The 242,106-nt window shown below is 48.0% G+C and overlaps 1 protein-coding gene across 10 annotated transcripts; it reads left to right on the top strand.

Moving 5' to 3' along the window:
* Positions 1-6,318: 6,318 nt before the first annotated feature.
* Ttc7b (tetratricopeptide repeat domain 7B) lies at positions 6,319-219,116 on the top strand. Of its 10 annotated transcripts, none has more exon segments than NM_001401371.1 (22): positions 6,319-6,585; positions 28,723-28,877; positions 33,213-33,381; positions 59,897-60,027; positions 71,539-71,660; positions 100,179-100,257; positions 104,559-104,731; positions 114,995-115,058; positions 118,499-118,636; positions 133,926-134,009; positions 134,919-135,023; positions 136,710-136,827; positions 138,910-138,967; positions 145,085-145,157; positions 147,744-147,904; positions 163,726-163,842; positions 171,056-171,153; positions 174,968-175,129; positions 177,649-177,699; positions 185,466-185,606; positions 194,416-194,618; positions 218,061-219,116. In NM_001401371.1, coding segments are annotated over 22 exon segments (2,745 nt in total). In that variant the 5' UTR covers positions 6,319-6,464; the 3' UTR covers positions 218,283-219,116.
* Positions 219,117-242,106: the final 22,990 nt, after the last annotated feature.

The raw sequence follows: 242,106 nt of genomic DNA, 5'->3' as shown, positions 1-242,106 counted from the left end.
GAGAATCTCTGCGCAAAACTCATCCCCCTTAGCAGATGCAAAGGCTGGGAGAAAGCTCTGACCCGGCCCCAGTGCTAGCCCCGCCCCAGCACATCCCTGCCCCCAAAAGCCACCAATGAAACGCCGAGAAACTCCATGACCTCATCAGAAAGTAGTTTCATTGGCTATCGCTACCGCTCCTGTCCATTCCATTGGACCTCAAGAAAGCTCTGCTTAGAAACCCTGCTTCAAACATTAGGAAGACTCAGCCGCGGTAGCTTCAGGCCTTGGAGTTCCTAGGCAGGATTGCAAACCTGTGCTCCGTGTCTTATAATAGTGGATCCCATAGCGGGAAAAGTCTTGAAAAGAGTCGAATAACTCCTTTCAAACGGCCAATGTGCACGTCGCCTGCGCTGGGCCTGTGATTGCTGGTGATAGTTGGTGCTATCATTTTCCCTAATAGCTGACAGATCATGCCTCATGATCATGCCTCTACCCATGTATTTAACAGCGAGCCTCATTGTTCACTGTTGACTTCTATTCGAGGTATGGTGTTTGAGGTGAACATTAAAAACTGATGTGTCTCCCCGGTTCCTGGTTTCTCTTTAAGATTCTGGATGTGACATCAACCTCATTTGTGTTTATGTGTGTGTATGCACACACACACACACCGGGGACTGAAGCCAGGGCGTTGTGCACCCAAGCGTGCACCATCACTGAGCTACACTCTCAGCATCGTTTGTCTGAATTACCTCAAGTGTGTCATGGAAATCAAACCACGCCATGCGTGTGCTTCTGAACCTAATTTGCTAGGAGGCTCACAGAGCAGTCTGGTGACCCTCTTAGGAGCTCAGCAGTCTACTTCCCTGTATCTGAGTAGTTTCTGGTTTTTAGTTCATTTACACGTGTAGGTGTCCACTGTTCACTTTTCTTAGAGATGTTAAGGCAGATGACAAAGCAACAGAAAGTGCCCCAGTGTAACACGGGGACCCCCAACACGTAAGTCCTGTTCCCCCTCATCTTCTCTCATCTTCCTTTATCCCCCCAAGATAAGCCCTCACAAAATAGCCTAGGCTGGCCTTGAACTTGTCTGTGATCCTGAAGCCCCTGCCTCTTGAGTGTTGGCGTCACGGGCACAGGGTGTTATACAGTTTTGAACAGATAATGACTATAGTGTCCAAACTCGGTGTGCAGTTAGTGTGTACTAAAATTCAGAGCTGGGTCAGTCTGGGTCTTCCCAAAGGACCCAGACTAAGTCATGTCCCCAGAGAGGCAAGCCCAGAAATGGGACAAAGGTCACTCACAGGGCTTTTCCACAACTGGATGGGATCCAGGGCTTCCAAAGTTACAGATGGCACTTAAAGGGGAAAGGCAAGGGAACCAGGGTACGCAAGGGTAAGGGACACAGATCTATGTTGATATATCCTTAGAAGCCCTGCTTCAAGCATTAGCATAGGTGTGGCTTTTATGAACAAATGGCCGTGTTCACAGAAGCCATTCTGAGCACTGGAGGCTAGATCAAACTGCTGAACTCCAGTGGACTTAGGCATCACACAAACAGGAGTTGTGTGTGTGAAATTCGGAGAAGTTTGGGAACTCCAGATGAGCAGAGAAGTGGTTTGCATAACATGCTACAGTTTTACAGGGCTCAGAAATCAACCACCCAACCATGCCATGTGCCACACGTACACTTACAAAAAATTGGCCGAAAACTGACTTACAGTGAAAGTGCAGAAGTATAGCAAATGCCAAAGCTAGAGGCAGTTGGAGCTGGAATGATCAGTAGCCTTGCCTTACCAGTAAGTGTCTTATCATTTCATTGTGTAAGTTTTACATTGTATGTGTTTCTATATGCATCAAATACAGCATAAATAAAAGTCACCCAGAGGCATTATAACCCTCTTACTCATACCTGGGGCCTGCAAACCTCAATGAACCTTTTCTGCCCCAGCCTTCAGCAGCTGCTCACAGCCTCGACCTCAGGTGGATCACACCTCCCAGGACAGCTGAGACGCTCTTGGCTCTGACAATTGGATGACAAGGCTACATGCCCTGGCAGTGCAAGCTCAAAGACTAGAAATTCTTGCTCTCTGTGAGTGTGTTCAAATCTTGTTGCTTCTTTTTAGATTTTCATCTCACCCTTAAACTCAAAACATCTGCTTCAGTTGGTGGGTACCCACTCTCCTTTGGGTACCTCCTCATGGAGATTCAAGTTTGGGATGTCTGCATAGCAACAACCACAAGTACATGCGCACACACACACACACTCGCGTGCGCACACACCCTGCACACCTGCAGCTTCCCTCCAGTAAAAGCAGGTCAACAATCCATTCCAAACCAGTGTGTGCAAGCCAGCTGTCAGCAAGAAGAAAATCCAAGCCAAGTGAGAGGAAAGGGTAGAGGGATATGGGGAGAATTTGGGTAAGATGGTCAGACAAAGCCTGCCTGAGGACATCATTCTGAGCAAAGTCCCCTAGGAAGGGATAAGGGAACACATAGGAACTGGGTGAGACTTTCTGGCTTACCACATCCCTGCAGGAGCAAGGACAGAGGTGCTGACTCCTGCTCTCACCGGCAGCTTCCCAGGAACATCCTTCTCCACTCTAGCCCAGCCCACAATCTCCTTACCCTAAACCCCTCTCCCATCCGCTCACCTCTTACCTCTCTCCTAGTCTAGTGGTTCAGGGCTCCAGGTTCTGAGGGTCTTAGGGGTCTTTTACCTTAACTACCTGTTAGCCCTGACCCTCTAAACCTCTGCCCATCTCCACTGCTCCAGGCAACCTTTCCCAGATATCTTGCCTGAGGTCTGACCTCCGACTTCTGTGCGGCTTCCTTTCTGACACTACCAGGCCCCAGGCACTAATTCTTCACAAGCTTGTCAAACTTGTAATTCCAGAGTGAATGAACAGAGAATGAGATGTTGTCATGGGTGCTATTATATTAGCATGAATTACCTCCTCCTCCTCCTCTTGATCTTACCTTGCACCACCTGCCGGTAATCTCACCTGGAATTTTCTCTCGTGGGAATTTTCTCTCCTGCCTCTTCAGGGCTGATATGGCGACCAGCACAGGACAAGTGATGGACAAACTATTACCTAGTTGGGAAAGGTCTTGGAAACTGCAGGGACCAGCTCTCAGGCTACACACAATGGATACCAGAAGTTTCTTTGTGCTAGATTAAGTGGACTCTGCTCCCAACCTCTGTACCTACAAATTTTGGCACTCAAGGAGATGATCTGAAAATTCTCCAATCTCAGCTCCAGTCAAGGTGGAAGCCTGGAATGTGTTTTAGTTTACTTTTCTTTACTATAATGAAACACACACAGATACACACACACACACAGATACACAGACCAGACACAGACACACACACACACACACACACACACACACACACACACACACATATATGGTATGTATGTCACTGGAGACAGGCTTTGAGAGGCTAAAGACTCATGGCCTTTCCAGTTTATTCACTCTGCTTCTTGCTTGTGGTTCAAGATGGGAGTCTTCAGCATCTAACTCCAGCCTCCACACCTCTGCTCTGCCACCATGGACCCTCTGTCCTTCTGGAGCTGGAAACCCAAATAAACCCTTCGTCTTAGTTAGGTTTCTACTGCTGTGAAGAGACACCACGACCACCGCAACTCTTATAAAGGAAAACATTTAATTGAGGCTGGCTTACAGTTTTAGAGGTTCAGTCCATTATCATCATGGCGGGAAGCATGGCGGCATGCAGGCAGATACAGTGCCAGAGAAGGAGCTAAGAGTTCTACATCTTGATGAGTGAGCAGCAGAAGTTGACTGTGAGCCACACTGGGCATAGCTTGAACATGTGAAACCTCAAAGCCTGACTCCACAGTGTCACACTTCCTCCAGCAACACCACATCTCCTGATAGTGCTACTCCTAGGGGCCAAGCATTCACTCACATGGGTCTATGGGGGCTCCTATTGGAACCACCACATCCTTCCTTCTATAGGTCACCTTGGTCATGTTGTGTGTGTGTGTGTGTGTGTGTGTGTGTGTGTGTGTGTGTGTGTGTAAGATATAATTATATCATTTTCTCAATCCACCACTTTTCATGGCCCTTCACCCTTGCTCTGTCAAAATTCATGACCTTGGTCATGGTACTACATCACAGCAATGGAAAGTAACTAATACAACATCGAGTGGGCAAACATTGCATCCACAAACAGGAAGCTAGAGAGGGAAGCTCACTCTTAAAACAACTCACATTCAAAAGTTGGGGCCCCACCCACAAATCCACATTAATCCCTTGCAAGGGCAGCTCCCCTTTGACCCCAAGGTCCTTCCACCAGGCCTCCCATCTTAAAGGACCCCACACCCCAGCATCTCCACCCTATGGTACAAGTTCCCAACAGAGGATCCTAGGAGCATACACTCAAACCATAAACCAATCCAAAGAAAGTCAGATGTGTTTGTTGTGTAATAGTTGATTTTAGACTGTGGTGTGCTAGAGGCACAGAGCTGTTGGAATGGTGGCTTAATCTCCCCTACCCTGTAATTAAGTTCTAACTGCTGCATTCCACAGGTACACATTATAGGAAGAGAAGAAGATGGTGGGGGTGGGGTATAAATCCCACTGCCTGGCATCCCCCACACTCAGAAAAGCAGCTTATCCAAGAAACAGGCCAGGAGACGGACTCCATGCTTTGCCTTACACTGTGGCCATGGAGGCCAAGTAATGTTAGGACATTGATATTCTGAGTGCCGCCATGCAGGGAAGCTGCCAGTCCTAGATTCACACAGGCACTGTCAGCTGAACAAGGCTTCTTGGTGACCTTTGGACCGAGGTTGAAGAGAGAATAATCCAAGCCAACACATTTAGACAGACTTCTTAGCTGGATTTGGAAGTGTGTAACAGTGTAACACTTCCTGAGGAGACTCCTTCCCCCTCATTTCCTCTGGCATTCTGTTTGCCTGTCCTTGGGCTGTCCTTAGTGTCTGAGCTCCATCGGCTCTGCTTCCATCACCTCTGAGGACCTCGGGTTGTCTCAGTGAGGTGCTGGCCATGTCCCACGTACTTCTTTCCTCCTGGCCCTCCACTGAGTTTCAGTTGCCGATCAAGTAAACCAAGAACCACGAGTCTGTTCCTGATTATCCCTGGGGCATGGGAGAAGAGGCTGCACTTGACAGCTTTGTAAAGCTGGAGGAGACACTGGGAGAGGACGAGCCTTGTACTGCCAGGATTATAGCTCCATCCTCACGTGCAGTATTGCAGAGTCCAACACCCCCACTGCCCCTGAAGCCTCACTTCCTGACCAACTTTCCCAAATACTGGTCAAGGCCATACCTGCAGGCCGTGCCATTGCATGTCTGACCAACACGCAGGCTCCCTATCTCACCAAGGAGAAAGTCAGTCTCTGGAGTGGTCCAGAAGGCCCAGCATGAACTAAATCTCCACCCCCTCCTCTCTGAGATCATCTGCTCTGCTCCTTGCCTTCACTCCCCTCCAGCCACTCTGGCCTTTTTCACCAAATATGGTAAACCCGAGGCCTTTGCTCTCAATATTCCCTCCTCCCCATATTCCCCCCGACTCTGTCATCTTTAAGACTGTCAAATGTCACCTCAACACCATCCGTAACTATCCCATAACCTAATTTGCTACTCTCTTTTGCTTAATTCATTTCCATGAAAGGGCTGTGAGCTCCAGCAAAACTTTATACTCACTTCGTCCCTTTTCTACTGCGCTAAAACACGACCTAGCTCTGCGTTGGTGATCTCTAACTCTATAGTTATTGAATAAATAAATGCACAGGTCAAATAATGTTCAGCTTAGACCCCAGCCCCCGCTCTCAGTTACAAGGTCAAGACCCGGAAGGACCACTAATGAGTTGGTATTCTCCTCAGAGGGCAACGGAGCTGGACACACACACACACACACACACACACACACACACACACACACACACACGACCCCCGTCATTTGCTTCCAACACACTTTAAGGGCAGGTGCTGGAGGAGGATGAGTCTCAGACACTTGTGGCCGCATGGGGAATAGGCTGCCTGGGGCAGAGGGGAGCCAGAGGAGGGGCGCAGGCTAGCACAGGCAACCTGCGATGGCAGGGCCAGCCGAGGCAGGCCCGCCCTTCACGCCCCCTCACACGAGGCACCCGGGCCTTCGGGGCCCCAGAGCGTTCGCGGGGTGGCTGCCCTGGCTTGACCCCGCACTGTTCCTGTCCTCCTGAGTTCCGTCCCGCGCTTCTCACTGTCCGTCCGGCCTCCGCCCCGGCCCGCTGCGGCTCCGGCCCTGGCCGGCAGGGGCCGCTCCTCGCGGCGCCCGGGGCCCCGCCGCGCCCGCCGCCGCCCGCTCCCCGCCCCTTCCCCGGCCGGCGTTCCCGTTACGCCGCCGAGCCGGGAGCCGGAGCCGGAGCCCGCGGCCGCAGCGGGAGGCGGCGCGGGGCCCGGCGGCGGCGGGGCCTGCGGGGCCTGCGGGCGCGCGCCGGGCCGGCCAGGGCGGCCATGGCGACCAGGAAGGCGGGCTCGCGGCTGGAGACGGAGATCGAGCGCTGCCGCTCCGAGTGCCAATGGGAGCGGATCCCCGAGCTCGTCAAGCAGCTGTCGGCCAAGCTTATCGCCAACGGTACGCGCGGGCGCACCGGGGTTTGCGGGGCTGCCGCGGCCTCCGGGGCTAGGCCTGAGGCGCGGGGCGCGAGCAGGGGCGCGGCCGGGCGGCGAGGCGCAGGCCGCGCGGTGTGCGCGGGCCAGGCCCTTGGGGAACGCGAGGTCCTCCGGTCACGCGGCGTTCGGCTGGGCGGGCGGGCTGTGTTGGAGCCCTAGAGTCCTGACGTGCAGGGTGGAGAGGCTCGCCGACCCCAGAGGCCAGAGGCCAGCACCGGGGTTCCAAGAAGTTGGAGCTTGTGTGTGTGTGCATTTGTGTATGTGGCGCCCCCAGGACAAACCTGTGGGCATCTGGGGGCCACCAGAGTGTGTGGGGTGTGCTCAGGGATCCCATGAATGGAGATGTTGTGAACATATTGTATTCAAGGGCCCCAGGAGGAAGCTCAGACTTGGAGGGTGTCGGGTGGCATTGGCAGGTTGGGGTTTGTGTCTTGAGGTCTGACAGTTGGAATGTCAAATCTGCAGAGAGGTTAGGGTGGAGAGTACAAGGGAAACAGTCAGGGAGTCTGGGAGAAGGTTACTGGGCTGAGAGGTGAGACTATGAGTAACAATGAGGGAAATGGAGCTGATTGGATGAGGGGCCTGGTGGATCTGAGTTGGGAAACCTGGTGGCTGGACTTGGCCAATGACCCCATTTGTTGAATTGGTTCTTCCAACCTATCAAACCAAAATTGCGGCCAAAATCATATTCCAGAGAGAGACTCCACGTGTCCTTATTTATTTTGGAAGCAAGTATGGTTAATATTTGCTTGTCTTTTAGTACGCGCCAAAACCACAGGCAGGCACTTGGAGCCTGGTGAGAGGGCAGAGGATTCTGTCCTCCTTCACCTCTGGCTTCCCAAGGCTGTCTGGGCAGGGGCGGGACAAACAAATCAGAGTGAATGAATGAAGGACTGGCACTGCTCATTCAAGGAAGGACATGTGGACTGTTTTCAACCTTCACCCCACACTATCCAGAATTGGACAGGGAAATCGCATAGCCTCTTTAAGGATGGTCACTGTTTGTGACTTTTTTATAGAAATAGTGCCTGGAAATGAAATTAAAAAAAAAATTTCTCTATGTGTCTCTCAAACTCAACATATAGCTTAGGCTAGCCTCAAAGTCTCCAGCTTCCTGCTTTGCCTCCCAAGTTTAGGACCACGGGCAAATGTCACCATGCAGAGAGGGCAAGATTTTGGTTTTGCACACTGTCCACCATCTTTAAGTTAGCATTTGAGGGAGAGGTGTTGAGTCCTCAGGACCCCAAAGGCAACTTGACCTTGCCTGCTTTGCTGGTTTCTCCTGTCCTGCATTTTCCTTTTTCCTGTCAGAGTCACACTCCTGAGTCCCATGTGCCATTCCATCCATCCCGTGCAGGTGGATGTTAGCATTTGGTGTGGTCTGAGCATCCTCCTGTCTCCACCTGCTACCTGCTGTCTGCTCTCGTTCTGTAGCATGTGCGGTGCCCACCTAGGCCAGGTGCTGACCAGGCCCCTGCCCTTGTGCATTTTCTTCCTCTGAGAGGAACACTGAGAAACAATCGTGAAAGTAGTCAACGAGAAGCTGTTTAAGGGAAACAGACAACATTCGTGTGGTTGAGAATAGTGGACAGAAAGGGAGGAGAGACTGGCTCATGCTGCTGTGCTCCCTGGCATGAGAAGGTGCACGGACCCCTCTGTTTTCATTCACGGGCCCATTTTCAAGGCCTCTCTGAGCTTAACTTTCTTTCCAGAACCTGTGGCCTCATCCGCAGCTCTGACTAGGATGTGGGGTGGGGCAGGGTAGTGGTGATGAGCGGAACACTGTGTGGCCGTGGGTCTGTGTGTGAGTTAGCTCTGGAGATTTCCTGGGAGATAGTTTTCTCCCAGAGCCTCACATGGTGAGACCAGCAGCCATTGATGGGGGAAAGGTCATCTAGACTTGAAAAGGCCGAAGAGGCTGCTCAGAAAGGCAGAAAGAAAGCAGAGAAGGGGGTGAAACAAACCCGAACAGTTTCTTCTGCAGGTGCAGGGAACCCTTTGAGGGTGGGTCTTCTCCTGACTGATGGGACCTTCTTGGGGCTGATAGTGGGACCTCTACTTGACTTTGGAGGCCCTGGCTACCTTCAGTCCCTGTGGGTTTGCTAGCATAAACTAGGCACACTGCTTAGCTTAAACCATTGCTGCATAAAGGAAGGAAAACTAGTTAATGCCAAGCTTGTCATACTAAGATTTTCTGAAGGCAGCTACAGGCCACCAAGAGCATGCAGTTCTTACACCCAGTACCCAGGGGCCTGAACCTGCTGCTGCCACTCCCCCTGGCTCTGTGATCTTGGTCAAGCCTCTGAACAACCCAGAGCCTCAATTGCTGCATAACTCAGAAGACACACCTGTAATCCTGTCAACACTAGAGACAACCCCGTCAGGGCCGCACAGTGAGACCGTGGCGGTTTTCTTTGTTTTGAAAGATCCCCGAAGAGAGGCCCTTTCTAAAGTCATGGGAAATCGCGGACCCCAGACACAGAGAGAGACCATTTTGGATGTAATAAGCAAAGGCGAGGTTTATTACGGAGATCTATTACGGGGATCTCCAGGTCGACATGTATCCTGCGCAGGAGACAGAGGTGTCGACCCCGAAGCTCAAAAGTCAGGGATTTATATAGGGAAGGCTAGGGGGTTTGGCGCGGTTACACACAATTGGCTAATTTCTGGCGAGGCTATAAGTGATTGGCTCATTTAAACTTGGCAGTGAGATTACAGCACAGCAGGAGAGTACGAATTGACAGGAGCGTATAGGATTTTAGGAGCTAGGGGCGTTTCAGGGTTTGAAGGACATCTGGTTAAGGTGTGACTCTGAGTAAGCTGGGGGAGGTGCCCTTCTGCCAGATGGTTTGGGTCAGTCCTGATAACTCGGGCTGGTTCCTGCATTCCTTTCCTTTATCTTTATGGTCTGTTAGTCCTAGCGGCAGGGCGGGGCTGCCTGGACTTGCTTTTCACAGTGTTTAGTCCTGAGTCTGTGAATTTTGAAACTTACTCTTTTAACTTTATATTTTTAAACCTTAAATCTGTATAATTTTCCTTTCAGTTTCTAGAGAAGTAGTGCCTTGCAGGAATTATGAAGATTAAAAGAGGGCAGGGTGGATTTGGCGATGCACATTTCATCTCAGCTTCAGAGGCAGAGGCAGGCAGGTCTCTGTGAGTCCCACCATGAAGGCTACAAAGTGAGACTGCCTCACCGTGAACTGCAAGTTAAAAAGTTTTGGGTTTGATCGCTAATAGCATCTGCAAACTGGGTGTGGTGTGGCATATCTGTACCCAGACACTCAGAAAGTGTGGTAAGAGTCCAAGCTTACCCTTGGCTAAGTTTGAGGTCGATGGGGCTGTAGGAGGCCCTGTGCCAAGAAAAAAAAAAAAAAAAAAAAAAAGAGTAAAGTTTCTGCAGACTCCTGTCAATAGCCACAGAGCCTGACACCTCAGCAGCAGGCCTTTCTTTCCTTCTCTTTCTTTACTCATTCATCCCATCCAGTCTACAGACATTGAGTACCACTCTGAGCTACAGGAGGCTACTAGTGAGCACAGGCAAAAATGACAAGTGACGCTCTACCCAGCTCCGTGAAGCCCCTTTTGGTGGGCAGATGGTGTGATCGCTCGTAACGAACAGGATGTGTTGGTGGTCAGTGCTGCCACAGAGTGAAGGGAAAGGTCGGGTGGGGGTTGCAGGGACTGCTGACTTTAAATAGTAAACTAGGGTGTCTCCTGTGACTTGGGGAGTCCTGTTGGAAGGCCGAATGGGAGATAAAACTAGAGAAGCTAAAGGAGTGAGTTCTAGAGAGAGGACTTCAGGACAGAGGCTGGGGTGGGGGTCAGGGGAGACAGAACTTGTAGGCCTTACAGGCTACTGTTGTAGCTTAGGCATTTCTCTGCCTGAGGTAGGAGCCGGGGGTTGTGAGTGCAACAATCACTCACAACGCTCAGCAGGGACAGCTCCTGGGAGAGACGTGCTGGGTCTCCACTGGGTTTCCACTCTAAGCTGTGGGCACTGAGAGTCAAAGCCCCATCCTGACCCTGGATATAAAGGGGCCAGACATTTTGCCAAGAGATGGGTGAGTTAGGGAAGATCAGGTGTCAGGTTAAAAGGAAACCTTCGGGGTTGGGGATTTAGCTCAGTGGTAGAGCACTTGCCTAGGAAGCACAAGGCTCTGGGTTCGGTCCCCAGCTCCGAAAAAAAAAAAAGTTGTGGATAGGTGTATGTGTTTGTATGCGTTCTTGTGCATGTGTGTTTGTGTGAATGTGCACATGGAGGCCAGAGATTGATATCATGAACCTTTGGTGGCTCATGAGACTGCGAGGTCATGAACCTTCTCATTAACGTCCCAGCCAGTTCGTCTCCTTAGGCAGCTGTGCACCTGAACTCACTTGGAGCCATGAGGCCCCACATGGTAGTTCTCTCATTAGGGATCTCAGGCCATCTGATTTAGTGAGACTTCAAGGTAAGGTATTTTAACCAACTGGTGGTGATGGATCAATAGGGAAACAGTTCTTTTGCATGGGCGAGGGGGACCTAGAGTTTGACCCCCCAAAATCTATTGCTATGAGAGAGGTTCTTGGTTTGCCTGTGGCTGACCTCTGTGCTGTTGAAGGACAGGCATGAATGTCTTCATGGTTTCCCTGTCTAGACTCTTAGTATTTTGAAGCCTCTGCAGCCTTCTCCAGAGATGCTGTCATTGATGGCTCGAGGACTTCTTGGGAAAGGCTGAGTTTTATCTGAGTTTCTGCTGTGAAGTGAGAAAGTGGTCTTATTGTTTAGGACTGACCTCTTAGGGCATTTTGGGGCACCCAGTAAGCCTCTGGGAGTCACATTGCTCCAGGTCAGTGAGACCTCCTATGACCCTCCAGCTGTGCTTCGGGGCAGGCCAACATCCTGCTTTTAAACATGGTCTTCTTGTCCCCTGAAACTCGTGCTTTGTGGTGCAGGATGTGTCCTTATTTTTGGATCACTGGCATTAAGGTAGGCTTTCGTGCTTATGGTCTCTTGACTTCTTGTGGCTGACACTGGGGCTGGGACTGTCTTGCTCCCCTGTGGCCTCATGCCTGGAGGGACTTTGAGGCTCTGAGCTGGGGAAGGGAGGGATTCCTGACATTTGTTGGCTTGGTCCAGCAATTCTTGGAGCACATCCTCTTGTCACCTGCGAGCAGTGTCCTTTCCTCGTCCCTGGGCTGGTTTTGACTCCTGGCCCCTGACTTATGACTCCTCTTTTGCTCGAGCTATTCATGGTATCTTCACTGAAGGTCAGACTGCCCGTCTGTCAAGTCCAAGTTCCTCCCAGCTGTCCTTCCTTCACAGAAAGTGCAGCCATAACAATCTGGACCAGGCAGGACCTTAGAGATCATGTCAGATGCCATTTTTTAAACTGTGTTAATGGGGATGGGGCAGGCCTCATTTACTGGAGCCACTGAACTTTTCCCTAAGGTTTCCTTTGAAGGAAGGGCTCATGTGCTTAGAAAACAAATCCACTGAAATCCATGAATCAAGTCTAACTCCTGCATATGAGAGGACAGAGAAGGAGGTGTCTTCTGTGATGCCCTAGGCAGGAGAAGCAATCGAGTGGGCTGGAACCCCAGCCCTGAAGATCAGCTCCCTGTGTGAGAGGATCTTTCGAAACTCTGGGGTAAAGCAGGGGCACACAGAAAGTCCTTCTGAATCCCTTGAAGCCAAATGTACTTCTAAATGAGGGCTATTTTAGAATGCAGTACATATCCCCAGCGTTGTGTGACACTCCAAGTTGGGCCGGGGAGCAGACTGTATGAATATTCATTGCAAAGGCATGAAGACACCATGAACAGGTGCCAGTTCACCTCAGGTCCTCTTACTCAAATAAATAACAGTGAAAAACCACTTTGGGGTCTGGGGAGATGGCTTCCTGAGAAAGTGTCTGCTTACAACTTGAGGCTCTGAGTTCCAACCCTCACACCCAATCAAAGATGCTGGGTATAGCAGCCTGCATCAGTAACCACCCCTCCCCCTTCCTGGAGGCAGGGGCGGGTTGATTCCTGGTTTTTCGGGCTTACCAGTCTAGCCAAAAAGATGAACTCTATGTTTAGTGAGAACCTCTATGAAGAGTGATTATGGAATCTCCCATGGCAGCCTCTGCCTCCAGGTGCACATGCTTGGCTGAGAACATCCACACAGACAAGTGTGCAAGCCTGTGCACATATAAACACACACTAAATAAATACCAAACTTTTGAGTTTTTAGAGAGTTCTTGATTTCAGAAGTTACTGCTAATGTACTGTGTAACCTAGAAGTGTCAGACTTGTAAGGTAGCTGTAAGGACAACCTAATAGTGCTCTGTTCAGTGCTGGTCAGAGAATGTTACCATGGGCCAGCTGTTTTACCTTGCTGATGGTAGTGTTTCCCTGTCCCACACCCTGTGCAAGGCTCTTTTTCTTTCCACACCACCTTTCTTGTTTCCTCACCACGAGGCTAACTTTTAGGGCTGAGGGCCATTGTTTCTGGAGTCAGATTGAGGAATTGGGCCCACAGCTCACTGGTGTAGTGTTGTATTGCCCTGGCCCATGCCTAGGCTTATGCATCTAGTTCTCTGAGCAAATAGAGCAGACTGCAGAGAGCGGGGTTGGGGCTCTCTTGCCTTGGAAGTGAGGGTTTCCCCACCTTCCTTTCCATTCTCCTCCAGCCTTTCCTTGTGCTGACCGCTTTACTGTGGCTGGGCCCTGATTTGTGATTCCAGCTTCAAATCTATGGTTGCTTCTGAGGCTTTGCTACCCAATCAGTGATTGGCTGAGGTGTAAGCACGTGCCTGCTCTAGTCAGCTAAACAGTAGTGGGTATGACTTCCTCTTGCTGAAGGTCCCCTATACATGCTTGCTCTTGCCTGGAAAAGGCTGTTCATGCCTTTGAGGCCTGGAGCTGCTGCTGTCTTGTGCCCATAATGGTTCCTGGCCCCTGCATGGGGCCAGGCTGTGGAGGATGGCAGCATAGAGAAAAGAAACATGGGGCTGCTGAGGTGTTGGTGCCAAGCTAGTGCCTGGAGCAGCTCTTCCTGGGCTTTCTGTTGTGTGGGATCATGCGTTCCACCAGTGGAGCCGGTGTTTGCTGATGACTTACTGCCGAAGGCATTTCAACAAGTCCTCCCCTCTGCCCTGGGGCTGCCTGGCCAGGTTGGTCTGGGCACTGGGGAGTAGCCTTTGCACTCCATTACTATTGGCCTCACACAGCAAGATTCCTCTCCCTCTGGATGACCTCATGCTTGGCAGACATTGGAGTGCTGCAGGCAGCTGATGTGTGTGAAAGCTGGTGTTCCCATTGAGAAGCCCAGGAAGAAGGAGGTTTTCATATGCCTTCCAAAACCATCCCCCTCAACCACCAGGGCAAGGATAAACAGTGCCATGGAAAATATGGAGGACAGCCACAGCCACCAAAAAACCTAGTGCAGGAGTCACATGTCTACCGCCCTAGGGCTTGCCTATCCCTGCTTAGTAGGTGTGCCAGAGGAGAAGGTGCCGGAACCACACAGAGCCGATCTTTTGGATTCTTTTAGAGGTCCCCCAGGTCCGGAGCCAGAATCTTCAGACACTGCCCACCAAGGTCCTCCTGTGAGCCTCTACAGCTAGTCTTCCTGAGACAGTGTCGGGAGGGAAAGAGACTGGACAGCAGTTTGTAGGTTTCTCCTCTGTGTCAGATGCTGGTTGTGGACGTATACTCGATTCTTGGTAATCCTAGCAACCAAGTGAGCACATGTTCTAATACCTCTCACCCAGGGATGAGTAGATCAAGGCCCAGAGATGCTCACCAAGATGGGTTCTAGCTCCCTTGTGACTAGTTTTGTTATCCTCCTAGCACTCTGGTTTTTCTGACTGTTGGATTAAAGAATCAGAGACAGCTCATTTAGAGTCTAGGTCACCAGGCTCCACTCTTGGAGATCCTCTGTGGCAAGTCTTGGAGCCGTCTGCATTGTTAACAAGCCCCCAGGTGGTACCAGTGGTACCTAGCCTCACGTGTGAGAAGCAGTGAGGACAGGCTCTGGACATTGTAGATTTTCCAACACATCCTGAGTCTCTTGATACGTGACAATCTTTTTTGGCTAAGGCAGGGGCTCAAACTCTGAACTTTTTTTTTTTTTTTTGGTTCTTTTTTTCGGAGCTGGGGATCGAACCCAGGGCCTTGCGCTTCCTAGGTAAGCGCTCTACCACTGAGCTAAATCCCCAGCCCCTGAACTCTGAACTTTTAAGCAGAATCTTTGTGGCACCACCCTGATGGCAGAGAGACATCAGAAAAATAGGATGAGTAGGTGACTCCAGCAACTTTTGCAGTTCAGGTTAAGGACTCAGATTTCTGCACCTGACTGGACGTATGCTTCCAGAGATGCTGTTGGGGGCAGAAAGCTCGACTCTCTGTTAAAAAAGGGAGGGGTTTATTTATTTTATTATTTTATGTGTATTGGTGCTTTGCCTGCACGTATGTGTGTACACCACATGTGTGCCTGTAAATGTGAGAAGTCTTTGGACCCCCCTCCCTGGGACTTGAGTTAGAAACATTTGTGAGCTGCTGTGGGGCTGCTGGGAATTGGATCCAGGTCCACTGCAACAGCAACTCATGATCTTAGTTGCCAGGCCAACTGTCCGGCACAGAGAAGCATGGCTCTGCATCCTGTGTCAGGTGTCTGAGCTATAGGGTGTTCCTACAGGTGACAATGGTTGCTCAGGTGAGAAAATGAGACCCTGCAGTCTGGGGGACAGTGACAGACTGTGGTTGGATTGCTAGAGAGCTGAGGCCAGGTCATGCATAGGTGGCAGTGGGTAGGCTTGGCAAGTACAGAGGGGAGATCTTGAGCAAGACGATGGTAGGAGCTGACACACTGCCTTAGATACTTTTCTGTTGCTGTGATTAAAAAACGCCTCAACAAAAGCAACTCAGGGAGCAAACAGTTGGTTTTGGCTCACAGTTTGAGGGTGCAGCCCACCATGTGCAGAAGGCATGGTGGCAGGGGCAGGAGCACTCAGTAAGCTGAGAGTGAGCAAGGAGTCGGTCTGGGCTGTAAAACCTCAAGGCCTTGCCCCAGAGACCTACTTCCTGAATTGAGGCTCCACCTCCTAAAGGTCTCACAACCTTCCCAACCATTTCTACCAGCTGAGACCAGATGTTCAAACACATGAGCCTGTGGGGACATGTCACATTCAAAGGACATCACCCTATTGGACAAAGTCTGCATGTTTAGCACTGAAAGCCCCAAGTATGTTACCAGGTACACAGTGGTGCACAATTAATGAACAGGCTACCTCCCAGGTTTACTTGCAGACCTGGCAAGCAGGGCAGCTCTTGGTGGGTGAAGCATTTTACCAAGGGGAAGGAGCTCTGGTGCAGGGACAGCAGTGGCATCACCCTGTCTGGTGTCAGGGGAGGCGTGCTGTGCCTCCGTTCTTCAGGTGTGGGGAGAAGCAGCCAGCAGGTTGGTGAGGAGCCTGGCCTGGGGAAGGAAGGTAACTTAGTTAGTGTTTGATTGCTGTGAAGAGTCACATGACCAAGGCTACTTTTATCAGAGAAAGCATTTAACTGGGGGCTTGCTTACAGTGTCTGTGGTTTTGTGTGGTGCTACAAGTCACAAAGGCGCAATGCCAAGGACAGATGTTGAGTTGGCTCACAGAACTAGGGCTCCTGCCCATGGCCGCAGACTCCACATCCCTCCTCTTCAGCCATTCAGTCAACACTTTGAAACCAGCAAAGGATGTGTGTGTGGGAGTTGTGTATGTAGTGGGAATTCGACAACCACTGGATTGTCAGGTCCTGAGCTGGACCTTTTGGCTGGGTTTGCTCATTGCCATATCCCAAGCACTGGTGCCAGACACACAGCGGATACAGTCAGTGATTTATGTACCCGAGCCCTAAAAAACAGTGCTAGGTGCACAGTGGTGCACGGTTAATGAACAAGTCACTCTTGAGGGGTTTACAGACTCATTTACTCCTCAAACATTGAATCTCTGCGGAGGACCACCCATTGCCCTGAGGCCGCAGTAAGGACTGAAACCTACTCCCGTGTCTAGGCATAGAGTATGGAGATGGAGTAGATGCTGCTCGGGTCAGGGCTGGGTGTGGGTAGTGGGATGAGGGCTATGGCAGCCCACAGGAGGGAGTCTCAGACCTGGTTCAAATCCAGGACTGTCTGGTTTGGGTGACTTCCCTGGCTTGCTTACCCGGGCTCTGTATAAATCCTGGCTGGTGGGTGCTGTTAGGGATGATGAGCAAACACCAAGCCCTTTCCTCGCCAGGGCTCCTGTGGATATCCCACGAGGCTTTCTCAGGACTGAGTAGCTCTGGGTCCCTCCTACTGCCCTCTTTATCCCTTAGTTCTGCGCATGTTTGGACTGCTTACTCTATCCTGGGAGGCCTGGCTCTCTGGAGGTGCTGCTCCTCACTGGCCCTTGTGGATGCAAAGGCTTTCTCTCAAGCTCCCTAGTGCCAGGCCTGGCCAGTGACAAGGGCATCCTGCAGGGCATGCCTAGCTCATGACCTGCAGCATTTGCAGTTTTTCCTCCCTGGCCCAGGCCGAAGGAGATGACTCTACCGAGTCTTGGGCCCAGAAGCCCGGGTAGAGCCTCCGAGAAGCTATGCACCTTCTTCACTTCCTGTGGAATCCCCTGCCTGCCACTGCCCATTGTCCTGGCACTGATGTCTTACTAGGAATGGAGAATTCATCAGGCCCAGCCACTTTATCACAGTTCCCTCCCTCTACTTGAGTGTCCTTTGTGCCAGGACTCAGGGTCCCTGTCTCCTCACAGGCCGTGCTCCTTGAAGATGGACCTGTCATGGGCGTTGACTCCTCTGGGAGATCCTGTCAACTCTCTGGGTGGGTCTGACTTGTGTATGTGGAGCCGGCTTCCTGAGAAGGTCATTTCCTAGACTCTGGGCTAGCCTGATAACATCCTCTGGCCTGTGGTTGCTTCCTGTCCTCGGAGCTCTGGAGACAGGCTAGGTTAACCCCAGGCAACTGGCTTGCAGGTTATCTTTCTTTTCTTGGGCTGGATTTCTGCAGAGGAAGTGTGTGTTCACAATCATGTGGTGTGTGGGTATGTGTATTAGAAAGGAAATATGAGCAAGTATGGGTGAATATGTAGCAGATTGTGGCAGTGAATGTATGTGTGAGCACGCGTATGAGAGTGTATGTTAGAAAGTAAGTGTGAGCACGTATAGGGTAAGTGCATAAAAGATTATGACTGCGAATATGTAGTGTGGGTATGAGTGGGTATATGTATGAGAGTATATAACTGAGTGTGAGAGCATGTGTGTATACATGGATGAGTGACAGTGTAAGTATAAACTGAGTGTGAGTATGAGTGTATAACAGTCTGAGGGTATGAGTGAGGATGTGTATAACTGAGAGTGTGCACATGTGTATGACTATATAACTGAGTGTGTGCATGTGTATGCATGTAGAAGTATATAACTGAGAGGGTGCACATGTGCACGAGTGTGTGACTGAGTGTGTGCGTGTATAACTGAGTGTATATACATGTATATGAGTGTATAACTGAGAGGGTGCACATGTATATGAGTGTGTAACTGAGTGTGTGTGTATAACTGAGAGTGTGTACATGTGTATGACTATATAACTGAGTATGTGCATGTGTATGCATGTATAACTATATAACTGAGAGTGTGCACATGTATATGAGTATGTAACTGAGTGTGTGCATGTATAACTGAGAGTGTGCACATGTATATGAGTGTATAACTGAGTGTGTGCGTGTATAACTGAGAGTGTGCACATGTATATGAGTGTATAACTGAGTGTGTGTGTGTATAACTGAGAGTGTGCGCATGTGTATGAGTGTGTAACTGAGTGTGTGCGTGTATAACTGAGAGTGTGCGCATGTATATGATTGTATAACTGAGTGTGTGCGTGTATAACAGAGTGTGCGCATGTGTATGAGTGTGTAACTGAGTGTGTGCATGTATAACTGAGAGAGTGCACATGTATATGAGTGTGTAACTGAGTGTGTGCATGTATAACTGAGAGTGTGCACATGTGTATGCGTGTATAACTGAGAGTGTGTTCATGTATATGATTGTATAACTGAGTGTGTGCATGTATAACTGAGAGTGTGCGCATGTGTATGAGTGTGTAACTGAGTGTGTACGTGTATAACTGAGAGTGTGCACATGTATATGAGTGTGTAACTGAGTGTGTGCATGTATAACTGAGAGTGTGCACATGTATATGAGTGTGTAACTGAGTGTGTGCATGTATAACTGAGAGTGTGCACATGTGTATGCGTGTGTAACTGAGAGTGTGCACATGTGTATGCGTGTATAACTGAGAGTGTATATATGTATATGAGTGTATAGTTGGGAGTGTAACCAGCATAGTCTCTATTCTTCCCCAAGTTGCTGTCTCCAGTTGTGTTTTCTCCCATTTCTGTACTGTGTAGTAGGAAGGAGGTCTTGGCATGGAGCCTGGACTTTGACTATTAAGATTTCCTTAGAAGATCATTTATGCCAGTGTCTTCTGGGCCTGTATCAACCAATTTCAGGACTTCCTAAGAACCTACTGTGTGCCAGGCACTGGTGTCAGAGCAGAGAGTGACAGGATTGGATGAGTACTGAGGGGATAGGCTAGTGTTCCGTTGTGGGAAGAGTCACATACTACAATCTGTCTGACATTTTATAACTGGGAGTAGGCAGCAACCCTATTTTGTAGTAGAGGTGTACGCCTTCTTGCTTTACTGCTGACGCTTCTGGTCTGACCCCTCTGCCGATCCAGGCAAGGCTTGCTGCTGTGTGCTGGTCACAGGATACAGGCACCATTGCTCTTCTGTGGGTTTATGCTTTCACCTTCTAATACTGACCTCTCCCTCTGTCTCACCTCATGACCTTGCTTCATACTTCTGGGCAGCTCCCTGTGGGACTGCCATGAAGCCTGTCAGCCTTCCTTCCCTCCTGTCACTGCTGTGGACTTTGGCTCCTTCAAAGGCAACAACCCCGTACCTCCACTTATGACTCTCCCCTCAGTCCCTGAAGCCCAGGCCTGTGCTGCTCTGCCATTCTCTCTACCTGCTTGTGCCTCTGCCCACAGGTGCCATGCCATGCCTTCCTCTCAGGCACTGTTGGTCTAGCTGCAGCCGTGTGGTCAGCGTCCCTGCTCTCCGCTCCGTTTTCCAGCAGTGACTTGCCTTCTTACAGATTGGACTGCCCCAGTGCCCTCTAGTTCCACAAAGACTACCCCTGTAGTCAAGCTGACACTGTGGTGGTGATGCAATATTGTTCACTGTAATGTTTCAGCCTTTGTCATTCATCTGGCCACTTGCCAGAAGCACTTGACCACACCTGCTGGGCTCCTGCTGAGACTTCTCTCTGGAATGATTTTCCCACAAGTCTCATTTTGGTTTCAGTAGCAGATATGCCTGGTTTTCCTTCCTGGGCCTTTCCCCTCAGTCTCCTTTAGCTTTGATCTGGACTTGACTTGGAAACCAAATGTCATCGCAGGTTGAACTTGGCACCATACTTCTACTTCTGTAAAAGGTATTCTGGTGCCACTGCCCACCGAGAGGTCTGCAGTAGATTTGTCTTTAATCCCTCTCCTTTTCATAGGCTATGTATCAGATAGCTTCCAGTGGGTGCTGTAACAAATTACCCCACAGTTGCATCCTCTTAGCATTACGGAGGCGAAGAGTCAGAACGTGGGCTTAGTGGTTAATCGAGGGTCATCCAAGTGTTAACTCGAGGGTCAATCAAGCCATCCTTCCGGAGCTCTACCCATGGATGCACCCCTCCTCTGCCTGCGTTCTGTAGCTTGTGTATGTTGTGTGGCTCCAACGCGCTTCTCCATCTGTAGAGTGAACAGCGTAGCCGCTCGTCTCTCTGCCCTGTAGCCACATCCCCTGAACGCGGGCCTCACTCACACAATTCAGGGTAATTCTTCCATCTCCGGGTCCTTCACATAGTCACATGTGCAGAGTCTCCTGTGACACAGACAGTACATTCACACCTGCGTGGCAGGGGACGTTTGGGGCCATGTTCCCAGTATAGTCAGGAGCACGCCTGGTTTGTTTCGCTTCTGGATTGTGGTCCCACTTTCTTCACTTGCTGTCTCTTCTCACCTGAATAATCTATTCCTGTTTCCTCCTCACTGAGTCCACTTGCCACACAGATGGAGGGAGTTTTTGGAAACTCACGTCCGAGCACGTCATCCACTACTCACAAACTTCCAAGACTTTTGCACTCACCAGGCCTGAAGGACGGCATAGCTTTCTTGCTAGTCCTAGACCTTGCTACCTGACACCTCCCCTCTCTGGAATGGCCTTCCCACTGGTCTTTGCATTCCTGACGCTGTTGTCCTGACTCTGTTGTCGGTCTCCTTGGAGAGTCTTCCCCTGGCTGGACCAGTCAGTCTGAGGAAGATACAAGCCACTCACTGTCACCTCACCTTACTAAATTCTCTGTATCCTAGCATTCCAGGCCCCTTTCCAATTTATCATCCCTAACTAGGGTGTGAGCTCTCTGAGGGTGGATGTTTCACTCTTGGTCATAGCAGCAGTTGGGAGCTGGCAGACCCTGACAAAATGGTGATGCCAGGAGACTGGGTAGGTCTGTGAGGATTTGCTGGGGGAGCTGGGGGAAGCTGCCCTAAGAAGCCCTGAAGTGTATCTTAAAGTGCACTGGTTGTCTTCCTGTTCTATTGCTGTGAGGAGACACCCTGACCACAGCAAATGTTATGAAGAAAGACATCTAATTGGGGCTGACTTACAGTTTCAGAGGGTTAGCCTATTGTCATCATGGCGAGAAGCATGGCAGTGTGCAGTCAGACGTGCTGGAGAGAGGCTGAGAGTTCTACATCCAGGTGGGCAGGCAGCAGGAAGGGAATACCACACTATACCTGGCTTCAAAGCCTGTCCCTAGTGACACATTTCCTTCAACAAAACCCTGTCTACTCCAACAAGGCCACACCTCCTATAGTGCCACTCCCTATGAGCCCTTGGGGGCCATTTTTATTCAAACCACCACTCTGGGATTCTATAAAAGAGGTAGGAAGTCCAGTGTGTCCAGACTCCAGGTGAGACTAAGGACCAAGGCCTCTGGAGGATGCTGAGTGCATGGAGCATGTGTGTGAGAGAGGCTAATGGCCCAGGGAGAGGGCGTGGGTCCTCAGGAATGAGTGATCATAGCCACATTACTTTCCACCAGACTCTTAGAGGGTGATTGACGTCATGTGAACTCCTCTGTGGATGGCCAAGAGCAGCACCCGAGGTTCAGGGCACACTACAGCACTGGTTCAGGGCTGCTGAGATGGCTAGGAGAGTAAGGCAAGTGTTGGTAGGCTTGATACTCTGTATTTATCCCCAGCACATCCATGGTGGACAGAGAGAACCAAGTCTAGGAAACTGTTCTTTTGTGTGTACTGTGATGCATGTATAAACCAATAGAAAACCGTTAATGTTTTATACGGCAAAGGAATGCACACTGTAGTAAAGATCAAATAATTCGAGAGTATATGGGTGTCCCCGGCACTGGCATTACGTCCTGATAAGCTCTTCATCAGTCACTGTTGTCATTGCTGTAACCTCATGCCTGACAAGACTCAGTTTGTGAGGGAAAAGGCCTATTCTGGCTCGACACAGCCCCCCGTGGTGGGGCAGGCATGGTGGCAGGAGCAGCTTGTGGCTGTGACTGTGGGCACTGCTCACAGCTGGGCTGTAGAGAGAGATGAATGCTGGCCTTCTGCAGGTCGTTTCCTCTTGCCCCTTTTATTATTTGGGCTAGGACCCCAGACTATAAGCTGGTGCTGCCCACACTCAGGGTTGGCCTTTCTTCCTGTTAAATCTGGTAGAGTAGTTTCACACCTCTGTCAGATTCCCTCATGCATATCTGCAGAGGTGTGTCTCCTGGGTGATTTTTAGTGACATTGACAGAAATTGAGCCACCACACCCTGTGAAAGTTGAAGATAGTGTTAGCATTTAATAGACTCAGCTTAGCCTGAGAGCACTTAGATTAGCTTACAGTTAGAGAAAAGTCATCCAACACAACCTAGGTGCACACCGGGGCGATGTGCTTGCAGGGTGACTGAAAGCCACCCAAACATTTTGAGGGAGTTCCTTCTATATTAGTAGTAGACTTGGAAAACATATTCACAATCTAGAGTATTGGTTCTATTTTACACTATTATAAACTTACTAAGTTTTACCGTTGTAAATGAGGGGTCTTCTGTAGTGAAAGATGAATGTCCGTTCCATACTGTCACAGCCTTTCACCAACACAGCCACTCTCAGGACTTTATATGGGCATCTCAAAGTAGCCCGTCCGCATGTATAACGTAAACGCTATTTACTGGAACGAGGGGCATGCATATGCCATAGCATTCGTGGGAAGGTAAGGGACAGCTTTGTGGGGTCTGTTTTCTTCTCCCACCTTTCCATGGATCCCTGCAAGTGAACTCAGGATGTTAGGCTTGCATGGCAAGTGCTTTCCCCACTGAGCCGTATCTCTAGTCTCCATTCCTTCTCTTTCTCCTCTTCTTCCTCCTTCCCCTCCTTTCTCCTCCTCCTCACCTTTCCTCCTCCTTCCTCTCTTCCTTCTCCTTCTCCTCTTCCTCCTTCCCCTCCTCTTCTTCCTCCTCATCCTCATCCTTCCTTTTTCCTTCTCCTCCTTCCTTCTCCTCTTTCCTCTCTTCCTCCTTTTTCTTCCTCTTCTTCCTTCTCCTTCCTTCTCTTACTTCTCCTCCTCCTCTTTCTTCCTCTTCTTCCTCCTTCCTTCTCCTCCTCCCTCTCTGCCTCCTCCTCCTTCTACACAATAATGCCCTTCTATTCACCCTCTTTTGTATTTTGCTTTCTTAACCCTCTGTCTTTGAGATTATTGGCTATTACTTTGTAACAAACTGGCTCAAAGTGCAGTGCCTTACAGCAGCAGACTGTGGCCACAGGGCTGGGCCTGGTGCCTGCTGCTCTTGGATGGGCTCTCACGTGTGGAGTGTGGCTCAGATAACGCCATTGTCTTTCCTGTGGCCTCCAGTGGCCTGGCCTAATCCAGATCAACATGGGCCCAAGAAACTCCACTGATAACCACAGATAGCCAGCCGGAAGAGGGAGTGAGTCCTCCTCTTTCTAAGCTTCTTTGTCTATCGCAGCTTACACTATCCTGTTGGAGACAAAGGGCATTCATATATTTAGGTGACACAGATGGTTTAAATAATCCCATCTGTTTAGTTTGTTTAATGGATACCTTCTTTTGCATTGGGCACGTCAGAATTCATCAAACAAGTCCCTGACGTATTGTTTTCTGTCCTTTACCATTTCAGGCAGGGCTGTGTATAGGAAGTCGTCTCTTTATTATGCATTTGTGCTCAAAAATGTAAAGATCTATGGGAAGAGCTCCTAGACCTGGGACTCCTGAGTCGGAGGATACAAGTCTATAAACTACTATATAGAATTAGCTAAATGGCCCCGGGGGTACTCCTGCCAATCTATATTCCTGTCAATACTACTTGTTTGTGTCTTATCAGAACACTTAGGAGCTAGGGGAATCACAGGTACTGAAATGCCATTACATGTCACTGGAGAAAAGCCAGATAAGTTGGGGGCGGGATCAACATGGCACCGGAGAAGCAGGAACCCTGCTGTCTTATCTGTGTGACAAAGGGCAGGCTGCAGAACCAGCTCTTCTTGAATAGAGCCTTGCTTTTTCCCTCTTGGGTCACAGCCATGACAGGAATGGTTTGAATAGAGCTAAATGACCTCTGAACTGAGTGGTTGAGAGTTTTGTGCTGGTGTCAAGGACTCCACAAAACAGAGGAGAAACCTGACATAATTTCAGTATCCAGTCTATGCCTAGCAGCTGCTTATCCTACCAGGGAGCTGCTATGAGGAAGGTGAAGGCTTCAGCCCTCCCGATCCTCCCTGAGGGACCGAAGAGACAGGCGCTGCAGGCATGAGCCATGGTGGCTATAGGACTTGTGGGTTCTCTGTCTAGAGCTGAACCAGGGTCCTGGGTCCTCTGAGGCTACTGTCTGCCCTCTTCTGCCAGGGTCCTGCTCGTGGGCTCCCCCTGGCTTTAGCTCTGTTTCAGTTACTGGAATACTCAACCAGCCCGACTCAGGCCCCTCACACCCACTCCTCACTCTTGATTTTCCAAGAGTCCAAACAGACGGTGCAGGAAGGGAATTCCCAAACCACCTGTCCAGTCAGAAACTGCAGCCTACGGCCTGAGTGGTTTGGGGTGGAGCACGTCTAACGCCTAGGTCCAGACGGTGTGTGCCTGGCATGGTGGAGAAATGGTATCAGGAGCTGCCCGGTTCAGACCCCAGCTCCAGGATAAGCTGCCTGTGGCCTTGGGCATGCTGCTTTGTCTCTCCTGCCTGTTTTCTGTGTGAGGTGGCAATGGTGATAGTCTCAACATCTTAATGTTGCTTTTAGGAATTGGTTGGCACATGGCCTTGTGCTTAGTAAGAGCCTGGAATGGCTGGGCTGTTAGTCAGCAGGATCCAGTTTCTTTACTCTGATAATGCTGCAGACCCCGGGTGCACAAGGAGTGGACGAAGAGTGCTTTCAGCCTCCAGTATTACTATTCTGGGATGTAGTAGGCCCTTCATGAAAGAAGAGATCAGTCCTAGGAGCTAGTGTTGCTTAGCACCTGCTCTGTGCTGTCTGCGTTGCATCTCTGTGTGAGCCTTACAGTTGCAGCTGAGGAAACCGATGCTCACTCAGAGAGCAGGTGAATCCTCAGCCTGTACAGTAAGGAAGGCTGGATCCTGGTCCCAGGCTGCCTAAGCCCAAGACTCTCTTCCACCTGCTGCTGCTTGGGCTTCTCTGTCCGGGAAGCTGCAGGTCTGACCACTTTGCAGGGTGGCTGCTCCCTGTGAGCCGGAGACCCTGCCTGTGCTTTCCCCTGTGCCTGGGGGGTACTTGCAGGAGCAGGAAGGATCTAAGGTTTTTGTGGGCAGAGTTCAAAGGGCAGGCCCCCATTCCCAAGTCCCAAGTGGAAATTGAAGGTAACCCTGTATCTGTTAGCTGGCTCTCAGGGACTCTGTGCTGCCTGTTTCCCGTCTTCTTTATTGCTTTTGTGACCAAGGCAGAGGGAGAAACTCTGTCTCCATAGCTCCACCCTTGGGGAAGTGAAAGTCTGTTTGATCCTCTCTTCTTTCTACTTAATTCTTTAATCCATCTGAAGTTAATATTTCCATGGCTTGGGGTTCCTTCTTCCTTCTTGCCTCATTGTCCCAGCGTGTAGCCAGATACCTCTGGCACTCAGAGCTGTTTTAATGCTGTCTGCATCTTTTCTCGCTGGTAGATTGTGAACTGGGGACCCATGGGATCCTGGCAGGTATAGGCAGAGTCCATGAAGCATGCATCCAGCCACCCAGGACTCCTCCAGTGTTAGGGCCATCTTGTTTCTGACTGCTATTTTGGTAAGAGCGCTTGATGTCTAATTCTCTGTTATCCTGCCTGGAAGAATGAGGGACAGGAAACTTGCCCCCCACCTCTTTTTCTAAGAGGACAAAGAAAACATAATTTGCTTGGTGGATTAAAAGGGAACCTAGAGAGTAAAAACCATTCAGGAGTGGTTTTGGTAGCATGCTAAATTAAAGTCAGACCATAAGCTCTGTTGGCGCGGTATAATCATAAAGTACCTGTCAGTGGAAGCCTATTTCTTCTTTGACAGATATTAGGACACTGTAACCTACCTGCTCTCTTCTCCACTTTGTTCCCTGTCCTTTTTGTCCTTGGCTCTGGTACAGAGTGTGCCATCCCATTCCTGACCCTGCTCTCTCCCTGTGGTGTGGCTTCCCTTTTACAAATGGAGGATTGATGCTGTCAGAGGTCGTGTGGTGAGAACAGGGAGCTGGGTCCTCATCTGCTGTTGTGGGTCTGAGAATTGTGCCTCAGGCCCTGTAGCAAGGAGGCAGGCAGATGGGTGGGGCTGTGGGAAAGCCATGGGAGGAGCCATCAGCGTGGGGCACTGGATGCTGTCTTAGAATGTGCCTTCGGGAATTAGGGCTGAGATCAAATCTAGGGCTTATCAGATCCTCTCTCTCAACCCCCACTCCCAACTCCTTAAAATACACAGGGCTTCAGTGGTAGAACTCTCGTTCAGTGTGCTTGAGGCTCAGAATTTGCTTCTCAGTAATGAAAACAAAGTATGCAGAAAGGGTTAGCATAGATTAATGATCAATAATTACCTCTTTTTATTATGGTTAATAAATATCCTGACATCAAAACTTGTAGCTTTTAAGAGAAAGTTATATTTTTCCCCATAAGTAATATAAAATGATTTGGGCCCAGGCATGGTAGTTTATGCCTGTTAATTCTAGCACTCTTGAAGCAGAGGCAGGCAGCTCTTTGTGAGTTTGAGTTCCAGACAAGACTAACTTGGTCTATATAGTGACATATATCCAGCCAGGGTTATATAGTAAGACCCTGTTTTTAAAAACAGCCAAACAAAACAAAACAAAAACAAGAAAAAAATCTAAAGTAAAAACCACTGAGCTCTGCCTAGCCCGATGCACACCAACACTCCTATGACCCTAGCTGTGGAAGCTGAGTAAATGGATCACAGATTTCAGGACAGCTTATGCAGGGGGATTCTGTTTAAAAACAAACTAATAAACAAGAGATTCTGTTCGGTGTACATAATTCAAGCTATAAAGATAAACATGTAAATATATCCTACATGTTGTTGCTCTAACATCCAGCTAATAATTTTTTTAGGCATCTTTATGGAGTTATAGTTTATGGAGTTATGTAGAGATGAATAGTAGGAACACTTTCACAGTGGTCACATCTTGCCCAATATGACAGCCACTAGCCACGGGCAGCTACTGACCACTTGTAATGCGGCCAGCTTCGGTTGAGACATGCTGTCCTTGTGAAGTGCACTTTGGCTCTAGAACGCTGTGACAACAGCGTTCCCTGCTGCCTGTTCTTCCCTCCCCTCCTGGTGTTTTAGCTGTTGCCATCTGTGCCAGCTACCTTGTGTCCCTGGCTCCTCTGCAGACATCATTTCCTTCTCTTCTGACACTGGGGGCTGCTGCAGGCCACCTGGCTTCCTGTGTTACCAGAAAGTTGTTTTATTTACAAACTTCTAAGGAATTCTTACACCGTGTTGTGGGCTTGGCTGACTCTCCCTGGCACTCTAGTCTCATCATTGAGACCGTCCTGAGGCTTGTGGCTCCTGCAGAGTGTGACTGGTGCAAAGTGAGGCGCACTGGGCCTCTGCTGGGCTGACCACCAGATCCTAATGGATCCCCTATGGTGACTGTTTCATTTGTAAATTTATGCAATATAGGCAAAGCTGTTCTCCATTCTGTGACCAGAATGTTGACCAAAAATCAACCTGAAGGTTGATTATAACCAGTAGACCCAGCTGAGGTCTCCTAGACCCTCTCAAAAAGAGAGTCCTTGTAGACCTTCTAGACCTTCGCAAACTGACTGTGTGTTTGTAGTTTCCTGTGTCTGTCTATAACAGACAGACACACCACAGTCAGGCTGGTGTATGAGTTGTTCTGGGTTCATCCAGAACAGTCTAGATGTGTGGGTTCCAAAGAGCGGTTCCTCGTCTCTTTTTAATGCAAATTAACCAGCGGCATGGCTTGGAGATTCTAACTCTTCAACGCCTGTCTGTGCTCCGTGAGCTGTCCTCCGGCAGGGCCATGTGGTGTGGTTTGCAGAGACTCAGTTCCGGTTGCTGTCACAGAGCTCGGAGACCTGTCAGGAAGATGTTCCCACAGCTCACTGTGCATTCTCACCACATAGACGTTGGCAGAGCAGGCGTTCACTGCCCTTCCTTCCCTTGGAAATAGATAACAGTGGATTTCGTGTGTGCTTCATAAGATCAACATGTTTTACTATCACAGGAGAATTGTTTTTCTCCTTTCTGATCTTACATTTCCGAATTGATATGTGGTCATCTTGGAGTCAGTAACTATGTGGCAAAGGAATGACTGAGTGCTTGAGCCAACACTGCTGGGATGTTCCCTGCTAAGGAGCAGTCTCTCACATAGACCCAGTCTTAGGCTCTAAGGTTCCAGAAGAGCCTCACCAGAAACCCGGAAGCTTGGAGCATGCAGGGTATGAGGTACTTGGGACTTCCCAGCACACAGACCGTTTCTCACTCCGTTTATCGTCTTCCTGGGTTCTGCAGATGACATGGCTGAGCTGCTCCTAGGGGAGTCGAAACTGGAGCAGCACTTGAAGGAGAAGCCCCTTCGTCAGGGAGCCAGTCCCCGGGGCCCCAGACCCCAGCTGACCGAAGTGCGCAAGCATCTGACTGCTGCTCTGGACCGAGGAAACCTCAAGGTACTGTGTGACTCTGGGACCGAGAAGGGATGGTAAGGGGTCCTGCCGTCCTCTCCCAGGGACAGTGTGGCAAGCACGCATGAGCAGTGTTGCGGTTGTCTTCTGCAGCCACACGCCTTGCATGATCGTACATCATGCTTGACTGGCTGGCCTGTGGGGTCCCCAACCTAGTAGGATTCTCTGATGAGAGTCCGCAATAACACGTCCATCAGATTGAGGGGATCATTTCTCCCCAGGTACTCGAAACAAAGTCTCATTATTAATTATAACTCAACACTCATATATAGCTTCCTATTCAAATCATACTTAAATTGTGTGGTCAATAATCCCGGTGTTGCCACATTGTGGGAGGAGCCAGCAGCCTCCCTGATCCTTGGCAGCCCCTTCACTCCCCCGGGCCAGGCCATGCTGCCCCTGCATCCATTGTGTTTCTGGCCTGTAGAGCTCCGTCAGCTCTTTCACCATGGCTCCTCCTTTCAGGGAGGCTGGCTATCTCCTTGCTTGTCCTGCCCCTCCTCCAGCCCTGGAGTCCAGCCCTTGCTTCTTTCTGATACTGATCCCAGTGTATTAGTTTCTTTTCCTGGTGGTGTGATAAAATACCCCAACAAAAAGTAACTCAAGGGAGAAGGTATTTTCCATCATGGCGGAGAAGCCAAGGCAGCAGGAGTGTGAGGCAGCTGGGGCATCCACAGTCAGGAAGCAGAAAGCCGAGGATGCTTGTGCTAAGTCTGCTTTCCCTTCCCCATTTTATACAGCGTAAGACCCCACCTTAACTAATCCCGCACCATGCTAAGTACAAGCCCCACAGTGTGCCTAGAGGCTCGTCTCCTGGGTGATCCTAGGTCTGACACAGCTCACAGCACCACAGCTCGCGGCACCACAGCTCCAGCCTATCCACCTGATGCTCTGCTCTTCCTGGAATGTGTTTTCCACTGAGGACAGCAGTTTCTGGGGAACTTAGGCTATGATTTCTTTTTTCCTTTTATCTGATAAGTTTCCTTCCCGTCCCAGAATCCTCTTGGACTTTACACTTGTCTATGTGGCCCGTCCTACCCTCAGTGCCAGAGGGGCCTTATTCTTTTTTACTTTTCTTTTAAAGGGTTTTGTTTTATGTGTATGAGTGCTTTAGCACATGTATGTCTGTAACATATGTGTGTTCAGTGCCCTCAGAGTCCAGAGGAGAGTATCAGAGCCCCTGGAACTGGAGTTCTGGTTGGTTATGAGCACACACCGGAATCGAACCTGAGTCCTGGCAGGAGCAACAGATGATCTTTACCACTAAGCAATCTCTCCAGTCCTGAGGCCATATATATATTTGAATTCTAAATTGGAAACTTGTGCTTCCTATTAACTTACTGTGTGACCTTGGGAAGTCCTTTCCTCCTCAGTAGACGTGGAGTGGGCTCTCTGAGATGGTCTCTTTAGACCTTCCCAGCTCTGGCTGCTTCAAGCTGTGAGCTGTGTTCTGAGCTCTTCTGTCATCTGGCTACCTGTGCTCAGCTGCAACAGGCCTTGGACAATGCTGGCACAAGGCTTCCATGTCATGGCTCTCAAGCGTCTCAGAAGGAACAGTCTGTATATGTTTATTGCCCCACATGGCTCTGGAGGCCAGCTCAAGGGCTTTTTTGTCTCATAGGAAGCCCAGATAGTCAAGGACTTGTACCTGCGCTGGAGCCCTAAAAGCTGTCTTCGCTTGCCAGCTCATGGGCCATGCTGGGCCTCAGCTCACAGTTAGGGTACACTGGTCTCCCTGGCATCGTTTCCTGGGCTCCCGGTGACGCCGGTGCGTGTGAGGCAGCAGCAGAAGGAATGGTGGGTCCCTGCAGCAGTGATGGCAGCCAAACAGACCCAGAGTCTTGGAGGAGTGACGCTGTGACTGCAGATTAAGAGGAGATGTCTAGCCGTTTCTTTTCCTAACCCCCTTCCTTCACTTCTGGGAAAGGTAGCCGTTTATTTCAGTCTCAGCTCTCCATCCCCGGCAACCCAGTTCACGTAAACTTGTTGAACTTCACGCTGGAATCCCAGAGTTAGTTCCAGTTCTGGCTCTGAAAGCCATGTGACCTTGGAAAGGGCCTTCGCCTCTCTGAACTTCCTATTTCACAGGATTGTCCTGAGGCTCAAGTGTGGGCGTTCTCTAAACTGTACCACAGTACGCGCGTTCTTTACTGATATGTTCTGTCTGCTGGAGCTTTCCTCCAGCTGCTGTGGTTTTTACCTTCCCCTGACTTAATAAGGAATGTTCTAGAGTTGCGCGCAGTTTGCTTAGGTGTGCTCTCGGTTCCCACTGGCTAAAGGGAAGCTTCTTTCCTTGGCCATAGATGTAGTGTCTCCACTGACTGAAGATGTACAGAGAGCAGAGCAGCCAGCTATGCAGCCGAGGGACCTGGGCCAGAAGTCAGAGGACCCGAAAACTGCAGTGGCTCTGTTCCTCAGGCTCTTCTCCCTGTGCTGTAGATGGGCTCAGCCAGCAGGGTGCTCCCAGGCTCTCTCCTCAGTCTCTGGTCTTATCATTTTATCCAAGCTGGTCAGATGGCCCTTCAGTTTCCTTTTTAAAAGCTGTGCATTTCTTGTGGCAAATACATGTAGTATAAAAAATTGTTTCTCATTTTACCGTTTGTAGGTGTGTAGCTCAGGGGCAGTGGGTGGTACATCAAAAACTCATCTTCCCAAACACAAGTTCCAGAGGATTCTGTAGTAAACCTTTCTGATGGTGGAGTGCCCTTTTGGTGGGGAGCTGTCTTAGTGTTTTACTGCTGTGAACAGATACTATAACCAAGACAACTCTTATAAGGATAGCATTTAATTGGGGCTGGCTTACAGGTTCAGAGGTTCAGTCCATTATCATCAAGGCAGAAACATGGCAGCATCCAGGCAGGCAAGGTGCAGGATGAGCTGAGAGTTCTACATCTTTATCTGAAGGCAAACAGGAGAAAAACTGGCTTCCAGGCAGCTAGGAGGGTCTTAAAGCCCACACCCACAGTGACACAGCTACTCCAACAAGGCTACACTTCCTAATAGTGCCACTCCCTTGACCAAGCATATTCAAACCACCACAGGGTCTTAGTTAGCCTTTTCTCCCTTCTCCAGTCTGCTCTCGTCCATGGCGTCTGAATTCTTACACAGGTGCATGTCCTTTGGGCCCTCACTACTCACCCTCACATCTTCTCCAGGCAGCCTGGTGCCTTTGCTCCCTTCTGAGGGTCGTCTGGAAGCCACCCTGACTGGCACAGCTGCTCTGCTCATGTGCTCATGAGTGTCTAGTCATTCAACCCACTAATGCTACAGGTTACGTGTGTTTCTAGGTACTCGTCTATTTAGCCTTAGAGTTCAAGGACACGGCCTGGGAGAGGACATGGGTGTTTCCTTATCTAGGTAACTGGGTGCTTCCTCTCCCTTTGGCTGATGGGGTGTAGGGAGACAGGCAGAAGATGAGGTTGGTATGGAGATGTGGGTGATCCCTTAGCCACCACAGCTCTCGGCCACAAGAAAAAGATCCTGGTCTGTCACCTCAGCCTCCCAGGCAGGATTGGCGTCCTGGGAAAGGTCCCTCCTGCCTTTGGAAGTCTTGGCCGTGTGTGGCTTGGGTTCTGGCTTGAGTTTGGCTCCGCCGAGTTGGGTGGACCCACCAGGATGTCAGACACCTCCACAGGTCTCTACAGCCAGTGTTCACATTTTTACTTTACTCTGGAAGCCTCTCTTCCCCCTTGGTCCAGCACAGGTCTGTCAGGAGCTGTAGGGTCTTGCTTTCTCATAGCTTTATTAAGATCAGAGTCTCATAATGAGCCAACTGCCCATTCAAAGTGCAGTTAAAAGACGGCGTTTAATGTATTCATGACATCATGCAGCATCACCACCAGCAGTTCTCAGTTTCTTTCAATACCTCAAAAAAGAAAAAGTACCCTTAAACCTTAGTAGTTACTCCCCCCACCCCCCCCATTCTCTGATGCCAGCCTCAGGCCCAGTCTCACAGTCGTGACGCTATAGATCCAGCACTTCTGGACTTTGCTGACCAATGGGAGTCACTACACCATATGGCCTTTTGTGGCTTCTTTTTCACTTGGTATGTTTTAAGTGTTTGTCCATGTAGTAGCATGTATCAGTAACCCACTTTTTCCTTATCGTGACAGTAATAACTTTGTGGCTAGTTCATGAGTTCATGTTTGATCGATGCCGGGGTCGTTCGCCCTCTGGGGCTATCGTGACTAACAGTGCTGTGAGCATTCCTGTGAAAGTTTTCCGAGAGACTCTGTAGGGTCGACCTGCAGCCTATGGCAGGACTCCTGGGAACACTGCAGATAATATTGTAGAAACTTCTTTCTGTCTTTTTCCTTCTAGTCAGAATTCCTACAAGAGTCCAATCTGGTCATGGCCAAGCTGAATTACGTGGAAGGAGATTATAAGGAAGCCCTGAATATCTACGCCCGGGTGGGCCTCGACGACCTCCCACTGATGGCTGTGCCTCCCTACAGGCTGCGGATGATTGCTGAAGCCTACGCCACCAAAGGTGAGGACGCGTGCCTCACCCCCGGCTCCTGTTTGACCCCTGTGCTCCTGGCTGGTGATTAACCTGGCTATTCCCAGCAGGGTCCCAGGGTCAGTCTTACTGCACGAGCCCATAAGGTCTCGTTTCCTCAGAGCCCCAGTTCTGTGGTGTTCACATTTCGGTGAGGTCTCTCGACACTATGCCAAGCATGCAGTGAAGTGTTTGGTAATTAAGCTGCTGCACAGCAGGTACAGGAACTCAGGTCATATCTGGCCCACCATATTTTTATTGTTAGCGTTACATTTTGGTTAACTAAGGCCAGCTGACTAATGTAGCCGTCTGTAACAGTCCTCTGAAGGGTCTCCAGCCCAGGGACAGAGACAGTGTGGCTCTGCTGCCATGAAGCAGCTCGCAGTCTGGTGTGAGTGGATGTCGTCCCATGAGAAGGAAGAAGGAAGGAAGGCTGTACATACACTGTCTGCCCGTGCTGTCGCCAAGCTGCTGATCCCTATTCTGTCATATCTGCCATGTGGATATGAGGAGGAGGCCACATAATGTACAGAAAGCACTTGCTATGGCATCTGGCACCTCCACGGTATTCGATAATGATGCTCTCATGGCAGCCCAGGCAAGAAGCCCATGCGAAAGGCTGAGGGCATAGCACCTTTCAGAGGCAGGAGAAGGTCCTCTGGGCTGGTAAGTCCAGGAATGCTTCCAGATGGACGGACACTCACAGCTGGGCTTCCCAAGGCTATGACATTCATAAATGGGCAGCCTCTCTGCTTCTAGCCTCCTGCCGTCCTAGGTACACATTGCACCTGACTGTGGCTGGCATAGGGGCAGGGAGCAGGCCACAGGCATACTGCTGAGATGTAGGCTGTCTGTGGTCCAGCCTGTCTGACTCATCCTTTCCAGAACTGAACAGGGCCCCAGCCCGAGGTCTACTTAAGAGATTTGGGACAGGCTTGATGTCCTCACCCAGTTCTGCTGGGTTCATCTAATCGCCTAAGTGTCTCTGTGGGGTGGGAGAAGATGCTGCTGCTCTTGACGGTGCACTCTCAGTGTAACGGGCACAGTCCTTGGAAGCTAATCTGTGAAATGTACAGAGTAATTTTAAATCTTACTCAGTGTTGGCAAGGCTCTATGAGGCTGGCCATTGCCTTCTGTTTTACAGAGGAGGAAACTGGGCCAGGAGGCTAGAAAACTTCCCAGGGTCCTCAGCTAGGAAGAGCTTGAGCCACGATTTGAGCTCAGAGATGAGTGCCTTCCCTCCAGTGGTGCAGGGAACTCAGGCTGGCCAATATTCAACCGAGCCATCTCTCCTCTCTCCCTCCCTCCCTCCCTTCCTCCCTCCCTCCCTTTACTCCTTCCTTCCTTTCTTTTTTTGACATTTTTATTTTCAAGATTATAATACAATTCTGTCATTTCTCCCTTCTCTTTCCACCCTCTCAACCATCTCATTTACCTCCTTGCTTTCTTTCACACTCATGGCCTCTTTTCCCATTGGTTGTTGATATATCACTATCATAGATAGATAGATAGATAGATAGATAGATAGATAGATAGATAGATAGTAGATAGATAGTAGATAGATAGATAGATGATTGCTAAATATTACCTGTTCTATCTGTATGATGTTCCTTGTGTGTATGTTTCGGGGCTGATCATCTGGTATTGGATAGCCAGTCGCTGTGCTCGTCTCTGAGGAAGACGGTTCTTCCATTCTCAGCATTCCTTGACTGCCTGTAGCTCTTTGTGTAGGTCGAGGCCTTGTGTCGTTTCTCCATCTGCTTTGACGTGTCTGTTGGAGTCATCCTTGACCTGCTTGTGTCTAGGCAGGCATGTTGGTGAGACTTGATGGTGTAGCTTCTGACATTCCTAAGAGACACAGCTCACAGCAGACTCCATCACCCTCCAGCTCTTACAGTGTTTCTTCCCCAAGGAGATTGTTTGGATGAGAAGCTTTTCCCCTTAGCTTCGTGGCATCTGTCCCAGATAGAGAACACACTCTGCTGAGGAACTCTGTAGGCCCTCATCAGCTCCTCTCCTGTGCTTCGGTTCGTAGGTTCTTGGAGGATCCTGCTCCAAGGCTTACAGGCAAGGACGGTGTCCTCTCACTGTAGAGGATGACAGTAATGAGTTGGGAGTGGGAAACACGTAAAGCACTCAGCACAGCGTCTGGCAGAGAAGCAAATGTCGCTTGTTTTTGTGCTGAGGTTTCCCTTGGACTTGACCCCAAGTGGATGCTCCTGACAACCTAAGGGGCATCCAGTTAGGGGCAAGGGAGAGACTGGCTTTCTTGCAGGAATTCACTGCTCCTTCTTGGTCATTGGAGGGCTACCTCTAGAGTCAGCTCATCTGATGATGAGGCCTGGAAAGCTGCTTAGGAAAGGGGAGTGCCCAGTGCTCAGGGCAGCTAGAGAAGGAAAGCAGGGTTGCCTGGGTCCAGGACTTGGATGAGTACTCTCAACCTCAGTAGACTTGCCCAGGACTGATGTGGAAAAGCCTGAAATAATGACTTCATCACAGAAGGCCTTTCGTGGGGATTGCAGTCAGTTCAAGAAAAGTTTCTTTCTTTCTTTCTTTCTTTTTTTTTTTTCAATCTTTATTAACTTGGGTATTTCTTATTTACATTTCAATTGTTATTCTCTTTCCTGGTTTCCTGGCCAACATCCCCCTAATCCCTCCCCCTTCCCTTCTCTATTGGTGTTCCCCTCCCCATCCTCCCCCCACTACCGCCCTCCCCCCAACTATCACGTTCACTTGGGGTTCAGTCTTAGCAGGACCCAGGGCTTCCCCTTCCACTGGTGCTCTTACTAGGATATTCATTGCTACCTATGGGGTCAGAGTCCAGGGTCAGTCCATGTATAGTCTTTAGGTAGTGGCTTAGTCCTTGGAAGCTCTGGTTGGTTGGCATTGTTGTTCATATGGGGTCTCGAGCCAATTAGAGCTCTTCCAGTTCTTTCTCTGATTCCCTCAACGGGGGTCCTGTTCTCAGTTCAGTGGATTGCTGCTGGCATTCGCCTATGTATTTGCCGTAATCTGGCTGTCTCTCAGGAGAGATCTACATCTGGTTCCTGTCGGCCTGCACTTCTTTGCTTCATCCATCTTTTCTAGTTTGGTGGCTGTATATGTATGGGCCACATGTGGGGCAGGCTCTGAATGGGTCTTAAGAGGCAGGCATTGCCATAGCCCCATACAACCCTTTCTCAGGCGTGGGCTGGAGCCCCTAGCTGGGCTCCTCTGCTCTGAAATCCCCTACGAAGCAAGTAGGGGTGTTGCCTTCCAGGAGCCATCCTGTGATGCTAGCTAGCTTTCTCCACAGACCGCAGAGTTCACAGACCTCTCTGCTTGGCAGTGTGTGAAGAGGAATAGCAGTGAGGAGGTGCCAACTCATTATGGGCGTGCTCACCTCTGCAGAGTGCCTTAGTGCTTTTCACCTGCCTCACTGCTTAAAGCTAACCAGCCCCGTGCCTTCCCCTGAGCACCCACTGTGCAGCAGGTGCCTGTTTGTAAGGTGGAGTGTGAGAGAGGGAACTTTGCTGTGCAAGGTCAGGAGAGCTTTGGGACCAGGCTTTCACAAGTCTGCCAGTTTCCGCAAAGCTCAGGAGCCACAGTGTAAACAGAAGCCATGTCTAAAAGGGTTCACGTCTTACCCAGTCTCAGCTTGAAAGCACAGTGTCTTCACACACCCACACACTTCACAGTGTCATCAACCTGTAGGCAGACCTGGGTGTCTGTCAACAAAGAGAGAAGCTCCTGGATTGTTGTGTTTGAGGGGCCTTCCCCCAGGACAGAGCCAGCCAAGGCAACATTTCTGAGTGATCTGCAGATGACTGGCATTCACCCTGGAGGTGAGATGGTCCCTCATGACTGGCATTGCCCATCAGGCATTGCTAACTTTTCACCACACTTTCCTTAGTTCTGGGCACATGGGTGCTCTTGAAAAAGGTTAAGGACACACTGAGTTGGGATTTTTATGGAGTGGGCAGTGGTGACTCGAATATTACCATGCTCTAAAAAGATGGCATGTTGAGACCACCAAGGAAACATGTGTCTTTATTTAGGATTTTTCTCTCACTCAATTCAAAAGAAAACAAAGCAATCAAAGAGTATTCACTCTTTTTCCTTAGGGCAAATTCTAACAGCTCCCTGCTCGGGAAGAGATGACATCCCAGCTGTGTGACTTGGGGAGGGAATTTCCCTTCAATGCTTATTTTCCCCTCCTGGAATAGTGTTGCCAGGCAGCTGCCCTGATTTCCTTCGGAGTGGAGACAGGCTTCTTGATGCTCTCAGGTCATGGTTGAGGCTCTGTTTTGACTGCTGAGAGAATGTAGGTGTGGTGGAGTTGGTCCCAGGCTGACCGTATCTGTGCCTGAAGCATCTGTTCTCTCTAGGCCGTGGGCTAGAGGCTTGGCCAGACGGCTCCTTTGTTTAGCTAGTAGCTTCAGCCCCAGGACAAACCATCAGCACTTCTTTTTTTTTAGAGTCTGCTCCTATTTGCTGGTAGAGACTCCGTAGGGGTGGCAAGGGCAGTAGAGAATCTGAGGACGGCTCTTGGATTGGTTAGACAGGTGCCGTAGCTGCAGGGGGCAGGTGGAGAAGTGGTAGGAACGGCCCACCATGCCTCTGCCCACTCCGACTGCCTGCTGAGCGGGTGAACGCACAGGTATGCTCTGTGCACAAAGCTGGAAGAGGTGGTACGATCCAAAGCCAGCAGCTAATGCTTCATTACACAGGGCTCTCTGGACTTGGACCACAGCTCCTGCCTTGAACATACACACTGACCTCAGCTCAGGCTGAAGCCCCCTCTGAAATTCTACGAAGATTTCTTTAGATGAAAGGATACCCAGCCCAAGTATACCTCCCTGTCATCCAGATTCAGGACAAAGACTTGGATCCTTTCTCTCTGATTCTCTGGTTGCCTGCCCTCCTGCTGGTTCCTGTTGATTGGGATAAGTGGAGCATCTAGGTTTCATTTCTCTTGGGTTTGTGACTCAAGGGTGCTCCGTGAGTCTCGCTGGCGCTGGCAGGGTGGCACTCCCACCCTACAGAGTCACTACGATGCATGCGTTGCAACCACATGGAGCACAGCCTGTGAAGAGGGGTGGCCCACTGGGCAAATGCCCTTGACAGGCGTCCGCAGTGGTAACTCTTCTGAGCGAGAGTCCGCAAATACTACTACTACTCCCCGACAGGCAAAACAGGGAGGGGCTGGGTGGCTGCTCTGTGACAGGGTCACTGTGGTCTTCCTGGGGATGAGCAGTTTGGAAGAATGGAGGAGGTAGCGTGCATTGCAGAGAGTTCTCAAGGAGGAAGGTACATCTGTCTGACCTCAGGGTTTGGGAGATCCAGTGTCAGTCTGTTTGCAGAAACCTTTGCAACAATCGCAGCTCCCTCGGATTGGCCAGTGTGGAGAGTGACAGACCTGTGGGAATACACTCATCCTAGGAACTCTCTAGTATTATAGGGTTGTCACTCCCGCAAAGAAGCTGAGGCACCTGGCCAGTGCAGAGCCGAGATTCTAGGTGAGGCTCATGGATCCAGAATCTGTGATCCTGTAGTGTGCATAAGACCTGATGTCAGACACTCAGCTGTTTTATTCTGATTCTATTCTGTGACTTGTAAGAAATTTAATCCCTACAAAAGTATGGAGAACATCAAAGGAGACAAAGAGAAGATGCTTTGAAACATACAAATGCAGGTCAAGCGAAGGGTCTTTATGTAGTGTCACCTTAGTGTGCCAGGGCTTAGGAGCAGAGCAGCAGGTGACTCCGATGGCTGCCTCCTCATCCCTTCAGCATCTTCACATCTACGGATGAGTGAAGGCTTTGCCCTCTTGTACACTTCCCTGGGTTAAAGGTCTAACGGGGGCCAGGAGTGGTGCTTCCGGCTGTCCCTTCCCCACAGTGTAGACAAAGAGTATGTGTATTGTATACCCAGTGTGTAGACAAATGGAGAGGACGTGGACACTCCATTTCCCCAGAGGCATAGCATTGGCAATCCGTCAGTGTCCTCCCAGGTCCCCTGTGTACTTGCCATTCATGAGTTTGGGTTTTTCTATAAGAATGAAATTTTATAACATACTCTGCTCCATGACTCGTATATTTCCACCTTATGGGAGTGCTTGAACACCTTTCCCAACAATAGATGATTTTGGCAGTTTGGGGAGCTACCCAAGTTTTTTTTCCTTGTGTGGGCAAGGTGTCACTTAGGCCTCTACTTTGGACATGTCTCTTGTTTTAGCTTCTCACCATTATGACTAAGACAGTAGAGTGCACCCTCCTAGCAAGGCCTTTGTGTTTGTTCCTCATGGTTCCCATCATAACGTTCCCAGAAATAGGGAGTCTGTGTCAAAAGAGAGGGATTTCTAGATTGTTCTAGAACAGCTGGATTTGTGTTCAGATGTGAATTTGGATGCCCTCCTGGGCTCATGCATTGAAGGCTTGGGCCCCAGCTGGCGGAACTATGTTGGGAGAGAATGGAAAGTGGGCCTAACTGGGGGAATGCTCTGAAGGATACACCTTGGCCTTCCTCCTTGGCGTCATAGCTCAGAACAGGCCACACAACGGAACCAGGTGACCCTGAGCAAACCTCTGTTTCTGTGGCTGGAAGAAACCTCCCATCCTTGAAGCTGGTTTCCTCGGGTGTGTGACACAGCAACAAAAAGCTGACCGGCATGACCTGCGTGCCTGCCTTCCTTCACTGAGGGCTAGCCACCTCCACGTGGGCAGCCCTGTGTCACACACAAAGCATGCCTGTGCCACATTGCCTCAGTTATCTCTGTTGTGCAATCTCTGCAGAATACTCTGTGTAGCTTAGAAAACATTTTGTGTGTGTTTGTGTGAGTATGTGTGCTTATTTGTGTGCACATGGAGGTTGGAGGACAACTCAGAAGTTGATCCTCTCTGACATCATGTGGGGTCTGACAGACAGCATGTCTCAAGTTGTCAGGACCGTGTGCGAGCACCTTTACCCCCTGGGGCATCTCAGTGAGACGATTTTTTGTTCGTTTGTTCCTAACAAATTTATTGATATATAATTCACATATTTTTACCATAAAAATCTAACCATTAAAATAAATAATGCAGTTTTTAGTATATTTAGAGTTGTGTAACCATTACCAGATGATTTTAGAAAATTTTATCACCTGTCAGAAGAAACTTATACTCATTAGATATCAATTGACTCCCAGCCCACTCAGCACTCATAGTTAACTGCTATGTATTCTGTCTCTATGGATTTGTCTATTCCAGAAATTTTATATAAATTAAATTTATAATAAGTGTTTTGAGTCTTGTCTTCTTTCACTTAGCACGCTTTCAAGGTTCTTAGGTGTTAGAGTGTGTATCATTTTTTAATAGCTGAAAATCATGCTGCTGTAACCTACACAGATTTGGGGCAAGCATGCATTTTCAATGCTTGTGTTCCTACTGGAAAGTGCATGCTAGCATTACAGGGTCTTGGGATAGCTCTGAGCTTACCCTTGTGAGGAACCAACACTGTTTCCAAAGGGTTTGACCTGTGCAGAGACTGTTTCCTCCAGATCATTGTCGACCTTTGTTAATATCTGTCATTCAAACATTTTAAACCTATTTTGTAAATTATGGGTATATGTATGTGTCTGAGCGTGAGTTGTACGTGTGAGTGAGTGCAGTTCCCACAGAAGCCAGAAGAGGGCATCGGATCCTCTGGCACTGGAGTTGTATGAGGTTGTGGATGAGTGTTCTGGGAGTCACACGTGGTCTTCTGCAGGAGCACCACGCACACTTAACCACTGAGTCACCCCCTCCATCCCCTTCTGACACGACCATGATGTGAGATCATCCATATCCACTCTGAGTTTTGTCTGTGTCTCCCCAGTGACGGATGGCCCTGAGCACTTGTCACACTTTTTGCCATTTATTGTCTTTTTAAAGAGAGGTCTACTGAGGTTGTTGCTCCTCTGTTTTCTACTGAGCTGCAGTAGTTTTGTTTGTTTACATTTTTAGCTATAGATTATTTTGCCAAGGTATGGTCTGTAAATATCTCACCTCAGTCTGTGCTATCTTTAACTTTCTTTTTTCCTTTAAAAAATGATGTAATTGTGCTTTAATTATAACCTTTCGCCTCTCCCAGCTTCTCCCAGATCCCCACCTCTACCCACACAACTTCCTGTCCTTCCTTCCACTTAAAACAAACCAGACCATGGACCCCGGTTTGTGGTAGCCAGCGTCTCCTGAGCGTGAGGCCTGCCTTTAGGCACGACGAAGACACTCACTTCCATTCCCCTGAAGAAAACCGATTTCTCCTGTACCCGGTAGCTATCAGGTGCAGAGAGCCTTTGTTAGGAGTGAGCTTTTGTGTTCCCTCCCTCCCCTCCATGATGGGACTCTGATAGTTTCAGTGTGTGCAGGTCTTGTGTGTGCTGTGACATGTGTGTCAGACCTGTTGTGTCTGGTTGACACTGCCCTGGCCGTCTCTGCTGTTTCCTGGCTCTTAGAATCTTTTCCCTCCTCCTCTGCTTAGACCCCTTCACCCTGAGAGGGTGAGTTTCATAAAGACTTCCCCTTCAGGGCTAAGCACTCCAAAAGCTCTCACCCTCTGCACATCGTCCAGTTGTGGGTCTCCATATTAACTACCACGTACTACAAGAGGCTTCTCTGATGAGGGTGGGTGACCTCTGATCTGTGGAAGAGCAGCATGTTATTAGGGGTCATTTCGTTACTGTGCTTCTACAGCAGAGTAATAGTAATGGTTTTTCTCCAGCAGTGCCCCTTGAAATACAAAGGCTGAGTTTTTGTTGGCTTTGTATCTGGAAACCATTGCCTAATCAACACAGAGAAGACTTATTCCTTTCATTTATTGTACTAAGAGCTTTGTGATGTTAACTGGTAAACTTAGGACTCATAACTCCATTATGCGTTAACTTTTATTTGCTTTTATGAAGGCAAGGTCCAAATTTATTCTTTTGCGTGTGGAGTTCCTGTTGTTCTAGAGCCATTTGTTAAGGAGACAATTCTTCCACTAACTCGCCTCTCCACCCTTACTGTTGACTGTAAATGTGATCATCTCTAGACTGCTGGCCACTGAGTCTGTCCTTTCACTGCGAGCTCATTATCCCTGGGGCCTTGTAGTACTCTTTGAACTCGCAAAGTCTTTGGATCTCTTTTTCCTCCTCAAGATCATTTCAGCTCTTCTGAGTCCTTATAGTTCCATGTAAATTTTAAGACAGATTGTAAATTAGGGCAGGAAAATTTTGATCAGGGCACTGTTGAATCTGTAGGTATGTTTGGACAGTATTGTCATCTTCTAATCTATGAACATGGAATGCCTTCTTTCATTTAAAAATATTGTCTAGGTTTTTTTTTAAAGATAATTTTATATATGTGAGTACACTGTCGCTGTCTTCAGACACCCCAGAAGAGGGCATCAGATCTTATTACAGGTGGTTGTGAGCCACCATGTGGTTTCTAGGAATTGAACTCAGGACCTCTGGAAGAGCAGTTATCTTCTCCAGCCCTTGTCTAGATTATTTTGGGTATGTATGTCTTATATTCCCTTTAAACATTTTATTCTAAGTATTTAATTCTTTTAAATATTGCTCTCAGGATTGTTCCCTGGTTTCATTTTGTGATTGCTCAGTACCACTGAAAGCTGGTTTTCTTGTGTTTGTTTCATATTCCACAACCCAAATGAACCCATTAGCTCTAAAGGTTTCTTTTAAAGGTATATTTTTAGTGTTTCTGCATAATATTATGACATCTGCAAATACCTTCCTTTGTGCCGTTTCCGTTGCACGTCTGCACAGGCTGATACTTCCCTATGTTCTCATTAATGGTGGTGAGTGGACGTGACCAGAGCAGACAGCCCCGTGGTAGGGGAATTTTGATTAAGTCTGTGTTATTGAGTTTTCGTCTGTGACTTTCCCCCTCCCATGTGAAGGTCATGTAACTCGTGTGCCTCATCCTTTTAGTATGTTGATTGCCATGTGTCAGCTCAGTCCTGTATTCCTGGGATCCATCCCATTTGGCCATGGTATCTAATCATTTTCAGTGTACTGGGTTTGGGGTGTTGGTCTTGTTGAGGCTCTCTATATCTGTGTACATACAGGACACCTGTGGCCCCATGTGAAGGCTTGACTTTATCATGAGGATTGACGACAGAAGGTGATTTGAGAAGTGTTCCCTCCACTTCGGTTTTTGGTGCTTCTCCTTAGACATTCCTATGGATCTGGAGGTTTCTTTGTGGTTTTGGATTGCTGATTCCTCTCTTGCTGCCCTGTCACTTAGGCTTTCCTAGCCTTACCCACTCTCCACATTGTTCTGTATGTGACATGCATTGGCATTTCGGTGCTTGTTGTGGTGTTTTCTTTGTTTTGACTTTCTTTTGGAGACAGTTTCTTTCCATTGCCCAAACTTGCCTTGGGGATTGTCTTCCGGCCCCGCCTCCCGAATTGGAGGCTCAGTGATGTGCACACCTAGCTGTAGGCAGCAGACAGCCAGCTGTGTGCCCTCTTTTCAGTGGCAGGCTCTCCGAGCCAGTCAATAGTGACAAACAATCTTGGCTGTTTTTGGCTGGTTCCAGTTTCAGGATTGACAGCTTTGCAAGAACTCTGTGTTTCATCCTTCGGTGATGATTTGAACAGCGCTTTGCCCATGTTATAAAGCAGACTCAGTACACATCACAGTCAAGGCACACAGCACTTTCTGTACATGCAGTTGATTGACAGCGTCAGTCTAGTGGACAAATTCTACATCTTCTCTTGCCAGGAAACTGCCAACCATTGGCAAGTTTTAAGGATGAAAATTGCCTTGAGTGAATATATAAGTAGGAATGATCTTTCTGCACAGGGCAAGGCTAGCTAGGAAGGAAATAAAGAAGACTGTAGGAAGGAGGCTTGTGGAAGCTGTGAACTGACCCTTCCTCTGTGTTCTGCCTCTCAAGGCTCTCACTTCTACAGGCTGTTTCCCAGGGCTAATCAGTTGACTTGCGCCCGGCTTTGGCCACCAGAAGGCACTGCTGGAAGGCATGGGGTAGGATGAGAGAAAAGTCACAGTATGTCCAGCTCCTGACAAATGAAATGTCCTTCTCTGTTTAACTCCCACACAATGACCCCAGTTTCTGGGCCCTTTCAACTCCACCTCCTCTCCCTGGCCTTTCCAGCTTTTGTGATGGCAGCAGCTTCCTGCTGATGCTAGAATCCGGGGTGGGTGGGTAACCATGTCGCTTTTCTTCTTCATCTTTCATCTCTTATGCAGACAGTTCCAAGCATTAAATTCCTTTCATTTCAAAGACTAGCATGCTTCCTCTGTCCTCATTGGTCCTAACTGCTATAGTGAGACAGCCAAAGCCTAGATTCCAAGTATAGAGGCTGTACCAAGGCCAGGGCAGACACAGAACAGGGAGGTGTTTGAAAGAGAGGCTGCAGGCAGTGGGGTCAAGCCGTATGTGTGTAAGGGGCTGGTGAGGCAAGGGAAGAGGGAACCGGCGGGGAGCATCACAGGACGAGGTTTTCCTGCACCTTAAGGAAGCTATGGGGCTGGAGCTAAAGTGATGAATTCTGATCACCTAGGCGTGCTCTCCTGGGGATCTGCTTGGCCTACAGGGGTTTCTAGGGTACTAGTTTGTTGGTCAGGACTAAAGGATTCTCTGCAGATAAGGTGGAGCGCCACGGTGAAGGAGAAGAACAGGGCTGATCCTGGCGCTCCCAGGTGGGAACAGGGTTATGTGTAGGTAGGGTCCTCCGTGGAGCTCTGCTCTCGGGAAAGAGGTCTGAGTGACAGGAAACGTTCCCTCTGTGTGTTTCCTACTGTGGCAGGTGATGTCCACATATGATAAAGCCAGCAGCTAGACAGCAACCCGAGTGTCAGGACAAGTGAAGCTGAAATTAAAAATGGACCATGGAAAATCCACAGTAAAGTAAGAGTTTCCCTATGCTCCAAGCTTGGGTTCTCAGTGAGTTTTCTGCTAAACGTAGGCACACTTTTTTTTTCCTTCTAGAGTTGTGGACAGCTCCCAGATGGCCAGGCTGACCACATATCCTGCTGTGTCCTACCCACCCTCTTCTCCAGGCTGCCTGCCTACCCACTCACCTCTTCCCAGCCCACTCCCTAACTGGGTTTGCCTTCTTCCAATGTGGCGCTATTCTCTCGTCCCTTAGCTGGGTCCACCCTCAGTGACACAGTTGTTGCCTGCAGACCCTACCCGCCGTCCGCTGACCCCACCTCTAGTTATAGTTAGCACAGTGTGGCTTGTCATTCTGCTCTGGTTTAATTATTTCACTCCCGTCACTTGCCTTTCCATAGTTATGTGACTTCGTGTGATTAGCAAACACACGGGCACATGGTCCAGGCTGGACATTGACGCCGTGGCATGTCTACACTGCTTGCCTGGCCTCCTGTACTAGATCGGGGGTAGAGCTGCCTCACAGGCTGTCTGCACAAGACTGTTTGTTAAAGCCTTACCGGGCATGCAGGTGCACAACTGCTGAGGGGCCTATTCCGATAAAATTAAGTCAGAGGTGAGGGATCTTCAGTGTTTGAAATGCTGCCTATTTTGATGAATATAGATGTGGTCAAGGGCATGCTTTGAAGCACACTACCTTGTCTGTAGCTCCTCTCGTGCTGACACTCACCTTTGGGTCTATGGACTACCTCCAATCTGTTTGGCTGAAGAGCCTCTGTAATGTAAGGCAGTCAGGTCCCTCCTAGGATCTCCTAAGGGCCTGGAATCGCAGAGTCTGATGTGGGCTGTCACCTGGCCTGGCTCTTGTGTTTTGACTGATTGGATCCTGAGTGCAGGCCTTGCTTGGTCACAACCTCTCCTAGTCTCCTGTGGCTGCCAAACCATGTCTAGTGCTCATTTTCTTCCCCCAGATATTCATGATGCTTTGGAAATGAAGAAGAAAACACACACACCCATATTTGGAAAGCTCTGAGCTCTCTTGGGGGCGGGAGCAGAGCACAGACTGTTCTGTAGAAATCGAGGTGTTGCAGTGTGGCACAGGGTGTAGCTGTCCACAGTGGGCTGGGGAGAGTGCAGAGCAGGGGGAGCGGGAAGCAGAGTCCCACTTTAGCTGGATGTCTTGCCCTGTGCCTTGCCCAGCACCAATCAGAGGCGGTAACTTCTGTGCAGAGAGGCCTCAGGTTATGTAGGGACTGCTGGATATGTAGTACTAAATTATTGGTGATGATTACAGCTGGTAATCATCCTAAACATGTCCCAAGCACTTGCCCCTTATTCCCCGTGACCCCTGCTACCCGAGGGACAAGCATGGATAGGGTCCCCGTTTAAGAGAGCGGGTGGGGGTTGGAGATTTGGCTCAGTGGTAGAGCGCTTGCTAGGCAAGCGCAAGGCCCTGGGTTCGGTCCTCAGCTCCGAAAAAAAAAAGAAATGTTAAAGAGAGCGGGTGGGCAGATCATCACTTCACCTCCTCACTGTTGTGTCACCGCGAGATTGCACACCCTGAGTGACAGAGGTTGATCCTGGTTGCCTTGAGGTGATTTGAGCAGCAGCTCTTAGAACCAGTGTAGATCTGCAGGAGGTTATGGACAGACAGCCTTTACTAAACAGCACAACCAGCCCTCAGACGTTTTTGTTTAAGGATATCGCGGACACTCTGAAGTTCTGGACTCGTTAAAACTCTAGAACCCAGAACTATATAGCAAGATGATAAACCGAAAGCGGTGGCTTTCACATCTGTCAGGATCCGGACTTTTTGCAGGGGTCAGAGGTCGTTCTGCAGTAGGGGAGCAGCTGCCACCAGGGGTCGCAGGAACCCCGTCAAGATCCAGACGGGAACCACTTTAGCGCATGCGCAGTTGCTCCTTCCCAGGTGCATCTCACACCTAACTTTTTATTTTGTCATTTGTATATTAATACCTTACAGTCCCCACCCCGCCACAAGGCAGGGTGACATAGTGTCCCTACAGGCCGAGTTGGTATTTGCAGTCTCCGAGACTGGGGCCATTGCTTTTTTAAAGGGGAGTTCAGAGATGCAAGGAGAATACTGAGCTACTCGGGCTGCTTTGTTAACCGGAACTTAGTGAGGAGGGTCCGGGAACGCCCAACACTCTCTAGGAGGAAGCTCCACAGCCTGTCTTTGTTCAGCCCGGTCACACCCAGGCTTTTCAGCCTGTCTCAAGTGCCTGGGACTGCTTTAGCAAAGAGTGTACACAGCGACCTTTGAAAAGGGAAAGGAAGCATATGCCTGGGTATGAGAACATTAGCGGGAGCTGTGCCCTGATTCCTCCTGGGTGAAAGTGCTAGTAAGGATGCCCAATGCGGAAGCTCAAGGGTTGCTTGACAGGTTCTTTGAAGTGACAGAATCATGTCTCAAGCTTTAGGAATTGTGTTTGCAAATGAGCATGACCTTCTAGGTGAGATCTAGAACAAGACAGTTCTCTGATCTTTTGTGGTCTGTGTCCCAAGTAACTATTGAAGTAGAAAGCTCAGGAATCAGGGAAGGCCCTGCTAATACCCTCTGAGAGAGATCCCGGACACAACCCCCACCCCTACCCCCCCCCACCCCCGCTTATGCTTCTCTATTTCTAGAGAGGACAGGGGGAACCATAGAGGCCCCATTGTTTTTCTTTAAGAAGCCTCGTTCTGCATTTGAAGCTTTGGGATCACTTTGGATGGTGAGGGGGAAAAGTAGCTTTCTGGAGAACTCCATGTGTGGTGGGTACTGATGTCAGAAGTAGGTCACTGCAGAGCTCCTGTGTGCCAATTTTGCTATGGTGGAAGGGAAGCTCAGACTGTGAGGAATAGGACTTGTGTGTGGTGGGTGGGGGATGCTGTCTGGCCTTGTTGGTATGGAGAGCTGCTAGCAAACTGTACATCTTTGATCTCCCCCACCCTTTCTGCTCTAGAGGTCATGGCTGTGCTATGGTAGGAGGTCGCATGCTGTATGGAATGGGCCAGGCATCTCGGATTGCTGGCCAGGGCTTCCTGTTTATATTTAGATGCTGTAAGAAGAGCATAGGCCTTTTACTGCTGTTGACCCACATTCATATTTTATGTTGTTTGTGTTGGTCGACTCTCATTGGTTTTCCTTTTGGAGGCAGTAGGAATTCAGAGACTCCTTAGAAGGCTTTAAGACAGTGCTTTAAGTGACAGTCTGCAGAGGTGTCTATTCTGAATCATTTTTTAAACTTTAAAAGTTATATATGTTTGTTTATTTAGTGTCTGTGTGTACATGTGGAGTGTGGAAGACAGAGGGCGGTTTGCAGGAGTCGGTTCTCTCCTTCCACCATAGAGATTCCAGGGATCAAGCTCAGGTTACAAGGTTAGGCTTAGGTGCCTTGGCTGGTTGGCCATCTTACCTGCCTGTCCTGTCCCCAAGTCTTCAGGGACACTATGTCTGCTGCTGCCTTTTTTTTTTTTTTTTTTTTTTTTTTTTTTTTTTTTTTTACATTATTTGAAGACTAGCTTCTTTATTCTATACAAGTGGCTCTTCTGAGAAGTCCATCCCAGCTCCACACCTAGTTGCTGCCCACTGGGGTTTCATACAGTGAGGCAAGGACAGTTGCTTATGTCCCCTGATCACTGTCACCCTTGCTTTAGTAGGCTGGGACAAGGGTTCCATTTGTACTGCAGAGTCCTAGTGGGATGTGTCTTCTCTTCTCTGGGAGCAAATGAGCCAAGACCACAGTGATAGGGACAGGGCATCATCACACTCGGGATAGAGTCTGAGGCTGTGCTGGTGGGGATTAACTCTGAGGAACTGGAATGCGGGTGACGGTTGCTTTCTGTTTGAGGCTTTCCTGTATTTTTAGATCTCTCTTACAGGAAAAAAAAAAAAAAAAGGAAGAGAATTGTCATTGGTACCAGGAAGATGCCTGCTAATGAGGGTGGTGACTATTGGCTCAGTGTTTCTGTATGCCAGGCCCTGGCACTGTCACTGGCACAGTCACTCTGCACGTTTTCGTGACAAGGAGAAAGAGGCTCCAAGATGTTAGACAGCATGCTCCTGACTCACAGGGCGATCGTGCTTAGAAGCAAGGGTTCAAAGCCAGATGTCTGCTCAGAGTCCCATCTGCCCCTACACCTCCTCTTCTACTTGAGAATTCTTCCAGAAGATTATGGTTAGGCAGGTGTGATGTTTTTCAAACAAAACTTAAGAACAAAGCACAACAGTTACCCACATGATCCACTAGTTCCAGGCCTTTCTGTGCAGCCAAGAAAACTAAAGCATAGGCTCTTAGGAGAGGGTGCCATGAAGGCTTGTGGCAGACTCCTCAACTATACAAGAAGTGGGAAACCTCCAGAATTCATTCATCTATTAATGGATTTTTAAAAATGAAGCATTTCCTCCCAGTGGAATATTATTTGGCAATCATAAGGAATAAAGTTTTGAAATACAGAATAGTAGCCATACAATATCATACCAAATGCAGCTTGTGAGCAGCTAATCTTATGCCTGTGCACTTCTTCAATTTAAAAAGCAAGAAAGCTCAACTACTTGCTAAATAATTGTAAACCTAGAAAACATTTTATAAATCTAGCCAGGCACAGAAGATCGCATCCTATACGATTCTGTCCTATGAACTGCGGAGAAACGGCCAATCTATGGAGGCAGAGACTGAGTGAGTGGGCTCCAGGGTCTGAGGAAAGGGGTAGCCCGGGAAAGGGCTGCTGATGGGGCTTCCTTCAGGAGTGATGATAAGGCCCTGGGGTTAGCTGTTCCACTGAGCTATACGCTAACTAATAATAATTGTGTAGTATTGCAGTATTCAGTAAAGCTTTGCTTAAAAATAGATAAAATCAGAGAAAATTCATATAATTCTCACACTTGGAGTCTTTCCAGCTACTGTTACCTAAAGGCAATAGTGATAAAGTAATAAGCATCAGGCGTGTTGATTTACATACAGGCTCTTGGGGACTTACCACGTGCCAGGCACTGTTTTCATCACATCTTTAGCTTTGCTCCTCTCCTCTCCTCTCCTCTCCTCTCCTCTCCTCTCCTCTCCTCTCCTCTCCTCTCCTCTCCTCTCCTCTCCTCTCCTCTCCTCTCCTCTCCTCTTCTCTCTCCTTCCTTTCTCTTCTCTTCCTTTCCTTTCCTTTTCTTTTCTTTCCTTTTCAAGACAAGGTTTCTCTGTGTAGCCCTGTCTGTCACGGATCTGGCTCTGTACACCAGACTGGCCTTGAACTCACAGCAAGCTGTCTGCCTCTGCCTCCCATTTAGCATTCAGCCATGTATAATGGTCAAAGAAGCGTGGCTTCACAACCCGCATTCTTGGCTATCATAGCTGTAGGCTAAGGCACGGTGACATTACAGGGTGTAATGAAAACCACAGCTGTGGACCCCGACTGGCTGGCTGGATCCCAGCTCTGCCCTTTTTTGCATCATCATAGGTGAGTTACTTAACAGCCCCAGGTCCAGTCCTCTGTCATGAAGCTCTCAGGTAATTGGTGAGTAGCTTTCAACACCTGTTATGTTTGCTATGTGTTAAATACATGTTGATATGTGGTTATTAACTGGAGTCGTTAAAGCATGCATTCGAATCACAAGCTCTCATTTCATGAGTATTTCAGGTTGAATTAGCATCTCATTTGCGTGCAGAATTATAGAGTGAGAGGAAATAATCACTGAAAGTGTTTACTCTAGCAGGTAAATGTCAGTCCAGGATTGGCTTCACTTCTGAGGGTGTGTGTGTGTGTGTGTGTGTGTGTGTGTGTGTGTGTGTGTGCGCGCGCCTATGTGTGTATACATGTATTTAACTCCTAAGAAGGATATGCTGAGTCTAGAAGTAATTCGTGGTGGGCCCCCATAGGGGCCAGCCATGGCTTTTATGCAGGAGCCACTTAAAGTCACAAAAGTTGTGGGTTTACAGAAGCTCATGGGAGGCCTGGAGCTGCGTCCCTCCTTCAGCTCCAGCACTGGGTGTCTCCCTTGGCATCCCCTCTCTCTAAGCCCTGCACACCTCATCCTCCAGTAGATTGTACACACCTGAAACCTGTGGGGATCCTTGAGAGTATAAACACATCTCACAAGTTCAGCAACCCCAGGCTGCCTTTACTGTCGCTCTGTGTTGTGGGTCCTGGACTCTTCCTGAGTCTCCCTTTAGCTTTGGAACTTGAGATCTTAAGCTTTGTCTTACTGCCTTTGAAGCCTACACCACAGTGCTAGGTTATCAGAGATGTGAGATTATATTGAAGTTAGTACGTCCAGTTACAGCCTCTCCCATAGCCCTGTTCCAGCAAGCCTCAGGATGTGCTTTTCCTGTGTCTGACTTCCGGAGCCGTGGTTAAGATAAATGGGAAAACAATGGCAGTTCTTTGGTCTACAGGGCCTCATGTAACACCGACAGCTTTGTCACATTGTAGAGTTGTGAGAAGTTCTCACCCTGTTCATTTCCGTGTGATTTTTTTTTTTTTTTTTTTTTTAAGAATCAAAATGTCACTGGGCCGTAGTGGCACTTGCCTTTAATCCCAGCACTTGGGAGGCAGAGGAAGGTGGATCTCTGTGAGTTCGAGGCCAGCCTGGTCTACAGAGAGAGTTCAAGGACAGCCAGGACTACACAGAGAAACCCTGTCTCAAAAAAGTAAAAAAACAAACCAAAACAAAACAAAACCGAAACAAACAGAATCAAAACACCTGTCTGGCTTTTCCTTTCTGTAGCATGAGTTAGTGTCTTAATAGCTCATAGAACAGACAAATACTAGGAGGCCTGGTGGTCCTGGGATTGCCCAAGGTAGGGCAACTCTTGATGTGAGAGAAAATCAGCTCTGGACTTTGGTTTATAAGATTCCATTTGAAACATTTTCATTGCCTTGCTGGGGTTAGACACTGAATTCACGCTGTTAGCAGCTCTGTAAAAGATATTATCAGAGGGTTGTGTAGTCACAGGGATCAAGGGCCAAAGCATGGCGGCTTTATCATTGATTAGCTACAAAGTCCTAAACCTAATCATGTCTACAGGGTCTTTGAGCATCATCTTTGAAGGTTGGCTGTAGGGATCAGAAACTGCACATCAAACCCAGGCACAGTGCTAGGTTCTGAGAAGCCTATCTAAATGAACCTTGATTAGTATGGTCCAGTCTTGTACCCAGAGAATACTGAGGGCTCTCAGATGTAGCCAGGCATGGAAGAATTCTGTAGTCCTGCCTCAGTGGAACAGTACAGAGGCTGGGCATGTTATGGAGGGCTCCCAGCCTGCTTCTCAGCTGTCCAGCGTCCTGTCCCACAGTGCCCTCCTCATGGTCTTATGGCCCCTAGTAGTACTCAGCTTTCAACATTTTTACCCTGGACAGCCTGGGAATGGGGTGACTGCAGAGCAGGGCTCTGTTTCAACACCTAGGCTGTCTTGCAGTGTCCACTTTTGACTCCTGCACAGCATATGGGCAAGTCACTTCCAAGACTTTCTTTCTCCCTATGTTTAGGATACAGATAGTACCTACTGGGTGTCAGTAAATAGCTAGTGTGTGTGGATGAGCTGTGAGAGCAAGGGGTGTGCGATCCAAATGATTTTATCATTATTAGTTCATTGGAAATGTGCTAGCCTTCACAGAAGGAACTGCCAGATTCTAATCCCCCTGTGGAAACTTTATCCGGCAGCAGGGAGATGGACCGTAGGCCGGGTGTGTGGATATTCTGCATTTTTGAAACAACAATGTGGTCAGCCACATTTATTACTTTAAACCTTTCGTTGGTTGTCAAATAGCATTTTGATATGGCTTACTGTGGCTTGAGTGTGTCTCTAAAAAGGTCTGTGTGCTGTTTCCCAGGGCATAATGTTAATAGAACCTTAAAAGGTGGGGGCCAGAGGAAAATGATTAGATCTCTGGGCAGCATCCCTGGAAGGTGCTGATGTAGATCTTAGGGGACCGTAGTTTCTGTAAGAGTGGGTTGTTAAATAGAATTCACTCGTTCCTGCTTGGTTCTTGTCCCACCATGACATTTTCTTCTTGCACATGCTCCCATCATGACTCCGAACACCTCATTGTGATGTAGTTAGAAGTACATCTCATCAGAGCCAGACAACATTTCTGTACAGCGCCTGGTGTCTGACACCACCCTGTAGCCATAGAGAGCTTGCACACTAAGTTTTTACCCCTTGGCATAGAGAGGGAGACACTACAGAGATCTGAGGTGTTAGCTATTGAGCACGTCTGGATTCTATTGTTATTTTTTTATTGTGTAGTCTCTAGGAGGGAAAAAGAAAGTCACTAAAACACTTCTGAGACACACTTTTAAATAGACAAGGCCATCTCGGATTTTAATGGGAGCCAATTTGGGCCTTGACCTCAGGACTTTGCCTCTCAGACAGTGTTGATGTGATCCTGGGCTTGAAAATTTATGTGCCAGTTCAGAGGGCCAGCTTTGACAGAGAAGTAAATATTCTGGGACTGAGTTGTGCAGAAGTGGATTTGGTATCCTAAGTCAGGATTCTGCCCGTGCTCTGATACATGGCCCCTGGCATGTAAAATGAAAGACATAGTGTTGGGGTAGAGAGAAATAACAGTTAGTCTAACACTAGGAGGGGCCTTCTGCCCAAGACTCATTACTGTGAACTCACTTGTAACTCTCCCTTAAATGTTACACACTTAGGGGGTCCAAAGCTCTGTACCTAGTTTGCTGTGGAGGGTAGATTGTATAGCAGTTTAAACACCCTTACTAGCCATACATGAATGTGGATTGTAGACCCAGAATGCTGGGCTCTGGCTTTTTAGAACCTAGTAAAATACAAGGATAATCAAGTTGTGTTGAACAGACTTGACAGTTCTTTGATTCAGGGGCCTTGGCATGACTGTGAATCCCTTGGTCATAGCCATGGCATTAGTGGGCAGAGTCCTGCCTGCAGGAACGCAGTGTCAACCAGTGGAGCCATTTGTCGTCGTTGCTGCTGACCTTTTGACGTACTCTGGAGGATTAGTTTTCCTTGCATTAAACTCCTGGTTGCTTCTTATCCAAGAAGAGAGCAGACAATAAAAGAGTCTTTTTTACTCCTGGTGGTTTTACATTTTGTTCTAGTGAATGTTTAAGAACATTAGGAAGCTGCATCCAAGCACTTGCTTTTATGTAGTTCTGGAGCTGTTATGATAAATGAGGAGTGTATTCCCTCTTTTTTTTTAAAATCACATGTTGTCTTAATAAAGTGTTAAGCAGTCAGGGCAGAGGTTATAGTGGAAGAGGCCATGTGATAATTTGGGATATGAGTAAATACTAAAATCTAGACTTTACAGAACATTAAATAAAGTGTTAGAATCATATTCTTTGTATTTAAAAAGCTCAACAGAGACATGAAAGATAAAAAATAGACTCATCAATTCTTCCAGGTGAAATTGATCAAATTTGAGATAAAAAGTATAGTAGACGTGATGTATGCAAAGTAGATATTGCAAAAGAAAATATTAGTGAATTTGAAGACAGAGCAATAGAAATTATCTAAAATTAAAGAGAGGAATTTTTTTGGTCATCATCATCATCATCATCATTATTATTTTTAGTAGTAGTAGCAGTATATGAGTACACTGTAGGTGCTGTCTTCAGACACACCAGAAGAAGGAGTCAGATCTCATTACAGATGGTTGTGAGCCACCATGTGGTTGCTGGGATTTGAACTCAGGACCTCTGGAAGAGCAGTCAGTGCTCTTAACCGCTGAGCCACCTCTCCAGCCCTAGGGGAATTCTTTTAGGTGGAAAGAAGATACAGTATAGTTCTTGTCCTGCTTAGCAACCAAGAAGGGACAATTGAGAGATAGACCAGATTGTCCCGTGGGCATGTCTGTATGGGGTTGTTGTGATTGTGAATTGATGTAGCCTGGCCCAGCCCACTCTGGGTATCACTGTACCCCAGGCAGGTGGTACTAGGCTATATGAGAAGGAGCAAATAAACCAGCAGCACTCCTCCATAATCTCACTTCAAGTTCCTGCTTGAGTCCCTGACCTCCCTCAATGAATGGTTGTGCATGGAGGCATAGGTCAAGTAAACACGTTGCTCTCTTACGTTGTTTTTCATCACAGTGCTTTTTTAGCAGCAAAGAGGTAAACTAGAATGTATCTAAACCATATGATAATACTAGGTGATGTGATATATGTAATTAAAAAAACCTAGGGAAGGAAATAGGGAACATAATTTTTTTATCTTTGTGTATATGTAATCTGTATGTTGTCATGGTTGAGTGTACAGGCATGTGCTTACTACAGAGCACATGTAGAAGTTTGAGAACAACCTTGGATGTTGGTTCTTGTTTCCCCCTTATTTGAAGCTGGGTCTCTTGCTTTTCCACCGTGTAGCCCGGTGAGCTAGCCAGCAAGCCTTTGGGGATTCTCCTGTCTCCACTCTCCACCGCCCCATAGGAGCTGGGATTACAGGCAAGTGCTGTCACAGTTGCCTTTGTTTCTGTTCTGAACTCGGGATCGGGGCAAGTGCTTCACCCACTAAACCATCTCTGCAGCCAGCATAAACATTTTTAGAAGAAATAATGGCTAAACACTTTTTAGTTTTTACAAAACTATAAACACTCATTTCTAGGATTCTTGGTGAAGCTTAAGTACTTTATAATACAGACTGTTCACAGCCAGTGAGAAAGTTGTAAGACAGCCAGAAAAAGAGACCCATATAAGTGAACAAACAGAAGGGTGGGAAACCGGTTCTTGCCAGGAAACACGCAAGAGAGATTTCAGTGGAGCAGTATCTTTAGAGGAAGACTTGGAGGAAAAGGACGAACTGCCAACCTTGAATTCCCTTCCTAGTGGAATATCTCTAACAATGCAGATACAGCACATCCCAGGCTTAATGCAGCTAAGAGACCAGCAGTCTGGACCATACCCCAGGTACCTTAAAGGGATTACTGTGGGCAGAAGAAAAAGACCCTTAAGGAAGTCAATACAGATGAATGCTTAGCACAGAGAGCCTGACTGTATCACTGAAAAGAGGAAAGCACATTTCTTTAAAATATAACTGACCATTTAATAAAAATAACAATTACCCAAGCTAGGGTTTACGCCCTGCACGAAAGTAAAATGTATGCAGTTAGCAAATACTAGCTCTAACGGGGCAGGTGGAAGCGTGCAGTTGTAACAGTTGTTTACAGTATGTGAAGTTGTTTGAAGCAGATCATAACAGGTTAAAACCAGAAGCAACAAACAGCAGTTTTGCTAGCATGTTAGTAAGAGAAATAAACACTAGCCAAACAGAAGGCAGAAAAGAGCAAGAAAACAACACGGGTGTGTGTGACAGACACAGTTGCAGTAAATGTCATTGTGGGGATTTGTTTGTTAGGTTTTGTGGTTGTTGTTTTTAAAGATAGAGTTTCACTGTGCAGCCCTGGCTGGCTTCAAATGCGTGGCCTCCAGAGTACTGGAGGTCAGAGGTGCGTGTCACCGTGTTAGGCTAAATGTAAATGTTCCAAGTACTCAAACCAAAGAGCATCAGAGTGGAAAATAAGGAAGGTTTGAATGTTGGCTGCAGGAAGTATTTTAATCTACCGAGAAGTAGACTGAGAGGGCAAAGGAAGAGAAACCTGCTGTTCTTACACTGTATGAGAACTGGGGCGGCTGGACTAAAGTCTGCAAAGGTGGTGTTGAAACAAGGAAGTCAATCCATTCAGCGTAATAACAGCTCCAGTGGCAGAGCTTTGAGATATGTGGGGTGAAAGTTGATAAAACTTCAGAGAAGCTGTACAGTTAGTTATGCTGTGACACAGTAACCCTGTCTCAGTCAAGCGAAAACAGAAAGACAAATCCGTAAGTTCTAGAGAGAAGCCGGGAGACAGAGTGCAGATTAATACGAGAGAGATAACGCTGCATACCTGCCTGCCTGGCTAACTCCAGCCGTCAGCACCAGGGCTGGGCCTGAGGAGAGCAGCAGACGCCCACTCAGCCCTGTGGGCGGGTGTGCAGAGTGGTTCAGCCACCCTGGGAGCAGCCAGGCTCCTGATCTTAGTCAGAAGGCGAGGAGCAACATGGGGCCATTTCTTCCAAGGCTGTGACTTCAGCATAGTCTTGCACATCTTGGTAGTTATGAAATTAAATTAAAACTCATGTCTCCAAAGAAAAAAACCCTACACAAGCATGTTTACAACTTCTCCAGTAGCCAAAACTAAGCAGTCAAGCACACTGTTCAGTAGACAGATAGGTAAGTGCAGTATTGGTTAGCAAGAGAAGTGCAGTATTGGTGAGCTAGCAAACCCTGAGATGACATGGAGGGCCACTCAGTGTGCATTGCTGCTGGGGAGAACCAGGCTGTAGAGGCTGAGGACTGCCTGACTCCAACCGTATAATGTTCTGGATAAAGCAAAGCCCCAGAGACAGAAGCTTAGTGGTTTCCAGGGGGTCCGGGATGAATAGGTGGACAGTGGACATTTTTAGGGTGATACATGATGTCATGCATTTGTCACAGTTTATGTCTAATTTAGAGTAAGCCTTAGCACAGCTATAGGCTTTTATTAATGAAAAAGCAGGATCACAAGCCAGCCTCATCGTCATGAAGTACTGAGGGTGTACAGTTTATCTTGGTCCAACTTCTATGTACCATGTGTGTGCAGTGCCCACAGACGGTATCATATAACCGCAGACTAGGGCTCCAGATGCTTGTGAGCTGCCATGTGGGTGATGGGAGCTGAACCTGGGTCCTCTGGAAGAGCAGCCAGCGCTCTTAATTACTGAGCCATCCTTCCAGCCCTTTAATAAGCTCTGGCTGAGCTGCTGTGGTGCTACCACAGGGTACTGTGCTGACTGCTGGCTCCCTGTGAATAAAGGTGGCTCTCCTCTTTGTGTAGCCTGGAGCTCTCCTGTGGCTGCCTACGGCCTAGGGGCTTTTATTGTTTGCTGAGAGCAACCTGGATGACACCGTTTTTGTTTTTGTTTTTTTCCGAGAAGGTGCATATGAGGTTTCAGAATGTTTTTCCTGATGCTTCGTGTGTCTACTTCCCTCTGTACGGTGGATTTCACTTTGAATATTAGTACCTAATGTGTGTGTGTGTGTGTGTGTACATATGTATGTATGTATGTATATGCATACATATGTATGTATGTCATACATAATGACAAATGCCAGCCAGGAGACTAAAGACCCATTAACTGTCTGATTCAGGACAGTCACTTTCTGTATCATGGCAGGTCTCCGCTTCTTAGCTGTAAAAGAGAACTGATCTTTCTGGGCCCGTCCAGTTCCAGACTCCGACGGCTAAATGAGCCGGGTGTGTATCATACCATAGAGCACTCGAGGCAGCAGAAATCCTGTTGTGAAAATCTGCTACTCCATCCCCCTGTGTCTGTCCCTCTGCCTTTGGCGGGCAGAGACCGAGTCTGATTTCTCTGGGGTGAAGGTCAGTCGGCACTGGAGTCAAGAAGTGTATGCTTCTCCTCACCTCACGTTGTTGTCTCAGCCTTTCATGCTTTTGTACATCTCAGCCCTGAACTCTACCCTAGGAAGAGTTTGCCCACCTATGAGAAAAATACCTTCGGTGTTCTGGGTTTTCTCTTGGTCCAGAACTGAGACAACAGCCATGTGTTCTTCTAACTACCCCTAAGCTCATAGGCCCAAGTGTTGGTCCTGCTATAATAAGATTTCCCTAGTTTTTAAGTAATGCTCCCTCAGTGCATTGAAAACTTATCCCAAGGTATGACCCAATGACCTAAAGATTTCCACTAGTTGCTTCCTCCTAAAAGATTCCACGTCTTCCCCGTAGCACCACTCTTGGGGCCAAGCTTTTAAATAAAGGCCTTTGGGGATGTGTAAGATCTAAACTAGAGTTAAGAGACTTGCTTATTTTTAAAAATTGTTGAAAAGCATTGGGTATAGTTGTGTGAGGGTTTTGTATTAATCAGGACCTTCCTGGGACAGGGTCAGTTGGAGATAAGACATTTAGTTAGCCCCCCAGGGAGCTGCTGCATACTTTCCGTGGAGTCCGGAGTCCTGGGCACCTGAAGATCTAGTGGCATAGGCTTCAGTCAGACGCTGGCAGGCCCCACGCAAGAGAAGCCAGTGCTTCAGTTCAGGCAGGGAAAGACCATGGTTTTCTCTCTCCCAGCTGATTGGATGAGGCCTGTCCACTTAGGGAAGGCAGCCCAAGTATAAGTCTCATCGAGAAAAACCCCACAGACACACCCGGTGTGTGTCCAAATGTCCTTGCACCCTGTTGCCTGGTCATGCTGATATATAAAACTGACCACCATTACTCTTCAGGACTGAAAGAGCTCATGGTGAAGGCTCTCTCACGTTCCAGCTGAGTGTCAGGTAAAAAAGACTGCATGTGTTCTGAGTGGCCTCTTTCTACTGCAACTTTAGATGTTCCTTCTGGAGCTTCATTTTGGTATTCCATTTTGTCCTTAAAAGAGAAGACAGTCAGGGTGTGTGGTATCCCATGCCTTTAATTGAGAAGCAGAGAGAGAGGCAAGTGGGTCCTTGGTCTACTCAGGGAGTTCCAGACCAGCCAGTATTACATAGCGAGACACTGTCTCAATAAAAGGAGGGCAGAGTGGAGTATCCACTTCTCCAATAGCCTGGTACAGAGCAGATCATTTGTGGCCCTGTAGAGTGATACTCACAATTAAATCCCATGAAAACCAACTTGTTCAATTTCTGTGTATTTACTTTGCTCTTAGGACTTTGTTTAGAGAAGCTGCCTGTTTCATCCTCTACGAGTAATCTCCATGTGGACCGGGAGCAGGATGTCATCACCTGCTATGAGAAAGCTGGGGACATTGCACTCTTGTACCTGCAGGAGATAGAAAGGGTAAGTAAGAGCCACACGTTCATTCCAACTGATTGCACCGCCCCTTCCCCCATGTGCCCACAACCGATTGTGGGAGTTGTAGCCCAGAAGGAAGCCTCTGACTTCTTCGTCTGCCTCTGGGCACGAGCTCTGCTTGCGTTCCTGAGAGTGATAGAGAGAGTGGTCACAGCGTGGTATGGATGGAGGTAAGTGGGTCAGTGTGTATAGGGTAGGACAGTCTGGGCCGTCCACACCTTTACTGTTCTTGTTCTCCTGGGTTAAGCTTAATGCATCTTTGTGTGATCATCACACCAGCGATTCACCTGGGCCTTCGGTAGCCTCACCTTGATTGTATGGCAGAGGGGCTTTAACTAGTCTGTTAGGAGCAGGTTGTGTGTCCCCTGAGACGGTCTGCAGAGGCCCTCGCAGTCAAGTGTTTGGTCTGTGTCAGGGTCAGGAAAAGTGACAACTGACAAGAGTGTCATGGAAGCAGAAGCTGAGTGAGCAGAGTTGGCTTAAGGCTGGATAAGGTCAGAGATGACGTCAGGGATGAGGTCAGGGATGAGGTCAGAGATGAGGTCAGGGATGAGGTCAGAGATGAGATCAGAGATGAGGTCAGGGATGGGGTCAGGGATGGGGTCAGGGATAAGGTCAGGGATGAGGTCAGGGATGAGGTCAGAGATGAGGTCAGGGATGAGGTCAGAGATGAGGTCAGGGATGAGGTCAGGGATGGGGTCAGGGGTGAGGTCAGAGATGAGGTCAGAGATGAGGTCAGGAATGAAGCCAGGGATGAGGTCAGGGATGAGGTCAGGGATGAGGTCAGAGATGAGGTTAGGAATGAGGCCAGGAAGTGTCAGGGATGGGGTCAGGGATGGGGTCAGGGAGGGGGTCAGGGATGAGGTCAGAGATGAGGTCAGGGATGAGGTCAGAGATGAGGTCAGAGATGAGGTCAGGGATGGGGTCAGGGATGAGGTCAGGGATAAGGTTAGGAATGAGGCCAGGAAGTGTCAGGGATGGGGTCAGGAATGGGGTCAGGGATGAGGTCAGAGATGAGGTCAGGGATGAGGTCAGAGATGAGGTCAGGGATGGGGTCAGGGATGAGGTTAGGAATGAGGCCAGGAAGTGTCAGGGATGGGGTCAGGAATGGGGTCAGGGATGAGGTCAGAGATGAGGTCAGGGATGAGGTCAGGGATGAGGTCAGAGATGAGGTCAGGGATGGGGTCAGGGATGAGGTCAGGGATGAGGTCAGAGATGAGGTCAGGGATGAGGTCAGGATGGGGTCAGGGAGGGGGTCAGGGATGAGGTCAGAGATGAGGTCAGGGATGAGGTAGAGATGAGGTCAGGGATGGGATCAGGGATGGGATCAGGGATTGGGTCAGGGATGGGATCAGGGATGGGGTCAGGGAGGGGGTCAGGGATTGGATCAGGGATGGGATCAGGGATGGGATCAGGGAGAGGGTCATGGAGGGGGTCAGGGATGAGGCCAGGGATGGGGTCAGGGAGGGGTCAGGGATGAGGCCAGGGATGGGGTTAGGGATGGGGTCAGGGAGGGGATCAGGGAGGGGGTCAGGGATGAGGCCAGGGATGGGGTCAGGGATGAGGCCAGGGATGGGTTTAGGGATGGGGTCAGGGATGGGGTCAGAGATGAGGTCAGGGATGGGGTCAGGGATGGTGTCAGGGATGAGGTCAGGGATGGGGTCAGGGATGGGATCAGGGATGAGGCCAGGGATGGGGTTAGGAATGGGGTCAGGGAGGGGTCAGGGATGGAGTCAGGGATGGGGTCAGGGAGGGGTCAGGGATGGGATAGAGTCAGGGATTGGGTCAGGAATGGGGTCAGGTATAGATGGACGTCTTACCTGTTCAGAAGGATCTCTACTTTCCAAGGCTGCTCTTTAGAGTTTCTTCTCAGCTCAGTCTTAGTTTTTCCCATCTGTAAAAAGCTCATAAAAATAGTCCTATCTCATGAAGTGTATGTAAGACATTTATAAGGTCATGTGTATAAAGGCACTTAGTCTAGGTCTAAGAACATACTAGATTCTCGGTGTCAGTGGTTTGTAATGACAATAACTCCCAGTTTCTTCTGTAAGTTTCCCAAGTGCTAGCCAAAACTGGGCTGTGATCTTAACCCTCTCAGATCCAGATGCTACCTGTGGGATTGTTTGAAATGATAACCATTCTTGATGGTTATCATTTGCTACCTGTGGGATTGTTTGAAATGATAACCATTCTTGAAAGACTTGAGCACGATCAAAAGGTGTGCTTTCCATGAATTTTCTAGGCCTTGGTTTCCCATAATGATTAGAGGACGAAGAGGGACTGCCTACACCTGGCTAGCTCTTGTAGTTTTGTCGTTGTTGTTTGGTTTGATTTTATATGTATAGATGGAAAGTCATTCTCATGTAAATCATTTTAGAGTGTGTTGGTGGATATCCGGAGAGTCAGAAAGAATTGTCTTTGACAGGGAAGGCAGAATGAGAATTACAGAAACTGAAGAGGGGATGGGAACTGTGGAGAATCATGTGACCTGACCTTACCGAGGCATGGCTATGGGGCACAGTGTCTGGGAGTTCTGGTTGCCATCTGGCTCCTGGCCGGTATGTGGTTCCATCAGAAGGTCCTGTGGAGAGTGGGCTTTGTTGTCGTTGTCATTCAGAATTGCTGGGACATGATCATGCAGGCTGACTGTGAAATCTGCTCCTCCCCCATGGCCAGCACGTGGCTGTGGACACTCAGTTCATCCTGGCTGAACATGCTTCTGCCCACATCTCAGCTTGATCAGAGACCTTTATTTCTTAGCTTACCATTTAGTTGTCCACTTTGGAGCTGCCCTTCCCTGTGACAGGGACAAGGGGTTCATCTGTCTGCAGGGATATAGAGGGTGGTAGATGGGATCTGCTGCTGTTGTGTTCATCCCTAACTCCCCTGTTACTGTTGAGTTCTTCAGCTGAACCTCAAGGAAATTCATATAGTTATGGAATTCAAAAGATGACGCCCTTCCTCTGCGATCATGAGAGGGCTCTAGTGATCACTGGAGATAGATTTTAAAAAGAAAATTAAGGCCCCAGGATACCCAGCAAGTTTGGTCAAAGCTATATTAGAAATCAACTCTTTCCTGACACCCGGTTAGGGCTCTAGCCCTCTGCATGGTCACATCGGACTGTCACCTTCTCACCACACGCCCTCCCTGTGGAGTGCAGTCCACAGGACTTTCAGTACCACAGACAAGCTCCTTCTGCAGCCTACAAAGAAATCTCAGCCTTTCCAAACGACTCTATCTGGCTCTGACTTTTCAATGTTTTTCCTTCATGGAGCTGCCCAGACTTCAGCAAGAGAGAGGCTGAATGAGCCAAAAGTTTGTTTCTGCTGCGATAGGAACACAAGACATTGCGTGTTGGTCAGTCTAGAAACTGGGAAAATTGGGCCTAGTGGAAGTAAAGGGATTCATAGGCCTTATTTGTTTTTATTTTATTTTTTTTATCTCAGCTGACTTGATTTTGAGCTTTTAAAGAATTATGCCTGGGGCTGGAGAGATGGCTCAGTGGTTAAGAGCTCTGACTCTCTTCCAGAGGTCCTGAGTTCAAATCCCAGCAACCACATGATGGCTCACAACCATCTGTAATGGGATCTGTGTGTGTAATTGTATACAAAAAATAAATAAATCCTTAAAAAAAAAGAATTATGCCTGAGTGAAAACAAAAGCAGACTCTGAAAGGCGTAAAAGCCTGGCAAGTCTGGGACAGATAGGGCCTCGCCTTCCCGTCGTCTTGGGAAGAAAATCTGATATGCTCTTGCCTTGCTGTCACCGGGCAGAGGCAGACGGTGTCCAGTGACTTCCCCTGCCCTCCTGCGGTGCTGAGGTGAGGAAGCTCTGTATGCCAGGATTTATTGGCATTTTATTCGTGGCCATTGGCTCCTAAGTTTGTTCATTAGTGAAAATAACATTTTGGGGGAACGTCACACACGGAGTTGCCATGCACAGGAGCAGAGACTGACCCTTCAGAAAGGGCTGATCTCACCTCGCCCGAGTGCAGCTTAAGCTGTGAGGGGCAGCAGAGCAGAGCAGTGAAGAGAGTTGGCGCTGGAATCCTGCTGCAGACGCCGTTTAGTTGTGAGACCTGAAGTCAGGTCGCTTCGCCTGTGCTCAGGAGCTTCGGCTACAAATGACCGCAGTGACTGGCACGTCATTGTCACCATGAGCAGCCAGTTCACGTGTCTCCCAGTCAATGTCAGCATACATCAAATATTAGCCTGGGCTCATTGCAGCCTTTAAAGTTCCAGATGAAAATCTGGAATATTACCAGTACATTGTCTTATTGGGAACACTGAGACAAGTGTATAAAGTACACTTTCAGGGTCGTGTAATTGCCCTGTCTGTACTGAGCCTTTCCTGTTTCTAGGTCTGGAGTGTTCTTCACGCCCAGATGGACTTTGACTGGTCATTGATTTCTTGTGCTTCAGTTTCTGTTTTCGGAGAACCAGCAGGAGCTGAGTTGTCCGATTTCAAGGGCCTAGAGATCCGTCCTTTACCGAGCAGGGTGGTTGTACACCAGGTAGCATGCAGGGTGCTGTCCTCACTCATTCTTCCTCCTTGTTGAGGAGAGTCAAGGGAGATGAGTCCGTGAGAGCTGTGGGTAAATGCTTGGTTAAGTTAGGGTCATAGAGACAGGGGCTGACGATGTTCTCTGATAGTTTGTTTTCTGAAAGAGAATAAATATAGCAAACATTATATGTGTAGAATTTTTTGATCAGACAGATCAAATAAGGTAGTGTTAACAGTGCTGTGGGGTGGCTTTGATTAGTTTCTATTCAGATAGAGGCAGCACGCCAACAGCAGATACACTTTTCTGCCCTGTAAGGAATGCTGGTGGTGCAGTGACATGGATAAAGATGACCTCATCCTTGCTGTCATAACCTGAGCCCTGCTTTTGGCACATGAAATCATCCCGTCTTTGGGCTCTGCATATACTGCCTGGCCAGCTGGTGGTGGCATTCTAGAGCAGGAGCCGGGCCAGGGTGCAGCTCTACCCTCTGCTGACAGTTTATTTCTTCACACCTAATTTTGGAAAAGACATTAAAGCTAAACTATAACTGCTCATGGACCAGTTTAGTGCTGAAGTCCCAAGAAGAAACACCGGGTCCCCAAGTATTACAGAGCTCACCCCAGATTCCTTCTCCTCAATGAACAGCTCAGAAAGCACAGGTCACGACTTGGCTTTATGATGTCTGCCATGCAAGGGAGCTTGAGTGGCACAGCTAAGTGACAGATCAGGAGTGGATTAGATTAAGGTCAGTGTGTGTCTTGAGTTTAAGCTAGGTGCTGCTCCTGAGACAGGCAGAGCTTGAGGACACAAGCCACTGCGCTCATGGCTTTCAAAGGTGAGACAGTCAAGAGACCATGCCCTCCTGGCTCCCAGTTTCCATCACTTCAGCCCATTCAGAGCGCAGGCCAGCACATGAACACTTCCTTATGGAAATGTCCAGAGATGGACTGCCTAGCCTCTGCTCTAGCACTGCTGATTTTGAGCCTGACCTCTGGCTGCCTGGACTGTATTCTGCAACATTCCAGAAAAGTCTAGTAACCAGAGAGGAACAATCACTTAATTCACATTTGTGCCTTTGCCGTCAACACAGTAAAGCATTTTCTGTCTGGCTTGTGCTTAGTTTATACTAAATTTTACATTACTTTCACGGTTATATATTATTCCAAGTGATACCTCATTGTTGGGTCTAACTTGGCATCCTTCTCCAGGCAGCCTTTCTGTTGCTTCCTTTACCTTCTTCCTAGTGACAGGGCCGAAGTGGGATACTGACCACTAACCATGCACGGCCGTCACTGTGGTAACCATGCACGGCTGTCACTGGCAGTTCAGGAGACTGTGTGTGCTCTGCATCTTGGCAAGGTGTTACAAAATTACTTTCTAGGTGAACATAGTGTCTTGCATGCTTAGTTTCCATTTTCAGTTATTAATGCCACTGACATGTCCCTCATATTTGCTTAGTAATAATAACTATTAATATACTAAAGAATTGTATCAGTGAAATACAGCTCAATTTGCTGCCAAGCCAGAAGACCTGAGTGCAGTCATCAGGACTTACATGCTAAGAGAGAATCAACTCCTACAAACTGTCCTCTAACTTACACGCTCACTCTGCGGTGTATGCATACCCCTACACACAATACGTGAATAAATGTAATAATTTTAGAGGATAGTGTTGCTGAGGTATGATTTACACATTGTATAATTCACTTATTTAAACTGTACAGTTCTGTGTCGAGTTTGTAATCACCTGTTTGTTTATTTATGTAGATGAGGTAGGATATCACCTAAGCTCAAGTCATCCTTGTCCTAAGCTCCTGAGGTAGCTGGGCACACAGGCACACCTTAATGTGCCCAACCATCAGCACACGATGATGTTCAGAGCTGTGTAGACACCTCCAGGATTTAATCCCAGGACACTTCCATCCATCTAAAAGGAAGCCTTGTACCCACCTGCAGTCAACTCTTCATTCCACACTTTTCACAGCACTGAACTCTTGCTAGCCTTTCTGCTTCTGTAAATGTGCATGTGTCATATAAAGTCATAAAATTCCATATAAATTCATATAGTATGTGGTCTATGATCACTAGCTTCTTTGACTTAGATCTGTTGCTGGTGTAGTAAGCGTTGGTACTTTTTATTGTTACATAATCTTTTATTGTACTTATTGTATTTTATATTAATGACTTTTTGTTTTTAATTATGTGTCTCTGCATGGGTTTGTACATGTAAAGCGCTGCCTGTGGAGGCCGGAAGAGAGTATAAGATCTCCTGGAGCAGAAGTTTAGGCATTTATGAGCCATTAGACAGGGATTCTGGGAAGCAAACTTGAGTCCTATGCAGGAGCAGGGCACACTCTTAACCATTGAGTTTATTATCATCATCATCATCATCATCATCATCATCATCATCATCATTATTATTAAAACTTGAATGTTAGAATATGTCCCCATTAGGATTTCAAAAGTTTTCACTTTTCCATATTTAAAAAGAATTAACTCCCAAATCAAGGTTAGGGTTCAGTTTTATATAGTAGATATGATTAAATTTTTGTTGCAAATTTCAGTGTCTCTTTGTGGTGGTTTGAATGAGAATGGCCTCCTTAAACTCATAGATTTGAGTACTTAGTTACCGCACAGTTGCACTATTTGAAAAGATTAGGAGGTGTGGCCTTATTAGAGGACGTGGTCACTAGGGGTGGGGCTTTGAGGTTTTAAAAGCCCATTCCAGGCCTGGTGCCTCTCTTTTCCTGCTGCCTGTGGATTCAGAATTCTCTCTGCATGCCACTATGCTCCCTGCCATGATGACAATGGACTAAACCTCTGAAACTGTAAGCCAGGCCCATTTAAATGCTTTCCAGCTAAAGTGGTGTTAGAGAAGAGTAGTAATAGGCGGCCTAGAGCCTGTCCTTGTGATCTTTTGATAAATAATGTGGCTGCTTTCTGCCCTTATTCAAAAAAGTCTGCCTGAGGCTAAATTGAAGAATTTTGAATTAATGGTGTTGGCACAGGAGATTTCAAAACAGCCTAACATGGACTCTGTTGGGTGGTTAATAGTGGTCAGTCTTATGCAGATCTTTTCAGTCTTCTGAAAAGGAGCAAGCTGAGCAAGAAAATATTTAAAAATGTACAGTTTGAGGGGAAATGGAGCACCTGAAAGTGCTGGCCTCAGGCCAAGACCCCATCCAGCTAACCATCCAGGTCATAAAAGGGAGTCACAGAAAAACATAGGCCAGCGGTTCTCAACCTGTGGGCCACAACTCCTTTGGGGGCAAATGACCCTCACAGAGGTCACCTAAGATAATCAGAAAACTCGGGTATTTACATTATACTGCACAACAGTAGAAAATTACAGTTATGAATTAGCAATGAAATAATTTTATATTGGGGGCCACCACAACACGAGAAACCCTTTAACTTGTGTTAAAGAGTTGCAGCCTCAGGAAGGTTGAGAACCAGTAGTGTAAGCAGTGAAGAAAAGCAACAGCAGAAGCTGATGCAGGTAACTGGAAGAGGCAAGTTCCAGCCCCAGTGAGCAGCAAGACCGGCAGCTGGGCTTCAGGGGCCTTAGCCAACTTCAGGGCAAGCCCTTGAGAACCCCACCTCCCAGCTTCAAGGCGCAGGCGCACAGCCACACGAGGAGCACTGTGATGTGGGATACTCAAGAGAACTGCGAAGTCAGAGTTGGTGCTGGGCCTGTGTGAAGTCAAGATCAGCTCCAGGAAGAAGTGGTGCCCAAGCACCCTCCATACTGCATTGTCTGATGTTCTGTGTCTACGCGTCAGTAAATTATGTGAGCTAGTCGGAGTTTATTACAAAATAAGTCGGATGGCTTTGCCCAGCTGTAGGTTATTGTAAGTGTTCAGAGCATGTATAAGGCAGATTAGGCCAAGCCGTGGTGCCGTTAGCTGTATTAGATGCTCTGCCAACTTACAACACGTCTATCCAAGCTAACCTGTTGGGAATTGAGGAGTTTCTCTAAGGATTATATACCATGACTAAGAGACATATAGTTCAGGAAGATGATTTACCCCTTAATGGTAGCATAAAGAAACTAATCCTTCAGTAGATTCAGAGAAAGCATTTGACAAAATCTAACACACTTTTTGCAGTTAATGAGAAAAGACAGCCAACAGTCTAGAAATGAGTGGGAATTTACTCAGCCAGGGCATAGGGTGTGTTCCCCTAAGATCAGGGACAAGAAAATTAGTTTTTTGGTTACTTCAGCTTGATGTGTTACTAGGAATTCTTCCCATTGTGTTTTGCCCAGAAAATGCAATGAAAGGCATCTAGATCGGCAATTCTTTGTCAGATAATGCGATTGTATATGTAAAATACACACACAGATCTGTTGGAGATAATAAACAAATTCAGCAGGGTTATAGTATATCAAGACTATACATAAAGTCATGTGGAATGAATGGCGTTCAACTTAAAATTATAGCATGCCCACTAATATCCAAAGATGAAAATCTATAGGAATACATGTAGCAAAAACATGTGAACTAAAAGTTTAAAAACCTGTTAAATAGAAAGGAGCACCCCAGTAAGCACAGATAACCCATGCTCACAGGTTTAAGTGCTTGATCTGTTAAAATGACAGCGTTCTGGAAACTGATCCCAAATCTGAGTAACTACAAAGCATGATCTACTTGAAGAAGAGAAAAAGAAAAGAATCAACAAGCTGCTTCAGGAATGTGTGTGAAATTTCAAGGGAGCCAGAGCAGTCAAAACAATCTCGAAATAGACAATGCAGTTGAAAGTCTCACACTTCCTGACCTCTGACCTTACTACAAAGCTCCCAATAGCAGCACTCTGTACAGAACTGGGTGTGGCTTGGTGGTAAAGCAATCAATCATCTGTACAGAGCAGGTCGTGGTTTCAGTCTTTAGCTCCAAAACCAAACCAAACCACCAAAACCAAAGGGCATCGAACTATACCTCTATCTATCACCTATCTATCCCCTATCTATCATCTATCTATCTCCCTATCTCCCTATCTATCTATCTATCTATCTACTACATCTCTCATCTATCTAGCTATCATCTATCATTTATCTTGTATTTATCTCAATCAGACATTTACATAGCAATATAAAAATAACAAAAAAAGTAAGAATCTAAAATCTAAAAATACTAATATAATAAAAATAAATGAAAAAGTCAAAATAAAAGGCATGGGTGTACTAATCTCAGTATCTGTATCATGTGCTGTTTGTTACCGTATAAAGCTAAAATATGTAGGTTAAAAAGTAATTATCTCCCCCTTTCCTTGCATGTACATAGTTTTTGTACACACATACTAATGTACCTGTAGCTACAAAAAAAATTTGAATTTAACTTTAAAGAGATTTTTAATGAGTTACGTGAACACTATTTGGGGGGAGGGGCTGGAAATGCAGTTTGGTGGTAGAGCCCTAGCCTGACATTTGTAAAAACTGAACTAGATCCCCACTATCAGGAAAAGAATTTCTGATTCCATGACCACTTGGATTATACTTTAATTACTTTGTCAAGATTAACTAAATTACATGTAATGGCTTAAATTCAAAGCTAGAATTTATAAGGTGGCCTCTTTTTTCGTGAAGTGTTTTTGTTGTCTCTGCTTAATACGTATGTGCAGAGGGATGTGGGGATTGTTAGCAGATGTGCCCATAGAATTGTGAGGTAGGTTTAATTCCGTGTGGACTGTGTACTGAATGATTTCAAAGTAAGAGCCATTGTCAGAGGAGCATAAAGAGTGATCTGGAAAGTTTCAGTGTTGGACCTCCAAGGTGCACGGTTGCTTAAGAGTCTGAGAACAGAAGACCTAGAAGAGAAATTAAACTGGGGAATGGTCACATGCCTGTAAGTTCTGAAACGCACAGTAATGGATGCTGTCATCTGAAGGTAGACATGAGGGAGAAGAGGAAAGAGCCTGTGCCTCTCCAACACTGACACTGGGCGGGAGGAGGAGCTGTGGTAGAGATGCCTGCCCCTGGGAGGGAACGCTGCAGCGGGAAGGAGCCCACGACTTTGGATTAGCTGCTGGGCTGTAGGGCAGATGCAACCACCTGGATTTCAGTCTCCTACAATGACTTCCCGGTGTGGTGTGTTCTTTTGTGCCCAAAGGAAATCTGTTGGTTCGAGAGCCAGCAATTGCTTCACTGATCCTTAGGAGTAATTTCCAGACCTTTAGGATATTTGGGTTTGAGTCTTTTAAGGAGCTGCTGACCTCAGAAAACATGAGTGGCATGTTTGCATGTGTGGCTTTTAAATGTGCCGTGGACCCGATCATCTCTGAGAACGGCTTTGTCTGTCTCGTGGGTTTAAAGAGAGTTGCTGATGTGTGTCCACAGTTCAATGTGAACTCAGAAGTCTTTCACCTGAGGAGTTGTCGGTTTTGTCTGCTCTGGTCAGGGTGTTTGTTTGTTTTGGCTTTTTGTTTTGGTCTGATTTGTTTTCAGAACTAAAGATTTAAATCTTTTCACCCTGGTTATCTATGGTTACCCAAGGTCATGCTTAGGGAGAGAGTTTATTCCTTCAGCTCCTTCTCTGAGTGTAGATGAGTGGCACTCAGCCTCCTGGCCTGAGCCTGCAGCCTGGTGAGTTTGTGCTCTGGTGAATTCCAGAGTTAGTTCCAACTGTGTCACGTGTTGGCTCTCAGTGGAGGAATAAGTCTGCCTGCCTGACCAGAGCCATTGGTGGGCAATGACTTCCTGCTCTTTGCTGAGACCAGTTCTGCTTCACTCAGCCTCCCTGGCAATGTCTTGGTATTTAGCAGAGAGTCCACATTTGATGATTCTGCTGGCACCATGCTCTGAGCTCTCAGAGTCAGTGTACTACAGGCCTGCCCGGATGCCCCCCGTGAAGTCATCTCGCTGCTACTGCTGCACAGAGACTGCCCCGTCTCTGCCACAGGAAGTTGGTTGTCTTCAGTGTGTTTGGAGCCAGGGTTTGAAGGAAGTAGGCATTGATCTGTGTTTGATTAGTCTTCCAATTCTCTCCCCTTCTAGGTAATACTAACTAATATTCAGAACAGAAGCCCTAAGCCTGGCCCTGCTCCCCACGATCAAGAACTAGGTTTTTTCCTAGAAACAGGACTTCAGAGAGCCCATGTCCTCTATTTCAAAAATGGGTAAGCTTTCTTTGTTGTCGTTGCTTTAAATCCACTTTCTAGGAAGGAAAGTAGTCTTTCAAGATGCTGTTTCCGGCTTAGTTGTTAGAACAAAGTGATTTTAAATATGAATTATAAAATTGGGGAGATGGCTCAGTGGGTAAAGTGCTTGCCCCACAAGCAGGAGGACCCAAATCTGTGTACAAACAAGGTATGACAGACTTAAGTACAATCCCAGTACTGTAGAGTGGAGACAGTGGATCCCAGAGCCTTGCTGGCCAGCTAGTCTACACTCACTAGAGAGCTTCCAAAACCCCAAGTAGAGTGTGATAGAGGAAGACATCACACACACACACACACACACACACACACACACACACACACACACTCACACACACACATAGTGCACTATGTAATACAATTGGAATGTTTGGTAAAAAGAATGAACATTGGTGGTTTTGTGTGTGTATCCTCTCTACTTGACTCTCTTGAGTTCCTGTGGGATTTGAAGCTGGGAGAGGAGGGAGGACGACACTTGGGTGACTATGAACTCCAGGTAGGGAGCTCTAGACAGGGCAGGTGGTGCTGATGGAGCCATGTCTGAGATGCCCTTTCTCAGATGCCCTAAGACGAGAATGACACTGCCTCTCCAGTTCTCAAGGGAACCCCAGCACACAGAATCCCCTTGTGAACGGTTCCAAAAACTAGATTTGCCAACCTGACTATCAGGACCTTTTGTCCTCAGACTGTCTTTGAGAGGGTCAGGAAAGGGATGCAGAACGCGGATGGATGGAAGGGATGGCTCTAAGGCTTTGACATCTATTTCCTTTTGTGTTGTTCTTGTGAGAAACGTCTCCTCAGTTGTCCTTGTTTTGACTTGTGCTGCAGGATAGATGTGCATGAAGACCAACAGTAGGTATCTGCTTTCTCGGTAGCTTCTCCAAGGCTTTGCATGGGAGGCCCCTAGACACCTGTCCCTTCCTCTAGGAGCGGCAGTCAATAGTGCTTTGATTGGCAAGAGGGACACAAGTCCCGCCTCTCACACAGTGAACACTGGAGCTCGCTGCTCTCTCTTCATTCTTAAGAGCTTTAAACCCTGAGGTGTAGCTGCCAGAAGGGTCTGCCTGGTAACTCACTGCTGCATGCACCCATTTTGTATTCATGGAAAATAAAACCTTAGATTCCAAGTCTTATTAAACTCTTTGAGAAGAAAGATCTACTTTGCTCCAAAGTTCACTGGTTTAGCTCAGCATGGCCCACCAAAGACCACAACAAACGTCCCAAGGTTTGGCTAGCTTCGTGGCTTTGGCACAAAGAGGCTCTCAAATTTGATCTCATCTGCCACTGACTGAGACGTCTGAGCAATGACGCATGTCCCCTTGTCTATTTTCTGCTTCTGTAAATGGAAGGAGAGGGAGGGGACATCTGTTTCTTCCCCACAATAAATGGTGGCCATTGCAGAGAAACCCTTCTTTATCTCTAACCTATGGGAGTGGGGGTGGGGCTGGGGGTGGGGAAGTGTGGAAATCCAGAGGGAGAAATCAGTTCCCTTGGGAATCCCAGGGGCCAAGTCATTACCTTCTACAGGAAACGCCAACTGTGCAGTGACCGTGTGTGCTGGACAGCTCACGTTGATTGTTGAAGCCTGTTTTCGGGAGGTGGGTTGGACACGAGACTGTTGGGCTCTGACCTCATCTTTGGGAATGCCAGCTGCCTACCGAGGATTGCTTTCTGACTTATTTCCTGTGCATTTTCTTGTACAAGTTTGAGGAAGTGCCCTCTGATGCAGCCCTCTGGGCCTGCTTCCCTTTGAAGCCTCTCTTCTTTCCTTGCACTCTCCTCTGCTGTCCTCCACAGACCAGGTACTCCAAGGGTTTCTCCCATCTGCAGTGTTCCAAGTCTGGGCTTGACTGCACTTGTGGGAGCTACTATGTATGTGGAGGTGGAAGTCCGTGCTGAAGCCCAAAATGGTTTTTGGGTGCTCCCAGTACTCTAGGGTGCCTGACTCATATTGGGGGGTTCCTCAGGGCCTTAGGACCATTCAGAGAGGATCAGCTGTCACTGGACATTGAAACCATGGAGGCACTGCTATTCCGTGTTCTGGGGCACCCCACAGTTCTGTCTGTTAGTGTACTGCTTTTTGTCATCTCTCTCTATTTCTTTTTTTCTGTGTGGATGAACAGAGCGATTTTCAGTGATAAGAAAATGAGATGTAGATGGGTTTGGCAATGAGAGGCAGAAATGGATAAAATATCTTAGAAACTTACTCCATACTTAGCATTTGGGTGATTCTTACGTACTTGCTGAGTTGTGGGAACGAATCCTACCTTTTATAATTCCGGTCTTCCCAGGAGAGACTTCTAGCATCCTCGAGTGTCTTCCGGAGAACCTGAGACCAGCACTAACTCCTGGCCCTGGTGTCTGTTGCTGCCCACCTGCCTTCACTTTGCATTCTCTGCTCTTCCTCACACCACTCTCCTCCCCTGCTGCCCTGTGAACCCCTCCCTCCACCTTCGCTGGTACTTTTCTTCCCCTCCCATCCCCGCGGTCACCATTCAGCCTCTCTCAATCCCAGCCTTCATGTCTGAGGAGTCCTGGGCTGTGACTGGACTTAGGATGAACTCACCTATCCTTCGTATGTATTTCTCTGATCTCCCTGAGTGGCAGCTGCGGGCCTATCAAGAGTGAAAACATTCTATCAGCTATGTGTGGTGGTGTACACCTGTAACTCAGGAGACTGCAGGAGGAGGACTGCAAGTTCAAGGTCAGCCCGAACAACTTAGTGCTCTCCTGTTTGAAAATAAAAGGATGTGAGTTGTAACCCAACAGTGGTGGGTCAGCTAAAAATATGATGAGATTTAGGCTTAGTCAGTTGAAGTGGTGGCTCATAGAGAAGCAGGCATCATTTGGTTGCTGGGCTCTGTATGTAGACCAGGCTTGGAACCGGGCATTCTTCTACAGTTGCTGGACCTGCTCCTGGCAGGTCACTTCCCACTCACAACGTGCCTTAGTTAGGGTTTTACTGCTGTGAACAGACACCATGACCAAGGCAACATTTAATTGTTACTGGCTTACAGGTTCAGACGTTCAATCCATTATCATCAAGGCAAGAACATGACAGCATCCAGGCAGGCATGGTGCAGGAGGAGCTGAGAGTTCTACATCTTCATCTGAAGGCTGCTAGGAAAAGACTGGCTCCCAGGCAGCTAGGATGAGGTCTTAAAGCCCATGCCCACAGTGACAAACTTCCTCCAACAAAGCCACACCTACTCCAACAAGCCCACACCTCCAGATAGCGCCACTCCCTGGGCCAAGAATATTCAAGCCACCACACAACATTTTGGTGTTCTTGGGGAAGCAGCTAGGACAGACTGGATTTCCTGTTGAGAGCAGCGTCCTCACTAGATAGCACAGCCAATGGCCAAGAATGGTTTCATCCTGTCAACCTTCCTAGGAGAAGAGACATGTTACATCCTTACTTGAGTCACTACTCAGAGCTAGAATCACCAGAAAAGCTTGGTTTGGCAGAGGTTGGTGGTGGTGGGGTGGGCCATCATCTACTACATTACATTGTGCTTCAGGCTATTCAGCCTCCTGCTGTAAACGCAGGGCAGCAAAGGCCATTTCTTATAACTTTGCTTTTGTCAGCCAGGTCAGGTACGATGGGTGTCTCCTCTGCTTCTGAATTGGTTTTAAGCAGGGAGTGTAAGCATTGGTTAAAATGAAAAAGCAAATGACTCTTAGCACTTGGGAGGCAAGCCTATTAGATTGTACCACTGGCTGAGGTAACTCACATTCTGCACGGGAGGCCCTTACTCAAAGAAAGCAACATGGATGAAGCAGATTTGGAGCTCCCCTGAGGTGCTCACAAGTTATACAAGAGCTTTTGGAATTCTGTTTTTATAGAAAACAAACAGGCCTCTAATCTCTATTAAGCATGGGCTTCAAAATGGTCTAATGTTCTCAGATAATCTTGTTGACCTTTGCAACGTATTTAGCTCAGCTCAATATAGCCTAGATGTAGAAGGCAGAGAAAGTGGCTCCAAGGCTAGATAGGGTGGGGACAAGGAGAGAATTGGGTCTGGAAAAAGGGAAATCGGAAGCTTGCTTTTGAACTTGTTCTGTTTGATATGCACGGTGAGGGGTAGCCTCAGTGAGGAAAATGGACAAACATAGACAGGGTCTGAATTTGAGTGTTAAAGCGTGGGTTTTGATGTGCTGATAGTATTTAAAGCCCAGAGACAGTGAAATCAGTGAGCACATAGTATGACTAGTGAGAGAAGCATGATCTGGAGCCAGCTCTGGGGCCTGCAGCAAGTGGGCATGGGATAAAGAGGGGCTCTGGGCGAGAAGCTAGCAGAGGCACGAGGAAGCTGTGAGGGTTCTCTGTGAGAGCCAGGAGCAGCAATCCCCTGCAGAATGGTACTGAGCACTTAGGGAGGAAGAGCAAAGGTTCACCGGCTTAGATAACAGAAGATACCGTGACCTTGAAAAGACCAGGTGGAGGGCAAGAGCAGAAGCTTGACTGGAGAAAACCAGGAAGAAATGATGCAGGAGAAAGTGATGTTATGTTGTGTTAGTCAGAGTCACAGAACTAATGGAATGTCTCTATACATTAAGGGAACTTGTTGTAATGACTTATAGTTGGGCACTGTAGTCTAACCCCACAAATGGGCAGCCGTGAGTGGGAAGTCTAGTAGCTCAGTCCCATGAGGCTGGTGGTTTCAGCTGGTCTTCTGTATAGACCGGAATCATGAAGAAGTAGGTTCCAGTGTAAGTGCAATCAGGCAAGGAGACTTCCTTCTCCCAATGTCCTTATGTAGACCTCGAGCAGAAGGTGTGGCCCAGACTAAAGGTGTGCACCACCACCACTAGATCTGGAACCTGCTCTGCCCCAGGCTGGCCTTGAACTCAGAGATCTGCTTGCTTCAGTCTCCTGGGATTAAAGGCATGTACTACCTTGCCTGGGTCTAAGCTTTTCATGGTTACTGTGCCTTAAGATCTCCATGTCAAGATCCAGGTCAGAAGCCTGAGTCTTCCAGCCTCAGAATCTCTCACAGGTGTGCCCGCGATTGTAGTTCATTCCAGATGTGGTCAAGTTGACAACCAGGAGTAGCCTCACATATGCAGTCAGTCAGCTGCCCACCCCGCCCAGGAAGCAGTTTCCCTTTACACTTGCTTTCTCCACATAGAATTTCCGCTGGCAGGGTGGGTAGTAGAAAGGTGGTGGGAGAGCACGTGCCACGTGGATTAGTTTACTGTTGCTGTGATAAAACACCATGACCAAGAGCCAATTATAGAAGGAAGTGTGGGTTTGGGAAGCACAGCTGCAGGTAGCTGGGCAGCAGGGAGGTGAACCGGAAGTGACTGACACGAGGCTATGAGCTTTCAGTCCAGTCTCAGTGACACACTTCCTCCAGCAAGACTGTGCCTCTTAAAGGCTCGGCGACCTCCTCAGATGACAGCACCACAGGTGACCATGTGCTCAACTATGTGCGCCTATGGGGGAACGGTTGTTTAATCATCACACCAGGCTTAGGAATATGTTTACGGAAGCTGTTGAATCATGAAAGCGGAGTGCTGTGAAGAGCTAAGGGCAGGGTAGTTCATTTGGCAAGAGTCTAGTGCCCACAGACCCATGCCCCCATTTTAGTTGGACTTATCTCCACATGGACCTCACTGGGAAGTGGGGAGGAGGAGAGGGGAGGAGTCTGTCTGAGGCTTCAGTGTTAGAAGGTGGTTTCTGGTAGAGTAGGACGTGGGTAGGGATCCCTTTCTGTATCCTCCAGCTTAGGCCACGCTGGGGATGCCATATGTCACTTGGGCTCTCACATGTCTGGAAGACTTCACTGATGCTCACCTGTCAAGCATTTCACTTGGGCTGTTTCAGAATGATGGAACTAGGGATGGCCGTGCCTGAGGAAGTCCTGTAACTGCCGCAGGACTCAGGGCGCCTCCTCCAGCTCTCCATGACTGAGACCAAAGAAGTCTCAGCCATCTGGAATAAAAAGGACCAATCAAATCTGTTATGTTTAAATGTGGCCTTGGGTCAGCTTCATTCTTCATGAATGGAGACGAAAGAGTCCTTATCACTAATACACTTAACTTCAAGTGTGTCAGGATCCTCTTCCTCTAGAAAGCTTTATTACTGCTGCCCAAGCTGGGGGCAGCCATGCTGGTCTGTCCTTGGCTCCAGAAGGATGGGGTAGGTCACCATAGGCTTCCACAGTAGAGAGGGCTGAGCTAACTGGCAGGTTTATTGCATCTCATAAAGACCCATCCCAGAGCAGGTTTACCCAGCTATACACTGCCCCTCCCCTACCACTAAACAACCAGAATTCCCTGAAAAGTGATCTCTCTCTCTCTCTCTCCCTCTCTCTCCCTCTCTCTCCCTCTCTCTCTCTCTCTCTCTCCCTCTCTCTCCCTCCTTCCCTCCCTCCCTCCTTTGCTCCCCTCCCTGTGTGTGTGTGTGTGTGTGTGTGTGTGTGTGTGTGTGTGTGTGCTGGTTCATTAGCGTGTTTATTCCTCTGTCAGAACTTTATGTTAAGATCTAAAGATATCTGGACTATGGTCCAGATAGCAAATGGTCCCTATGGAATTTCTATTCCATCAGGAAAATAAATATTACAAATGGATTAAGCCTTTTAAGAAAGAGGGAAAGGAGACAATACTATTTTTCTTTTTATCTTGCAGCTTTTCTCTTAAAAGAAAGTTATATAATGTGGTGTCTAAACAATCAGAGCTAACATGATTTTTTTGGGATCATTTCCTAATGCTTCTGGATCTAACTGGAGATGGATTCCCCCAGGAAGGGCACACTTACCAGTGTGGTGTGTGCAAATCAGTTCTTGAGCTGTGCTCTGGGGGAGCGATGTGAAGAAATGATTCCAGGAAGCACACAGTCTAGGTGGAGGAGTGCTGGTCACTGTCCCAGAATTTCAGATGAGTGTGACAGTCACCTGTTTGAGGTAAGGTGGTAAGCAGCTAGACAGACCCTTGCTTTGAGAGAGGAATCCAATCATCGTGTTTTAAAATAGCTACACTGCTGAGCCATTTTTATATGAGATTGCCCTAGATGCGATGGTTTGGGGGAGTTTTCTTTCCTTTTCTGAACAAGTGAGAAAGCCTGAAGTACATCGGTGGCCAGTCACTGATGAGGTAGCCTGGAGGCATGGGTGACAAGATCCTCAGAGGCCTCTTGTCCAAGTAAGCCAGCCTGCTGTGTCTTCGTTTGTCCTCTTCAACGCCGTTGCTCAGCAGCGGCGTCAGGATGAGCTGGACCTCTCAGAGCATCTTCTCTGGATCTGTTAAATATTGACCTCCAGAATGCTGCTGACCACACTTGCTCCTGTCCTAGTTAGAGCCAGCTATCAGCTTGACCCCACCTATGCCATCCAAGGGACTCTGAACCGAGAGATTACCCAGGTCTCATGTCTGTGAGGGATTGAGCTGGTCGATGTGTGGGAGCTGCTGGGCAGCACCATTCCTAGACGGGAGGGCGGGGCTCTATAAGAAAGCTGGTTGGGTTAGCATGAGCCAGGGAGCAAGGGGGAGGGAGAACCAGCAAGCAGCGTTCCTTTAGGGAGTCTTTCCATTCCCGCTTCAGTTCCTGCCTTGACTTTCCTCAGTGACCGAGTGTGACCTAGAAGTGTGAGCCAAGTAAACTTGTATGCACAAGGGTCCAGACAGCAGTATGCGGTGTGAGTTTCCTCAGCAGGCCTCGGCTGCCCGGAGCTGCTTTCTGTGTGTCTTCTGTCAGGGAAGTGTGCTGTCGGCCTGGCCTGGGATCTCCAGAGCCTTCAATAGCATCTGCCCAATGTACAAGTGATAAACACACTCAGTAGGGGCCCAAAGCTGTTGTCTTCATCAAGGTCTGTAACGCCTATTGATCCACATGTAAGTTATCAGAGGTCATTGCTGTAGTTGCCTGGTAGCATAAATGGCATTGTATCTTTATTAGGTTTCTAGGGGAAGACCATCGAAAGTTAATCCAAGGTCAGCTTCTGGGGGTCAGCAGGAACCTGCTGCTGCCTGTCCACCTTGTTCTCCGCTTGCTTTGCCGCCTGTTTGCTGTTTACTGTGTTCACATCTGCCTCAACTAAGAGATGCTACTCGGCAGGAACTGTTCAATGCTTGGCTTAGGGAGAGATCTGCACCTTCAGTGGTGCCTGGCATTTAGGCAGAAACAGCTATGGCTTGTAGCTTCCTACGCATTGTCATATGTCTTCCATAAAACTGATTGATTCAGTGTGTATTTATTAACAGCAGAGGAGCTAAGTGATGTGCTAGGGGGAGCGGAATAGGAAAAGGAAAAGGTGGCCTCTGCTCTTCCTCTTAGATGTGGGCAGGGAGATGTGCTGAGGCCAACACGTGGTCGTCCTGAACAGTTTCCTGTTCCTGAAGGAGGATGGAGGCTGTTGAGTGTATTTGTTACTCTTTTGTTGCTGTTATACAACACCAGGACAAAAAGCAGCTTAAGGAAGAGCTTATGTTGACTTTGTGTTCAGAGCACTAGATGTCCATACTGCTGAGGAAGCCATGGTGACAAGAGCAGGAGGCTGAGAGATCACATCTCAACCACACACAGGAAGCAGAGAGCGTAAGCAGGAAGTTGGACAAGATTATCAACCCTGAAAGGCCACCTCTTGTGACATACTTCCTCAGGAATTGTTCTACCTCCTAAAGGTCCCATAACTCCCCAAATAGTGCCATCAACTGGGCACCAAGTGTTCAGATACACGAGTCTATGGGAGACATTCTCATTCACGCTATCACAATATCACAGGGTTTCCTAGACACCAGCAAGTGGAACGTATTTTCTGGGACCTTTGGCTCTTGCCTTGTCTCTGAGCTTCGAGGATGTCTATGGCAATTCTAGCATTGTTATAGTACTTCAAGCAGGCCCTGCTGCCACCGGTTCTTTCTGGATTATGTGGTCCTCCCACAGTAGGAAAGGATTCCCACGGCTTTAGTGCCTACAGTGTCCCATTCTGTGAAGCCTTTAGGAATGTAGTTGAAACCTCCTGGGGTGAAGTTGGTTATAGAGGCACACGGGCATTTAGCATGGCCTTTATAGCCATGTCTCAAGAGTAGACCTTGGAAGTAACTGGCATAGTTCTAGTAACGAGGAGCTCACCACCCGTCTGGGAAAGAAAGGCAGGATTGCCCTCCCTGAGCCTGTAGGGAGCTGTCGTGGTAATTTAGTGATGTGTACAGTGTGGGCATTGCTGCTCCAGCGCTTGCCTAGAATGAAGCGCATTGGCCTGCTCTCTGCCTTCCCTGGCTCACTTGCCAAGTAAAATTATACTTTATGAGAAGACAGCAGAGGCCCTAGGCTCCTCCAGAGACAGCTCCCTTTTCTTTCTTTTTACCTTGCCATTTTTCTCTCCATTCTTGTTTTGAGAAATATTTTTAGCCAACAGCTAAAATTGTAGAAGGAAAAGCTGAGCTAAGGCCCAGAAGATGACTGCAACATAATTTATGACTTCCCTTAGGTATTACTAGAACTTTCTGTTAAAGGAAGAGAAGGAATTGACCATTGTCTCACAGGCACCCGCATTTTTACCGATAAGACAATGGCTGTTGTAGATCTGCCCACCGAGATGGAAGCCTATGTCTGTGTTCTCGCAAACCCTGTGTCTAATGAGAAGATTTAAAGATTGAATTCATTTTCAGTTGACATTTGGGTTTTCACCTTCCTCTCTATTCTAGGTTTACATTCTCAGCTGTCATACACAGTGCTTTTGGTAGTTGTCTGAGTTGGCGTGAACACACTGTACCTCTCTTCTCCATCTTTTCCCTTCTGCCTCCCTTTGGCATCCTCGCTGTCTCTGAGTGGCTAGTTGACAGGCCCTTGTAGCTGGTTACTTGGAATCTTGAAATGACTTCACTGATTATAATCTCCAGTCCCACTCTAGCCCCAGACAGCTGCAGATGTTCCGTCTCTACAGCTTTTCTTTTAGTAGAACTTTCATATAAATGTAATGTCTAGTCTAAATGTATGTGTAGTCTGTGTTCCACTTCTCTCAGTATGGTTCTGAATTTACCTATATTGTAGCATGTTTCCAAAGGGCGTTCTGTGTGTGTGTGTGTGTGTGTGTGTGTGTGTGTGTGTGTGTGTGGCGCTCATATATTTGTGCATGCCTGTGTGTGTATGTTCATGTGTGCACTTGTGTGAATGGATATGTAGGTGTACATGAGTGCGCATACAAGTAGAGGTCAGAGGACAACCTTCCTTAGAAGCCTTTCATCAGAAGGTCTCTCAGTGGCCTGGAGCTTCACTATGTAGGCTAGGTGACCTGGCCTGCAAGCTTCTAGGGGTCTGCCAGTCTCTTTCCTCCATCTTACCATTGGTGGGTTATAGATGAATGCCACCCTCCCTGGCTTTTTTTATGGTTGTTTTTTTTTTGGGGGGGGAGGGGTGTCTGAACTCATACTTGTGAAGTAAGCACTTTGCTAACTGAGCATCTCCTACCCTCGTATGCAAATGGTCATTCCATTGTATCTTGATCTACATGTCACTATCGCCGGCTGATGGGCCACTCTAGAAAATGCTGCTCTGAGCACTGTGTACAAACCTTGGAGAATGTTTCCATTCCTTTTTGTTGATTCCTAGATAAGGAACTGGTAAGCGTGTTTAGCTTTTTAGGACACCCATCAACTCTTTGCCAAAGCAGCAATTCCATTTTACATTTCCACCAGCAATTAATGAGGGTTCCAGCTTTTTTATATTCTCTTTAACACTTGATCATGTCAGATCTTTTAATTAGATCCATTGTGACACATCTGTCATGTTACTCCTTTTAATGTGCGTTTACCTAGAGAGTAGCATCAGCAGCTTTCACCTGCTTATTAGCTATCCCTTGGTCTTATTGGCTATCCCTTGGTCTTATTAGCTATCCCTTGGTCTTATTGGCTATCCCTTGGTCTTATTGGCTATCCCTTGGTCTTATTGGCTATCCCTTGGTCTTATTGGCTATCCCTTGGTCTTATTGGCTATCCCTTGGTCTTATTGGCTATCCTTTGGTCTTATTGGCTATCCCTTGGTCTTATTGGCTATCCCTTGGTCTTATTGGCTATCCCTTGGTCTTATTGGCTATCCTTTGGTCTTATTGGCTATCCCTTGGTCTTCTGCAGCAACAGATCTATTCACAGGTGAATCATCTACTTAGAGCTTTTGCTCCATTTTCCATTTGGTTTTCTTATTGAGTGGTAAGAATTGTTGACACAGTCTGGATATCAGATAGACATTTTTTGAGGGTTCTATGTTTGTAACATACCTTCATTTTAGTGGTGTCATCTTCTTATTTTGGTGAAGTCCATTTTATCAATTTTTATTTTACAGGTCACCCTTTATTAGTATGTGTAAGTCTAAATGGTATGTCTTATTCCAGAAGCCAGAACTATCTATAGGTTTAGCCTTTTGTTTGGGTCTCTAATCTTCTTAGATGTAATAGTTGTATATGGTGTAAGGTGAGGATCTAATGATGTTTTCGTATGTGGCCAACCAGTAGTCCAAGTACCATCTGTTGAAAAGTATACTTGCCTATTGAGGAGCTGTGATCCTTTAGTGGGAAATAAGTGAGCTGAACAAATACTCATTATTCATTTCTGGGGACTCCCCCCTCTTTACTTTAATGTGTTGTTAACTTAAGGTAAGCCACATTGTCTTAAATATTAAAATTGTATTATAAACTTTGAGACTTGGTAGATAGATCCTCTAAATTTATTCTTTTTCAAAATTGGCCATTTCCAGCTTTTTCACCTGGGGGTGGGGTGGGGATTGTTATTTCACTGTTGTTGTTTTGAGACAGGGTTTTTTTGTTATATAGCCTTGGCTGTCCTAGAACCTGCTGTGTAGATCAGGCTGGCCTAGAACTCACAGAGATCTATCTGCCTATCTCTTTACTCTCAAGTGCTAGAATGTGTCACCACACCTGGCTTGTTTTCAGTTTTTGACATCTTCATATAACTTTTAGAAGTAGCTTGTGATCTTTCTGCCTCAACAATGTCTGCAAGCATTTGGTAAGGACTATAGTGAATCTCTGGATGAATGTGGGCTTTACGTGCTCACAATAAAACCTGAGTTTATAGTAGCAGATGGTCCAGTCCTATCACTCTCCAATTAGAATAGTTTTGATTTCTCTAAAATGTTTTATAGAAAGCTGGCACTGCAGCCCTGGGGAGGTGGAGAAAAAAGCACCCCTGGGGCTCACTGGCCAGCCAGCTAGCCAGTCTAGCCAGTGAGCTCAAGTTTAGTAAGTGATTCTATCTCAAAATCCCAGCATCCACATCTGGCTGCTCACAACAGCCTGCAACTCCAACTTCAAGCAATCTGATGCCATCTTCTGGCCTCCACAGGCGCCAGCACACATGTAGCAACTTACACATGCACATACACATAAAGTAAAAGGAATAAAAAGAGATCCTTAAAAAGTTAGAGAGCCACTGAGGACTCAACACTGGCCTCTGCCTTTCACATGTACTTGCATACATGTGTAGATCCACACACACAAAACAAACAATTTAAGAAATATACTTCACAAATGCCTGGGGAGACCACACAGCCTAATGTACCTGCGAAGGGGTTGGATGCAGAGCCCATGTCTTAAAGGCCAGGCATGTGGCATGTGTTTATCACCTCAGTGCTGGGGAGATGGAGACGGGTAGATCCATGGAATTTGCTGCACAGCCAACCTGGCTGAATCTACAAGCACAATCAAAATGAGAGGCCTTGTCTCAAAAAATTAAAGTGTGACAGCTTCCGAGGAGCTCACCCCCACTGGCTTCTGTACATGTGCACACCAGGACATGCATAGATGCCCCACTACAACAAATAGTGCTTTACAGTACCCAGGCTTTATATTTTTATAGCTTTATCCCCGAGTGTCTTTGTTCACTTTTAAGCCACTGTAAATGGAATTGTTTCATTAGTTTCATCTTCAAATTATCCTTTTTATTTTATAAAATATTGGGTTTTTATATATGGATGTTCTAGCCTGCCAACGTGATCATCTCATTACTAGTTCTTTTTCAAATGTATTTATTTTGTGTGTTCACATGTAGGCGGATTGTCAGAGAACAACCTGTGGGAGTCAGTTCTCCAATCCTATTATGTGGGTCCTAGAGATCCGCGTGGGTGTCGGGCTTGCCAGCAAGAGCCTTTCCTGAGCCATGTCACCAGCTCCCGTTAATAGCTCTTCTCAAAAGATGACTTAGGTGTTTTACATATGGGATTATGCCATCTGTGAAGTAAATAGTTTTGCTTGGTCTTTCAGAATCCGGATGCCTTTATTTCTTGCCTTAGCACACTGACAAGAATCCTCGGTTCAGTTCAGAGAAGGGCTGAGAGCAGACATCGCTCTCCTACTCCTGGCCCAGAGAGCAGCTTTTAGTCTTTCTCGTTCACTGTGCTGTGCGCTGGAGTTTGAGAGATGACTCTTGGTCTCTCTTCCTTTTGATTGGAAGTCTGTCTTATCTAATATTAATAAAGCTGTTCCATCTCCCTTACAGTGACAATTCACAGTGCTATGTTGTTTTATGTCCTTTCAGCCTGTCTATGCCTTTGAATAAAATCGTCTCACTGTCTCCAACATGAAGCAAGTTTGCCGCTGCGTTCTTAGTCCCATTACTTACTTGCTTTTTAAGTGACTGTTTACTCATACTCACCTGAATGGTGGGTTTACATGGACGCATATGCTTTCATATGTGCCCCGGTGGGGGAGGTTTCTTTGTTTTGTTGTTTCGTTTCCTTTTGTTTTTGTCTCACTGTGTTGACCAAGGTGACTTCAGACTCGTGGTCTTCTTGCCTCGCCTCCCGGGTGTCAGGACCACAGCTGTGCACGCATGCCCTGCTCCTTTGTTACTTTTGGGGCTTTTAAAAAAAATGAATCCTCTATGGACTACAATATGCATATTAATTATCACAGTATTCCTTTTAAAAATCTGTTACAGTTTTAATTCCCCCTCCAAGTGAAGTGGGGGGAGAGTAGAGGACAACTTACAAGGTTGAGAGTTGTTTCTCTCCTTTCTGTCATGCAGGATCCCAGATAACCAGCTCAGGCTGTCAGGCTTGGTAGCAAATACCTGCTAAGCTGTCTCACCAACCATATTCCATATTCATAATGACTTAATTTACTCCGACATAGTTTTCTCTTATCCTTTTTAAAACTTAGGGTTTTAAAACTTATTTTATGTGCATGGGTGTTTAGCCTGCGTGTGTGTCTGTGCACCATGTGTAGAGCCTGCAGAGACCAGAAGAGGGTGTCATAGCCCCTGATACGGGAGAAGATTGTGAGCAGCCAAGCAACTGGGAATCAAACTTGGGTCCTCTGGAAGAGCAGCGTTTCCCCTCTTGACACCATTCGTGTCTTTACGATATAAACACAGCGGCTCAGTAGAGTAGTTCCTCTTTATGTCCTCTTTTTAAAGTAGAACTTTTAAAAAGAAGAAATGAGGAAACGATGTGGTCTTTTCTATTTACCCACATATTGACATTTAGCTGCTGTTATTAGTTTATTCCTGGGGATTCATATTACCATCTGGTGACATTTCCTTGGAGTCTGAAGGACTTTCTTAAAATTTTATATTGCAGGTTTGTCAAACTTTATGAATTTTGCCACTCTTTTTTTTTTTTTCTGAAAATGCCTTTATTCTGTGTTGATTTCAGAAAGATAGTTTTACTGGGCATAGAAATCTTGGCGGGTTTTTTTTTTTTTTTCTTTTTTTTGGAGCTGGGGACCGAACCCAGGGCCTTGCGCTTGCTAGGCAAGCACTCTACCACTGAGCTAAATCCCCAGCCCCTTGGAGGTTTTTTCTTTCACATTTTGAGCATCTGTTCCCCGGTGTCTGATAAAAAGGCACCATTACTCTCCCTGCTGCTCCCGGAGTCATTATTTGAGTGCTGTGCCTTTAAAGATTTTTGTCATGCCTGTATCTTTTGGGGCCTTATATTGTTACTATTCAGTTGTGTTCAGTCCCCATTCTGTGTATTAATGAATTCCTATTCATTTATTCTGTCACCCGAGCACTCTTATTAAGCCTGCTTACAGTTCCCATGTACTGACTGAGAATTCCTGTCTATTTAGCCATTTACTTATTTACAGACAAGGTCTCACGTACCCCAGGCTGGACTTGAACTTGGTCTTCCTGCTTTTCTCTCTTTAGTGTTTCTTACCAGCATCTGGACCACATTAGCTGTGTTTTAAATCTTTAAGTAATCATCTCTGGGTCTGGAGAGATGGCTCTGAGGGGCTAGGGTGTGCAGGTTCAGTCCTCAGCATCCACGGGGCAGCTCATAGCCTTCCGTAACTCCAGCTCGAGAGCATCTGCCACCTCACACAGACACACACGCAGGAGAAGCACCAGCATACATAGGAACAAATGAGTACAAGTAGACACTGCCCCAAAAGTGTTTTTTTTTAAATGATCCCTTTGGATCTTTTTTTTTTTTTTTTCCGGGGCTGGGGACCGAACCCAGGACCTTGCGCTTCCTAGGTAAGCGCTCTACCACTGAGCCAAATCCCCAACCCACCCAAAAGTGTTTTTAAAATATCATTTTTATAAATTATTTGATCATATGAGTCCTATGTAGAAGTCCACATGTTGGCCAGTTTGGAATGAATTTATCTTTTTTCTGTGCTTGAGTATGCTTTTCTGTTTTTTGCATGTCTCATAGCAAATACAGTTCAATGTAGGAATGCATATAGCAAGTAAGTTAGAAATTCAAAGAGAATGCTGACATTGTATGCAGAAAATAGAAGTGATTTAAAAACTTTCTAGCAATCATAATTATTATTGGTGGTATTGTTAGCCTAAATCTTTTTCATGTAACGTAGAATAAAACAATTGGATAGTTATCAAGTCCCTATGTCCTTGAGAACTAGAGTTCTTAGCGTACAATTTAACATGGAATTATCTAAAGGAAAACCATCGTTATAGATTTGAGTGATTGAATTGGAGAGGTCAGTAGGAAGCCAAGAGGTTTCTGTGAGTGTGGGTGGGAGGTGCTGGCCAAGGTGACGGGCCATTAGCCATGAGCATCCTACTCCCAGAGAGTAATCTTGAAATCCATATTCCAGTAAAAAAGAAATTTTATTCTGTGTTGAGGACAGGAATATATACAATGAGCCTTGTATATCTTTACATGGGTCCAGACATCAAGGGAACTATTGATGTCTTCTAGGTCATGTGACAAGGGCTTGGGCCAAATATGGAGTAATTAGAATTTCAGAAAGGATTCAAAAGCTGCCACAGGTTTATGTTTAAATTCATAAATTCTCACTCAGTGTCAGTGTCTTTACTTTAGTTAGGATTTCTGTTTCTGTGAAAAGCACCAAGACAGAAAGCAGCTTGGAGCGAAGTGGGCTTACTCGGTTTATATTTGCACATCATAGTCCAGCATCAAATGAGTCAGGGCAGGAACTCACAGAGGCAGGACTGAGGCAGAAGCCACGGAGGGAGGGTGCAGCGTCCTGGCCTGCTGCTCTCATACACAGCTTTGTGTGCTGCCTCTGGGTGTTAAAGGCCTGGATATGGGGTAGGGTGAGTGGTGATAGTCTTTTTCCCTTATTATATGCTTGCATGGTGGTTACAAAGGATACCTACCTTATAATAAATGATAAATTTGCTTTTTGTGGCTTCCTGTTTGTATATTTTATACAATAAAGAGCCTGAAAAAATAAACGAGGGGCCAATTAAAGGTAGAACAGTATTCTGTTGTGTACATGTCCCACATTTTCTGTGTCCATTCCTCTGTTGAGGGACATCTGGGTTGTTTCCGGTTTCTGGCTACTATAAATAACTGCTATGAACATAGTGGAGCATGAGCCTTGTGGTATGGTGGAGCATCTTTTGGTATACGCACAGGAGCAGTGTAGTTGGGTCTTCAGGTAGAACTATTGCCAGTTTTCTGAGAAACCGCCAGACTGATTTCCAGAGTGGTTGTACAGGTTTAGAATCCCACCAACAATGGAGGAGTGTCCATCTTTCTCCACATCCTCAACAGCACGTGCTGTCACCTGAGCTTTTGATCTTAGCCATTTTGATGGGTGTAAGGTGGAATCTCAGAGCCATTTTGATTTGCACTTCCCTGGTGACTAAGGATGTTGGGCATGTCTTTAAGTGCTCCTCAGCCATTTGAGATTCCTCTGTGTAGCTCTGTACCCCATTTTTAATTGGATTATTTGGCTTGTTGGAGTCTAACTTCTTGAGTTCTTTTTATTTTTTGGATATTAGCCCTCTGATAGATGTAGGGTTTTTGTTTGTTTGTTTGTTTGTTTTTTATTTTTTCTGTTTTTTTTTTAACCCTAACCCTAACCCTAACCCCTAACCCTAACCCTAACCCTAACCCTAACCCTAACCCTAACCCTAACCCTAACATAGATGTAGGGTTAATGAAGATCTTTTCCCAGTCTATAGAAAATGCCATCCTGAGTGGGTAACTCAGGCACAAAAGGACATGTGTGACCGGAGCCTAGCATAACTGTCCTCTGAGAGGCTCCACCCAGCAGCTGACTGAAACAGATGCAGAGACCCACAGCCAAACATTGAACAGAGCTCAGGGACTCTTATGGAAGTGTTCAGGGAAGGACTGAAGGCCCTGAAGGGGAAAAGAACTCCACAGGAGGACCAACAGAGTCAGCTAACCTGGACCCTTGGGGCCTCAGAGACTGAGCCAAAGTGCATACATGGTCTGAACTGAGGTCCCTGGCACATTTGTAGCAGATGTGCAGCATGGTCTCCATGTGGGACCCCCAAAAACTGGAGCAGGAACTGTCCCCAAGGCTGCTGCCTGTCTGTGGAATCCATTCTCCAACTGGGCTGCCTGGCCTCAGTGGGAAAGGCTGTACCTAACCCTGCAGAGATTTGATGCCCCTGGGAAGGGTTGGGGGCACCCTCTCAAAGGATAAGGGGAGAGGGGTGGGGATAAGGAGGACACTAGGAGAGTGGCACAGCCATCGGGATCTAAAGTGAATAAATTAATTAACTAATGGAGGAAAAAGGTAGAACACACAGTATCCAGAAAGGGCCGGCTCCCAGGCCCTGCTCAGCTTGCTGAGCTGCTAGGCTATGCTCTCCTTTCTCCTTGGAGCTCTTTCCCAAGTTTGTTGAGGAAGAGAGCTCCTGCCTGCCTTAGCGGGTAGGTGGGAAGCCACTTGGAAGGATGCACAGGACCCGTCATCTCAGCAGAAGATGACTTGGTAGTGACATTATCTCAGGATGTCTTGGTCTGCTTCTATCCCAGCCTGTGGGGGCCAAGATGTGCCCAGAAGAGTGAGTTGTATGCTCGCTCATGATAAAAGAGTTACATGAATGATAGCACATAGTGGGCCCTTTTCTATAATGCACAGGGAAACCTGACCACCATCTTCTGGGCTGATCATGTACTCTGTCTGGGAAAAGTCAAAAGAATGAAGCACTGTGTGGTAGAGAACACTCTTTAGAAGCTTGTCCTGGCGATGTACATGCAGACCCACTTCTCACTAGCTAGTCAGAACAGCATCATGTTCGTCAGAGCAGTGTCTTCTGAGCAGTGTTTCTAAAGAGCTCTCGGTTCTCCCATGGTCTCCTAGCCTCAAGATCTGGCTCTAGCACAGTCTTCTACATGCACTCTTGCCTCTGGGTGAGCTTGGCTTTAGCTCGTGGGAATTAGCTGTGTTCTCCAGTTTGTGTCTAGTCTGTCATCATGACAGGGCCATCTTTCAAAGTTCTGGGCACTAGGTTGATGGGGCCTAGGTTCAATCCCAACTTTCCTGTTTCCTGACTCAGTGGCTATGGACATATTTTCCCGTCTTCATGTCTAAAACTACACCTGAGAAGATTTTTGGTATAACATGTAAGGGAGATCAGATTTGCAATGTTTATTATTAAGCCAAGCATCATAGTGTCTACTTTTGGCTTTCACCCAGTAAATGTTTATGTGTGCTGTGGAGGGCCAGATGGTAGGTGGTGGGAGTTGGCAAATGGTAGGGAGATGCAAGGATGATGGTTTTGAGTAGCAGGTCAGGGCTTTGGGGTGCTTTCCCCTCCCTGTCAGGGGAAGACACTTGTTCCTTTTCTCAGGTGAGGAAAAGCAGGAGAGAACTGATAGTGGCATTCTTCCCTCTCTGTGTCTGTCTGGCCTCTGACCCCCTTCCTCCTGGTCCATGTCTCCTCAAGGCTTCACATCTCTCGCTCCCTTCCTGCCTTCCCCCTTCTCATGCCCACCTCAACTTTGCCCTTTTCGTCCTCTCTCTCTCTGAAATTATTCACCTCTCCCAGCTGCTATGAGGGACAACTCACTAGGGTGCGTGGGGGTCCCACAGACACTGTGCTTCCCCAGCCCACATTCCGCTTCATTCTTTCCCCACAGAGAACATAGAGTGGTTTACTCAACAGTTTACTGTCACGGTCCTTCCTTTTCTCCTGCTTAGTAATTGGATACCTGTAGGTGTGGGTAGAGTTGGGCTTAGGACCCAAGGCCACCCTCAGGTTTCCACCACTTGCCATCCTGAGGCCCTTTGGTACCTACCCCCTCTGCTACTGCTCAAATCCTTATGGCCATTGGGCCATGGCTTCTCAATGCCTGAAGGCCTTACTATTCCTTCAAGTGTTCTCCTAGGTTTCCTTTTTTCATTTGTCTTCGATCTGGAGTATTGTCCTGTGTTAATTAGGAAATGCAGTGTCTGTTTCCTGCTCACTGAAGTGCACAGAACACTCTCGTCCTTGCACCTGAACTTTAGCATGAGCCCTTGGAAGAACCCCTTCCCTCTCTCCTTCCCCCTGGTCCAAGGCACTGGGAGAATACGATGGTGACAAGTACCTTTGCGTGACTTTGCTGTTCAAAACTGATGAGTATTTACAAGTGTTAGAACTTCTACCTTCTAGACTCTTGCTTCTTCATTACCATTGTTGTGGTGGTTTGTATATACTCGGTCCTGGGAGTGGCCCTATTAGAAGGTGTGGCCATGTTAGAGTGGGTGTGGTCTTATTGGAGTAGGTGTGTCACTGTGGGTGTGGGCTTTAAGTCCCTCATCCTAGCTGCCTGGAAGTCAGTATTCTGCTAGCAGCTTTCAGATGAAGATGTAGAACTCTCAGCTCCTCCTGCACCGTGCCTGTCTGGATGCTGCCATGCTCCCGCCTTGATGATACTAGACTGAACCTCTGAACCTGTAAGCCAGACCCAGTTAAATGTTGTCCTTATGAGAGTTGCCTTGGCCATGGTGTCTGTTCACAGCAGTAAAACCTTAATTAAGACAATTGTCTTCTAAAGTAAACACTAAATTGGCTTAGTGCTCAGTGATACTCTGAAATTGACTGGGCCCACCTCACAGCACAGACCATGGAGGCCCAGCCTGTGTTACACATAGATGGGTCTGAGCAGGCACTTGTCATAATGTTCTGGGACTTACTCTGCTCTTTGCATTTTTGTATTACAGGCTTATAAAACCTTATAAAACCTCATTGCTAAGCCCAGTCTTTGGTTTGTCCTGGTCCTCAGTTCAGAGCAGTCCCCAGATGTCTTCGCTGAGGTTGCACAGTACAGAGTCACTTCCAAAACGCCGTGATTACCCTCATGTTTGGTGTTCGGATTATCTAGCTCACTCTCTTACCCCAGAGCGCCAGTCTCCCAGGAGATGTCGCCATCATCTTCCCTGCACAGTGAGCACAAGGACCAGAGAGTTTCTTATTCGCCCCCTCGACATCAGTTATCCTTTACTTAATTTTGCCTGTGTGCCTGCATGCATGCGTCTAGACATGTGTGTGCCATGGCCTTCAGCCCCCCAGCACCTCATTGGCCCCAGTGTTGTCTTTTATCATCATAGGCCTGACCTGTCAATCAGGAGCTTCGGGGGTAGTCATTGCATTTTTGGCTTTCAAAACCTAGCAAAGGTAGTGAGGGAGTCAACCGGGGAATGCCATTTTTGTCTTCAAAGTTAAATGACTCTGAAGACTTTCCAGCATTATAAATTGGAAGGTAGATTCTAGTATACTCCCCTCCCCCAATGGTATACTTTCGAAGATGTTTTAATTAGGGTTTTCCTGTGATTAAAAACCATAATCAAGAGCAACTTGGGGAGGAAAAGGTTGGTTACACCTCATAGTTTTTAGTCCATCATTCAAGGAAGTCAGGGTAGGAACTCAAAGTAGGAAACTGGAGGCAGAAATTGATACAGAGGCCATGGTAGGAGTTCTGCTACTGCAAGTTCTTTATGGCTTGCTCGGACTGCTTTCTTAAATCACATAGGATCTCAAGGGTCTCTCTGCCCACAGTGACCTAGGCCTTCCTCCATTAATCACCAAGAAAATGCCCCACAGGGTCATCCACGAGCCAGTCTGTGGGGGCATTTTCTCAAGGAGTTTCCCTCTTCCAACTTGACTATAGCTGACACTGGCATAAAACTAGCCACCATGGAAGATTATAGCCTTAATAATGGGTGGCATTTAAAAACTACTTCCTCCATGCATCTAACTCACTCTCTCTTCTTATAGCAAACCAGTGAGCTGTCAAATAGATACGAGAGTGGAGCAGAGGTTCCCATACCAAAGACTTAAACCCATGAGGCTTGACTCCAGAGCCAGTGCTGTCTCATCTCTCATGATTTAAGTTTATAGATAAATATATAAGGAAGGATCCCTAAACAAATACGTGGAAAGGCAATGTCCCCTGTAATAGATCCACATGGCTATTGTGTTAAAAGTATTACCCCAAGGAATCCAAGTGTCCATTAGATTCTTTTGGGATCCTGGGATTAAATGGAAAGTCATTAAGGGGCTGGCAAGATTGCTTAGTGGATAAGAACAGTTGCTACTCTTGTTAAAGTACCCAGGCTCAATTCCCACCATCCACATCCAGAGAGTCAAGGGCCCTTTTCTGACCTCCATGGGCCCACAGCATGCAAAAAAGTACACTTTCATGCATTCAGGCAAAACACTCATGAATACAGATAAATCCTTGAGAAAATTATACAATGTAAAGATACAATTATGTTCGTGAGGCAGAAGGTTTGTTTTTTGGTTCCCTATGAGTTTTCTGTGGAGGCAGGTCTTGATGAATGTGGATGTCCTTTGACTGTTCCCAAAGGTTGGAAGGAAGGAGGATTTAGGTTAGGCCCCTGTGCTTCCTGTTTCTCGGAGATTTGGGGTCTGGAGTAAAGAAGATCCTGGAGAAGGCTGAGCTGTCTGCAGCCCTCGGGCTCCTGTAGTGTTTGCTCATTCCTTCACTGTGGGCTTCCTTTCGCATACCTGTTGAATGGATTCCTTTATGTCCCTATGATATGCGATCTGTACCTGGCCCGTGTGATATGAACTCCTAGAAGCCACCATCTGGGTCTGGTATGATGTGTTCCTGTTCCCTCAGGCTGCCTGGCCAGCTGACCAGTTACACACTTTACTTCACATTTGTCATGAGGAAGCCTCTGTTGGTGGAGTCATCCAAAAAATGTTGTTAAGCCTACTACAACTCTCATTAGGTTGAGATGAGACATCAGAAGCCTGGCGAGCTTGTTCACATCCCCGTTTGTCGTGGCTGTCACACCCTCCATTGCTATATCTAGGCTGCAGCTGGCTTGCTCTGTAGAGCCCTTTGCTAATGAGGCCAAGGTTGTGGGTTTGATCCCTGGCCCCTGACTACAGAGGCCATCTGTCTTCACAAATGCATGTCACTGGATCTGAGGCAAAGAGTATGTTCAGAGGGAGAAGCTAGGCTTTGCTCTGGGAAACCTGAGTATCCTTTGGTACCGGGAAGCTACTTCTGATGTCACACGTTTTCAGGACAGATGAAGCCAAGGGTTATAGTCGTGAAGAAGAAGCAGGATTCTCAAGCTGGGAACTAGGGGCTATTGACCTCAAGGAGATAAATGGTACATTCTAGTGTTCCTGTTGACAGCGTCCACGGTGGGGGTGGGTCTGTCCTTCTGTGTGAGAACCTGCTCTAGCTGTTCCCTGGTAGTCATAAAAACTGAAAGGGAAAGAGATTTCAGAATGCAGGCTCCTGCTCCCTCTTTTCTTTCCTGAGGATCTCCTGCTCGCTGGCTCGCAGCTGGCGTCCTGCCAGCTCTGTGAGGCTGCTGAGACCAGGAGAAGTAGATACTAAAAACAAACAAATAAACAAAGAAACCAGACTTGGCCCTCAAGGTGCAGAGTTTGTCTGGTGAGCTAATTGTGGCTAGTCCTGCTAGGAGTGTTTGCAGCCTTGCTGGGATCCCCCCAGGAAGCAACACTTGCTGCTTGGAAAGGAGGTTAGGAAACATCCAAGTGAAACCTTAGCTTTGGTCCCTTGGACTCTTGACACCAAGAGAAACATGTGGAGGTACAAGCATAGACAGGGTTTTTTAAACTACCTGCACGTGTTTCCCCCCTCCAAACCTTCACATGTACATGTCTCTGAAACTTGTTAGCTTTAGAATCCTGACAGTAGATGTTGTGGTGTGGGAGGAAAGCCTGCTTGGCCTCCATGCTACTCAGAGCTCTGTCCCAGGTGTTAGGAGGGTACGTCACTGCACTGTCTGCCAGCCGAGGCTTAGTGATGGGGGAGAGGGGCAAAGAGGCAGGAAAGCGCACCTTCCATGGGTTTGGTCATTTGGCTCCTAGTGTTTAAGCAGACACCCAGTCAGCTGGCTGCTGTTGCTGTTCTTACAGTGTGTGAGGGAAGGCACACTCTGTTCTCTGGAGCATCCTCGGGGACCTGCTAACCTGATAGGAAAATGCTCAACTGGTTGAAACAACCAACTGCTTGTGCAGCTCAGGGCCTGTCCGTAAGAAAGAGACTGGAAAAAGTCAAGCCACTTCTTGGCTCAAGACATGCATTGGTTGACTCGTCTTATAATTGATTTTTGCTTAGAAAATTTCGACCAAAGAGAAATTGAAATTGTGTTTACTCTGGAAGCCTGGCTCCCCTTCCCTTAACCAGTACAGAGGGTTCACATCAAGTATGAAGACTCCTATTTGCAACACAAAGTTTTCATGACAACTGAATTTATATTACTGTCCTGAGCCAAACTTGGAAGTCAGTAGAAAATTTAGAAGTACATGGTTAGGGGTTAAGATAGCACTGGCTGCTCTTGCAGAGGACCTGGGTTCAGTTCTCAGGACCCACATGACAGCTCACTGTTCCATGGTATCTGATGCCTTCTTCTGACCTCTATGGGCACTGCGTACACGGGGTACACTTACATACGTGCAGGCAAAACACTCACATATAATACATACATACACACACACACACTGCATGGTGAAGGAGAGAAATTTTCTTTTTCTATGTCTTCTAGGAAATGAAAGGGTAAGAAAGGAAAGCATGCTAAATTTGACCTTGTTAGGCCCTCGGAGGCAGAAATGTCCTCACGTACTCTCACCATGTCAGCCTTAGCTTTCTGTGAGGAGCTGAGGTTGGAGCTCTGGCTCTTTTCAGAGTGCACCTCCCTCTTGTTGGATAGGACACAGGGGATTATACCAAAGAGCTGTAACTGTTCAGAGTTGTAAAACAAGATTTGTGCCAGCTCAAGCTTATGCTAACGATGTGAATTTGGAGCTCAGTGCTGGAAAAAGCTGCTTCAGAGCTGCATTGGGAGCTGGGCCTGTGGCAGTGATGAAGATCTTAATGTAAGAATGGGGCATTGAGACTGCAGGGACACTTCAAATATTGACATGGAGCATTCTGCAGAAGACCTCCCATAGCATAGGAAATAATTTTAAGGAATTGACAAGTAGGGTTGCATGAGTTAAAAAGCTTCTTCATAGCAAAGGAAGCAATCACCAGAGTTAAGACAGACCACAGATTGGGGTCTGTTTATGCCAAATAAACATTAGATGGGGACTAATAGGTAGGATACATGAAGAACTGTAAAAAATGACCCCCACTCTCCCACTCATCCTGCCAGTGAATGGGCTGTTGAACTGAATAGATGTGTAACCAGCCTAGATCTTCTTCAGCAGAGTGATATATAATGAAAATAGATATTCAGTTGTGAAGAACAACAGGAGTCGTTTGAGGGAGGTAGGGAGGGACAGAGAGAGAATGTGAGTCAGAGATGAAAGTGGAAGGGGGACTCTGAGAGGGGGAAGAAGGGAGAGGGAAGGGATCAGGCAGAGGAGGAAGGGGAGGATGGGTAGGTAAGAGGAGCCATGAGAATAAGGAATAATGACGTATTTATGAAATGCCACGATGAAACCCATTACTTATATGTTAACTTAATATTTAATTTAAAAATTGAAAATAAAAGGAGGGAGGGCTGGAACCTTCTCAGTTGTACAGACAACTGTGGGGCTAGCACTGACTCACAGGGGGTCAAGCCTGGAGGGCGAGATTCTAGAGAACAACAACAAAAGCAGACAGAGAAGGGGGCGAGAAGACAGGGAGTGGGTGAAGGGTAGAGGAGGCTGACCCCATTGTGAAGAGAGGTGAGTTGACCAAGCATAGGCTGAGGGACACTGCCAGCTCTGCCTGTTGGACTGGGCACAGCAGTGGTACAGGGAGCCGCAGTGGAGTGGCCTCCAGTTGGCTGAGCACGAGCTGGTCCTGAAGACTGCAGGCCCTTTCCTCCTGGTCTTAGCTGAATGTTGGAGCTGCTCCGGCCTGAGAGAAACACGCCCAGCACAGGAAGCTTGAGGAAGCAAAGTGCAGGAGATGACCCAAGTTCTGACATCTTGCCAGAGCGTGTGCTGCTTGATTCTGGCAAAAACCTTACCGTAATGAATTCTGACATCATTGCGCCATCTCAGTCAAGGGCGTTGAGAAGGAGTAAATGACCTCCTGTCAGGAGTCTGTGGAAACCCTCAGAACCCGGGGAATTCCTTGGCACTCTGATTTTCAGCTTAGCGTGGAAACTTTAAGCAAGTTTGTTCTAGGTATGTAATGGGCCTCAGCATTTTAGGAACAAACCGATAGTTTAGAAATATATACTCAGTCATGTGGGTTTTGTTCATTTTCCTCATACTGGACAATTTCGTGGCATTTAGAATGTAATTTCCTTTTTCTTCCTTGCCACCATGATTAAACATTTAGTGTTTTTTCCGTTCAGTGGCAAATAGGAAGTGATTGAGCAATATGTGACTTTAAAATGTTTGTTATAGAATATTTGGTGAGAACTGAAGAACTTGGTAATTAGGGTGCTTGTGACTTTTCCTAGTATTTAAAATGTGCCATTCCTTCCCTGCTGTCCTGGGATGCCACACTCCCATGCCCAGCCCACACAGCCCCAGGCCTGCTCCACTCTGCAGTGCCCTGGACTTTTTGTTTATAAGCAGAATTCTTTTGAGCTGAGGAGAGCTTGATTCTGAACCCTGAACACAGTCCAGGAACAAGGTGGGAAGACCTGGAGCCAGCTTGAACTCACTCCAGAGTCTTCTCAGGAGCCAGTACCTCTCGCTGATCTCTCTCATCCGGCTCAGCCCCCGTCTACCTGAAGATGTGTGTGTTCCTCCAGCAGAGGGCCTCCGTCCTGCATGGGAGAGACCAGTCAGCCAGACAGGGGAACTGGGTTCTTTCCTCACCATTATCAGTTAGCTGAGGGCGAACAGCAGGCACAGGGCTCCACCTGGCTTAATAGGTTTGCTTTCCAGTTTGAACCAGTACCTAAGGAGCATCTCATTAGCTGTCATCCCCAGAGCACAGAGTTTATGCTATTTGTGTGTGTGAAGTAATACACATCTGAGCTCTCAGACTCATGTGTTCTTTCCTCTCAAGCCATCTCTGCTTTGTAGAGCATGTTCTTCTTTTGTTCACGGTGGTAACAACATGGTGGAAAGCTCCCAGCTTGCTCTCTTGCTAGGCTTTGAGCCTGAGCAAACGCTTTCACTTCTATGTAAGCTAGACTGTTGGATCATTTCTGGCTAGAAAATTCTCTGCTTCTATAACTCTATAAATAGTTCATTCTGCAAAGAGGACATGGGAGACGCCCCAAATGACCAGGTCCTATTTGTAGCCTTCCCACAGTTATAATATTTAGCTTTGATGTGCTGTTCAAGGTCTAATTTCCACAATGGCGAAGCAGTTCTTTCTGTGGTCTACCAGAACCTACAGCGACATCACCTCAGGAATGCCTTGCTTCAGGACTCAGAGTGCTGCCCCTTATGTACACAGTGGACATTTAATCGGTGATATGGAAATAAAATTAGCTGTCACAGTCACTCCCTTTTGAGCTGCAACTGTTTCCTCCCCTTATCCTCCCCACAGCAGTGTTCCCCATGAACACGAATCCCATACAAGCGAGTGAAGGGGCAGGCAGATTAGATTGCATGTCCCAGGGCCCACCCCTAATTTTTGTTGATGTCTCCAATGGACCTCCTTAGTGCTGCTCAGAGTCCTGAGCACAGGCTTCTCTGTCTATGCCACCACAAAGCTCCTGAGCTAACAGCATCTCATCTGTGTGGGTGTGAGGGCTGGGGGAGTATTTACATATTGGACCAATCAGTCAGTATCTTAAAGTTGTTCTGGGCTTTTGTTGTGAATGAGAACTCGGAGAAGCCATCACTCCCATGGTGCTTGCCTCTTACAGAAACACGTTTTTATCTCATACCTTTGCATGATTAAAATGCAACCCAGACAAGAGCTAGATGCCTTGATCATCTGTCACAGCCTCCGGAGGCTGGCTGACAGTCTTGCACCTGCTGACTCATTTTATGGCTTTTTGGGAAGGTGAGATGTGTTCTAATAAGTGTGTTATAAGTATCACCGAGTTATGTCATAGATGGTGGCAGTGCTCACTGTAAAGGAAATGGCTGGGGGGTGTTCCCAGACAAAGAGGCCAGACCCAGCATCCCGAGAGAACAAGTACAGCCTGGCTATATTGGCCAGGATGTTCTGAAGAATGGTTTGTCCTTACTGAAGTACTCTGCTAGCCTTGTCTTGGTGGCCCACATAGGATGATGAGTGGAATGTGTTCTGATCAAACACAGGAAGGCAGGCCCCAGTCAGTCCACAGTGATTCTCAGAGGCCTTTGGCCCTTTGCTGCTTTTTGTCAGTTCCGAGTTGTAGGGCTCCTGAGATGGACTTACCAGGCAGTGGTTTCTGTTCTGAAAGACAAGAAGTGATTGAGTAAGGCTGTCCCTTCTTTTTCGTACTTTTTCTCCTTCTGCTCATGAATTTTCAGCAAGAAGCCTCATCCACATTGCATGCAGGGCCTTGCTGAGTCTGTAACTGCCCAGTGTTGTCTGCCCCTTTAAATGAAGGTGCAGACTCCAGAACCTCTCTGGGGTACCGTGAGTTTGAAAATAGACTCCTGTGAGATGTGTCTTACCTTTTGTTCTTTGCCTCAGAACTGAGTTTTAGGCTTTTGTCTCCTTGAGGAAATTTGATTTGGTCTAAAAAGCGCATGCGTGCACACACACACACACACACACACACACACACACACACACACACATCATCATCATCATCATCATCATCATCATCATCAGTGTTAGGACAGTTGCTCATAACCAGACTGATATGTGTATAATCACCTGCTTGCATTCTAGGAAACAGCTTTTATATAGACAAAATGCACTGAAATCTGTGTATAAAATACTTAATCTTAACACCATGCCAGATGGAAACCTTGTCCAATTCTGTGTGTCCCCAGGAACTTGACAAGAGGAGTCGGGAGATTTAGGGAGCTTCTCAGAGCTGTGGAGACGAGGACAACACAAAACCTGCGAATGGTAAGTGAGTCTGACCTGAGGCTGCTCTGGGAACTTGGCTTCCATATGTGTTTACATGACACATGTCCACATGACTCTGTATGTGGGGTAATTCACCTGCTGTAAGGGTGCATTTCAGTGTTTCAACATATTTAATATTTAGTTTCAGAACACTACTCACTCCTCAATGAAACCCCAAACTTAGCAGCAGTCTCTTCCCATTCTTTCATCCCCAGTTCCTGGCAATCACTACCTAGATTTCTTTTCTGTGGATTTGCCTATCTTGAACACTTCACATTAATAGAGTTAGTTATACAGTATAGTCTTTTGTGACTGGTCCCTTTCATTTAGCATTAATGTGTTTAGGAATCTTCTTCAATATTGCCTCAGTACTTTCTTTTCATTGCTAAATAGCATTCTACTCTCTGAGTCTGCCACATTTTATTCACCCGTTCTTTTTCAGTTGATAGGTATTTGGGGTGTTATGATTAATGCTTCTGTGGGGACATTTGTGCACAGGCTTTCGAGTGGGTATGTCTTCTTCCTTCCTTTGTCTTTGGGAGTAGAATTACTGGGCCATATGAAAACTCTGTTTTAAACAGTTTGAGGAGATTCTATTTCCCAAAGCAACTATTCTGTTTACGTTCCCACCAGCACTTTTAAAGATTCCGCTTTCTTCACAACCTCACTAGCACACATTGTTGTCTCTGTGTTTGTAGACATCTTAGTGAGGACCTAGTGAGTCCGTGGCAGGACACGCAGTGAGATCCTTAAGTACTGGTTGTTTGGATAATGATGTGACCACAAAACTTAAAAGAGAATTACAGAAGATTGTCTTTCTCATATAAACTTTATCATTTAATCATCAAATCTATGAAGGCTTAGTGCTCACTGTACTAATAAATGTCCTATGTCACAATTAATATAGCAACCCAATATAAATCTGCAGTTTCTTTTGTCTGCTATTAGCCATGTTTGTCCTTAATTGTTGTCAGGAATATTCCCTTGGACAAGGCTGAGAGCTTCATATCATGGGAAGTGCAGAGAGGGCTTCTTTTGGGAATCTCCAAGATTTTAGGTTCACATGCACACACACACATGCACTCACACACACATGCATGCACACACACACACACATGCATGCACACACACACACACATGCATGCACACATGTACACACCAGGCCTTTAGCATTCTATATTAGTCTGCTTATTTGTCTTATATTCAGACAGAACATTTTGTTTTTTTAAAGATCCTTGAAAGCACAAAAACCAGCAATTATTACATGAGAATTTTTGCCAGATATCTTTTCTCTCAAATTTACTTATTCTCAGACTCCCATAAGGCTTTTCTTCTTTTTTTTTTTTAAGATTTATTTATTATTATATGAGTACACTGTAGCTGTCTTCAGACACACCAGAAGAGGGTATCAGATCCCATTACAGATGGTTGTGAGCCACCATGTGGTTGCTGGGAATTGAACTCAGGACCTCTGGAAGAGCAGTCAGTGCTCCTAACCACTGAGCCATCTCTCCAGCCCTTCCCCCCACCCCCAAGGCTTTTCAACTGGTCAATTTGAATTGCTTTAGAAGCACACTGAGGAGAGCAGTGTTCCAAAGTGGAGCATTTCTGTTGACCAAGGAAGAGAGAGAGAGAGAGAGAGAGAGAGAGAGAGAGAGAGAGAGAGAGAGATATCTTCCATTGTTTTCTTGAGATGACCAGGGAGGAGCCTCCTTGAGTCTATGTGGTAGCTGGAATTACCCTTGGACATTTCAGCCAGGAGCTGGTGTTGCTGACACAAAGAGACATTTCCCACTTTATGTCATTCTGAACTGAAGTGTGCCTTTGCTCTCAGCTGTGGGACATTCAAGTGACTTAAACCATTTCTAATCCATTGAGTGCTGACCTGAAGGAGTGCATGAGAATTATCTGAGGAACTGTGGTTTGGATTTAGTCTAGTGCTTTGTCAATGATCTACATCCCTAACTCCATCGAGGGATGCTGAGCAAATCTGTGTCCTCTCCGACAAGATCCACAGTTCCAATGGAGCAGGTCTGCAGCAGGGCCAGGAATCTAATTGATTCTCTTCACGTTTAGTAACAATTGCAAGATGGTAAGGCTGTTTCGTGAACTTGATTTTATGTGAAAGCATAGCAGAAGGGAATTTTAAGGTACACTCATAGCATTCTACTCCTAACTTGAGTGAAGAGTTTAAACATTTTCAAACACAAACTTGTACATGAATGTTCACAATAGCACCATTCTAACAGCTGAAAACTGGAAACAAGCTGAACGAATGAACAAAATGAGACCCATCCATCTTGTTCAGAAATAAAAGGGGTGGATGCTTGTAAAGAACGAGCAGCAACATGGAGGACTCTTGTACATTCTGCACCACGTAGTGGAAGCCCACCACAGAAGACCCACATTGTATCCATTTCTGTGAGATTGTCTAAGCCGGTAAATTCATAAAGGCAGAAAATACAGTGGTTGTTCTCTGGGTTGGAGACAGCAAATGAGAGTCTGCAGCTTAGGAGGTACAGAGTTTCCTTTGGGTGAGGAAATGTCCTGGAAGTAGAGAGTTAGGAGGAGTCACAGTCCTGTGGATGCACCAAATGCTATGGGATCCTGCCCTTTAAGACAGTCTCGTGATGGATGTGGGTTAGGAGAAGTGAGGGGAGGGTTCTTTATCCAGTTTTCTTTTTTAACGTTTATATCACAGCCACAGTAAGTGGAGGGAAATTCTGACAGCTGAAGCTTTCAGTAGAAGTCATTAGCTCATATGACTGCAGTGAGATCAAAATGGCAGGGTACTGGAGGGCCCAGGGAAGTGCCTCAGGTACTGTTTAGGTCCTGTAAGTTGTGTACTTATGAGATCTTTACAGATCGCTCAGTTGGGGATGATCAACATGCAGTCATTTTCACATTTTTATAGACACTTAAAGGCAGTGGGTTCTACATGGGGATGATCAAGAAAGTCTGCCTCTACCCAGTGGCTCTCAGAAGCTATCGAGCTAATGACTCGGTTGCATTTATGTTTCCTTGGAGAGTTTTACCAAGCTTCATATGGCTGAAGCCTAACGAAGTTCTCTTCTGAACATATTTCTTTTAAAAGCTCATTCTCAGGGAGCAGCAGCACTCTGTGTCTTCCAAAGAACACAAAACCTAGTGGAAAGTCCCACTGCTTGGAGTCTTATTTTGTAGCGCTGAGTGGTTGTGGGATGTATCCTGGGATGCAGAGATTCTGTTAGAAGATGGGGGATGGAGACAGGAGTGCACGGGTGACACAGAGAGAGACAGAGACAGAGAGACAGAGGTAATAGCAATATTCCATTATCAACAAGACCCTTCTCTGTGTATACGGAGCTCTCGCATGTCACTTGGCTAATTTGTAGGCAGTGGAGTTGCAGAGGATTCAGGAAGGCATTTTAACCCGCAGAGACTAGAAGAAAAAGGTCTGGGTATTTCTGGAATTTCACAAGGAGGTGGAAGATGCCCACCAGCTTTGAAGAAAGCTCTTTCTTGTCAGAAGCTTCAGCCTGCATTTTGCTTTCCTACTACACAAAGCAAGCTTCTGAGCTTCTGAGCTGGGAGGCCTGGATAGACAGAAAGCAGGACACCCCACTCCCCAAGTGCTGCGTCCTGTGGTGGTGTCGTGTGACTGAGGATGCTGGTCCTTTGAGTGTCTGCAGTGTATGTGTGGCTATGTAGAGTTGGCTTTTTCCCTTCAGACACTGACATGGAAGTTGAGTCCTGGCTTTTCTCTGGGTTTGAACTGTAGCAAGCATCTGCTGTCGGGTAACGAAAACACCTGCAATTTACCCAAGAGCTCTTAGAAAAGGATCAGCTACTTGTTTGGTTATTTTGGGTCTGAAACCTGTTCAGTGTATGAGGTAGACAGGTCAGCATGGGCGAGAGAATGGCTCAGTGGTTGAGTGCAGGCACTGCTCTTGCCGAGGGCTGGAATTCAATTCCCAGCATCAACCCTTGTCATGTGGCTTACAACCCCCTGTAATAACAGCTCCATAGGGGTTCCAACCTCCTGACTTCACCTGCACTCATGTATACATGTCTCCCAGCACACTTATTCATAATGAAAATAAAAATAAATTCATTTTGAAAAGTGCTCAAATGTCTTAGCATATTTTCTTTTGCCATAAATGGATATGATTTTCATATAGAAGTAAATGTTTAATTCTAAGTCCTTTAAATTCTGAGTATTGCAATAACGTCTCACACAGTGACAGCTGATAGGTGATAATGACGGAGTGGATGATAGGAAACAGGTCAGTAATCCTGCTGTTCTTCCTTTGTGTTCCCAGACAATAGCCAGGCAATTGGCAGAAATCTTGTTACGGGGCATGTGTGAGCAGAGCTACTGGAACCCTCTGGAGGAGCCTCCCTGCCAGTCACCTCTAGATGATCCTCTCCGGAAAGGAGCAAACACTAAAACCTACACACTCCCTCGCAGAGCCCGCGTCTACTCAGGAGAGAAGTATGGAACTTGGTGGCTTTAACTGGGGACCCTTGGATGGGAAGGGAGCATGGGGATGGTTAAGGGCAGGAGAGAAGCACAGGCTGGGTTTCTCCCATGTGAAATCTGACAGTTCAGGAGAGGAGCCTCAGTGGTATCCATCACTCCAGCAGGTGTCTCCATGCATGAGCAGCCATCCTCCTCAGTGCTATCCACCTTCCTCAGCTGTCTGCTGTCTTCATGGGATTCTCTCGCCACTCATCACAGGGGCCCAGCCATGCAGCAGTCAGCAGCCACTGTTGATGGCCTGAGCCAATAGGCCTTCACTTCATCAGTAATTCCTCCACTGTCTTTAAAAAAAAAGTCTTGTTCTAAGCCAAAACATGTATGAGGACAACGAATAATTTGCCAGCAGTTGGGATGAGATGTCTCTTTAGAACTTCTTTATTTTTGTAAGATTTAAATTTGGAACCTGGCTTCCTTAGAGGAAAAGGGGTTGGAGGGCTACTGCCCTCTTAGGCCTGAGTCTCCCTGTCAGGAGGATGGAGAGGGAGGGGCTTGGAGGAGCGCGTTCATTTCCACACGGCCTGTTGAGCAGCTGGCAGCAGCTGCTTTGGAAGCCCCAGGAGCACACTGTGGGACAGGCCGCCTGGCTTCTGGCTCCTATGTGCATCTGACCTCATGCCGCATCTTCTGAGAGGCCAGTGTTCTTGGGTCTGCAGCTCCTATTCCTACTCTGATCCTGTGTCTCTTTACCTCACAGACATCTTACACAGTTTGTATTTCTTTTTTTTTTTTTTCCGGAGCTGGGGACCGAACCCAGGGCCTTGCACTTGCTAGGCAAGCGCTCTACCACTGAGCTAAATCCCCAACCCCCAGTTTGTATTTCTTATGCAGATTTAGGCAAGGGACTCCATTTCTGACTTTTCCTGAGACTTACCTAATATAATTTTGATCTTCATTTTTCTAGCCATGCTAAACATCTTTGACTGAATTACAAACTAAGCATCCTCCTCAGCCCGCGTCTAGATTCATGAACCTCCTGTTCTGGCAGTGATAACTCACTGTGAAGCACCGACTCCCTTGGGAGGGGCTATCCAGGAGCAGATTTAAGATTCAAATTTTAAGTGATTTTTACATCCTCAAAACAAAGTCTAGGTTCATTTCTTGCTTTAGAAGGTTCTGAATGTACACAATTTTACCAATGCACGAGGGATCTCTGTCATAATCTTTCTCATCCAGTGACAGCCTGGGTGGAGCTCTGTCCCAGCACAACCTTACCTCAGAACAGACACACTCATATTTCACCGCTCTCTTTGGTGTTCCTAAGTCATCGTCCTGTCACTCTGACACCACTCTCATGTCAGCCTTCTATCGGTGTAAGGAGTATTCTGGGAGGTGGTCGCACACCATGTTCAAGCTTAATTTCATGTAGACACACATGAGCTGTTTGATTTCTACCTGTAACTCACAGGTAAAGCACTAAGTCCAGCTCACTGACTAAGGGTACAGATCCATTGGCTTCCGATACATGCACGGTTTTGACTCTTATCAGCAAAGCCTGGGTAAAGCATCTCACTACAAGTAAAACCCAGTCCTCCTACCAGCCACCCCTTCTCTCTTACCGGCCACGCCTTCTCCCAGCCCCTTAATTTCCTGTGCATCTTTAATCCACCAGCACTTTTGTTGCTAGAAATACATTTTTGAAAGCACTGGGATTTTGATGGGAATTGCCTTGAACTCATAACTTGTGAGACAATGCAAACAATACTTTTAGTCACAAAAATACAATGTAAAACCTTCTGGTCTAGAGCAACAGGTGGTTATTTATTTATGCTTAAAATCACTTCAACGATGACTTAGTTGGTTGAAGGTTTGTGCTTGTTTTGTTAAACATATTTTTTGGTTATGTGCATGCACAAGTCTTCCTTCCTTTGCTTTTGGAAGAGGGTGTGTGCTGTGTTTAGTTTTTATTGTAAAAGATACACTCTAGACATCATTTGGGAAGAAAGAACCTTAACTGAGTTACGGAGATCAGACTGGTCTGTGGGTGTATCTACGGGACTTTGTCTTGATGGCTAGGTTATATAGGAGGGCTCAGCCCACTGTGGTCAGTGCTATCCCCATGCAGATGGCTATGGCTATGTAAGAAAGAAAGGTAAGCATGGCTGTGAGAAAGGGAGAGGGAGAGGGAGCAGGAGAGGGAGACAGAGTGCTAGAGAACAGCCAGCAAACAGCATTCCTCTATGGAATTCCTCTCTCCAGATTCCTTCCATGGGTTCTTGCTTTGAACCATGGTGTTAGAGTGTGGCCTAGGAGTTGTAAACCTTTCCCTAACTTGCTTTTTGATCATGGTTTTTAATCACAGCAGCAGAGAAACAAACGGTGCTGGGGCAGAACCCAGAGCAGTAGCATAATGCTGTGTAGCGCATGAGGTCCAGTTTGTGCTACCCATTTGCTCTTGGATGCGTGGCCTTCCACTGGAGCATGGTTAACATACCAGAGCCCACACCCTTAAAGAAAGCCTCCTTTTCCCCAGCAGCTACCTACTGCCAGTAGGCAAGGGACTTAGTACTTATACATCACTCTTAACATAAAGGTGGTAAGTTGATGTAGGCCCTCATATATCAATTAATCATCAATATGGCCTCTTCTGTTCATTCTTAATTACATTTTATAACTATTCACTGCAAGAATACAGAAGAAGCATTGATTCTGTATTTTGATATTATATATTACAACCTTGCTGAATTTGCTAATTGTTTTTTAGATCCTTAGGCTATTCTGTCATCTGTAAATAGATAATTTTACTTACTCCTTTCAAAGCTGGGTCTTTTTGATTTCTTTTTCTTTCTTAGATGCATAACTCCTCCATTACAGTGTGGATAGAAGTGATAAGAGAAAATATCCTTTTCCTTTTCCTTTTCCTTTTCCAGTTGATCTCAAGACAAGGAAAGTAGCCAGTGCCTTTCAGGTTGATACCGGCAATTGCTGTAGGCTTTTGTAGGTGCTCTGTATGGTTCAAAAACAATCCCTCCTGCTCCTAGGCTGTTGTCTCTATCACGGAGTATTGAATTGTGTCAGGCGCCCTTTCTGCACCTGTTCAGCTAGTCGTGGGGGTTGTCCTTTATCACAGCGCATTTCCCTCATTGATTTTCAGATGTTGAACCAGCCTTGCATTCCTGGGATAAACTCTATTTGGCCATAGTGTACAATGGTTTAAAATTTGTTTGCGGGTTCTCTATCTTTTTTGGAAATCTCTATACTTGCACTCCTTAAAGATACTGTTCTGTAGTTTTCATATAAACCTTTGTCCTTTGGGGCATCTAGACAATTTTAGTCATATAAAAATAGTTGGGGATTATTTCTTTTCCTTTTATTTTAAAAAAGAACTTGAGTATTTGGTAATAACTGTCTTGACATATCACGTAGGATTCACCGCAGAGTCTCTGTGCTGGCTTTCTTCATGTGTGGCCTCTTGAAATCCCTTGTTGTGTTTCCTCATGAATCTGTCATAGTGGGTTGTTTCCTTCTGTACGTTTGGCTGTCTCATCATAGTCAGTTTTTCACCGTATACCGTCTAGTCAGCCACATTTCTTTTTCCTGTGGAGTTCATTGTTACATCCCATCTTTTCTTTCGCTCTTTTCTGCCTTTGAGGGATGGGAGCAAGCTACCTACAAAGCCTTCCTTGTGTATCTATTTGAAGGCCAACTTTCTGTTTCTATGTAATCTGTTGTGAGTCTGCTCTGTGTTTCATTAATTCCCAAACTAATCAGCTGTCAGCATTCTGAATTGTATGCACCTACCCTCTTTCTTAGTTGGTATTTTAGTAGAGACAGACACACTAGGCTTCTACTTGTGTGGTGTTCCCTCACTACTGTAGTCCAGTTGACTGTCTAACACTGCAGCAGTGAGGCAGGGACCACTACCCTCTAGCTGCCTCAGTAGGAGTTAAAAGGAGAATCTGCACATAATGTTCAAACTTTATTTTGGCCAATAGCGCCAAACTCTCTTTCTCTGTTCAGACTTACAGTTGAGGTTAGGACTTGTTAAACTCTTTCATTTGCAAACTCCTTCTCACTCAAGACTTTTTTTAATGCAACCTTGGGCATTTAGATATGTGAAACCGTATACAAATAAAACATTTACTGACTAGAAATCATCAAGAAATTTATTTTAAAACAATTGTTTGGGGTGCATGTAATTTCACTTTTATTACAGTTGAAAGCAAATTGGTATACTAGTCAGGTGGATGGATTAATATTTTTACATAAAGAATAAAATCTTAGTTGAATTTTTTATTCTGTAGGACTAGAGCCTCTTTAGCATTTTCAGAAATAATCAGTATTTTGACTTCATAATTGTCAATTCTGAGAATGCCACTTTGTATAAATACATAGTATACAATGGTTGAAATACGTCTGGGACTGTCTCCGAAATTATTGGAAATTCTGTCCTAATCTCAAACCAAAATTCATTGAACAGGTTTTTTGCTACTCAAGTCAGCAACTCAAACAGTAGTTTTAAAACCAAACCCTCTAATGTAACAACATAGACCAGGTTTGTACTTACATGATGAGGAATGACAGTTAAACATTAAAGGTCTTTATTTCTGTAATTAGACCATTGTTCCTAGAAGAGCATAGAACTTTGTATGTATAAATACTGTAATTCATAATGTATTTTAACAGTGTATGTGTTCTGTTCAGAACAAAGGCTGTGGTAAGGTTCTTGGAGCCTGGAACTGTGTGTTTGTTTGTGTTTGATTTTGAATTAACTTTGGTCACTGCTCTCAGAAACATTTTACTGTTGCCAGATTTTCTACAACCCTCAAATTCAGTTTTATGAGTCTATGAGGTTGCATCTCACAGCCTAAAAGCCTGTAGTTTAGGTGTCTCAGAGTCTTCTAGCTCTAGCAAACCGAAATAACCATTCATAGTGGTGGCCAAGACGGGCTGCCCTGAAATGCAAGGTCCCCAAAACTCTGCCCTCCACTGTACCCCAATGTGAAGGGAAGGCCATGCTCCGTCACTGCCTGGTCACTTGACATTTAAAAGAAGAAAAGGTTGAACGTCCTGTCAAGAGTAGTGTGGTCCGTTGTAGGCCTCTGCCACTCTGGGTCTTTTTGTGAGGATGCCTACTTTGGCGGACTTAGTTTTAGGGTGAGCTTAACTGCTGGGATACTAAGTGGATGAAAAGCAAGAGTAACATTCAGTGAGGTGATTGTGTGTGTGTGTGTGTGTGTGTGTGTGTGTGTGTGTGTGTGTGTGTGTGTGTGACAGCATGCTGCTCAAAAAGCAGCTGTTATCAGAGCCCTGAAGGCTTCTTTCTCTCCCTCCCAGGTACTGACTGCCCAGTGATTAGTGGGCTCGGTCTGTTTTGTTTTACTTTTGCTTATGTGTGTGTAAGTAGTGGGTGCCTGCAGAGGCCAGAGCACACCTTGAAGGAGTCAGTTCTCTGCCTCTGCCACATGGATACCTGGGCTCGAGCTCAGGTCCTCGGGGTTGGCACCCTTACCTTCTGAATCATTCCCCTAACCTTTTGTCTGGTTTTGTCAGGCTGTGTATCTGGCATGGTGACTCACGTGTAAGTTCAGTATTCAGGAGGCTGAGGTGGGAGAGTTAGAGACCAATCTGGACAGCAGCATAGTGAGACTCCATTTCAAAATAAACAAGCCATTGGGTCATCTTCAACAGTGGTCAATCGTGTGTTCATTTACGGAAACTCTAGTCGATGTTCCGTATGAACAACTCACAGATTTCCCATGCAGCTGTAGTTTATTTTCAGGATTGTATGCTATTCTGTTTTCTAAATGTCGGTGTGCCGGCCTGTTCCCTTCTGGCCATTGGAGTTGTTCCCCTGTTCGTTTGGGGCTGATAGAAGCTGTGGTATACATTCATTGCTCAGTATAGACCCATGTGTGTGTCAGCTAGGTGTTTATTTTCCTTTCATCCTTGAAAAAACATGTTTGACAGCTCGGATACTTACACGCATATTAGACTGGAAAACCAGCACAAACAAAACAGGAGATTAAAATCTGCCATCATGCCTGCCAGTGGCTAGTGAGAATTGATTGAGCACCCTTGAGTGCAGGTCTTGGGGGGTCCTCCCTGGTAGATAAAGGAGAAGGAGACAATCTCTGTCGGGTGATGCTTTCAGTCCAGACCTCCTAGTGGGCTGCGCAGAGGTTTAGGAAAGACAAGGAACCTCACAGGGTCAGAACTCTTTGGTCTTGACACATTCCCCTTAAAGTCATTGTGCAGAGAGGCCTTCCCCATCCCCAGGGATGCAGGAACTCTGTCCCCTCCCTAGGAATGTGAGATGACAAGCCACATGGGACTTATCTGATCCCTTCTTTGAGGAACACTTAACAGACCTGAACTGACCTTTTTTCTTTGTCACAAGGGAGTTGTTGATCCATGTGAATTGACAGAAAGGGGAGAGCTGTGGGGAGGCCCATGTAGTCCTCAGGCTGAACCAGCTGCCCCCTGGTCAGGCTGCTCTCCAGTACTAATTGAAATCCACTTCCTTCTCTGGGGCCCTCAGCTGGATCATGGAGTAGAACCAGCTTCCTGCGTGCTGTTAGCTCAGTGCCACTCCTGCAGCCACACGGAGTCACAATGACTCCTCAGGGACCACTGAGGGACTACCTTTACACAGCCACTTCCACCCCAGGTGACAAGAAAGCTAAGATGCAGTTAGGTAGGTTGGCGTGCTCTCTTGTTCTTATTTGCTTGTTCTAACACACACACACACACACATGCACACGCACACACACCACACACCACACACACACACACGCACACGCACACACACACACCACTCACACACACACACGCACACGCGCACACACACCACACACACCACTCACACACACACTCACACACACACCACACACACTGACACACACACACACTCACCACACACCACACACACACCACACACCACACACACACATACCACACCACGCACACACACACCACACACACCACACACACCACTCACACACACACACTCACACCACATACCACACACACACACACCACACACACACACTCTCACACACACCACACACACACACACCACACACACACACCACTCACACACACACACACACTCACACCACATACCACACACACACACACACCACAAACACACACTGACACACACACACACACTCACACCACACACCACACACACACACCACACACACACACACACCACACACACACACACCACACACCACACACACACACACACACCACACACCACACCACACACACACGCACATGCACACACACACACCACTCACACGCACACGCGCACACACACCACACACACCACTCACACACACACTCACACACACACCACACACACTGACACACACACACACTCACCACACACCACACACACACCACACACCACACACACACATACCACACCACGCACACACACACCACACACACCACACACACCACTCACACACACACACTCACACCACATACCACACACACACACACCACACACACACACTCTCACACACACACCACACACACACACACCACACACACACACCACTCACACACACACACACACTCACACCACATACCACACACACACACACACCACAAACACACACTGACACACACACACACACTCACACCACACACCACACACACACACCACACACACACACACACACCACACACACACACCACACACACCACACACCACACACACACACACACACATACACCACACACACACCACACCACACACACACACCACACACACACACCACACACACACGCACACACACACCCACCCACCACACCACGCACACACACTCACCCACCACACACCACACACACACACACACACACACACACGCGCACACACACCACACACACCACTCACACACACACTCACACACACACCACACACACTGACACACACACACACTCACCACACACCACACACACACCACACACCACACACACACATACCACACCACGCACACACACACCACACACACCACACACACCACTCACACACACACACTCACACCACACACACACACACACACACCACACACACACACCACACACACACACCACACACCACACACACACACACACATACACCACACACACACCACACCACACACACACACCACACACACACGCACACACACACCCACCCACCACACCACGCACACACACTCACCCACCACACCACACACACACACACACACACACACACACACACACACACACACACACACATATATGGAATAGTTGTTTTTGAAGGGAAAAATAAGTGCCTGGTAGCCTTAGGAAAAAAGGTCAGGGCCCTTCAGGGCCCTCCTTCCCTGAGTCCTACAAAACTACGAGATACTCTGCAGGCTGCAGGTCATCCCTGGAGCTGGTGACATGGCTGGGCTGAGCCGGCAAACCTCCCACTCTCAGCCTCTCCCTGTGCCTGCTGGACCTTAGAGCTGGCCTGGTGGTTCCCTTTGTCCTTTATCCTGTCCTTCATCAACTCCCTGTGGATCTAACCCTCCATCTTCTTACTCTCCAGAACTGAGGCTAGGGCACAACAGGGTCTCCCCCTGAAGCAGAGAAGAAAATGTCACAAGAGGAAGGCCCTGACAGTTTTAAGTCCCCACCCCGAGCCCTACCTTGTATGAGCAAAGAAGAGAAGAAGTGACCAGAAATGGCTCTCAGGAACATTCCAGTGTGGTTTTCAGGCCTGTTTCTCTGCATCTTCCACCTTTTGTCCCCAGCCCTGGGACTTCGCTGAGCCCATCCATCTGTCACACAGGGAGGGCGCAGGAAGTGGAATTAGATGCGTGTTAGCAACTCTGGTAAAAATAACACAACCTAGCATTTAAGTAGACTGGATGGCTCAAAGGGAATTTGGAGATTATCCATGGACTGAATTGGCTGGTGTTAAGTCATAATTAGCACGGCTTGGGCTCTCTCTTTTCAATTAGTCTGAACAATGCAGGACTAGCTAGCCATTAGAAAAATGATTCAGGCTGCTCGTTTATTTACAAGGTCCCAATTGCATACAGGCATGGCCAGGGCATCAGGGAATAGTCACGCGTGTTCTGTTTTCTGAAAACGCAGTATACCATAAGCTGACTCCCCAAAGAAGTTTCGGCTCCAGGCCCAGAATCCCACTGTCCATTCCAAGGCCAGCCTTGCTGAAGCCCTGCTCGGCCCTAGAAATCCCTGCAGGCAGAGTTCTTCAGGAGGACCAGGCACTGCATTTCCCCTGCTGCTTCCAGTGTTCTCAGCTGCAGCAGAAAGAGAACAAGGATTTATAATTATCTGGAAAATGTGGGATTTTACCTTTTTTCTTTAATTTGAGGAGAGGAAATCTCAATTAAATGATTGTTCCTAGGAAGGTATAAATTAAGTCCTTATTTAGTCATCTTCAAAATAAGCAGTGGTTTGTTTTGGTTTTAGCCAAGTTTATTTTTATTTATTATAAACTCCTTTTCGGTTCTCAGGGAAGAAGTTATTTAGCGCAGTTGGTAATAACATGCAGAATTCTACTCCAGAGTCTAGAGCTTTAGAAAGGGAAGGGAGTCCTGCATGTTCTTAACGGTGCCTGCAGAGCCAAGACCTAGGATATAGAGGGGTGAGGCAGGGGCTGTGTTTGGGGTTTAATTGTTTCCTAATCCTTAGCAACCCTGAGCTGAAGAGATTTTCCTTTTTATCTAAGATTTTAGAGTTCAGGCAAATACCATGAGATAGATTAACAAGACAGCGAGTGCATGTTTCCCAGAATGAGACGTGTGTCCCCGTTCAAGTTAAGATAGCTCACGAAGTCCTTCAGTATTAGGAAGCTCATTCAGCCCCTGCAGCTGCTCCCAACCTCTTGTTTCATCCCAGTGACAAAGTAAGATGCAGTCGTTAGCAGGAGGCAGGTAAGACAAGTGCCTTGTGAAGGACGCCCTATGATTTACCTTGTTGTTTTGTACTGGTTTTACCTTCTGCCTCTGTAATAGAACATATGTTATTGGGCTTATAACTTGAGTTTTTATTGTTTCTTTCTCACCCGTCTGCTTGCCATTAAAATGTGTAGCTGAGACGTATTAATTCCACAGATTGCCAGGGAAATGAACAGACTAATTCAAGTGCCCAACTTACACAGCGTTTCCCATGGGCTTTGTGTGAAGTTCGAGATGCTTTTAGCACTGTACTCTGCCTGTAGTGTGTTGTCTCTTGTCATTTCAAAACTGCCGCATACCAAAGTTGGTTTTCTTTATGCAGCATTTTTTGTCCTCAAGAAAACACTGAAGAGGCACTGCTGTTGCTGCTCATTAGTGAATCTATGGTAAGTGGAATGTGACTTCATTGCTTTACCCCAGTCCCAAGAAGCCCTTTCTTGTTGTGGCTGTTCCCTCATTATGATGACTTTTGGTCTAGAGAGAAATTTCCAGAAGGAATGCCTACGTGGAGGGAGAAGCAGGAGTGGTTTAAAAAGGAAGATGTCTCTGAATCCCCAGACAGCTAACATGTTTCTTGGTCACCTTGAGTTCTACACCAGTAGAAAGGGCTCTTGGTTTGTCCTCCATCTGCCAAGTATCGTTGGGTATTAGCACTCTCGAGTATAAGGAAACTATGGTGAAAATAGTCCTCAGAGGAAGTTTATCCGGGGAGAGCACACTGCGTCACCTCAGTGAGCAAGGTATGAAGACTCTGCCAAGGTGGATCACGTGAGCACATCCACCCCTACCTTCCTGGCAGGAGCTGGGTGGAACTTTCTAGTACTCTCACCCTGCTCTCTCCACCTGTTCCTAATTCTAAGCCTACAGAATCTCAGCTGTGAGGATGCCCTCTGCCACCTAGGTCTGCTTTTGTCAGGGGTGTTCTGGCCAGACCATCAGGATCCTTTGAAATTCATCCTCGGTGTATATTGACCTTCAGTCTAAACCACATGCTTGTTGTCTCTTGGGCTTCTACCCTGTATAGCACAAGGGATCCCAGCCCTGGCTTGGAGCCTTAGGGATACTGCAGTAAAATAGAACTACCACAGGCCAATGGTGTGTGCCTAGCACTTGAGTGGAAGCACAGGTTGCTAGAGGTCCCAGGGGTTTTCTGTCTGATTCCCTCCTTTTACAGGTGAAGACTTGAGGCCAGAGTACGCAGGGTGCATCTAGTATGTTGGTTTACTGCCCCTATGTATAAGTTGTGTGGCTTCCTCCTCAGAGCTTTCCCGGCAGAGCATAGAGAGAAATAATCATCAGGAAAGCCAGAGAAGTCCCCACCCTCAATGTGGCGCTAAATTGGAGGCAAGAAATATGCTGAGGTGACTGTGGAGATGGCCAGGAGAGGAATGCTGGGAAGAGGGGCCAGCACAGGCTAGGGCTTCAGCATGCATAACCCTCTCGCCTCAGGTTAAAGCTTGGGGTTCTCTTGTTCGTTCGGCAAACTGGCCCAAAGGTGTTTACAGAGGCCGACTGCTTGAATTACCACTGCTTTCTACTGGGCCACTGCTGACGTCATTGGGCTCCCTTCCTCTCTGGGAAGCTGGTTGCCCCGGGTTCATCTTTCCTTGACCATCAGCTTGTAAGTCAGGATGGTGTCATGTATATTCTCTGCTCTGCCTTGGCAGTGTCAGGGAAGGCACAACACATGGGGGATAATGCTGGCAGTGGCTCAGTGACCGTTTTTTTCAAGTGAGCAGGACTTACCTGCTGTGCCACTGGTCTGTGAGGGTGGCTCCTCTTGGCCTCCCCACTGTACTGGACACTTTATAACCTGGCAGTTAATTTCTCCCATGCAGATGTGATTGGCCATGGTGACCAATCTGGTTGGTGGGCTACTGAATAACAGATCAGATGCTCCAGTTGGGGTTTGGAAAGCAGGACCACATGTCTGCAGCACTTGCTTCTAGGGTGGTACAGATGTGGTAGAGTGGTATCTTCAGCTGAGCTGCTCCTTCGCAGAACTGATTGACACAATGATACTCGTGTCGAGACCCTTTGACGAGTTCAGTTTCGAGAACCATCTCTTCAGGGACAATGAAATCCTGTGATGCCACAGCCTCCCAACTACAACACTGACTGTCTGTAAACCTCTTCTACATGAAGCTGCCCTAGGGGGCTTTCCCTCTTGGTGTCCTTTGGAACTTTGATTTTTCATTTGGGGGACAGATAACTCATGTGCTCAATTTCAAAACCAAAATAGAAGCTGCCTTGTTCTTTGGATGTCTGGGAAATGGTATTCTCTCTCAGTTCTGACTTTAACTTAGAAGCATCAATCTCTCCACCATCTCCACCTACAAGGAGCCGTTTGAAAGTGCACCACTTCTCACTGCATAGCAAACTGCTTTTCTCCTGGAGGCAGAGGTTGTTAGCAGTGTCTGCATAGCCTCATCCAAGTCAGGACTCTGGGTACTAGGTTATAGCTTTTCCATGCTGTCTGGAAAGAAGACACACACATCAGGAATAACTTGAAGCCCTCTCCTACATAGCGTCTGTGCAGTTCGTTTTGTTTTCTTCCAGGCATTGGTCTCAGTAGAGAAGATTTATAGCAAATGAATGGGCAGAGACCATTTCAGCAGGCCCTCCTTCCCTCAGAGTGTCTTTTGCTGGCTCAAAAGGAGCTGCATAAAGAAAACGGAGAATGAACTCTTCCAAAGCAGGCTCGTCTCCTAAGAGATGAGTCACTTTGTAGGAAGCGGCCTGTTCTATAGTCGCATTTGGCTTTGACATTTAAGAGCCAGGAGTTTTCAAGTGAGTAAGTTCTGATGGGTGGCTGAAACTAAATGCCTTGGACACACACAGAAGTAAGGCGTTTTGCCTCATTAGCAAGAGGAAGGTGTGTGCAGGGCCTTTCTGAATGCCAGGCAGGAAGATAAACATCAGCCTGGGGGACAAGTGGCCCCAGACCCTCAGCACCATTCTTGAATGAGCTGCTGTGTGTGTCTTGCTGCTCCTCAGACAAGCATGAGCAGAGACCATTCATTGGCAGAGCTGGGGTGGGAGGAACCAGCAGAAATCTAACTTCAGAGATGTAGAGCTGCCTATTAGGGGAAAAAAGAGAAAATGGGATTAGCCATCAAGACTCTAGTCTGTGTGGTGTATCTTGAGGAGTCTATGGAGAAGTTAAGTTTTAGGAGCAGTGAGAACAGATGGTGTGAGGAGCTTTTTGGATGGATGACCTGGGAAGGCGTAGTTGTTCTGACGGAGCTCCGTACTGAGCAGTAGCTACATGAAGTTGGCCAGTGCTCTCCAGTCCTCTGTGGCAAAGTGAAAACTACTCGCTTCTTGTCTTGTAAATCTGTTCTGTGCTTCCATTTAGAAGACTGAATTATTCTTTGAGGCCTGTACTCAGGGAGGTCTCATGCAGGGACCTGAGTGTCAGTGATAGGGAGGTCTCATGCAGGGACCTGAGTGTCAGTGATTGAGGAAAGTTTGATCACTTCTGTAGGATTCGATGCCACCATTCGAGGATGAGGAAGCAGGGCTGCTCTCCCCCCTCAGCATCTTGAAGCCAGATTACAGGAAGACCTGGGTGGGGCAGGGGCTCACTTGAAGAATCCCATGGCTGTGCAGCCCTGCTGAGAAGCTTACATCCAGCCTCCAGCATTGAGTCAAATCGTAGTCTATGTGGTGCTCTGGGGATTTTGGATGTATGACTTGAGGCCATAGGTCTATTATTTACCCCTGCCCTGTGAGGTGGGAGAGCCTAGGTGGCCTCTGTGCCACATGACAATGGTGGGGTGTAGGCTGGCTTACCATTCGCTTCTCTTTTCTATGTCACCTTTAGGCCAACCGAGATGCTGTGCTGAGCAGGATTCCTGAACACAAGAGTGACCGCCTCATCAGTCTGCAGAGCGCATCTGTGGTCTATGATTTACTGACCATTGCTCTTGGGAGAAGAGGCCAGTATGAGATGCTGTCAGAGGTACAGCTGCTAAATCTGGCTGCTTTCCAAGTTGGGGGCCCCTGGGGGAAAGCAAGATGACTTGAGGGGGGACCTGGTCCCTTGTCCCCTTCTACCAGTAGCATATGTCATTGGACCAGTTATTAATCGTTGCTGTCCTGTGTGTCTGGGCTAAGCAGTTAGTCTGTGATGGCAAACCTCTCTGTATCAGTGGACTGCACCCTCCAGGCTGTGTGTGGGAGGAGGACAGCAGTTCCCAAAGTAGTCTCTTCCCAGATAACTTCTCTCACAACCAAAGCTTCTCTGACGCTGCTTTCTTCAGGAAACAGTCTCATTTAAACTGTGACTGTAACTCCCAACGGCATACGATCTGGGTCACAAGCACCTTGAGGTTGGCTGGAGGAAACTATCGCATGTCAGAAAGGCACCGTCTTTGCTTAGAGTGCCGTGCCTGCTCAGAAGTGGACTGATAGCTTCCAGAGCTTGGGAAGGGGTTGTGATGTTCTCACCCCTTCTGCTGGAAAACACTTAGGACAGACATGTGCTGTTTTGGTTGCATGTGAAGTTAGTTCATGCGAGCCAGGCTTAAGAATTGCTAAGCTTCTGCCCAGAATACCAGATTTCATGTTGGTGAAGCTAAATAAGTAAGACCAACTTATCTCTCCTTTAGCCAAATAGAGAAAGAGGGACAGAAACAACCTATTTTGTTAAAATAAACTTCTCTGTGTTATGTATCTTTCTTGGTCTAAATTTATACCCATTGCAACAGCCTCTGGGCATGAGGACAGGGAGTGAAATACAGTAACAGATTGGCTGAAATCAGATCAGAGCTCGACTCACCCTCCAGCCTGGGGCACCTCACCACATTAGGCAGGAACCCCGGAGAACAGATGAGCCTGCATGGCTTAATTCTGTTTTTAGTTTGGTTTGGTGACTATACAGGGCAGTGGCTGTGCTTCTGAAAAGCCAAATCCCCCACAATGCAGTGAAAGGAGGACTTGTGTCCAGGTGTCCACACATCCATGGCCTGCCCTGCTGGGGCCCAGATCTGGCCTAGGCTTGGGCCAGTCTGTGGTCACTCAGCCTTCCAGTCCCCTCTGTGGGCCCTTACTTTCCTGGGGACTTGTGGACGTGGTATTATCTCTGTGTTTTGCCTCAGATATGTAAATCAATCAATAGAGATAGATTTTATTTCTTCATTGTACATGAGTGTGTGTGTGTGTATGTGTGTGTGTGTGTGTGTGTGTGTGTGTGTGTGTGTGTGTGTGTGTGTGTGTGTGTGATGTCAGCAGTTCAGTACCAAGGACTGTGTGCTTTGGGAGTACAGCTATGGCAGAGGTATGTCCCCTGCACAGTGCAGCCTCCAAACTAGAGGTCAACAGCCAGCAATGGGGACATGTGGCTAACCTGGGAAGACCCAACGTAGCCTGCATCCTGTGAGAAAGGCCTTGAACACATGACCTCAGCCTTCCTACCTTTTCCAGGTAGCTGGGACTTTATCCACAAATGTGAGAGCTGCACTGTCTCAGATCGTCTAGTGAACACAGTATGGTGCCATACCAGGATGATGAAGGCCTCATGGGCCTTCAGGGGGACCCAGTCCACCATTCTGAGGTTGGAGCTAGGACACCTTCTGCTAAGCAAGAGCCTACCTCCATCTCAGACAACACCTCAAAGTGGCCTGCTCACATGTTCCTTCATTTATTGAAGGTTTTCTCGAATCTATTTGGTTTGTTTTGCTGTTCTCACTTACCATATTATTTTTTCAAGATTTTTAGTTAAAACGGGAACAGAACGTTTTTTGAGTTGAGGCAAAGTTCCCATGTCAAACCCAGTAGCGTAAAGTATATAATTCAGTACTGTTTGGTACATCTTTAACACTGTGTGGCTGTATTGTCACCATAATGAGATCTCTGGCACAGGCGACCCATGAAGGCGAGGGTCATACACCCCACAGCTGTGAGGTTCACAGTCCGTATGATGTAGCCTCTGTGGAGAGACCCAGTGTGTGGCTTTGTTACCCACCAGTGTCACCAGCAGTGACAACCTTTGAGGACAAGTAGGAGGTTGCATCTCAAATCAGGAACGGGAAGAACGGGAGAGGCCCAGATTGCTTCTTTTATTGCAAGCCCCCCTTTTCATAAGTCACAAGGTGCATACAAGCTGCGTCACGGCTCCGATACCGTGAGGCCTACACCCTCACAGTTACAGCCTCTGCCAAGGTGCCATCCTCGGCACCAAGCCTTTCCCTGCACTGAACCCTTATGGACACCAGAGTACAGCAGCAACTATCGCCCTTGATTCCTACGCATCTCCATCCTGAATGGAAAGCCAGGTCTAGAGAGAGAGCTCAGCTTGCTCACTGTCCTTGCAGAGGACCAGAGTTCCCCGAGTCTGCATCTGCTGGCTCACAGCTGCTTTAAAGGCTGCACACATCATATGTCGTTTCAGCATTTCCCTCTGCCTTGTGCGTGAACAGTAGCCATGGAGCCTGGAGGCTTTGGAGCTAGGTGCTGGGTGGGTGCTGGGTGGCTCTGCCTTCTAATGTGAGTAATGTCGCTACGTGGGCTGGATCGCTCCTAATACGGGAGGCCGTTCTCACTCTTCTGTTTAGAAACCCTCTGAGTCCCCTCTCCCTTTTTCTTTTTCCTTTCGTCCTACAAGGAACTTCACAGTTTCCCTTTCTGTCAGAAAAGTCAAACAGTACATGTAAATAAAGAATATCTGTGTGGAGAATGGCGTGTGACGAGATTCTCTGTCTCTGTCTCTCTGTGTCTGTCTGTCTGTCTGTCTGTCTGTCTGTTTGTCTGTGTCTCTGTGTGTGTCTGTCTTTCTTTCTGTCTGTGTGTACATGCACTGGGATCACATCATCCATATTCTATGGTAGATAAGGTCCTACCCTCTTCTGACACTGGCATGATGCCTATCTTGTCTTTTATCCTGAAACCCAGGCCACCAGTTCAGCATGCCCTGTGCACACCATCAACAGTCAGAGAGGGCTCTGTGTGTGTGTGTGTGTGTGTGTGTGTGTGTGTGTGTGTGTGTGTGTGTTGTGTAGCTAGGTATGCAATGCACACACATGAGTATACAGGTGCACCCCCATGCAGACACCAAAACAGGGCATCAAGTGTTTTCTTCCATTGTGCTCCAGGTTATTGCTGTAAGAGGGGTCTCTTAATGAATACAAAAGTCACTGTTCCAGTTACACTGGCTGGACATTAAGATCTTGGAATTGTCCTTTCTTCATCGCACAATGTTAAGGTTACAAGTACACACAGCCAAGTCTGGCTTTGTACGTGGGTTCTGGGCATTCGAAACTAGATCCTCCTTGCAAAGCAAGTGTGGCTACCCACGGAGCCTTTCCCTGGGATACTTGTGAACCTCAGGAATGAAGCCCAGTGTGCAGAGCTCATTAAATGGCAGCTGATACTCACTGCATACAGGAACTGCCCAGGCCAAGTTAGTGACAAAGCCTAGGAGGTGCAAGAGAAACTTCTTGCCTGCCTGTAAAGCTCACACACAAACATGAAGATACTGAAACTAGAGAAGACAGCAGAGCAAGTCGTGTATTCCTGGCTAGGAACGGGCCAGTTCTTGGTGAGGGCTGTGGCTGTGCTGGTTAGAGGTAATGAGGCGGCACTGACATCTGAACGGGATCATAAGTCGATGGGAATTAAATACAGTAGACCTCCTCCTTACTGGCAGTTTTGCCCTGAAGTTTCAGTTTTCTGTGGTCGACCTTGGTCTAAAAATAGTAAATGGAAAATTTTTAAATAAACAATTCGGAGGTTCAGTTGCTTGCCATTCTGAGCAGCTTTATGAAATCCTGCCCCATTCGCTCTGAAAGGAGAAGGCAGAGAGGGCCAGGGTACCTCATCCTCTGCCTGCTTGTTAGTCAGTTAGTAGCCATCTCATTATTGAGATTGCCTGTCAGGGATGGCAGAGCTATGTTCAGTTCTAACTCCCACACTTTGTGGCAACGCTGTAGGGCATATAGAAGGAAACAGGTATGTAGGGTTTGGTGTTGGGCCCTCTCTAATGGGATCTAGTCACATGCCCTGACTGATCTATGATCCACCCATGCGTGCCTCAGAAACACTGTGGCAGCTTCCCGTGTGGGTGAGGCCTTTTGTGCCCAGAGAGTACCATTGCACAAGGCTATTGGATAGAAAAAGGTTTTGTCCTTGAGCCTTTCCTCCTTCTCTGTCCCCAGCCAGCCTCCTGTCCACAGAGCAGGTTTCCTTCCCTCTGGCTCTTCTCTTTGGCCAACCTCAGCCCACAGGCACAGGAAAAGAAAAGGAAGTGTCCCTGCTTGTGTGCCAGCACACCCCTCTCCTGTCATTGGCACCCCAGGCAGCAGGTGTGTTATGAAAGCATGGTAGGGACCCAGTCTGTGAAAATTCAATAGCAGGGCAGGGACATTGTTCTCTCTGAGCCCCATTCTTTCCCAGTGTTTATTCAAGATGGAGGGCCACTCTCTGAGCTCAGCATCAGCTTGTCTTGGTATGTACCCACATCAACATTTCTGTTCTCCAGTGCCCTGTTTACCCTACTCGTGGGCAGGAAGAATGGAGCAGCAGAAAGAAGCCTGAGGTTTTCTCATGCCTGGCCTTTCTCTGGCAAATGATATGAGCATAGTGTTTCCCATCTCCAGGGCTATGGGTTTTCATGGTTTTTTAAGGACTAATTGTGAGCCCTGCTGAAAAGTTTGTGTAGGAAGGAACACTTCTTTCTTCCCCTTCAATTTAAACAGCAGCCCTCGTTGGCATGACAACCCCTCTATTAAAAGTAAGGCCAGGAGCCCTGCTTCCTCTGTTTTTCAGAATGAACCCAAGCTGCTAAGGAGGTTTGCTTCTCAAGTCTGACGATTAGCAATTCCACTCGGAAAGAATATTATAGGGTCTTTTCGGAGATGGTGTGCGCTCTCCCTGCATAAACATGGCAGCTTTAACAACAAAAGGGTTATTTTTATCTTTCCATTGAACTCATATTCATTTGTTTATGGTAAATCTGTAGAGCTGTGGGCAGTGTTGCTAATGATTGTACTGAAGGGACCTTTGTACCTCACAGTCTACACTTCTGTCAACAGGAAGCACTGTGCAAGTACCGCTCACCTCTAGCCCTGCTTAGAGGGTCGTCGTCAGCGCGAGGCCGTAACTCACTTCACTGAGCACCTTACCTCGCCCTGGGTACCCCAGGATGCAGCGATGCGTGCGGGAGGCAGAGCAGAGGCTGCTGAGGCGAACATATGTTCTGGGCCTCTCAGCCAGTGTTCCCTCTCCCTTTCTTGGGTTTTGGAGAAAAGCTCTCCTGGAAGAACGAGCTTGTCTTCCCCAGACTATCACCAAGGTTGTAAGCGTCAGTTGTTATTAGGAAGCTTTAGGAGAGATGGATCTTGCTTTAGGCAGAGCTGCTCGATAGATCTCAACTCTGGCCCGGCATCTTACCAGCCTGGTAGAATTATGAATGCTATTTTTGCATGACGGCCTACCCCGAAGATCTCAGCCCCTGGTGCGGTCGCTGGGCTCTGTCTCCACATTATGGAAAGCCTTCCTCATGAAGCACAGCTTTCCTCTCTTCAGTGAGATACTTGTACTCCTGGGAGGAGCAGAGGCAGTTGAAACCCTTACGTAGTGCTGTTCAGGGAACACTTTTTCGGGTGTTTACTGCGTCATGTCTTATTTACATTTTTTTCTTTAAAAAATTAGGATGCTGCCATGATCTTTGAAAAACACAGTTTGTAAATATTTAATGACATTCACACTGTTGTACAACTGTCATCATTATTCCAAACTTTCCACCACTTCAAATAAAATTGTAGTTAGCAGTAGTTCCCTATCTCTACACACACACACACACACACACACACACACACACACACACACACACACTCACTCACACACACCCTGCCCTGACAACTCTAATCTTTCTTCCTATGAATTTGCCTATTTCAGGTACCTGATATAAAACAAGTCACGTGGCACGTGCCTGACTCCCTGACTGAGCTAACGTTTTTAAGATTCAGCCTTGTCATAATAGTATGTCTGGCAGCGTGTTATCAGGACTACATCCCTTTCTGTTGAATAATGTCCCACTGTTTTATCTGTCGAATTATGTTTACCCACTCATTTATGGATGGAGGGAGAGCCGTCGTCACCCTTTGCTATGGAGAATCGCCATGAGCACTGCTACCACCTCCTAGCCTTCAGGACGCACTAGATGATGTAAGCCACACCCCTATGCCTGGCCAGGTCACGGAGCTGATCTTTGTGCCGACCTGGGTGTAATAGTGTCTCTGACGTGTGAGAGCAGAAGTCCGGCACTCCTGACTTCCTCTTCTGCCTTCTCTAGGGGATCCAAGCGATATGGAAATTCTTGTTGAACTGTTTGAGGAACTAGTTGTTTCTCACAGCAGCCTTCCCATTTCTCTCCCTTCAGTTCTCCTTTGCTCACCAGCATCTAGTACTCCAGTTACAGCCACCCTGGTGGATACTGTCGCTGTTTCATTGTGGGTTTGACTTGCATTTTCCCATCGCACAGAGCATCTTTCCAAATCCTTTGTTAATTTGTATGTCTTCTTTGAAAAGATGATTATCCAAGCCCTGCACCCATTTTCAAATTGTTAATTTTTAATTATTTATAGTTTTATTTAAATACATAATAAACTCTTATCAGGTATATAGTTCATAGATATTTCTCTATTCTATATGTTTTCTCTTTCTTAATTATGTCCTTTAATGTAAAGATGTTTTGTTTCTCACTAAACCCTGTACATTTTCTTCTGTTGCTTATCCCCTTGGTGTTTTTCTGAGGAGCCACTGATTCAGTGACAAATTCAAAAGCATAGCAGTGCACCCCCAAGTCTTCCCCTAATTGGGTTTTGGATTTGGCTCCTGTACTTGGAACTAATGAGTCTCTGTGTGTGTGTGTGTGTGTGTGTGTGTGTGTGTGTGTGTGTGTGTGTGTGTGTGTGTGTGTGTGTCTTCTGTCGCTGTGATAAAACACCATGACAAAGCAGCTCACGGGGGAGAGACTTTTCAGCTCAAAGTTTTCGTGTATCAAAGTTTTAGCTCAAAGTTTTCTGTGACGGTAGTGACGTCACAGAAGCAGGAGCTTGAGGGCAATGAATTAGTGCAGAGGACAGGGAGATGACTCAGAAGTTAAAATGCTTACCAAGTAAGACTCATAGTGTTCAGATCCCCAGAAATCCACACAAATGCCAGGTGGGTGTGGCAGCCTACCTGTAATTCAGCCTTGGAAGGTGAGGATGAGGTTCCCAGAGTAAGATGGCTGGCAAGACTAGCTATATTGGTGAGCCCTGGTACTGATGGTTCCCAACCTCAGGCCTCCATGTGTTTGCACACCCACACAATTCACCTATACATATACTAACCACACACAGGCACACATGCACGCATGCACACGTGCACAAGCACAAAATGGAAAAATTGGAAAATAAAAACAAATAAATTTGCCTCGTGTCTGGCATCTGGAGTTTGTAATATATTTAACTGATTCCCAACAGCTAGAGCAGCCCCGCTTCTAGCTCTGCCAGTAGCAGCACCTCTCCCAGCTTCCTGCACAGGCTTAGCCAAGCTTCAGTCTACACACATAGCTTTCCGAGGCACATGTCCTATAGCCCTGACAGCTCCGGGACTCTCAGGTCTCCAGTGCAGTTGGGCTTCACCTCGGCAAGTTCTCACAGAGCCTTCCAGGGCCTTTCCACAGGGACAACAGCCCTGCCACATGGCAGCTCTTCCACAATCCCCTTAGTCTTGCATCTTTTGTACCTTCAAAACCAGTGTCATGTGACTGTCATCTCCCAGTTCTATGCAAGTTCAAGATGTTGCCTCTGATGGATAAGGTTTTGCCCTCGGAGTCTTCCCCTAGTGTCCCAGTGCAGTGAAGGAGCCTTCTCTCTGTGGTGCTGTCTCCTTAGCAGTTACATCACTAGTCTGAATACCATGCTGCCTTGGATGGTTCTCTGCGCAGCAAATTAGACCCTTGGCATTAAGCTCAACACTTAGGTTCTCGGGACGTGGTCAGATTGACGTTAGATTCTTACCCAAAGTCCCGTACAAATGGCCCCTAGCCCAGTCCCCAGGAGAGTGCCTGTTATCCTCTGAAATCTCATGATCTGGACCTCCCCTGCCTGAATTCCTCTCAGCATTCGTGTCTTTCCAAGCTCTTACCAGAATGGCCCTAAGCTTTGCTTCCAGTATGTAATTGCTTCATACCCCACTATACCAAAAGCTGCTACTTTCTAGCCACAAAACAATTCAGAGGTCTAAAGGGCACATACACGATCAGGTATTTCATAGCAAGGTTCCTTCAATACCAATTCCTGTTTTAGGTTGGTTGGTTGGTTGGTTGGTTGGTTGGTTTTTCTGTTGTTGTGATAAAATATCCTAGCAAAAACAATTCAAGGGAGAAAATGTTGCCTGAAAGCAGCAACTGAGTTCCAGAGAAAGGTACAGTGGCGGGACATCTCCAGCCAGCCACGGGAATTTGGAAGCGTGGAGTGGCAGTGGCCAGCCATGGGAACTTACTGAGTTGGGTGCAGAGATTCTGAGCTCTAGGTCAGAGAGTCTCCATGAGATGAGAACAGGCCAGTGCCTTGCCCGCAATAGCGTGGATTACATTTTTAGTATTTCCCATTACAAGAAAAGATTTATATGGCTTATGGTTGCAGGTTCTAGTCCATCAAACAGGGAAGTCAGAGCAGCAGGAGCCTGAGAGAACTGGTCACATCATATCCACAGGGAAGATCAGAGAGCAGTGCAGTAACGTGTGTGTACTAGTACTCAGCTTCCTTTCTCTAATACAGTCCATGACCTGAAAGCTCAGGGAATGATGCCGCCCAATTAATACAATCAAGGTAACCCCTCACAGACAGTCTCAGAGGCCCTTCTCTCAGGTGATTCTGTGTCAAGTTGACAATCAGTTGACAAACATCACAAAGGCTATATGTGGAAATCAATCCAACACTCTTTTGTTGGAGAGATTGTTCTTTTCCTTGTTAACTCATATCTCTTGCAGAAGCCATACTGGGCATGTCTGTGGTCTTTCTTCCATCGGTCTATATGCAAATAAGCATCAAGTAAGCCTAGGTCCTCGAGCTGTGGTTTAATCATCTCAGCTTCAGTCCTGTCAGAGACGCTGCCATTTCTAGAGTCTTCAGAGTTTGCTGCACTCCTTATGGTCCTTTCTTTTCTTTCTGGGGCTCTCCTAAAAAGAGCAGACTGAGGGACCCTGGCTCTCTTTATACTTGTTCCTCACTTAAGCTTCTGCTGCACGTTTGCTTTGTATATCGTGTGCCCCTGTCCTCGTGACACCAGCGTGCCACTGTCTTGGCTCCTCACGTCCTCTGCAGCCCTTGCACTCATACTCAAGGTGAAGCTGCAACTGCAGTCTAAGGGTGAGGATCCGGTGTCCCAAGCCAGGGTAGAGAGGCTGATAACAGATCCAAAGGGGACAGGCAGCTGAGGAGGAAGAGGTAGAGGGGAGGAACTGAGTTTAGTGCTTTCTGTCAGACGAACAAAGAAGCACTACATTGGCAACATAGCAGAGGGTATTGGATTCGAGTGGGAACCAGGGCTCCTATACTCCTGTGCACACTTAGTCAAGCTGACTCAGACTTGGGACCACTGGAACTAACCTACTTTCAGCCAGGCGTGGTGGCGCTTGCCTTTAGTCCCAGCACTCAGGAACCAGAGATAAGCAGATCTCTGAGTTTGAGACCAGCCTGGTCTACACAGCTAGTTCCAGGAGAGCCATACAGAGAACTATACAAGAGAGCCATACAGGAGAGCTATACAGAGAAGCCTTGTCTCCAGAAAACACCCTTCACCCCACCTCAACTCTCCCCCAAAAAACAAACAAACAGAAAAATAACCCATTTTCTATTCTTACTGTGACCTAAAGAAATGATGTCTTTTAATTTAAGCATTTTCCAAAGTAATAAAACTTGGAGATCCTCTGTCTGGAGTAGCCTTACTGATCGAAAGCAAAAAGAGAAAGGGGAGGGGTGGGGTGAGGATGCAGAGGATCCTGTATTTTATTTCTAAAATAAAGAGGAGGAAACAAGCAAGCTTCAGCATTGCGTTTTCCCAGAGATGGGGGGAGGCTCTGTTTGTTGTTTGAGTCCTGAGAGTATGACTGTTGGAAGCTTTTTCCTGGACCCATTCTTCTCAGAAGCAGAGTGCTCAAACTCCGTTTTAATCTGTGCTTTCAGCTTTAATTAAATTAGAACTAATAGCATCATGAGACCTGGGTTCTGATTTCAGCTCGACACTGTGTGACCTTAGTCAGATCTTGTTGGCTTTCTGAGTCTTCCTCCCATATTTGTAAAGTAAGAGTGGAGTCAGAGTGCCTTGGTCTCCACACCCTACGATTAGGGTGTTCTGTGTGTACAAAACAGTGGTCGCAAATGGCTGAATAGCTTAGTAAATGATCATTGCTAAAAGAAGCAACAAGTTAGTCATCTACTGTGTTAATTTTTAACGTGTTATTACACAACTCTAAAGAATTACATTAATCACATTTAATAATATACTCGATAAATAATGCAAGGAAGACAGTCTTCCTAGGTGAAGGGCCCTGAGGGTCTCTGCAGTGAGAACTGTCCAGAAGGAAAAGGAAAAGGAAAAGGAAGGAGCTCGGGCTGGGACTGTTCTCTCAGTGCGATGGCTTCAGCTTCCGGCATCCAGCCAAGTGTACAAGGTACCTGATTATTTACTTCTGCCCTTTCTCCCCATGGGTTTTGGATGCTGAGTCTTGTTCTTGAGTTCCCAGAATAGGCCCTGGCTTCTCCCTGCCTGTGGCATTGTGCAGCTGTCACTGCCACACACCCAGTCGGTGTGATCGAGCTTTATGTACAAGGAAGGTAATTGCTAAATCCCTTTTTCATGCCAGAAGAGCAGCCCGTTCCCGGAACCCTTCAAATATGGCTTCCCATGAAAAGCCAAAGTAAGAAAAAGGAGAGGCCTTTATTCCAGCAGGAAATAGGTCTGCGAGTGACGTACTGACTGCTTCTCACACGACGAAGCCCTTTAGCCTCCAAGGGACGAACTGCTACATATCCATGGCATCTGGCAAGTGTCACCTGGGCTTTAGAGGGTGGCCGAGTACCTGTACTTCCTGGAAAGCCAGCACACTGCTGCTAAGTCCATCTTCTCTTCTAGTGATAGAGGTGATTCAGAGGTGTCCATAATGCTTGTCCCTCTCTGAGCCACATCCCCCGACCCCAGGCTCATCACCCTTCCTGTGACACCACAGGTAAGGAGGGCCAGATTTCCACTCAGGCCAGTCCCAGGCACTCTCTTCTACCTCAGATCAGAACCCACAGATCTACTGCCACGTTGTGTCACAGGGCAGCCGCAGCAGCTGTCACGATTGCAGAACTGCAATGCTCACTCTGCCGGACACCCTTGGGTGCACTGTCTGTGACCGGCCTCTGCCCCACTGATAGCTCTCTGGCTGGAGAGACGTCAAGCCTGAACCATCTGTCCTCAGAGCTAGCGTCTTCTCTCCTGCCATGTTGGCTCCATGTGCTCCAACAGCTTCCCAGCTATGTCCCTTCCTCCCACTCCCTCCTGTGCACTTGACCTGCTGCCCTCTGAGAAGTCTCTGTCATCAGGACTCTGTCTCACTAGAAATGCTGCTGAATGTGAGTGTTCTTTATTGTAGCTCACTAACTACATCCTCACCAGCCTCTACACACTAAAGCTGGCCATTTTTACTGGGTCACATACAGATGTGCTTGTGAGCTCATCAAACAAGTGCGGTGAGCACCCACCCCAGCTAAGAAGGAGATTATGGGTATCAAGTCTCCAGTCACAGCACAAGTCCCTTCTTGTAATGGAGCTTTGGGCAACCTGACTTCTTAGAGGTGTCTTCTGGATGTTTCTGAAAATATAAAGGAGGACTTGCTGGATGTTCCAGTACTGGGCATGGATGACCTCAGTGGAGCATCTGGGGCTGTTTGGACACGTGCAGACCTGGAACTGTGTAGCAAAGGTGCCAGAGACCACAGGAGGACAGGGCTGTCAGCCATGACACAGAATGCACATACATGCCTGTGAGCTGGAGGAAGCTTACTTTATCATCGCTGGTTTGCATGGTCTCTCTGTGTCTGTGTCTGTCTGTCTCGTGTGTGTGTGTGTGTGTGTGTGTGTGTGTGTGTGTGTGTGTGTGTGTGTGTGTGTGTTGAGAGCCCAGGGCCCTGTGTATGCTAGGTGAGTACACTTCCAGTTGTATCCTCAGCCCTTATATGGCATATCCTCGGTCTTTCTGACTCTCGTTATGGTTCCTCCACAGTTTATCCTGGGATATGGGTTACTATAGTCTTGAGAGAGGTTTGAGCTAGAATGTGAAAGACGTTGTAGAGAGAATACACGGCTTGCCTCGGTCCTTGACAAGCTGAGTGCTTTTTAAAGATAGGCTAGAAATATTTCATTTGGCTGCCTGTCATGGAATCAGGGAAGTTTCTTGAAAATTCTGCAAATTGTAAAGGTCTCCATCTTTAATAGCTTCAGGGATCCATCCCAGAGAGGCTTGGGGAGCAGACACCTCATTAGCAGACGAGTACTACTAGAACTGAAATTCGTAGGGATCATGAGCCTCCCACCCCCTGTTCAGTACACAGTGCTGTACACAGCAGGAGTGACCTGCTGAGCGAAGTGTGAGGAACATGACTGCCCTTGGCCTCTTGGCCATTCACTGCTGCCATGATTATGACCTCAGACTCTGGAGCCAAGCTCTGGGTTCTCAGCTGGCTCTATCATCAGCTCGGAGATGCCATGTGTCACTTCAATCTGTGCTGCAGCCTCCTATCCCTTTGAGGACACCTTCCTGTGCTGTATAGGGTTGTAAGTACGATCAAAGGAGGCAATGCTCAAAATAGTGCCAGGCTGCACAGCAAATGCTACCAAGAGCCCAGCTACACAAAGAAGCAAGCCACACAGTAGCCCAGTGTGTGGCATGCAGGGGCCTCAGATGACTTCCTTCCTAGAACGCAGAAGGTAGCAACCTTACTGTAAATGTGAATTTGGGCTAAGGTAACAAGCATTATGTAACCCATGCTGGTGGAGAGGATCTGCCTGGCTCTCTTTGTGGCCTGCCTTTTCACTTTGTCTTTAGTCTGCCATGGGCAGAGTTTTAGGAAACATTGGGGTAAAATTCAATTGGAAATATTTTCTTTATGAGTAAGTAGTCATAGTACTGTTTGATGTAAAGTTTCTTTTTCTTAGTCTTGGCTGGCCTGGAACTCACTCTGTAGGCCAGGCTGGCCTCTGTCTCACAGTGATCCCCCTGCCTCTGACTCATGAGTGCTGGGGTTAAAGTCTTGTGCCTCCTCGCCTGGCTGTGCTCTTTCATAAATCCAGTTCTGTATAACTGTGGGCTGCTTCTTTCTGTCTGTCCAACGGCCAATTTGCTTGATCTTGTAGCACTATTATTTAATCCTAATTACTGCAACTTTAGTCCTAGAAAACCGTTGATAAATAATAAATAAATGAATGAATGAATGAATGAATGAATGAATGCAGCTGGCCAAATTGGTAGGTGGGTAAAAAACACTTGCCATCAAGCCTGATGACCCGAGTGCCTGCGTGAGTGCATGCATGCGTGTGTGTGCGAGTGTTCTCGTCTTGTGTAAAGGTGTGTGGCATGTGAGGAGGCCAGAGGCTACTGATGTGGACTAGCTTAGATTAACTGGCAGTAAGCTCCAGGGATTCTTCGGGTCAGCCTCATAGGAACGCACGGCCATGCCTGGCTTTTTTTCCATGGCTGTTGGAGATCCAAACTCAGGTCCTTGTGTTTGCACCACAATCACTTTACCGACTGAACCATCCCAATCCCTAGTGATGAGGGAGTTGTTCTTTCCTCCCCAGCGTGAGCTGCTCTAGCTGCATGGCACATCCAGGCTGGTGTAAGGTGACCTGACATGAGCAGTCGGAGGGTCCCGGTCCTCTAAGCCTTTTCTTTGCCTCAATTTACCTCTCTCTGCATCTGGGAGGATGGCTCCTTGGGCCTCTCTTTCACTGGAAGCCCCTGCCTCATCACAGGTTGGCCTGATGCTGGTGCACATTTATTCCAGGGCCTGGTGTGTTCCCCCAGTGTTCTCTCTCTCTCTGCTCAGCCCTCCTTATTGAAGATTGTTCTAGTCGCCACACAAGGGAGTGAGGACATGGTGAGGTGGCCTGTCTGCACCCTCCAGCCTTGGCTCCACAGAGCCTCCCTTCACCCCTCACCTGCCCGTCTCACCTCTGGCCTGCGACTGCTGTCCTCCAGTGTGTGGCATGGTATCCTCGGAGAGCCAGGTGCTGTAGCTGCAGCGCCTGCTTGTCTTGTTTCTACCCCTTGCCCCCTTCTTGAGACCCTTTCTGAGGGGTGACTTACTCCACAGCCTCTCCACAGGGTCTCCACTTCAGTTTCCTTTCTCAGTGCTTCTCTTTCCTTTCCCTTCAAGAGAAACATTGCCCACTCTGCCTGTAGCTTGCCCTTTCTGGCTCTGCTTGGACAGCTTTGTGAGTTTTGAAGCTCCTAGAACATTTCATTCTCTAGCCTCCATGTGTCTTCTGTCTCACCTGCTCTAATGACCGACCCTCTTATATCTCTGAGGTGATTGTGTCACCCTTCTGCAGGGACCTTGCTAGCTAAGAGGGCAGTTTGGGAATTGCGAGCCACAGCAGGCTGGCCAGCACTGGAGAAGCCAAGAAGCATGAGTGTGTGCCCTTCCCTAGTGGTACTGGCTGGGGTAAGAGAGTGAAGGCAGCTCAGAAACACCGTTATGGCAGCGTATCTCAGGGTAGAGAAGAGAAAGAGTAACTTGGGGAAGCAACTGTCACCTCAAAGATGGCATGGTGCCAGCCCTGCCTCCTGTGGATCTCTGTCCAAATTGGATTCACTGGACTTGTGGTGACCACCCTGAGTCTCCACTCCTCCTCCTCCTCCCCATAGGTTCTTTCTCACCAGCATGGCTCAGCGGCTGTTCTTGTAAATGCCACTCCTGAGAACTCTGGTCACGGCCCACAGAGCTCCTATTTTCTGCCCATGGAGACTTGTTGGTTTGGGCCTTGTGTTTGGGGTGCTTCTCTGCCAGCCTCCATGTCTTACCAGAGCAAAATTCCTCTTATATCTGAGTCTGCTTTGGCACCACGCTCGGCATGGTGAGGGAAGGCCTCAGAAGGTAGAGTTCTAGGCAGTCGAGGTTAATGCAGTTGGCAGAATTAAATATTGCGGGTGAGACTCATGCAGGTCTGCTTGGAGCAGTTCTCAGTGGTGAGCATTGTTTTTTCTTTCTAACCAGTGCTTAGAAAGAGCCATGAAGTTTGCCTTTGAGGAGTTCCACCTCTGGTACCAATTTGCTCTGTCGCTGATGGCTGCCGGAAAGGTAAGTCTCTCCACGCCTGCCGCTCTGTCCAGGTGTGTGCTGTTGAATCTCATGAAGGGCTAAGCCACCGTTTCAAACTGTCCCATGGCCTTTTCATAATGGGCCACCACATGTACTCAGGGTCTGAGACGGAGCCAGGACTAAGACGAGGAATCCTTCATTTGCCTTTTTAAAAACCTGTCCATGACTCACTCAGGTGAAACGTACATGGTTAAACTTACGTCGTGAACTCCCTTTGAGATTATAAACGTGTCCCAGGTCTGTGTGCCTGGGGAGGGGCTTGGGGTGTGTGGGGGAGAGCCTTCGTGTTCTCTCCACAGTCTGTAGTTATAGAAGCAGCAGAGGATAGCAGCCAAAAGCGTGGCTCACTGCTGCTATTTGGTGGAAGCCTGCAGTGCATTCGTAGCTGAGTGACAGGGGACATGCCACTTAGTACCTCAGTTTCCTTTTTAGTAAAATGGAGTGTTGTGCCTACTTTGAGAGTTACCAGACACACATGCAGAAACATGCACAAATATTTAGAGTGTCAGCCCTGCCACATGCACACTTGATAAAGGTGCAACCATTAGTCAGTCTGGTTTTCGGTGAATTGTGAAGTCTCACATAAAATACCATTTGTGTTAACTGAGCTCAGAAGTATAGTTTAGTATGGTTTTAATTAGGTGTTTGTTTTTATAACAGTGTAAGCTACTGCAGTCTATTTTTTCTTGTTGTTGCAATGGCTACACAAACAGAGTGAGTTAGGCAGGTGCCAGGAGCCCATTTCAATTTGCTCTTGATAGTGGTTCCTTCCCTGTCATGCTAAGCCCCAAGCTCTGGTATTCACAGACCTTGACCCCTCTGAGAAGGCTAGAATGTTCCCTTCTGTCAGACTTTTGAATTTTATACAATTTCTCTGTCCGTATGCAGTCTGCCCGTGCTGTGAAGGTGCTAAAGGAATGTATCCGGCTAAAGCCAGATGATGCCACCATCCCGCTCCTGGCAGCCAAGCTGTGTGTGGGTTCCCTTCACTGGGTAAGTGGGAAGTCCCTCCCCTCCTCCACAGGGGCTCCAGGGCACACCTCCTCCATGCTTCCAAGCTGAGCCTTACCCACCCTGTGGGTGTCTGTAGGTTTCCAGCATGCTTCAGGTTTTCTTTTTAACAGAAACATGCTTGAAGAACAGCAATGAGAGGCTAGATTGGGTTCACACTCAGAGAGACACAGCTCACTGTGTATGACTTGTAGGGCTAAGAAGGTCCAAAAGCTCTCTAGACACCTATAACTTAAGAATTTACTCTCTGGGGGTTGGGGATTTGGCTCAGTGGTAGAGCGCTTGCCTAGCAAGCGCAAGGCCCTGGGTTCGGTCCCCAGCTCCAAAAAAAAAAGAAAAAAAAAAAAGAATTTACTCTCTGCCTCAACATATTTATAACACAGCATCCTTCATGCATCTTCCTTCACAAATGCCCTTCAGATTGGCTGCTTCAGACCTTCATGTGGCCGTAGCCGAATTTATCAAGGTTCTAGTACCTCAGCAGATGGAGCATTAGAAAACAGAAAGCTGATTAGCATGCCGAGCTGAGGCATAGATGATTGCCTCCTATAGTGGAGTTTTCATTTCCTTGATTCAGCTTCATATCCAGTTAGTTTTGTAGATGAAGAGTATTCTGCCCCAAGCCCCAAGACTCCCTGCTAACTTGGGGTTTCTTCTTTTATAGCCTTGCGGCCTAGTTTTTCCCATGTATTCCCACCTGACAGGAGAAAAGCAAGTGTTGTAAAGAAAGTTTGACTCCCCTGGAAGGAAGCAGGCAAAGACTCACAGCCGTGCTGTGGCGTGACAAGCTCCTGTGGGCTGACAGTCTGGGGCTGTGAGTGGAGGGGACAGTGCTGTGGGCTCGAAGGGGACAGCAGCCTATGCCTTGTCTTGGAACACAAGTGACTGCTGCCCCCCCTCCCAACAGCGGCCCTGTTTATTACTGTGACAAACAGGTCCCTAAACACCCAAACAGACCTTGGTTAGAGCTGGGAGTAACAATTTCTTACCATTTTATTGTCCACATCCTCAAAGGCCTCAGCAATCAAGAGCATGATGAACTCCCATGTACTCAGTCCAGCTCAGTACCACCATTTGCCACACATTTAAAGGGACAAATCTCTTTCCTTGTCTAGCAAGTTGTGAAGAGGTCTCATTGAGAGAGCAGTTTACAGGAACAGACTCCCACAGGATTCTCCTGGTGCAAGGCCCATGTGCTGTGTTCTGTAAAGTAGGTCGAGTTTTGAAAAATTTTTACAGCCTGTGGCAAAGAAAATTCAGGTCTGAATGCATTCTTTATGTCATGAATAAAGGGAAAGACCCAAACACAAGACACGTCAAGAGCTGTTTTCTTTGTAAACATGTTTCATTTGACCTCTGACCCCTGAGTCCATCCCCATTGTAACGCCAAGGAGTGAACAATGGAGATGGGAAAGAAAGAATCCCAGCAAATATGAAAGCGGCCGTGGACAAGAAGGCAAATAACCAGCAAGGGGACATTTAAGGAAAGATAAACAGGCGCCCTGTGGACTGTTGACAGGCTCTATAAAGAAAGAGAATTGTCAGGGTAAAGTCGGAAGGTTGGGAGGTTATTTCCAAAACAAACCATCAGAAGCCCACTTTTAGCAGCAGGTGCTTATGGGAAGTGATGTTATGACTTTGACAGGTTGTTTTAAACTTATCTTTCAGTTGGAAGAGGCTGAGAAGTTTGCCAAAACTGTTGTTGATGTGGGAGAGAAAACGTCAGAATTCAAGGCCAAAGGCTACCTAGCTCTGGGGCTCACATATAGTCTGCAAGCCACTGATGGTGAGAAGCCCTCCCCCACCCCGGCCCCAGGTCCCAGACCACCCTGCAGTGTCTTGTAGTCTCCTCTGTCTGTGGAGGGTACAGAAGCCGGGCCATCCTGGGATCCTGGCCTGTGGGTCCCAGTGCTCCTGTCTTCTTTGTCTAGATGGTGTGGGGAATGTCAAAGACCTGAGCTGTGGTCAGGTACTTGGGACTAGTGGTACCCAGGTTCCTAGCCAGCAGGTATGAGGAGTCTATCTTGAGAGCAGGAAGAGTAAAACCTCAAGAGATGAGGCAGTCAACACTACACTCCCACCCTGGCCAGTTCCTAAGGGAAAGACTGGATATTGGGTTTTAGGTACAGTAGTATAGGAAAGTTTAGGACCAAAGCCTTACAGGGACCCACCCTCCGCTTGCCAGAGACTGTGCACTTGTTCATTTGCACGTCTTAACTCACAGATCTGTACAAATGCAGTGTGGCTAGCTCATGGCTCTTGAGTGTGATGATTTATATATTTTGGATATGCTAAAAAGTTTTGGTTGATGAGGTTTTTTTTTTTAACCTTAAAATAAATCTTAATAAACTTAAAATAAGTCTTAGTTAAGTTTTATATAATTAATAAAACCTTTGCAGAAAGTATAATTTGATGTTAATTTCTGATTAATTTTTTAACATTTTATAAAATATAACATGAATACCAAAAAAGACAAATATATAGCTTAATGACTAGAACAAGGCAAAGTGCCCTGAAGTGCCACCGAGAGCAAGAGGTAGGATCTTGCCAGCCTCCTGGAGAGCCCTCCACTGCCCTCAGTCACAGTGGAACAGAATACTACTGTGACGCCTACAGACTAGCCCAGATCTTTCTCTTCCCAGCCCTAAAATACTGCATGTTTAGCATGTCAGTTGCTTTTCTATACTAGATTTCTGGCTTCTTTTCCATGCCCATATGATATACCGGCCATACGCAGTATATCTTCATATATCAACTTTCAGGGGGAGGTCTGAATGTCATAGACTTACCACATAAATTCGTGGTTCAGAGTCTACCTTTTAGCAGCTTTTAGAGCCAGTGCACCCTGCGGGGCCCCTTACAACATTGAGAGTTCTGTTGGGTCAGGTAGAGGTTCTCTGCAGATGGATGGAGGTTCTGTTCTGAGTAGCCCTATGTTAGTCTCCCACTGCTAACTCCTGGGCTGGCAGGAGCTGCCCTGTGCAGCGACTCGATCAGGGTCTCCTGCAGTGCAGCTGCAGCAGATGGTTCAGGACTCTTCCGTACTCCTGCAAAAGGTGCCCTTTTTGTTCTTAGGCAGACTGTAAGGGAGCCATTTTCCTTGTTCTACACAGGGAAGTGTTTGCTCACAGCCAGGAGGCCTCACTCCTGTGAACTGATATTCTTACATCCATGTTGGATTTTGGCAGCTCCATCTTTTGTGTTCACATCAAGGTATTAGAATCCTGGCCATCAGCCAGCATGAATTAAACAAGCATCAAGCCAGAGTCCTTGGCCCAAGGTCATAGCTGCCCAGTACCAAGAATCTCTGACAGCCGTTCATCCACTGGTGCTTGAGCCCTGACTGAACCCTTCCTGGCAGACCTGGTTCTACATGTCTACCTGGGGAACCAATGTGTTCTTCCTGGAGTTCCAAATGGCCTAATCTCCCACCCACCCCCCAGCCCCCCAGCCCCCCACCCCACACCACCCCACACCCCACCACATCACCATGCTCCAGGTTTCCTTTTTAACAGAAGTGTGCCTAACAGTAGTGACGATAACAATAGATAGGATTATTCACGCTCAGAGTGACACAGCTCACCGTGTGTGTGTGTGTGTGTGTGTGTGTGTGTGTGTGTGTGTGTGTGTGTGTGACAGGTAGACTGAGAAGGCTCCAAAGCTCACTGTTCCCTGACATTGCTCCACAGTGATATCCACAGTGGTAGACAGAGCCTTGAGGATGGGACTGGGCTTCCTGTCCCAGCAGTGCCTTGTGCAGCAGGCGCTCATAGCTTGGGACATATAGCTCGGCTTATGTAGTGGGCTTAGTATTGGCACACCCCACCCCAACTTCTCCTGACACCTACTAACAGAACCCTTTTCTCAGCTTCTTTGCGAGGGATGCAGGAGGTCCTGCAGAGGAAGGCACTTCTTGCACTTCAGAGGTGAGTGGGAGTTCGTCTTTTCGCTTGCTGTACGTGGTGACATCTGACTATGATGAATATGGGAGAAGCAGGTATTTTTAAGGATTATGTAAACAGCGTCTTGCCTCCGGGAGTACGTTGTCTTGAGCAGCAAACACGAAACCATGAAGCTGGTATCTCTCGTTGCTCTGTTTGGCTACACTTTTAATCTGTTTATTCACTTGGGTTCTTTTTATTCATTCCTGATAAAGGGATTTCAGCTCGAGAAAGACAGACACTTTGTCTAGGGAGATGGTTCCTTTATTAAAGACATTTGTCATCATCTTGAAAAGAGGCCCCCCGTTTTTTTCCCTGGCTTTTGCTGCGTGTCAAGCTGCAGGCTTTTACAGTAAGAAGTGAAGAAGCTGGAGATTTGAAAGTCTGAAACAGCATCTTAGCAGCCACATCAAGCTCCCGGCCCTACCTCGCTCCACAGTACCTTGGCACTTGTCCTCTCCTTGTGCCTTTCATGAACACAGAGCAATGCGTTATCTTTATAAGAGTTGTGAGTGTCCCGTGCTCACCTGGGCAGTCAGGACCGGCAATGACGCCATCACAGTGTGGGGATGAGGTGCAGGAGGGAAAGGAGTCCCCATGGATGTGGATTGGACCCTGTGTAGAGCCCAGGGCAGTTTTACTTTTACTTGGTTTTACTCATTGCAGATATAATAAGTCACCTGTATTAAATTGGTCCCTGAAAATAGACCCCTATGAGGTAAAATGTAGAGTTGGAATTGATCCTGTTGTTTTAAATACATCGACTTACACTGATTTCCTAAAGCCATATGACTTAGCTGCTTCTTTGCAAACCTTGAGAGCCTTTATCAGCCACCTTGTGAGATCATTTCCTCAGAGTTGCTTAGTTCAGGTCTGTCCTATCTTCCATACGCCTTTTCCTGCAGCCATTATCACTTGGCTTGCTACTCGAAAGTGCCCCTGCCTCATTTCTGTTTCCAGGCAGGCTCGTCCATTACGCCTTAACTTTGCCACTCCTATTCTCCGTTAAAGACAAGAAGCACCAGTCCACATCTGCACAGACCCCTGTCTCTGGGCTTAGCTTTTGCTGTTAGTGTTTCTCAGCCCAGAGCATGAAAGCGTTTCCATTTCGGATGATTCCAGGTTTTACTTTCTCCAGTTCTTATTTGTCAAACCCACACATGGCTGCTTTAGAAAGTGGCCACCACATCTGTTTCACTTTCCTTAAATCAGCACATCTTACTGGTTCTCTAAAAACAGCCACAGTGGTGGTCTGCCTGGGGCTGCCTGTGTAACTGAGGGTTATGTAACAGCTGTTCTGCCGGCCTGAATTCTTTTTTGTTCCTTTTCTGCTTAGGTTTGAATCAAAGAGATTTAACATGTTTGTTCATAAGGCTAAGGGGCAATAAACCCTCCTAGCCTGACTGAGTACATTGCAGAAGGCTAACCTAAGTTACTGTTTGTGTGAAATGCAGAATGGTCTCCAAATGCATACAGTGATTTTAATTCAAGTAGGCACTGTTTTAAAGAAAAAACTTTAAGTAAATGAGAAAGATTGTATTACCTCCTAAACACAAATGATCATTTAAAACCACTTAGGTGAGAAGTATTTTCTACTATGCATTTTATATGTTTCCCCCAAATTTTATTCTGTTATTTTGTTTGTGATTTATGTTGTTTATTTGTTTTGTTTGAAAAGAAAATGGTATATTTAAGAGGGATAGGGTTGCAGATACAGCCTGTGGGAATGAAGTCATAATCATAACTAGAGCCAGGATCTGGAAAGATGTGTTCTCTAAGGCACTCAAAGGGACAATGTCTGAATGTATCAAAGTGGTGAGGCTACATCCAGACATTGAGATAATCAGCTGTTGTTATCCGTAGCCCTGTCACCTCAGCCAGTTCGTCCATGTTGAACAAAAGTATGGTGAAGAAAATGCCATTGTGTACAGGGTTGGAAGCTGTTGCTTCAGTGAACTGTCACATCCTATTGAGAAAAGCAGTCCCGAAGGTGGTGACAGCAAGTGTCATGCATGTACTAGTGAACACTGCTCCTGGGGGAAGTAGTGGCATTACATCATCTGTGTTTGCCACTCGGGGCGGCATGGCATATGCAGCCTCACTTTACTGTGACTCCTCCCCCTAGCTTTGTGTGTGTGTGTGTGTGTGTGTGTGTGTGTGTGTGTGTGTGTGTGTGTGTGTGTAAAGGATGATAGATTGGGACTGTGCTGTCCTAGAATATAGGACTTTCAGTGAAAACCACCTAGACAAGCTTAAGGTATATAATTAGTGAAAGAGCTCTGATTGAACCATATGTACAATCATGAGTTCTGTGCCCCCTATAATCAGAAATGAAGGGGACTTTGAAAAAATTAGCCAACCAGGGCAGAAGGGTGATGGTATAAAGACCAAGCCTTTGCATCACACATTCCTCCACTCCATTTCTGCTTCTGTCTCCTATTCTGGGTATTCCTAGATAAGGTGATTATAATAGATATGTCATAAATTGTAGTCATCATTGTTGTGAGCTCTATGCTTTAAAAGCCATAATCAAAACTGATCACATGGCCTATATTCTTTGCTCAGCTCTAGACACTGTTGGAGCTGGAATTTAGTAGTCTACTGGATGTGCTGAGGTCTAGCTGGGTGGACTGAATCAGTCATGTTCCAACAGCAGCCCCATGTGCCTGTCTGGGCGCTATGATCACCTATTACACTGTGATGATCCTTTGGGGTTTCTCCTTGTGAGGTAGGAGGAGCTCCTTAAGGAAGGGCACTTATATTATTCATCTCCAGACTCCATAGAGTGTGATGGTACTTCCTCTTCAGATTATGTACTGTAAGTGCTGCATGATACAGAGGGATAGGCAAATGGATGAATGGGTGGACATACATAAGTCAATGGGTAGGTGGGCTAGTAGATGGATGAAAGGGTAAGGCAATAAGCAGGTGGGTGATGGATGGATGGATGCATGGATTGGATGGATGGATGCATGGATTGGATAGATGGATGGATGGATGGATAGATGGATGGATGGATGGATGGATGGATTGGTAGATGGATGGATGCATGGATTGGATAGATGGATGGATGAATGGATTGGTGGATGGATGCATGGATTGGATGGATGGATTGGTAGATGGATGGATGGATGGATGGATGGATGGATGGATGGATGGATGGATGGATGGATGGATTGGTAGATGGATGGATGGATGGATGGATTGGTAGATGGATGGATGGATGGATGGATGGATGGATGGATTGGTAGATGGATGGATGGATGGATGGATGGATGGATGGATGGATGGGAGAGTAGGTAGATGGTGAGGTAGCTAGGTTGGTGGATAGAGTGGAATATGGATGGATGGGTAGAAAGATGGGTAGGTGAGCAGATGGGAGGATGGATGGATATATGGATAGCCTCTTTTTCCGTGAGAGAAGAACTGAATTCGTGAAGGTATAGACACTTTGCCAATAGTGCACCTTGAGCATCTTGTGGTAGAATTTTTAGTTGTCTGGCTTTCCTGTAGCAGCCTGGCCAGCGCTCCCACATAAGATGGGTTGTGGAGCTGCTGGATCCATGGAGAATGTTCAGGCTTGCAGCTAATGGGCACTGAGCAAGGGAGAGTAAGCACACCAAAGGGCCCTTTGCTAGGAAGCTGAGCGGCTTGATCTGTCCCACACAACTGCAGCAAGGCATGGGCACCTATAGGGAGCAACCCCCACTTACTTCTTTTTGTTGTCTTTGTCATTTCTCACTTACCCCCTTTCCTTTGCTAAAAGAGTCAACATCATTCATTTTGAAAACAAGGCCCTTAAACTATGTATGTTTTGAGGTACACTTCTTTAGAAATTGGCAGTTGCATTTTTGTTATTAGCCCCATTGGGAATTCTTTAGAAGTCACCGGAAGGCACCCTGGAAACGACAAAATCACTAGCAGCACTCTAGTTTGTTTCTTTTGCAGGCCCGTGGTTAGCAGTTCATAATGCTTTGTTAAGACCAGGATGGGGCCTTTGGCCATAACTAAAAAAATATCCACACTCTGCATTCACCAGATCAGCTGCCAGCTTCTTAACTCCATTGGCATTGGATAGAAACAACCATGACTTAACAATTTGTGGAAAAATACAGACTGGGCTGAGAAAAATTATAGTTCTGACAAATTATTTTTGATGGCTATAGAAACCTGACTTTATTGTTTTTAAAAGAAGATGAGATAAAATAAATTACCTTACATAATAAAGTTTCTTCATAATCGATTTGATAGTCATTTTCATTGGATAATTGGCAAAGACAGAAACTATGACATGTTCACCTTCCTTATCAACACCAAAGACAAACCCTTTTATGTGTAAATGCACAGAGAGCCAGTGCTTGTAAATCATGCAAGCTGGAATATAGTGATGGGTTCACAGCCTCCATCTCTTAAGCCCAGGGCAGAAAAGTCCAGAGGTTGTGGCTTGTAGCTAGGCTGCTAGTAAGGTTCCTCAGGAGTGAGTTTGCTTTGCTCAGTATTAGCAAAAGGAGCCACAGGGCTCAGTGGGTAAAATGCTCGCTGTAAAGCATGCAGTCCGGAGTTTGATTCCTGGGGCCCACATAAAGGCTCGGTGTGATGCTGCGGCTCTCTCCAGTGTGAGAAGGTGGGGCAAGGTGGATCCCTGTAGCTCAGTCAATCTAGTCATGAGTGTGAGCCCCACCATCAGGGAGAGACCAGGCAGAGAAGGGGAAGGGGATGAAAGAACAATCAATCAAACAGGTACTTGTATCTTCCAGTACATGCACAGACTTGTGTACACACACCTCCAGAAGCACATATAGGTAAGCTTACTTGCACACACTTGTGCACATACTCCTCCAGATGCACACACTCAGGCAAACTTACCTGCACATATACATATACAAGTAATAATACCTCTTTTGTACATAAATTCAAAGGTTTGGAAAAGGGAAAACCCCAGTCCTGCACAGACAGCATTTGCCCAAACAGTGCCCCCGGTCATGGATTTTGCTTGTTTTCTGGATTGTGCATGTTAGAAGTCTTTCTTTTCCCATGGAAAACTAACAGTTAATTAAAAGGCCTTGTGCCTATAGAAAGTTTGCAAGTTGGCCACAGATGACTTCGTAATGATTTAGCTTTCTGTTTCATCTTGAATTTGCTTTCTCCTGGTAGAAGTGCTTCCTTTGATCACTGAGTGTTGTCAGAGCAGAGATGGCTGTTTGCTACCCAGGACCCACAGTTAGTAATTAGTCTCTTCCCTGGTCCCTCTTACCTAAGTCGTAAGTTTCTTTTTCTTTTCCTACCAGTCTGTTAAATGCAGAAGTAGGTCCTGTAAACTATCACATTTTGAATTGCTTCTGATGAAGTACAATTAACATTCACATAAAAGCCAGAAAAGGATGGTATTTGCAGTCTGCTAGGCAGCCAAGACAGCCTCTTTGCATCCCACAGCAGGGCCAGGTAATGCTGTCAAGTCAATGTCCCACCACATTCTCACCCAACACAGTTACAGGATCACAATCAGTAACCTGCATGGGATTTAGCAGTTCTCAGGACGAATGAGCGTCTTTCTCGTCTCCTTATTCATAAAAACACAAACCTCATTTTATAAGCAAAGCTGGTCTGTGATTTTCATGTGGTTCTTTCTAAAATATAGAAATTTGGATGAAGTAGTGTTAAGGTCACCCCAAAGGTAGCCAAAGTAGCATTGTCTGGTCTTGGGTTTACACTGAGAAAGGGTGAACAGCTCTTCAGCTGCTTTTACCTGCACACTTGATTTTACCATGACCCAGGGTGACACTTGTGCTTCCTCTGTTTAGCTAAGGAGGTGCATCTGTTGGAGAAGCCAGACCTTGGGCCTGTCGAGTCCTTGTCTCTAGGCTCCTCCACAGTCTGGGAACCTCCATGGCCATTTTAGCTGCTGAACAAAAGCCAAAAATATGTCCCTGTGTCATCTGTGTATGGCATAGCATGCATTGGTGATGTGGGGGAAGGGTTAGGGAAATGATACATAGTTCAGCTGAAATGTGGTGTTGATGCCAAAATGCAGACGAGAAGACAGTTTATGGTAGAGCAAACAAGTGTGGCCTGATGTTCTAACAGCGGTGAATTCTCCTTCAGGGCCCACAGCCTGTCACCTACAGACCACCAAGCGGCTTTCTACCTGGCTCTGCAGCTCGCCATCTCCAGACAGGTCAGTGTTTACCATGCGCCTGAGCCTGGGCGCAATGTCCCCTTCCAGCTCCTTCAGCTAGAGCCGCCATAAGGCCTCCCTTCCTTAACTGACGCTGGCTGGGAAGCTGGGCAGTGCTCTCCAAGGAAGCTAACTCCTCCCAGAAAAGACCTCATGGTTCAAGTCAGTTTGATCATGTACTGGAGACGAAGAAGGCCCAGGCTGCGTTCTTGAGAATAGATCCACAGATCTAGAGGATCCAGCCCGGGGTCAAATGTCAACATGAATGCAGGACAGGGCATGTACCCTGACTCCAGGGGTCACCAAAGAGCCTTTGGCCTTTGCTAACAGGGACGGAGTAGTGAGCCCCGTGCTGAGCTTCATGGTTGGGGTTTAGTCACTAATTGTCACAAGGGTATTTATGCATAACTGGAAAATGCCAGAAGGTATCAACGAGCTCACCAGGTGCAGATGACGTGAGCACTCACACTGTTGCGTCTTCTTGCAGAAGGCCAAGTTTTACTGGCCCTCGTCTTCTTAGAGGCCTCTTGTGCTGCCTTTCTCATTCCAGTACCCCTCCCCTTCTCCCTCCTACCTGTTCCTGAAACTATGGCCATATGCTTGCCAGCCCACCAGGTGCAAGTGTTGGTGGTGACCCCAGCACATCCCTGAGTACAGAGTGGAAGAGGGAATCTGATGTCGGCTCTGGAGATATGCCATTCCTTCTAGGCTAGGCTGCAGTTTGCATTACCCTTTCCCATTGCCTCGGAATAGCGTTAAGAGAGGGCTCCCATTGGCAGCCTTGGAACAGAGGCCAAGACACCTACCTAGAAAGGTCTGTCATGGTGGAGTATGGCTCACAGCTGCACTGACCAGGAGCTACTGCTAGAGCAGAGGTGTGCTGATCACTGATCAGAGCCTCCTTGAAGCTCCTCATGGAGCCACCTTCCCTATAGAGTATCAGTCCTTTTCACTGGAGGTTACAGGAGGGGAAGACCCATGCCTGCCATTGTTGTTGCCCTGCCTTGACACTTGAAACACTGCTTGGTATGTGTTTGACACCCAGAAAGACTTTTCGAATGAAGGAGCCAGCTCTGAACCCCTCTAAAGGCATCATTTCGAGCCTCCATCCCTGTCCCTAAATATTTGACCATCTCTGTAAGCCAGCACAGTGAGGATGGCTGCCTTTGTCTCCCTACTTCAGGCTGAGGGGCAGTCACATAGGAGGCTGACACCCTAAGTGGATAAGTAATTGGAGTCTTCTAGGTACGCCTATCCACAGGGATTGTAGGCATGTAACGTTGAAGCGCCAGGGCTTTAAGCGAGTGTTGACTGGGACAGATGTTATGACACTCCTGGAGAGGGGTCAGAACAGCCGGAGTCACCCCCTTCTCATCACTCAGTGGGGTAAAGTGCTCAAGTCATCTCAGCTTCTGTTCTTGAATGTCCTCCCTGCCGATGAGTCATGTGGCCAGCTCTAACAGCCATGACTATAGGGTTCCAAAAGAGCCTCATAGCCAACACTTAAGGCATAGGTCCGTGTAGAACTGAGCTCAGAATGGAAAACCTGGAGGCTTTGGAAAAGGAAGCCATGGAATCTTCTAAGGGCTAAGGTTCCTGACGATTTGGGAAGAGTCAAAGGATAGAGTTGGAGGCCACCCGGGAGTCCCCTGGGCAGGCTTGTCAGAATGCCCCTGTCCCTAGCTCTGTTTTGAAATCCAACTTGAGATTCTCCTTTCTATTGAACCCGTGAGATCTAAGTATCTAACCAAACATGTGGCCCTGGGCTTCATGCTTCTAAAGAACATGTTGTGAGGCTGAGGAGATGGCGCAGTGGACAAGGTGCTGCTCCCTGGCACTCATGTAACAGCCAGGTACAGTAGCCTCTGTAGCCCAACACTGTGGGGCAGACACTCTAGATTCAGTGAGAGGTTGCCTCAAAAAGTAAAGGTGGAAAGTGGTGGAGGAGACATCATGCCAACCCCTGGCCTCACCGTGCACATGCACAGGCAACACACATGTATACACCACACACACAAGAACATGTTGAGCAGCTGTCGTGCCCGTGACCAAGGTTGAATTTGGATACATCTGCTTTGCAAGAGCTCCTGTAATTTGTTTCTGGCAGCCACTTATTTTGGGCTGTAGTTTGGAAAGGTGTGGAGTTTTGTTTGTTTGCATATTTCCTTCATGACCAGTGAGGATCCAAACATCTGGTCCTTAGAAAATTCTGCTAAAGGTTTCATGGCTTATGAAGTACTTTAATTTCAATAATGCTCTGAAAGGGAGAAGGTTCAACTAAGGCAGTTTAGTTCCATTAAGAATCCCTGGTAGCTTGTCTGTGTCTCCATTTACAGTGAAATCATCCTAGACATAATCCAAAGTACATCTGTTCTGTGGGGAACAGGTTTCTTTAGAGAGAGGGAAAGGTGGGGTCTCTCCTGTTCCCTCGTCCACCTGTCCTTGCTGAGGAGGATGTGACCAGCGTCCTGCCATGAAGATTCCTATGTGAGTGCAGCGTGATAAAACAGCTCACAGTAACCCTGTGTAGCCATGGCCCCTGTATGACTGTGCTTAAACAAGCTCTTTGGTTCTGTTTTAAACCAGATACCAGAAGCTCTCGGATACGTTCGCCAAGCTCTTCAACTCCAGGGTGATGACGCCAACTCCCTGCACCTCCTCGCTCTCCTGCTGTCAGCCCAGAAGCATCACCATGACGCTCTCAACATCATCGACATGGCCCTGAGCGAGTACCCAGAAAATTTTATGTAAGTAATCCCACCGCTGATCATCCCTTACTCTGGAATTACTGAATGCGCTTCACTCTCCTCCTTTCTGGTCTGTCAAATATGAGACCTTCATGGATACTCAAGGAGAACAGAGAAACTGTCACTCCGGGTTTTTCTCTGGTTGCTTAAAACCAAGCTGCGTCCTAGGTGTCCTAACACAGCTCCCATACCCCACCTGTTCTCCTCTGTGCCCCCTCAAGCACCCGATCGTACCAAGATGATAGGCGAAGAATGTGATAGTTACCAAGAAGAACAGTGAGTGATACTAATACCAATACACTTGAAGGACAAAGCTGTTAAACAAACACTGACTTGGATTAAGATGTGTAGCTCTCTGAGCCTAGGTTTAGTATCTAGGAGATACAATTTCTTGAATAAGTTAATATTTATACATACTGTAAGAATCATCATCATAAGCAGTCACAGGCTTGAGCCTGCCTGGCCATCACCACGTCTGGCCTCTGAGTCACCTTTTTTATTGAGCCCATGAGTGTGAGATTCATTGACTGCATGCCTGGTGGTTAGGCCTTGTGGAGAACACTGTCTTCTGGGCTACAGGGTTACCATTTTATCATGGGTGGAGCTTACTTACCAGTACACAGTGGCTAGAAATAGTAAACACCCCTGCAGGCTGGAAGGTTCTAATTGTCTACATGACTGCAGATCCAGTAACAGGGTAGGGACAGCTTGAGGGAAGGGGGGCAGTGTGGGTGGGAAGGAATGTGGAGGGTGGCCTTGCTTTCTCTGGTTTCAGAAGTGCAGCAGTAGCGTTTAAATGGGTCACCTCTGGCTTGATCTCCCCGCCTCATCCCCTCCTGGTGGTTTTAATCAGTGCTTTTTCAGCAGCTCCCCTTGGAAAATCGGTTCACACATTTCCACTACAAACATCTCTTTGTCTTCAAGGAAAGGGCTCTTCTCCCCATCTCTCTATAATCCAGAAAGCCTGTGGCTGAGATTTCCTTGTAGGCTCAGCTCTTTCAGTGTGAACTAAAGAGCTTTTCTGCAGTTTTGCTTCTTGCACATCTCAAACTTGCTCTTGTGACACCTGCACATGTCTGTATTTCATCCCACGATGTTTAGCCCTATAGAATTGCAGTGATTAGATTACATTTTATGGTCCTTTCTCCATTTTGATAAAGTGGCAGCAACGTGATAGAATTGAACTTGATCTCCCTCTTCAGTATTTATAAAGTGGACGTCTCTGACTCCTCCCTCCAGCACACATGTGCCCATGCATCTGTGCACACCACTCCCCTCCTTAGATCCTTCTCTCAAGCATGGGGTTCCTGTTTCGGTAGCCACAGTAGCACCCTGGAGGAGCTTCCTAGACTCACAGCCACACTGCACAGTAAGCGACCGACCGCGATGGCTAATGCAGTAATGCCTCCAGTGACAGCAGTTGACGGCCTCCAAGCAGGAGGAGTAAGGAGTAGCAGCAGAGATGTGTCAGCCATGTAAGCCTGGTGTTTTAATGTTAAGCTGCAAACTGGAAAAATCAGAGCATGCGGCATCAGGTCTGAGACCTGCTCAGGACTTATCTGCTTCTCAAATATTTTTATTTCTTCCTCTGTGATGGGAAACTTCTTTGCAAGAATACCTTGGGAACAGATGTAGTCTGTGGACCGCCATGATTCCCCGTTTACCCGAGTAAAACCTGTTAGCACCGACCGAAACAAGAATGAGAGGTAGTCTTGTCCCAGCTGCAGGGAGGTTCTGTTTCTTCCTGATGAGTTTGCTCCCAGCAGAACTTTAGACTCCGAAGCCTAGGGTTGCCTCTAGTTTCCTTTCTTCCTAAACCTCAGATAATAGCAAACTCATAGTTGATATTATGTTCTGGTTTGTTCCCTAGGAATGACAATCCTTACATTAGGGTCAGCCCCGCCTGTCTGTTGAACAGTTGCTGGATAAGATAGCTGAAGGTTCTGTGGGAGCAGCTGATCCTCCAGCATTACCCGGTCTGAATTAGTCTGTTTTCCATTCCTGTAACACAAAGTCTAAAGCCGAGTTAACCTCGGTAAAGGAAAGAGATTTATCTGTATATTAGCTAGAGGTCCAAGGGCTTGGTGTAGATTTAGCTCAGCGTTGACGAGGGCCTCCTTCTATGCTGACAAGGTCTCCTTGGCTGTATCTGTTACATGGTAGATGTACACAGAGGGAACACATGCACAAATGAGAAGTCACAGCATGAACAGAAATCAAGGGAACAGGAATGGTTCTGCCTTGCACTTTTATAGCAGTCTATTCACAAAAAGATTAACTGGGTCGGGGAGGGAGCTTAGAAATTGCCTGGCAGTGGTGGCCATGCCTTTAATCCCAGCTCTTGGGAGGCAGGCGGATCTCTGAGTATAAGGAGGCCAGCCTGGTCTACAGAGCAAGTTCTAGAACAGCCAGAGCTACACAGAGAAACTGTCTTTAAAAGAAAAAAGGAGAGGAGGAGGGGAAGAAGAGGAAAAGGAGGAGGAGGAGAAGAATTACATCAATTACTTCCAAGGGCAGTGTCTCCAGTGACATAATGGCTTTGTACTAAGCCCCACCTCTTCAAGATTCTACCACTTTCCAACATCACACAATAAAGACCAAGTTTCCAACATCTAAACCCTTATGGGACATCAAACCATGCCCAAAACATATGCCATATGCTTTGGTTTGGAGGTGTTTCATCCAGAGACCCGTGTGTTGAGGCTTAGTGCCCACGGTGATGCTTTGGGGAGGTACCTTGAACCTCTAAATGGTAATAGCTTGGTTACTTCTTTGCAGTGATAAAACACCATTATCAAGGCAATTTATAAAAGAAAACGATTATTGGGGCTTACAGTGCCAGAGGGTGAGTCCATGAACATCATGGCAGGGAGCATGGCAGGCAGGCATGGTGCTAGAGCAGAATCTAAGAGCTTTCTTCTTGATCCACAAGCCTAAGGTAGGGAGAGAACTAACTGGGAATGGCTTGTACTTTTGAAATCTCACAGCCTGCCCACAGTGACACACCTTCTCCAGTGAGATCACACCTCCTAATCCTTCCCAAACAGTTCCACCAACTGGGGACCAGGCATTTGAATATATTCATCTATGTGGGCCTGGGGTGGTTTGATAGGAATGGCCCGCATAGACTCAAGAGTGTGAACTCTTGGTCATAGGGACTGGCACTATTAGGAAGTGTGGCTTTGTTGGAGGAAGTGCATCACTGTGGAGTCAGGCTTTGAGGTCTCCTATGCTCAAGCTATGCCCAGTGTGGCACACCGTCTCCTTCTGCTGCCTGCAGATCAAGATGTAGAAGTCTCAGCTCCTTCTCTAGCATCATGCCTGCCTGCATGCCGCCATGTTCCCACCATGATGATAATGGACTAAACCTCTGAAACTATAAGCCAGCCCCACTTAAATATCTTCCTTTATAAGAGTTTCTGTGGTCATGGTGTCTTTTCCCATCAATAGAAACCCTACCTAAGCCTGGACCATTCTAATTCAAAGCACCATAAATGGTATCTGATAGACATTTCTAGGTTACTGGTTATTGTTATTACCGCCTGTGGCTTATGGATAAAAGAAATGCAATGTGCCCCTAGGCTTTAGAGAGTTGTGGGTTCTGCTGGAGACATCATTAGACCTTAGTTTGTCTTCTCTCTGCTTTCTTTTTCGTAATGACTCATAAGCTGAGTTTGCTCCAATCTGAGTTCCTGCCAAGATGTTCTGTCCTTGTTAGAGGCCAAAAGTGATGCAGCCACTTGAATTTGAGCTGGTACCTCTAGAACCAAGAGCCAGAGTTGGCTCTTTCTATACATAAGGTAATTACTGTAGGTCTTGCAGCATCAAAGTGGACTATACAGCATCCTCTTTCTCCGTGAAATTATGACGTATTTCAGTACCTTGAAAAAGCTTGACCGGGACCACAAAAGTCTAAGCTAAGAGGTACCATGTCATCCATCTTGTCATTCAAAACAGAACTCTAAGTGAATAAAGATTCAGATTTTGAGAACCAGAAAAAAAAAATTTTTTTTTTGAGGCAGGATCTTATAGCCAAGGCTACCCCGAAACTGCCTGGAGACTGAGGATAATCTTGAACTCCTGGTCCTCCTGCCTCCACGTTCTGAATGCCAAGATTACAGGTGTGTGCCACCATACCCAGTTTATGACGTGTTCAGGATGGAACCCAGGGCTTCATGCATGCTAGGCAAGCATTCTACTGACCAAGTCACATGAGTCACATCTCCAGCCCGGAAATTCTTTCCTAAAGGAACTCCCTCCTTTAGGACCACCAGCTGGTGGTCTGGGCTTAGTTCTGGAAAGAAATGCAGATTATTTTTATAAAAGTTCAGTTTCAGCCCTAGGAGCTGGACAAGCCTGCTCCAAACCTCAAACCCTCTACCCCAGTAAGTCACCTTGTCACTTTGTCTCATCTTTTCATGTGCAAATGTGGATAATCAAATAAGGGAGGGGGGTGCTTTTAAGAATTAATGTTCCTAACCCAGCTATTAAGGCACTTGTACCTGGTAACTGCTTAGTAAATAAAGTAATTCATATTATCACACCACCCCAATGACTTCAAGACAGTGTTTATTGATTGTGTTCCAAAGGATAGCGCCAAGCGTGAGTGTTGGTCATGTAAGAACAGTCGTGCCTGTGGGTCGCCCGTGCATTCATTCCTCCTCATGCAAACATTTACAGAGATTTCCCATGTAATATGCGTTTCCTTTCTATGCCATCCTGGGGCTGCTCACCTCTGGGATTACTTACAGTCCTGACTTCTATGTTGACTGTTGTCTCATGGCTCTCTTCTGTCTGTCTGTACCTGTAAATAACAAAGATTTTTAGCCTTACCTGTTTGTGTATTTTAGCTGTAACCCGGATGTGGCCTGCTCTCAGGGCTTCTGGTCACGTTACTGAGCTTTGCCTTGTTGTGTATGTATCCAGTCTACTCTGAGTAGGAGTGGCTGTGATAGGAAATGGTGCTGTAAATGTTCCTTAAGTCTCCTAGTACCTGTGTTCAAGAATTCTTGGGGATTTTATGGAAGATTGAAAGGTCAGAGGTCAGAGGATATGTGTTTTTCTTGTTATTTAGTTTGACTTTTTGAGTCAGGTCTTTCTATGTAGTCCTGACTAGTCTAGGTAGCCTTCGCTGGTCTTGAATGCACAAAGATCTGCCTCTCTCTACCTCCCAAGTGCTGGGATTAAAGGTGAGCATGTGCTACCCACCACACCTGGCAGGTATGTGTATTTTTAGCCTTGTCAAATAATTCCAAAACATTGGCAGGTTATGTTCCTTCTGGCCCAAGAGCCTCTCTGACTCCTGTGCCAATATTGCTAGACGTCTTTTGGGCACTGTGGCCATAGGCTAATAATCGCATTTCGGGTTAAGTGGCATGTCCTCCTTACCAGTGAGGTTAGGCTGTTTTTCACTTGTACATTGGTCATTTAGTTCCCCTTTTCTAAAGGACATAGAGCAGCCTTACTCACTCCTGAATCGGGCTGTCTTCTTTCATTTATGGTTGCAGATTCTTCTGTTCATGTGCAAGATCTCCTGTGTGTGCGTGCGTGCGTGCGTGCGTGCGTGCATGTGTGTGCGCGCACCTGTGTGCATGCATGCGTGGGCATACTTCATGAATATCTGTTAGGGCTCTACCACTTAAGTATACCCCCCCACTGAGGTATATCCCCAGTACTTTTTGCTTGTTTTAAAATTGGAGACTTCAGTTGCCTCAGTTGGCCTTGTCCTTACGATGTAGTCCAGACAGGCCTTGGGATCACACGCCTGTACCTCCAGACCTAGCTCCAATGAACACTACTTTCTGTGTCTAAGGAGCCTTTCTTCCTCCAAGATTGGGAAGGCAGTCTCCTAAGTTAGCCTCTAATGTAACGTTTCACCTTGAAGTGTTAGGCTCTGTCTATATCCAGGGTTGTCTCCCTTTGTGCTTTCTTTATTGTTTTATTTCCATTTTCAATTCCTTCACCTGTTTGATTGTGTTTTCCTGTAATTCTTTCAGGGAATTTTGTGTTTTCTCTCTAAGGGCTTCTGCTTGTTTGTGTTTTCCTGCATTTCTCTAAGGGAGTTCTTCATGTCTTTCTTAAAGTCCTCCATCATCATGATCAAATGTGATTTTAAATCTACATCTTGCTTTTCTGGTGTGTTTGGATATTCAATGTTTGCTTTGGTGGGAGAATTGGGCTCCGATGATGCCATGTAGTCTTGGTTTCTGTTGCTTGGGTTCCTGCGCTTGCCTCTCGCCATCAGGTTGTCTCTGGTGTTACTTTGTTCTGCTATTTCTGACAGTGGCTAGACCGTCCTATATGCCTGTGTGTCAGGAGTGCTGTAGACCTGTGTTGTTTTCCTGTTTTCTCTCAGCCAGTCATGGCAACAGAGTGTTCTGCTTTCAGGCGTGTAGTCGTTCCTGTCCACTGGCTTTCAACTGTTCCTGTGGGCATGCGTCCTGAGTCTACCAGGCAGGTCACTTGGAGCAGAAAAGTTGATCTTACCTCTGGTGTCGGGCCTGAAGTCACTCCTCAGGGCTAGGTTTCAGCTCTCCATGAGGGCAGCAATCAGAAGTGCCTGCCCCTACTTCTGGGTCCCTGTGTGCAGGGGGCCCTGAAGGTGCTAGGTGTTTTCCTCTAGAGTCAGAAATATGGACAGAGAATAGTCTCCTTTGGTTCCCCAGGTGTGTCTGCCCCTCTGAAGGTCTAGCTCTCCCTCCCATGGGATTTGGGTGCAGGGAGCTATTTGACCGGGTCCATTCGGATCCGGGCGCAGTCTGGACTGCAAGGCTTCTGCAGCTTGACTGCCCCTATCTTCCTGTTCCAAGAGACCCTATACAGTTTCCTCTTGGGCCAGGGATGTGGGCAAAGATGGGCAGAAGTGACAGTCTCTCCTGCCCTGCAGTCTCAGGATTGCCCACAAGTCTAGGCGGTCAGCTCTCTCTCCCACGGGGTTTGGGAGCAGGGAGCTCTGGGCTGGGATCAGTGCGGTTCAGGCACCAGCTAGAACCCAAAAGTGTCCGGTCCCAGAGGAATTTTGCCTTTGTGTGTCCTGAGTCCACCAGGCAGGTCACTTGGAGCAGAAAAGTTGGTCTTACCTCTGGTCTCAGGCCTGAAGTCGCTCCTTGGGGCTGGGTTTCAGCTCTCTGTGAGGGCAGCAACCAGAAGGTCAGTAGTTTTATCATCGACCTGAAGTTTGATTTTTTTCCTACTTAAGTAGAGAGCATGCTCACACTCACTCTCGTGTTGTTTACTAGTGAGGTCATAAGATCAACAGCTCCTCATGAAACAATCAGCTGATAAGCAAAGCATAAACAGTTACTTTTCAAACACAAGTTTGGGTCAGGTATATTTTCAACTAAAATAAAGCATCAATCACTCTTCTGAAACCCCTTTTCCTACAAGGATCCCTAAACGGCACACCTAGGGAGATTTTGTCAGGTTTCCTTTTACATTAGTGGAAACTCTGTGAAAAGACCTGGATTCATTACATAACAGTAATGGCTGCCAACATTCATAAACTGTGCTGTAATAAGCATGATAAAAAATGGATCTGGGGCTGGAGAAATGGCTCAGTGGTTAAGAGCTCCGACTGCTCTTCCAGAGGTCCTGAGTTCAATTCCCAGCAACCACATGGTGGCTCACAACCATCTGTAATGAGATCTGGTGTGTCTGAAGACAGCTACAGTGTACTCGTATACAATAAATAAGTAAATCTTTAAAAAAAATGGATCTGGAGAGATGGCTCAGTGGTTGAAAGAACTTGCTGTTCTTCAAAGGACCTGGGTTCAGTTCCCAACACCCACACGGGGACTTACAACCATCTGTAACTTCAGTTCTAGGGATCTGACACCCTCTTCTGGCCTCTATGAGTACCAGGAATGTACATGGTTCATTTACATGCCCGCAGGATAAGAGACAGCTAAGCCCTGAAAAATCAGCTACTTACATATTTTTGGCACTAAGAACCTTTGTTTTATCAAATCAGTGTGCTCTAGGATTTCTGGAGAAACTGATGTGAGAGTGTGCGGAGACAGTGCAGCCCCATCACCCTCTGACACCTGAGACCATAGAGGGAGAAAGGCCGATAAGCTTCCAGATGTGCTGGCACATTGCGCTGTCTCCTGGAGCAGCTGAGGGTCTTTAAATGGCCATGTATTTAGAACCTCCTTAGCAGTTCACTGGGTGGGTGCCTCACCAGAGAAGCTGCTACAGTGAGGAGAGCCTAGGCCTCAGACACTTCCCCTCTGTTGACCGTTGACCAGGAGACAGAAAACATTTGGGTGTGTAATAGGACCAGTTGCCCAGAAGGATCCTTTGAAAGCCTGAGAATAGGGGTTTCTTACTGAAAACCATGAGGTTTTGTGTATCAGCAGAGATTTTTGGACTTGAACACATGTCAACAGCATTCAGATTTGATGCCCATTGGAGTAGGCATCATGTAAAACTCTCCCAGCTGATTGTCAAACCTGCCTTTCATTTATCTGCCTGTTCTGGAAAAGCATTTGCTTTTTCATCTCTAGGAAAGTTCTTATTATGGCCACTCTCGATCCCACCATGTCTATATGCTCAGTGCTCTACAGGCTCAGGGGAGACCATGAGGTAGCTGCCACTGTGATTGATGCCCCAGGTTGGGAGACTGATCACCTAGCATACCCTCACTGTAGCTATGTGGGCAACACTGGGCAGAGTTCAAGATCAGCCCTCAATAAGTGCTCAGGAGCTCCCAGGGAGGACAGGTACCTGTGTTCCATACCACAGCTAGGGCACCCACAGTTCTAAGGTTAATATGACTGAGTGTGCAGCGTTCGGTTTGGGAACTGAAGGCATGCTCCCAAGAGTAGCATAGGAGGCAAGTGTGATGCACGCCAACAGTTCCATCTTCTCGAGGACCCAAGTGTGGAACCAGCCTGGGCAACATAACAAGCTCAAACAAATAAATTAATTTCCCCTGGGAAGGAATAAGCACAGGAAGAATTTCCAAAGTGCAAGGACCTTGGGAGCTCTTTCCTGGGAACTTGGTTTTCTTTTGTGTCAAAACACGCCACTGAAGGTCTGTCCTCCATTAGGGCGGAGAGCTATGAACTGCAGTGTTTTTAACTTTGCATCCATGATCCCCGGGAAGCTAGCTCTGTGTGGATTCTGACTTGGAGCGACAGGGAGAAGGAGGAGAGATTTTGTTTTCCACAGGAATCTTTCTAGTAGATTCTGCAGCTACATGTCTTGCATCATATTCTTGGAGTAGCAGAGTATTCAAAGATCCATTAAGGCCTTTTCTAGCTTTGCCTTAGCTGGGAAGACTTGCAACTTCTTTTTCTAGTGAGGTAATAAATAGCATGTCTATGTGGTTGGGTAAGCCAGATGATCTAAGACATTACTTCCTGGGTAGCAGATGAGCAATTAGATCATTTGAGTGATCGAGCTGCAGTTGGTAAGTCCTCAAGCAGTAGTTGACATGTATTAACAGTCCCCTGACCTGGCTGACACTCATTCCTTCCAAATGGTGACAACAGGGACTAAGACGGCTGTGTCTCAGCTCTGGCCTCTATGCAACTACAAGCCATCATCACGGTCACCCCTGGTGGGCATCAGTCACAATTGCTGAGCTCAAGGCCACAGGCTAGGTGTTCATTCTTGTGTGCGTTTGCCTGTTTTTCTGCCATTGATCAATTAAGAAAGCCCAGCCAGGACAATCATGGCTCCAAGCGGCACATCGTAGGTTGAAGACAATAAACGAAGGTGGAGCTCCTCCGGGTTCTACTGGAGCCCTCGGAAGAGTTGGCTGGTTGGCTTGAAGATGCACTTCTGGACAGGGCTGGCGCATGTGGCCGGCTTCGCCTTCCCTTTCAGAACACCTGTTCCCAAATGACTCATCTGGCTTTAATCCCTCGTCTCCCTCGTCACCACACTGCTCTTCGTTTTCATACTGCTTGCCTTAGTTGGGTCGGCTGCCAAACCGTCTTCTCTATTTAAAACGTCTCTGGAGCACACTCGCCCCACCCACCCTACGCCCCCTCCTCTGCTGATCTAGTCTTTCCTTTGCCCAGTGTCACAGGCATTCTTTCCTTCAGACCCTTGGCAGCAGCTCTGTCTCTCCAGGTGGGCCGCCCAGTTCCGAAGTGGGGGTTGGGGACGATACCCAGGGCTCTAAGACCTGTGCCCCACTGGAGCAAATTTTCTGGGCCATTCTACACAGCTGCCTTTGCATCCCGCCCACGGTCAGTGGATAAGCAAAGGAAGGTCCTGGCATGTGGAGTCCGAGAGTTGAGTTCACAGATCATCACAAGATCTCAAATGTTCAGGTTCCTAGGATTTTATTTCTAAATCAGCCACCGAGAATGCAGCCCTCACAGCAAGGTCATACAGGTTTGCCTGGTTAATATGCAGGTTTCCTCCTTGAGGCACTTAACAAGCTCGAGGAAATTAGAGCCACAGACTTTAATTTTTTTTTAAATCTTTGGTGTGTATGCACTGCAATATGTGAGTGTCTATGTGTGTGTACATGTGTATGTGTGTGTACATGTGCATGTATGTGTATATGTGTTTTTGTGTGTGAGTACATGTGTGTGTGTAGGACCGAGGACTCCCTTAGATGCCAGTCCTTGTTCTCTCATATGAGAGCAGGCCTTTGCACACTGATCAATGGCCCTCGGGGGAATCTTCCTGTCTCTGCCTCTGGTCTCACTCCAGGAGCCCTTCCCAGGAGCCAAACACAGTCTTTATTTTAGGAATTATCTTAGGATTCTTTGAAAATTTCCAAAATAGGGCAAAATATTATTTAATGAATTTTAATGAAAAGTAAAAGCTTGAGTAACTGGGTCGTTCAAATACCTGGAATTTTGTATGTATCAGACTTCGGGGCGGCAGGCAGATCACAAGCACACATGCACACATGGGACTGTTCTCTAATAAGTCTTATATGTGACATTCTAGGATCAGAGAGTCCCAACCCCAGCTCCTCAGGCTCAAGGCCACAGTGTGGTCCTCACTGGACTGGAAGGTCCGAGATGGTAGGGACCGACTGCACTTTATGTCACGCTGTCTCCACAGTCTTACATTTAGGGGTTAAATATTTGGCAGTGGACTAGACAGCACTGTGGCTCCTCCCTCTCCATCCATGTAAGATTCAAAAGCATTGCCTGCTCCTTGTCAGGGTTTGGATCAGATTGAGTTCAGTATCCATGCTGAGTCTGGCTAGATTAACTCTGCCTGATTTGCACGGTTGTTTTGTTGTGATTAAATATTCCAAGTTCTCTCAGCTGCAGCTGCTGTTATTGTCTTCCTTGTCCTGGAAGTATACGTCCCCTGGCTTATAATTTGTTATCTTACAGTTGTAAGCTCTCATGGTTTTTGACAATTGTGCTGTCATTGGAGGGGGCTGCTCCCCTTCTTTAAAGCCAAAGAGGTGCCGTTCAGCGTGCACCCTCAAGGATGGGTAGGTGCCCGAGAGGCCTAAGTGCAGGGTCTGAAAAGGCATCTCAGACAACTGAGCGCCCTCTGCAAAAACCCATGGGGCATGAAGACTAGTGAGATGAGGGAGGAGTCGGCCTTGGCTTCAGTTGGGCTGAAGATGGTGTAGTAGGAGCAAACGTAGGTAGCAAGAGCCAGCTCACAAGAGGCATTGTAGAAGATGCTAAATTAATTATCAGTAATGAAGTCTCTATTAGTTACCTTTCTCTTGCTGTAACCCAAGTTCCTAACAGGAAGCAGTTTAGGGAAAGACAGATTTATGCAGAAAAGCATGGTGGTAGGAGCAGGAAGTGCAGTTGGTTTGTATGCCTTGGGGGTGAACGTTCTTCACTTGCTTCCCCTGTTTGATTCAAGTAAGGACCCCAGCTTATGGGATGATACCCAAGTTTATGATGGGTCGTCACACCCCAGTTAAACCAAATCAGAAACACCTCACAGACCTGCCAAGGTTTGTCTTCTAGGTGATTCTAAAACCTGTCAAGTTGGTCAATGAAATTAACCATCACAGAGTTGGATTCATGTTTTAGTGTGTTCTCCTGTTCTTCATTAATTTTATATAAGTTTTCAATAGGTCTCTAAACAAAATATGTGTTAAGTGATTACTGAACTTTGAACCAGATCTATATAAAACACTCACTTCTGACATGTCATGGCTGCTCTTGGTGACCCAGCCACCCTGATTGTCATGGCTGTTCTTGGTGACCCGGCCACCCCGATCTTTCCTGTGGTCCCTCTTCTGCTCACTACCTCAGGCTTGTAGACATGTCCCTGCCTGACACTGGCCGTCCTAAGCCTTCTCATCACTTGCTTTGTGGTTCTTGCCTTGGGATTTCCTCAGTGGGTTGAATTATATCTTTGGTGGGCTCAGCAGTCAGAGTAATGCCAGCCATTGTGTATTCTTAATTTCCGTGCCAGCATTACTTACTTCCTGCCAGATGTTTTCTGCTGCCGTAAGACATTGGAGCAGGTGTCTGGAGAGATGAGAAGCATCGGTTCTGTTTTCAACCCTTCCCTGCTTTATGAAGTTCAGGAAGTAGGTGAAGAGGCAGTGCCAGCTCTGCCCGCCCCCAACACGCATTCTCAGCCTGCAAGTATACTCGGGGTGCACAGGGCCTGCACAGGGCCGAGCTGCCCCTGCTCCTGCCTCCCCAGCTCTTCCCTCTGCCAGGTTCTTTGAGGCTGTCGCCAGTACCTCCCTTCCATTGCCTTCCCATCACGTGTGCTTAGCTGGTCCACTATTGTTCTTCCTGTCTCCTTCCTTTAGATCCAGCCCACACCTTTTCAGCTCCATATCATGAGTCAAGTGTTTGAAAGCTGTTATTTCATGTTAATTAGGAGTTCTTTTCCCAGCCAAGAAACCTTCATAGAACTGGTCCCTCAAGCCAAGGCTTCAAGATGCACTCTGGCCTTTGTTCTTGAGGAGAGACAATAAAAGGGATCATGGCTAATTGCTGCTGGACAAGGAAGCATTCTCACCCATTCCTGAACTTTCCTCTGAGACTGCCCAAGCCATAAAACCTTGGTTTGCCCTTACCCAAGAGCCCAGCCACCTACAGTGCTGAAGAGGCCTGTGGCCCCACAGCCCTAGACCATTCTCCTACACACAACTGACTGGCAGCAACCTTCACTTAGGAGATCCTCCGGACCTCCAAATGTCTCCACCAAAGACTGACAGCTGACCAATCAGTAGCTTCTCCCTTCTAACATGCTGGGTTTGGGTCAAAAATTACTCCTATCATGTTCTGGACTCATATAGGTTTTAGCAAGAGTTAGCTTCTGGTTCCTTTCAAAAACTCTTAAGACTCCCTCTACCCCCACCTTCAAATGGCTGTCAGTCATTGTGGAGGAGCCGAGTGGCTTCAAGGGAATTTTCATCTCTTCAGATGTCATAGGCCAGAGCCAAGCCCCTGCTCACATCTGGCCTTCCTCTTGGTTTTGCTGCTTATAGGTTAGGGGCTACAGCCTTCCCATTACCTGACCCATTACTACCTCAGCCCAGGTTCTGCACTGCGAACCAAGGCCTAAGGAGAAGGCTGCAGCCCTGACACATCTCTGGGAGCACAAGCAAGCATCTTTAGGCTTCCTGTGCTCTACTGGGAGAGAGGCAGAGCCAAGTTTGGAATGTACTGGGGCAAGCTACTCCTGTCCTGTCTTTCACCAGCAGGGACTTTGCTGCTCTAGGTACTGTAAAGTTGGGTATCACATCACATCACATGTGGCTGAAGAACTCTCCTGTGTCTCATGTATGGCACTTGAAATCCATATCTTCATCTTCCATGGGCTACAGGAAAGCCATTGTGAGCAGGTGTGATGAAGGGTCTGTTAAACAAAGAAGAGTCATGAGCACACTGGAGGAGAGGCCAGAGACAGTGGTGGTGAGGGCTTAGACATCCACACATCACCTTCAAAAAGCAACTGGCCAGAGGGAACAGGCATCCAGTTAAATAAATACCAGTACCCACAAAGGTAACTACAGAGATGACACTGCCAACGTCTGTCTGCCACATGCACATAGGAGGGCTTGAGTGATCTGCAGCTGTCTTCTGTCTTTATGATGACAAACCCCAGCTGGTAGGGTATATCCTGAGTATAGAAGATGGAGGAATAAGGTGGTCAAAGACAGACTTACCTGTCATGGTGGATTTGGCTGAAATGTAGAACAAGTAAAGAGAGGTTAGGTGCCAGAGGTTATAATCTAGGCTCCAGCATATAGAGCCGGAGGAGAAGTGGCTGGTCAGTGACATAGAAGTAAATGGTAGGAGTAAAGGTCCAGCAGGGTACGAGGTTACACCAGCTTCAAAGGACTAGTGAAGGGATTTTGATGCACTGTTGAGGTGATCAGGAGCCATGCTGTTTCTCTAGTGGGACTGAACATAATCATTAGATGGATCTGTAGGAAGGTTTCTGAGAGCTGAGCAAGGAGTGGACAAGAGGCAATCCAGTCTATGCTAGAACCTTCCCAAGACATTGGATATGAATGTATGGACTAAAGAGCTGTAGTCTGCAGTCAGTTGTCTGATGTCTACAAAGAAAAGGACACTTAGGTCTAGATGCACGCTGAAGCCATGGGAGATGTTGAGAATAAGGAACTACTCTGATGATTGTGAAGGGGCTCAAAGTCCAAAGTCTAACCACTAAAGAGCAGGTCTGGGCAGGTCGGGAGGAGTCCTGGCCCATGTTCCTCTTGCCTCTTGGGACTTCAAGCAGTCTTTCTTTCTAAACAGGGTATCTCATAACTCAGATTGGCCTGCAACTCAATGTATAGACACTAAAAGTAATCCTCCTGCCTCTGACTTCCACAGGCATGGATTACCATGTCCCAGCTCTGTAAGCTTTCAAAGCTTCTGAGAAGGTTAGCATTCTCCTGGAGGGCTCTCAGCAGATATGTGTGTCAACTGAATCATAGCTCCTATGTAATCTTATAATAAACCAGGGTTCACTTTTAATGAATTTTTGGAATTTCATGAATAAATAATTGGCTTAGTTCTAAAAAGCATGCTTTTAATAAAATCTCTGTATTTTGAATAAAATTGCTCACTCCAGTGCTTTTAACCTCACCACAATTCGTCATCCTGTGCTTGCTTCTGCCTCCATGGTGAGACTTACACAAAGCCACGGGTTGAGCGCAAGTTCAGGAGTCCTTGGCCCTACGTCCACTGCCTCCCCTAGACCCTGCAGGTGCACAGATGGCCCCATGCTAAGATGAGTGCAGTTCAGGGCTGCAGAGGTCCAAGCAGAGGGGTCCTAGCACCGAGGGGGGAGTGGACCCAGTCTGTCCTAACCCAGAAGCTGTCTCCAGCTGATCACTGTGCACAAAGGAGACTTCGTTTCCCAAGGAAGCCTCACTGTGTATGCAAACCACATACCCAGCAGTGGATGCCAACACAAAATGAGCTCAGTGGTATTTTTGGAAGGTTTTTCTCTTAATGCTTTGTCTGGGCATTTTTCTTACCTAACAGGTCTTTTGCTTGTATATTATAGTTTCCATTTTTTTGTTTGTTTTTAATGGGATTTCTGTGTGTGCTAGTCTGTGTGTCTCCACATCTGTATGTCTTTCTTGTCCTTTTGTTCAGTCTTTTTTCCTGTTTGTTTGTCCTGTCCTATTCTGGTTTGCTAGCTTTTATTTTATTAGTAATTCTTTAGATGCCTGTTTGTTGTTTTCTAATGAGATTGAGGGAAAGAAAGGATTTGATGGGCGGGTAGGATCTGGAAGGAGAAAGGGGAAACTGATCAGAATATATTGTAGAGAAAAAAATCTATTTACAATAAAAACTGCGTGCAGTTGCCCCTGCCACAAGCCGAGCCACATATCTAATCTGAGAGGTAGGCCTCTGGCCTGAGCTGTGTGCTTTCTCCTGTCTCCACTGTAGACTGCTGTTTTCCAAAGTGAAGCTGGAGTCGCTCTGCCGGGGCCCGGATGAGGCACTGCTCACCTGTAAGCACATGTTACAGATATGGAAATCCTGCTACAACCTTACCAATCCCAGGTAAGAGGCCAGTGGTGCCTGTTTTGTGTCATGTTTGCATGGCTGTCTGCAAATCAGAGCCTTCTATGTGCATGAATCTATCACTCCCCCGTGCCCCAGTTCTCCACAAAATAAGAATGATAGAGCTTTACACGTCCCCAGGACTGATGAAGCCTCTAACTCATGGGTTTCTTTTCTTCTCCTCTCCTCCCAGCTCTAATGATGAGTCTTAGCATCTTTCTAGAAATTGGCCAGTGGCACAGTCCAAACGAGTTTCCTACAGTAATATTAAAGGGATACGTGTTGCTAGCAGGTCACATCTGATTAAGAAGGGAAGTCGCGATGAACACAGTTAAAAATAACTTTGAAGAAGTTAAAATCATGACTCATATGAATATAAAATCAACACATATTAAAGATTGTATTTACCTCACTCACTTGTAAAGAAGCCAGTACAGGTTACAGTCCATTCAAAGAGGATTTGTAACATGTGTATAAGCAGAAATGCTAAAATGGATTTACAAATAAATGAAAAATAGTATGCTATAAGAGGATGGGCTGGATTTTATGGGGCTGTCTTTTCCACAGGGTAGAAATCAGTTGTATCCCCACAGATAAAATTTATTGGTCTTAATGGTTTTCTACAGGTTATCTCCTTCTGCCCCTTCAGAACTGTATAGTACCTTAGATAACAGAAAGTCAAAATGGTACCCTTCTGGGTCAGCAGATCCAGGGAAGAACAGCCAGTCAACCTACAGCAGGTCACCAACAAACACCCCATAATCCATTTGCCCCAAGTCTGGGGCACAGTGCCAAAGTAATTTAGCCAACTGTTATCCAATAATTCAAGTGACTTCCTACAACTCAAATATTCATGGATTTTTTTTAAATTCATGGCAAGGTGTATGGATGACTGAGGGTATGCTCTGAAGAGTCAGGAGGCAAACAAGGTGCCTGTCATTCAGTGGTACCAAGAGTGTAGGAGGCAGCTGAGTACACTGGTGGCCATGGTCTGCAGAAACCTACACAGAGGAGAGGTGTCTGGGAACTGGGCTGTGGCAGTGGGAAATGGACATTTTGATTTTTTTTTTTTTAACAAAAATGTCTTCAGTTGAACAAAATGTGGCTCACGCTGTCATTTCAAATCTAATGAAGACTAGACAGGAGGATTGCTGAAAGTCCAAGGCCAAATTAGGCTACATAATGGGTTCTAGACTAGCCTATGCTACAGAGAGACCCTGTTTCAACAAACGAACAAATCAAAAAGGCTTTTGCCTGCGACGAAGCAAGTGTCCAAACTCTGGGCCTGTGGAAGCGGGGGTGCCCCAGTGACCTGACATCAGATAGCAGTGACTCAGCTATGGCAGAGCAATGTGGAGGTGTGGGGGCTGCGGCTGGGTAAGCCAGCTCCACTCACAGTTCTTACAGGATTTCTGGGATGTAGTAGCCCCCTTCATGCTGTGCCATGTTCTTTCTGTTCCTCTTGGCGTAGGATAAGCAGTGCTGAATCTCACATTTTCCCTGTCACAGTTTGATCTGAAAATAAAAATCATTTTTACTTAAAACAATCTTACTTATCTGTATCATAAGCAAAAATGGGAAATGCCGATCTCAGTCTCCCCCGAAGGCCCCTCTCCCAGCCCATCAATAGCATCAGGCTTTGGGAGTCTTTGCCTGTAACCTAGCCTGCAGCAGGCCCTGCCTCCGTGCTGGAGCCCATCTTTTGCCTGTACCCCCTCTAGAAGGGAGAAAATAAACCATCAGCTTTCTCTTTGCCAACTTCCCTCCGTTCTCCACACCTCTCCCACCTCCCCACATTTCCTCCCACTTAGCAACCAAGAATATTGAATGTGCAGAGAGGAAAAAAAAGCAGGATTGGAAAGCCTTTAAAAATACCGAACCAAATGCCTGTGGCCGTCTTCTTCTTTCCTTGAAAGATCTTTTAGGGACAGAGCAGGATGTCCCTGCCCTGGGGTGGAGATGACCCCTCCCAAAGCACTGGGGGTGGGGTGGAGGCCATTTTCAGAGCTCCCTGTCTGTCTGTTTCAACTTCTTTCTCTCAGGATATAAATAAACGTTTCTCCGAAGCCTTTACCATTGCACAGATTTAGACATGCTTGGGCGGCTGGGGTGAGAAGTGACCCCAGCTAGGGGATGCAGCAGGCAGGCACTAACCGGGCCAGCACTACAGTCTGCACACTTCAAAGCCCCCAGATATATAGCATAGACCAACAGCCTCCAGGCTCTTTACCAACAGAGTCATGGTAAAAGGAATGGGAGAAACATACTTTACTGAAAACGGAGCAGTTGGAGTCAGTCCAGAGGGTAGATCTATGCCAACCGCCTGACTCTACTGTCCTTGCCTCCGTGTGCTTAGTTGTGGCCCCTTTGCTTCATCTGGGTTCCCTCTTCCCCGAGCCTTGCACATCATCCAGAGGCTCGGCACAGGCCCTCAGGGCACTGAATGGAAGTGGAAGAAGACACTGGCCGGACTGAGGTGGCCAACTTGAGAGCAGCCGCTGGCTATGTTCTCAGCAGCTCTTCCCATCTTCGCTTTTGCTTGAGGGAAATCACAGTAGACGAGGGCTGCTGAGCTGTGCCTTGGACAACTTGTACCAATAGGGTCGGCTCCACCGCGCTCAGAGGACATAGTCTCTGCTCAGAGCAGTGGGTGGACGTTCTCTCCAGTGTACATTTGGGGAAGTGCTGCTGTTTCAGAGTCCCTTATCCTGGGTCTGAGTTCTTCCCTGCTTTTAGGATAGGGATCTGACTTGTTCTGTCTTCTCTCCCTTGGTAAAGAATAAAACCCCTCAGTTCTTCTTCCGTAATGACCTGGCCACTGAGAACAGCATGAATCTGACCAGACTCTCACCAGAGAGGTCCCCATGCGCTCCTAGCATTCCAAATCACAGCATTTCAGCCAGGAATGGCAGTGATTACTTTCCTGAGAATCTCCCTGTGCCAGCACCAAACTGGGCCATCGGGTATTGCCTTCAGTCCCTGTATCAGCTTTGCAAGATAACTGCTGTTACTCCTACTCTGGAGGAAGTAAAGTTGAAGCTAAAGGAGACTATGTAACATACCCAAGTTGTCCAACTCTGATATGAGTGGAGTTACCATCAAACAGGAGGCTGTCTGACACCAAAGCTCTCCATGACAGCATCCTGCTTCTGTTGATGACAGCCAGTTTCTTTTCTTCTTTTTAAATTGTCAGTCACTTCTTTCCCACCTCTGATCACGGCCACTGAACCTTCTCTATCGTTAGCCTTAAACTGACATCCTCATGATTGGAAGAAACTTGTTTTCTTCCTCACCCCCTATGTCAATCACTTAATAACAAACAGCATGTGATGCTGACACATGCCATCACATGTTTTCTTTACTTTAGGTTCCTAATGATCGCCAGCATTTGGGTAGGGCCTTTTTTACTTTATAGAACGTGTTCTCCTTCTGCCTTCAGAAGAGCTGAATGAATGGGCAAGTGGTGCCATGTTGGATCCCACTGTTCTTACTGCTGTAGAATGTGAGGTTCAGACACAATGAGAGCTGTGTGATTAGGACCCAGACCTCAGAGGCTAGACACAAGTAGGGCTTCTGTCTTAGTCAGGGTTCTACTGCTGCGAAGAGCCACCGTGACCACAGCAATTCTTATAAAAGAACTCATTTAATTGGGGCTGGCTTACAGTTTAAGAGTTATCCCAGCAGGGAGCATGGCAGCATGCAGGTAGACATGGTGCTAGCAGAGAGTTCTGCATCCAGATCTACAGGTAGCAGGAAGAGAGACCTCAGCACCTGGTTTGGGCTTTTGAAACCTCAAAGCCCAGCTCCTGTGGAACACTTCTTCCATTAAGGGCATGCCTACTCCAACAAGACCACACCTCTTGATCCCTCTCAAGTAGTGCCATTCTGTAATGACCAAGTGTGAGCCTCTGAAAGCCAATCTTATTTAAACTACCACATATTCTACTCCCTGACCCCCACAGGCTTGTAACCATATCTTAATGCAAAAAATAAAAAATGCATAAAGTCCAGCTTCAAAAGTCCCATAGTCTATCACAGTCTCAACGCTGTTTAAAAGTCCAAGGTTCAAAGTCTGTTCTGGAAGTCAAGGACATCTCTTAACTGGTACCCCCTATGAAATCCAAATCAAAAAGCAGATAACAACTCCCAGCCATAGTGGCACAAATATACATTAGCATCCCATAGGGAGGAAGGAAGCATAGCCAAACCGACCCACACCTCTCCTTTCAGCCTCTGTAGAGGTTTCTGTCTGCAGCCCTCTCTTAGATGAAGTACACTCATGAGTCACACAATATCCTAGGAGCTGGAAAGAGGCAAGTCCGTAATAGGAACTCCAGCATTTTGACTCCTGGTCCATCACCACCACTACCTTGTCTCTTTTGCTTAGCCTCTGCAGCTGTGGAAGGCAGGAAGAGTCTCTAAGAGAAACTACAGTTGTAACCAGCGTTTACTACGTACACTCTGAATTCTCAGTTGTAACAGGGAGTGGTGATTCCTGGAGGTGCACACATATGTATGTAGACATTTCCAGCTTCCTGATTTCCTCTCCTGAAGTTACCTCTTAGCCCCACTGACGGTTTCCTATCCTTCCTGCCATCTCCCTTGGGAGATTTTCTGACAGCCTGAGGGCCAGGCTGAGAAGAGAAGAGGTGCAGCAGTAAATAGTTCATGAGAGGTGACCAAGTAGAGGGAGGGAAGTGACATCTAAGTCGGAGAGAGGGATGAATATAGAAAGAAAATATCCCATATGGAAGAAAAGTATCCCAATCATCTTTGAATGATACATGGTTGCGGGGCTGGGGATTTAGCTCAGTGGTAGAGCGCTTACCTAGGAAGCACAAGGCCCTGGGTTGGGTCCCCAGCTCCGGAAAAAAAGAACCAAAAAAAAAAAAAAATGATACATGGTTGCTTGTATGCTGTTTTTAAAGAAGCGATGGAAGGCAAACAGGATAGACCCATATGTAGTTGCTCTGCTAATGGAAGGAGATGGGTCTTGGGTCATTATTATTATTATTATTATTATTATTATTATTATTATCGATTATGGTTGCAATTGATTTCTAATATTTGAAAGGGGAAGCCCTTAGATTCCCACATCTCCCACAGTTGCACCTGAAAGCCAGAGGTAAGCTGTCTCTGGGAACTCACCAAGCATAGTGATCAAGACAAGTGTTTAAAGGGAACTGTGTTTCTGACCCTTAGCATGTGCCTGGAGGTCTTAACTTGAATGCTCTATCTGTACACTCTTTCAATTGTTACCCCGTTCTGTGTAGGAGGATAATCTTTCCTTCTGTCATCTGGCCAGAAAAGTCACCCAGGTACAATTCTTTCTCAAAGTAACTCATGACTGGTAGACACTAAGTAAGAGCCCAGATCCCCGTCCAGGCTCCAGGACCCCAGCTTATGGGTCCTTTCAAACATCACACGTGGCAGCCAAGCTCATGCTCTGAAACTCGGCAAGGTGGAATCCTGCAACACTGCAGCTGACCACACTCCAGTGTGGTCCAGGAGCGCACAGGCAGGTCTTCCCTTTGGAGTCTCCAGAATGGAGACAAAGCTCCGAAAGCCGCCTGGATGGGGAGCCGTTGCAGTGTTCAGATCACTAACCCTTTGTGGTTGTTTACATTAAGAACACTACAGGGACAGAGCAGTATTAGAAACATTCAGTGCGTGTTGTATGATTATTTGCTCAGGATTTTTGCCTTGTTTCTACTGAGGGAGATTTTTTTTTTTTTGTTTCTCAGTGTGGAGATAATTAACAGTGCCGCTTCCAGCCAGTCGGTATGGATGATACGGTAAATGCAGGCTGACAGTCTGCAGTGAGCGGGCTTTCCTCAGCTTCCTGTGTTTCTCTATCTGGACACGGAAATTGTAGCCTGTACACTGGGTTAAGGTTCATAAGGAATCTTGTTTGCCACTTACAAACAGCAGCAGCTGCACACAGGAAGGAAACTGTGTTCCTTGAAATTGTAGTTTCAAATGTATTAGAAAAAAACCCTAGACCCCCAGACATTACCACAATAGGAATAATGATAATAATTTCTACCTATTTCATAGATTTGGGATCTGTATGGTCTAAGTCCTCTAACTGCTTCACCCCTGTTCAGCCCACAGTGTTCCCCACTGCATCCACGTGCCAGTGACAATTAGTGACGCCTTGTAGACCAAGGCGTCTGGAGAAAAGGTAGTCAGAAGGATGGGCAGTGCAGGAAGCTGGTGGGGTAGCTGTCTGGAGGCAGGCACCACAACCTGCAGTGTTTCCACCAAGTTCCCTGTAGCCAGCCTTTGAAGCCGGGAGAGCCGGAGGGCTACAGCCCTAGCTCCCCTGTGACTTTCACTGAAGGGCTCCACACTGTCCTTTCCTCATGTAGTAAGCGGGAATGTTATCTATGTAAGGGACTTCAGATTCATCTGGGGACACACCCAAGTTCATGACTGATCACTCCGGAAACCTCAAATCCCTCAGCTGCCCTGAGAGCTGTAGAAGATTTGAGAAGTGATTGTCCTGGGCGCTCTAGTATACTTGCTCTGGATGAAGCCTTTGCACTGTTCAGTTCTGGGAACGTTCTGGGTAATTCTCCTCCTGCCACAGAGTCCATAGCCCTGCTGTGGTTGGTAAAGACATCTTAGAAGGTAGTGCATTTGGGGCTGGGTAAATTCCTTCCAAAGCTTCAAGGCACTGAAAGCCAACCATTCTCTCCTTGTTGAGAGGACAAAGAAACTGACTAGAAGAATTCCCTTCTCCTCCCTCCCTTCCTTCCTCCCTTCCTCCCTCCCTCCCTCCCTCCCTCCCTCTCTCCCTCCCTTCCTGTGTGCAGTACAAGATTGCAAGTGTGTGCAGGTACAGACACACCTCAGCCCACCCGTGCTGGTCAGAGTCAATTTTCAGGAGTTGCTTCTCTCCTTCCACCATTGGTTGTGGGGATCAAAGTCACATGTGAGGCATAGGCAGCAAGTGCGGTACCCGTGGTACCCGTCCCACCAGCCCGGTCTGCTGTTGCCTCTCATAATGACAAAAGAGTAAAAGCAGCAAGGATCTGTGGGCACCCTGGAAGCTGTGTTTGGATATACATCCCTGAAGCCCTGGGCACAGGACATTCAGGCGTGGACCGATGAGAATGTCCAGACACACACAGATATCCCTGGGCTTCTGCACTCTGTGCCGGCCTCACCTTGTCTTTCAAGTGACTGACATTTACAATGTGTTTTGCAGTGACTCTGGACGTGGGAGCAGCCTCTTAGATAGAACCATCGCTGACAGACGACAGCTTAACACAATCACTTTGCCAGACTTCAGCGATCCTGAGACAGGTGAGAATCAAAGGCCAGAGGGGTGGGGAGCAGAAGGTGGGATCAGGTGCTGGGTTGGTATTTGAGATTGACAGACCCCAGGAGAAGGGTGGAGGGTGAGAGGGGTTAACTGAGATGCACCCCTTCAGTCTCGTTTTTCAGTGTTGGCTCACAGTGAGGAAAGTGCTATCCTGAGCCCAGATAGACCCTTAAATCTATTTTCCCTACAGTTTGGTGGCTTCTGTGTGTGACAGGTTTCCTCTCTTCTCAGCCTCCCATAGGCTTCTGCCCTTGTTGAAATCAGCCATTCTGAGTTCTAATCAGTTGCATACATAAACACACATGCTTCCAGTAGGAGAACCTGTTGGGTGACAGGGGCTTCTGAACTGCTAGTTCTACTGTCCTCGTGTGGTGGCCCATGGCACTTTACTGCCGCTGAGCAAGCATTTCTACTCGGCTGGGAAAGACCTCGGGGGTGGGGTGCTCGTGTTCACGTGGCCACAGCTCCGTGGATGCAGGGAAGCAAGCTCACCTCCCCTAATCTTCACAGCTGCAAACAAACAGTTCAGCAGTAATGCTGGGTCATCACAGACAATCTGGGGACCCCACAGACCCACAAGACATAATGAAATTCACTCAGCTTCCAGCTTAGAGGTAGTTCTAGGACTCCATTAGAACCCGCTCTGCCACTTTCCCCCAACCCCTGACAAGGGACGCTGGAAGCCTTAGTCTTGTGTGGTTCACTTCCTCCTTTATGAGCTGACTTTAGAGCAGCCTCAGGGTCACTTCCCTGTCCTCGTGACACAACCCCAACCCTGGACCTATCCTCTGGAAACTCTACCCAGAGGGCTGGTAGGAGTGCGTCTCATAGCTTCTCCTGACTCATTCCTGCCAAAGCTCCCTTTCGCCAGATTCAAAATCAGCCTAGGATGTTCCACCCAAAGCCCCCGGGCCCTCCCGTTCCGGTGACTGCTGGTTACAAGAAAGGACACAAGCTGTGGCTGGAGAGTTTAACCAGGCCAGCAGGTACTGCTCACCGGCAGCTCTGGGAGTAGCTCACCCCAGGTTGCTCAGCATTTGTGGGTGGACACAATGCCAAGGCCTAGCCCTGCTTTGTCCTCCCACCAGGCTTTTCAGGCCCTCGTAGAAAGGAAAGGTCAGGCTGTGGGAGCTCTAGACAAAATGAGGTGAGGCTGGGACTTTTGCTCAAATTCCAGCTGATTCCAAAGAGCTGCTGTGGCCGCTGAGGGACATCAGCCCCTGGCCTCTTCCTCAGTGTCCCACGAGAACAGCATGGTCAATCTCAACCTCTTCCATTTCGGCTGGCGTGGATCTTATTTCTCTCGTGAGGTCCCCAGACATGAACGAATGCTGTTTATCATTAAGGGAGAGCTGCAGGAAAGGAGTGAGACCCTTTTCTTGCTGCCCTGCGGCTGTCAGGGATGCCCTCTGCAGGGTAGACCTCAGGTGCCATGTTGTCCAGGTGGACTACGTGGCTCTGGTTACAATGACCACCCACTGTTCTGCTCCCCTCTCCATCCTGCCTCTCGTGTGGCTGATCCCTTATTCCAAGGAAATCCAAGTATCTGCAGTTTGGGCTTCTGACTCTTATTGTCCCAACCAAACAGCAGTGGAGCCCACCCCTCCCAGACGTCAGCCACAGATTGGCCATTTCACAGTGTAAGTGAGCCCACAAGACCCCTTTTCTTACCTGCTGTGTGAATCAGGGCTATTTACACAGCATCCTTTATAATAGACCAGGGATCAGGGAGCTAGGAGGCCTGCTCAAGGGAAATCTCATTGAGCATAAAACACTCTGAAATGACAGTGAAAGTCAGAAGACATAGGATGCTTTACCTAGAAGTGGAAACAATGCCTCCTTATTGATTAATAAAAGCCAATTTTCTTTGGTTCCTTGTGAGGTATCTGGGGGCACAGTTACCGTAGACTCACACCTTTGGAGTCCATCTACCTCAGCTGCCCATGGATTTGATCCGTTCCTCTCATTTTGAATTCAAGAGAAAGCACAACTTCCCATTCAGTCACAGTAATGATGTATGGTGGAGAAACGGGGGCTCCATGACTTGCCTCTGTCAGTACCCCCTTCTTCCCGAATGCTGTGTCTTCAGCAGCTTTCTGTCTACCCTTCGGAATGAGCACACCCCTACCAGGAGCAGGCACCGCTGTGCACTCTACAGTCCTGATCGTCGCTTCCCACACATCCCTCGACAGTGCCCTCATTCTGTCTCAGAACTGAGGAGCTCCCAGACCCGTGCTTTCCACGGGGGATTCTCACTCAGCCACACTACCTCAGGCATTGCTCTTCCCTTGCTGCAGCTTTTGGCTCATGCGATGCTGGCAGCGGTCGGCTAATTTTGCACAGCCACTGCAGCCTTGCTCATTTAGTAAAGACCGGGCTGCAGAGCAGAAGAGAAAAGGAAGCTCAACCCAGCCGTGGTGTAGCAGGAGTGGCTCTAGGCTCAGGTTCTGTCAGGGAGAACCGAGCTGACAGGTGGCAGTATGTTTTCACCAAGAGCCATGCTGGATGCTGATTTTCCTAAACCCCAGGGCATCTGACACAGGAAAATCACACAGTGCTGACATCAGAACAAGGTCTCAGATAAAGCCATAGCAACTTTCCATTGCCTTGGTCCTGCCACTCTGGGGCCCAGGGCCAAAAGCCCCCACTGCACACAGGCTCTTGAGAAGCTGTAGGTCATCTTGGTGTACATTTGGTTTTTCTCTAGAATTTAAATGTATCAGAATAGAGATTCTAATATAATGAATTCTACATCACTAAGTTATGTGTTCGTGTATATATGTAATATATATGGTAAGAATTTTTAAAAGTATAAAGCATAAACCCTGATTAAGTTTTATTAAGCAGACAGGTACTACGAAGGCCCCATTACAGAATATGACATTGCTTCTGTTGTCCCCTGGCCTCACTTCTCCCCCTAGTAGGTTCCAGCCAGTGAGAAGCAGGAATCAGTGAGTGACAGTTTTGAAGCTATGAGTCATTATCTTTCTTTTGGAATAAGTCAGTAGTTCCTGAAATAAAGGGAGGGAGAGGGGATCATTTTCCTTTCTTTTGCCTTCAAAACAGGCTGTGGGGTAAGGGGGCTCATCTTTAATCATTGCTGAGTATCACCAGACACCAATCCAAAGCAAAACAGTGTTTCACTGACAGTCTGATGCACTTTGGGGAGGTTTCCGGTTGCAGCTGTGGTGGTCTTTTCTTCACCTCATCCCCTGCAGCTGTCAGGCCTGAGGCCGAAGCTTTCTTTCCAAAGGGCCAGCCAGTGCACATAGCAGGAGACCACCCAAACAGTTTAACGTTCCATCAGTTCCATCACCACCACACTGGGACCATGGGACATGCCATTGTGCTCGGCCCACCGCACCTTGGGAAACTTGAGTTTTCAAGTGAAGTTGTATACGTGCTTCTTAGAAAAAACAAATCTGTGGGCTAAGAAGAGAAGTGTGTCTGCTGCAGGTTAGAGATGGGTTATTTTCAGGGGCGCAAACTGCTGAATCTGTGCCCAGGTAAACCACAGTTATTTTTACTCCATGATGTTGCAGAGCAATTAAATAACCGGTGGAAAACAGATTGGTTTTCTTTGAAAAGCACTTGTATCCTATTCAAGAGAGGAGTGACTTATTACATGACCTCATTTTTTTTTTTTTTGCAGCTTATGTGAGTATATTAAAAGCTAGTTTTTTCTTTGTGCTTCTAAAGGTTTGTTTGGTTTTGGTTTTTTGGTTTTTTTTTTTTTTTTTGTTTTTTTTTTTGTTTTTTTTGCTTTCATTCTTTTTTTTCTCTTTCACTTTTTAGTGTCAGACTCCTCCTCCTCCTCTTCTATCTCAAGAACCGAATCTCCTCTCCACCTGTTTGTGTCTTCTCCTCTTCATTCTCATCCCAAACCTGACATCTTTGTGTGGCCCCCTGCTGCTCATTCATTAAGTGACCCAGGTCCCCACCGGGAACCTTCACTCTGTAAATGTGGTTTTTTTCCTTCCTTCTTAGAACCCCCTCTATTTGCCTTTTGTATTATTTTCTGATAATCTTCCAACTGATAAGCTGGCTAGGAAACCCTGTCCATGTGTCAGGGAAGGATCTTGCTTATTTGAAAATCCAAAACTATTGCGAGCAGCAGGAAAGCTAAGACCGCAGACAGCGGCCGCACTCTAACCTCCCCTGGGAAGTAAAGGACTTGGACTTGGGAACCAGAGCAAAGGCTTCTGGGTCCTGGGCCCTTCCAACCTTCCCTGGAGCACACACAAAGGCATGAAAGGAGGATTCCTACCACAGAGGTAAGGGCTGAGGAGATGGCTCTGCTGACAAAGGGCTTGAGACACAAGCAAGGACACCTACATTTGGTTCCCACCTTAAAAGCAGGGAACAGCACTGCAGCTGTAACCCAGTGCTGGAGGGACAGACAGCAGACTGCCGAGGGACAGACAGCAGACTGCTGAGGCTGGCTAGCTGGCCCCCCTATTTGGTGAGTTCCAAACCAGGAAGACTGCCTTAAAAAGTAAGGTAAGCAGGCAGGGTGTGGCAGCACACGCCTTGAATCCTTGGGAGGCAGAGGCAAGCAAACCTTTGTTGAGTTTGAAGCCAGCCTGGTCTGTGTAGCAAGTTCTGGGTCAACCAGAGCTACTTAGTGAGACCCTGCCTGAAAACAAGACCAAAATAGACATCTCACCTAAGGTTATCTCTGCCCCCCACAAACACACGCACATGAACTTACACACATGTGAACCCTCTCACACACGCATAGGCACACACACACAAGAACAAGCAAGCTATAATATTTTGCAAACAATCCTAAAATGTCTGCATTTCAATTGGAAGTTAATTAATTCCAACCTCATGTAACAGTGAGAGCCGTGAGATGACATTCACTTGCCTGTCAACACTGAATGGGAGGCTCTTAGAGCTCTGCTGCAGAACCTTCCACTCCGAAGCCAGTGCCAGCAGGTTACAGAGCACATTTGAGAAATGTGTTGGAAACTGGTTTTTACTTGCAAAGGCAGGGTTTCTGTCACAAAAGTGTGGAGTCACTGAATAGCACCTTTGCCTAATCTTGATTCTAAATAATACAGAAATTTTGAAAGTCTACTTCAGGAAGTACCAGGACTCAGGCAGTTGTTTTTTGTTTTTTTTTTTTAATCCCCATATTAAACTGAAGCACACTGGTTGGTGAAGTCCTTGAAAGGGACCTAAATATGGTGCTCACCGAGAGAGCCGTGCTGGCTTTCCTCCCTCCATTATTTAATGTGCCTCCTGCCAGCCGTGCCGGCAGATTTCATCTGCATCTGTGATTTATATGGGCTCATCTTTGTTCCAAATGCTGTTACATGCTGAACAAAAGCCCATAACAGGCTGCTGCCAGGAGGAACCACTCTGTCTGGTGTGCTCTTTAGGGTGGCTGGTACTGTTACGTAAGCTTCCATACAGGTCAGGATCAAAGGTCAACCAGAGGCACAGTCACACCAACAGTGACCCTTGACCTCGATCATCTGCATATGTCATAGTCCAAGCTTTGCTTTTATGGCAGCCCAGTTCTATGAAAAGGAAGATAAAGTTGATATTTATAAACTGTTTATATTAACTTTTTATCTACCTCAGACCAGCATTTTCTCTTAATACAGAGCCTAGGGGCAATTGCCAACTTCAATTTTTTTCAAGGAAAAAAATTTTTTTTCTCTTATATTGGCATTTGTTGAGTTCATTATCTTAAAGGAGACCCGGTGGTTCTAGAATAATGTTATGTGTTCCATTGCCCACTGTTTGCACCGACTTCAGCACCCTGCCAGGTTTTGTCACCCCAGGAGCCCCGCGCGTTTCTTCTAAAATCCTGGCTCGTACAGTGGGGCCTTCAGAGTAACCTAATTAGTATAACCTTGGAGCAATGAGGACCCACTGGGCCCCCTGCCTGATGTGGCTGCTTCTACCAGTGCTCTGTGGTTAGTCTCAGAGAAGCCATGAGCCATGGTCCCTTCCTCAGGGAGTGCCTGGCTGGGAACCAGCTGTGCACAGGATCTTCCTTCCTCATAGATGCACTTGTTCATCTGGGAAGGAAAACCACTGGTCATAGAGGTTCTTGATCTAATTGTAAAGGATTTCAGCCCTCTTGCCTAACAATGAAAACTGGCCCAGCCCTGCACACCAATGGACGTAGGATTACAGTTAATATGTGAGGAGATCCAAAACCTGCTGGTTTCATTGTTTTTCTCTGCCTTTTGGAATTTCCTGCTTTGGAAATTGCACACAGCATTAACTGGTCAGTTTCCTTGTGCTGTGAGATGTCACTGTGGAAGGGGATGCCCGATCGGCCTTTCTTTACTTAAAACAAAGTCATTGTTAGTGGAAAAATAAAATCTGGTTCCAGCCAGCCAGGCTTACAGTTGGAAGGTTACTAGAACCTTCTTTGCATTTTTAAAGTTTTACTTTTGAGTTTTCAACTGTTTTGTTCCTTGGTTTTAATTTTTGGTTTGATTTGTTGTCCCAAGGCAACTCTCCAGAAGCACATTTTCATGGTTTTCCTTCCCTCTTTTCAGTTAGTAAGTAGTCCTCCAATCTATTAACCCTCCCAGGGTCTCTGGAGTCACGCCTCCGCCACTGTTGAATGTGTACTGTGCTTTCCGAGTGTTGGGAATGTTGGGATGCTATGATCTCTCCTGCCACCTCCTTGTCCACTCTGCCACCTGGGCACACTGCCTGAGACTCCAGGGGTCAACAGCAGAGCAGTGCTGCTCTGAGGACTACAGAGGAAGAGGGCATGGGGAGCAGTTTCGTTAGGGTGCATGGCGAGCAGAGGCCGCCTCTGCATAAGGGATGTGTGACTCCCAGCCCTCCCTCCAGAGTGGATGTGGAGAGGTGGCTCCAGCCCTTCACAGTGCTCTTCCTGAGGACTCGGCACCCACATCCATTAGTGGCTCATTATGGCCTGGAACAGCAGCTCCAGGTGCTCAGATGCCTTCCTGCGGCCTCAGAAGTCATGTAACATGTGGTATATATGAACACACACACACATACACACACACACACACACACACACACACACACATGCACAGATAGTAAGCCATATGCATTTTGAGTACATTAAAGCTCATCACAAAAAAATTTTTTTCACCAGGCCCCTTTGAAACCAAGTTACACTGAGAAAATTAAAAAAAAAAAAAAACATTTCCAAAAACTAGACTATATTAAAGCCTTTAACTATTGCTTCATTTGAAGCTTACAACATTTATACATTTATACCAAAGATTTAACTTTTTTTTTCCCCCAGAGCTGAGGACCGAACCCAGGGCCTTGAGCTTGCTACAAGTGCTCTACCACTGAGCTAAATCCCCAACCCCTATACCAAAGATTTAAACATTTTTCATAAATCAGGTCCAAGTCTCTGAGAAGGGCCAGTTCTGTAGAAGGTGATTCCTTGTCTGTAAAATGTAAGGGAAGGACTATGCATTGTGAAGTTTGACAGGATTTGACCTGAGTGTCAGGCCCAGCCACAACTCATCCTGAGATGTAGCCCTGGAAGTGGAGACTCTTGAGGAAGGGCCTCTTCACACAGAAAGTCCTTCCACACTGCCTCTCCCTAGGCCCAAAGCCCAGAGGCCCTGTTCTTGGCGGTTCTAGCAGTTCCAAGTGGGGAGAAAAAGATGTAGGAAGTTTCGTTCCCCTCTCCAAATATGTAATAAAAGCAACAAGGATGACTGGGGCTTTTGGCTCCCACCTTCCGATGTAGGTGAAGGCTGCCACCCTGTTTAAGAGTAAATTCCCTGAGAGGAGGACAGACAGCAATGAGACAGCGTAGTCTAGATCAGATGGAGAAGAGAGGCACTTTCTGACATGCCGAGTGATGGTTTTACATCCTCAAACATTATATCACAATCTGGAAGTAAATAGTCAATTGCATAGTCTACCCCCCGTTCCTCCTTAATAACATTAGTGATGATCAACACTGTTTCTGAGTCTTTTCAATTTTTATTATTTTATTTACATTCCCCTATTTTTGAATTTACAATGAAAAATACATTATACATCCTGATAAATACAAACTTTTTCAAGTATAGCCTTTCTTTGTTATTGACGTTTAGTCAATATTAATTTAATATAATTTTCCTTAATTAGTTCTGGGGTGCCGTTCTTTAAACAGGGCTGAATGGAATTATAAGCAGTTGGCAAGTCAGTATAGATGTGGGTACCACAATGGTGGGTAACCATGCCAGGCTTAGAGCAGCCTCCCTAGGCAGAGGGCACTTAGTAGCTCCAAAGTGAACGTGCAGTGAGGTGGGTGAACCACCGAGGAAACATCTGCCCGCTGTAGTCCTCCAGAAGGTACTGTCTCAACCCAGAAGCACCCTGACAGCTGGCTTCTCCCTGCATGCTTACGAATGACTTCCCTTCATGCTTGTGTGTGACCACTTGGCCCACCAGCCTTGGCAGCACTGCTCCAGCCTTGCATGCCCACTGGAGACAACATAGCCCTGTCTCTCCTTGCTTCATGGACTCCTGCCCCAAAGCTTTCCCCTGGCAAGAGCTTCTCCTTCTCAGAAGAAGACATTTTGTCTGTGTTAATAGATTGAAACTCTGTGAAGGTCTGGGAAACATTCATCTTGGAGCTGTGGGCACGGACATCTTAGTGTATCCCTCCCTCAGGGTAAAATGGAAGTTCTAATGGTGGCCAGTGGGAGGCAGTGCAGGCTGTGGGGATTAGTGGGGGTAGCAGTTTTCTGCTAAGTGCTGTGGCCTGGCCTTGCTGTCAGTGGTGGACATGTACGGAGAGAGGAGACAGCGGTGCTCACAGATAAACATGTATAACACAGTGGAGACCACTGCCTCAGCAAGCAGGATGGCCTTGGAGGATAGACAGACAGACCAAGTCTAACCCCTTGGGGGCTATGGGGGCAGAAGTAAAACTTCTGATTTTTATCAGAAGATACAGATACAGATACAGATAATATGCCTGTAAAGATACAGATATGTAAAGATACAGATAATATGCCTGATTTGGTGGCTGAAGTAAGAGCGGCCTCTCTCACCTCTTCTTCCTCCAAACATTGAGAGCTGTTGCTGATCTCATCAGGGCTGGTATGGCAGAAGCAGGTAAGGCCACAAGAAGGTTACAGCTGCCAGCAGGCTGCAGTATTGGACAGATGGCGTTTCTAAGCCTTGCTTAAGAGACAGTCTTGTCCTATTAACTTGAGAATGTTTTAAGGAAGCTAGCTGGCAGGATCCTTAGCCATTCAGATTGCTATTAAGAACTGGGGATCTTTGGGGGTAGGCAGGGATTACTGCTTTCTCTCCTTGTTCTGATTGTTTTGGGGACACAACTTCTAGGTGGTAGACACTGAATAAAGTCAGAAAACACTGAATTGTTAGGGGACAGGGAAATGAGCTCCAAGCTCCATTAACAAGTGATTGCTACACGCCTGATGGCAGAGTGCCTTGGTTCCTTCTCAGAAAAGATGTGAGGAAGGCAGGTATGGGCTGCAGCAGCGGGAGGCAGAGAGAATGTGCATGAGGTGTGGGGTGGGGTGTGGCAGCCACATGTTCCATCACTCTCCCATGGTCATCACATGAAGCAATCCAGTCAGTCCTCCAGGGCCAGGCTCCTGCCAAGTGTGTGTCCTGTGTGTCTACTTCTGTCTCCCTTTTAGTTAAGGATGTTTCTCACACATAGCATGGCAACTGTCCATTGCTCCTAGCTCTAGGATAAGCACCAGTTCACCAGGTAGACAAGATTTCATCTACTCTATGCTGAGAAGACAGGAGAAGTGAAAGGATTGCAGAGGTCTTCCAACCACAGCCGTTTGTCTGGTCCCACCAGGCAGTTTAAAAGGGAGCCAGAATAGAACGTGTGCCCTTTATCCAGGGTCCCTATTTGTGGAAGTACAGGGTGACCACATCTAACTAAGCCTCCTAATTTCACCTAACAAAATTGTTGCTCTAGGGTCCCTTTGAATGATGAACTCTGGTGGATAAGTAGAGCTCATATATAGTCATGTGGAATTTTTATGAAATCAACCTCAGGCATCTCATTCCATATAAACAGCTTGCCCAAGGCCCCAGATGAAAAGCAATTGGAGCCGACTATTGCTAGTGGCCTACTTATGGCAGGATTTCTGAGCAGCTCTCCTTGTGATAGGAAACCTCAGAAGGGTTTTGCAGCCTGGATCTGCAGTGTGTGGGATCTGAGGCCTTGGTTCTCCACCCACAGAGAAAGGTCTTCCCACCCTGGCTCCTGGTGTTCTGGACCCCAAGGCAGCCGAGCAGAACTAGAAGAAACTCTGGATTGGGAATCAGAACAGTTTTTTAAACATCACTCCACCTTTTTATCAGGTGTCCCAGGCAGCCTTTTCTCTTCGGAGCAGGAGGTTAACAAAATCTGTGAGCCAAGGAAATTCAGGCTCCTTGGTCTAGGTTGTCTCATCCCTTTGGACCATTTGAACACTTAGCTCACAAACCTTGGGCCAACTTTTAGGGCATAGTCTCACCTGCCTCCGTCAGCTCCAGTCGAGCTGATCCGGCTTTCCCCTGCTGGGTCATAAGGGAAGGGATGCTTTATCTCCGTGGCATGGAGTAGCAGCTGCAGCGCAGGGCTGGGTTACAGCACCGATAAGCACTTCTCAAGTTCGTGTGATGAATAAGAGATGTGAGCGGCCTGGGCAGGGTACCTGCTCATCTGTTGAACCTGATAATTTGGAAACATCTTTCCAGAGTCTTGGATTTCAAGTTGGAAATATGTCCTTTTAGTCTTCCTGTGGATTTCTTTTCCAAGACACTGTCTCCACTTTTCCCCTGGGTCAGGCACAGTGTGCTTTTGCTTTGGTGAGAAAAAAAGAGTCCCTTAAAGACAGATGGAGAAGCAGCGTTTCCAACCGTGCCCACATAAGTCAGAACCACAGTATATATTCCTGCTTACCTCACCAGTTCTACTCCACAGTAAAATAGCTGTCGTGCTGTTAGCAATGCCTCCAGACTCTAACCCAGAGGAAGACTCACTTGCCATTGCAAAGAACAGTGGATGCTGACTGTCATGTACTCTGGCCACCATTACCTGCTATTAAAACCCTCTGCCTCTAATATCTCTCCCAGGATCATCATAGCAAGGCTCTCTGCCCTGTGACACATGTAACAAGGAATTGACCAAGAACAGGAAAGGATTCCTGACCACCTTCCTCATCCTCTCTATTTAATGGTTTAATTGTATTAGAGAGAAATAGAGAGTCACTAAATGACATCACTAAGTGACATCAGTGTTTAATTCTGTTCCTGAGATTTCCAGCAGTGTGACAGATTCGCTAAAAAGCCCTTGGAAGTCATGAAGGTCAGAGCCTTCCCCCATTACTAGATCAGAGCCCACTGACTATCTTTTTGGGTTCTTTTTTTTTTTTTTTTTTTTCGGAGCTGGGGACTGAACCCAGGGCCTTGCGCTTCCTAGGTAAGCGCTCTACCACTGAGCTAAATCCCCAGCCCCAGACTATCTTTTGAATAGAGGGCCATGCCACTCTGAACATGCCCCATTGCATCTGAACGTCATAAAAAGATGTCTGTTCACAACCACTCTTATGTTTATTCTACAAGCACCTACCCAGTGCCTTGTTGAAATGACCTTGAAAAGCCTAAGCAGAAGACACCTTGCTGTCTTTCAGAACCACACAATCACATAAAGGAGACAGAGGCATCCATCTACTTTGCAGCCTGTAGACTGCATGGTGAGAGTGATGCTCAGGTGGAAGGACCCAAGGCCTCGTGCTCTGAAGGGACAGCAGGAGCCTCGCTGCAGCTTTCCTGCAGGAGGTGGCCTTTATGGCTGGATGTAGAGATTGGGGTTAGAACCAGCCAGTGTTTGCATTCTGGTTTTACCACCAACTGGCTGTATGGCTCAAGTGACCCCTCAAGTCTCAGTTCTGTCACGTAAACAGAATTAAGTGGTGTCTAAATGTAAAATGGTCTTTAAAATCAGTCAGTACCACTGTCATCATCATGTGCCAGACCTTATTCAGAGTGAAATTTATTATTATACTAAAAATGAATTAATTCTGCATATTATAGATACTGCACAAAGAAAAATGATTTGGTCAGGAATTCAGGTAGGATCTTGTCATTCCTTTGTTGAGCAAAAGACAAAACAGCGAATCCCAAAAGCAACACTGTCTCCTCCAAAACCACGGGCCCTTTAGCAAGGGATCTGTAGATTGTGGGACAAAAGGTTGCATGGTTCTGCTGTAACTGTAGTGCATCATTATTTTAAATAATCAAAAATGAACATATTAAGCATATTCTAGTTCCCAATGAGGCAATACCATTAGACAAGACCCAATATATCTCTTTGGAGTCTTCATGATTTTGTAATCCAAAAGGGATCTAAGACAAAAAGTCTGAAAACTTCCAGAGACCTCTAAGCCAGTGCATGACATTGTCTCAAAAAACAAGTGGACAGCTCTAGGAGTAACAGCCAAGGTTGTCCCATGGCTTTGCACACTCACACATGTGCATATGCACGGCATGCATATAAGTATGCGCACGTGTACACACACACATACACACACACACACACACACACACAGTAAAACTATTTGTGACAGCTGAACCACCTTCCTATTTTTGAAAAGTATTAACTCTAGATGTGCTTTGTCAAAGCAGGGTTGACTCACAGCCAGGCTTCCTGAGTTTCTCCTATGCAGCATCACCATGCCATCCGCTCCCTTATTCTTGGGCAGCAGCTTTTCCTGACGAACCCCAGGGACCCTCCTGTGGCTGCTGTCTTCTCTAGGGTCCTCCAAGGCCTGTCTTCCTATGGTTTATCCATGGAAGATAGAATGACTTTCCTTCTACAGATTTTCAGTTCTATCCATCAATCCCCCATCAAAGATCTGAGTGCACGTAGATTTCATCTTTCAACCTTATTGAAACATTTCCACAATATGAGTGGACAGTTATTATTCTAACACCACTCTTTGTTTTGTTTTTGGTTTTTTGAGACAGTTCTTACTGTGTAGTCCAGGCTAGACTTAAACTCAAAGTCCTGCCCCAACTTCCTGAATGCTAGGATTAGAGGCATAAAATACCATACACAGTTTGCCATGCATATTAATAAGTAACCCATTAATAATAATAATAGTAATAATAATAATAAAATAAATAATGGCATATTCCAACTGAGACACTTCTTACGTTTACAATTTTATATTACCCAGTGTATAATTTATTTGCATAGTGAACATTTATCTTTACATGTTGTCACTGTCGTAACTTTCATAAGTTGATCAATGTTTGTCACCATGCTGAACTTCCTGATAAATGATAAGATAAGAACATTGGAGGTAGCCAGGAGTGGTGTCACGTGCTTTCGTCCTAGCACTCAGGAGGCAAAGGCAAGCAGATGTCTTTGAGTTCAAGGCCAGCTTGGCCTACAGAGAGAGTTCCAGGATGGCCAGGACTACACAGAGAACCCTGTCTCGAAAAACCGAAACCAAATAAAAATAATGTAGGTAAAAGTGTCTATAAGTAATTCTAAATTGAAGTCACTGAGTGTTCCTCTCACCCCTGGATGCCTCTAAGAGTGGATGTTGGGAAGAAGTGGGGCTCCAGTCATCAGGCCCCCACTCCTGTTTTGGTTCATGCACCACACCTAGCCTTCCTGGTACATGTGCCCAGTGGCCTTTCAAGACTGCAGGTTTTTAGAAAATAGGAGATGTTCAAAGCCCAAGCATCGTCGTCTACGCCAATGTTACCTGGAGAACAGGCAACTGTATACAAAGAGGGCATGTACTACTTCTCCAGGCTTAACTCAGGTCATGGAACTTGATTCTCCATCCATGGTCTCACCATGTCTTGAAGGGAAGGATGCAGCGATTAGTAGGAAGTTGCTGGGCTGTCCAGCCATCGATGGCAGACACTACCCTAGGAGCAAGCATGGCCGTCCCCTGCTGTTCCCCATGCAGTGACTGGGTCTAGGCCCTAACAACAAGGGTGCTTTGTAACATCCCTCTGTGTCATCCCCGATGCTGTTTGCCAACCTTGAATTCCTGCTGTGTCAGGCTGTTCTCCCTCCCAGCCCCAGCACTCACATCATGCCAGACTGAGCTCTTGGAGAGGGCTTAGCATAGCATGTGCCCTTTGTGTTGATTAAAGGAGCAGCCAGGCAGAGGTGAAACTGAAGTTCTAGCCCATCACGGTTGCTCCCCTATTTCTTTAAGAATAATAACTCACATCTTGGGGAAGGGGCATGTGTATGTTTGTACCCATGTCTTTGTTTGGAAGGGGGGTGTCACTGGTCCCCCCTTTAATCCTCACACAGTCTTGCAACCTCCCACAGGCTCCGTCCATGCCACGTCAGTAGCAGCCTCAAGAGTGGAGCAAGCACTGTCAGAAGTGGCCTCGTCTCTGCAGAGCAGTGCTCCCAAGCAGGGGCCACTGCACCCCTGGATGACGCTGGCACAGATCTGGCTCCATGCAGGTACCGTTCCTACTCTTGACCCCAAGGGCCTCTTCCCCTACCCATTCTTTCCCGCCATCAACAGATCCTGAGACCGCTAGCTTCTGCAGGTGCCTATTCAACTGTTTAGCCCAGAACTCCTCAGCTGTGGGGAGAAATCAAAGCTTTTGTGGCCAAGCACCAAGCTGATACTGTGTCTGTACAGGGACCTTGTGCTGTCTATCCTCTACCTCCTCATCCCAGTCACTGACTATACTTGACCCAGGCAGTCAGTAGAAAATCAGACTGGGGACCACTGAGGGATTTGCAGGTCAAGGGGTACTAGAGAGGGGTCCAGTGTTGCACCCCATGCTGCCTCTCTGCAGGTGAGAGTGAATTCCACCGGTACTGTTTCCCAGCTGGGTAGACTCCAGCTCTGCCTTACCTCTCAGTTCATTCATCTACATGGCGGGGTTGCAAAAGGACCTGTCTCCCAGGTCAAGGAGCACAATGCTTGGCACGTCTCAGTGTTCAGTCTCCAAGTCCCTGGGCAATGGGACAGGAGCGTTGATGTCACAGATGCCTTTATCCAGGGCAGGGGAGGGTGCTTGGTGTCCCCACTTCCTGCCACAGCCATGCCTGGTAACCTGCAGAGAGGGAAACAGTCACGGAAGTATGATCCCCTGTGCCCTGGTTTCATGTAGCAGTCGGGTGTCTGTGCATGGTTACCCACAGTGCAAATCTAAGAATTAAGCATAGCATGTGAAATTTAAGCAACTCCATTTCACATGGAGAGCTCCCAAGAAAGTGATGGCTATCAGCATGTATGCATATTCCTGTCTCAAGTTTAACCACTTCATCTCTGTGACCCTGGTGGTCCTTCTCATTCTTACCACCACCAGGGACATGCTTGGAGCCCAACTGACACTAAGAAGGGTGCCTGTCACAAGATATCCATTTATTTCTGCCTTCATTCTCTGGCCTAGTTGTGTGATATCCTCCCTTGTGTGTCCCTTTAGCAGATATGAATGTGTGAAGGTGTGGCCAGCCACAGAACTAGCCCGTCTGCATTTTCAGTGTTGGCACCCTTAATTAACCCATAACAGCTGCTGTAAATTAACAAATTATATTCTTCTAAATACACAAGAGAGCTGATTCTTATATGTATGTATATAATTGTTCCTTCTCCTCCACCCACTCTCCAAAGAGGTCAAGGCAGGCTGCCTCTGAGAGCCAGGGCCCAGCAGGAAGGCCACTTCCCAGCTTTCTCCAGAAAAGCCCATACCCTGCACAGGCGTCTGCTCGGTTCCCTGTGTAGACAGTGACCCTAGAGAATGCAAAGGGACTAAGTGTTGTTTAAGGTCCAGACCAGGGAAGCCAGACTGAACATATGGGGCTGGCACAGGGCAGAGCTGTCGTTCACGTGGGACTTGAAGTCTAGGGTTTGAAAAGCACACAGTCAGGCCTGCATAGGAACTTCTTTTGCCCACGGAGCCGTCTCCAGCCCCTTTTCAGAACAGCTGGGCACTATAGAATGCCGGAAAACTTAGCCTAGTGCAGCAGCCTCTCCTGTGGGTTGCAACCCTTTTGTCAAACCTCTTCTCCAAAAATATTTGCATTACAATCATTAACAGTAGCAAAATTACAATTATGAAGTAGCAGTGAAAATAATTTTATGGTTGGGGTCACCACAACATGAGGAACTGTATTAAAGGGTTGCATGCAGCATTAGGAAGGTTGAGAGTCACTGGCCAGGAGGGTATTGACATCTACCCCACCCCCATCACCACTGTTGGTTGGCCAGGGCTGTTGCGTTTCTTTGCATACAGTGAAGAACTCAATGACAAAGACACTTTCCAGTTTCATCACTGAGGCACAGGTCAGAATGATCATCTCGTTAACATGATCGTGCTAGGTGTGGCGTTGGAACTGTGGGATGGAACTATGGAAACCAGATGCCAATCTTGCCTTCCAGCCTCTGAGCAGCTCTACATGTGTACGTGCAGTGGACATAGCGTGTCCTGTGGGTGGATAAGGCCAGGTAGACTCAGCATGTGTGCCCTGTTGACTCTTTCCAGCCAGTAACTTACACGCTTGCATAGTGCTTGAAGGGCTGACATTAAAAGAAAACAGGTGGCTCCCACTGAACTGGGGGTTCACCCTGTGCAGCCTGTGCTTGACTGCTCTGAGAAGCAAAATAAATCATGGAAACTGGGTAGCATCAGCCTTCTGTGGCCAGCATCAGCTCTTATAGGACTACAGAGCCCACACTTCTGCAAGGTTCAGAGAAACTCAGTCAGGACCTGACTTCCAAGGCTGTCGTGCTTCTGGGTGTTGGTGAGCATGTTCTTACCTGGTTGGTTTTTCTGAGAGTAAACTGACTGAGAGTAGTGGACCTTGTGACAGGAGACTGTAGTGGAGGTGGCCCTGGATTTGAGTCTCTTGGGAAAGAAAGGTCTCTCTGTGACAGTGTCAGGTCCCGGCCATCTGTATTGGGGTTTTGGGTGATGGCAAGAAAACTGTGACCTGGCCCATGAACCTCAAGAACAAGCCAGCTGGGACACAGGGAAAGGGGACACTTGATATAGGGAGCCTTTTCTTCCTGTGTAGTGTGTGGCCCCTCCCCTTACCACCTCCTCATTCTTCTTGGAAGCCTCTGACCCAGGGCCACAGACTTCCCCTAGGATGCCTGGCAGCCAACACAGCCTGGTCTATGCATGTTTGGGTTTTGGTTTGTTTAGACAAGTGTCACAAACTCATTTAAATAATTCTTCAGACAATGTACTTTGATGGCACACAAATGAACATGTGGGAAAGATGTAAAGTGACAAGGCTCCCTTGTCCCTGTGCCTCAGTCACCTGCTGCAAACCCTGGTGGCAGTTCTAGCACCTTCCAGAGGTTTCTACCCATCCTGTGCTGTGTCTCTGCTGCCCTCTCCCCATGACATCTCCCAGTGTCTAGGAGATCATTGCAAGTCCGCCTACGTGGTGCTGACTTACACTCCTTACAGCTGCACAGTATAATTCCATGGGAGGAAGCATTATGATGTCAGCAGTACACTGTGGATTAGCGTCTGCATCATTTCTCAGACTTTGCCATTGCAGACAGCATTTCAGTAAGTATACATACTGTTCTGTCTCTAAGATCAACTCCACAGAGTGGACTGATGGGTCAAACAGAATATTCTCTTTAATTTGGATAAATGCAGTCATGTGTCCTCCCACAGAGCTGGACTGATTTCTATTCCAGTAAGCAGCATATGACTGCATTCTTATTTCCTTGCCAATACCATGCATTTCAAAACCCCAATTGGATACATGAAAGATGGTGTTTTCATTGACGGCTCAGGACTTTTACCCTCGTATCTCCTTAGATGTCAAGCACCTCCTTTTTACTCATGAGCCACTCACTATGTGTGGAAGACATTCGTGTGTGTGTGTGTGTGTGTGTGTGTGTGTGTGTGTGTGTGTGTGTACATTGTTCCACATGTATGTGTGTACATAGAAGCTTAAAGACAGCCTTGGCTATCTTTCCACACAAAGTGCCTACCTTGTTTGTCTGTTTATGGCAGGGTCCCTCACGAGCCTGGAACTCACCAAGTGAGTTAGGCCAGTGAATTCAGGAGTCTCCCTTTCTCTGCCCCTTAGTGCTGGGAGCTACCAGCATGCCCTCATGTCTGGCTTTTTATTTGAGTTCTGAGGGTTAAACTCAGTTATTCATGCTTTTAAGACTAATGCTTCACCAACTGAGTCACCTTCCCGGTCCTTCTGTTCCCTTGGTACCACCTAGGACTGTGTTCTTACAGCATCTGGGCATCCCATGGCTCTTAGAACTCAGCTCCCAGCCTTCAATCTTTTCCTGAAAGTGCGAGGAATCTTACGGCATTTGTACTCAGTCTCCCACAGAGAAGGGGCACCCCTCATCTGCCTTGTAGCAGGGGAACCCCACTAAACGACTGTGAACATGGCACAGTCTTCCAGAACAGAAGCCAGGAGAGCGTGAGTAGAGCACAGTGGCACACCTCAGCACAGACCCACTGCAGCCGAGTGAGCCCTGCTCTCCCAGACACAGCCGACCCCTGTGTTCACTGGAAAGTCAGATAGCTCCAGGAATTCAGCCCCCAACCAGACCCCTTCCAAGCCAGGCAGCTTCTGGGTACCCACACTGGGATAGCAGCTAAAAGCGCCTTTGCGGTAGGTGGTTAATTCCTGCTTGTTACTTACTAATAATTATAGCTTTCACGTTGGCACCTCTCACAGCCGAAACCAGCAGCTATTCTTAGATGTGCAAGATCAGATTTTGTGATTTCTGCTGGGAATTTGAAGCTGAGTTACTGTCACAATGTCCTTAGCCTTGGCCTGACCCCTTCCTCTCCTCAGCTTCTCTCAGCCACCACAAGGTTCAGCAGCAGCATCTAGAGGCACCTGTGGTTGGCCACCATGAGGAGATAAAAGACAGTTCCTAGACTCGTGTATGTGGGCCACTCCACATGGGTGTGTTGGACACAGAGTCCTGGGGACCAGCACTGCCTCTTAATCTATGGGGTCTGGGCTAACACTCTTTTCCTCTGATATGGCTGGCACTTACCGAGCACAAGGTGTGATTCAGACACTGTGCCAGTAGCTCTGTGACATGCTCAGTCTCTGTCACAACTGAGGTAGAACTGCCACGTCACTCATCTCAGACTGCAAGGCTCATGTGCTGGGAGGCCTGAATTCAGAGCCAAGCGTGCAGCCCCCAGCCCTGCCTTCAGTTGTTCTGTGCAATTTATCGAGGGCCTGGTTGTGTGCCAGACTCTGCAGCACAGTGGCCATGGAGACAGACACTCAGTCCCTGCCTTCCTGGGGTCTGCAGATGCAGAAGCCTGCGACTTCCATGTGCCAAGTACCAGGAACAAACAGTGCAGCTCCTGTAACCCTGGGGAACAAAACGTCTTGCCAAAGCGAGAAGCAGGAAGCAATCGGAGTTTGGTTAGCACTGGACGGGAACAATGGGGAGAGGTGCAGCAGCACTGTGCACAGCACAACTCAGAGAGCCAGTGGGTAGCAAAGGTCTGAGGGGAAGATGCAGCTCCAGGACCCAGAGGCAGGCAGTGAGTCCGTGGCCAGGGCCACGTCATCCACGATAGGCTGCTTCAGGCGGCCACGCTGGAATCTTTAAACTCAAGCCTTGAGGTCCTGAGAAGCTATTCAAGACGGAAAGGTCTGAATAGGACTTTAAAAGCTCCCTCTGAGTAAGTGTGGAATGACAGAAGACAGTGAAGGTGGGGGCCGCGGAGGAGGGTTGGGGACAAAAGCAAACCAGGCCTGTTTGACTGTAAAGTTGGTTCAAAACCAGCCTGGGGATTTAGTGAGACTCTAAATCAAAAGTGAGATAAGGACTGGACATGTAGCTCCATGACAGAGTATGTACAGCTCTGATGGCCAGCACACACATGTAGCTCCATGATAGAGTATGTACTGCTCTGATTGTCAGCACACACATGTGGCTCCATGATAGAGTATGTACTGCTCTGATTGTCAGCACACACATGTGGCTCCATGATAGAATACCTACAGCTCTGATGGCCAGCACACACATGTAGCTCCATGATAGAGTATGTACAGCTCTGATGGCCAGCACACACATGTAGCTCCATGATAGAGTATGTACTGCTCTGATTGTCAGCACACACATGTGGCTCCATGATAGAGTATGTACTGCTCTGATTGTCAGCACACACATGTGGCTCCATGATAGAATACCTACAGCTCTGATGGCCAGCACACACATGTAGCTCCATGATAGAGTATGTACAGCTCTGATGGCCAGCACACACATGTAGCTCCATGACAGAGTATGTACAGCTCTGATGGCCAGCACACACATGTAACTCCATGACAGAGTATGTACAGCTCTGATGGCCAGCACACACATGTAGCTCCATGACAGAGTATGTACAGCTCTGATGGCCAGCACACACATGTAACTCCATGACAGAGTATGTACAGCTCTGATGGCCAGCACACACATGTAGCTCCATGACAGAGTATGTACAGCTCTGATGGCCAGCACACACATGTAGCTCCATGATAGAGTATGTACTGCTCTGATTGTCAGCACACACATGTGGCTCCATGATAGAATATCTACAGCTCTGATTGCCAGCACACACATGTAGCTCCATGATAGAGTATGTACAGCTCTGATGGCCAGCACACACATGTAGCTCCATGACAGAGTATGTACAGCTCTGATGGCCAGCACACACATGTAGCTCCATGACAGAGTATGTACAGCTCTGATGGCCAGCACACACATGTAGCTCCATGACAGAGTATGTACAGCTCTGATGGCCAGCACACACATGTAGCTCCATGACAGAGTATGTACAGCTCTGATTGTCAGCACACACATGTAGCTCCATGATAGAATATCTACAGCTCTGATTGCCAGCACACACATGTAGCTCCATGATAGAGTTTGTACAGCTCTGATGGCCAGCACACACATGTAGCTCCATGATAGAGTATGTACAGCTCTGATGGCCAGCACACACGTAATTCTGCCTCCTCTCTCTTGCTAGTGGTAAGACACAGGCAAGTTAGTTCTCATTTCACTGAGCAAAATAAGGAAACTGGAACAGTCACACTAGATCGCACAGTAACATGCTCAGTATGCAACAAACACTAATCATTAGGGAAATCTGAGTGTATGTGTGACTGTGTGAGAAAGGGGTATGTCTATGTGTGCATATGCATGTGTGCATTGGTGTTTGGAAACTAGAGGAGGGTTCTGGATGACTTCTGTAGCTGTCAAGTCGGTTTTCTTGAGACAGAATCTCACTGAACCTACAATTGCCATTTTTGGTTAGGCTGGCAAGCTAGCACGCCCCTGTGGTCTTCTTGTCTCCAGCACAGCACAGCTGGGGTGATGGACAGCTGGCTTTGTCCATGGGTCTGCAGATCTGAGCTGGGTTCCTCATGCCTGTACAGTAGGTCACCCACTGAACCAATCCCCAGGCCAGGAAAGAACTCTCCTGCGGAAGGTGATACAGTATGAAAAGACAAATTATCCAGTGGACTGGAGGGAAGAAGTTGCTGGGGGCCCAGACAAGATCAGTCTAGAAACTGTCTGCCAGGGATGCAGAGTGGGTGACAGGAGCTGCAGGCAGAGAATGTACCAGCCCTGCAAGAAAAGTCCCCGTGGATGGATCGGCACAGGGGACCTGGAGAGGCATAGAGGATAAGAAGCCTCGTGTGCAAAATGACTGGCATAGATGTTGATGACAATTCCGATAACCCAGTAAAGACCAGTCAGCAGCCAAACACAAGAACTGCATGGAGGCACACAATTCTTTTTTTTTTTTTTTTTTTTTTTTTTTTTGGTTCTTTTTTTTCGGAGCTGGGGACCGAACCCAGGGCCTTGCGCTTCCTAGGTAAGCGCTCTACCACTGAGCTAAATCCCCAGCCCCGAGGCACACAATTCTTTAGTCGGTGAGAGGGCGGGGAGCCGGGCTTAGCCCGCACAGAGTGCAAAGGCATGGCCGTCAGTGAGGTGGCAGTGCTCTGCCTTGCAGTGCTTTTGGTTCCTCACACAGTGAGCGGAGACCACTAAGACTCCACCCAAAAATATTCCTCAGTCAGAACAGCCGGGTCATGGCCTAGAAGGGCCGAGGTGTCTCACTGGTGGATGAGGAGCGTGTCTCTCTCTCCCACTGAGCCACTGGAAAGGAATCACTCTTGACAGACCAGCACAACCAGGCACAGATCCAGAGACAAGTAGAAGCTGTGTGGCTAAGGCCCCTGGCAAAGACATTTGGCTAAGCCATCAATGAGAGCAGGCATAGGTGTGCTCAGCTTGGGGACTATAAGGCCCATCGTTGAGTCTGTCCCAGAAGTGTTCAGAGGGAGAGGCAATAGCACAACAGAATCCCCACCTCTTCTCCCTTCCAACCCTCCCAGACAGAGCAAAGCAGCTAGAGAAACGAGGGCTGAGGAGGATGGGCCTTCCTGGGCCCTGAAGGTTTGGAAGGGCGACAGGAAGGCACTCTAAGGCTTGTCCCTTCTTAAATTTTGTATGAAAGAGAATGTTGCAGGGAACACAGCAGGCATGTTCTCAATACTTTCTATACCCCAAACCCCCTGTGTACATCCTGCTAGGACATCAGGCCCTGTATGGGGTCTCTCTGGGGAGTCTGGGGAGAAAGGGGTTGGAGGGGGTCTGTCTCCCTGTTGGCTTGTCCAGTGCTGTGCTCTCTCACCCAGACCTGCTGCCACACACAGCTGACTTAAAAGATATATCTGCCAGCAACTAAACCAGGTTCAGTTCTCAGGGATGTCTCTAGCAGACCATTCCTTTGAGTTCCATACGGATACCCCTTCTGGATGTACTAAACCCCCAAAAGCCCCTTTGTGGTGCTTTTAACCTCTGAAGAGCAAGCTCCAGAGGGCAGAGCCCTGTTCTGTGCTTAGCTGTGTGCCTCTGGCCCACTTGTCCCTCTGCTCATTTCAGCCTTTCTCTGTGATGAGCCGAGCGAGAGCTGAGGGAAGCATCTGTCCTCATGCTGAAGGGCTTTAAGTGGGCCCTGGGACAACTGTCCTCAGAGCCCAGGCACACCTCACTGCCTTCAGTTTAGTAGTGGCATATGTCTGCCCTTCAAGGACCAAAGCACAAATGACCTGGGCACAAGTGGTCACAAAAGACTGCTGGCCGATGGCCATGTCCAGGGTGGTAGGGGACAGCTGGCTGTGAGCTGTGCCAAACTCCCATAGGGGAATATGAAAGTCCCGAGGCCAAGGACCAACGGCTCACGGGGTCTCTGAGGGCAGTGATCCAGGACAGCATCTGTTTTCTGCTCTGCTCCCACAGCTGAGGTTTACATTGGCATTGGAAAACCTGCTGAAGCTACGGCCTGTACCCAGGAAGCTGCCAACCTCTTCCCAATGTCCCACAATGTCCTATATATGCGGGGCCAGGTTGCTGAGCTTCGAGGAAACTTTGATGAGGCTCGGCGGTGGTACGAAGAAGCCTTGTCCATCAGCCCTACCCATGTGAAGAGCATGCAGCGACTGGTAAGTCTGAGACCCGGGCCAGGGCTCCCACTTCTTGGATTGCAGCTCTCCTGAGAAGCGACAGGTAGCCTGTGACCCTCATGCCCACTGGTTCCCAAGGCCAAGTACAGTTAGCCTGCAACATACAGGCTTGTGTTATTCCTGTGATACCCTAGGAGGGAGTACGTAGGCAACTGTCTTACCTAAGGTGCGATTAGGTGCAATGGGGCGATTAGATCAGCAATCAGTATCACCCTGAGGTTGGTCACCAGCACTGTCACCAGCACAGCATCTGTCACCAGTGCTTGCCATAGTGTCCATACCAGACACTCCTGAGAGGGCCAGAGACTTGGGTTTGCCTCCAGGGAACTGGCCAGTAGGCTAATCCCATTATAGGAAGGGAGGGTGCCCGTGTTGCACAGAAGGGAGATGTTTGGCCAGTTTCCACCCCCATGAATACCTGAGGCAATTTCAGAAATGCACATGTCCTTCTCCTGGTGCCCAAATGAGAAGAGAAGACATTTCCCTGCCACCACCCCTCTGGGAGAGGCCATCTTAGAGTAGACCACTGTGGCATCCTGGTGTCATTCCAGAGGTTGTGGCTAGCAGGGACATGCATGGGTGCCCTCCCTAACAGGGCATTTCTGTCCATGTCTCCTGCCTATGGATTCTGAGCTGAACATGAAGGTCTGTATTCGGAGTTGGTGGAAAGCCACAGGACCTCCTCTGGGCCAGTGCACCAAGCTCAGGTTCTGAGGCAGTTTGGTTCTTAGCAGAGGGTCTCTCTTGTTTAATAGCCACAGGAAAGAGGACCGTCTTGTAGTGACATCTGTGGCCCTCATGCCTGCCTGTCATCAGACAAAGGTGTGTACTGAACAGAGAACCCTGGGGCAGATCCCAGGTTCCTGTGGAGCCTCGCACTACCTTCAGCTCCAAGAGGAGCCCAGAATCTCTCTGTGCCTCCATGCCCTTCTTGCGAAAGTCCTTCCGTTAGACTGGCTGTGTGTTTAGGACTGAGAGGATGTGGTTTTGTAACTAATGGTAAAATGTGCTCATCATTGCCATGGGGAGGGATCCTGTAGCCCTCACCGCCTCGCCATTCTCATTAGCGTGGAGGAATGAGCTGTGACTACTTTTTGGAGAGGTGCATGCACCTGAGGGTTAGGTCTGAACCTAAACCTGGATTTGGTTCTTAACCTCCTGAACCGTGGCGTTTCTGTAACTGGTGTGGCTACTTACCCAAGTGGGCTGCATGAGAACTAAACAAAATGGCTGGGTACGAAGCCTAGTGAGTCCCTCGTACCTAGGAGATGTTCACTAAATAGAAAACCAGAGGCAGTCATCTTCAGTTTCAAAAATAAACCAAGCCCTGGGATACTTACAGTCACTTGCTTTATTTCACTTCCTTCTATGAGAGCTCAACACAGCTTTATAAATAATTTTACATATTATCTAAACATCACTGTTTGATTAAAGATATTATCTGACTTTTAATTTTTGTCTCACTATTGAAAGAAGGATGTGTTAAGAGCTTTTCAAGTCTTCCAGCTTTTGCTAGAACGTTGCAGAAGAATTAAAGTCAACACAAAGTGCCCAGTCCTTATTAAAAAGAAGTAGAGTGTTTCTACCTCAGGGCCAATGATGAATTATTCAGAGAAGTGTTTCTTGTTCATCCCCAAGGGAAACACTTGAGACAAAAGATCAATAGGAAAGTCACCTCAGGAGAGGTTTTGGGTTTCCCCTTAGAGCTTGTCAAGCCACCAGCTCCTGGCAAATGCTTTCCCTTCTGAGGAGCCAGCCAAGTGGCCAGCACAGGGGAAGTGAGACAAGAAAGGCCTCTGAGCCTCACTGGCATGGAGACACTGTCCACCTTGGTGGTCTTGCCAGTGAAGACATACTAGTCGCAGTAACCTTTTCTCTTGTATCCTGACATCTTCCTCAAATGGAAGGCAGACTTGGGGCAGCCCACTTCTCTTGCTCAGCAGCTTTTCCCAGTGCCCGTGGTCAGAAATTCCCTAAGAGCTTGGAAGAAAGACTCCTACCTGGTGATCTTGTACAGATGTTCATTGCCTGTGTTTTCCCCACTAGGCTCAGCTAGCCATAGCTAAGGACAGCCCATCCACAGCCAAGGGATTCCTTCTGGGACGCCGGGTCCTGCAGAACCTGCAGAGAACCCCTGGACCCCACAGGCTCTTTAGCCTTGAAACTTAAAGCAGAGCGGGTTTCAGTGTCTGAGAGATCAAGAAGGTGGCTAACAGACAACTCAGTGCAGGGCTAGAGATTCTGGACAGGCCTGGGCTACAATCCAGTGCTGTTACTCATTGCCTTTGGAGCTTTGAGGCAAGATAATCCTCAAATCCTTGTGCCTCAGTTTCTTCATCTATACAACAACAGAGAATGTTAGCAGCCGTTGCTCTTCGAGGCTAAGTACCTGATGACTCACAGGAGTCTTACACCTCACAGGAACCAGGCCAGTCTCTGAGTCCCTGAGCTCCTTGAAAGCAGAAGTCCAGGGAGGAGCTGGGCAGCCAGGTCTGTGGGGGCAGCAAGAGGCAGAAACAGTGATGAGCTCTGAGTTTCCTGGTACCTAGAAGAGAACGAGAGCTGCCCTGAGGCCAGGCCACAGCACACTGGGCCACACCAGGGTCATAAAGGTCAGGAGTACCAGCTGGAAGAACATGAAGCAGAACCACTATAAAACCAAGAAGGTCGCAGGATAAGGAACCATGGGAGGCAGACCATGGCACAGAGAAGACCTGAGGTGGAAGAAGAGAGCCAAGCAGCTGCAGGAGCAGTCTCCAGAACTTGTCTGGAAGACAGAAAGCCATGTTGCCTTTCACAGGTGGGCACTGGCAGCTGACAGAGGGCACAGGGAGCTGCAGGACACAGGTGGGAGCCTCCCTACCTTAGGGACGAGAGTGGTGCATGCTGCATTATGCAGAATGCAACTGTGTTTGCATTGTTGAAAAGCAAAGGTGAAGCAGATGGCATTGGTGAGAGTGAGTAGGAAGTCAGATGTGAGAGATAAATGGAAAAGAACCCCAAGAGAAACGGATAATCTTCTAACAGTTACAGCCGGTACAGATGGCGAAAAGGTAGAAAAGACAAAGGTGTTGGCCAGTAGTAATTAGTTCGTCCAGACCGGGGGGTCACGGGCTGAGCGTGGACAGTTACTAAGCAAGCAATAATTTAAGCCGTGAGGAATCGAAAGCTGTGGAGGTATTCTCAGAGTGATCAGACTTTTGCCCAGAAAACCCAAAGGAATATTTTCTAATGTTAGTTTGCATAAATGTATAAATTTGCATGTATTTACTATGTTAAAAGTCCTTTTGCTCACCATACCCGCAATGCATTAATGAAACCTGGGCAGGCTTTTCCCAAAGCACTCATTCTGTGTTTTGAGTAGAGGGAAATGAGCAGAAGGAACACAGCAGTGTCTAGGGGTGGCCTTGAGGAGAAGATTGTCTGCCAGGGCCAGACTTTACAGGCTGAGGACAGGCTGGAGACTTGGTGCAGCCAAGGACACAGTTACCAGGACAGGGATAAATTCTCCAAACAGGGCCATCTGGCTGCCCTCTGATCACATCAGTCTGGGCTTTTGAGGGTAATATGTAAGATGCACAGGTAAGAAAGGAACAAGGCTTTCTCAAGCAAAGTCGAAGGGAGCCTGCAAGCCTGTGAGGAGGGGAGTCAGTAAGACCAGAAGGGAAGGTGTTGCTAGGCAACAAGCGGGGACCATGAGTGTCAACAGGAGGCTCGGCCTGCCTCCGCAGTGCTTGATAGAGTGAGAAAAAGGTAGGAAACAGAAACAGATGTGGGGCTCCTTTAAGGTCTGTTGGAGTGGACAACATGGGGTTGGGGGGGAGCAAAAGATGCCCAGAGCACAGGAGGGGATCAGAAGCTGAGGGGCAGTGTACAGAGAACCACAGCAAGGGCCAGCCACTGACAATGCTGCAGGGAATGTGGGGTTTAAGAAACATGAAACCTTTCTCTCCCATCCCAGATGAGCATAACAGTGCTAGAGTCCTAGACTAACCTACAGCCACCAAACAACTTGGGACCAGTGCCTTCCTGGCCCTTGTTTCTAGAACTCAGTGACAGTCACAGAAAACAGGAGAGTGGGCTTGACGAGGAATTTCATAAGATTGTAGTTGGGAACTTTAGAGAAAGAGGTAGAGCTTCCATATATCAGCAGTGAGTCCTAGAAAATGGGGTACCATAAAGACGCTTAGTCTAGGGGTCTTCTGGAAGAAACCAGAGTGAGGCATGAGGAGATGAGCTCAATGCACTCAGCTCACTGGTGAGGTGTCTGCTGCATCTTCACATGTACTGCCCAGGCAGCGGTGCTCATTTAGGTCATGTGAAAGGAGGAAAGATGACAGAAAACCTAATCAGGAACAGAAAGAAACAAGACATTTCCGACTTCTGACCAGGACAGCTGGAACTGCCTACTTTCAGGGTCCCTGCCCTAGATTAGTGTAATCAACATTGTTCCCACCACTCACCTCCAACATGAAAAGCAAGCACGGAGAATCAGTGTATGCCCGAGAGGAATGAGCATTCCTCTGAGACAAGGCTAGACAAGGCTAGACTGGCTGTCAGAGATGATGCTGAGAAACAAGAGCAGCAAACCAACAGCATAAAGAGATGCTACCACGAATGGTACCAGGGACGGGAGCCATTGTCAGTCACCAACAATTCAGAGAGGATAGTGAGATTAGGAAGGTGCCAGGCTCCAGAGGTCCCTGGAGGAGGCCATGGTAATGGTCTGTGAGGGGTGATGGATGGGAGCCTGCCCCCTGCCGCTGCTTGCAGGAGGTCACTGCTCAGTGGAAGAGCACAGTTCCAGGTTCTGTTGGGGCGTGTGTAATGACTAGCTTTTTGTCTGGGATGTGGCACGTCACATTTGCCTTCTGGGGACAAACTGTGAGACAAGATTCTTTAGTCGGATGAGGATGGCTTCAAACTAAAGGGCGCATACACAGGCTGTCTGTGAGGGCTTTCCTGAGTCTCGTGTTCTCGGGAGCACAGGCTCTGGGCTGGCAACAGGTGTATAAAGTCCAGGGGGAGGGGCATTGATGGCAGGAAGTGGCTGTTGTACTAGGCATGCCCCGTGCTGCCCTACGTGGAGCAGGCTTTACAGCACAAGGTTTGCTGGGGTGTGCCGTCTGCACTATGCCTACACGTTCAATTCTTTGAACAGCTCTTAGGTGTCCCATGAAAACAAAGCTGTCCATACACACTGGTCTGCCATAGTGGCCTCTCCATAGTGGCCTCTCTTTAAACTGTCTTCAAGCTGTCAAGCCTGTTCACTGTGTCAAAACTGCCTCCTGTGGGGCCTGGTGGCTGTGAGGCAGGGAAGGAGGTCTGAAGAGAGGGAAAGAGAGAAGCCCCTCTTGGTAAGGGAGCCGACTTTGGCCTCATGAAACTTGGTGTTTTGCTGTCTCTCATCCTTGGAAGTATCATTCTGTCCCCCTAGATAGAGGAAGCTGCTGTGTCTTATGGTTTATTATCAGAAGTGTCTCCCTATGTGTTCCTGGTGGGCAGGGAGAGACAGACTAGGACTGTCGGGGCTGGCAACCTATGCTTCTGCATCGGTCTGATTGGCCATCAGCATGATGAGGGTCCTGTGACCCCAACATCCAGGATTACCTTCTGACGTCCCGTTTCTCTTGGGAGAAGGCTCTGCTCCTTCCGTTGGTCTGGCTAAGGCACAGGCACTCCTAGAAGAGAGCTCGAAGGCCCTCCTCCTTTCAGAAGCCACGCTTTCATCCAGCGTCAGCTTTCTTCCCACGCACAGAAAGAATGACTGACAGCAAAACTGCCCCGTAGTCTGCTATGAAGGCCTTTCATCTAGTAATTGTCTTCTGTGTTCTTTTAGAACTAGAAAACTGCTTTGAAAACTAGAGAAGCAACTTCTCTGAAGGCCTGTGAGCTGTTTAGACGCCTCCCCAGCCATGTCTGTGTACTCGCTGGGTCCCTAATAAGTCTGCTGTCTTTGCCTACGCTCTCTTCCCAGCACAGCTGGTTTAAGCCCCTGGTCCAGACAGGGGCTTCATTCTGAAGTGCTACATTCTGACTGATGGTCACCGTTGCAGCCGGCTCTGTCTAATGGTCCGTGTGCATCTTAGTCTCACTGACAATTTATGGCCTTTTCAACTAGTACTACTTAGCCCTAAATCTCACTTTTTCTCTACAGTATAATTTGGAAGGTTTTATGCCATACCCATTGTTAACAATATTTAGTGAAATAGAGAGTTTCTAGTTATTAGAGGGGAAAATAGCTCTAGGTGATCTGCCCTGGCCATACTGTAAGTTAGCACAAATCAGGACAACAGAGTAAGTAGCACAGTGAGCACGTAGGATTCGGAGCCTCGGCGACAGTGAGCTGCTGTCAGCATGCAGGACCTGGAGCCTCGGTGGCAGGGGCATTAGAAGAGTCGCCAGTTCCCAGCTCCGTTGCCTTCTGTGTTTGCTACGTGAGGGTTTGGTTTGGTTTGATTTGGTTCAGTTTTGGGTTGGGTTGGGTTTTAGGATTGAGCCTAGGACCTTGAGTGTGCTTAGCAGCGAATTATACATCACTTGTAAACTTCCATTCTCTCGTGGTAGATGGAGTAGCTGTGGGCTCAGTATAGGATGAGCTGTCAGCATCACTGTCACCTCTAGAAGTGGGTTACAGCTCTGTGATCTTCATGAGTCCATGACTGGGAGTAGAACATGTCCTCTTGAGGAAAGCAGTCATGGCTCCTGTCCAGGGCATCTCGGCCCTTGGGTTGCCCTGTGAATAGGCTCCCCTGATGGCGGCTTTGGGAGCATGTGGCAACTCCAGAAACAGGCAGCCCAGTGCAAGATGCAGTAAATATCCAGAGGCATGATCGGTGCAGGGACACAGCAGCAAGTGTCACAAGTGATGTCAGTCACCAGGGGACTGACATCAGCTGTGTCTTCCAGATTTTTAAATTCTTTTTTCCATCACTCATGTTTAATTTGTAAGAGTTTTTGGATGCTGGGCATTTGCATCCTCCTTTAAGCAAAAGGAGGCCCAGAGGGGTGCGCCTGGGCATGGAGAACCTGCCTGTCACCTCTCGGCTGATCTCCAGCTATAGCTCAGCTGTCCCCACCCTGACCCTAGAGTCGAAGCATTCCTTGGGCGCAGGAACTTCCTCCATAGGCAGTTTCTGGCTTTGGGGGGCCCTCCAACCCAGCAACACTTGTCCCTACACTGGCCAGGAAGAAGTGGCATCAGGTGATGTGGCTCTCCCTAGGGACCATAGTCACAGACCCAAAAGCAACCTAGGGCAGGACAGGCTCCCAAAGGCAAACTGTTTGGTGCCTTGTAAGATTAAGTCTTTTTTCACTTCACCTGTTGTTCCACACAGCATACCAGCCAGCTAGGCCCTTCTGCCTTCCGACCACACACAGGAAACGTCTTGCCTTGGGAAAGACATGGAGAGTTTTTGCCTGGGTTGATCTGTTTCCCTATAATTGTCCCAACTCCTGTTACAAATTCCTGGCCCCTGCATCTTTCCCTGAGGCCTTTTCACTCTGCAGCCCTCCCCAGCCCACTGCCCACCTCATGGACATGAATTAAGGGTGTGACTGCAGCCATGAGAGAGTGGCCTTCGCGACCACTGGTTTCAAACCATCTTGTGCCTAATTGCCCCAGTACCGGGGCTTGCTCCAAACTCTTTGGTGAGTGCTGTCAGCTCCCTTTGGACCATGTCAGCTCCACCTGATTTCTGGACTTTCAGAAGAAAGTTAAAACTTCTAGGCTCAAAGCTGTTGGGAAGATCTCTGAATAGCAGATAGAAGTCCAAAATGGACACATGGCGGATATGGCCTTCAGACCTTACCTCACCACTGAGTTAGGTGAGTGCAGGCTTAGAGCCCACCACAGCTTCTTAATTCTAGCAGAACCCAAATAGGAAGGAACAAGGCAGATGAAGGGATGGCTATACCCAGGAGTCCTGACCACTTCTGAGGGTACTATACAGTTGAGAGTCTAGAATGCTCAAGTGGTTGTAAGAAAACATCCTTAATTTTAAAAGGGTGTTTAGGGGTAAAATGCCTGTCACTTATAATAAATACTCACCCTCCCCCCCAAAAAGATTAAGCTAAGATAGAAGAAAGTTCCCAGTCAATACCCATGGGATGAATCAATAGGTACCTGCCACCAAGCCTAAGAACCTGCGTTCAATTCTCAGGACCCATGTGCCGGAAGGAGAGGGAGAGCACTGACTCCAACAAGCTGTCCTGGTGGCACATACACACACAGGCTCACCCACACACACTCTCACACACAATTTTCTTTATAAGGAGACGGTTTATCAGCTGCTAACATTGGCTATTAGTTTGTTATATTAGCCTTTCTGCTTTTCTAAAGGTTTCAAACTGTGTAAGACAAAATCTAAACAGCCAAGCCATGTGACTATATTGCCCTGGAGAGAGAAGCTGCAGAGGACTGGTAACCTGGAAACAGAATCCTTAAAAAGTGCTGAACAGGGAAGCCCAGTAAGGCCTGGTGCGGGGTTAGAGAGTGCTAGCTTGGCGGCAGACACCTGCTCCAGCAGAACTGCCCGTGATCATGGCAGGCCACATGTGACTAGGCTGGATCAGTGACTTGGGGTGGCAAAAGGCAATAGGTGGTAGCTGACCTGAGGCAAAAACAGAGAGGAACCAAGAGAGCAGCCTAGAGCACAATCCATGGTGCCCCAACACTTAAGGAGCAGGGAGAAATAACCTCGTGGGAAATCTAGGCCCTGCCCAGTCATGCAGACTCCAATGCTCGTTCCTGAAGAAGGGATTTGGCTATGGCTCTACCAGATCATAAGGCCTTGTACTCAGTCCTCTCTGCTGTCCACACAGGGCTCAGCCAGCCTGGCTCCTGCACCACGCAGAAGGAGCTCCAGACAGCAAAGCAGCAGGAGCAAATGTGGCTTGAATTAGACATAGTTTCCACACAACAGAGCTGAGGCCCCTGGGCAAAGCTGCCTTCCTTCTCTGGGCCTCAGCTCTTCTATCCATGGGAGATGATGGTGAGGAGTGAGAGATGATCACGGTGTGAGCCTAGAGGACTACTGGTGTGTCTAATGACAAATGTCACACTTGGCTCTTAGAAGGTCGAAGCATCTCCTTTTCATGTCTGTCCCGTGCCTGTTCTCCAAGGTGGTAACAACAGTGATTTGCTGAGGAGACTAGGGGATGGCATACACACACACACACACACACACACACACACACACAGGCCTGGGATCCTGCCTAGCTAAGTGTTGAGTCTTGGTTAGCTCTATAATTGAAATCCTGGCCAGGGTCCTTCTAAATGCACAGAAGCTGCTGACCTGGCCCAGAGCAGCCTCTGACAGTGGATTCATAAATAAAGGAGCTCGGCCCCTCCCTGTAGGAGTCTGGGGCTCTGCAGGTTCCCTCTCATCCTCTGCACTAGGCTGCCAGATCTAGACAGATGCATGGGGCTGGAACCAAAGCTCAAGCAAAAGATCCCTGCGGAGATCTCCCAGAACAAACTAGAAGCAAAATCTGCTTCTTCCTAGGGACAACATGCGAGTTTCCAGGCCTTCCAAAGCAAGGCAGGTCAATCGAGTTATAATTGGCTCTCTAATTAGAACTCCCACAAGCTGTTAAATTCTTTACCTGCTGCCTGCATTTTATACAAAGGTAACAAATACACTTCTGCCTTTGATTAAAGAGCCAGCTACAGTCACCAGCTTCCTGCTGGCAGCAGCCCCCTCCAACCACCGCCACCTCACTCAGATGCCTGCACACCCACCAGCAAGCAGGGCAAGCACCACAGCTGTCTGCTGAGCAGTCACCACAGGAAGTCACGCTCAGAGGTCATGTTGCTGGCAACCAGCTGGAAGCTGCAGAGGAGCAGTAGCCATGTTTCCATGGTGACGCCTTCCTGGGGAGGTCCGTAAAGCCTGGGCCAACCAGAGCTGCTCCATACTAGAGAAAGTGCGTCCTGTGCCCTCTGGACTCTCTCACTGAAAAAATTGGGGTTTGTGTTGTTCCCCTTAACCCTCAAGGGAGCAGCGTGGTTGGACACTGATACTGATGTCTGGTGGCTCTAGTGTCACCTGGAGGCACACAGCGGTTTCAGGTGCATTTGGACAGGGACTGGTCTCACTTACCCAGTGCTGGGGCCCATAAGCATAGCCTTCTCTAGCTCCAAGCTGATGCAGCAAGCTCATGTGGGTAGCATGAGGTTAGCCTTAACAGGAGGACTTACTCTGTGGAAAATGGCCAATGCCACGCGTCTGGGCTCTTTTTTCTTTCTGAGAGCCATTTTGGCCGACATTACTTGTACTCATGGGCCAGAGAGGGAATTGTTATGCTGGAGAGAGGGAGAGGGACCACAGAGCAGTGACCGTGGTGAAGAGCACTCAAGGCCCCGCCCACCTCAGAAGATGCTGTGGTACTGAGCAGACAGGAGGCCTGCCCTCTGAGTAGAGACAGGGCTGAAGGAAGCAGGGGAGGAGGAACAGCAGAGCTGCCCAGGCCAGGGCCAGGGAGAGTACACAATTTGGAGCAGAAAAAACAGCGTCTAGATTCTAGCTCTGACATGCACTGGAGATCTGTTCTGACCAGGACATGTTTCCTCTCCAGCAGTCATGCCAACCTCATCTCCCCTCAGGGACGTAGACATGGTCCTAGCCCAGCACAAGCCCCTCACCTCAGCACCTGACCGTCTCCCGAACACGGAAGCATGAAAGTCACATGGGTATGAGATTCCCTCAGATTCCCCTAGGATGCAGGCCTTGAGGTTCCCTGTGGACTTCCCTTTCCCTGTTCTTTAGGAAAGAGGGGCCTTTCTTTTAGCAGAGTGTAGTCAGAACAAGAATTGCCTGTAACAAGCTGGTCCTGGATCAGCCAGTGCCAGTAGTCTGTAGTCTGAACCTGTCTCTGTGAGCAGGATCGCCACAGGAGTGATGGCGGATGCTTTCATTTATTCTGATTTTCTAGTCTCCCTCCAAGTCATTGTTCAAGGCCACAGGCACCCATTTCGTGTCAACCACAGCCTGTAGCAGGGACCACATACAAATGAACTCAGTCCCTCCACAAAGGCAGGTGAGCAGCCCCTCCTACGCACCTCTCACACTGACTGGGAACTCCTGGGATGCCTCTGCTCTTGATGCTGGCTTATTCTGCTTCAGTGTGTGGGAAAAGAAAGTGCCTGCCAGGTCTCTGTTCTCCCCAGGAGCTCCACAACAGAAACCTTCCTCTTCTTAGCAACTTGGTTCTTTTTTTTTTTTTTTTTTTTTTTTTTTTTTGGAGCTGGGGACCGAACCCAGGGCCTTGCGCTTCCTAGGCAAGCGCTCTACCACTGAGCTAAATCCCCAACCCGAAACCTTCCTCTTCTTACAGCCACATTGTCCCCAGATCCCCACTAGGTCCGCAGCCTGGTCACTATCTTCTTTCCTCCAGCCCTGGGTCTGAGTTGGGAGTACGGGGGTGATGGGGGAATGGAGGACAGTTTATTCAAACAAACAACAGTGAAAGTTTGCCTCCAAGCAACCTGTCTCTTTCTCCTTTCCTCACTAAAGTGCCCCCCCTCACTGGTTTACCAGCAAAGCAGGGACGAGCTGAGGAGTAGCTGAGTGGGGCCTAGTGCTGGACAGAGAGTCTTTCCACCCAGACAGAGGATTATGAGTTGTCCTGTTATTGTCTTGTTATTTTGGGGACAATTTTTCCAAGGCCAATCAGTTTCAGTCCCCCCCCCATTGGAAAATGTCTTATCATTTCTGTTTGTTCCTATTTAAAAATGGAAAAATAACTCTTGCCAGACCCTGGCAGGGATGCGCTAGGTGCTGGCCAAAGTGGCCGCCTCCACTGGCAGGTAGTAAATCAACCAGTGTTTGTGTCCCAGTGAGCCAGATGACCCGCGTGGGACCCCACCTGGAGGCCGGCCTCTTTGGTCCCTGGCTATTGGAAATGGAGCGCCAAAGCTTGTGTCATTTTGGCAACCCTCTCGCATCGGACATTCTCCACTTGAAGTCCAGATGGGCCCAGAGAAGTCACATCTCCAGGCAACATGCAGGGATGGCTGTGGAAGCCAACACCTCCCACGTAGCCTGCTACACTTGGCCAGGAGTACATCTGACACAGAAGCTGGACATGATGGGTGATGGGCAGAACTGGGACCTAGCACCCACTCTGTGGTCATCAATGGAGTACTTATGGTATACCCAGAGTGTGTAGGGAATGAAACGACTCGTAAGCAACAGTAAGCGTTGTCTGCAAACTGCAAGTGCCCAGAGGTAGAAAGGTCAGTGAGTAAACGTGGCCTCTGCCTCAGTGACCCTAGGGTTCCCTAGTCTAACAGCTGGTGGCTTCCGCTCTGTACTGTTGACTTCTTGGAGTGTTCCAAGTTTCCTATAAATCTGGACCTTCTGGCATGCTCAGCCCAAACCTGCTTACCCGCCTACTCCTGAGAAGGCAGAAAGCGGTGCTGCCCCACCCAAGGACTCTAGGGAGTTAGAGTCACTCAGTTAGGCTCACTCAGTTAGGCTCACCTGTAGCCTCTCTGAGCAGAATGGGAGCAGAACTGCCCCTTCCCTCCTGGTCACATGTGGAGAGCGCATCCTAAGGCTGCTCTCCTATGCATTTAGTTTTGCAACTCACTCGGCCTCTTTCTCTGGCCCAGCCTCTTCCCTGAGAAGCCTTTCTGGTCACATCAGCCACTACTTCTCAAGCCTGGGACAGCGTGTACACTGAGTATGTAATAATGATTCAAAAGACGTAGTAAATACGGGCCAGAGCATTCTGCACTCTGCCTTCCTCTTCCAGACTGCAAAAGTGAGACTCGAGAGACAGGACGAGGTCTAGGTTAGCCGTAGATCACATAGTAGGGTGGAAAGGGGGCTGCCACACCCACTGGGCTCCTCCAAGCCCTGCCTCCTGCCCAGGCACCTCACTAAACTTGCTGGAGCCAGGCTTTTGCTTGCAGTGCTTGGTGGGAAATGGTCTGACTGAACCCAGAGAACACCCACAAAGGCATGGCTTCCTTCGCCCTTCCCTGACAACAGGTTGTCACTGGGGTCAGGTACTACTGTTTGGATATTTTATACTATTGTAGGCTCATTGTTTGACTGCTTGGTTCTCACCTGATGGCGCTGTTCAGGAAGGAGTAGAACCTTAAGGAGAAAAGTAGGGCCTAGTTTGAGGAAGTGGGTCACAGGACTCAGGCGTAAGGCTAATAGCTCAGCCACAAGCACTGCCTGCCTCAAGCCCTTCCCTGAGGTTTCTTCTGGTCTGGTATTTGGTCATGGTGGGGTCCACCAGGCCATTTGGGAAGGGATCCAGGCTTGGGCCACCATAGCCAGGTCAGGGTTTCTAAGGCTCGCCCTCTCAGGCCTGGGACTCCAGAAAGCCTCAGAAGAGCCTCTTTGTTGACTGGTTACATATAACTTATTGTGACCATGACAGGCCCATAATTGGAAGCCCTCTGCCCTCCCCAACAAGGCCCTGGGGATATCCCACCTATCCATGTCCCCTCTAGGGAAGCTGGGCCTCTTATATGGAAACAGTGGTCCTGGACAGCTGTGCTCCTGCACCTGCCTGGAATGACACACCAGCTTTCCAAACAGGCAGGGACAGAAGTCTCTTCTGGAGACAGGTAGGGCCCCCTGGGAGGTAATTAGCACCCGACTTTCCGCTGTGTGAATAACTTGGGCCATGGGGAAGCACGTGACTTTAAGGCCATTCTGGCTTGCCGTTGTTTTCTGCCTGACTTGTTGTTGAAGGTAGATAAAAATAAATAAATAAGTCAACCAGGGAGATGTATAAATAAGTCAACAGGAGTCTCCTGCCCATTGCCTGTGGAAAAGTACCAGAAAGGGCAGCCAGGTAGCACCCACAGAATAGAGCACAGTGCCTAGGGAACGGCAGTTGCCACAGCATCAGGACCAAAGCACTTCTCTCCTAAGAGCAAGCCAGGCTCAGCCAGTGAGCTCACCCCACTGCAGCAAAGTCCGAGCCTAATTTGGCAGGTGGGGGAGGGGAAGCTAGAGGTTCAGTTTGGACTGTTGGCAGGGTACCGGACTACCTCTGGTTTCAGACTGAGACAGGTGCATACCATCCCCACATCAAGGCTTCCGAGTCACTGTCTTCACCCCCATCAGTGGTCCTGGCTCTCTGCTAACTGGATGTCCTTTGATGATGCATAGGATTGCCTGGCCTGACACTTCCTCAAGTGGGTCAGCACACCAGGCAGAGCTACGGAGGCTGACACTGCTTCTGTGCTGACTGGTGGCTGAGTTTGTGAGCATCTTGCCTCAGGCTCCTGCCAGAGGGAACTCCTCTGGTGCTGGGGGACTACAGGCCCCTGCCTGACTCCCAGGGCCCTTGAGTGCAGTAACACCAAGCACCAGGTGCTCAGACATCAGGGCCAGTGAGTGGCCCCTGTCTCAGGGACAGGGGGCAGCAGCCAGACTGCCTGGTTATGAGTTTCTAAGACAGCGTGGCCTCAGAGAGGAGCTGACCACAGTGTCTTTCCATTATAAAAGCCACATCTCCCTCTTCCCTGATTAGCAAAACCATTGCACATTAATCCCAAGGGCAAGTGAAGTTGTTTGGGGCCAGGGCAGTGCGCCCAGGCAGAGAGCCTGGTCCTGACACTGTTGGTAACAGTAACACCCTGCTCCTCTGCCTCATGCCTTCTGATTGGGCATTTGACTGGCTAGCAAATGAGCTCATCCTCTCAAGAGCCAGGCAGCTGGTGTGTCCACCAGGAGGAATTAGATACATTGTCTTCTGTCTCACGGCCACTTTGGGGGTCACAGCTCCTCCCCTACACTTAAGTGGTCATGGACCCTAAGCTTCATCCTCCCCTTCCACTTAGCAAGTAAGAGAGTTGGATCTTGTCTGGGACACTTCCTGTAGCTTCCTCCCTTCAGGCAGACATTGGTTCTGAACACTCAAGAGATATCCTGACTCTGCCTAAGATACCAGACCAGGGCAAGACTCCTGAGAGGTCTACCCTCCAGGCCCAGGCCTGTGCCCCTCAGGGGATAGGAATATGACCCTGTGACAGTGTGCCCCTGGGTCTCTAGCAGACCACACAGTACAGGCACACTGGTGCCCACTGTGTACCCACTGCTCTCCACACTCATTTGTGGATGAAGGGGAGAGCCGGAGCGGTTCTGGTTGTAGCAGCGCGAGCAGAGCCTGTCCTGGGGATACAGATACCAGACTGCTGTTCTGTGGCTCACTTCTGCGGTCCCAGCAGAGGCACTGTTTAGGGAAAATATATCTGCTCAAGATACATACGGACTTTCTGGTCATTGTAAATATTTCAGTATGGTAGCTGCCAGCAGCATTTCCCTGGCAGTGGGAGGAATGTGTAGTATAAAAGTGATCTTCCCTCAGAATCCTGAAGACGGACCAGGGCTGGCTGAGGGGTTATTGACCTCTTTGTCCCCCTTCCCAATGAAGCCACATTTCTGACTTTTGTTTTTAAAAAGTACACAGAACTGAATAGGTAATAAGTAAAAACAGCATCTGTATCAGGGTTTCAGCGGATTGGTTACTGGGGAACCAATCTCCCCACAGGCCTGTGCTTGCTTTCTCCTAGCCACCACCACCCTTGTCCCACCCATAATAAGGGCCCTTGGGATGCTCCTGTTACCTACTGTCCTCCGCCTGAACTGCATCCTAACTTCCTTCTGTGGGCGGGGGTGTCTTTGGGACTTCTCAGGCCTTGGCCAGCCAGGTGGCTGTGGTCCTCCCCCAAACTAACCCAATGACCCCCAGTTCTCTAAAAAGCCTGGCAGCCTATAGATAGATTGTCACTAGTGCTGAGTGCCCCCTTTCAAAGAAATCAGGCCAGAGGCAATTGAGGGCCTGACTGGACGGGCCCTGGGGCTTACAGCCAGACCTCTGTCTCCTCACTGCCAGTGTCGGCAGCCATCGCTGCAGCCTCTCTAATTACAGGCCCATTCCTCTAGGACATTTCACAACACCCTGAGAAGAAGCCACATTAAAAGATTCTGCCAGTCACGTGACTTTAAAAACCATTCAAAAAGAAAAGGCCATCTTCATGCTTCCCTGAGACTTGATGATGGCTTGCTCTGAACCCACAGTGAGGCCTCTTCCTTTGAGGACCTACATGATGCAGACTGCAGTCAAATGGAGAGAGATTTAAATTTACCATCCCTGCAAAGCCCAAAGTGTAGGGAAGGAGGGAGGGAGGGAGCAAGCTGTTTCAGAAGTTCCTTCGGGTCTTTAATGCAGCCAGGTAGAAGCAGAAGGGGACGTACCCGCATGACTTCAGAACACCAGAGCCTGGGGACTTGAGAGAAAGGCTTTAGAGGCCCATTAATGCCAGGAATACTGGGGTACAGTAAGCTCCTGATGCAAGAATAGGGGGCCACCTACCTGCTGAGAAGAGCAGGGACCCAGAACCCTGGGCTGAGTACTGCTGTTTCTGTTGCTGATTGGCTCTCAAGCATAGAAAAATACGAGGTTTGTTTGCTACAAGGTTTATCATCATCATCATCATCATCATCTGTTCTAGTTAGCTTGGAGGAGAGGAGGAGGCAGCCCTTGTCTGAGTCCTGACATTCAAGTGGGGCTGGGGCTTGTAGTGTGGTGTGAAAGGCAGAGGCCACGGGGATTAGAGAAAGTTACCTTTAATGTCACCCCAGCCCTGGAGAAAGGCCACATAGCACCAGGCTTGGCCTCAGCCAGTAGTTCTAGAGCTCTCTCCTCAACCCGTTGCTGACCTTTGGCAGAAGTCCCTCTCTGCAGTGTGACAGGGCTCTGGCAGCTGGCAGATGGCATCTCCTTGCTGTCCTTTGTCCCTGTAACCTCCCCCCTGCTGCCCTTCAGCCCGGGTCCCCAGAGCAGCACTCAAGCTCCAGACACTGAGCAGCCTCATAAATGCACTGTCCTCACTGGAGCGCCTGCAGGCCACCCCGGGATGGCGGCAGAAGCTGTGTGCTGGAGAAAGCTGCATGCAGACACACTCGGGTACCTGCCGCTCTGCATCTAAAATGGGCACAAGGTTGTCAGGAAGGCCTCTGCGAGAACTGGGGAAAAACAGTTTAAATACACTCAAGCTGCAAAGCCAGGCCTGCTCTGCTCTGAAGGAGGATAGGGTTGCCTGACCTCCCGGGCTCCTTCTCCAGGAAGCCAAGTGCAGTGTGCAAGCCCCTCCCGCAGTGTGCAGTGGTGGGTGTGGACAGAAGAATGTGGGCAGGTGGCTGGACTGAGAAGTCCTGGCCCAGAACCAGACTGACATAATTATCCTGGATGCATACACTTGCCTGCCCTGTGCTCTGAGCAAACGAAGGGAACAGAAGACAGCCTGGTGGAAACCAGACCTCACCCAGAGATGCTGGGATCCAGATAGAGAAACCAAGGGCAGCCCCCACCACCACCACCTACACGGCTGGTTCAGTTCTTCCGCAGGAGTCAGTGGGAAGCAAGGGCAGGCTGATAGCAGTCCCCTGAGCCACATCACAAAGTGCTCATGCCCAGAACAGACAGCTCTTCTAGTGCTTCAGAGGAGGAAGAGGCTGTGGAGAGGATCGGGACCACCCAAGGCTCTGTGTTCCAGGGCCACTACCAACCATCCTGTCAAAGCCATTTGTTCCCTGTGGACTTCTGAGAGTAGAACTAGTTCACTGTCGGTCTCTGACTTAAGGAAACATTTGTTAAAACATCGCTGGCTAATTCTCTTCTTTCCGATCAGTGGTGTGTGCTGCACCTCACCATCCAAGCTGCCGAGCACAGCATCGACCTGTGCCCGTCCCTGGAGCTTGTGTCTTGGAGCCCAACTCTGTCTGGAGCAGACAGTCTCACACTGCTTCAGGTGACCATCACAGCATGCGAAAAGCCAGGGCAGGGCACTGGTCTGGATCTGCACTCACTCAATGCTTAGGTCAATTTCTTGAGTCCAAGATCTTTCAGGGCTTGCTGAGGTGGTGGGGTTCGTCCAGCCCTTGCCCTGTCATCATCTACAGCAAAGCCCGGTGAGGAAGTGGAGCTGTAGGGCATCCTGCAATTCTCACAGACAGCTCAGCAAACTCTTGATGTCCATCAACTCCTTGTACACTGAAAACTCAGACAAGCTGCTGGCCCCGGGGGTTTGTCCACCTCTGGTCTTTGAGGACACCAGACATCACTGCCTTGAGCCACTTGCCCTAACCCTGCCCCCTACAGGGTCGCAATGATGGCATTTCTGACCTAGAAGTGGGAACAAAGCTATTAAAGTCCAGTGAGTGGCAGCTGGAGACAGCGTGGGACTGACAGGAGCAAGAGTCATCCGTACCCAGCCTGGAGAGTGCCCAGCACTCTCTCCCCAGACACTGCTGGGGACAGGACAGCCAGCTGGGGACAACTGGCCTAACTGCAGCTGAGCCTAAGGTTTCAGCAGTGGCTTCTTTGAGAAGGATGCTCTCTCATGGATGTCACCTCCCCATGCCAATACTCCTGGGACAAGTAGACTGTGGCATGCCTTGACTTCAGCAAATGGCTGCCCTTGCTCTTGGGCAGAGAGCACCATGGAGGTGTCTGAGATTCCCAGAGGAGCTTTGGCCTTGAAGGCTTCTGACTCGTGAACCGCAGCCTTCCAGGGGCTCCTGTGTGCTCCTTAGGCATGTGGCAAGGTATTGAGTCTAGGGCAGCCACTACCACCACAACAAGGCAGACACTAATTGCCCTCAAACTAGCCAAGTCCATTTTATCTCACTTGAAATAACAGGTTTAATTTAATCCTTTATTTCTAGTTTGGTGCATCACCAAGATCGTATTTGTATAAAACACCTGATTAGAATAATTACAAGCCTGAAGCTGTCTGCATTTGTGTCTGATGAAAGGACCAGCAAGGAGCTCCGTATTCTGCATGAACGAGGGGACCCAGTGCTAGGGGCATGTGCGTGCATCACAGCTCCAGTCTCCCTTCCACAGACGGGGCGGGAGCTCAGCCTGTGGCACACATCCACCCTGGTGTCCACCCTGGTGGCAGTCGAGGATGGTGGGGGTAGAGCCTGCACCTAGCATTGAATAAGGACCTGGTGCCATTAGACATTGTCACCGCTCTTTAAGACAGGCCTGAGTCACACCTACCTGTGTGTGTGTGTGTCACACGAGTCTGGATATCACCCATATATAGGTTGTGTCCACTTTGATGGTGGTGAGGGAATTGTGAGTTCTAGGGTCATGGAGTATGTCAGCTTTCCTCTCTCTTGCTTGTTGGAGGGCTGAGAGCCAGTGCTCCTGACCTACTTGAGGGGAGCAGGGCACCTTGGACCTCAGGAAGTTGGGAGGCCCAGGATTTTGATAGGCCTGGAGTTCTACCAGGAAGGGCCAGACTGACGGAGGTTGGGGAAGTGAGAGGGACCCCGCAGTGTGTCCAGTGGCAGCCAGCCTGGCTGAACCATGAGACTGCTGCAGCCAGCTGGCAGAGGGAACAGTTCAATGCAAAGCTTCCAGTCTTAGGAGAGGAAAAGAGGCAGGGCCTGTGGGCCTGGAAGGGATGTTGGTGCTGTTACAGAATTGCTCTTCAAGGCCAGGGCCAAAAGAAGGCCTCTGGGGCATGGAAGGGTTTGGTCACATAGTCAACTGCCAGCCACGTCTGGCCAACCTTTTGCTTAGCAAGAATATGCTGTGATAGTTCCTATAGTGTGACTGATTTCCCAACTGGACTTGGCTCACTGGGGAGATAGGGAGAGGTCTACCTTTCAATTCTGTGGCAAGCCCACACTGGCTTTAGGAGTTAATTCCACAGAACACATTGTTTGGGAAGTTCTGAGGTCATCTGAGAGTGGCAGTCTGTCTCAACCTTAGCCTAACCACTAGGAACCACAGAGACCCCACTCACCACCACCAACCCAGCTCTGAGGAGGTCAGGCATTCCCACTCACTGGGGCTGTGCTGTCTAGGACTTTTAGCAGTGTAGATGTGCCCTACCCTGGAGCCCATAGTAGGCAGTGACCATGTGCAGTCACTGCCATATCAAAACAGAGTTCCAGGGGCCTGGAGAGATGGCTCAGTGGTTGAGAGCACTGACTGCTCTTCCAGAGGTCCTGAGTTCAATTCCCAGCAACATCAATACATAAAATAAATAAATAAATCAAAACAGAGTTCCAGCCTAGGGATGGGGACCTGCTCCAGCAGGATGAGACCAATGGCCAGGCATTTGCTGTCTGTACTGCAGTGGGCACCCATCCCTTCAGGAAGACCAGCCCCAGGGCTGAACATCTCCCTGTTCCTACCCAGTTCCCTTCCTCTCTAAGAGGCATGAAGAGGCTGAGGAGAAGCCCCTGCACACTGAGGCCAGCCCTCTGTGACATCTACATCACCTTTTGCTCCTCCTTGTCCTCCTCTTCCTCCTCCTCACCCACGAAGACTTCCCAAACCCTTTTCCCCCCAGAACTAGAGTTCTCTCTTCCGGAACCCCCAGTGGAGGACCTCCACAGGGCAACTTGGCTGTCATCTCTCTGACCACCAGCTCTTCCAGCAGGTGGGTAGCTCAGGGGTCAGTACAACCTTTTAGGCACCTGCAGGGCAGGTGCCCTGAGGAGGGGGCAGCTGCAGTTAACCAGACACTGCCTGCTGCAGGTGCTGGCTTCCTGACTGCTCTAGAGTGATCACCATCTGCCCCTGGTCTCATGGTGATGTCACCTGCATGTGGCTCAGGCCACAGCTGCCACAGCTGCTCCTGAGACCTGACGCCTGATGGTGAAGTATGACTGTGAGAGCAGGATAGGCCCACCTTGTAAGCACAGGCTATGTGTAGGAGGAACAGGCTTCCTGGGAGAGTTGGTTGTTGCTGAACCCAAATAACTACTCAAATTGTCCCAGTGGTGGCATGGCACTGTCCTTGCTACCTGCCCCAATGTTTTGGGTTCCCAAATGAGAGACAGACAGACAGGTGTGCGTGCGTGTGCATACACACACACACACACACACACACACACCCTCATATTTTAATATGCCTTAAACAGCTCAATGACTGGGCCACTTCCAAACCTCCACATGGATGGCTAACACATTCCCCTCCAATATTTCTGAGTTACCTGCAGTCCTCTTGGACTGATTTCCCCAGCACCTACACAATGGCTATATTTTCTGTCCAGCACATCTCAAGAGTGGCTTCTACTCCTTCCCAGGCATGGTGGCTCTCCCTCTTCTTGCTCCTTCCTCAGTCCCTTGCCTGGGAACCCTAAAGTCTCTGTCTCCTCTGTCTCCCTGCCCAGCCATTGGCCTCCAGCAACTTTATTTACCAATCAAAACCAACTGGGGGCAGGGTACCACCATGTGTGGATTCTCATGCAATTTTGGGGACCAAGTTAACATGATACATTAAGCATGAAACCACATCCACAGCCACTGGGGTCATACTTGAGCAGTGTCAGGCCATGTCTTACCTTGGGCAGGAAAATTACCCACCATAAAGATGTCAGTTTCTCCATGCACACCTGGAAACTCAGTGCAAGTACAGTTTGACTCCTAAAGGGACTGACCAAATGTTTGTCACATAATAGTTCAAGGAAAGATGATCAGGAAGTATTTAAAAGCAAATGGTAGAGAGGAAAGACTTTAGTCCTACCTGTTAAAATAGGACTCACAGTGTGGAGATTAAAACAGCATGATGCTAAAATAGAGGCAACCTCTGTGGCACAGTGGAGCATAGTAGGATAGTAGGTGGCCCCTGCTTCTGGGTACTGCCTGCTGTATGACAGCAAAGGGCAAGCCAGATTAGCCATTTTGTGTCTTACACAGCAGCAGAAATGCAGGCCTGCCTGCTAAGGCAAAGTAAGCTACTTAAAACAGGACAAGTCACGATACCCAGTGAGCGATTGTTGGTCCTACAGGGTGTTAGCTTTGTAAGCTAGAGAGCGACACCACCCACCCCAGATTTACAGCCATTTGTGAATTTCCTCTGAAAACAGGACTTAGCACGGTTCTACGGTTGGCATTGCTTACTGCTCTGCAGAGGACCTGGGTTCGGTCTCCGGCATCCATGTGGCAGCTCATAAGCAGCTGCAACTTTAGTTCCAGGGGATTCTCTGCCCCCCTCTGCCCTCTGGGCTCCAGAGCACACGTGGTACACATAAATGCACACAGGAACACACACATACACACAAAAATAATGAATGAATGTGGGGGCGGGGCAGAGGGTCTTGATTCAAAGAAACTCAAAGATGATGGTGGTAGCAGATAGTCTTCTAGGGGGTCCGAAGGAAAGGGGGGATTAGCTTGCCCTGGTTATCACAGAAGTGCAGATCTCAACAGAGAGGACGGCAAGGACTCATCTTAGTACAAGGGAGAGCAGAGACAGAGGGGCCTCCAGAGCAGCAGGCCAGAGAAGCTAACCTCACAGGAAGTGTGCACCACTCTAAAAGAAGTCAGGGGCTCTAACAATGACTGCCACTTTGGACACATTTACCCTAAAGAGAGACTCTCCAAATGAAGGCCACTGTGAAGGATGGGGACACCAGACTCCCGCACCCTTAATCCTCCACCCAGATCAATGTGCCATGTCTGTTTCTGAACCGATGGTGTTTCTCAATAAGTTCACCTCACTAGAGGCTGCTGGAGCTGTAAAAGACTAACAGTCTGGTAAAGAATGACTGCACATGACTTTAGAATGCTGAGGCAGGGGGATTATCCAAATTGTAGGCCAGTGTGGTTTACAAAGTGAAATCCCATTCAAAGGACAGAGTAACACTTTCTAGAAAGATGGCTGTGAATGTGTGACATTCAAGAGTAGAGGTTGACCATGACCTCAGTGTCACCACACCAAGGAGAGGCTGGTTACATAAGAGTGTAGCCATTAGCTGAAAAGGCACTTACTGACCTGCACAACTGGGAAACGTGTCTGTGGTCAAATATTTGAGGGTCAACACAGATGCCCTGACCTGAGGGAAAGGTGGCTTCTGTGTGCCGCTGAGCACTGTACATTAGTGTAAGGCACTTGATTATGGCAAGAGATGAGGCTTTCTTAATGTCATATCCCAATGATGCCACAGATGACAGATGCCTTCCCATACAGGCTGGTGCCAGCTAGGACACAACCGGTCAGCCACACTGAATCACTATAGACCTTTCTGATTGGTTGATTCTTGAGAAACTTTCAGATAAACTATACAAAACTACCTTCATTTGGTTTTCATTTGGGGGTGGTGTGGTTGTTTTTCTGGTTTGGTCTGGTTTTGGAGGGTTGGTGGTGTTTCTTGCTTTGCTTTTGAGGCAGGGCCTCACTGCCACCCAGGATGACCTCAGCTACTCCTGAGCCCCTGGATGCAGTGAGCCGTGCATCTGTTTGTAGTCGAAAGGTCAGTGGACCCAGCAGTTTCCGGTGTCTTGAACTGTGGCTCCTAAGCTCAGGAGTTGGCGAGAACGCATGTGCCCAGACACATTCCTACCTCCTGGGCCCCTACTCAGGGTCCAGGTCAGGTAGGTGCCTGGCGCCCTTGAGTGTCTGACTGTCTGTCTCCACAGGCCCTGGTCCTTCACCAGCTGGGCCGCTACAGTCTCGCTGAGAAGATTCTCCGGGATGCAGTGCAGGTGAATTCCACAGCCCATGAGGTCTGGAACGGGCTGGGTGAGGTCCTCCAAGCTCAGGGCAACGATGCCGCAGCTACTGAGTGCTTCCTGACAGCCTTGGAGCTGGAGGCCAGCAGCCCTGCCGTGCCCTTCACCGTCATCCCCCGTGTGCTCTGAGCTGGAGGTCAGCAGCCCTGCCGTGCCCGTCACCGTCATCCCCCGTGTGCTCTGAGCGGGCCACCCGCCTCACCTGCCACACAGGCTCGGGATGCTCCGTGCAGGCTGCCAGCGGCATCCTGTCACCCAGTGGACGCATCTGCAGTACCGAGGCCCTGGATGGATATGTGACCGGTGTGGATCAACCTCACCAACCCAGAATCATAGCTCTCCGCTCCTACACTCATTCATTCTTGTTTTTGCCAGACCCATGATGGTTCTCTGAATCTACTGATGTCCCCAATGGATCATGTGCCATATTCAGTTAGCCGACACCAGAGTTTTAGGTAAAATGATTGCGGACTTAATCAGCAAGTGCAGAGGAAGATATTCCAGGTCAGAGTTGAGCGGCAGAAGGGATCATTTTTATCAGTGCTGTATGAAAGCTACCGCCCTGCCCTCTGCCCGCTCCACACCTCTCCTCCCCCTCCCTTGGCCCAAAACCAAATGTGAATTTTCTGTTTCCCACCTCAGTACCCGTCCACACCAGGACACCAGCTGACAGCGTCTCGGTTTCATTGTCAACAGCTGTACCATGTGGTGAATTACTGTCCTCCTCCTTAGAACAAAGCCCGAGTCTAAGAATATTTATATTTTACCAATATATGGCTGTTACAAGAGAAGGAAATATGAGTTATTTAAGTTTAACTTTTTTATGTGAATTCAGAGTTTATTTATCGATGGAAATATGTACAAAGAAACTTCAAATGGAATATTTACCGACATTCCTTATACATGACAGACACTTGGCTAAACAGGAAGATGATGTTAATAAAAAAATGATTTTTAAATGGACCCCTGGCTTCTGTCTTTCACAAAGCTGGCAGGCCAGAGAGCAGCCACTGGCTCATCTGAGAGCTGTGGAGCTCTGCCATTGCAGGGGCCAGCTCTCAACAGTCTGCCTGGGCACACCAGCACAGTGCAGGCACCGCTGTAGAGGAGAGCCTCAGGCCTGCTCTGTACTCCAAGTCTGAGCTGGTGAGTTTTCTCCTTCCTGGCTGCTCGCACCTCATTCATTCATTCATTCATTCATTCATGGGAGAGGAGATGTGGGGTCAAGACACTCACCTGGGGAAACTACCTGGCAAAAAGGCATTGAGATGCAGCCTGAGGCTTTACCTTTGCCAGACGTCAGGGTCTGCCCTGTGCAGAAAGGGTTTGGGGACTAGGCCATGTGTGAGATGCTGTGTGTGATTCCAGTCATGCTGACCGTGACCTAGACAAGTCCTGAGGGACAACAGATGAGTGTAGACATGGTGGGGAGTCACAATAAAGCCGGGTCATGGGCATAGCGAGGGGCCACGCCGTCATCTCACAGAGGGTAGTCAGGGACACCTTATAAAGCAGTACAAGCTGGAGCAAACTGGGTGGGTCCCTAAGAGAGGCGTAACCCCAAGGAGGCAAGCGCAGCTCAGAGCCCAGAGAGCATCCTCCCTAAGAGCACCCAGCACAGCCACACTAGGGTGAAGTTGGTGACACACTGGCTGAGGGCCGGGGGCAGTAGAAAGGACTTTCTAAGAGAAGCTAGCCATGTAGCCTTCGGCCTCTCTTTGATGTCCTTCACTCATGATAGAAGCATTCCAACATCAGCCACTTTAAAGATCTCAGAGAGTTTCATCCGTGCCCCTCCACCAGCCACTTCTCAAAGCCACAGATAGAGGTAGGAGATCTTGTAGTATGGTAAGCAGCAGCCTAGAGCATTGGGCCAAGTGACCATGGCCTCCCGTGTAGCTATCCCTACCTCTGCTTACACTTTCCCCTCTCCCCAGTCTTCTTCTTTATCTTCTTCCTGTTCCAAAAGTGTCCACCCACTTGGCCTCAGACCCTAAGACCTGGCTTCAGTCTTGTCTGGGGAGACCAGCAGTGGACAGGATGCACAGCGCCCCAAAGACACACACACACACACACACACACACACACACACACACACACACACACGAGGGAGCCATGCTATTTTAGAGGAGGCAGCCTCTCCACAGTGCCTCTGCTCTTGCCAATTTTGCTGCACCACTGGTCACTCATTTCCTGCTTTTCCCACCCACACGTCACCGTCACCAGATAGAACCAGGAAAAGGACATCCTGCAGACATCATGCAGACACAGGAGCTTCAAATAACCCAGGCTGCAGTCCGCTCCGTAAGGTCTTGCCCTGGCAAACTCACCAGCTCTGTACCTCCCAGGTGACCCTGAGTCTGTCCCTCTCAGAGCTTACTGCCAAATGGGGACAGCTGCCCCCTCCTCCCCGAAGCGTGCTGCTGAGTTAAGAGTTGAGTGGAAGGGGAAGCCCTGGGTCCTGCTAAGACTGAACCCCAGTGAAATAGTCTATGGGGGGAGGGCGGCAATGGGGGGAGGGTTGGGAGGGGAACACCCATAAGGAAGGGGAGGGGGGAGGGGGATGTTTTCCCGGAAACCGGGAAAGGGAATAACACTCGAAATGTATATAAGAAATACTCAAGTTAATAAAAAAAAAAAAAAAAAAAAAGAGTTGAGTCAGAAGACAGCTATTAGGGTTGGACCAGGCTTGGAACATGGAAGATTCAATCGCTTCACGGGGCTACCATCCAGACCTTCGATGCTAGACCTGCCAGCAGGCCTCCTCCTAGACACAGACCCTGACTGGGGTTGGAGGCAAGATATGGCAAGGAGGTGGTGGGTTCCTTCTGCAGGCCTGCCCCACCACCACCACCAGGAGCCCCAGCTGGCCATCTAGCTATTTATAACTCTACCGTGGGTCCCCATTCCCTGTCTGCCACTTGACCCCTGACATTCCCTGAGAACAATAGGGTTTCCTAGTGACCACTGGGCAGTGGGTCATACAGCCCTGGCTAGAATCCAGCTACGATTACTTATGCTACCTTTAATGGAGAAGGAATATTCATCTTCAGTCTCCAAGATGAAGGCAGTGACTTCCCCTCAGGACTGCAGGGCACATTCATAGATTACAACTCACCCCCATGCTTGCCAATCCAAGCAAGCCAGTCCTGTCAAGGGTTTCCTCTGTACAAGGCTGAAGGGGAGTGTCTCCCAGAATACACAAAGTCTCCTGCTACACAGATGGATTCACGGACGTGGTAGGCAAGATGAACGTCCTGGCATTCATGGAGACAGGCTATGGTGAGGGACCAGGGGAAGTCACAGAATGTGTTTGGCACAGAACCTGATCCATCCTGTCCACCAGTCTCAAATCTCCTTGGCTTTCTTGGCCCCGGAGAGAGCATGCTTGGGCTCTGGGTGCTGCCGAGGTCTAAGGAACTATGTGACACTCATACCACAGCTGCCTGAGGCAGGGCCCTGAGAGCCAAAGCTTGGCCTATGGAGCCAGCTGGGCTGGGGTTTTAACCCAGGCCTGAGGAGCCTTAGATGAATCACTGGACCTCACTGAGTCTCAGATGTGGAGAACGGATTACTGCTAGGATTCAGAGGGAATGTCAAACCCAACCAAGCACGTGACCAGCCTCCCAGAACATTCTCCGACAGCGGTGCCTGCTACACAACCACCTGTCTGCCCACAGCTGAGCCCCACACAGCCACACCCTCAACCTCACCCACACAGCTCTGCAGGCCACACAAGGAAGGAGGGGCCAAGCTGGGTCTCAGCCCCACCCCCACCCTGCTGACTCAGCTACACTCCAGAAGGGAAGGTGGCTCCCTGGCATGAACCTTAATCAAAGTGGCAGTGAGGCCTTCCTTGTTCAGCCTTTGTTATCTGAAGCATCCTGCATGACAGACCCAGAGGCCTGGACTAGAGAGCAAGGGTGTCTGAGCTGGGGGCTGGAAAGACTCACGGTAAAGAAGAGTATGAATAGATGGCTACTGGGGAGATAGGTCTGCCAGGAGAGAATTCTCAGGAGTGGGTGGGGTGGTTTATGTCAGGTAGTCAAGGACTTAAAGGACTGCCTATCTTCAAATCGCAGGGAAGACCCACCCTGGAAAGAGGACCAAGCTTCTTCTAGATGAGAAGACATAATCAACCTCGGGCCCCTCTAGTGTTTCTGCACACGGTTGTCTGGATATAACTAGTGTCAACCTTACCACTAAAAACCAACCGGCAAGATGGCCCAGCGCAGGACTGATGACCTGAGTTTGATCACAGAACCCACATGGTAGAAGGAGAGACTTAACTCTTCCAAATCTCCTCTAGCCTCCGTGTGCACACTATGGCACATGTGCCCATGCACACAAATAAGTAGAAGTAGATAGACAGACAATAGATTCATTCATAGATAGATAGATAATAGATAGATAGAGAATAGATTCATAGATAGATAGACAATAGATTCATAGATAATAGATAATAGATAGATAGATAGATAGATAGATAGATAGATAATAGATAGATAGACAAAGAATAGATTCATAGATAGACAATAGATTCATAGATAGATAGATAAATAGATAGATGATAGATAAAGAATAGATTCATAGATAGACAGATAGACAATAGATTGATAGATAGATAGATAGATAGATAGATAGATAGATAGATAGACAATAGATAGATAGATGATAGATAGATAAAGAATAGATTCATAGATAGATAGACAGACAATAGATAGAGAATAGATTCATAGATAGACAGACAATAGATTCATAGATAGATAGATAAATAGATAGATGATAGATAAAGAATAGATTCATAGATAGACAGATAGACAATAGATTCATAGATAGATAGATAGATAGACAATAGATAGATAGATGATAGATAGACAAAGAATAGATTCATAGATAGATAGACAGACAATAGATTGATAGATAGATAGACAATAGATAGACAATAGATTCATAGATAGATAGATAGACAATAGATTCATAGATAGATAGATAGACAATAGATTCATAGATAGATAGATAGACGATAGATAGATAGATAGATAGATAGAGAATAGATTCATAAATAGACAGACAATAGATTCATAGATAGACAGACAATAGATTCATAGATAGATAGATAGACAATAGATTCATAGATAGATAGATAGATAGATAGATAGATAGATAGAGAATAGATTCATAAATAGATAGACAAAGAATAGATTCATAGATAGACAGACAATAGATTCATAGATACATAGATAGATACATAGATAGATAGACAGATAGACTGACCGACAGATGATAGATGTGTTTGGGGTTTTTTTTTTTTAATAAAAAGAGTGAGCAGAGCTCAGACCAGTGATGTTTTAAGTAGTATTTTCAAATTCTCTAGCTCTTGACTTTTAGAGAGATTTTACAAATTTCACCTCAGTGTTTTTAAACTCTCCCTTATGTCTGCCTGCTCCCATCTGCGTGAAGCAGACAGACTGCTGAGTGGGGACGAAGCTGGCAGTGGTTTGAACAGAGCATCTCCCAAGGTCCCTGGTGTGAAGGGCTGGGTCTGCCGGGTGACACCGTGGAAGGTGGTAGGAACTTTGGAGGAGAGGCCTGATTGAGGGCCTAGGGTGTGCCCAGGAAAATTGTTCTGGTGGCCCTCCTGGGTAATTCTCACGAGAGGCTCGTTACAAAAGTCCCCAGTTTGGCCTCACCCAGCATTCTCCTCTTCCTGATAGAGACCTGCCCATCTGTGTCTCCCCCATTGCCATGAGATCCTCACTGGAGCTGAGCCGGCTCGGCACCATGTCCATGAATAAACAAAACTGTGAGCAGAATGAACCTCTTTCTGCTCTTGGGTTAGCAGGACACCGGCGTTTCCCTGGAGTCGCTATTGGGGTAATACACTTCTCTTTAGTGGCGGGGTTTCTCTCTTATTGCTGTAAAATGCATGCCCGCCATGCCAGTGTCCTCCCGAAGTAGGTTCCATGGGGCAAAAACCAAGGCAAAGGCAAGATGGATTCCTTCTGAGTGTCCCACTTCTCCAGGATGCCCTCATCACACACCTTTTCCCTCTCCAAAGCCAGAAGTAGCATGGCTCCTGCATTTGCAAAGTTGCAGAAGCTACAAAATCCAAGGCGGGGTTGAGGAAACATCTGAAGAAGAACTCCTATCTGTGCCATCCCAGGATGGAGGAGCAAGGGAGGGAAAATGGAAGGGAAGCCTGACACATCTCTGAGAACTCACTCCCGTTGCACCAGCATTAGCGCACACATTAGTGCCCATTGCACCAGCATTAGCGCACACATTAGTGCCCATTGCACCAGCATTAGCGCACACATTAGTGCCCACAGCAGATGATCTTTTGAAGGCCTTGCCTCTTCACCCTGCTCTCGTGCTGTTAGATTTCTAACACGTACATTTGAAGTCCACGTTCAAGCCATAGCACTCCGGAACTGCTCATCCTTGCCACCATCACTTTCAGACACCTACTCACACAAAGCGCACCCTCAGGCCCTCTGGGTGGGTTTAATACATGTGTCCCACCCACAGGCTTCTGAGTACAAACTTCCAGACACCAACTCACCGGAGCTGGAGCATGTACTTCTGATCAGAATTCCTTATCTGTCATCCGTGCACACAAGGATGTATCAAGCGTATGCTGCACTGTCGTTCTGAAAGACTACAGGAATTAAACACAATATAAGAAGTAGCACAGGGTCCTTGCCGTGTTACCAATGGGAAACCTGAGACTCGGGGCCAGGAGGTGACTCCTTGAAGAGCCTACATTGCATGCACCTGCCCTGTGACCCATCCATGTCCTCCCTGTGGAAATGGCAAAAACGGTCATGTGATAAACAGCCACGTGATGAGACGCCCAACACCGCTGGTCACGGAGGAAGTGTGAATCAAAGCCACAGTTCAGTGCTGCCTCACTCCCGCTGCCGTGCCCCGCCCCCATGTCAGTTTGCAAACTACAGGACAGGATCCTAGAGAGACAGCTCCATTGGTAAAGGTGTGTGTGCATGTCACCAAGCTCGATTACTTGAGACCCTTGAGTTTGATTCCTGGACCCCTTGTGGTAGAAGGAGAAAACCAACACCCACAAGTTCACAAGTCGTCTCTGACCTCCACCTGTATGCCCTGGACACACACAATACACATGTACATAAAAATAAAATAAAGTAGAACAGCCATTTTAGAAAATATTTCGGTGGCTTGTTAAAAACCTGCTTCGTGGAAGTGGCAATGACAACACACGCCTTTAATCCCAGCATTCAGGAGGCAAAGGCGGACGGATCTCTGTGAGTTCGAGGCCAGCCTGGTCTACAAAGCGGGTTCCAGGACAGCCAGGGCTACACAAAAAACCCTGTCTTAAGAATAAAAACCAACTCAAATCCGAGAATCCCTCTATTGTTTCCCACACAGAATAGGAAATGCATGACCATCCAAGGGCTGGTTCCCAAACCTCCAACGCCTCTGTGTAACGTCCCGAAGAGAAACACTGTGCATACCCTCCTGCAGATGACAGGTAACCAGTGGTGCTGTGCCTTTGACCTGAGATGACACTTGGTGATAAAGGGGTGAGTGACAGGTACATGCAAAGAAATGGCTGAATCTCAAGACGAAGCTGCCAGTCAGAGAAGTCATTCAGCTGGAGCTGATCCCACTGATGCCCAGACGCTGGGCACTAGGAGTTAACCCACAGTCACTGAGAGCGTACCCAGGATGGCCGGGGCAGTAAGGCAGTTGGCACAGAAGGGGAAGGAGACTTTGTGGGTGATGAGTAGGTTGGCTGTCATAATCATGGTAATAACTTTATAGCAGTAGATATATATTGACACATGTTACACTGGACACTACAGATATGGACAGATTCTTTGATGCCAGTTATACCTTTAAAAGTTAGAGTTGAACAGTGGTAGAGCGCTTGCCTAGCAAGCGCAAGGCCCTGAGTTCGGTCCCCAGCTCCGAAAAAAAGAAAAAAGAAAAAAAAAGTTAGAGTCGAAGATTTATTTTTAATTCTGTATATGCATGTGCCTGTGTGTAGGTATGTGCACCTGAGTGCAGGGACCCTCAGAGACCAGAAGAAGGCGCTGGATCCTCTGGAGCTGAAGTTAACTGGTGGTTGTGAGCCACCTGAAGTTGCTGCTTAAAACCAAAGCACAGCTCTCTCAAAGAGCAGTGCGTGATCTTAACCATTGAATTATCTCTCTAGCCCCCAAAGTTACATTTTAAAACAATAAGGACTGACACGGACATGGGGCTGAAGACAGTTTCCCAACTCACACTTGAAATATGGGCCGATCCCCACCTACCTTATACCCCCAAGAACCTAGATCAGCGGTAGGACGTCTGTGGACCAGAAGCCCTGAGCCCAGAAACCCCCAGGCTGGTTAGCCACAGGCAGGTTACTTGCTGGGCTCTTATGGTGACAGATCTATATGAGACTCCTCCCAAAGACACAGCCCATTTTGAAGAGAGTGTGGGAATCTCCTATTTTCTCCTCTATAAAAGAAAACACATGATGCTACATGCACTTGGGATTCTCAACACAATTGGCTAAAAATAGCCTGGGCTACCACAGCCTGATTCCTTTTTAGGAAGGGTTCCAGCAACCCAGCCTGTCCTAGCAGCCAGCTCAGGAAGTAAAGGCTCGGCCGGATGGTGCTTGGGTCAGGGGCTAAGGACGAGCCCATGGGGACCCTTTGCTTGTTCTGGCCACCCCAGTCTCCCAGCGTACTGAGAACCAGGCTGCCGGGAGCACGTACTGGTATGGACAATGACCTCCCCATCCTCGTCTCTCACTGGACTGGGCCCCACGGTTCCATTCACTGTTGCCCGAGAGCTAGGATGCCCTGTGTTGTTTCTCACTACCTCAGTTTCCCCATCTGGAAGGAGTCTCCTTTCCTTGTCCTATTATCCTCAGAGCTAGCACCAAGCCAGCCAGGTGGAGGAGGTAGGCAGACCTTGAAATATGTAAAGGGGTAGTGTCCATGTAAGGACCATGGGAGTTACTGGTGACGTTAGTCAGACTCCCCTGGGATAAAGGGGACATTTCTAATGAAGGATTGGGAGGCGCTTCCCTCCCAGTCAAGCTTTTGTCCTTTCTGGGCAAGCCCTGGTGCTCAGAGTCCATCAGGACAATGCTGTCCCGCCCAAGGCGCAAGCCTTCGCTGAGGAGACAAATAGGCAGCAGCTTGCACGTCTTCTCCTCTGCCCGTGCCTCTGCAGACATGCCCCGGCCTTGGGGAGCATGGCAGACCGGGAAAGCAAAGGCAGGGCCAAATGGTGAAAGTGCCAACCCAGAGTGAAGACCTTTCATCCGTTCTCTCCGCGACCCCCTGAGCCACCAGGTCGTCCTGACAGAGGCTCGGGTAGAGGTACCTGTGGGCGAGTGTTAAGGTACCTTACACTGCAAATCTGCAGTGTACCCAATGCTCTTCCAATCCTGAAGGCCCAGTTTTTATCTCTGAGAGTCCACAGCCCAAAAGACAAAACACCAAGAACTCAAATTTTCAAAGTGACCTAGCACATTCAAATTCTCAAAATCTGGCCCCACCTACCTGCCCTGTCTCTTGCTATCTAGGCCCAACTCGAGCATCAGGAACCCGTTCCCTCTCAGGGGAAGCAGGAGAGAAACTGGCCTTGTGGTTTTGGGTTTTCTTTGGTTTGAAAGAGATGCAGTCGCACCTACCTGAACGACCTTGGGCCGATCACTACGGAAAAGCATCCTCCGGTTTATCACGGCCACTGTCTACCCACTTATAGTCAGAGACACTAAGGCAAGTGACATCTCAGTCATAGTCCCTGCCCTATTTAATCCAACAGCCCCGGCCTTTCTTACTTCAAAAATTTCTGTTGCAGGGCCTAGAGTGGAGGTTCCGTCAACAAAGCTCTTGCTTTGTTAGTTCAATCCCGAGAACCCACGTAAAAAAGCTAGGTGTGGCAGCACGAGTGTGTAACCCCAGCTCTGAGGAAAACAACCCAGTAGGACTTCTGGCCTCACAAGCCCCCCAGACCAGTGCCAGGCCCAGTGTAAGACTCAGCCTCAAAAACCAAGGAGGGCAGCTCATGAAGATCAATGTCCCAGGCTGACCTCTAGGCTCCACCTGTATGGCACACACATGAACACGCATGCATACATACATACATACAGGCATATGCACAAAAATACTCTCCAGTGGCATCATTGACACACACTCAGACAAAGGGTCTCAGAAACAACCAGGGAGGTGGGAGTCCTGAGTGGAGCCTCACACACCCACCTTTCTGTGGGTAGAACGGACATGTCAGTTGAAGGAGGAATACCATGGCAGAGCTCCAGGGTCTGGAATCAAAGGTTTCCTTGGGACAAGACCATGCAATGCTTAAGATAGGGTGATGGTTGCAACATCCATACGGTTCTGATGCTGGCCAGACCCAAGCTTATGGCTGTGTTTTTATAGTTTAGAATCTTTGCTACAACCCCTTCAAAAGTCACACATTAAAGCCCTCACACTCAATGCCTCAGGCTTTAACAGAGTGCTTACGTTAAAAGACACCACCAGAGACTGGCCTACCTTTAGTCCCGGCACTTTGGAACCAGAGTCAGGTGGATCTCTGTGAGTTCAAGCCAGCCTCCTCTACAAAGTGGGTTCCAGAACAACCAGGGTTACACAGAGAAACCATGTCTCAAGAATAAAAAACAACAACAAAAACAAAACAAACAAACAAGCAAAACAAAAAAGAAAGATCACTAATGTGTGCCCTACTCTAAGAAGAGGTCTCTGGAAAGAACATAGCTTTGCTGCTAACCCTGGGCCTAGACTGTGGGCTGGTGTACACACACACACACACACACACACACACACACACACCCCAGCTCAACACACTCCCCCATTGGAGCAGAAAAGGAGGGGGCTGAGCTGACCCCCCAGCACTTTTGTATCCCACCTCCTCTCAGCTGTCAGGCCTCCTGCCATGGGCTGCAGTTACCCTAGCAACCAACATGGGCTCAAAGCCTGGAGCCAAAGGCCTAGCTTTTCTATCTTCCACACCATCGCACCCAGGCTGAGTGGGCTTCTCTGGTGATACCTGGTTTCACCGAGAGTGATACGAGCCAGCTGTGGCTTAAATAAGGACAGGAGGTAAGATTTTGCTCCACCCTGTCCTTCTCCAACCTTCCCCAAGAATATCCAGCACCGTGAGTGGTGAAGGGTCACAGGGACAGGCACATGGGAAGGTTTTCAGCATTAGGCTCAGGAAGCCAGAGAAGGCCTGCAGCTGGGAGAGAGAGGAGGCCCCAGTCCATGGTACAGACAGGACAGCTCAGCCCTTTGGTCTCCACCACACCCAACCAGAACCAAGTATCTACGGGAAGCCACTGCCCCAGCAGCCACCACTGTATGGCTTTCAGACTGTGGTCTCTCCTCCCACAACCTGTGTCTGACCAGCTTTAGGCTATGCTGCCTTTCAAATCACCTCTACGGGGCTCTGCATCATGAGCGTCCATCCCCACATGTTCTCTGCGAACACCAGTTTCTCCCCTGGGCTCTCAGCCAGCAGGCTCCGCTACTATGATGCTGACCCTGCCTGCCATTCAACCAAATGCCATGCCCACTGGACACCTGTCCTTGTGCCAAGCACAACACACAAGAACTCAGCAGGCAGGACTCTTGTGCCCTTTCCCACCAGGCTCAGAGGTGTGGGGAGGGAGCAGAGGACTCCGTCAGCCTCTCTCGTCCTTGCCATGACACACGGTCATCAACACCAGATTCAAGCACCCTGTGTGGCAGTCCTGGCTTCAATGTGGATCTCGTGTGACCTCTGCGAAGGCCACCTCTGGGCTCCACCTGACTCAACTGTGGATGAGAGGAAATAAAGGCACCTCACTGCGGCTCCATGTAAAACCAATTCAGATCATGATGAGAGGCTCCCCAGGTCCCTCCGCTCCCCCATGCCCCCCACACCCCCACCTCACCTCACACCCCCACACCTCCCCATACGCCCCGACACCACCCCATGCCAACCAAGCCTCCCCACATATCCCAAGCCTCCCAGGCCCCCTCGTCCTCCCCATACCTCCCCGTGCCCCAACCCCACCCCCACACCTCAAGAAGCACTACGTTCAGTTCATAGCAGGCACGGGCAGGCAGCCAGGAGGTTTGGATTCCAGTCCCCACACTGTCTCAAATGGTTCCCATGTCTGCTAGAGTTCCCACCCAGAGCATCAGTTTCATCAGCCAAGCAATAAACTGAGGCTCTCTGAGGATACTGAGCTTCCGTCATGTGACCTGCGGGCCAGCTACAAGACAGGTACTGGTAACTCGGTTTCCCTGTTAGTCATGTGTCTTATAGAGTGTGGGCTACTACACACACACACACACACACACACACACACACACACACAGCCCTGATAGTGTTCCCTCCTCGATGTCTGTTAGCTATGGGGACACATCAGGAACCAGGGACTCCACACCAGCTTCTATAGTGCCCAACCCAGCAAGGTTATGGTCCCCCAAGGGGCAGGGTGTTTCTCCAGGCTACAGCAGACATAAATCAGGCTCTGCACTCTGCCCGCCTTAGCGCCATCCTCAAACCACCCCTCTGATTGCTTTAGCTCCCGGTACTTGCCCTGCCCCACTCCCACCCTCCGTGCCGAGTTAGAGCCCGGAGTGTTACAGTGTTTGGCTTTCTCCAGCCAGAAGGGATGTTTTCCCCTCTCCTTGACTGCTCTTTGTTTTAATGACTTTTTGGCTCAGGGCCCAGGCTGGATCAAAGCCTCCCTGTAGGGAGGATACTAGGACAAGACTGTGAGTTTTCAGAGGAGGGGGTGGGGGGCATTGTGGAGGTGAGGGAGACCGGTAACTGGAGGGCTGGTGACCCCAGAGTGGAAGCCGCCTCACACTATAGGTGAGAGACTGACCTGAGGATGAGGTTAAAAAAAGAAAAGTTGGAAACAAAAAACAGAACTCCTGCAGGGTAAGTGAGTCTAGGAGGCTTTCCTATCGCTGGTCAGCCAAGACAACCAATGAGCCAGAGTTCAAGGTCCAGTGGACCCTGTCCTCAGGGAAGCCAGGAGGCTCTGTGAGGAGGGGCAGACACGGGATTCTAGGAGCCTGAGTCTTTCTTCACCTGCCTTCCTGCTCGTTCAGGTCCCAGCCCAACTCCCCAGAAGAGCCCATCTGGAGAAACCTAGAGGGTGCTACATGTCTTGGTGGGCATTGACTGACAGGCCTCACTGACATGACTGACATCCCTTCTGGCTGGAGAAAGCCAAACACTGTAACACTCCGGGCTCTAACTCGGCACGGAGGGTGGGAGTGGGGCAGGGCAAGTACCGGGAGCTAAAGCAATCAGAGGGGTGGTTTGAGGATGGCGCTAAGGCGGGCAGAGTGCAGAGCCTGATTTATGTCTGCTGTAGCCTGGAGAAACACCCTCACAGGAAAAGAAAACCTTGGAGGGGGGGGAGCAGCTCCAAGGGCGGACACACAGGCACGTGCACACACACACACACACACACACACACACACCCCTCTAGACCAGTTACTCAGCCTGGAAGATGCTGGGAGGAGGAAGTCTGGATCCCAGAAAACACATCCACTAAAGGTAGCCTTAGTAGCTGGCTAGGGCAGGCACAGGCTGGTTGCCTAAAGGAGGCGCAGCTGCTGCCAGTGCTGCTGCTCTGTTTTGAAGAAGGGAGCAGGAAGCAGCCTTAGGGAGCACGCAGCCCTGGGGAGTATGGGCTCTGAGGACTCAGAGGTGCACAGGGGTGGCCAGTAGAGCCAGGAGTCTGGGAGCCTGGGATGCACAAGTTGCCTCCACTCTACTAGGGCTGAAGATAGACACCCTCAAAACATAAGTCTCTAGGGTTTGTCTACACACTAGAGGAGTGACTTCATGCATACATCCCTACACATGTAAACACACTGCAGGTGCACTCTTGCTCACACACATATATAATTGCACACATGTACTTGCACACACACATATACAGACCCTACACATATTCTCATGTATGTTCCTCTATGTAAATGTATACTCCTTGCATACAGGTTACTGCACATGTACATATTCTGCCATGTGTCCTTGCATACATACACTTACCTATGCACACACATACCTCTATGTATACACAGGCCCCTTGCGTGTGTGTATGCTGTGTACACACATACATAAAACTCTGCACGCATACTTCTGCATACACAAATACAGCCCTGCATGTGCACCTTTGCACACACATGCACCCTTGCTCACACACCCTTGTACAGTCACACACTCGCTCAACTATGCACATACACAACCCTCCCACATACAGAGTCTGCGTGAAGTCACATGGTTCACCATTCTTGACTTTCCACTACAGCATTTCCATGGGCCTCTTTGAATCTTAGCTTCTCCACATGGAGCCAGTGTTCCTCCTCTGTCTCTGAGATGTAAGGGCCAGAGTGCTGACTAGAAACTTTGCCCTCATTCTCAGCCAAGGAAGCCGCCTCTCAGCAAGGCAAAGGGAGTGGTTCACTTGCCTGAGTCAAGTGACACTTCCTGGACCTAAGTGACCTTCTGACCTCAGAAGTCCTTGTGTGTGTATAAGCCACAGATCCATCACCCACATGCACTCACTCGAGTAAGCAACTTCACACACATAGCGGTGGCAGTAGCCACTGTTTCCTGAGGACCCACTGAGGGCTAGGCACTGTGCCGGGGGCTCACACTGGGCACACAGATTCCAAGGCTTCTCTGGTGTGCAAGTAAGAGACTTCAACTAAACCACGAATAGAGCACTTGTCAACTTGAGCCTGGCACAGGTGGTCTCAGGATCATTTGAAAGGTTGGCTAAGGTCACTAAGGACCCAATTTGTTTCTAATCTCTCTGCCCAACACCTTTAGGGCTAAATTGTAGCCACATAGGGTGACTGCTGTCACACCAGACATTGTGTGGTGTGAAAACCCTAAGAAAACCCTCTTGCCACACTCGTCTCCTTCATGGAGAAGCAGAACCTCCTTCTGGACTGGAAGTCTGACCATACACTTTCCATTCTATGTCATTGCCTAATGTTGTGCCAATGGCTTCCCCTAGCTGCAAAGGAGTCCAACAAGTAGAGAATCTGGCAAAAGAGTGTTCATGACAGGGACAAACTGTCAACAGGGGAAAAATCTGTCTCCCACTACCTTGAGTAAACTCAAGTTTGCAGGCTAGGGAGTGGAAAGCAAAGGGTCCCAAAATATCTGCCACTTGAGCGCTGGAGTGCCATCCTCTGTCCCTCCTCTAGGAGGCAGTCTGAAGACAGGGGACAGAGAAGGGGGAAGTGTGAACTCCCTAAGAAGGTGGGAGGGATCCTGGATTCCACTGCAGCTGGGCCTCTAAAGTTGAAACCACACTCTTGAAGCAAAAGGGGGCTACTCTCCTGGTCTGTACCCATGTTGGTCACACTGTCACTGTCCCCCAAACCTAAACACCTAATGCTACACCTCTCAGTCTTTGGTGGTGCTGTGACACACCTAGTGGCTGCATTCCCAGTTGTCCTCTTTTCTGTGCATGCTGTGGATGAATGCGTTGCCTTGGCCCAGTCTGAGTCCCCTCCCAGAGACAGCAGGCAGGGCATGGCCTCATTTCTGAGTTCTCACAGGGCAATAGGAACCCCTCACAGGGCAGATCAGCTGGAAGTCATTTGGGAAGCTAATTTGTTGAATTCAGGGTATGTTGGTTGATTCCTTCTAGAATGGAAATTTTAATGTCTTATTGTTCAGTTACCAAAGGCAGAGTAGAGGCCGCTTAGCTGGCCCTGAGCATGAAGCTCACTTGTTTGGGTCCAGCATCTCCACTCCAGGACACAGTGACAACCTTTCCTTGTGGACATGTGTCCCTCCTCTGGTATGGTTAGAGAGCCCACTGGGGTCTACCAGTTCCCAAACTGCGAGTTCTGCATGTATCCTTTCTAAGATATGCAAATCTGGGGTCCCTGACTCTGTGGGTGCCTGGAGCTTCTCAGGTCCCTGCATGGACGTCCCCAGCAAGGTAGCTGCAAGGAAACCGGCTTTCCAAGCAGTTGTGCATGGGTTGTCTGCCCACCTCAAATGGCTTCTGCTAATGTCACAGTGGTCCTTTAAATCCTACCCTGGGAGTGCCCTCTTGAGAGAAGGGCTCCACTGGGGTGCATTTGGGTGTTACTAATGTGCCATACAGGGGGTTGGGGGGAAGCCGAGGATGTGACCTAGTTAGAACAATTGACTAGCATGTTCAAAACGATGACTCCAATACTCAGCACTTCATAAACTAGCTTTGGTGGTGAACACTGGTATCCCTAGCACTCAGACATTCAGGGTTATCTCCAGCTACATGGTGAGTTCAAGACTAGCCTGGGCTATATCAGACTTCTGTCTTAAAATAGTGTTACAAATAATTTGCCATCCTCCAGTGGCTCTGACCCGTGAGAGTGTAGTGAGTAGGTGTGAGGGACATGGGAACAGTGACCCACTGGGAATAAACCCCCCCCCCCGGCCAATAGCATGTTGGTAAGGCTCTCATCCGTGTAGGGGGACAGCTACCAAGCCAAATAAAGGTTTCACTGGAAAAGTCAGGGCTCTTCACCCACCAGAGTCAAAAGCTGGTGGAGGTAAGCAGAGAATGAGCTCCTGGCTTTCCTGGCTCTGAGCCGGGAACATGGACAGGGGCTGAATGTCCCGGGACTGATCTCCTCCTTCCATGGGCAGGGCCCTGGAGAGGTTACAAAGATTACCATCGATCCAAGGTTCAGGCCTAGGGCAATTGTGATTCCCATCCCAAGAGTAATTTGGCAATAAATGTCCGGGTGGTGTTTGAGATTGTTACAGATGGCATCGAGTAGGGAGAGGGGTCCTGGTGGTTCTCAACCTTCCCAACGCTGCAACCCTCACTTCCCAGTTCCTCATGGTGTGCTGACCCCCAAACCATAAAATTATTTTGTTACTACTTCACAACTGTAACTTTGCTACTGCTATGAATCATAATGTAAATACCTGTGTTTTCCAATGGTCTTAGGTGACCCTTGGTAAAGGGTTGTTCAACTTCCAAAGGGATGGAGACCTATGGACTGGGAACCACTGCTATAGTGTAAAGGGCGGGCCCCTAACATCTGCAGTACATCTCTGTGCATGACACTAGGGAGCTAGCGTCTCCTTCTCCAGGTAATGGGACATTGACAGTGACAGGCGGCAGGAGCACAGGAGAAATAGTCCCCTTTATACAGCACCACCTGGTCAGATCTCTGCGTGAAAGACTTGGCAGCTCTGGAGAGTGGCATGTGGTCTTTGTCTCTGGGGTCATGACAGCCTGGCAGCCATAGAGAGAGAAGTCCAGCAGATATGGGTGAATGGCTTACATGTCCCCAGGTAGCCCAAGCCCTGGGCCCTGACTGGTCACAGCTTCAGCCCCAGGAGGTTCCAAGAAGGGAGACTATTGATCTATGGTCATGCAGCTGCCCCCTGGCCTGTCTCCTTGAGAAAACAGGCAGGGGTTCACCCCACAGCCCCTTCCCAGGTACCCCGGAACTGTATCCAAATGGGAGCAGCTAAGAGCAAGAGGACCATGGCAAACCCTGGCTCTTCTGACAGCCTGCACCTGGCCTGGCAGTTCCCAAGGCTGCAGCCAGCTTTTCCACCTGTCCCTCTCTGCTGTAGCACCAGAACCTTTCCTGTGTCCTCTGCTAATGGATGGGGCATCTTCCACCACACTAGTGTTGACTGGATTCTCACTGAGAAACTGAGAACCCCAGATTACATCCCAGTTGCACTCCTATCATGGACCCAAAATCTTAGGCCCCAGGGCAGTACTTACTACATCTGAACTTTATTTTGCTCTGTGTGTGTGTGTGTGCGTGTGTGTGTGTGCGTGTGTGTGTGTGTGTGTATCTGTGTGTGTCTGTGTGTGTATGAGAGTGTGTGTGAGTGTATGAGTAAGTGTGTGTGTATGAGTGAGTGTGTGTGTGTGAGTATGTATGTATGAGTGTGTGTAAGTGTGTGTATGAGTGAGCATGTGTGTATGAGTAAGTGTGTGTGTGTGAGGGGTGTGTGAGTGTGTATATGTGAGTGTGTGTGTAAGTGTGTGTATGAGTGAGTGTGTGTGTCTGAGTAAGTGTGTGTGTATGGGTGTGTGAGAGTGTGTATGGGTGTGTGAGAGTGTGTATATGTGTGAGTGAATGTGTATGTGTGTGAATGTGAGTGTGTGTGTGTGAGAGTGAATGTGTGTGTGGGGGAGTGAGTGTGTGTGTGTGTGTGTGTGTGTGTGTGTGTGTGTGTGTGCATGTGGAGCCCACACAGATGTTGCCCGTGGAAGTAACCTCAGGTGCTGTTACTTAGGAGTTCCGTTCTTATTTTTTGGAACAAGGTCCCTCCTTAGCTTGGGTTCACTGACCGCCATGGGCGTTTGTGCTGTGGATTGAATTCAGGTCCTTCTGTTTGTCCGGCAAACACTTTACCAACGGAGTTCTCTCTCTACCTCCAGCTCCATGTTGATCTTCATAAACCAAAGGAAGTAACTGCCAGGAGCTTTACAAAGCAAACAACAAAAAACAACCTACACTTAAAAACAATAATGATAATTCAGGGCCGGATATGGTGGCATAGCCTTTAATCCCAGCACAAAGGAAGGCGGCAGAGGTAGGCCAGCCTGGTGGACATAGTGAGTTCCAGGTTACCTGGGGATACATAGGGAGACACTGTTTCAAAACAAACAATGGCAAAAGCCAAAATACTTTTAAGCAGAAGTGCAACAAAGAAACGTAAGGCAACCTCACAGCGGCTCCTGAAGGAAAGCCTTCTCCACATTCCAGGTCACCCTCCCTGGCACACCACCCTGCAGAGATGCACCCCTCCCAACTGGCTGCTTTTCCATCCCTTACTGGGAGGTGGTCAGCGCTAGCCCTTCTGCTCTGCCTCCTCTGATGTCAGAAAGCACCCCACTGGTAGACAATTAGAAAGGAATTGTTCACTCCTCCAGCTACGCTGCCCTTTGTCTGTTTGTGTCATTTACACACACACACACACACACACACACACACACACACACACACACCTCACCAGGCTCTCGAAGTGCACAGCTCTCTGTTGGAATTTAGAAAGAGCGAATTAATCCGACTTGCACTTTGAACAACAGTAACCGTAAACGGAATAGCTACCTGCATGAAGCCTTTCAGTCCACCTGAGACACATCTTCGAGCACTCAGGCATAATAAATTAATAACACAATGACTGATCCTCTCCCCGGAGAGGGAGGCAGGTGCTGCCACAGCCCATTTTGCAGACCAACATAATGAGGTCTCCAACTTACGTTGGCGATCAGAAGCCACTACAGGGGCCCTGCATTCTGCAGATTTATTTGCCAGACCCTGGGGAAAGACGCTCAGATTCTCTGCAAAGAGTTCGATAGAGGAGAGGAAAATCTCATTTTTTCTGCCTACCTGTGCCTCCTTCGCTGTCTGCTCTCCTGGGGATCGGGTCTGGGACTTCACACATGCTAAGCAAGGTGTGACGCTCTCCCAGCTGAGCGAGTTCTTCCCTTTTTGTTATTGGTCAGGTTTAACTCCATTTCTGAGGGTCCCACTCAGGTTCTGTTTTGTAGAAATTACTTTCTCAGGTCTTTTTCTGTTTTGTTTTGCTTTTGGTTTTTCAAGACGGGTTTTCTCTATGTAGCTCTGACTGTCCTGAAACTCACTATGTAGACCAGGCTGGTCTAGAACCTGGAGCTCCTCCTGCCTCTTCCTCCCAGTCCCTCTGCTGGGACTAAGGGTGTGGCCACCCACTTTTTTTTTTTTAAATTAACTGGGTTCTGTGTAGAGCATGTGGGTGTGGCCATGCAGGTGAAAGTGCACACAGAGGTCAGAGGTCAACTTTAGAAGCAGTCACCTTATTTGTAGGGACAGGATCTCTAGCCGGGACCCAAAACCTACTGATTGATTCACTGTGGCTGGCTGGCTGAAGAGCCACAGGATCCTCTTGTCTCGCTGGGATTTCAAGAATGCACTGCCACACCTCGCCTTGAATCAAACTCAGGTCCTCACGCTTGTAGGCTAGGCTAGCCCTTAACCTCCTGAGCCATCTCCTGGGTCTTGGTTTTTTTTTTAACTTCCAAATTCATCCTTGTAATAGTCCAGAACACCTTATCTCATGCTAGCCCCCGTCCACCCCCGTGTGTGGGTGGCGCTGGGAGCTGGGCCACTGGAGACAACCCCTCGCATTCTCAAACGGGCTGAGGAAGCACCATGAGGATGCTCCTATTTCGCTCTTGATTCTTGCCTCCTGTCTGTTTCAGTCTGGGTCAGGGCTTATCAAGTTTACCAGACAAAATGCTCACACAGCTCTTCTCACTTGGGGTCCACATGGCCAGGAACTCCTGATTACAGACCAGGGGGACTCAACGTGCTGCTCAATGTAGGTCTCTTGTCTCATGGGTCTGAGATTCACATGCTCCATCTCTGATTGACAAGCTCCTGCCAGGCTTCTCTCTGAACCTCAGTTTGCTGATCTGAAGGATGGGAGTGGTGGGGGTGGGTTTCCCTTCCTATATAGGACAGAGTGTCTAAAGACCTGATTCCTCACACCAAATACAGAGTGGGTTCTGCACCCTCCCTATTCCCACCTGCCAGGCAGGCTGCTTACAGGCTAAGTTCCCTGCCTGTCAGAGAGCTCCCAGCTGGCCTGGGTTGGAGAGGGAGCCCAGGGAACAGAGGCACAAGGGCCCCTTTGTGCCTGTTGCTAGGGCCCGGCTGTATTTGCTCAGCCTGGGTAAACAGGAGGTGCCTGGAGGCCAGCTTTGTTATGACAACTTAAAGAGCCTTCTCTTCCTTCCTGAGCTGCTGAACCCAAGCCCAGCAAGGTGATTCCCCCACGTGAGCATGAGCGGCTTCCCCAGGGCCCAGAGGCTTTCCCTGGGGCCTGCAGGCATGGACCAGGAGTAGACCTGAAAGGTTTCTCTGTTTAACTTGAGGTTTATGTTATAAAACTGAGTAGAGAAGGACCCTGACTCCTAAACGGCAAACTGATGTAAGCCTGTCAGCCCAAGTCTGAATGATTTGGAGGTAGAGGCTTTCATCTGTCCCTCATTTGGGGACTATTTGGCTAAGTCCCCCACTTTTCCCCCCAGGTAAGGACTGAGTGGTTTGCCCAACCTACCTCCTCCCAACAGGTCCTGGTGCCAGCGTCTGGAGCTGGAGAACCAGCCCAGCGATGTGAGTTTCCAAGTTCTCAGCACCATACTTAACAAAGGCCATCAAGACCGGGCTAGGTCGGTAAGCAGCCTGCTGGCATCTGTCAAGGTTTGCAATGAACGAATTGCCACTCTGAAGCCCCGAGAGCAGTAGTTGGGTGGTAGCCACAAACCAGCTGATGGATTTAGGAGACTTAGTAAGGGAACTGATGCGTGGACCATGATATTAGCCTCAGACTTCTCTGCAGTGCCGGAGAGGCTGTAACTTTCTTTGGAAAGCACGTCAAAGACTACCTTTGAGGTACATGGCACACCAGAGGCCTCTGGTCATTGGCCCAGCCCAGGGTGGCAAGCTTCCAGGAGTCCTGTACGAACTTCGACCTCTCTTGGGCTCCCTTCTTCCACGGAGAGGACAGGGCATGTCCTAGGCCCTGCCTGTCCCACCTTGGTGACCCAGGAGCAATGAGTGGAGACTCCTCTGACTCAGAGATGATTTGTTGAGCATGCCTAAAACCCAGGCAGGTGCCTCCCCCGGCTAGAGCTCCACCCTGCCCTTCTGCTGAGAAGCCTGGCCTCCACAAACAAATGTTCTGTGTACCTTGGCCCAGTGGCACCACTGCAGGGAATCCTTTGGAGACCTAAGCCACAGTGTGAATTTCCTCAAAGGTGGGGGCGAGCCATCCTGGGGAGGCCTCCTGACCCCAGGGTTCACCCTGTTGGAAAATAGCCCACAGCACAGGGCCGAACCCTGGGTTTCTGGGATCCTGGCCCACTGCTGTCTGAGGCTGCCAGCTGGGGCTCTCTTACTGACAGGAAGTTCAGGGTCACATAGGTCCTCCCTTACCTGGGGAAAACATGCCATAAGGCAGTCATTCCAGTAGAGCCAACCCTGGTGTCTGCAGGCTCCTGTCTGGCCCTGTCCCAATCCCGCCAGACCTCAGCATGTTGCTCCAGACATATGATAGGCAGCAGGCAGGGAGGAGGACCATGTGGATGCCAGGTCTCTCAGCCAAGTATCCCCCTGCCACTGTCCCCATCCTTATCTCATTTAACCACTGAAGCTGAAGTACATGTGTCTCCTCCATAGCATGTGGAGGAGCTGCTGGGATAACATGTCGGATGGGATGGATCCGAAGTGGAATTCTAGAATTCATTTGTAGTAGCCCCCTCTGGGGAGACAGTAGGTTGTCCCACCTTGCTGCCTGCTACCCATGTGACACTGGGTATACAAGCTCCCTTGAGCCTCCAGGTTGATAAATAGAACGTCTTATGAGTTGTTGAAAATGTATTCACGACAGGTGGTGATGGTCAATGCCTTTAATCCCAGCACTTGGGAGGCAGAGGGATCTCTGAACCCAAGACCAGCCTGGTCTACAGACTGAGTTCCAGGACACACAGAGAAACCCTGTCTTGAAAAATCAATACATCAGGGACCTGTCATGACTGCCTCCCAAAAGACCCAACAGATGCAGATGCGTGCACCCAACCACTGAACAGAAGCTGCTGACCCCTCTGGTTGAATTAGGGAAAAGCTGGAGGGAGCTGAGGAGGAGGGCGACCCTGTAGGGGGATCAGCAGTCTCAATTAACCTGGACCCCTGAGCTCTCTCAGACACTGGATCACCAACCAGGCAGCATACACCAGCTGAGATGAGGCCCCCAACACACATACAGCAGAGGCCTCTGGGTCTGGGTTCAGTCAGAGAAGATGCATCTAACCCTCAAGAGACTGGAGGCTCCAAGAAGTTTAGCGGTCTGGTGGGATGGATGGGGTAGGGACATCCTTATGGAAAGGGGCAGGGGGAGGAGGTATGGGATGTAGAATAGTCAGGGGGTAACCCAGGAGGGGAATAAAATCTAGAAATAAAAATAAATTTAAAAAAGAAAAATCAATGTATCTGTCTACTAGGTGTGTGATAGATATATACGTATATAGGGGTATAAATATTAATATGTTTATGTAACATGCTTTCTATACACATATACTGTATGCACATATTTCTATACACTATATACAGGGGATTGAGCCTGCTGTGAGCTCATCAGATGAAACCAAGTCTATGTGCGATGATATGAGAATGACATAGACACAGGCACATGCTTGAATCCTAGGGCTTGGGAGGTAGAAACAAAAGAATCAGGAGTTCACAGCCAGTCAGTTATAGAGCAAGTCCAAGGCTAGCCCAGGCTTCATAAGACCTACTCCAAGAAAGAAAAGAGAAAAGAAAGCCATGAGAGAAGGACGGAGACTCCAAACTGAAGCTGTCTTGGGGAGAACAACTGTGAGGCCTAGAGTTCGGAGACTTTCAGCTGAGGTGATTGAGGAGCGTGGCTGCTGGGTGGGGCAGTTAGCCAGCTGAGTCATTACCAACAAAATGTTCTGGACTGGACCAACCCTTGCCCCTAGGAATCAATCCCCCAAAGACCTGTGACATTCAAGGAATTTCTGCCCAGTGGCTCAGAAAAATGTTTGTCAGAACCTTTTTTCCTGGTGCTTCAGTCCTGGCTGGAGATGTAAGGTCACTAATTAGTGTGGCTGTCACAAGGTTAATGTCTTTGTAGATGTCCCTGGGACAGGCTGGGACAGGGCCACTAAGTGGATGTGGTGGGAGCTGATCCCTCCACCTGAGAATTCTGTGTGGGGTGGGGGTGGGGTCCACACGCCCAGAAAGGGGAGAGAGCAACCTCAATATCCCTCAAATGGGACCGTGGTTCAGCCCAGAGCCAGGAAGGAGCACCTGACATCCCGAGACTGATACTACTGTCCCCACAGTACAGATGACAAAAATAAAGGGATCCACTCAAGGTCACA

Source organism: Rattus norvegicus, chromosome 6 (assembly GCF_021556685.1).
Source record: "Rattus norvegicus strain SHRSP/BbbUtx chromosome 6, alternate assembly SHRSP_T2T, whole genome shotgun sequence".
NCBI classification, from domain to species: Eukaryota; Metazoa; Chordata; class Mammalia; order Rodentia; family Muridae; genus Rattus; species Rattus norvegicus.
Note: the sequence above shows the minus strand (reverse complement) of the source record. Positions and strands in the feature narration are given on the sequence as shown.

What these genes read in the sequence shown, in the direction of transcription:
- Ttc7b (XM_087553877.1), top strand. Translation starts at nt 33,243, where the DNA reads ATGGCCAAGCTGAATTACGTGGAAGGAGATTATAAGGAAGCCCTGAAT. An exon ending in CGCTGATGGCTGCCGGAAAG is followed by an intron (nt 134,010 to 134,918) that starts GTAAGTCTCTCC and finishes GTCCGTATGCAG; the next exon opens with TCTGCCCGTGCTGTGAAGGT. An exon ending in GCACTTCTTGCACTTCAGAG is followed by an intron (nt 138,968 to 145,084) that starts GTGAGTGGGAGT and finishes ATTCTCCTTCAG; the next exon opens with GGCCCACAGCCTGTCACCTA.